At 44.1% G+C, this 288,358-nt stretch overlaps 1 protein-coding gene across 7 annotated transcripts; it reads right to left on the bottom strand.

Moving 5' to 3' along the window:
• Positions 1–102,218: 102,218 nt before the first annotated feature.
• Positions 102,219–278,184, bottom strand: LOC125393510 (uncharacterized). Of its 7 annotated transcripts, XR_015001681.2 has the most exons (5): positions 269,201–269,442; positions 267,364–267,446; positions 104,206–104,296; positions 103,935–104,065; positions 102,219–103,834 (listed from the first exon to the last, which is right to left on the bottom strand). XR_015001681.2 is itself a non-coding variant. In XM_085689010.2 (4 exons), exons 1-3 carry the CDS (start codon positions 277,707–277,709, stop codon positions 104,043–104,045), a joined length of 330 nt encoding a protein of 109 aa, XP_085545136.1. In that variant the 5' UTR covers positions 277,710–278,184; the 3' UTR covers positions 102,219–103,834; positions 103,935–104,042. The 7 variants fall into 7 exon arrangements, 1 of the variants encoding a protein (XP_085545136.1); XR_007229822.3 differs by lacking the exons at positions 267,364–267,446; positions 269,201–269,442 and adding an exon at positions 114,627–114,979; XR_007229824.3 differs by lacking the exons at positions 267,364–267,446; positions 269,201–269,442 and adding an exon at positions 114,405–114,560.
• Positions 278,185–288,358: the final 10,174 nt, after the last annotated feature.

Genomic DNA, 288,358 nt, shown 5'->3' with positions numbered 1-288,358 from the left:
GGTGGAGATGTCTTGGTTTTCTGCTTCAGTGAAGGGGGAACCAAGGAGTTGGTGACTTCAAGTTGAAGCAGAGTCCAGGCTTTGGAAACAAGACACGCCATGGGAAGCATTTCAAAAGCAGCAAGCTCTACATCTGAAGAATCGTGACCTTACCTGATGCTCATTTTCCTAATTGTGAAATAAGGTTAAATTAGATGGTCTGGTGTCAATTAACCCAACCCCTCGGTGTATACAATTTAATGATCCTACACTTTCAAAGTGTATAGATGATTACTGCTGAGAGTAGGTACATAGAAATTCCAAAGAAAAATTAGACTTCATTAAATAATATCATTTTAAAATTACCGGAGAAATTTCTTTTTTGACTTTAATTAGCTAGAAAGTGCTCGTGTTTCAAATGGTCTGAATCCTGAGCACTTTGGCAGATCTGGACTCGTGCACAGCTGCAGGGATAGGGGCATCTGTCCACTCTGTTACCAGCCCTGTTCCTAAGACCACACAAGAAAGTTCTCAAGAAGTTTCTGGAGTTCAGCATTTCAGAGATCAACCCCAGTCTAATCTTTGAAGCATCATATTTTAAATGATATTTAAATATGATATTTTAAATCATATTTAAAAATAATAACATCTTTTTAAACCAAAAATGTGGGTTTTGAAAATTACAAGAATTATATCTTTATTATTAGAAATACATCTTTACTATTTTTAATAAAAATTTGTAAGAGAGTTGGGATATGAACGCTATTTTAAATAGTACATGTATCTGTGCATCTGGTATGTGGGGGGAGCGTTGTTTCCGAGCACATGCCTGCTCAAGTGCACATGAGCACAGGCTGCATGTGGATGTCAGAAGACAGTTTGCAGGCATTGATTCCCTTCTCACAGTTGGTTCTAGGGATCAGGCGTGGCACCAAGTGCTACCAACCTGACAGATCATCGCGCCAGCCCCTTTAAACCAAAACCAAGATACCTGGTCTGCAAAATACAAGCAGAGTTACTGGGGATCCTTGGGCTGGGTTGGGCAGGGATGGGAACTGGTCGGTTGGAGCGGTACAGTTCAGTATGAGACACACACATTGTCGCTCTTCAGTGCGATAACATGTCTGCTCCCATGCTTCAAACTTTACACAGAGACAGAGATGTGTGGACTGGGGATCAAGTATAATTAGTGAAATTCACTTAAGTATCTGTTACTTATTTTGTGGGTGTGTATATGTGCATACATGCTTATGTGTGTGCCAGTGGAGACCAGAGGCCCCATGGCAGGTGTCTCCTTTATGAAGTCCCACTTTATTTTATATGTTCGTGGGCCAATGAGCTCCAGAGATCCACTGTCTCTTCCTTCCCAGCACTTTGATTACAAACATGCACTGTCATGCCTAGCTTTTATATGGGTACTGGGATCAAATTTGTGTCTTCATACTCACATGGACTTTATAAACTGAACCATCTTAGCTTGTGTGTGCAGCCTCTAGTACGGCTAATTTTAAAGTGGTCATTGCGGTAGGCTGTAATTCACACATTCATGCCGCTCCTAATACTAAGGACAAATGTAAAATGAAAATATTAAAGAACGAAACAACTGGTAAGTATTAATTATAAATGTTAAGAACCTGACTGTGTTTAGGACTTTGCTGAAGTTCCAATGTATGTGACTGTATTGAAGGACTCGATCAAATGTCACAAATCACAAAATCTTGTTGACCTCCCATGAGATATTTGGAAAAACAATCAATCAAACAAAAACTAGCCATAATGTTTGGTTTGGTCTTCAGCTTGGACCAAATTCATCTTACTGGACCAACCAGCCAGATGATTGCACCTTCCTCTCTGCGGTGCTGGTGTTTTTACAGCAGCCGGTGGCCAGCTGATGGGGGCCTCAAGGTTTTCTTTCTGAGAATGGAGCCCAGAGACTCACATTTCTAAGGAGCTCATCAATTTACTTAAACTAAGTTTTAGAAAGAACAAACTTCAAAATAACCCCATCCCAACCATCTACTGGCACATCTACCAACCTAAGGACAAGGACTCAAACTCACCCTTAATGATGGTTCTCTCTTAGGAGCCAACAACTCTAGAAAAATGCTTCCAGGAGTTGTGTGAAGTTGCTTGGAAAAGAAAGTACCTGCTTTCAATCTATTGGTAAATATTGGACTTCGAACCACAGCCACGCACAATAGAGTGAGTGATCATGTATTCAAGGAGTCCTTCCTGCTCCCTCAATACCAAGAGTGGCGGCTGCCCCTTGTAGCTGTCTCATACCTGTCTACAGCCACCCTGTAAAAAAACTCTTTGACCACTCAGTCTTGTAATTTCCCTCAGAAGTAGCCCTATCTCTGAGACTATGAACTGAGAAAGTTCTCCTGGGAGACAGACACAAATCTGGGGGCAGGTCTCACTTGGGCTGTGAGTAGGTAGGCAGACCCTTGTCTAGAATACAGCACTTCCCTAGTAAACCTGTACATTTCACCCAATTCACCTTCTAGGAGCACGAATGGGAAAGAGCTTCCTGGATGACAGTGGTGACAGAGGCATCTTTCTTTAGCTCAAGGACCCCAAAGCAATATTACACGAGAGTTCCAGCCACTTTCAAGATCAGTTCTGCAATATGGCTTCAGAGAAAGCATTGGTTGCTAAGGTAACTAGGGAAGCATATGATGAGGGAGGATTATAGGAAGGAGATGGTAGGAGGGAATGGTGGGCAGTGGATGATGGGATGGAATATGGACAGTAGATGATGGTAAGAATGATGGGAAGCTTATGATGGGGACAGATAACAGGAACAGATGATAGGTAGTTGGCCCATGCTGCACCCAAGAACTAAATAATCTACAAAAGCCAGCAGAAGCCACATGTCAAAGAACGAGTAGGACCAAAGTATTGACCCTGTTCGCCTTTCTTCCTCCTGCCCCAGGCCTTGTGGGTCTTGTAAGGAATCCAGGTCACTTATATTTCAGACAATGGTGTAATGAAGGCAGCCAGCCTCACGAAAGCATTCCAGGATTCTAGTGACCTGGTTCTGCTATAACACAGCGTCTTTCAAACAAAGGACTGTGTTATAAAACCTGGGAAATGGACCAAATCCAGTGGCAGTTTAGAGGTGGAAGAGGATTCCAGAGGCTGTTGAGAAATGGCCAGTCAACCAGTCAACCATGGCACTCCAACCTGAAGCTGTCCCATGCCTGGACAGCTTCCTTCAAGTCTAATTGTTTAACACCACAAGGCAAATAACTTGGGAACATGTACATTTTTGAGTAAATGCTTTTTTTTGTTCTGGTATGGCTCCATTGAGTCTTGAGCATATCAAAGAAAGACAAAGGGAAAACCAATCATTTGGGTGTGAAGCTGCCCCCAATTAGACATTGCATATACCATCATAGCTCAGACATTAACCAACAGGAACCAGGAACCAACAAGCATTGTTCAGACAGACTGAAGTCTAGATGGAGGCACAAGCTTGGAATTTTCATTTCAATGGGAAAACATGGGATCATGTTTATATATTCCCAAAGAAGTAAAATAAATCATGTAAAAAACAAGCCCCCAGTGGAGACTGAGCTAGACAGAAGGGCCATATTTCCTGCTCTGTTGTTGGACAGGACATTTCCTGGGGAGCTACAATACACACATCTGCTCACTCCAGTGAGTCCATGACAGACCAAAGTGAAGATACCACCAAGGTCCACCAGGCCGAGTTTTATGAAGGTTACTTACAGGAACATGAATAAGGTGTTACTTATAGGTGCAGAAATACTCCAAGACAGTTGTATCACGAAAGCCCACCCCAGCATGGGTGACAGCTCACAAAAGCTGGGACCCTGGAGCACCCTTCACAGGCTGCAGGCATTTCAGCAGGTTGGAAAGTGTCCCTTCCAAGTGACTCAGTTTGTTTAAACCTCTTTGAGGCAGCCAGGCTAGTTTCTGCCTCCTCCAGGCAGTGGGTCTGGCCCACAGTCTTTCTTGCAGCTTGGCTTGTCTGAGAATGACTCTCAGCTGCCTTTATTGTTTATATTCTCTTTGGGGGAGGCTGGGACCTAGTGAATCTACTCAGTTTCAGAGACTTCCTGAAGCTATTTGGAGTTGTTTGCCTTTAGTTTTAGGAGCTTCCCTGCAGCACGGTATGCTTCAGTCTCGGAGGAAAGTGCTATCCAACATCAAGGTCTCAAAGCTCAAAGAAACAGCAGCCTGCCTTCCAGCACATGGAGCATTCCAGTTGATAAGGCCATGGCTATGTCCACAGACACCCAGCACTCCAGTTGACATGACCATGTAAATTAGAATGTGCACACCCATACAGAGTCATTAAAAAAGAGGTGAAATGAAGTCCAAGAATCATTTGCTAATATCATTACTGAAAAAGCTGTTTAATTCTCTCCTCACACTTGAGCTATCCAGGAACGAAACTCCAAGATGGGCTGCTAACCTGTTCATCCCCCTGACACAGCTCTGTCCCTTTTAAGCACGATCCTGAATTAATTACCTTCCTTTTAATAGGGGATGACAGAGTTCAGTCATGGACACCAGGAAGTCTGGACCCAATTCCCTTGGTGGAAACCAACTTGGGTTCAAACCAACTCTGAATGCCACAGAGATTTCCAACAGTGAGAAAGAAACGCCACATAAAACCAACTGAAATCTTTTCCATTTTACAGACCCTCCCTTAAGTTCATACCCAGTAGCTCATGTATTCTCCAAGTCTCCTCAAACACCCCTTTTGGTGTTGTGTTTTCTCAGTTAAATCGACTCATTTTATTTTGCCTTTCCTCATGGTCCAGGTTTTCTGATGCCTAGTCATTCCCTGCCTTTGAGTCACCTCAGAAGCCTCTGCCCTCTTCCTCCTGCAGTTATGAAGCCTAAAGCTGGAGGAATCCTTTTTCCTTTACAAGAGACAGAAATTAACAACATCTAGGCCTTCCTGGGCACCAGAACCTACAAATAAAACTAAGTAAGCAGCAAAAACTGAGTTAGTGACCATGTTGAAAAGGCTTTGGTTTTGGTTTTATTGCTTTTCCAGTTTGAGAGTAAACAACAAATAAATGAGGCCTATTTAGGGAGACCTACCTACGCTCAGCTGACAGGAACCGGATGTGGTAGAACACTGACTTTATGTTCCTCCTAAATTACAGTGTGCTACATGGTTGCTGAAGTCCAGCCTGCCAGCATCTCATTCACCTGCTCTTTAGTCCTGGCTTGCTTTAACTTACAAGCATTTTGTTGCAGAAGTAAGTTGCTCCAGGTGAATCCGAAGCAGCAGGGGCCACATTCTCCTCCAATAAGCTTTTCCTCCTCCTATACTCTGCCCCAAGAACCACACAGCAGCTCCCTGGCAGCCTTTTCCCTTTACTCAGGACTGCTACCTTACCATGTCCATTTCCCAAGTCTGTCTCGTGTGGTCCACACCTCTCACTAGTCTATAAGGATCAGGCAGCACTTTATCTTTCTCACCACTTTTATTATTTTATTTGGTAACTATATGTGAGGTAGATGAATGAGTGAATGAGGAGCCCCCATGACTCTATATTAGAAAGATGAAGGAGTTTCCATTCTGATACTCAGAGAACCCAGTGAAGAAAAATAAACACAAATTCTATCACCAAGAGTGTAGAGTTTCTTTAATGAAAGTATTTTTGGGGGATCACTGTCAGAGAGATTAAATCTGTTAAAAAGTATAGACTCAGGCAAAACATAGTAGCTCTTTTATTTGTTCACTTTTTTAAAATTGTATTTTCTGTGTTTTAGTTTGGGTTTCTATTGCCGTGAAGAGACACCATGACCATGGCAACTCGTAAGAAGACAAACTTGGGGCTGGCTTACAGTTTCAGAGGTGGAGTTAGGTAGACATGGAGCTGAAGAAGGAAGCAAGATTTCTACATCCGGATTAACAAGCAGCAGGAAAGAAGACTGCTACTGGGCCTAGTTTGAGCATCTGAAACCTCAAAGTCAGCCATAGTGATCACTTCCTCCAACAAGGTCACACCCGCTCCAACAAAGCCACACTTCCTAATAGTGCCACTCCCTATGAGCCTAGGGAGGCCATTTTCATCCAAACCACCAGTGTGTCTGGGTACTTTTCCTGCACATATTCATGCACAACATATGTGTGCCTCATGCCTGTCAAGGTCAGAAGAGAGTGCAGGATATTCTGGAACTGGAGTTGCAGATGGTGGTGAGCCCAACGTGTGGGTGCTGGGAACTGAACCCAATCCTCTGCAAGAACAGCTAGTGCTCCCAAACACTGAGCCATCTCTCTACCCCCCATTTTTATCTATTGGAAATGGGTAAGTATCTAGACCCCAGGCGCTGAAGACCAGAGCAGATGCAGCACACACATAGTGTACAGTATGAGAGAATCATGTGTCTAGATGAAGAGAATAACACCCTGGGGCTGGCAAGGAGGCTCATCGGGCAATGTGACTTGTGCAAAGCCTTGATGACTGGAGGCCTGAGTTCTGTCCCCAGGAAAACAAGACATCAGGCGACAAATGATGCCTAAGAGCTGTCCTCTGCTCTCATACAAGCCTTCACACACACTCACACACACAAAGAAATAACTAAAATGAGACATTTTGTAGGACTTTGTTGCTATGTAACTGTCTTTATCCAGTGAGGTGGTGATGTGAGAGTCAGGACAAGTTTCCACTGGGCAGAAGCACCATGCTGTCCTGAGGGTGTCACCCAGGCTAGACCACCTTGTCCATGTGCTACAGTGAGACCACAGGGAGCCACGGAAAGCCACCAGTGTGGTCCAGCTCACAATCATAAACTTCCTAAAGCATTGTGTGGTGCCATTCTTTGTAACTCTTTCAAAGGTTCTTCTTGTTGTTGTTGTAACTCAAAAAGGCGGTTTTGAGGAGGAACTCCGTAGATGGCAACACCGCATTACACTGTCAGAGGGTTGAACAAACCTAACAGAATAAGATTCTGTGAGACAGCAATGGTCCCGAACAGGCAGAACTTATGTTAGGTTCAATTCCATGACTTTGGGATTTGACAGTTCTAACTGAAGGGCCCCAGTAAGAGCATGAGAATGCTCTTCACAAGAGATGGTGTTTACAACACCAGAACGCAGGAGCTGTCCTCAAGGACAGCCGCACACTCTCTGCTTCTCAACGGTCAACTCTGCTCTCAAGATTATCCTGGCTGACAAAAAGAGTGCACTGGAAATGTGGTAATTCACTTCTTACATTAAGCTATTAATGACAGCTTGGACAGCCCTCTCACACTTAAATCACATAATCTAGGAAAAGCTGTATCCCGATTCACACTAAGGGATTCCCATGTGTGAAGGAAGTTAAGTTTCCCACACATAGTTACGGGCATGAACTTGAAGGTTGGTCCTCTTCCCAGTCAGTCCTGCCTGGCCAATGTACTCATAAACTTACCTGAAGAAAAGCATGAAGTACCATAAATAAAAAGAAGAAAAAATACTTGCATTATCCATATGGGCAGCACTAATTGAACTCAATAGGGTGTGTGTGTGTGTGTGTGTGTATACTAAATGTGATATATACACATAAATATATATATACTTATATACATATATAATTTTTAAGGAGAAATGAAGTTGGGACAGAGATGTGTTGGGAGGGTACAGACAATTTGGAGGGAGTAGTGGTTGAAGTGGATATGATTAAAAAGACATTGTATACATGTATGAAAGTTTCAAAGAAGAAATAAAGAACAATATGGGGTAAAGTTGAAAGTTGTGGTTGGCTAATGTGGGAGGAGTTTCTAATGTACTCTGAGAAGCATCCAGAGTGCCCTATTAGCACAAACATTCTCTTAGGGAGGCTCAAGTCACAGTCTGAAGCAAGTCACCAGGATCTTGAGAATTACACCTAAGACATTATTCTTTGAGAATCCAGAACATGGGAGCCTCACAATTGTTTTTTGGTTTTCATTTCTTTAAAAAAAGAAAGAAAGAAAGAAAAAGAAAGCAATGGTGGCTGGAAAGATGGCTTAGCAGTCAAGAGTGCTTGCTGCTTTTCCAGATGGCTAGAGTTTGGCTCCCACGCCCACACTGGCCAGCTCACAACCACTTGTAATTCCAGTTCCAGGGGATGTGATGCCCCCTTCTGGCCTCTGAGGGCACCCACTTATGTACACACCTTTGCACACAGATGTGCGCATGCACACTCATACACACACACACACTAAATAAATAAATAACTCTTTAGAAATTAAAATATCTTTTTAAAAATTAAAATAATTTTAAAGCTAGATGCTGGTGGCGCACACCTTTAATCCCAGCACTTGGGAGGCAGAGGCAGGCAGATCTCTGTGAGTTTGAGGCCAGTCTTGTCTACAAGAGCTAGTTCCAGAATACAGACTCCAAAGCAACAGAGAAATCCTGTCTCGAAAAGACAAATAATAATAATAATTTTAAATTTAAATTAAGATGTAAAGATAAATACTCTGGCTAGACACTTCACTAAAGGAGATAGAACTGGAATTCCCTGAAGACAGAAGCACAAGATGACCTCCAAATACCTCTTGGTACAAGACTCAGATAGCAAACTGGATGCTCAATAAATAAATGATAAGCTTTCTCTGGCTGTGAGGTATTCTCTGTAACTCAACTTGGTCAGGCTATGTTTTGGAAACATGAACTCATTCGTTTTAACTGGTGACTTCACTTTGCCACCCCAAGTTTCAGAGACATAGTAGTCTACTTTACCAACTGCATTACAGGAAGCAAACTGAGTTCTCATCAGTCTCATAGAGACACAGGGACACAGGAGAAAAGCTTGGGTTGACGCTGCACTTCCCAAACTGTTAGAGACAACCATGGAACAGGCTACTCACAAATCTGCATTTCTCAAAAGCTTCCACCAATGACCAACAAAATTGCGCTATAATTGTCACACCATGAATATTTGATATCATAGTGAAGCAGGCAGTCTCCTTCCCAAGTCCTCGAATGGGTTCCAGTACGCTGGTTTAAGAATCAGTGGGTGTGGCCACACTCTACTGACTTCTCTGAAAAATCAGTCTTCAGTCAGCTCTGGTCCACTGGCAAAGGTGGCTGTAGTACCAGATACTGAGGTACCAGGAAAGAGGGACAGTCAACTAGAGGGCGCTAATCCAATGTTTCTACTTGTTTGTGAGGTTAAAGGTACTGAGCTTTTCTGCTTCAAGCAGCTGTCTGTCAGTCAATTCTGTTGCGCTATCTTTTCCCAGAGAGATGTAAAGAAATGTTTACTCGTCCCAAATAAGGAAACAGACCAAAGGGTTTTCCCCCAAAGTCCAACACTGGGAGCCAATGAGTTTATCTCGGTTGTTTACAGAACATGGGTAAAAGATTACGTACAGGAGTGCAGGTAAAACCCCAAAAGTCACACCACCAGCAAGTCTCATTCTAGCGACAACTTCCTGCCTAAGTAGAGCTCCCCCTTCAGTTAACCTTTATACTCCAGATGTTCAGAGCCCATGAGACCTTGTATTGCTAGACAGACTCACATGGAAGTCAGCTGGAAGGTTCAGACAGAAGCAGCCAGAATCCCACGTGAAGACTGAACGACCCTCTCCTCCTTCTCCTCTGAGGGGACATCGACAGTTAGCACACCCAATCTTAAAAGTTCCTGTGTGATGTCACAACTGCTCTGTCAAGGATGATGGCTGCTTTGTTTGGGGGACAGCCCTCTACAGCAAATACGTTCCGATCAATCTCCCAATGTTATCTGCCCCAAAGAAGAACCTTTTCATTTCCCTCTTTCACTTTGCCCCTTCCTTTCTCCAGTTATTGCCTCTCTACTGACACTGGTCTAGTATTCATTAAGATACACACGCTGCTGTAGCAAGACATCCGTTAGCTACCGTCTCTTAGTCGAACTAAACACTTTGATCCTAAGCCCTTGGGAGACTGACTTGGAGCTTGTAGGGTCAATGACGACTTGAAGTTCTACATTCATCCCAACGCACAGAGCAAGACTGAAGTTGAAAATTCAAAAGGGGGTAGGTTTGAGATCTTGTTGATGATGACTTCTTTGTGGAAGAGCAACCACTGATTGTCACCTACCCCCCAAGTCCTCATACCCCCACCGAAGCTTCCCACACTCCTCTTCCAGGATGGTTCATATTCTGCAACTAAAATGTGAAAAAAAATTATAGCAGAAAGTTAGGACTTGATAAGGTCCTTACTCACAGATGATGTTAAACCAACCCACTGTGCCTAGAAATTAAAACTTAAAATTGTTTTAATTAGCTGAGCTAAGAGACTGAAGACTTCCTAGAAAGGCATCTTTGAAAAGTTGTAAAACACACATGACAGTCAAGCACAGCCAGGGTTCTTAAATGAACAGACAAAAAAAGTTTCAAATTTCTTCATGAGTGGCAAAGGATTACCAAAGACTATTAAGACAGATTAGCCCTGGTCCTGTGTGGGAGTCTCTGACAGGGTGTGCAGACACATAGATTCTGGAGGTCACGTGGCCTGGTAAGATACATGGAAGCAAACCTAGGAATTGTGCTAATAGTTTTCTCTCTCTAATCCGAGACCTGGCAACAACTAAGTCATCTCTACTCATAAACTGGGAGGGTTGGACTAAAGTCAAATCTCATATTTTCACAAATTTTTTCTGTTAATGACCCACTCAGGACAAAGTTAAGTGAGAAGCATCTGCCCCCAGCTGACTAGAGCCTAGTTTGTCAAAATAGGGCTACCCTAACCCCAGGGTTCTAGTCCAATCCCATTTCCCTCAAAGCCAGATGAATCCTCTGGATGGTCATATCTCCCTGGACTTAGGTGACATAGAAATTCTGGGTTTTACAGTGCTTTTAAGAGCACAGACTCTTCAGAGCTTAAGGACAGTAAGTGACATTTGCTGATACCAGTGTGAACTGGAGGGGTGGTGTGTGTCTGTTATGTGTATGGATTTCTGAGTCTCTGCAGGTATGAAAACACATGTGTGCATGTGGAGGCCAGAGGTCATGGTTGGGCACCTACCAGCATCACTCTCCTCCTTACTATTTTGAGAAAATCTCAACTGTGGAATTATAGGAGGCTATGGGATGCCTGATGTGGGTTCTAGAATCAAATTTGGTTCTTCGAGGAGAACAGAGAGTACTTTTAATCCCTAAAACATCTCTTCACTGACCACACGCTTACTGTTTTGGCTAAGCTGACTGGCCAGTGAGTTCCAGGAATCCGCTTGTCTCCATTTCCCCAAGGATGGAATTCAGGACCATCACCGCCATGTCTAGACAATCACTGTTCAACTTTTGCTAGGAATCTATACTTAGGTCCTAAGATTGCACAACAAGTCTATTGCTCACTGAGTCATTACCCAGCACACAGAGATCCCTGCTTCTAGCCTGCAGACATTGACCCAGCACACAGAGATCCCTGTTTCTAGCCTGCAGACATTGACCCAGCACTTAAGGGCATAAAACACTCAAGACCCCACCCACCACACCATGAGCATATTCCAGGGGACACTATTTATCTATAGGTAAGCCATCTCTTCTTATGTGGAGAAGAGTGGAAAGACACATTCTCTGCAAAAACATACCCAGACTCCACCTTGGCTGTAGCAGCTCCAAGATACAGCAAATACAGTAGGCCTTCGGATTGACTAGTAGGATGTGGGGGAGGCAGGGGAGCTTGACTTTCTGCCCTACAGTGGGTGAGGACTGGTAAACGGCACGCACTGAAGGCCGCTGACGTAATTACTTCCCAGGACAATGTGTTTCAAAGTGGAAGGCTTTGAAGTCTTCCCTGTGTAACCAAACAGAGTCTCAGACAAGCGCTTTTATGATTTTTCTCAAAAATGTTCACGTGACTGACTCTTCTTGCGGCCCATAAAAGGCATTGAGACCAGTTGTGATGCGTTGTTTCGTTTTGTTCATAAAAGGCCAGCGCAAAACAAAACCCACTTTGGTTTTTCTCCTCCTGGCTGACTAGGGATCTTAAAGTTCTTAAAATAAAGAACTTCTTAACACTATGAACTGAAACACCGCAGGGAAACAAACAACTGCACATTATTAAAACACATTCACAGACATTAAAGGTGGATTGCAGCTTCCAAACACAGACTTCTGTTCAAAAACATTTTGTCATTTGCCTGATCTGACTTTTTTTTTTAATGAAAAAAAGATGAGGTGAATTGAGGTTAATTTAAAAGGAATAGGCAACTATGAGATGACTCAGAGGGTAAAGGCACTTTGCCACCACCCGATGACAGGAATTCAGTCCTGGGAACCCGCACGGCAGAAGGGGAGAACCGACTCCAGCAAGATGTTTTCTGACTTTTGCAAACGTGCCATGGCACAACTAACACACCCAGCAACCCGCACCCATGCACCCACACACACGACTAAATAAATGTGATTTTCAAATTAATTTCAAGACTTCGGGTGCGCGTAGAAGCATTCACAAATGTCAGATCATAGAAGAGACAAGATAACGGACTGAGGTAGTCTGTGGTGAAGAGGAGGGATTTCCCGGAAGCCATGGAGAGGCTGCCCTCTCCAGACACAGCGGCTTCTATTCTATTTTAAATCGCTGTAGATTTTTCTGTCGCAGAGAAAGTGGAGTCTGCAGTCAAATATTTCCAGGTCAGAGCTTTACCTGAGTAGGCACCAAACAAGTACACGAGGAAAATGCTGTTAAGCGCCTGCACTTTTCCCAGAGCAGGCATCTTGCAAGCATCCGGCAAAGCACTCCAAGCATCCAGGAGAGCTGTAGCATCCTGAGTGGTAATTAATTAATGGAGCTGTCTAGGCTGAAATGTTTACCTCGGCCGTCACACGCCTAAGTACATTCAGAAGAGCCACCTGAATTCGCAATGATTGGCTCTCATGCCATTAGAATTTTTATTAGCCACGGTGAACTCGACTCTCATCCCACACAAGACTCCTGTTGTCGGTTTTATTCCTGTCACTGTGAATGACCCAAAGTGACAATTAAGAGCATCCTGTCATAACAGAAGCTGCTGTGCGTAGCTGGGGGCCCTAGGAAGGCAGCAATTCTGCTGTCGGTAGGATCTCCTTAAAATTCTCTTCGGATGGAGACAGGTCATGGGGGAAACTGAGCAGAAAGCTTCATTTGTAACTCAACTTGTTTTTCTTCAAGGATGCCAACTTTTCAATGACCAGATGCCAAGGAGGGAGACTGATAACAGTAAGGTGGATTGCAAGAGCCACACACGCAGCCCACACCATCTAGTGCCAATTCTTCACAGGCATTCCAACCCATCTAGAGCCAAACAAGAGGAAACCCATTCAACAAGAGACCCCTACCTAGCGTATTGTCTTCTGAAGGAAAGACTGGAGATACTCATTTCTCAGACAGTCTGCTTTCATTCTGCAATCACACAGGGGAGCATGTAACACTCTTAGCTGAGCAGAGGCCACGGGGGAGGAAAATGATAAACATGGCTTTTGAGAAATCAAATTGGAGTCTATAGAAAAGTGGTGTGTGCAGCAATGATAACTGGTCATTTACATAGTATTTGACATGCATAACACATGCATGCATCCTGCAGACAGGCACAAACACAGCAGTGATATGTGTGCTGTCTTGGGTGACTGGGCACAGAAGAAATGTGTGCCAGTGTCTCTCCTCTGGCCCCTGATATTCAGTTTCATGTATAATTGATCATAATTTTTGTGATGGTTAAAGTAAGAATAAATAAATTATGAGGATTTAAAATATCACCCATTTGCCAGGAACAGTCAGTTTTTCTTTGAATGGGTACTGAACAATTGTCTCTTCTTGAAAGCAGTCCCTGCAGACAGGAAGTTTCTTTGGGCTTTTTGTACTTTCAAATTACCCAGGTCCCAAACTAAAATTAGTAAAGAGGCAGACTTCAAACATGACCTGCCCTTTATATTTATGCGGATCTTAAATTTATGGCATTGGGGAAGAAAAGCCAGTACACCAAAGATGGCTCCATCTGCGCTGAGGTAGAACTTGTTGTGAAATTCCTAATGGAGTCAAGAGAAGGCCCGTTGTACTCTCTAATAAGACCTTGAGGCTGGAGGCAGGAGAGATGACTCAGTCATGGAGAGAACTGACTGCTCTTCCAGAGGACCAAAGTTTGGTTCCCAGAACCCACCTAGTGAATCTGTATAGCCTGTGACTCCGATCCAGGGGATCTGATGCCCTCTTGTGGCCTCTTTGGGCATAGATATGACATACATTCACACATTCACAGACAGGCATGCATACATACATATATATATACATGCATATATATGCACATATATATACATAAAAATAAACATGATTTTTAAAAGACCTTATAATTGAGAGCAGTAAAACACATACTCCACAACTTCTGGGATTTCACATACATATGTAAATAAAATTATACGTAAGTAGGGGCTGTAGAGATGGCTCTGAGGTAAGGAGCATTTGCTGACCTTGCAGAGGACCCAGGTTTATTTCCCAGCATGCACCCTGTGACTCACAACTATTTTTAACTCTAGTTCCAGAGAATTTGATGTCCTTTTCTGGCCCCTATGGGCACCGCACACACATGGTGCACACAAAGAGATGCAGGCAAAGCACCTATACACATAAAATAAAAATGAATATATTTCTTAAGTGATGTATGAGAATTTTATAGTTAAAATTATATCTTAAACATATATACAGATATAAGTGCTGAGTATAGATATATAGAAATTTGTATAAGTCACATATATAATCTAGGTACTGTATCATATTATAGGCATGTTTATAGGTACTATTTATATTTATTTATAATCTTATATATTATAAATATGTGAACATAGTACACACACATATATATTAATTCACACATTGTATATACTGCATAATATGTATTAAATATAATTTATTGCATACAATATGTACATATTATACCTTTAAATGTACCATATTATTGCTCCATAAGTACAGCTAGGAAGTGATATAGCTGTTAAACTTAACGTGACGGGGAAGAGGTTTCCAAGCACATCTCGCTGCACTTTCCCGTTGAGCTGCCTGAAGTCTTCATTAAATATAATACACCCTTTAACAAGGAAGTAGAAGCAACACCGTCCACAGAGAAGTCACTCTCTATCTGTCCCCTCAGGTCCCTCCCCAAGTCCTCCTGCTGGTGTTGTGGAATAATCTTTTCATATACTGTGTAGAAGTATCACTATGATTGGTTTAATAAAAAGCTGAATGGTCAATAGTTAGGCAGGATTTCCAGGCACTGAGGACTCTGGGAAGAAGGGAGGCATCTTAAGGAGATACCAAGGACATAGAGCAAAGAGAATAGGCATTACAATAAAGGTAACTGAGACATGTAAAAGAACACAGATGAAATGGTTAATTTAAGTTATAAAAGGGTTAATTTAAGTTATAAGAGTTAGTTAGAAACAAGCCTAAGCTATCAGTCAAGCTTTCATAATTAATAAAAAGTCTCTGTGTCATTATTTGGGAGCTGGCTGGCGGGGCTTCGTCCTGGAAACATAAACATCTCTCTGATCTCAAGTTCAGTAACTCCATGTTATTTTAATCTAAAACTAGTTACTCTTTCTCACGGATGCAGGCTTTCACATGGATGCAGGCTTTCTCACGGATGCAGGCTCTCTCACGGATGCAGGCTCTCTCACGGATGCAGGCTCTCTCACGGATGCAGGCTCTCTCACGGATGAGGCTCTCTCACGGATGCAGGCTGTCTCACGGATGAGGCTTTCTCACGGATAAGGCTTTCTCACGGATGCAGGCTCTCTCACGGATGCAGGCTCTCTCACGGATGAGGCTCTCTCACGAATTCAGACTCTCTCACGGATGCAGGGTCTCTCACGGATGAGGCTCTCTCGCGGATGAGGCTCTCTCGCGGATGAGGCTCTCTCACGGATGCAGGCTCTCTCACGGATGCAGGCTCTCTCACGGATGCAGGCTCTCTCACGGATGAGGCTTTCTCACGGATGAGGCTTTCTCACTGATGCAGACTTTCGCACTGATGGAGGATTTTTCATTGATGCAGGCTACTGTAGTCTTAGTCTACTAACCGTTTGGAAGTGTGACTTGTGAGATAATCACTGATATCTCTTTAATAAGCTGTGATGAAAGAAGCACCACGTTTGGGCTATATGAAAAGTGAACCCCTGGGTGAGTAAGGGGTTGATGCTGGTGAGGACAGGGGAACCTTCTAACCCTAGCCTTTGTCATCCCTCTAGGGCCAGTTAGAAAATCCCAGGTGGTAATCAAGCTATTCAAAGAGTTCTTTTTAAAGGCTTGAATTAAGGTGTTGTTTAGTAGTTTCTTTTAAGACCAATCCTTCTGGCTTGGTGAGAACCTTGTAACAGAGGTTAAACAGCAGGATGTTCTATGGGGAAGTGGGTTATTTCATGCCATCTATTGGAATTTTGTTAAGATCATAAGGTAAACAATTCAACCACATCAGGAAGTCCTTGAAACTGACCAGAGTCAGCCCTCCCTATCCCAGCACATATACGTTGTAAGATCTTTTGAGAGTTTCTTGGAAGGAGCAGAAACCAACTGAGCTGGCTGAAGAGGACACTGTCCAGACTGTAGAGTTGTGTTGGTTGTGTGATGAGCTCAGGGTTCCCAGCTTTGGGAGCTGACACCCACGCTAGGTGGGCTTGGGGATGCAGTTGTCTGTAAGTCATTTCTGCCCCACAAGTAACCCCTCACCCACGTTCCCATAAGCCATCCCAGGACAACTCAACGTCAGTGATGTGCATGGTTTGATCCGCCTCTGATTCTCTATCTGGAGTGGAAAATCCTCACTACAGGAATAGTGTCACACAGCATGGGGTGATACCTCAGTGCCTAAAGTGCTTGCCACATAGCATGAGAACCTGAGTTCCACTCCTGGGCACATACAAAGATCCAGGAGTGGCAGTACACGCTTGTAATCCTGATGATGGTCAGATGGGAGATGGAAATAGGCAGACTTTAGTTTTGTTGGGCAGTCAGCCTTTCATAGTGGTGAAGACAGACCTACACAAAAGAGATCCTGTTTCAAAATACACGGTAGATGGCTGCTCTGGGAAACAACGCCTGAGGGTGACCTGTCTCCCACGTGCACACCTGTGCATGTACACAATAAATAAATAATAAGCAGCTCATGCAACAGCGCCCTCCCCACATGCACATTTAACAAGGTTGCGTTCACACCAGTTTCTCCTCCTAGAATTAACATTATCAGCTAATGTGTTGCAGATACAGGCCATGGGGAAATATATACAGACAAGTCATTTTTTGATTAACTGGCAAAATCAAGAGGAGAAAAAAATAATAGGTCCAGAACTCATGTACTGTGTTAGCCATTTGTCCCACATGGACGAAATATTCATAAAAACAAATAGTGTGTGGAACCAATATGGCAAATTCCAGGGATAGGTTTAATCTTCCTAATCCTTTATAAAGCTGTTAGGGAGAAAGATGTCCAACAAGTCCTTCTCCTGGGCCCTGCTGCATGCTTCCTGTCTTTATTGGAGAGTAGGATGGGCTGCCTTCTCTCAAGAGAAACGTTTTGCAGCTTTACTGAGAGCAATGGCTCTGGATCTGGTGGGACATTTACTCTGGGGGCACACACAACTCTCTACATCATCCAAGACAGAACTGGTCCAGTCTGAATGCAAAGAGAAATCCAATAGCTGTGCATGCAAATGAGCCAACAGGATAACTCCTGAAAGACCTAGAATCCATCTTTCCCTTTGCTGCTTCTGATCTCCCATCAGTCTGCCAGGACTAAGGCTCACGTGGAATGTTGGATTTGGAACTCTGCAGCTACAAACATATGGAAAGGGTGTCTGCTGATTTGCTTGCTAATTTCCCTTTCTCATATTTTCTTCCTTTAGCATGCTCCCCTGCTCCCTGTGTCTGTACGTATACTCACATGGAGGCCAGAGATCAATACTGGTGTTTGTGGTGATATCTCGTTTGTACAAGTAAAGCTTTCCTGAAGCTCAGAGGGCAGAGATAGCCACTAGCTAACCATAGAGGTCTGGAGATCTGGAAAGACAGACAGGAAGTGATAAGACTGGGTGGAGAGAGCACTTATCACTTCATAACGCAGGAGGAGACAGGGATTCTGTTGAGTAGGTAAGGTGGCTGTGGTTTTGCTCCTTCATCTCTCTGATCTCTCAGCATTTCCCCCAATATCTAACTCCGGGATTTTATTATTAAGACCTATTGGAATTCATACTTCAGGTGCATTCCTCGGTCAGTCTCCACCTTATATGTGCAGACAGGGCCTCTCGTGGCTGATTCTGCTAGAACGGCTTGCCAGTGAGCCCCATGGATTATCCTGTCCCTTCCCTAATAGTTGGGATAATAAGAATGTGCCACTGTGCCTGACTCTGAGTGTGAATTCTGAGGAAGGGGTGCAGGTCTTTGTGCTTGTTGTGTGGTGCAGCCATCTTCCCAGATCCCTCTCTTCACGTTTCATAGGAATAGAAGATTCCTTTGTGTAACTCATCCGTCCCCACTACGCAAAGCAGGTGCCTTGTCCTTCAAGTGACCTAATCCTGCCTGGCAATTTCATTACCACAATTTTAGTTCATCCCGATAAGATACCTTGGCATGGAGAAACCATTTATCAGTTACCACAACTCTTCTGGATCTCAGGAGTTTTCCTGGTGGTTCCCCTTTCTAACTCCCGGAGGTTTGACTTACGTCAGATCCATTCTACAGATTCCATTTTACCCAGGTTGTTCAGGGTCACTTTCCATTAAAAAGTGGGATAGATCGCTCACATTTTCTGCGTATGTTTCATTTTTCACAGTACACTCTTTTCACCAGTGACACACACACACACACACACATATACAATCATATATAGAGCATCATATCCCACAGTCTTTCTGTTCTGCTGTATTCAATCATATCCTATCATATCATAGAGTTTTGTTATCATAAAGAGGCTCAAAAATAAATATATTTTGTATTTTTTCCATTACATTGACAATGAGGAATTAATTGAAGCTCTCAAATAACTAAATCAGTGGCGATCACCTCAAGGCAGTGCTGAACTACAGACCCTCATCCTTAGGTCCTGAGGATTTTTAGGGACCTTACACTTGCTTTTCCAATAAGCTCCCAGCTGACAATTTGCTCATCTTAGGTCACACCTGGGTACCATCAAATTAAACGTGGTGGTTAATAACGATGGCAACTACATGAGGTTTAGAATCACCATGGTAACAAACCTCTGGGCACGTCCTTGGAGGAGTATTTAGAATAGGTTAATTGACGTGAACAGACCCACCCTAAATGTGAATGGTACCGTTCCATGAGCTGACTTTCCAGACTGAGTAAAAAGGAGAAAGGGGGGCTGACCACCAGCAGCCACCTCGCTCTGCTTCCTGACTGTCCATGTAGTATGATTGGCTCTCTGGGGTTACTGCTGCCATGATTTCCTTCCAGAATGGACTCTACCCCACAGCTGTGATCCAATAAACTCTTCTTTCTAGGGTTGTATTTTCCAGGTATCTCACAGCCTTGAGAAAATTAACTACTAAAGTCAATGTGTCTCCATGTCTGTGATTCTGAGAGAAGAGACCTTGGAGAATAGAGGCTGATGAGCTAGTTTGGGGTGGGACCTGAAGTTCTGCATTTCACACAGGCTCCAGGAGATGCTGATAGAGGGCAGCAAGGAATCAGACAGCTGTGTTGACAGAGGTTTCTGTCCCACCCAGTCCTGCAGCCGTTCAGTCCCAAAGAAACACACAGAGGTCTAGACCAATCATAAACTAGTTGACCTATTAACTCAGGCTGCTTATTAACTCTTACAGCCTGCATTAACCCACAGCCATGTGGCTTGGTTCCTTTTATCAGCAAGGCATTCTCATCTTGCTTCCTCTGTGTCTGGCTGAGGAGTGCAGAATGACTCTTCCTCTTCCAGAATTCTCCTCTTCTTATTGCCCTGCCTCTACTTTCTGCCTGTTAACTGGCCAATCAGCATTTTATTAAACCAGTACAACTGACAAGCCTTTACAGAGTACAAGACCATTGTCCCACAACACAGCTGCAGTGCACAGTATTTCTACATACTTCACACAGTAAGTGAGTGCAAATCTCCCTGACTTCAGATTTGCCTCCTCATCCACTCTACCTCCCTACACAAGCTTGGACTATTTTTTTGAGAAAATAGAAGTCCAGAGGGTTCGCAATACCTCACCAGATACCACGGCTAGCTGGGTATGTTTTCAATAGAGTGCAATCCTGCTCTCCTTCTGCTCACCCACAGCAGTGCTTAAGAGTTCACCAAGCCTTGGGTCTGAGCCAGGGACTCAGATCAATTTCTCAGTGAACTCAATTTAAGAAGAAAAAATAAAGTCAGGAAATGGGCAAGATATCACGCCATCACATTCAGTGACATGAGCCCCTAAGCAAAGTACAGAAGAGAGATACATGTGCTTCCAGTCACTCAAGTATCTGACCTTGAACAACTGGAAGCCCTGGACAGTGCCCTGGCCACCTACAAAAGCCACCCTCCAGGACAATCAGGGCACTTCCTTACTGTAAAGGGAAAATATAAAATGGCTAATAAGGAAGCCATGAAAACCCAAAGTTCAAGAGACAAATCTCCAAAATTGGTGGTCCTCTATGGCTCCCTGGCCATAGGGGTCTTTTCTGGGGCCTTCACAGAGGGTGTGCATTGGTTCCAGTGACTTTTATTTGCATTCTAGGACATTTTACATTATAGTTCAAGATAAAAAAATTGTAGAGTTCAGATGCATGCTTTACCTATGTCAGTTTTGGTTGTAAAGGGAGGAATGTGAAGATGGTGGCTGGTAATGTAGCCACGAGTTCTTATAACTTAAGTGATGGTTGCATTAGACTACTCCAGTGAATAAATCCAATAGAATACATACACAGGCATTTATTGGGGCATGTGTGTGATGGATTCTATAAGTAAAAGGAAGTGGGTTGACTGGCTTGGCTTCCACGGTTGTGGGCTAAACAGTCCAACAATAGCTCCCTGGATGCTGGAGATTCTAAGAATCTGGAAGCCACCAATAATGCTACCCAAGTCCAAGGTTAGGGCCTGGGAGCTCCCTGCAAGGCTCTGGTAAGGACCAAAGATCTGAAGCTGCAGTCTGGTGTCTATAGAGGCTAGCAAAGGCAATCGACGTGCTCAGAATGAACTCACACATGCTGCCTGCCTTCCTCCTTCCACCGTTGTTTGTCCCATGTGGTCTCTGGTCTATTGAATAACGCCACCTCCATTCAGGTCAGTCTGCCCTCATCAATTGCTCAATTGCTGTACCTTTTGTCTCTGGGAATGACACGGTCAGAAATGTGCTTAATGAATCTCTAAGGTGTTCCTTATCCAGTTGTGTGAACGAGCAAGATCAATCACCTTAGGTCAGAGATATGATTCAGTGGATAAGGGCACACACACACTGCTCTTGTAAAGAACCCAAGTTTGGGTACTAGAACTCACATCTGAAAGCTCACAACTGCCCATAATTCCAGGTCCAGGGTATCTGACACCCTCTTCTAGCCTCCTCGGACACCTTCACTCAAATGCACATACCCACACATAGCTATACACACATACACACAGAAACACACACAATTAAAAATAAAAATAAAGCTTACAGAAAAGATTAATCATTATAATGGTCATTCAAATAGCCATGGAACCTGTCATGAGGATGTAGGGAATGAAATATAAAAGAACTCCTCCTTTATAAGAGCAAATAAAATTATTTCCCTATAGCTCCCAGGCAGCCCCAAACTGGCAAATTCTATAGTCGTTTGAATTTAGGAAGCTGGGAAGAAGAGGCCTGTGAGACCCGAGGGCTTGTCAGAAAGGAGATGCAGGACTGAGTCCAGGCATTAGAGAAGGCCATTTGCTAGTCAAAGACTAAAGGGGAAAAAACACAGGATGCCTGCCTGTGGAGGCACAAGGTGCTACCACACCTCTGACTTAACCCCTGAGAGTCCAGTCATCATGAAGGGTTAGCATCTTTGAGAAGTGATCATTTGTTGGCTCGGGAAAATCTAACCTTTATGAAATAGTTTGTGTTCTCGTCGCTCTAGGGTTGGTGGCCCTGCAGCTCTTAGCCAGGTGTGTCACTGAACCAGGACCCAGCTGGCAAAGTCCTGCTTTAGCATAATTTTAAATTGCCACATCAGCGGAACAGCTCTCTTCTGTCTAAACTGCTGAGCAGTTAGCAGCGCCCTGTGGGTACACTTCCAGGCGGAGTTCAGACCTTGCGTGTAGTTCACGTGGCTGCCATCCTTATTGTTAACTGCTCACAATAAGGCGTACACGGAAGTGGATTGAAGGTGGTGGGGGCAGGGCGGTAAATTTAACAAAATTTACACTCGGATGCTTTTTTCTTAAGACAAAGGTTTTCCCACATTTTCATCACAATGTTAAGACCACACACACACACACACACACACACACACACACACACACACACAGATTCAGCTTTACCCTCTAGTGTTACAGGCTCCTTGCAGCCCGAAGGTAGAAATAATGAACCTACAGAAGGGAGTGACAGATTTTATCTCCAAGACACTGACCTGAATGACTCCGTTAGCATTGTTCCAAATGGAAAGTCACCCCCCTTCCTGGGGAAACAAAGAGCTGTTGGGGGCACAGGATGCGCGGAGATGTTCTGTTTCCAGGAGAAACTGGATCTTTCCCCAGATCCAAGGACAAGCTGTGCCCTCATCCTTGCATCCCATGGCAGCCACGCTCTGTCTATTTTGGGGATACTTGCCTGCAACAGATTAGCAGCATTCTGAACAAGAGTCACCTAGTCCCTCTCTTGCTTTCTCTGATGTCCACATTAGCTACAGACGTGGGGAGATCTGGTGCCCAGCTCCAGTGGCCACCGTTCACCCATTTCCCTTCTGGGACTCTTTACTCTGTAAGATCAAAGCCCATTGGAGTATACAGAGATGTGATTTTCTAAAAATAGAAGCCTTCTGAGTCCCCAGCCATGCAGATGAAATTGAAGAGGAGGGGGAGATCTTGGGGAATGGGTGGAGTTGGTAGAGGGGAAGAGAAATTAAACACAGGCAGCGCCCCCGGAAATTCCTGGTTAAAATGTCTCATTTAACAAAAGGAAGAGGAACTGGGGGCTGGGAAGATAGCTCAGTTATCACCAGTATCCATATAAACAAATTTCTGCCTGGGTGCACACTTGTAATCTCAGTATTGGGAATGCAGATGGAAAACCCCTGGGATTAGCTGGCCAGCCAGCCTTGCCTGTCCAGGGCGTCCTGTACGTCCCAATGAGAGACCCTGGCTCAGAAGGGAATGTACATAGAACCCAAGTTTGACACTAAAGGTGAACCTGTCTATGCCCTGACACATGCATACACTTGTGCAAGCGTGGACACACTTGTATGAGCTTTGAAGACACACTAAATTCAATTTCCATCTTTTATTTGGGTATCATTTTTATTTTGATTGCAGATAAACTGTTGAGTCGGGGATTGGTATAGCAATGATTCCAAATGTCCTACCCACGTATTATGGGGCTTTGTAGGCATTCAGAAGTTCTTACTAAATACCACTAGGGGGCCAGTCTCTGTATTGGCAAAATGAAGATACCAACATTTCTCTCTACTTCTAATACTTCTCCCTCTCGTTACAATTAAATGCTTAATGTCTTGCATATTTACCTCACGTCTGACACCTACAATAAAGTTAATAATTATAGCCTAATTATAACACTAACCATAGTGCAAACATTTCAGGAAACCATGTATTTGCCAAGATAAAGACTCCATATACAAATTTGTCCATATGCAAGTAAAGCTTGCAGTTGTTGTTCAGCCCTTGCTTGGACTGAAGCTGCAAAATCCAAGTTTGTTAGAGTCTGTTTGTTCTCCAGATACTGTGTGAGATGTACCATGTTTCCAGACCAGCCTACTTGTGGGGCACAGTCAGCTAGGAAGAACATTTTAGATGTCTCCCCAAAAGAAAGTAGTAACAACTATTGAATGACTTTTCATTCAGCACAGGGCCAATATGCAGAAGCCACCCTGTGAGTAGAATGGCCTTATGGGAAAATTATTTTTACTGGATGCTAAACACATTTAAAATGGGCTTTTAGAGGGGTCAGAGAAATGTCTCTGCAGTTAGGAGACTCAGTGCTCTTTAGAGCCTGAGTTCTGTTCCCAGCACCCAATCACCTGTAACTCCAGCCCCAAGGGAACTGACACCCCATCCTGGACTCCATAGGCACATATAGGGCATACACACGGGCAAAAATACATACCTGTAGATAAAAATGGCAAAAATAAAATGTGATTTTATAGCTTCAACAATTATGGATATAAAACGGACTTTTTGATTAATTAATTTTTTAAATTAATTCCAGAGGTGGGAATTGAAGCAGAGGCCGGGGGAAGCCATGCTCACTGGTTTGCTTTCCAAGGCGAGCTTTCTTAGACCTGCCCAGGTGTGGCACCACCCACAGTGGGCAGGCCCTACTGCATCAATTAGCAATCAAGAAAATGATGCACCGGCTTCCCCACCGGCCGATCTGATGGTGGCAATTTTTCAGTTGACTTTCCTCTTCCCAGGTATCAAGGTAGCCACCATAGTCCTTGACATTGCTATCTCATTTGGCAAAGAACCAAACACAGCAAATCTACAAAGGCAGAAACAAACCAGAGGTGACCTAAGACAGAGTCAGAGAAACTAACCCCAGAATGGCATGGAGGCACCTTCCTAGGCAATAAATATTACTGCACTCTCCTAATGGCAGTCATATGAACACGCACATTACTGAGTCGTTCATCTGAAAGTTATCGTTACTGTATGAAAATGTATTAAAATAAACTCTTTTAAAAATCCTCTTGATTTTAATGAAGAGGTCAGAGAAGGCAGTTGACTATGAATCCAATTATAGGTGGAAAATTATCCAATCTTGTTAGAAAGTGGAGGAACAAGGCTAAGAAGAGAGCTCTGTGGGTCAAGGACATGCTGTGCCAGCATGAAGAGTGGGGTTTGGATCCCTAGAACCCAGGTAAAAAGTTGAGGCGTAATAGTTCATGCCTACGATTCCAGCATGGGACAGGCAGGGTCCGGAGCCTTAGCACAAGGTCATCTCTGTCCAGGAGATGTCCTGTCCCAATATTTTTTAATTTGGTGCACTGTAGAGGATCGCGATAAAGTAGTCCCACACTAGCTCAGAATTGAGTATAATAAAGGGTTCTTTATTTAGGGGTGGACTCACAGGTCACAGTCCTCTGCACAAGCGGGGAACAGGAACTGAATCCAGCCGCCAAGAGAGAGAGCAAGCGAGAGAGTGCAGATTTCTACATCTGATTTTATAGTTCCCAAGGCCACACCCAAAGTGGTCCAGTATCTCAAAGGCCATTGGCCGAAGGAGTTCCTCCAGCAGAGAACACATAAGGAAAACATCATAACATCAACCTAAGTCATTGCACTCAAGCATACATATATGAACACACGCACACAAGATGAGACCACGCGAGCAGAGCCTCAGAGGGCAGGACCATCTAAGGTGAGGCCCTCACAGGCAGGGCCAAATGAGGCCAGGTTAGGGAACTAAGCAAGTGTTTGAGCAAAGGTCCCTCCCAGAAATGATTGCAGAAGAGCCAAGTGTCTGCACCCAAATCCCTGCACAGCCTCAGCCTCTTGTCCCCCAATTTGCATTTTCTGAATTTTACCCCCAGGCCGGGTTTCAGAAGCCTCTGATGGTGCTTAGAATTCTAGGGATTTTCAGAGGTCCCGTTAAAGCAATCTGTCTTGCTCCTGGGCCTTCCCTGCTTGTGACAGCAAGGAGCTATTTTACTGCCTGAGTGTGGCTTTACCTGGGGGTTCCATACTTAAAAAGACAGACTTATTTTTATCTCTTTCAAAAGCCCCCACAGCTTTCGATACAAAGGAAAGATGAGCGAGTAGATTCCGAGCCTTCTTTTGGCTAGGGAGAAAGAAAGAGAGGAAACCAGCCTGAGTTATGTTGTCTTGTCGCTTTTCATTTCCCGTTGTTAATTTGGAAATGTGCTTTGAGCCGGTCTCTGTGAACCTTTTGCATGGAAGTACCCGAGACCGCACAACGATGAGTTCTGGAAATACTGGCATGCTCTGGAAGCCGGCTGTCACTGTTGGCCGCACATAGCAATTTAAAATTATTGGCACTCTTAAATTAAGTGCGTAAATCTGAAGGTGATCGCTACTGTGAGAGCGGGGATTGCGTGGCTCTTTCTGCTATAACACTCTTCAATTTCCTTTAAGCAGGTCATTTTGGGGAGCGATAAGGGACACTGATTGCCCAGCATGCATTGATTTAAAACTCTTGGAATTTTCCATTCATTTCTACAAGTCCTTCTGTTTGTGTGAAGCCCTGCTCTGACGGCTTAAATCAGTTCAAATCAGTTTCTACCACAAGTGCCCCCGAACCCTAATATAATTTAGGAATCTGCTTTTTGGTGTGTAAACTTAGCAGTAATTTTTGGCTAAGCCAAAAAAGAGCACACTGGCAGATGCATTTGCCTTTCAAAAATCACAAGGTTATTAAAGTGAGATTTTTCAGTGTCCAGTGTCAAGCAGATAGAAAGGAAACATATATATTAGTTTTTCAAGATATTTGCTCCAGCATGCTGCATTCAATTTCTCAAAAATAATATGAATTTTATCAGAATGCAACGCCTGTTGTAGAGTTTTCTGTCCTTACTGCAAACCACCATGTTCTGCAACCTGTCTCTAGAAGAAAAATGCTTTTCCTAAATTAAATACACTCGAATGAAGTCACATGGAGAGATGAACCGGAAATAAAATGGTGTAAAAAAGAAAGTCGTAAGTGGATGAATTGTCTTATACATAAGATCCCAAAACGTCTTCTTATTAAGTACTTTAAAAGGAGAGGCAGGGAGAATATTGTTCTAAAAGTAAATAAAAGTATTTGAAAATAAGTGGGAGGGATTCTTGCTGGGCTACAACAGAAATAGTGATTATAATACTAACAGTAATGCACAGCCTTCCCTGCCTGACTCAGACTGTGTGCTCACTGCACATTCTCCTCCCGACACTCCCGGGACATCCATATGGCAGCATCCTTTACCCTCCTCACAACACTCCCAGGACATCCCTATGGCAGCATCCCTTACCCTCCTCACGACACTCCCGGGACATCCCTATGGAAGCATCCCTTACCCTCCTCACGACACTCCCGGGACATCCCTATGGCAGCATCCCTTACCCTCCTCATGACACTCCCAGGACATCCCTATGGCAGCATCCCTTACCCTCCTCATGACACTCCCAGGACATCCCTATGGCAGCATCCCTTACCCTGTTTACCGACTCTCTCTTCATCAGTCTATCCATGCTGGGGAGATGGCAGAGTTGGGAAGGCACTGGCAGCTCAAACCTAAGGACCAGAGTTCAAACCTACAGGACCCAGATAGTAGCCAAGCCAGGGGAACATGGTGGCCCATCTGTAATCACAGCACACCACAGAAGGAAGCCAGGCATCCCTGACTGGCGAGTAGGACTGGCTCATATCTGCCAGCTCTGGGTTCTGTTGAGAGACCCTGCCTCATCAAATAAGGTGGAAAGAGAGACAGCCGATATCCACATTGGGCCTTGACAGATGCGTGTGGACTGCCCCACGATTGTCCTTGCATGCTCACACATAAACATGTATAATGCATACATGCACATACACTACATAACATACATATGGAAAAAAGATAAGATTCTTACATTCAACACACACAATCTTGAGACTCAAACTCACTGTATAGCTCCAGCTAGGTCTTTGCTCATCCCACTTCACTTTCCTAATTGCTGAGATTACGGATGTGTTCCACGATGCTTGGCCACATGAGCACACACGCGTGCGCGCGCGCGCGCGCACACACACACACACACAGAAAGAGAGAGAGAGAGAGAGAGAGAGAGAGAGAGAGAGAGAGGCCAGAATAATTAAGTTCCCTGTGTCTCTTTCTTCTTCTCCCTTCCCATTCTTTCCTCTGTTCCGTCTCCCTGAACCTCTTCCCATCACAGCTAACTGGGGTGTAACCAACACATAGGCTGTAAAAATTCACCATTTGCACATACAAACTTCAAAGGAAATCCTGAATTTGTAGCATTTCATAGCCATCTGTGCAATTCCATCTTGCAACATTCTATTACTCCCAAAGCTCACTCAGGCCTATTTGCAATCAACATTGCACCCCAAACACCCAGGCAGCGCCTCCCCTGGCAACTGCCTGGAAGTCAGGAGAGCTGTGCAGGTGTTTACCTTCATCTTGACTCAGTTTATTTTTAAGGTTCGAGTTGCTGGGTGTTGTGGAATATTTAACTGTTTAGAGATGTGTTACATTGGTCTATGCTGCAGAACATGACTTTAAGTGTGTAAAGGTGTGTTCCCTTTGTTTGTGCTGCATTTGTTGAATCATGAAAAGTTGTATTGCATCTGTTTTGCTGTGCCTGCCTAAGGCACCTGATTGGTTTAATAAGGAGCCGAAGAGCCAATAGCTAGGCAGAGAAGGGATAAGCTGACCTTGAAGGCTGGAGAGTAAATAGAAAGAGAAATCTAGGCTCAGGAGGAATGGGAGAAGAAGAAGAGAATGAGGAAAAAGAGGAGGACATGCCCAGGGCAAGAAGCCAGGACACTGCCAGACAGACAGATATAAGAACCAGTAAAAGTAAGATATGCAGAAGGAATGAAAAGGAACAAACCCAGGGGCAAAATGTAGATAAAGAGAAACAGGGTAATTTAAATTAAAAGAAATAGCCAGAAAGGATCCTAAGCTAGGCCAAGCATTCAAAATTAATAATAAGTCTCTGTGTTGTAATTTGGGAGCTGGTTGGTGACCAAAAGAAAAAGTCTGCTGCAGTATATATCAGCAATGCTTGCCTGTCGTCATTGCTGAGTTATATTCTACTACATGGTTATTTGGTAATAGTGAAGACTGAAATGTCTCTATTTTTGTGCTATTGTAAATACAGCCATTATGAGCATTAGTGTATATGTTGGATTAGGAGATAGATTGACATTTGTCTTGGGCAGAAACTTCAGATACGGTGGTTCATAAGATGAGCTCATGATGTTCAATTTGCAAAACTCCTCTCACCTGTTTCTAAGGCAACCACATCAATTTATGTAAACACCCTTTTACAGGCATCCTATAGAATTCAAAGTCACTTAAGGGAAAGGAATGACACTTGAGGTCACTCAGTACCTTGCTTAAGGTTACTAAAGTTATGACCTCAGGGGGGAAAAAACTAAACAAAAAGCCACATGGACTTTTGGCTGTGATTGGGGCAGACACCAATTCCTTGACTGTAAAAGCACACTTGTCAGCCTTCTTGGTAAGCCACGGAGAGACATATTCCTGTTAAGCCCAATGGAAGGCTTCCTGGAAGTAGCCCTTTCCTGTCTACTTTTAGTAGAGTGGACTGAGATACTAAAACAAAGAAGCAGCCCAGACAGTGGCATAGCAGTGACAGCAGAGGGGACGGCACCCTGAGCTGCAGCAGGGGCAGAGGGGACAAGTGCTTGACAGCCAGAGAAGGGGCAAGTGAGCCATAGGCGGACCAAGCTGCAAAAGCATCAAGACAGCCAGCGGCTTTTGCTGGTGACCCAGGACAGGCTCTAAGGCCGTGCCTCTCAACCCTCCCACTGCTGCGGCCCTTTACTTCAACTCCCCAACCACACAATTGTTTCATTGCTACTTCAGAACTCTAATTGTGCTGACCCCCAACCATACAATTGTTTCATTGCTACTTCAGAACTCTAATTTTGCTACTGTCAGGAGTCATAATGTAAGTTTCTGATATGCAGGATATCTGATGTGCAGGCCCCAAAGGGGTCATGACCCAACAGGTTGAGAACCATCGCTGTAAGGGATCAAAGAAGAGAAAACTCGGGCCCTAGTGAGGAGAACCCCCAGAATCTGTCAAGCTTTTACACACAAATATCTCAGACATCCCAGACCAGGGGTTGGGATACAGACCATTGTCAAGGGCTGGGGAATCCAGATGTTTGGGTTTGTGTGGAAGCTACAGTACCAGCTGCTGCCAAGAGCCCAGGAACCCCAACTCCAAAAACTTGCACAGGAGGTGTCCTATTGGAGATCTTGTTATCTCAGTGCTAGGCCCCCAGAGAACCACGGTGCTGGGGAGCAGTTTGGACTGCGTGTCTACATGAGATCCAGAACACTGGAAGGCACCACCCTGTTGCTGTTCATACCAGCTTGTGGCCGCTGTCCACTGCAGTCAACACCAAGAGCTCTAGAAACTGGCAGAGGTCAGCCCTTGAAGACTTTCTTCTTGTTCACCCTGGAAAATGAACATGCATGTGTCTGTGGCAGCCAGAAGAGGGCGCTGTATCCCCTAGAGTTGGAGTCACAGGCTATTGTGAGCTCTACCCCTGGGTGCTGGGAGCCAAACTCCAGTCCTTGCCCCCTGAGCCAACTCTTCCACTGCTGCAGCCTTCTCCTAAGATGTGACTTCATCGAGTGTAAAAGGAGCTTGTCCTTGGCCACTGTCACAGCGAAACATGTGTCCTTTGATGGCCTTGTATGTTAAGCGGGTTTTAAAATAAACAAAATTTATAATAGTTTAAAGAGCAATTAGACATTAAGGCATAGTGGTGGCTTATGAGCCAGTAAACACATCCCAGAGATGTTTTTATTCCTATGTGAATAGAGGGTAGGTAGTAACTTTAAATAAAGAGAAAATTTCTACTTTCTGCCGGGTGTGTCTATTTCTAAGGTTAATGAAGGTCAAAGAATAGGCATAAAACTGCTTTTAGGATAAAGCCAAGCAGCGACTCAACAAGGTCACAGAACACAAAAACTTAAGTTTTCCAAGTACAGAGAATTTAATCAATTGACTATGCTACATACCAAAACTTTTGCAATTAATTTAAAATTAATAGTTTTTCAAAGCTTTTAGGTTTATAATGCAAAGTCAGGTTTCTATATAATTTCTATTTTTTTCTCCAGAATTTTGCATGTGCACACGCACACATATGTGTGTACATACATGGTAGTTAGAAGTCAACTTTGAGAGCCATTCTCCTTGAGTTTTTGAGACAGGGTTTCTCACTAACCTTGTGATCACTGATTAGGCAAGGCTGTCTGGTCAGAAAGTCCCATGGATCCACCTGTCTCTGTCTCCCCATGTGCTGGGATTACAAGTGTGTGCCACAATAACCACCCAGCTTTTTACTCGGTCGTTGGGATAGGACTCAGACCCTAATACGTGCATTGCCAGCACTTTACTGATTGAACCATCTTCCAGCCCTCTTGGAGAAGTATTTTATATTGTTGTTTTAGTTTTTTAATATATACATATTATATACATATATAATATATCTGTAGATAGATAGATAGATAGATAGATAGATAGATAGATAGATAGTAGATGGATCTGTGGAAGAGTATTCTACCATCCTTAGGAGATGAGCTAAACTCAGAATTATTTCTGATTTGTTTGTGAGTTACTTAGAAGGGGAAGATATTGTACAAACATGGGCACAGTCTGGTCACATGACATTGAGACAATGTCAACTGTTCAAAACTGTCTCTTAAGGATTAAATTCAGAAGGATTGCAGGAGGCTGGGGAGATGACTCATCAGTGAGGAACACTTATATTTCTTGCAGAGGACCTAGGCTCAGTTCCCAGCACCTGCATTGTGACTCATAACCATCTAAAGCTCCAACTCTAGGGGCTCTAATGCCCTCTTCTGGTCAACACATGTACTGCACACACATGGTGCACATATAATATACACACGCAAAAACATTCATACACATAACCTTCTTTTAAAATGAAGGAAAATGTTTGGTTACTTGTGGGAGCCCACAGTTTTGAATCTATTCCATATTGACTAAAGGTCAGAGAGTTCAAACCTATTCTTGCTCCTCAAAGGCCAGACAACAGGATGTTTGACTTAGGGCCTGTTTCCTAGGTGTTTTGAGTTGTAAAGAGGTAATTAGCTTGTTTGTTTCTTGTATCATGGTAAGAAGTCTTTTGCCCTTCTGGTGTGGGAAGTGCTTCTGTATATATGTTGCTTTTATTGGTTAATAAAGAGGCTGTTTTCAGCCAATGGCTTAACAAAATATAGCCAGGCTGAAAAAGCTTTATATAGAGTAGACAGAGTCAGAGATGCCATGTAGCCACCCAAGGGGAAAGACACGTGTTGTCAGCTGGAACCTTGCCGGTAGGCCACGAACCTTGTGGTAAAATATAAAAAAATGAAAATGTGTTAATTCTAGATGTAAGAGCTAGCTAACAATACGTTTAAGCTTTGGCCAAACAGTATTGCAAACAATATAATTTCTCAGTGATTATTTCAGGGCTGAGCAGATGGGAATGAACTAACAGTCTCCCCCAACTATTGCAGATTAGTGCCCAACAAATAATATAGTTTCTGAATGATTATTTTGAGTCTGGGAAGCTGGGAACAAATAAGCAGCCTCCCCTGCCAGCACCCTCCTGCTTTGTTTGGGGGTACATAAGGACTATAGGGAATAAACTTGGGGTGACACTATTCACTGGAAGCCCTCCTGACTCAAGATCTTCTGTCTCTTGTCTATTTCTTTCCTCAACCCTCATTCCCCCTTTCAGGCACATTCAAACACGTCAGCTGCTTTTTGGCAGTTATTCCTGAATGTAAGGTGCTCCCAGAACCACGATGAGCCCCAAACACAGCAAGCTCCTCTTTGCTCATATTGCTGCCCTGTGTACCATGAGTTCCCTCCCATGAGAGTAGCTCATGTTGGAGTAAGACATGTTTCCCTTGGTTCCTTGGTCACTCCCAACCTCTCAACAGATTCTTGGCTCCAGGAAATGACAGGGAGATGTTCTATGCTGAGAGTGGAGAGTGCACAGCCTCTGGTGTTTTCATCAGGCATAGGAAACATTTTCTCAGTTCTCTTAGACAATGGTTCTCAACCTTCCTAATGCTGAGATCCTTTACTACAGTTCCTCATGCTGTGGAGACACCAGCCATAAAATTATTTTCACTGCTACTTCATAGCTGTAGTTTTACTACTGTTATGAATCCTAATGTAAATATATGCTATGTAAGATATCTGATGTATGACCCTCAAAGAGGTCATGACCAACAGGTTGAGAAACACTATCTTAGAGAAATGGAAGAAAAGTAGAAAAATATTTTAATGATATGTAGTTTAACTTTGGTAGCTATTTCCTCAACGCCCTCTCCAATTCTGCAGTTTTCCACACTGTTCCTCAAACATACCACCCTGCCATGTAGGTCCACATTACATCATGTTAAAAATGAAGCCATTTGACGCTGGAAATGTTAGAATATCTGGAAACAGTGAGCTCATGACCCCATGGGGAGGTTGAAACTGAGCAGCAGGTGGCCACTTTAGCCTGGACTGGCATGTTCTCATTTGTCATGGTAACAGCCAGATCCCACTGGCAGATATTTAACAACTAGCTTTTGGGGAAATGGAGCCCCAGTTGGACCATTTACCTACTTCAGTGGTATAAATACTTGCACTTTGATGATGTCAACCAACTTAAACTTTCCTGAGGATTTAATAGTTGGCTCTAGTCCTAGGTACTCAATGTGGGAAGGAAAGGGTTTATTTCAGTTCATTTTTCCAAGTAATAATCCATCACTATGAGAGTCAGAGGCAGAAACCATGGAGCAACGCTGCTTACTGCTTTTGCGCCAAGCTATATATTCAGCTACCTTTCTTATAAAGATGAGGCCCAAGCCTTGGGTTAGTACTGGCCACTGGACTGGACCCTCCTGAACCAATCAGGAAAACATTCCACAAACATGCAGATTTGGTGATGGTAGTTCTTCGGTGGAGGCTGCATCTATCCAGGACTGCCACATTGATAACCAAGATCAGCCACCATACTGTCATGAATTAGATGGACCACAACTGCAGAGATTCATGTTCCACATTCTCACAGTGTCAGACAAGACGTTAAAACATTTGGCTCACATAACTACATCCCTGGCTAATCTCAAGACATCCAAACTTCTGTATTAAGAGCCACCCCTTTTGTAGATGTTCCTAGTTTCTTCCTATTACAGTACTAGATAATTCCATGACACATAGTACCTTCTCAGAGAACACTTTCTACACTTACACATGACTTCCTGACATTTCTGGCTACTTTTATATCTAGAGGAGGCTGCCTGGAGGTTGGAATGCTTATCTGGATCGTTCAGATTCCACCACCATCACCATCCTAGCCATGTCCTATTACGACAGCCTCCTAGCTTGTCGCCTTCATTACAGAGTCTCCTTGCCATCAACCTTTTCTGTAGCCAGGCAGCCACTGGGACTGCCTTCCAACAGCTGGGAGAACAAAGGCCTCTATCACCAACCCCCTTTCTTGGCAAACCTTGGAAGTTTCCTGTGGCTTGGCATATCTGTTCCAAACCTCTCAGGCTGGCTTTCAAGCTAGTCTGCCCTAGGAAGAGCAACAGTGCCAGGCTTTTGTGGACTCTTATAAAATCAGTACCATGAAAAGACACTGGTGAGAGATAAGAAGAGACTTAGACACTGTGCAAGTCCCAGCCTAAGAAATACCAGTGTGTCTGAAGGTTTGCACTGAGGGTGACCCGGAAAGCGTTGAAATGAACTGTTTTCTCCCTTTCCCTGTTAGCTGTCTTGACGAGAGGGCTGTGATTCATCAGGAGCACGTGCGACTAGAGTGTGGAGTATGTCCGATTTATTATGCAGGCTGTGTGCTTACTGGCACTCAGAATTCCAGTGAGTCTGATGAAAGGGGAATTAGAGTTATCATTGTCTTCTCTGAATGAGGAAATTGAGATGCAGTGTGGAGCACTGCTGGGATTTCGGCTACCTGAACGGGTTTTCTGAGAGTCCACGGTAGCCTGGCACTGGTGTTCTTACAGAGCAGTAGCTGGAGAACAGTCGGTTTGGAGACCTTCATGGGTCTTAGTCATCTTGTTCCAGGGTTCTGGACCGATTCTTTAATATCACATGTGATGGAGGACAAAGGTTTTATTTGCTGGAAAAGGAAGCACACAGACACAGGATGTAGAAGACACTGTGCAGAACACAGCTGCAGCAGAAGGTGGCCAGCATTTGGAACACAGCATGCCTTAAGCACCTGCCTTTATTTTCAGCTCTACTTGAAGGCTTTGTTGGAATGCAACCTAAGCTTGCAGGGTAGGAAGCAGATACAACCAGGAAGTACAGGCAAACTGACCTTCTCAGAGGTGGCTGGGTAGTGGGCAAGTGTCCAGATCCCCGTTCTTTGGAGGGATGTTGTAGCAGGCCCTCTACACTTTCCTCAGACGGTCTTCAGAGGAACATGACCTCTTCATCAACACCACAGACCTGTCCACCCTTGCTGTGTTAGCTTTCCTTTTTTCTGAAGTCTGCTTCTATTTCCTTACCTTTATTTTTCTTACTTTTAAAAACTCATATTTATTATTCTTCCCAATAAGCTACCTGAACCTGCATGCTTTGCTCTGGTTTTAGATAAATCAAAGCTAAGGCATAGATGTATGAGAGACCAGAAGATTTGCGACCCAACCTTCTACTCTCCTTATGGGGAGGCATCTGGGTTCTGGATATTCTATATGGAAGATTTTGCCACGGTAGAGGACCTTACTGTGAACTCCACCAGGTGTGCAGGACAGCAATCCTGTAGGCACAGAGCAAGCGGGAGAGCATAGATAAGACAAAAGACTCATTGACAACCTAACTGGGGATCTGAACCACACGGGACACGATTTGGAAGAATCCATTCCGCCTACATCACATCTGGAAGATCATAACCCAGCAAGGCTAGCCAAAGATTCCAGGCTCAGAATCTCCCATTACCCAAGTGCACACCTGTTTGCATGTGATCCCTTCAAGCTGCCATGACTGATAGGTTCCCCCCTTGTCAGTATCTTCTGGCCAGAGTAGGGAGCCTGCCCCCTCACACGAACCCAGTCTTGGTCTCACAGGAGAACCTGGTGTGCTCTGGAACAGCTCTACAAAGTCCTAACGGTTTCTTCTGCAGGGAAACAGGAGAAGCGGAGAAACGTTCCTGCTAGCTGACTGACACATTTCACCACCTGCTGGCAGTCAGCCCATCCCAGGAAACAAAAGCAGCTTTTGTCCACCTGCCATGATCCAGCGCGTTCCTAGTTCTGTGCTCCTCTTCCCAGGGAGCTTATCTGATTCCTTCAGCCGGGTGTGAAGGAGCAGAGAGAGCTGACATCATCAGTGAAGGTGACTGGCTGGCTGGCTCTACTCACTGGGCTCAGGATGCCGCTCTCAGCAGTGGCTGCAGCAGCCTGGAACTCATACATTTCTCTCCTTCCAAAATAGCACCAGAAGAGGAAGGAGGTGGGGGCCGAAACCTGCTGCCAGGAGAGTGGGGAAAACGTGTGCACCTGCCTCCTTGCCTCTCACTGTAATAGCGTCCTCCCAAGAAACCAACTTTTTAAGGCTGTGGAGAAGTATTAGCTAGACTCCAGAACATCAGCAAGAATCTTCAGTTATGACTTCCCATTTTCCAACACTCACGTTGGCACATAGGTTATTCTAGCTCCCCTTTGCTGCTATGGCAAATGCCATAACCGAAATCAGCTTCCAGGAGAAAATGATTTATTTGACATTCAATTTCGGATCACAGTCCATCATCAGCGGAAATCAGGATGGGAACTGAAGAAGGAACTAAAGCAGAAAACACGGAGGAATGCTATATGCTGGCTCCCTCTCTGGCTAATACTTAGCTTTTTTAAATATGAACCAAAACCACTTGTCTAGGGATGGGACTGCCCCTAGTGGGCTGGGTCTTCCTACATCAGTTAAGACAATCGAGACAACAACCCCCCCACATAGATAAGCCCATACAACAATCTGACTCAGCAATTCCTTAATTGAGGAGTCTCTTCTCAGATGCCTCTGTGCTATGTCAATTTGACAATTAGGTCTCACCAGAACGCAGTATACTATATTCTCGGAGCAACGGTTCTCCCAGTGTAGTCTCTGCGCAGCTGTTGTGTACGGTGGCTGCTGTTTCATTTTTTTCCCTTCAGATTGAAACACTCCTTTCTTTGAGGAAGAGAAAAGATCCCAATGTTCAGGAATGTCATGAAACTTACAACTCTCTCTCTCTCTCTCAGAATTGGTGGGGAAGAGATACTCTTCAGTGGAGGTGCCTACAGTTTGTAGAGGGAGCTCCAGTCACGCCATGCTGGAATAGAATCCTCAGCAGTAGGGCTCCTTGATCACCCATGCTCCTCTAAGCTTCCCTGACACAACCATTTGTTCCCCAAGGCAAACTTGAATGGAATCATTTCTTCGGTCCTCCCTTACCCTATTCTGGATAAAAAGAAATGGATTCCCCCAAGACAAGATACGCAAAAGTGGGGCAGCACCTGGGAATCTTTTAGAAATAGAATTCTCCGCTCTGGTCCGAACTCTCTTGAATCAGTTTTAGAGACTGGCCAAGGGTTTTCTTTCTGTGAGTCCTCCAAGAAAGCCAAATGCACTCATGAGTTTGTTATTCCTTGACAGAGAGGAATGGAGTCCACTTCCGCTTCCAACCTTCATCACTGACTTCAGCTCCAGGAGAATGGACGCCTGGTATTCTAGCTTTCTTCTCTTGGGGTAAAATCTTCTGACCAAAGCCATTTAGAGTAGGAAAAGGTTTACTTAGTTAATATTTCCAGGTCACACTTCATCCTTGAGGGGAGTCAGGGCAAGCACCTGCTTTTCCAGCAACATTACTTCCAACCAGGGAATTCACTCACAGCCAGGAAGTACTGTGGAAACAATGGACGATTTGCTGATTGACGGTGAGCGCAGAGGCTCATGCCCAGTTGACCTCCTCCTTCACTTTAGGAGCACCGTTGAGTGAATGGTGCCGCCCACAGTGGACTGGGCTCTTCCATATCAATAACCAATCAAGACAATCCCGATAGACATGCTTACTGGCCAGCCTCACCTAGGTTATTCCTCAATCAAGGTTCCCCTCTCAGGTGACTCTAGACTGTGTCAAATTAACAGCCAAAGACAGCCAGGGCCGCTGGGAAATATGAACTGTCCTACTTCCTCACATACCACGCTGCTGCTATCCGGGCAGCACCATCCCTTCCCCTAAAATGTTATCTACAGACTTCAAGCTCTTCAAAATTTGCAATTGAAACTTCTCTGAGTGTGAACATTACATTAGCATGAACATCTCATGGAATGCAAATGTCGCCTGCAGAGGTATTTCAAAGCTGAAGCCCCTCACGCCTGTCATCCCGTTAGTGAATTGATTTGACCTTAATACAAGTGCTTTTATGTGAACCCGATCAGCGTTTAAAGAAACAAAACGGAAGTGGTTTTGAGTTTGCAAACGACAGAGAGGTGGTGGCCAGGGAAGGAAAGGAGGTTTTTTTCAGTGCGTATGTGTGATGGTCACAGAAGGGCATCTCACAAAAGACTATTCAGGGGGCGGCATTTGGAACATCACCGTCGCTCATCTCTAACCTGATGATCATTACATGTTACCTGGTTGTCAAGACTCACTAGGATTACTTCTATTTCTCAACACTATTTTGAAGGGAACCCAGTTAGCTCTGTTCTCTCCAATTAGCCCACAGTTTTCTGAACACCCTTGATAAGCATTCACACCACCTCCTCTTTAGGACTGTTCGAATTCCCATCCCAGAGGAAACACCACCTAATCTACATCCTTCCTCATCACAAAGAAGAATAAAGTTCAAGTCTTCAGCCCTGGCAGTCCTGTGATTATAGGAGCAGTTCCACCCACTTCTCAGGGGAGGTAACTTACAGCAACTCCAGGAAAGGTGGGAGCAGTAGACCCAAGGACACACTGTTTCTATTTTAAAGAGTTAGCCATTTTATTAGTTACTCTTCTCAAAGTTGTGGCAAAATATTTGCCTAAGGCAACTTAAGAGAGAGGTGAACTTATTCTGGCTCATGGTTTGAGGGCATCCATCCATTATAGCAGGAAGGCTTAGTGGTAGGCAGATGCTGAGGAGGGGAGAAAGTGGTCCAACTTCTTACCTTTATGTATCAAGAGTCAGAGAAGGGAGAAGGCCTGAAACTGTCTTTCTCTTTTTCTCTTCCATTCAGGCAATGAAAATGGGGATTCCATTTCATTCAGGAGGCTCTTCCCCGTTCAGTAAATCCTCTCTGGAAATGTCCTCAAAGGCACACTCAGAGATGTGTCTCCTAGGTGATTCTAAATCCATTCAAGCTGATAGCAGTAATCATCGCAGAGTACAGAGTACACATCTTCTAAGAGACCTTTGGGATGCCCAGATCATATCAGTCTTAGTCTCCTTTCTATAGGCTGTGCTCAAACATACTGACAAATGAAACTTCAACAGAGAATTCCAGGTTACAGTCCATTGTCTTAGTGGCATCAAAGTGACAAGGAACTTGAAGCACCTAGTCTCAACCACCGTCAAGACCAGAGAGGAATAAACACATGCAGGCTTATTACTCAGTCCACATTCTCCATGTTCACATAGTCCAGGACCCAAGCCAGGAAATGACACCATCCTTAGTGGGCTGCATCATCCCACATCAATGAACACAACCAGCACAGCCCTCCACAGATTCTCCACAGGCCAACCTGATCTAGACAATCCTTGATGGAGTCTCTCTCTCTCCCCCAAGGGATGCTAAGAAAGAAACTCAAATTCTCCAAGCTTTAGCTTAAACATCCATGTAAAATAACGATATTAACACCACTGCTCCATATGAAGTTTGTATGTAAATGTCTCTTTTTTTCTCACTGCAATACAAACAAGGAAAACATCTTATATGTAAATGTATGTAAATGTCCCATGTAAATGTCTTGCTCCTGTTTTATATTGTCAGCTCATACTTGTTAGCTGTTAGTTACCTGTATTAACTAGTAGTCTGTTGACCTTATCTACTGGCTATAGCTGATGGAATTAAGAAGGGTCGCTATAACAAAGGCTGGATCACTCAGATTTTCTCCCAAGGATGTATAGCTGTAACTAACTGAGACCAGCTCATGACGCCATCTATCGCCGGAAAAATGATACACACATATATGTCTCCTCATGAATTCGAGACTGAAGTGTTACGGCATGGTATCAGGTGCAAGCTATCATGTAAGCCCCATGAGTGAAACGGTCTTTGGGGACTACTCCCTACCACCCACGAGGTTTCTTCCTGTCCTTGAGTTTTAGGGAGCAGCCGAGTCTTTGGAATTAATTTCCTTCTACTGCATAAGTCACTGTGATGGCCAGTGCCTTTCAACTCCCCAGATTTGCTGCACTCCTCAGTTCTTTTGGAGCTCCCAATGGGACTGCTATCACTCAGGGACCCATTCCCTTACAATGTTACCATCAAAGAGTCTTTTCTGTTTAACAGGATTGCAATTCAATCACAGAAAGCATAGGTGTGGGGTTTTCCTTATTCCCTGAGATAGAATTGTCTCCACATTGAGAACTGTGTCCCTTCCTCTTGTTTGCTTGTGCTTCCTCTTTCGTCGTGGGCTATCATGAAGCCCTGTTCAGAATGTGTATTTGATCTGCTGGAAAGAGCAAATGACCCCAGAGCCTGTCCTTGGCCTCTTTCACAGCCTTCTTTAAAATACTAACAAAGCCTGACCATTCTGGGTGAGGGTCATTGTTCTTGATTGTGCTTTAGTTTCAGTAAAACTGGGAAGCTTTAGTGTAAAAGCTGAAAACGATGAAGGCAGGACCTGGAAGGGCGACAGCCTGTTGTCAAGTGACCTGGGCTCACCAACACTTCCTGGTTTTGATAGAGGTCTATCTTAATTCAGAGTTCACATCCCCCCTGAAATGGTCTATCAATCCCCTCGGGAGCTGGTCCTCCCATTCCTCAATCCATTATGTCAGTGACATTGCTTGTGCAGGGGCGGGTTGTCCTCAGTTATTCAGCTCAGTTTAGTGATTTTTCTATGACAAATCTTGAGAGAGAAAAATGAAAGGCCACCATTTCACTTTTTTCCAATTTGGGCATAACAAATAAAAATTTCAGGGAATTCATAGACTTTCTGTGAAGCCTGATTTGCTCTTCCTTCCTTCCTTCCTTCTTTCTTTCTTCCTACCTATCAAAATATTGAATAAAAAATAAGCAGGTGGTATTAACACAGCATCCAGGTGTTCAGAGTGAGCTCGCATGGAGGAACTGAGGATAAAGGTCATGGGAAAAAGAAGCCTCCTCATTTGTTGCTTTTGCAGAGCTTCATAACCAAAGGTAACTTAAGAGAGAGTTTACTTGGACTCACAATTCAGAGTCCACGACTGTGGAGCAGAAGCGCGGCCACAGGTGACAGGCATGGTGGCTGGAGCAGGAAGTAAGAAGACCACATCTTCAGTGGCGAACGCGAAGCAGAGAGACAGAACAAACTGGAAATGGGTGAGGCCATTTACTCTTGATACTACCCCCCAGTAACACACTTCCTCCACCAAGGCTACACCTCCTAACCCTCACCCAAACAGCAAGAGACTAAGTATTCAACTGGCCAAGACTCTGGAAAACATTTTGCATTCAAAGCACCAAAGTGAACATGACATGTAAAGACAAAAATAATGATATTTTTTTTATCTTTCAATATGCTGAAAGTAAAATTATATGAAAAATCCCCACCATGAACAATAAGAAAAAGCAAGCAAAAGACTGGAAAATACATTTGTTGTGAATGCAACTGACAATATTTTAGTTCCCAGAATGTGTGAGGCATTCCAACACATTCTCTTTGGAGGGCAATTTGGCACTGTCTACTGAAGTTGAAGATATTCACATCAAAAGTTAGCAATTCCATTTTAGTCCATTCCTCTAGCAAACCCTGACACAGGGAGATGGGTAAGAATAATCCATGCAGCACTGTTTGTCATGGGTGGAGAACTGGAACCCTCCTCAGAGAATGGATAAGTAAGTAATGAAAAATTATACAGAAGAAAACTCTACAATAGGTATAAAATTGAAAGCCTGCACACCAAAATATGCAGCATTTATGGATGTAAAAACATTTATTAAACTAGAGAAGCATGCAAGGGAATAAAAAGCGTACAACCCATGAATAAAAGAAAGGGAGAAATCACTAACTCTGGAAAAAAAATCTTGATTTTGGGGCCTAGAAGGGACACCCAAGGGGCTCATGCTCTTTGCATTACAATCAGCTGTATGTCTAGGCTGATGCAGAAGGTGCATTCCTGTAGCCTTAGCGCTTGAGAGGCAGAGGGAAGAGGGTCACAAGTCCAAGGACAGCCTGGACTACCCAGCAAGACCCTGTTCTCAAAAGACAAGTAAGAAAAAAGTATGACCTGAATATAATGTCTGTAAACATGAAATTAAACACACACACACACACACACACACACACACACACACACACACACACACACACACAAATGGACACTACCCCAGCCATCCCCAAAGCAAAATGAATTCAAATACCAAAACATTCTTTAGGTGTTTGAACCGAGTTCTCAATTCTGGGAAAAAATTCTATGCTTGTAAGCCATGGTCCTGCCTGGATTCAGAAGTTTCATCAGCACAAATTGCAGTATCTCTTGTTTCCCTTCTTCTTTGGGGGAAAAGAATGCAAGTCAGCAGCTGGCTGCACCTCGGGCCACTCATCTAGGTGCAATGCAGATGCAAAAGTGCAGGCAATGCCTTAGCTGCTCTGCGTATTTCTGGGTGCATTGCCTCTCATCACAGGCAGTCAGGACAGGAGCTTAAGGCAGGAACTTGGCAGTAGGAACCGAAGCAGAGACCATGGATCACGGCTTCCTGGATTGTCCTCAGGCTCACATTCATCTGCCTTTCTTATATATCCCAGGACCACCTGGCCATGGATGGTACCCACAGGGGTCTCACACCTTCTGCATCAGCAAGCAATCACAAAGGTGCCCCACAGTCAGTCTCCGAGAGAGGTTGTTTCCTCCACTGAGGTTTTCTCTTTCCAAGTATTTCAAGGGGACAGCCAAGATTACCGCAAGTCCATGCTTTGTCAACTTGACACGCAAACATATCACTATTGAACTCTAACCTTCCCTTGTCCCCCAGATCCCATGTTAATATCACAATATAGAACACAGACGGGAACATAAAGAGATATCCCCGAAAGCAAATGAATTTGCTATGTTGCTATCAACAGGTAACAGCCAAGGCCAGGGAAGTAAGAGCATACAACCCAGTGAGTCAGTCCCAGCTTTTCTGCCTAAACTAACAGGCTCTTCAGTGTTGGAAGAAGGATGAATCTTTCAGTCTCCAAGCACCAAGAGCATTCCTCTGTTGCGTTGTCTGATAAAAATGCCCTATGATAGCGAGGAGCGGGGAAATGGAACGAGAATTGGAATTCCAAGGAGGGGAAGTGGGTCATGCTTCTGCCTCATCTTGTTCATCTTTGGAAAAAATAAATTCACTTAAGTCAACCAGGGATTTAACCTCCTTGTAAAGAGTCTAAAATTTTACCCTAATATAAAATCTGAAATAGATAGGATTGAATTTTAACCAGTGTTGGTTTTGTTTTTCTGAGAAGTTCTGTCAGGCACCAGTGCCCAAAACAAATTTGCAATGTAAAAAAAAATGTTTTTAAGTTTATATGTCAAGGCCCTTGACTTCACTCCTTATTTAACTATATATCAACTTTGAAGTTACCTCTGTTTTGCAAGTCCTTAGGACCTAAGGCAATGGGGTCTAAACCTTGGGGGTGCCCCATTGCCCCTTGAGCCTTTCTTGTTCAGTTCCTAAGGGTAAGTGGAATCTACACTGCTAAGGAATCCCCCTACTGTCCTATTCTGAAGCTAAAGGACAGAAGACTTATCGCAGATGCAACCATATCACTCTGTCTCCCGCAGACAGGACAGGCTGCAATCTCAGTTGAGATCGACAGATGTATATTAATTTTCAGCCTGGACAGGACAGTCTAAGTGTTTGACAGAATCGGGGTAGGCATCTCCAGGAAGAAACTTGGGGGAGGTGGCTGTATTGAGACAATGTCTCCTGAAGCCCCATGCATTTGAACACTGGTTGGTGGCACCATTTGTGAGGCTTCTTGGAGGAAGTACGCCACTAGGGGCAGGTGGTGAAAGTTGCTAGCCTTGTCTGCTGTCTATGCTCAGTATGATTCCCACCCCTGCTTCCCTACTTGCCTTCCCCACCATGACTGCCTCATCCCTCCGGAATCACAAACCAGAACAAACTCTTTCTTCCTTACATTGCTTTAGTCGTGGCATTTGACTGCAGCAATGGAAAAATAATTAATACAGGAACCATTGTCATTTACTTATAAGGGCACATGTCAGAGTTGGCATCTAGGGGCTTCACCTTGTTGTCTCAGATTGGCATAAGAGCCTACATATCAGGATGATGGATATAATGAAGAGGCCTTCATCAGTGGAATTGATGACTTATTAGTAAACATAATGGGTTGTTGGATGAAAGCAATGATTGAGAGAAAAGATGACATTCGGGTTACTCGGCCAGGTATACCAGATGTCTTTCTACTCTCATGAACCAAGAAAACAAAACTCCAGCATAGCCAGCTGCCTAACTAGTTATTTCTCCCTAAATTCAATTCTCAAATAGTTCTGAAACGCTAGTTGAGAAGACTCTTGACCATTTAAAAACAAAAATGAAATTGATTAGAAAATAGACACCATCAGACAAGGGCACATTTGTGACCAGTTAAACTTTTTTTTAAAATTAGTTACAAATTTTTTAATTTATTAAATTTAAAAAAAAATACCAATCTAAGTTCCCACTCCCTCCCCTCCTCCCATTCTCTCCACACACCCTCCCACCCCACCCCCATCCCCCCATCCAGGTCTCAGAGAGGGTAAGGCACATTGCTTTGTGGAAGGTTCAAGGCCCTCTCGACTATATCTAAGCTGAGCAAGGTATGCATCCAAAGCTAAGACCCTAAGCTATACAGGAGAAGGGACCCAATCTTGACTTGCCCTGTAGTCAGAATGATGAATATCTTAAATATCACCATAGAACCTTCATCCAGCAACAGATGGAAACAGAGGCAGAGACCCGCACCCAAGCACTGGACTGAGCTCCTAAAGTCCAGTTGAAGAGTGAGAGGAATGAGAATATGAGCAAGGAGGTCAAGACCATGATGGGGACACCCATTGAAACAGTCTGCCTGAGCTAAAGGAGTTCCCTAACTCCAGACGGACAGGGAAGGAAACAGCATAGGACCCAGACTAGTCCCTCTGAATGTGAGTGACAGTTGCATGACTGGGGCAGGCTGAGGGGCCACTGGCAGTGGCACCAGGATTTATCCCTACTTCCAGTTAAACTTGTAGACCTGGTGATATTCGGAGCAGAGGGGTGGAGCCAGGGTTTCCCACCAGACCTCCCACTTGCTTGTGTCAGGATCCAAATGGACAGAAACCTCCTAGCTGAGACATCCTTTCCTGGAGGGACTATCCAATTGTAACTCGTCTTCATCCTAAAAACAACTAACAACATGCTCAGTCAGGTTAGGTTAAGTCAGTTTTTAGCCTGAGAAGAAGGGAGATTCAAATAATGACCTGAAAAGAAGCAAAAAGGGGGAAGTATCAGAGGATGAAATTAGGCTATAAGTTGTTCATAAAAAGGAAAGTTTTTAGACAGATGGGGAGCAGAGTTTGATTGGATGACAGATAATACTGACAAATTAGGACATTATAACATGGGAATGTTATATGTAAATATAGACTCCAACACAAGACAAACAAAGACGGCTCACTTCCAGAAAGGGAACAGGCAATGCCGTCTCCACTAATGGCCTTTGGTGTCATGGTAATAGGTCTAACAGGTGTCCCTTTAGTTGCTTCATCTTCTAGGAGGACATATTTTGATTTCATAAACTAGTTGCCATTGATATTTATAAATCCTGAAGTAACATGCTTACAAGATTTTCTTGTCTAAGAAATTCAGATGTCTAAAACAGTAGAAACTAACCTCAAAGGTCAGTCTCTCTATCCTCAGGAACTGAATACATTTTGTCTCTAAATTTAGCAGTCTTATTTCCATAGACCTTCCTCCTAAATCTATATATACTCAAGGATCTTCAAATTTTCTTTGAAGCCACTTTAACTCCCCGCTGCTCCCTCATTAATGAGTTAAATACATCTTTGACATGGCAGTCACGCTTTAAATTTTTTAAAATTAGGCTTTGATATAAAGCTGGAAGAGTTGCCAAATCACTTATAACTAATTTAGAGATGGCTGTCTTGTTCTGATTTCTTTCCAGGTACATACAGGGAAAGAACTCTTGTTTTTTTTTTTTCCTTTGGAGGCAAAAATTTTCTTTCCTATTTAACTAACAAAACACTGAGTTTGAGATTAATTGAATTCGTCCTGGGGCTGGGGAGATGGCTCAGTGGTTAAGAGCACAGGCTTCTCTTTAGAAAATCCAGGGTTGATCCCCAGCACCCTCTTGGTGTCTCCCAAACCACTTGTAAATCCTGTCCCAGGGAATCCCAAGTCCTCTTCTGGCCCTCAAGGGCAGAGCAGGAATATGACATATATACATACACAGAGGCAAAACACTCATCCTTATATAATAAAAACAAAGAAATCTTTAACCACAATACCTGTCCTTATTCAAAGTACTAGAAATTATCTATGAGTGGATCCTATCTCTAAGTCTTTCCCCCAAACCATACAATCATTAGTTTCTCGGCATAGAATTTTAAAAAGAAATCATAGTTACGATATAAATACATTTCTATCTTCAGCCAACTAATGCCCCACATTGCTGCAGGCACTTTGCTAACACCCCCTCCTGCCTTTGACCAAGACCTCCATTGCCTCAGGCTGATCTCCACGCAGCTCACAGCCATTGGCATCTTCCCCAAAGAGCAAGGATGTTGAGCGTGGTCCTTCCTGTAACTCCTTCCTAGCAGCAGAATGGCACACTCTTGGTTTTTATTCTAACTAGGACATTTAGGAACAAGGCCATTATTATTCCGATTTTTGAGGTGACAGAGAGAATGAAAGACAATGAACCTAAGAAGACCAAAATGTTCTAAAATCAGCATTAGTCCCAGTTTAAGACAAAAACTAAACTGTGTAGCTTCCAACTCCATTTTTTTAACGTGGTATCTTTCTTTAAGTGTGAAACTGTATCTGCTTATACAAAAAGAGGACTGAGAACTAACAACTTCAGTGACATCTCCCCTGAAAGAAATAAACTGAATATTGGAATAGGAGACAAGATGAATTGTTACAACTGAACATGTGGCTTACATCTGTAATCACAGAACTTGGGAAGCTGAGGCAGGAGGATTGCCAGGATCATGTAGTCTGGGTTACACAGGGAAAATGTATCTCAAAAGAAAAAGAGAGAGAAAAACAAAGAAGAGATTAAAGCAGGTATAAAATTATAATGACAAATGTGTATCAACATACCATGACAAAAACAATTACTTTGTATGTTAACCTAAAAAAAATGAGAGAGAAAAAACTAAAACTAAAAAAAGTGTTATACACTTATCCATTTCTTGGACCTCCTGGGTACCCTGCACCATCAGAAATATCCTCTGGAGGGACTGTGGCCTATTTTAAACAGGCCGAGTGATGGAAGGCATATGGTTTAATAATCTAGTATTAAATGAGTGACACAGATCTTAAATACCTATTATTGAGATACAGAAAAACAGGTAGAAAAGAACCAGGCAAGTGCCATGGTCTAGCGGCAGCTAGAAAAGTCCATCCGTGCAGCACAGTGGTTGTAAAGTCAGAGGCTCAGCTGTGTTGGTCTGCAGAGTCCATTTTGAAGAGAACATAGTAATATCCCATTCACAGTACTGGTAGGACTCAGTCAGCATACAGGAACCTGTACCAAACACCACAGAAACTGGCGCTGCGATCGGGAGGCAAAGTGAATCAGGAATTCTAGGTCATCCTGAGCTACACAGCAAGTTTGAGGTCAGCCTTGGCTGAATGAGAGCTTCTCTCAAAAATCCAACAAGCTGGGTGGCTCGCCAATCTGGGAGAAGTTAGGGGGAAGAATGGTGGGGTGCGCACGATCAGACTATATTCCATGCACATATGATATTCTTAAAGAGTGAATCAAAGCATCAAATTAAAACAGTATTAAGCACTGTGCTCAGTTAGTGCTTTCCATACACACAGGAATGCAGGGCATTCACTGGGGTCTGAACAACATACCAGGGCCGTACCCCTAAAGAAAACTCACTACTCCTCCCCCAGCGACCATCAACTGTGGATGTCTCCCTAATTAGGGGTGGGGTCTCCTGAGCCCCTCCCCACTTTGTGCTGGACTTTGGACCAGCTAACCCTTGCACAGGTCTCACACAGGCCACCGCTGCTGCTGTGTGTCCAGGAGAGCAACGATCCCTTCGTGTCTAGACGATGTTTTGCTTGGTTCCTTCTCAACCTCACAAGCTTTCTTTCCCCATTTTGACATGTTCCCTGATCCCAGAAGGAAAGGGGTTGATATAGATGTCCCATTTACAGCTGAGCATGGGACCCCAGGGACTAGCTAGCCCACCTACCATCTACCAAGTAAAGGCCCACGTGGAAGGCACCATTCAAGCTAAACAGAGTCTTTACCAGACAGCCAGTTTTTCATGTCTTCATCTTGGATTTTACAACCTCTAGCACTGAAAAAAAATACATTATTACGCCTGATACGCCACCCAGGCTCTGGTATTTTGTTATAGTCACTTGGCCAGACTAAGACAAGGCCCCTTAGGAATAGATTACAGAGAGCTCACTCACCCCGTTCACTATGTAAAAACACAGAGAGAAGCTCTAAACTGAGTCATAAATGTGCCCTATCCCTGTCTCCTAGTTGCTACTTGATCTTGGACTTTCTGCCCCCCAGAACAATGTGTTGAAAAGTTACCCTGTGACATTTTGTTCTATTGGCCCAAATGACCAAGACAGTGAAGCACACACAGTTCCTTGTGAGCTGTTCCACACACAGCTCTTGTAATTTCCCCTCCAGACACATATAATAACACTTCCTGTGATTCCCATGACATCTCAAACAGGAAACCTCTGCCTGGCTGTGTCTGTGCCTGGGTTCTTCCCCAACCCCCTTACAGATAATCCTCCCTTTGGCCCCTCAAAGCTCATTTACTACATCCACTTGCTCAGAAAGTCTTTCTCGCCCCCCATCTGGAAGCTGGATGGTTTTTGGCACTTGCTTAGACATGATATAGCTCCGGCCCCTCCCTCTTATGCCATGCTGTTAAGAGTCCATTCTGTCATCATGTGCCACGGGCATGATCTTATTCCTTGCTGTGTGTGTGCTGCTCATTCTGTTACTGCATCTCCATTAGATGGGTAATTCTGACTAGAACACTTGCTGGGATCTCGGGGGCACGAGGCTTGTCTTTGAATGAAAATTATGAAAGGCTGAAAAGGGCTTACAAGGGAGGCAGAAAAGCAAAGCATGTACCAGATGGAGTGGGTTGAATGATGGTTTGCCCTCCACAAAAAGACATCCAGCCAGAAGTTATGAATGGAATCCTATTAGGAAAGAAAAAATATCTTGGCAGATTTAATTAAATTAATGATCTTGATGTGAAATCACCCCGACTTATCCAAGCATGCCCCAGATCTAATGAGTGTCCCTAGAAGAGAAGCTCAAATAGAAGAAGATAAGCCAAGGATAAGGTGATGTGGAGATAGAGGCATCTAATTGAGGATGCAGCCGTGGGCCAATTAACACCAGGATGAGGTGGCTATCAAAAGCCAGCAGCGAGAGCAAGGACTGGGTCCCTCTCAGAACTCCCAAGAAATCCACTTGAGACACTTTGATTCTGAGTTCACGGCCACCAGCGTTGAGAGGGGGTGTATTTCAGTCGAATCTAATCAGACAGTGGGATTTGATAGCATGACCACCCCAGCCCTCAAAAGTGAATATGGAAGATAATAGTGACAAAGTAGGATCCGTTCAAAATTCTTTTGCCCATGTCAAGTAACATCAAATAACTTAACACAGGACCCTGGCTTCTTTCCTCACACACCCCCGTCCTAGCCGTCAGCCCCTCACATGATGGCATGCACACACAGTTGTAGGCAGTGCACAGTAAATAAAGATCGGCAGAAAGCTGTACTTTGAATAATGACAAGTCCGATGTGAATACAGGCAGAACAAAGTGAATCCTATTACAGAAATGTGTGCTTTTGTAGATTCTGAAATGGGGGAAATACCTGTCAGAAATAGAAAGAATTTTAAAGGCACACACTACCTACCATAAACCATGGTTCCAGCTGTTCTGTGATGGTGTAAAAGAAAAGATATTTTTCTGCTAGAGTGTTTCCCTCCCCCTCTAAATTTTATATCCTCCTCTAACGTTCCAACCATGTTTGCAGCAGGCATCACTGTTCTGTTTGCTTTATGCTGCTGTGATAAACACCGTAACCAACAACCTGGGAAGGAAAGGGTTTATTTGGTTTATACTTCCAGGTCACAGTTCATCACACAGGGAAATCAGGGCAGGAACTCAAGTAGGAATTGAAGCAGAGACCATGGGTGAGTGCTGCTTACTTCTTGATCTCCATGACTTGCTAGTTTGCTTTTTCTTATACAACCAGTGCCCACTTGCTCAGAGGTGGTGCCCACACAGTGGACTGGGCCCTCCCTTATCAATCATTTGTCAAAAACAATGTTTCACAGACATATCCACAGGCCTATCTGATGGAGGCCCTTTCTCAACTGAGGTTCCTTCCTTCCAGGTGACTCACTTTGCATCAAGTTGGCAAAAACTAACTAAAATTCAAGACAGAAGTTAGTAACAGATATATTTAGTCACTTAGGATAGAGCTCTGGAAAAGAAAAAATAACTTTGCAAATACTCAGACAGAAGTAGGAAAATGTGTGGTAGGTATTATAGACTAGAACTTACATGGTAAACAACATGATCAGAACTTACAAGATAGATATCACAGACTAAAAGTTACATGCCATAGACTAAAACTTAGACAGTAGACATCACAAACCAGAACTTACCTGGTAGACATCATAGACTAGAACTTACATGGTAGACATCAGAGAATAGAACTGACAAAGACTGGTCTAAGAAAGTGAGTAGAGCTTTCCTACCTGTCTGATTTGAACTTTGAGAGCCAGAATAATTGTTGGTATCAAATAATAAATACACTTCCTACTGAGGAATAAAAACCCCAAACTCATAGAACTAGTAATTTAGTGTAGGACTTGTAGAACTAAAAAGCACCACACAGATCTGTCATGGAGAGAGTCCTGGGGGCCAGTGAGAGGATTCAGTGGCAAAAGTGCCTGCCACCAAGCTTGGTGACCCACATCTGACCCCAGGACTCACATGGTGGAAGGAGAGAACTAACTTTCAGGTTGTCCTCTGACCTCCATATGAGAACTATGGCTCACGGGCATTCTCTCTCTCACACACATAGGCACAAAACTAAAGAAGTGGGTTAGGAGCTCTCTGCTTCTACATAATGTCAGTAGCTGATAATGCCAAGCGCTGTTATATGCCGGGCACCACTATAATCTCTTTTCTTTTTTAATTTTTTTTATTGATTTTATAAAGCTACATATTTTTCTCTGCTCCCATTCCTTCCTTTCTCCTCCCCTTCTACCATCTCCCAGTTTACTCAGGAGATTTTGTCTTTTTCTACTTCCCGTGTAGATTAGATCCATGTGCATCTCTCTTAGGGTCCTCTTATTTTGTCTAGGTTCTCTGGGGTTGTGAATTGTAGGCTGGTTTTCTTTGCACTATGTCTACAAGCCACTTATGAGTGGGTACATACAATATTTGTCTTTCTGGGTCTGGGTTATCTCACTCAGTATGATGTATTTTTTAGATCCATCCATTTGTCAACAAATTTCAAGATCCCATTTTTTTCTGCTGTGTAGTACTCCATTGTGTAAATGTACCACCTTTTTCTTATCAATTATTTGGTCAAGGGACATTTAGGTTGTTTCCAGGTTCTGGCTATCACAAACAATGCTGCTCTGAACATAGTTCAGCACATGTTCTTGTGGTTCAATTGAACACCCTTTGGGTATCTACCCAAAAGTGGTATTACTGGGTCTTGAGGTAGGTTGTTTCCTAATTTTCTGAGAAATCGCCATACTGATATCCAAAGTGGCTGCACCAGTTCACACTCCTACCAGCAATGGAAGAGTGTTTCCTTTACCTCATAACTTCTCCAGCTTAAGTTGTCATCAGTGTTTTTTAATTGTCCATTTCCTTTAGGTTTTCCAATTTTGTGGAGTACAGGTTTTTGAAATATAACCTAATGATTCTCTGGATTTTGTCCATGTCTGTTGTTATGGTCTCCCTTTTCATTTCTGAGTTTCATAATTTGGATATCTTTTCTCTCTATTTTGGTTAGTTTATATAAAGTTTTGCCTATTTTGTTGATTTTCTCAAAGAACCAACTCTTTGTTTCATTGATTCTTTTTATTGTTTTTTTTCCTTTGTTTCTATTTTGTTGATTTCTGCTCTCAGTTTAATTATTTCCTGCCGTCTAGTCCTCCTGGGTGAGTTTGCTTCTTTTTGTTCTAGAGCTGTCAGGTGTTCTGTTAACTCATTAGTGTGGATTTTTTTCAGCTTCTTTCTGTAGGCATTTAGTGCTATGAGCTTTCCTCCTAACACTGCTTTCATTGTGTCCCAGAAATTTGGGTACATTGTGTGGTCATTTTCATTGAATTTTAGGAAGTCTTTAAATTCCTTTATTTCTTCCTTAACCCATTGATAATTCAGGTGAGCATTGTTTAATTTCCATATGTTTGTGGGCTTTATGGAATTAATGTTTATGTTGAATTCTGATTGTATGCCATGATGATCCAATAAGATACATGGGGTTATTTCAATTTTTTTGTATCAGTTGAGGTTTGTTTTGTTACCTAGTATGTGATCAATTAAGGAGAAGGTTCCATGGGGTGCTGAGAAGAAGGTATATTCTTTTAAGTTTGGATGGAATATTCTATAGCTGTCTGTTAAGTCCATTTGATTAGTAACATCTGTTAGTTCTCTTATTTCTCTGTTAATTTTCTGTCTGACAGACCTGCCCAGTGGTGAGAATGGGGTGTTGAAGTCTCCCACTATCAGAGTGTAGGGTTCAATGTATGATTTAAGTTTTAGTAGTGTTTCTTTTAAAATTAGTGTATACTTGTATTTGGGGCATAGATGTTCAGTATTGAGATTTCCTCTTGATGTATTTTTCCTATGACTAATATAAAATGTCCTTCTTTGTCTCTTTTAATTGATTTTAGTTTGAAGTATTTTTTCTTAGATATTAGGTTAGCTATACCAGCTTGTTTCTTAGGTCCATTTGATTGGAAAACGTTTTCCCCAACCCTTTACTCTAAGGTGATGTCTGCCTTTGAGGTTGAAGTGTGTTTCTTGTATGCAGCAGAAGGATGGATTCTGTTTTCATATCCAATCTGTTAGCCTGTGTTTTTTTATAGGTGAGTTGAGTCTATTTATATTAAGGGATATTAATGACTAGTGATTGCAAGCTTCTCTTATTTTAGTTTTCATTGTTGGTGATATTAATTGTGTGTGTGTTTTCTCTTCTTTGGGATTTGCTCCTATGAGAGTATCTATTGTCTGTGTTTTTGTGAATGTAGCCAACTCTCTTGGGTTGGAGTTTTCCTTCTAGTACTTTGTGTAGGGCTGAGTTTGTAGTTAGGTATTGGTTAAAACTGTCATGGGATATTCTGTCTTGTCTGTCTATGGTGATTGAAAGTTTTGCTGGCTGTAATAGCCTAGGCTGGAATCTGCGGTCTCTTAACATCTGCATAATGCTTGACCAGAACCTTCTGGCTTTCATTGTTTCCATTGAGAAGTCAGGTGTAATTCTGATAGATATGCCTTCATATGTTACTTGGCCTTTTTTCTTTGCAGCTCTTAATATTCTTTCTTTATTCTGTATGTTTAGAGTTTTTATTATTATGTGGCAAGGGAACTGTTTTTTTTTAATCCAGTCTATTTGATGCTCTGTAAGCTTCTTGTATTCTCATAGGCATATCTTTCCTTAGGTTGGGAAAGTTTTCTTCTATGATTTTGTTGAATATATTTTCTATGCTATTGAGTTGGACTTCTCCTTTATCTACCTCTATCATTCTTAGGTTTGGTCTTTTTATGGTGTCTCATATTTTCTGGATATTTTGTGTTAAGCTTTTGCTAGATTTAATGTTTTCTTTGACTGACGAGTCTATTTCCTCTATTGAAAGTTCAGTGTTTGAGATTCTCTCTTCTTTTTCTTGTATTCTTCTGTTTATTCTTGCATTTTTGGTTCCTGAATGTTTTCTCATAATTTCTGCTTCTATAATTCTCTTGGTTTGTGTTTTCTTTATTGTCTCTATTTAAGTTTTCAAGTCTTCAATCATTTTTTTAACTTGTTTGCTTTTTCTTGGTGTTCTTTAAGGAATTTGTTGATTTCTTGTAATTTTTTGTCTTTTCCTCCCTTTCTTTGAGTGAATTTTTCATTTCCTCTTTAAGGGCCTCAAGCATCCTCCTAAAATTATTTTTTATGTCATTTTCTTCTACTTCATCTATATTTGGTTGTTCAAGTCTTGTTGTTGCCGAGCCACTAGTTTTTACTGGTGTTGTGTTGCTCTTCGTGTGTTGCTTGTCTTCTTACCTTGTCTACCCATCTTTTCCTCTGATTGGTGTAGTAGGGACTGTGTCTCTGGTGATCAATCTTCCCGGTGCCAGTGGATCCAAGGCTCAGATGGTTGCTTTTTGTAGTGCAGTCAGAGCCACAGTTCCAGTCACCCTGGAGGTCACTAGGTGTTTCTGGAGGACCCTCAGCACCCAAGTAGCTGCTCTGAGATACTGGGGGTTGTTCGAGCCTGCTTCCATGGATGTTGCTAGCTTGGGGCTACTCCAGTTGGAGGTCACTGCCTCAGGTCTGCTCCAGCAGAGTTCGCTGGCTCAGGTCTTTACCTGATTCCTGCCCAGTCCTGCAAAGGTTTCTGGCTTGGGGCTGCTCCCTCAGTGGTGGCTTCCTTTTACCTGCTCCTGTGGAGGTCATTGTCTCAGGCCTGCTCTGACTGAGGTAGCTAGTTCAGGACTGCTCCAGCAGAGGTCACTGGCTCAGGCCTGTTCCCACAGATGTCACAGGCTTGGGTCTGTTCCCTCAGAGGTCCCTGACTTATACCTGGTCCTGCAGAGGTCTCTGGCTCTGGCTCTTTTCAAAGATTCACTTAACACAGTTTGTTTATTAATGTATTGGTTTACAGAGGGAAAAACTGAGATGTAGGGAGATGAAGTAAATTATCCAAGATTGAATAAGCAGGTAGAGCTGGAGATAAACAAGTCCACTATCCTACATCCAGGGATCTTGTTTGTAACCATTGTATCTCATTATGTTGACATGAATAATTCATCAAAACAAAAAATATTTTGTGGAATTAATTAGTGAAAAGCACAAATTCATCATTACTTTAGTATTGCAGCATTTTAAGTAGGAGAAATAATTCTTATTCTTCAAGAGTCACATGAACACTCAATAGAGAAAAATATACACAGCATAGAAACAAAAATAGAGTAATTTTTTAAAAAAATACTAAATTTAAAAAATTCTGTGGGCTAATTGTTATCTCTTAAGTGTTAACTTAAATTTTATTGTAAAACACATAAAGATCCTACTGAAAGAATATAAAAAGTCCTTAAGTGACTTGTTATAACACACACACATATATAAATATGATTTTCACTAAATGAAACTGCTTCCTTTTCTTCCAGGGCACATACAAATATATATATATATATATATATATATATATATATATATATATATATATATATATATATATATATATATATATATATTTCATGACCCAACTTTTATCCAGGAAATGACATGGTATCTCTGACCAATGGAATCTAGAGGAATGTGGAAAATTCCATTTCTTGCTCAGTCCCCCTAATCCCTCTACTTTGGCTCTAATGTACCAATATTCTGTTAGGATTGACTGTCAACTTGACACAGCCTAGAGTGACCTAGAAAGGAGGACCTCAAATGAGGAACTGCCCAGATCCGATGGTCCATGGGCATGTCTATGAGCAGTTGTATTAACTGCTAACTTATGCAGAAATGTCCATTCTACTGAGGGAGGCATCATTCCCAGAACAGGAGGACCTGGGTTGTAGAAGGAAGTTAGCTGAGCATGAACCTGCGAGCCAGGACGCAGCATCGCTCTATGGTGTGCGCTCCAGGTTCCTGCCTTGACTTCCTGCCTTGACTTCCCTCTATGGTGGAGTGTGGCCCAGCACTGCAAGATAAAACTTCTCCTTCCTCAAGTATTTTTGGGCCTGAGTGTTCGATCACTGCAAGGGGATGCAAAGTAGGACAATTGGCTTCTCTCAGACTAAACCTCTTATGGAACAACTAGAAATATCAGTTGAAATATTAAGACAAAATATACAAAATTCCCAACCATTCAAAGACAGCAGAGACGTTTAAAGCCCCTAAACAGCGTGTAAGGCAGATGGAGTTCAATGGCCATAAATTCTGCTGAGAAAAAGCATTTCAGGGTGAATTGCACCCTAGGGCAGTTTTATCGATGTGTGTCAAAACCAAATTTGGAGAAGCAGAGAAGAAAGTAGACGCTCGAACACTGAAACATGAATCAGACCAATTTCCCTGGCATGGGGGTGTGGTCAGAATTAGGATCCAATTAGAGGCAGGATCTTTGTCAGCTTGTTACACCATATTTAGAATGATATAGAAAAGGGTCAGATCTCATCAAAATTGAAACAAATCTTCAAATCAACTCTCATTCCCTAGCCAGAAGCCACATGCCCTCCTCTAGAGAAATACAGCATCACTTACTGTATCTAACGTTTATTAAACACAATGTCTGGCATTCAGTTTAGAACTAGCGGCTATCTCAAGAGAAAGAACGCAAAGGGCAATTAAGAGAAACAGACCTGAAGTGATCCAGAGCAGTGAGGTGGAGACCTAAAATAACTCTGCTAATAAGCTCAAGAGAACAGAGACAAGGGAATTTCACCAGGAAACTGGACTCTGAAGATGTCAGTATGAAGTTCAGAATTAAAAGTAACTTCTGAAATTGAGACTATGAAAGCTAATACCATAACAAATAAGGCACAGTTGAAGAAAGGACCACTAGTCATAAAATTCAGTCAGAGAACACTTATCCAGGCTGGAACATGAAGAGGACACAGAGGAGACACAGAAAGGTGTGGGAAGGATTGAAGAGGAATAATTATAAATATAAAACACATGTGTGACCGGAGTACTAGCAGTGATTCTCAGAAAATGTGACCACTACTTCAGAAGACATAATTAATTCTTTGAGACTCATGAAGACACCACCCACCAAAAAAGACACCATATTAGCTCAACCTGAATGACACAATGAAAGCCAAAACTCAACCAAAGTAACCAGAACCAGGAATGATGAGACCACAGCTTCGGTGCAATACAAGAAACCTGGATATGAAATTCTACACAATTGAGAATATCCCAAAATGAAATATATTTCACAATGGAAGACTGAAGAATTCCTCATTAGTAAACTCTGAATAAGTATTAAAAGGCAGAAGGACAGAAACAGTTGAATAATGTTGAAGATTGAAGCAAGCATAAAGGTCTTCGATTTCCACTTGTAAGACTGATCATCAGGGCTACAGTGCCCCATTTGGTGAGATGATGTGGCCTGGGTACTAGGATAGCCTCAGGACATCAATCAGAGACTAACAAGTGAGGACCTTGGTTCCATTGATATGATTGTCAACAAAGTTCCCACAGGAATCCAGAGGAAGTTCATGTCATTCATACAAAACCTGTACAAGAAAGTCGGCAGCTGTCTCAGTTCCAGGTGGAGAAAATGTTCCTCAATAAAGTAGAAAATGAATTACGATACAGATGTTTAGTGGAACACTATAAAGAAATTAGAAGGCAAGTGTAAAATGGACAAATCTCATACACATTGTGTTGAAACAAAGAAGTTAGACATAAAGGACTCTGACTCCAGTTATATAAAATCTAGAAAAGACGTCTATGATAAGCAATTATGGGAAAGCAGGAGAGAGATTAGAGGCAGTCATGGGGCTCTGGTGATGATGAGAAGGGGCCTTTTGTGCAGGTCCCAATCTCAGTAATGAGTTTATGGATGTACAAATGTTTAAAACTTATCAAACTGTGGACTTAAAAAGAGAAAGAGAGAGAGAGAGAGAGAGAGAGAGAGAGAGAGAGAGAGAGAATATAGAGAGAGTATAGACACATAATAACACATGCATGTATAATAAATATTTATGTATGTATGCATATATTCACTCAATACACATGTACATGCATATATTATACATAGATATGTATGTATATGTAATATGTTCAAATGCATTATGTTCAAGACACATATATATGTACACTGTACACATGTATTTATATAGATAACACGCATGTATGTGTGTAATGCACATATGGATGCATGTATATAATTCAAACATGTGTGTATAGTACATGCATATCATATATAAATACATATGTGTAAAATTACACATACATGTGTGTATCTGTAAAACAATGCATTTAATATATACAAGTTGTTAGAGGCTGCATGTTCATTTCCCAGCTGCCCAGACCCGAAATAAGCACACAGAAACTGTATTAATTAAGACACTGCTTGACCTATTAATTTATGCATATTTCTACCTAGCTTTCACATCTTAAATTAACCCATTTCTATTAATCTGTATATCGTCATACATGTGTTCATGACCTACCAGAATGGTTCCATCCAGCATCCTGTATCTGCTTCATGGAAAAGTCTGCTGGATACTTTGGATAAGTAGGCTGAAGATGGCAAGATGCCCCAATGGTACAAAAAATACTTTGGGTGACTGTCCAAGTAGCGAGATGTCTACCTAGCGAGTTTTGGAAGTTACTTACAATGCACTTTCTGTTTTCTTAAGTAATATCATATTCTTCTGGAGTCTTTGATAGAGTTGAAGAATGTATAGTTATAGTTTTCCTTAGTTATGATAAAAATAAAGTAGATATAAATATTGTAACTATAATTCTTGCTTAATACTTGTTTGTTATATGTAATTTTACTATGTTAAAGTTAAAACCTTCCTTTTTTAACAGAAAAGGGGAAATGGTGTGTGAGGTCCTTCTGTCTATATGTTGCTTTTATTGGTTAATGAATAAAGAAACTGTCTTGGCCTCTTGATAGGGCAAAACTTAGTTAGGCGGGAAAAACTAAATGGCATGCTGGGAGAAAGAAGGCAGAGTAAGAGAGATGCCATAGAGCCACCAGAGACAGACATGCTAAAACTTTGCTGGTAGGCCACAACCTTGTGGTGATGCACTGATTAATAAAAATGGGTTAAATTAATATGTAAGAGTTAGCCAATTAAAAGCTAGAGCTAATGGGCCAAGCAGGGACTTATATAATACAGTTTCTGTGTGATTATTTCATAGCTGTGTGGCTGGGACCAACAAGCACCTCACCTGCTACACTGGTCCCTCAAACCACATTAGTTTGAAATGAATCCACAGGTTCTCATCCTCTGGGGAAACAGCAGCCCTGGATGCTGGCTCTGCTTCTCTCAGGGTTTCATTATGGCAGAGGTAGTTCTCCTCTAGCTCTGGTACCACCAGGTAGGAGCTGCACTCACCATCTCAACCCTGGGAAGCACCTCACAGCATATAAACCCTTTTTATCTGAGTAAAAGTTGAATCTGTCATGTAGTGCACTGTGCGGCCTAGAAAAATCTCTGTGTTTGGCAGCAGGAATCCACCATGCTCTCCTGCCTGTGCACATTGAGCAGAACTGATCCCACTGCCTACCTAGGCTGGGCCACTGAGCTGCAGGCATGCTCTCAGCTACTTTCCTCCTAACCCCCAGAGCAGGCCTATAAGCACCTGGACCCAAAGTGTGTGGCTTACCACATGGGTTAGTCCCAATTGGTCAGGCACCATCCTATATATATGCATATTCACAAATGTGTGATGTATACATGAATGCATATATATGAATGATACACATGTACATGTATATGCATATGTAATACACACATATATTTATGTATATACTTACTACAACAACAAAAATGAAGAGAAGGAGGTAAAATAAAATGTATTAGAAGGCATAAGCTAATAAAAATCTCTGACAATAACAAAGCAATAAAACCCACTAACAGAATCAAAATAATATCTATTCAAAGGTGGATTATTTGAGTATAAGAAGAAGAGCAACTGGAGCACAAATACATATGTAAGTTCTTTTAGCAATTTAAAGAAATAAAATGAAACTATGATCAAATTTATAACAGAAAATAGACGTCAAAATTACGTGTTGTGAAAAACACAGCTTCCCCAAAGGAGAGGCTTCTGTTTCGCCTTTAGCAGAAATGAAATATCTAAATAGGTGAGTTTCTGTTGAAGTCAGTCAACCTGTAACTGAAAATGCTTGACAAAATATTAGTACGAGGCCCAATTGCTCAAAACACTTGAATAAAGATCACACCAACATGAACTTAACAATTGTATCTAATAGGTAACCAGGAGAGCTTTCAGTTTCTCTTAGAAGGCAGAGTAACCATGGCAGAACAGGAAGTAGCAAAACTCACCAGTCACTCTCTCATGACAAGAATGAAAAGGTCACAAGAAGAAGAAATTCTAACATCTCAGGGAACCTTGTGAGAGAAAGGTTGGAAAGACGGTAAGAGCCAGAGGCTCAGGGACCTTGCTGAGAGACAGTCTCTCCTAGGAATGTCAGGAGCTACACACATGAAGTCTCACTGACATGCCCTGAACAAGGATGATACCAACATACAAACTAAAGTGTAAGAGCAGTTCAGAAATGCTTAGAGCAGGAGAAATAGCCTTCCCCAGGAAAGACTCCCCCCTTTGGTTATCCAATAAACATACACACCAAGATACAGATGGAGAAGGCTATACTTATGTATTTAGATATAACAACAATGGAAGAGGCTATGAAATTGAGAAATAACAATGAGATGGGTATATACAGAGGGTTTAAAGGAATGAAAGAGAAGCAAGAGATGATGTAATTCTATTTAAAAAAATCTCAAAAAATAATTTAAAAAATTCACTGTCCAACCCAGCAGTGCCAAAATGAAAGCATATCTGGTCACACTGCAATGACCCTAGGAATGAGCATTGACTCAATATTTGATAAATAGTAATATTTGATATAATTTAATCCCTTAGCAGTACATAAGGAAACATCTACACGAGTCTTTCTACAGCCATGGAAGAAGCCCCGGTCTGTCTTCCACATGTGGGTATCAATGATGACAAGGTCACAGAACATGAGTAATGGGGCAAGCAGGTGAAAAAAGACATTTAGCCAAACATTCCCCTGCACTGCTCCACTGTGCATGCAACCCAACCCTATAATGGAGTCCCACCAACACTGGTTCCTCAAGTCTCTCAAGGACAGAACAAGACGATGAGTCTCTGCAACCAGTACTGAAGAAGACAGACTCAAGAAGCCAGGCTCTCCCTGGGGCAGTGAAGAGCATCCCTCTAATGAGGTCAGAAGTCTTCTTTCATATCTCCAGAAGCCAAACCTAAGAAAGGGAGAGGGACTTCGTATGTGGATATACTTGTGAATTCACACCTGTAAGGGGCCAGAAATCAACCTCATGGGCTATTCTTTGTCTTTGAAACAGACTCTCATTTTAACCCAGCTCTCCAATTATCCTGTCCAGTCAGCATGATGAGGATCACACTCTGTATACCATTGGTTAATAAAAAAGATGCTTTTGGCCAATGGATTACAAAATATAACCAGGCTGGAAAAGATAGAGAGAGAGAGTAGGCAGAGTCATTGAGAAGACTGCCTGAGGAGACAGATGCTGAAACTTTGCCCAGTAAGCTACAACCTTGGAGTAATACACAGATTAATAGAAATGGGTTAATTTAAGATATATGAGCTAGCTAGCAATACACTTAAGGGTTAGGTCAATCAGTGTTTTAATTGATCCAGTTTTGTGTAATTATTTCAGGTCTGAGCAGCCAGGAACAAATGAGCAGCCTCCATCAACAACTCCCCAGTCTTAAGCAAGGATTTCAATGCCAGATTAATGTAGAAATACAGAATACTAAAAAAGTGGGGCTGTGTTTATCATGAAGTTTGATCCTGAGTAAAGACACTGGGGAAAGTAGATAACTAGAAATTATGCTGCCCTCAAAACCTCAGGATCTGGGGTCCTTATGTACAAGTGTGTGCCACTCACCGTTAACCAAATGGGCTGATTTGAGAGCACTGCCAGTCTCGTAGGCACAGCAGTATGTGGAAGTCTGTGGGGGGCTCTCTGACATCCTAGACACGAAGGATCTGAGCCAGCCCATGGATCCTGCCGCAGCACATCCTTTTCCTCCATCCTGAGAAGGGCATCCCTTTTCCTATGGCCAGCCTTTCCTCCACAGAGAAAACCATCACAGCAAACTGTGGAGAGGAGGGACTCTCGCCTCCATCCATTTCTCTCAAGCACTCCTCATTGATTTACCCATTAGGTTGTTGTTATAAATTAATAAAGCAAGGCCCACGTTCACTTACTTTAAAGGTTTCTCAGCCACTGATTTCCTATTATCCTTCTCGCTCCTCAACTTGCTGACTCCTCCAGATAAATGGCCGGCAATGCAAATACAGGCCAGGTTCTCAGATTTTTATTAAGTATAGAAAAGGAGTGTGATTTCTCTCAACAACGCTGTATTCAAACCTCCACCAATTAAGGTTCAAGTGCAGAATCAAATAGGAAAGACATTCCCAATTTCTAGTTAATAGTCTCATTGCTTAGTGAGTGTCTCACTCTTTCTGATTCTACTGTCATTTATCAATTTCCCGTAATTTCTAAAAATGTATAAAAACACATCTAATTCTCTAGATATGTGAAAATATGTTACCTTACTATCCCTCATTATGATTTTTAAAAATATATTTTATTTATATTTTAGTGTTTGGGTAGATGCTATATGTGTTCAGGTGCCCAAGGGCACTAGAAGATGGTATCAAACCCTGGAGCTGGATCGTGAGTTACTTGACATGGGTGCTGGGAACTAAACTCCAGTCTTCCAGAAGAGCAGCAAGTGTTAACTGCTGAGCCATCTCTTCAAGTCACATATATCTCACCTGACACCGGGGCATTCACATAGTGGGGACTCAGCAAGTGCTTCTTGAGTGGCCGGCTTAGCCAGCATTGACGTGGCTGTCTCCAGTGACCAGACAGAAGAGGCTCTGCTCTCACATTTTCTGCTGCTACTGTCCCTGTATGTTTTGGGTGAGCCTGCTAAAATGAAAATTACAGGCTTGTGGTTGTACTATTTCTTAGGCCTAATTGGTAGTTCTTTATTTTTATAGCCCTTTGATGCATCAATAAATTTCAATAAGCGTAGAGGCCTTTAATTCTTGCATTTATCCATTCAAAATATTTATTAAATTTTCTAACTGTGGGATAAGACATATGAACAATTTTGTGATGCTTAGAAAAGGCTAAAATCACATCATTCCTCTGCAATATCTCCACATATAGTAAGTAGTTCAGTGTGCATGAGTGTGCATGTGTGTGTGTCTGAGTGTGTGTGTTTGTCCACATGCGCACACATGAACATGTGAAGATTAGAAGACAACCTTGGTGTCATTCCTCAAATGCCATCCACCATGACTTTTGAGACAAAGTCTCTCACTAGCCTGGAACTCAACAAGAATCTGAGTGCCTAGGCAGTGAACCCCAAGGGTCTACCTGCCTCTCCTCCACAATAATGAGATTAGCAGCACCGATTACCATGCCCTGCCTTGTTTTGTTTTGTTTTTCCAAACACGGGTTCTGGAGATTGCGAGGCAAGCACTCTAATGACTACCTCTCAGGAACCAACAATAAGCTTCTAAGTGCAACTTAACCAGCCTAGAAGACAGAAAGCCATCTCCCAAGGGAGCTGGGCAAAGTTTATCTCTCATGAGATATTTGAGGAGGGTCATCCGACTGAAGTAAGTCATGAATGATGAGGAGTAGGGAAGGTTCTGGGGTGGGGAAGCCACACGTGCAATTTTGGAGAAAGCACAAATGTTTCCTATCTATTTTTAAAGTTCTATTTCACCGTCCATATAAGAGGGTTTTGAATAAAAGAATCAATAGGGGGAACCTTTCTCTCTTTTTCTCTCCTCCCCCACACATATGCTAAGTTTTCTTATTTAAATGGCATATTTGATAATCTAGAAATAGCAAAGCACGTTCTAATATTGAGCCAACAAGATATTACTATTGGTGGCTGACAGAGCTAGAGAAAGGAGAGAAGGGACATTGAAGATTGTAATCAATGATCTTAAACGATGACGGAGATGACAGATCCAAAATTTGTCACAGTGGCTGGCCACCTAGAAATACAGTTGCAAGTTTGTGCTGCATTCCTAAATCTCAACTTCAGCCCAATGTTCAGAAATGTGGGCAGAGTTGCAAAGGAACAGCCTGGAGGCAGCCGTTCTGGCATGTCTCCTTTCCTCCAGCAGCCTCTACCTTGTTGGATTAGGTCTAGACACAGAATGTAAGTAATGAACTTTACTTAACATCTACTGACTTAAATGCCAATTATACCTAAAGAGTGTCTTCACAGGGGCAGAGATATCCGACTTATTGACTGGGCATCTAATCCTGGCCAGGTTGACACTCAGAATTGGCCATTAGAGTCACCCTATCTCGGAGGAAGAGACTCCCAAAGTGTCAGCCGTCTGGGTTACTCCTCAACATCACAGGCCTGGACACATTTTAGAACTGCAAGTTCCTTTGCTTGTTTACTTGTTTGGTTAGTTTTATTGTAGTTGATTTTGTTTGATTTTCATATATAGCCTCTTGTGGTCCAGACTGGCCTCATTCTTGATTTCTGTGTAGCTAAGAATGACTCCCAGCTGCTGATCCTCCAGTCTCTACCTCCCAAGTGCTGAGATTACTGGCAAGCATGCATCAGCATCTCCATGCCAGGCTCGCTCTCTCTCTCTCTCTCTCTCTCTCTCTCTCTCTCTCTCTCTCTCTCTCTCTGTGTGTGTGGGGGGGTGGGTGCATGCTTGCTCATGAGCATGCAGAGGCTAGGGGTTGACATCAGTTGTCTTTCTTAGATGCTAACCATCTTATTTTTGAGACAGCATCACTCACTGAACCTGTAGTTTACCAATTTGGCTAGACTGGCTGAGCAGCCAGCTCAAGGACCCTCCTATTTTCACAGCACCAAACTTCTTATGTGGGTGCTGGGGCTAAGAACTCAAATGCTGTATGGGAGACAGGAGGCACTCTACAGGTTGAGTCATCTCCCAGGTTCCATGTTTTGTTTGTTTGTTTTTCTTTTGATACAGGGTCTCACTATGTAGTTCAATGTTACTTGAACTCACAATTCTTCTGCATCAGCCTTAAGAATATTTTGGAATTACAGGCATGCACCACTCTGCCAGGCTCAGAAATGCATCTGTCGGAAATGCACCTTGGCCTGGGTCAGACATTCTGTGTGCAGGGTCTGTCCCTGTTCCTGTCTCTGGCTCTTCAGCTTTCTCTTCACCTTTCAGTGACTTTCTTTCTTGTTTGATATTGCTGAGAAGGGTTTCACTCTGTAGCCCAGGCTGCCCTTGAATTTATAGCATTCTGCTTTTCTCAGCCTCAAGAGTGCTGGGATAACAAGCCTAAACCACCATGCCCAGCTCCTTGAAGTATTTCTGGTGCACAGCTCACAGAGTGTGAGGATTAGGGTATGCACTTTCGAAGTTGTAAAGAGCAAGTCTTAAAAGAAGCTGGTCATTAATTGGCTGCTCTGCCATGGGCTTCAGTCACTTGATAGATTTTCATGCTTAAATGGCATATTGGATAGTCCCAGCAACATCGCGTGGCACTCTAATTTTGGAGAAACAACAAATGAGAGGACTATTGATTGTTTATAAATCTTTACCCAGAGACACAAGATAACTCCTCCATTGAACTTTCCTCCAGCACTTAAGCGGGGAACTCAGCTAAGCTAGCTTCAATTTCCCCAACCAAGGTCAAGAGCACCTACATCAGAATTCACCTCAAGACTCTTCAATAATCCTTCAGATGGTATTGATCTCACGGTGGGGCACTTTCTACATGGTTGTGTAACCGTCTAAGAGATAGTATGTGAAAGTAGATACTGGGGACAGTCACTGTTTGAACTCTAGTCAGGCCTAAACCTTTTCTTCCCATAAGGAACTCAGTTTAGCTCCCCCAAGACCCAGGTGAAAGCCAGATGCTATAGTGGGAAACTGCAAGCCCAGTACCAGGGCTGGAGGTGAGATACATAGATCCCTGCAAACTCATTGCCCGGTCAGTGAAGCAGAGTGGGTGAACTCCTGGTTCAACTACAGAGCCTGTCTCAAAAGAGAACATGGAGAGTGATTGAGGAAGATACCCAGCACAGACCTCTGTTTGCCACATGTATGTGTATGCACATGTACTTCTCCCTGCACATGTTCTTCTCCCCACACATGTGCACACACCTACCCAAACACATACATATGACACACACACACACACACACACACACATTCACACATAGATACTTTCCATCATGTTTCAAGCTATCAAAACCTGTCTTCCCTCTTCACCTTCTTAAGGAGTTGCAGCAGCTGAACCTCTGTGTCCTACCTTACTGGCTTATCTGCCAGTGTGAAATGGGAAATGAGACTATGGAATATTAAAAAGAAGAGAAAGGAAAAGAGAGAAAATAAGAAACACAGATTCAGCAAGCATGCATCATTAGCAGGAAGCAAACTGGTCCCAGGAGCAGTGATTAGGCACTTAAGGATATAATAAGGACAGGAAGCCTGAAAGACCCAGCAGAAAGAAGCACTGCCTTGCCAGGTTTGCAAAGACGATGACGTGCAATGTATGTGCAATGTTGTGATTCATAACACAAAAGAAGCTTTTAGAAAATTAGCAGACCAAAGTCTGCTGTGACTCCCCAGTCAGCCCTCCAAGGTGCAAAGGAGGACAATCTTTCCCATTCAGGATTCTGCTGTAGATGTGCATGGGCCTTGGGGCTCTCTTCTGATTTTACATCCTCCTCTTGAATGTGTCTGTCACTAACATTCACTAGGCTTCCTCTTTCAGACTCTTTCTGACTCTTGTAGTCAATGTTCCCTTTGGATTCTAAACCCACACAGGATCTTCAGCTTGGAGAATTCCACTTAATTTTCATGTATTTCCCCTAGCAGATGATGCCTTGGTTTTTGACTTTTGACTGGATTTGAATTCACTACGTAATCAAGGGTGACCTTCACTTCCTGGTCCTCCTGTCTCCACCTCCAAGTGCTAGAATGACAGGCATACTCCATCCGGTTTCTGTGATGCTGGAATGAAAACCAGGACAGGGACTCTGGCAGCTGAACTACGTTTCCAATCCTTTCTCTTCACCCTTGGCCCCAGGAGACTGATAACTTAAACAGCCTGGCCTCCGGAGTTCCAGAAGGTCTTATTTACCACCACTGGCAGGAACACAGAGGAGGGGAGAAAAGAACCAAGTCCTCTATTCCTCAGACTCCTCTTAGCCAGGCTGTGTAGAAACAGGCCCAGTGCACTCTGCTGGAGGCCATGTTTTAGATGGAGTGATGTCTCCTTGTGTGATCTAGAGTTCTGGGAAAGATCACCACTCTTTGATGTGAGACTTGTGGATGGTGGATAATATCTACTGTTGAATTCCTCTTACCCTGTCTACATCTTTGTTCAAGGGCTCTTTATTTGATTCTCCTAAACTTGCATCCTGTTGGGTATCATCATTCAGGGTCACGATCGCCCCAACTGGGTCCCCTGTCCCTCATCACCCCATCTGTCTTCAAAGTCATTTTCTCCCCAACTGGGTTCCCTATCCTTCATCACCCTGACAAGTCTTCAAAGTCATGATCACCCCACCTGGGTTCCTTGTCCCTCATCACCCTGTCTTGTCTTACAGTCGTGACCTCCCAGCATCCTTTTTCTGAGCCCTTCCCGCACTTTCTTCCTCGGTGATTGCTTCACCACTCTCCTCCCCAGGTTCGCAGTAGTGTTGCTGGACATCACGGATGCCTCTTCCTCACCTCACACACCCTGAGACTCTTGTGTTCCTCATTTCCCTTCAGCTCCAGTCCAAGCCAGTGCAATTTCTTGCAAGTTTCCAGTGATGGCCGCCTAAATGCTCTGTGCTTTTGATCTTTATTCACTTCAGATGATATTTTTTTTGATTCAACTATTTAAATTATGTGTATTTATGAGTGCATGTGGTATGTGCACACAAGCACAGATGATTGTGGAGATCATAAGAAGAGGTCAGAGCCCCTGGAGCTGAAGCTGAGATTGAGAACCACCCAAAGTGAGTGCTGGGAATCAAACTTGGGACTTCCGGAAGAGCAATAGTTGCTCTTCACCGCTGAGCCACCTCTCTTGCCTCAAATATCTTTTTAGGAAGCAGTTGTGGGGTTTATTAAAGATAATTTAGACTAGATTTTAAAAGTAGGGGGTTAAGAGGCAGCCCCTCCCAAAGAAAGATACAGCCTAGAGCAGAGGTTCTCAACCCTCCTAATGCTGTGACCCTTTAATACTGTTCTTCATGTGGTGACCCCCAAACATAAAATTATTTCATTGCTACTTCATAACTGTAGTTTCTGAAACTGTTATGAATCATAATATACATATCTTATATGCAGGATATCTCATATGTGACTCCAAAGGGGTGGCTTGCAACCCACATTTTGAGAGCCGCTCCCCTACAGTATAGATATAGACATCCCTAACAGAGTGTCACCTCTCTCTGATCTTCTAAGGCAATGAAACATCACCTGTCATAAACCCACTTATGATTCCATTGCTCCTCTGATTAATCCCTCTGCTGATCACCATTGTTTCAAGGTCATGCCTATATCCACACAGGGCCACTCTTGTCTGCCTTCCAGTAGCTTCTACGGCAGCTTTTCCCATGGTCTGTTTTACCCTTCTTCCTTTGTTAAATAGCTGATACTTTATTCCATCCATCATGGATTCAGCACATGTTGATTCTCTGACCAGAACAGTCTTCCTGATCCTATCCATCCCTTCCTCCTTAGATCATTGTCACATATAAGTGGATAACATTGCTCCATTAGAACAGGAAGCACGTGTATTGCACACACTGATATATCCTTAGGGCCTAGTACTGTGCCTAGAACTTCCCCTTGTGAAAGGTACCACCCATAGGTGGCTTCTGAACAATAAAAATATGAAAACTCTAGACCGAGAAATGCTGAAAATACAAAATACATGCTTGCCTTAGAATACTGAGTGTTAACAAAATATGAAATACCTATTTTTATATTTATTATGTTTGAAATAATATTTTCATATTTATCAAAGTAAATAAAATGATGTGATTTAAAACTGCCTATATGGGTCACAAAATACTTGAGTTGGAAAGTTCTTTCTGATAAATATTTGTTAATAAGTAAATATAAAAAATCTTTGCTTTATAAATTTGTCTCCTCTTCCCATGGGAACTTTTTTCAAACCTGTGTGCTTTTTATATCTTTCCAAAGTATCCAGTAATTCCTCCATTACAGCAATTGTCAGATTAGACCAAAATACCATTTGCATGTCTGGGAAGATAAATGCTAGAATTAGCTAAGTCAAGACAAGTAGTGTCCAGCATGGCTCCTAGGATGTGCACAACTGATGTCTAATGGATGAGCCAATCAAGAGACCAATGACCACATGGGGAAGGAGGGACAATGACAACAATAAGAAGTTGGTGATGATGTTCACTACCATTAACACCTACTCAGCATTAGGTATTTCACATTTGTGGAAAAGGCCCTGAGAAGAATGTGAGAACTTAGAGACTTGGCACAATAGGCAGATGAATGGTGAATTATCCTTATTCCATTTTGTCATTTCTAATTAAGGAACTCATTTGGAACATTGCCCAGAAGCCTGGAAAAAGTAAGGGTCATGTTCGTGCCTACCGTCATTGTTTTGGTCCCTTCTTCTGTGTCCATGGAGAACACCATATTTTGCTTGAATGTAAAATGTCCCCCATAGGTGCACATATTTGAACACTTGACCGCCAGTAGGTGGTGCTGTTTGGAGGTTGTGGGAGCTTTTGGAGGTGGAGCCTTCCTGGAAGAAGTGAGTCACTGAGGTAGGTAGGGCTTTGAGGATTTCATAGTCAGACCCCACTTCCCATTCACATCCTGCTTCCTGAGAATGGGTGTGACTGATGTGAACAGCCAATTACTTCAGTCTTGATTTCCCTACCATGACAGACTGTACTCTCAAACTACTTTAAATTGCTATTATTGGGATATCTCGTCATAGCAAGAGGTAAAGAAACAAAGTCAAGGACACACTTCTTGCCTGGGTCCCTCTGGGAGCGAGACTGAACCCCTAAAACCTTCATCACACAGACCTGGAATGGAATACGAACACATCTTACCATCAACAGCATCACTAAAAACAGCATCAGTCATCCTGAGAACTTCCTGAACTCTGAGCTTTGGGTACCACTTAGTGCTTTGCACACACTGTGCTCGTGAGACACTTCCCAGCAGGCTGCAGTCATTGCCATCTAATGCTATAATTATTTCTGTTGTACTAGTGAGGAAACTGAGGCTCAGTTTGAGTCAGTTCTACTAAGAAAGAAAAAAACTAGCCCAAAAGCTGTGGTTCAAAGCAGGACTGCCTCATTCAAAGCCCAATGCAGCCCATCTCTATGCAGGAGCCTTGAAGGTGCTGATTGGGGTTGCCATGATTGTGCTCTTAGGGAGCCTCAGAAGCCTGGCCAAGCTGACACAGACACATAAAATAGAACAGCTAAAATGCAGCGCCATGGGACAGCGATGGGGGAAAGAAAATCAGAAGTAGAAGGTTAAAAATCAAATGGAAACCGCCCTTACTGAGTGAAGCCCTGACTGTACCTCTCCTGTCCATGGTAGAATGGCTGGATGCACGACCTGGGTAAAAATCCAGCAGGGAGAGAAGAGGCTGGTGTGTCTCACTCATAAAAGAAAGCTGCAGGGAAGGGCGAGGATAAAGGAGATGAGAACCGTGTCAGCAGAGCAGGAAGGACGCAGTGGGGTGAAATGAGCGAGAGCAGAAATATCCTAATTGTTAACAGGCAGGAAAACAGGCAGGGTGAGCAGGTCTCGCTGTCCCCTGGGGGACAGGAAGGGAAGCTCCAACCCAGCGCCATTTGTGGCTCTCCCTTGGATTTTATTAAATGCACCACTACAAGGGGGAATGAATGTGAACTTTTTGCTAACTTAATGTTTTCTGGAAATACCTTTCCTCCTGGAAGCAAAAGAGGTTAAAATTTGTTTGAGGCTATGGAGGGAAAATTTGGGAATTAAAAGTTCTCGGAGGCAGAGTTCTTTCATAAGAGGAGGAGAAATAAGGGCTCTCTGGCTTTTTCATTATCCTCCTGGAGAAAAGAAATAGGGAGCTTGCAGGGAGAGGAGCCAAGAGGATATTAACAGCAGATTCTCTGGGTTATCCAAGGAGCTGAGCAGAGACTGCAAATGAGGGCTCCACCTCCACTGATATTATTGCTCAGAATTGCAAAACCTGGGCTTTCTTTGCATGTCAAGGACAAATCACTGTTTTTTTTGAAAATATGTCTAAATTCTTTGAAGAACCATGGACAGGCACCCATCGCACCATTGGGAGTTGGCACTTACCACCGAAATAATTTTATTTCTGAGATACACAGAGATGCCATGCAAGAAGATATGATACAAATGGCATTAATAATTCATCAGAGTGCAGAGTACAAATGACCATGAATACTCAACTGTAGACAGGTCATTGACATCAATGTCCCATCATTCAAGGCTCAGGGAACTGTAGTCAGAGGCTGCCTGTTAGTTTCCTTGCCACCCAGACTCAAAATAATCACACAGAAACTATATTAATTACAACACTGCTTGGCCAATAGTTTAGGCTTCTAATGAACTAACTCTTACATCTTCAATGAACTCATTGCTATTCATCTATGTATTGCCACTAGGCTGTGGCTCACCTGTACCAGACTGTTACTCCTTCGGCAGCTACATGGTGTCTCTCTGACTCTGCCTACTCTTTCTCTATATCTCTTCCAGCCTTGCTACATTCTGCCCTGCCATAGGCCAAAGCAGCTTCCTTATTAATAATGATAAAATATATTCACAGCATACAGAAGGGAATCCCCCACATCAGGGAACTTCAGAGAAGAGGGAGCAGGAAGATTGTAAAACCCAACAAATGGGAGGAGAGCTGTAAAATCCGGACATGGCATAGTCCAGATTGCATATATCAATCCACAGAAGCTGTAGTTGCCTGGACAAGACATTCACGTTACAAGCCAGTCAAAATTCTAACATGAGTTTGGAAGATTAATGGCACTTAATTGCCGCTGAAGCAGGAAGAGTCACTCTTCCTTGGGGGTGTGGCCACCATTGGTAGGTAGGTAGTGTCCCAGTGGATGGCCATATACACCTGTGCATCTAGTTGTCACTAACTGGACACAGGGGGTTATTAATAACAAAATGTAAAAGAGGTCATGAAGCTGGGAGGGAGACAGAGTTAGGGTTACTTGGGGGAGTTGGAAGGACGCAGTAGTGGATAGATTTGGTCAATATACATTGTATAAATATACAGAACTTCAAAGAATAAAAATACTATTTAAGCCAGGTGGTGGTGATGCACGCCTTTAATCCTAGCACTCAGGTGGCAGATGTCAGCTGATCTCTATGAGTTCGAGGCCAGTCTGGTCAACAAGAGCTAGTTCCAGGACAAGCTCCAAAGCTACAGAGAAACCCTGTCTTGAAAAAGGAAAAAATATGCTGTTTAAAAAATAAATCCAGGCTGTCAATGGTTATCAGTGAGAGAATGAAACAAGGAAGCTACTCACATGAGGCAATACTGTACACCCTTCAGTTCACACTCAGGAGATTTGGGGGAACACTTCCTTCACACCACAACAGCTTGCTTCTCAAATTCATCCATTTACTCTTTTTATGCTTCCAGGGGAACTTCTGGAGAGCTAGAATTTTATGATTTAGGTATTCCAAAGTGAACTCATTCAAAAGGCCCAATACACGTAAAATGAATGACCTCATTGCATTTAATGGGTTACACATCACAGTAAACTTTCATATGCCTACACATTTTTTGAAAGATTCATTAAAAATATTTTTTTAGTGAGAGTATTCAGTTATATCATATTTTAAGTGGAGGAGGTTTAAGTTTTATTTTATATCCTTCTGTGCCATTTGTGATTTTAATCATGACTATGGATGATATATACAATGTATATACATACATATATAGAGAAAGGGGGAGAATAGATTAAAATTTCTGAAGGGTCAAAATACAAATCCCTGAGCAGAAACAGTAGTAAAACAGAATCAATATTTTAATAAATATTTGCCCATTATGATCAGTTAGAGTTTATCGCTAGGAAGGAACAGAAGTTTAATGCTTGAGAAGGCATTAACAAAATACATTACATCATTAGCATAAGTAAAAATATTACATAATCATTTTATTGAATGTTGAAGGGCATTTAGTAAAAACAGAAAAAACTAATTAAGGAGAAAAAGACATAGATAATATTTTTAAAGAATAAATAATAAGTATCAAAAATCAGAGTTGAAGCCACAGAGGGTTTTCAAATTTTAAAAATACATTTTTAACTTTTTATGATGTCTATGTCTGTTTTGCATAGGAAAAAAGCAATTATGTTTCAAAGTCTAAGAAAATGCTGTAGCAGAGTGGCTAGAGAAAACAGATTCTGAGGAGCATACTCTAGTGGTTTGACTGTGAATATCCTCCATATGCCCAGGTGTTTAAACACTTGGCTACCAGCTAGAGACACTCTCTAGAAATGTTTTTGAAAGCTTTAGGAGGTAGAATCTTGCTAGAAGTAGGTCACAGAGGGCAGGCTCTACTTACTGTTCGCTCCCTGGACCAGTGTGATCAGCCACTTCACACTCCTGCCACCATGCTTTTCCCACTAAGAGTGACTGTGTCTCATCAAACTGTAAGACAACATAAAGGCTTCCTCTTTTCAGTTACTTCTTGTCGGGTGTGTGTTCACAACAACTACAAAAGTAGCTCAGCTACATGTTCAGTGCCAAATGATGGCCCAAACTCAACCCCAGCTGGGTAGCTTAGAAGTGAGATAATACCACAGACAGGTTTGAGAATACTTAAATCCCTCTCAAGCGCAATTCTAAACCCCTTTCTGTCAGCATTATACGTCAAGCCATTATGGGGCATTTGCTCCTTGATCAAAGACTGGAGGAGGCTCAGAACTTTCAAAGCAGAGAAGGATAAGAAGGCATGAGGACACAGAAGCTATCAGAAGGACATCAGGGTTTGAGGTGCGCTACCACTTGAACAATACTGACTTCAGGAGCCTGTTTATGGTACAGGACTTTGAGTGGACGTGGAGAATGGCTGCTAGACCTTAGGATGAGTTTCATAGCTATTTTCAATATTAATCTAAAGACAGAGAGACATAGAGGTGGTATTGCTGGGTCAGGAGAATAGCTACAGGAGGTGGATGCAGGGTAGAAGCTGTCTTGGGAGAAACAAAGGTTCTGTTAGGGACAGGGCACCATAGCTCAGGGTGGTTGTAAAGACGCTGGGCCATTTGTTCCCAGTAGGACAGAGAAGACAAAGACTAAACTTTCAAATTCAATCATGGTGAGGCTTTTCAAAGACTAAATAGAAATTATCAAAACAAGAAGTTTATAACTGGAAGGAGATATTCAACCAGTCTAATCTTGACATGTGCAGACCACAGCTGCTGAAGAGCACCTAATCTTGAATTAAATACTAAGCAGCAAATAGAAATCTTGAGCTGAGGTCTAGTGATCCCCCAGTTTGGCCCATACTACAGCTTCCAGCACTATTGTAGGACTCTGACAAGGGATTTCTAGGTAGCACTTTCTATGCGTGTGCCACCATGTAGGAGATAATAGGAATGATTAAGAATTACTGCTGCTTCCAGAAATACCCCACACATGCTTATAATCTCAGCCTTTAGGAGGCTGAGGACAGAAATGTGAGTTTGAGGCCTGCTCTAAGTTAGTCTGAACTACCACCAGCAAGATTCTGTTTTCAAAAGGGAAATGTACTCAAAGTCTTTGCCAATGAAGCTCAGATCATTAGAATCACCTGGGAGATTTGTTAAATCGTAGCTTGCTGGGCTCCACTCCAAAGGGTCTGTGATGGATTCTAGGAATCTGTGTTACAAACCATTTTCTAGTTGATGCTCAAGCTGCTGGATAAAAGATTCCAGAGAGGTCTACCAGCCTATGGGAGATAGTCAAATACAAATACTGGGAAAACTTGAGGGGATCCACAAATATGCCCAAAATCTTCTTTATGAAGATTAAAATCGGAATGTGAATAACATTTTGAAAGTTTTCAAGCTTCTGATGGCCTTCTAAGTTCATTCAATCCTCTCTCCCAAACTATATGAGCTTACTATACTTTTTGGAATGATCACATTCAAATGTATGTTCCCCTTCCAAGACGAAATACTGTGTGGTACAGGATTCTGTACAGATAGGCCAATCTGGACCACAGAAAATATCTTTTGCCTTCAGCTTTCTTGAGCAAAGTAGCTTCATGATAGTAATAATTTTACTGCACACCACAATTTACAAATACTTTTTCCAGGGGCTTCTCTAGAGGACCACTGAGAAGGACATATCTAAGATGCTGAACATCTTATGATGCATAAAACTGATTCACAGACACTCAGTAAGGAATTACATCACTCATAATGTCAATGGTGCTAGGGTTGAAAGAGCAAGATAGTAACTCCAACCGACTGCAGCAGACTTTCCAGAGATTTGAGGTTGGGAAATGGCAAAATCAAAACAAAACAAAACAAGTCTCTTTTTGATGAACACATATCAAATTAAATGCATGGTTCATGTCAATTCCACCATTCCAAAGTCATCACTACCCTAATAATTAGTTAAAATATTCAAAGTTACTGAAGATTATGAAATGATTAAAATATCCACAATTCATTTTTAAAAATCTCTGAGATGGTAAGTACTATTTAGAACAAGTGTAATTTGTTAACTTTTATGGTCACTGCTCCGTGTGTATGAACTTTGACCTTTTACGTAGCAGTAGATCCTCCTTATTTGTCATTAGTTGGCAGAAATGGAAGTTTTCTAATTTCCGACTTGACTCAGCTGAGGCACGGCAATGGGAAACTTTGCCAGAGGAGCGCCTTCTGTTTGGAACAGAAGTCAGCAGCATCTCCCTGCGCCTACTACAAAGATTGCTGAAGTCCTAGTCAACACAGAAACGTGGCTTTGCAGTCACGTTCAATCTTACTTTGCACGAGTACTATATTTAGAAAATTAGAAAGATTAACACCAAATAGCTTCCATGCCTGCTTACTTGATGCAAGCAATAATCTGGGGTTAAACCTTTGAAATAAGAGCATTGCTATCCTCCACAGAGTGCAAGTTTCTGCTCCCATTCCTGTAATAAAATACTTGACAAGAAGCAAGTCATGGCAGAAACCATTTATTTTGGCCCATCTTTCAGAAGTTGGAGTCCAGTATGGATAGGAATGTGTGGCAGCAGGAGAAGCTTGCAAGGATGGAGGCCCAGAAATCTTTCAAAAGCTTGGGTGGAGCAATAAACAGGGAAGGATGAAGACTGGTGCACAATTGTCCGCCTTATTTTTTTTTTAATTTTTTCCCAAAATTCTAGCCAATGGGATGATGCCACCCACTTCCAGGATGGGTTGTCCCCACTCAGTAAAAACTCTCTGGAAACACCCACACAGACACGCCCAGAAGTGTGTCTCTTAAGTGACTCAAATCCAGTCAGGCTGACAGTGTAAATGAACCATGACCAGTATAATCAAAATTAAAACTATCTTCATCACTAAAATAAAAACCCTGGACCCATTTTCCTAGACTAGGACAGCAGATGGAGGTCTAGATCGCCTCCAGAGCATGGTGATATTTAATATTCTAAGTAATCTGTCTTCTCACAGGCACATACATCCCAGGTGCAATCACCACTCCACACCCTGTGTCTTTTGTTTACTGTAAATAGGTTCTGAGACATCTCTAACCTGGGGACCCCACTGACACGAACTTTATTCCCAGGTACTCAGTACCCTCCGTGTATAAAGTGGAGACAGGCTGACTGGTGAGCATGTTTTCACAAAGCATCCCAAAGAGTGTATTTACTTGCTGAGCCCTGGAGAATATCTGCGTGTATTTGGGTGGCCCCTTCTCTCCAACAATCTCTGTAATTTCATCTTGTTTGACAATGGGGTTAATTAACACCAGCCATTCTGACTAGATGGTGAACATCTCTGCTTAATGGTCCTGCAGTATTTTCTGTGTGCGTGGCTCTTAGGCTCACAGGGGACCTGAGAATGGTCTCTACTAACCCCTGACCATCTGTCCGAATTGCATTCTGAGAGTCTCTTAATGGCAGCCTTCCTGTGGTCATGAGATCTCAAGGGAGAGCTAGGATATTTATTCAAACTTCTCCACTTTGGTAAGTCAGGAATGCTCCATCCTGTCTCCCCCCTTACCCTGCCAACTGCACAATTGATCTGCATTACTACCAGCTTGTCCATTCTCTTTTGCCTCTGGAGACCTGATTTGTGAATTATCGTGCTTGCGGTAGGCCATTCCACAAACTCCTCTAATGCTTTTTAAATAGCATGAAATGTTATATTTAGACAATGTTCTTTATTATGACAATAAAAAAATCCTCGTCTCACACTAGGTCTTGAACTAGAACACTTAGAATTCAGCAGATAATTTTGGCTGTAAGAACAGACGACTGTACAAGGACGGAAAGCACCTAAGTTGCAGCAGGCGGCAGAGCCACGCAGGTCATAACAGCTAACGGTCCTCCTGCTTTCGGTCTTCTCTGCTTAAAACCCTGGGACGACTGGAAGTGCAGTGACTCACACGCTTTTCTAATAGTCTCTCCAGTTACAGGTTTGATGCCCTGAAATATGAAAACAAGGACACAGAATTTGCTTGTGCATCCCCTCAAGACCTTGAACAGTGCACGGCTGGCGGAAAGCCTTTGATTGATTGAATGACTGCATGAATAAACACTAGTTTTCAACCTGATTTATGTGGCCCACATACCCTGCCTTGCTCTGCCTCTCATATTGATTTTACATTAAGGAACTACCATGAGAAATGTCCAATTAGAACATTATGACAATTCTACTAATTGTGTTCTTAGGAGGATGCAGGCATGTGTCCTTATAGGACCGCACAGAAAAACAGCAGGGAATTGGGACTGTAATGAGGTAGAAACCCTCATCTACCACAGTAACAAAATATTTATGCAAGAATACCAAAGAACATTCCAGAGTTTCCAGAACCCTCTCATTTAAGAAGATCAAATGAAGACGGTCCAACAAGTATCTCAAAACTTCTCAAAAACTTTTGGGTTTTTCGATAAAGGAGAAGGAAGGTAACAGAGATGCTCTAAAGCCAACACTGCTTTAAAACAAGATTATGAACGCTAAGCAACTCATAAAAGAATAAAAATAAAGCACTTGGCAAATGCCACAAGTTCTAAACTTACTGAGTTATAGTTATGCCTTCCAACAGAGCCATGGAACGTCACAGGATTATTAAAAATTCACAAGTGAGGGTTTGTTCTGCCTAACAGGATAAACAAGCCTTGGAGTCTCATACGACACAGTGGGGCTTCAGAAGACAGAAAACCACACACACACACACACACACACACACACACACACTGATCTTGTTGCATTCCTCTCTCTCTCTCTCTCTCTCTCTCTTTCTCTCTCTGTCTCTCTCTCTCTCCATTTTTGGTCTCTTCCTTTCTTCCTTCCTCCCTCTATGTAGTATGAGGGCTGGCTTGTTGGGGTTTCTGTCCCTCCCAGTACCCCAACAGCTGGCAAGCAACAAAGAAAATCACACATAAGACTCCATAAGGTTATAAATAAATGATGGAGGAGGGTTATCTGTCTATTGTGTTATTTTCATTGGTTAATAAAGAGACTGCCTTGGCCTTCTGATAGGACAGAAAATTAGGTAGGCGGAGTAAACAGAACAAAATGCTGAAAAGAGGGCTATGAGCCAGACGCCATGGAGCCAGCCACCAGGTCAGACATGCTAAATCTTTCCCGGTAAGCCACACCTCATGATGTGATACAGATTATTAAAAATGGGTTAATCAAGATGTGAGAGTTAGCCAATAACTAACTCTGTAGAGATAATGGGCCAGACAGTATTTAAATAAATACAACTTATATGTTATTATTTCTGGGGCTAAGCTAGCCATACAGGAGCTGGGCAGGATGAAAAACAGGCCTGCCCACAGCCCCTTCACTACACCTCTATGTCTTATAACCTCATTCTCATTAACATATGAGGGAAAATTATCAACAGCAAAGAAAACAGCATCAAGCTGACAAATGCCGAGCATCCTTCAAAGTGTTCTTTCTACTTTTCCTTTTATTTATCATCATCACTGCTGAGTATGTGCTGTGTGCTCACGTGTGTATGCATGCCTCAGCACATGTGTGGAGGCTAGTGTATAAAAGGAGACTTCTTGTTCGCTTCCTGGTCATCCAAACCCAAATACTCACACAAAACTATATTAATTGCAACACTGTTTGTTCAATCACTCAGGCATATTCCTAGCTAGCTCTTATATCTTAAATTAACCCATTTCTCTTATCTGGGTATCACTATAAGACTGTGGCCTGCCAGTAAGTTTCCAGCATCATCTTCCTTCGGTAACTATATTGTGTCTCCCCTGACTCCGTCTACTATATATATATATATATATATATATATATATATATATATATATATGTTCAGATTTCCTGCCTGGCTTTACTCTGCTAAGCCACTGGCCAAAGCAGCTTCTTTATTAACCAATGGTAATAAAGCATATTCACAGCATAGAGAAGGGAAACCCACTTCATTAGCAGGTGACATTGTGAACTTGGTTCTCCTCACCCACCTTTACGTGGATTCTAGAGAGCAAACTCAGGACTTTGGGCTTGCTCAGCAAGAATGTTAACCCACTGAGAGGGCTCGGCAATCCTCTTTCTCATCTTAAGTAGTAGAACATTTTTTTAAAGATTTTTATTTCTTTTATGTGATTGTGTGTTAGGGGACAGTTATGAGCACCATGCACTGAGTCATCATACAGAGACCTAATTCTCTTCTTTGTAATAGTGTTTCCCATTTTTTTAATGTGGGGGAAAAACCCTCTTTCTTTTTTTTTAGCTAAGTCCTCCCTTTAAGAATTCACAATTCTCTCTCCAGATCTGCTTACAGTGACGCTGAAGGTGTGAGGCCAGCTGTTGCTATGTAGAACAGTAGAAGCCTGGGTGGGTTTCAAGGCAGCTTTGGCAGCCCGAGAAGAGGGTGCATGGAAAGCCACCATGAGAGAAGAAAGGAAAATATAGCTGAAGGGGAGGTGACTCCAGTCACGTGTAGCTCCGGCCTATATCAGTGGCTACAAAGTCACAGGCAAGCAGCTTTTTCATGAATTTGTGCCCTAAGGTTGGATTCCAGATGTAGTACAATATCTAATTGGTCTTAATAATAAAAACTCAGAGTCAGATATTAGTAACATCAGTGATATTGAGATATTAGTGATATCCAATGAAAGCTGAAAGATCAGAGAAGCAGAGCATCCAGCCACTAGTCCTCACCTCTATGAAATCCTCAGCCTGAATGGGGTGTCCTGTTTCTACAAGTCCTTAGACCTGTCTCCTCTCGCCTACATTCCTCTCTCCACCCAGCCATATCCCTTCCTGTCTCCACCTTCTTAGTGCTGGGATTAAAGGTGTGTGACTCTCAAGAAGAGGGATCAAAGGTGTGAGCCAGCACTGCCTGGTTCTATTTCTCTTTGAGACTGTCAATCTAGTGTAGTCCAAGGTGACCTTGAACTCACAGAGAGCCACCTGCCTCTGCTGCTGCCTCTGGGGTGCTAGGATTAAAGGTGTGCACCACCACTGCCTGGCCTCTGTGACTAACTCGTGGCTTAGTCCCTTGCTCTGATCTTCAGGTAAACATTATTTGTTAGGTCACAAACAAGATATGACCACAGATGCAGCTGTCCATAGATGCCAAAGGTGTCACGTCTTCTAGAGCTGGCTGTTATGAACCATCATGTGGGTGCTAGAAATTGAACTCATGTCTTCTACAAGAGCAATAAGTGTTTTTGATGCTGAACCATCTCTCTAGCCTCACAGAATGCCCTTTAAAGCAAAGTTACATAAAGTGAAACCAAATTGCTTCCAAGTATGCTGGTCTAAGACCCTGTAAGAGATTGATTATCAGTGCCAAAAGAAATAGTCATATGGTATCATCTCCCTTTGTAATGTGACTTGCTAGACCCTGCCATGGAGAAGGGGAGTCTATTTCCTTATTCCATGGATATTACAGCCACCACAGCCCTGGGCATCTACTCTGCACCCATCGTTTCCCATGGGCCATCACTTGTGACTAAGTGCCATCTATATATCAAAATGGTTATTCATTTTTACCTTTATCACATTAACTAGTTATAAGTCATGCACTGTGTCCCTCCACCCCCACTCTTAAAGAGACGGTGCAATCATAAGCTAATTGTGATGTGTTACATGGTATTGTGCATCATCACCTCATCCAAACTCTCGAGTGGAATCTCCTTGATCACAGAAATTAGTTAAGAGAAGGCAGTAACTCCATATAAATAGAAGAAAAGAAGCAAAATTATTTGTTTACAGATTTTGTGACTCAAACAAAACAAAACACTTCCCCCAGCTGAAGAATTGAAAACATCTTTCCCCTTCAGGCCTGGGAAAGAAGAGACAGAAAACTTGCAGGAAAAGGGGCCTTCTAAACAGAGCAGGACCAGTCAATGCACATTTAATCACAGAGATTGTGGAGCATGCAAAGGGGCTTGCACCAGACTAAGCAAGATGTGGTTCCAGTGTCAAGACAGGAACTAGACACAAGCCCCAATTCCTAACCCAGAAGCTATCTGTGATTGATAACTGATTGCAGATGAAAAGTTGGTTTTCTCTAACAGAGCCTCACTGGCTATAGAAACTCTTGTTAAGGTCAGCCCCATGCCCAGCCAATAGATGACCAACATAAAATGAACTCATTGGCATTTTTGGAGGATCTTTGGAGGTGCTTTGCCAGGCTTTCTTTTTAATCTTACAAGTCTGTTTTTGTATGTTTTATGGCTTCCAATTTTGCATTTTTATTGGGATTTTTGAGTGTGCAAACTTGTGTCTCTGGATCACATCTATATATGATTCTTGTGCATTTTCTTTGGGTCTTTTTCTTCTATTTGTTTGTTCTTATTTTGTTATTGTATTTTTTTAGATGCTTATTTGTATTCTAATGAGAAAGAGAAAGAACAGATGTGGATTTTGGTGGGTAAGAAAGAAGGGAGAAGTTGGGAGAAGATGGGGGAGGGGAAAGAGTAATTAGAATATATTGCATGGAAAAAATTCATTTTTAACTTTAAAAAGAATTTTTTAAATACTGATGAAAGATATTAAAGACATACATAAAACCTTGAAAGATTCGCCAATTGTTGAATTAGAATCAGTATTGTTAAGATCTCTCTATCATCTAAAGTGATCTGCAAACTCAAGGGATTCCTGTTACACTAGGGAGCAATATCCACTAGATCATGGGAGTAGAGAGACCTCAAGTAGCCGACTCGATCTTGATTAAAAAGAACAAGGTTGGGTCTTGAGAGATGGCACAAGGTAGAAGAAATGAAGGAAAGAATGAAGAAGGTTTGCTGCAGATGCAAACATGAGTTTGAATCAGGTAACCCAGAAAACAAACCCTAGCACAGCCATGTGCATGTCCATAACCCCAATGCTGTAGGGACCCAGAATAGGAAGATCGCTGGGACTTGCTGTCTGCTAGACTGATTTCAGTTTCAGTGAGAGACTCTGTTTCAGGGAGCACGAGCACAGACGGAGGGTGATAGAGCAGAGAACGTGATGTTTTCCTCTGGCCTGTAACCTCAAGCATACAGGTGCATATAGCTGCAAACATGCGGTATATAGAACTGCAAACAGACAGGACAAGGACAGAGTTCACAACCTGCTACAACAAAAATGTTCAGCAATATAGGACAGAGAGATAATGTTAAAAAGCTGTGAAAGAGAAATAAGGATTCATTCAAAAAGGCAAATAAATTAGAATAAGAGCAAATTTCTCACCAGAAACTCTAAAAGGCAGGAGGTGTGAAATTCTGTATTTATGACCATGAAAGAAAATAACTGATATCCTTTAAAGTTCTTCTTAGAGAGCTGTCCCTCCAAACACAAGGAAAAATAAAGACCTTGAAATTCATCATCAACACAAACATTCATGACTATCAAGCTAATGCTGTGGAACATACTTAAAGGAACCCACACAAGAAGAGCAAAACAAGCACAAACACCAGTAAAAAGACAGAAAATAAGTTCCACTAAAACAAAAGAGGAGCAAATAAAAATCAGAAAATAAATACTAGAGAAAAACCAAGTGACAGTAATTCTACACTAGTTATATATTATTACTGTAGCTGTAAATGGCCTTAACTTTCCAATTAGAAATCACAGACTTCTTGGATACAGTAAAAGACAAGATTCAACTATTTGCTGTTCACAAGAAACCCACCGCACTGACAGCAACCTTCCCAGGCAATAAAAAGATAAAATTTGCTATTCCAAGAAAATGTTATCGCTAAGCAAGCATCAGTGCCTATACTTTCACATCCAGAAAGACAGACATCAACCCCACTGTTGGAACACAGTACAGAAATAGAATCATGTGAGGACAATTCTAAGAGCTTGTGAGAGCACTCTAAGGAAACAGACAAGAGTCTTGTAAATTAAGCTTCTTGAAATACACAGAATTGTTGCCAGAATGTGCTCATGTCTCCCAGGTGTGGCAGATTAGAAGGAGTTAACTTCAGAATATTCATTACAACTACCTATTGGTATTTTTTACATGCCTTTATGGAAAACCTATTTTTGCCATGTATGGCTTGTCCTTGTGATTGTATGCAACTGAATTCATGAAAACTTTACTCAAGTGACCATTCTTTTATTATTAATTTTCTCCTCTCCTCCCAGTCACCCCCCACCCACACTGGTCCCACCATCCCTAATGTACCCCTCCTCTATTTCTGTTTAGGAAAGGGCAGGTCTCCCATAAGTATCAAAAAAACACATGGCATCACAAGTTGCAGTAAGCCTAAGCACCTCTCCATGTTTAAGGCTGAGCAAGGTGACCCAGTATGAGAAGGATCAAAAGGGCTGGCAAAATGGTTGGAGACAGCCCCTGTTCCCATTGTTAGGAGTCCCACAAGAGAACCAAGCTACACAACTGTAATATATATGCTGAGTACCTAGGTCAGTCCCATGCAGGCTCCCTTGTTGTTGGTTCAGTCTCTGTGAACCCTATGAGCCCAGGTTAGTTGATTCTGTGAGCTTTCTTGTGGTGCTCTTGACCCCTCAAGTTTCTACAATCCTTCCTCCCCCTCTTCTGCAGGATTCCCTGAGCTCCACCTAATGTTTGCCTGTGGGTCTGCGTCTGTATCCATCAGTTGCTGGATGAAGTCCCTCTGATGACAATTGATATCAATCTTATGTGCACAGCAGAATATCATTAGGCATCATTACACTAACTTTCTCCCCTCTCCAGTCAGGTGTGTTCTATACTAGGTCTCTGGGTCATTCAGCCTGTGTGTTCTGACATCCCTTCATGATAAAAGTCTTAGAGAGACCAGGGATACAAGGCATGTACCTAAACATAATAAAAGCAATATACAGCAAATCAGTTGTCAATATCAAATTAAATGGAGAGAAACTCAAAGTGACTCCATTAAAACCAGGACAAAGACAGGGTTTGTCTACTCTTGCCATATCTATTCCATATAGTACTTGAAATTCTAACTAGAGCAATAAGACAACAAAAGGAGATCAAAAGGATACAAACTGGAAAGGAAGAAGTCAAAGTATCATTATTCATAGATGATATCATAGTATACATAAGGAACCCCAAAAAGTTCCACCAGAGAGCTCCTACAGCAGATAAACACCTTTAGTCAAGTGACAGGATACAAAAATTAACTAAAAAAATCAGTAGCCTCCTATATACAAACAATAAAGAAATCAGGTTGATAAAGAAATCAGGGAATCAACACCCTTCACAATAGCCTCAAATAATATAAAATATCTTGGTGTAACTCTAACCAAACAAGTGAAAAATCTGTATGACAAGTTCAAGTCTTTGAAGTGAGAATTTGGAGAAGATATCAGAAGATGAAAAAAATCTCCCATGCTCATGGATCAGTAAAATTAGCATAGTAAAAATGGTAATCTTACCAAAAGCAATCTACAGCTTCAATACAATCTCCATTACAATCCCAACACAATTATTTACCGACCTTGAAAGAACAATAATAAACTTCATATAGAAAAACAAAAAAGCTAAGACAGCTAAACAACCCTTTACAATAAAAGAACTTCCAGAGGTATCTCTATCCCTGATTTCAAGCTATACTGTAGAGCTATAGTAATAGAAACAGCATAAAAACAGACATGTCGGTCAATGGAATCAAATCAACATAAATCTATACACCTATGAACACCTGATTTTTGACAAGCCAAAATCATACAATGGAAAAAAAAGGCACCTTCAACAAATGGTGCTAGTCTAACTGGATGTTGGCATGAAGATTGTAATCAGGAGACTTTCTTAACCCTTGGAGTATAAATTGTCTGAGGCACTGAATAAAGTTGGCTACTGCATGGCACTTTAGTTTACCTCATTTATTGGCTCCGTGTTCCCAGGTCCACTGCCTCTAGAGTAGTGACATCCAACTTTGATCAGAACAAACAGAAGGTCCCTGTATATTGACTCTAAGTGGAGAAAAATGCAGTCAAACATTACTAGAGAGGAAGGAGCAGCTAGACCCCAACACAATCTTCAATAATGTATAAATCATTTGGATAGAAATTTTCAACAATGGATCTTCAAAATTAAACCATACTGGAACTTTCTGTACTTCTAGTTAACTCTCAAAGTACCAAGAGCTGCAATGGAGGGAAGTAGGGGAGGAAAAGCATTAATGATCTTTTCCAGATGTGAACCCTATCAACTATAGTTAACACATATTGACACAAATAAAAGACTTGAGGCTGAAGTGTAAAATGCTTGCCACAGATGCATGAACCATAGTCAGATGCTCAGCATCCATGAAGAAAGCTGCATACAAGGTACACATCTGTAATCCCAACACTGTGGAGGCAGAGGCAGAGGATTCCAGGGCCTTGATGGCCAGTCAGTCTAGTGAAAATGAGATTACTAGGTTCAGTAAGAAATTCTGTCTCCAAAACAAATCAAGAGAAGAATACAAATCGTTTTGACTTCCGGCCTCTACTTTCACATGCACACACATTTATACACATACCATACCACACCACACCACACCACACCACACTACACTACAATACAATATAACATAATAAAATAACACTTCATCAGGCAATCATCTTTGCTCCTCATGGAGGAAGTATGACTGAAGCGAAGCTATACTGACACTGTTGGAGAAAGCAGAAGTGCTTAGAGAGGCGGGCACATACTTATGGCGACTTTCATAGCTACATTCTTTTTGTATCGGAAATACTTCCAGTATTCCCTGTTGGCTACTGATTAGAATTTCTATACAGAAAGATCAACAAAAATAGAATATCTGAACAAAACTGACAGCCAGGCTACTTCATTCAACAACAGAACAAATTCTTCTTTCAATTGTATTGGGAACAATGATCAAAAAAAGGACATATTCATATCATTTAGAAAGGCTTAAGAGTTGGTATCATATACAGAATATTTTCTGACCATGACATGGCAAAATTAGAGATCAGTAACACTGGAAAATCTCTGAAAACACAAAAATTAGACAGTCACTTCTAAAGAATCCATGACTCAGAGGAGGCCTGCAAATGTTTACCCAAAGGATGCCGGGGAAAGATTAAAACATGGCATTACATTTTACAGCAGAGTGGAAACAGTGCTGAGAGGCAGAGGTAGAGCAATCAGTGCTCATGGACAAGTGGGGACAGCTCTGGAATCTAACCTAATTTTACTCAGCTACATCTAATGTAAGCATCTACCTCAAAGAAAAATAGAAAAGGGGGCAGAGAGATGGTACAGCAGTTAAAATCATTTGCTGCTCTTCCAGAGAACCTGAGTTCAGCCCTCCAAGCCCACACTGGAGACGCAAAACTGCTTTGAACTCCAGCTCCGATGGATTGGGTGCCCTTGCCACTGAGGGCAGCCATGCAATGTGGCATCCACTCACACAAACAAATACAAATACATATAAGTGAAAATTAAAATCAATTTTTGAAGAAATTAGAAAAGGGAAACGCAACAAAAGACAAGAAAGGCAATAGAAAGAAAGGATGTCGGTATCATACAGTTCATTCTTCATGAAAAAAATGAAACATTAAATCAGAGGATATAATACTTCACATAAATAATCGCCAAACTCCATCAGATCTCTTCTAGAGAAGATCAATATTTTCAGCATAGGGGTGGGATACAAGTTCAACTCGAAAGTCAGTAGCTTGTCTGTAAACCATGCAAGCATGCTGAGAAAGAGATCATGGAAACAGTCCGATTAACAATAACCTCAGGGGGAAAAAGAAAATCTAGGGATAAACAAAGTGAGGGAAATAAAAGACCTATGCAAAGGAAACTTAAAATCTCTGAAGAGAGAAACTGAGAAAGACCCTACAAGGTGAACAGAGCTCCTATGCTCATGGATTGGTGGAATTTGCATTGTAAAATCAATGCCCTACCAAAAGCAATCTACAGATTCAAAGTAATCTCAGCAAAAATTTCTTAAAAACTTTTAAGACTGACAGAAATAAAAAAAATAGAGCCAAGTCACAATCACAGATATCAGGGACAAAACAGTTGATGTGACTTCACACCTGCAAGGCAGAGGGGAAATCACAAACAACCTCTGCTCATAAATTCAGCAATTAGAAGAAACGGCAAAATTGCTCAAAAATCACGGCCTATCAAAATTCAGCCAATATGAAATGCACAGTCTGAGGAGGTCTAAAGTCAGAGCAAAAACTGAGTTTGTAATTCAAACCTCTTTAACCGATGAAATCTCCAGACACAGAGGATATCACTAGAAGATTTGACCGAACAGTTGTAGAAGAGCTTACAGAAATTATTGTTCATTATCTCTTCCAGAAAGCAGGGAACATTTCTCAATAATATTATGAGGCTTGTACTATTGGATTCTAAAGCCAGGGCAAAAAAGGAAAGGGGGTGGGTGAGCTGGAGATGAGTGAGGGGCGACTTACTAATATCTCTCCTGAACACACATAAAATTCTCCAACAGAATTCTTTTTAAATTATTTACTTATTTTTTTATGTGTACAGATGTTTTTGCACACATGCATATTTGTGCCTGGTGACTATGGAGGCTGGATTCCCTGAGACTGGAGCTACAGCTGACTATGAGCTTCTATGTACTTGCTAGGAACTGGACACCGGTCCTCTTGAGGCGCTCTGAACTGGTGAGCCACCTCTCCAGCCCCTCCAACAGAACCTTATTAACCAGACTCAACCATGTATGCCCCTAGTCTACATTATGAATGGAACTGCCACCAAGCTGTAGGAACTGTCTCTTTGTTCTTAATATCCACCTTAGCTGCAAAGAGCTACCCGGTCCAGTGTTAACCTTCTGGAGGAACCATGTTTGGCAGACAAGAATGTTAGGCTGTATGTTCCCAGCTACTTCATCCCAGTGTCACGGTTTTCTGAGGATGTAACTGGGAGAACCAGGGGTGAGCTATCAGGCGAGCAGAAAGACCCTCCAAAGTCAACCTTGTTTTGGTTCTGACCCACGCTTTCCTTACAGTTTGCTGCTACAGGCCTCCACCCTCAACAGTCTCCTGCTTCCAGTAGAATCCTTTGACATGTGGCATCTCCTAGGGATCTATACAGAAATGTCTATTCATCCCAGCAGACCATGAGACGAATTCCATCCAAACCTAGATCGTTGAAGCAACATACCTTCTAGGGTTACTTACAGGAGCACCGTGACTCAGGGGCACCCTGTCCTGGCATGGGTGACAACTCGTGAAAGCTGCACTCTGGGAGGAAAGGAACCCCTCTCTTTATTTTAAGATTGCATTACCAAGGGCCTCAGTGTCTCCCTAAGTAGTCATCCCTGGCACTGCATGGAAAGAATTTTCCTAAGAACAAACTGGTCACAGAGACGGGCCGAGTATTCTTTTCTTTTCTTTTTCCTCCTCAGTCATCTTCTTCATTTTATCCTTTATTTTATTTTTTCCAACTTAATATCTTTATTGATTATTTTGGGGATTTCACATCTCGCACCCCTATCACAGTTTCTTCCTGGTCCTCCCACGTCCTTGACGCTGTTGGTTTACCTCGGGGAAACCACCAGTTTCTCTATTTAGTTAGGCTGCTAAATTTCCCTTTCTTTATTTTCCTTAAGTCAAATAAACTGAGATGTCTGTTTTTTGAAATTATACATTTATCAAGACGGAGCTGGAGCGACCTCGTCCTCTGTGAGCTCACTAATGCCTACTTGCACCCCTTACTCTCTATTCTACAGTAATTCACTTGCTCTTCCCAAGACGTCTGCAAGCTGGCAGGGATTTACAGCTTCCTTATTGCTTTTTATCTTGGCCCTTGCTTTATGTCTGCCGAAGCTGGATGGTCCCGGGAAGACCCATCTTTCTTTATACCACGCTGATGCAGCCATAGATTTCATCTCCTTGCCTTTGACATTGCCACAAACTACTCACGAGACGGGCAGCGGGAGTGTGCCGTGCATAAGGCTGCCCTAGGCAGCTTTGCAGGTAGTGAGAGCTTTGTATTATGAAAAATGAATAAGTTGAACTGACTGTTAGACAGACACAACTTTTGTTTTTAGGCCACTTAGAGGCCCCACTCGCAGCAGAATGTCTCCTTTTTTTTTAATGACCTCTCTGGTCCCCTACTATGCTGCCTGGCACTCTTCCTCTTCCTAGCAACCTCTACTCCTTTCTTAGATTTCTTATTTTCCTGGCGTCTCCACCCAGGGCTCCTCATCCACCAATCAAATCCTTATCTCTGTCCTAGTGAAGAAGGCAATACCACTATCTGTTCCTTTTCTCATCGCTGAGAAAATAAATAGCTGACAAGAGGAACTTATGGGAAGGGGTTTCTTTGGGTTCACGGGTGCAGGGGATTCTGCTTACAATGAGGTAAAGGGGTGTAAAATGGGAACAGGAGATGGTCGGTCACATAGCATCCAATTAGGAAACAGAGAACAATGCTCAGTTTTCTTCCTCCTCAGCGTTGAGTCCAAAACCCAAACTCAAGGAATAGTACTCCCTAATTTGAGGCTGGGACCACCCACCTCAATTAACCTAATTTAGATAATCCCTCACAGCCCTGCCTGGAGGCTAATCCCATGCTGGCTCCAAGTCTCACCAAACTGACAGTCAAGATTAACTACCAGACTCACTCTCTGCCTCTTTCTACAAACCCCAAAGTTCTCATTTAGTCAAAGCGATCCACGTTTGGTAAGATGGAAACTCTACTCTGGGGAAGGAAGATGGATGGCTAGGAGCGGAAAGCCTACAGAATCGGTAAGAACCCATTTCTCTCTATGACAACTGGTCTCAACTTCATCACTCCAGGTAGCTTGGACTAGATGAACCTCTGTTGTGGAATGGGGAGGGCTGCCCTATGCATTGTTGAGACAGCAGTAAGCTTGCACAAACACCCTTTCGCGGCCATAACAATAAAGGATCTATGGAAGCATTTCAAATGCCCTCCAGGGGTTGAAATGATCACCCTGCTCTCGGGGCCCCTCTATAGTCTATATAGAAGAAGCAGACACAATAGCATTACAACTATGAGCCTGAATCTGCTCTGCCTGAAAGTCAATGAACAACACATTAGCCTGCCTTGATTCTATAACTCTAAATGATCACCAAAAATCCAATTTCAATAGGCAGTTGGAAATCAAATGCATATTCAGTATCCTAATTTGTTTTTTAAAATAATGAACTTTGGCACACAGCTCTGGTGATAAAACTTCAAGGCCATATCAGATAATTAGAATTAGGATGTTTTAAAGATAAGACCATTCAAATTATTAGGGGAGATTTTATAGCTTGTATTGTTTAGAGAACACATTTTGCTCAGAGATACTCTGACTTTCCAAATATTAAGCTTCTACTCTTTTCTATCGAATTACTTGTTAATGACGCCATTTTATATCAGTCAGTTCCTGATATTGTGCTCATAAAATATGTGTTTGCCAAACATGACCTATTATGTTGCTCTGACATAAATATTTTTGAGCATTTCCAAAGCCGTATTGGGATCTCAACTGGATGGCATAAGGAAAAGTAAAGCAATAGATTAGGTGTGACCTGAGCCCGAATGACTGAAATGGTACTTGGCATTGGACCCAAACTACAGAGTCCAAGAATTTTCAATCCAGAGTTCACCCATCCTTCTGTACCTGATATGAGGCAGGCTGGAAACACTCTAGCTTTGGGAAGCTCAGGCGGTTGTCAAGATGTCTCTAGGGAGCTGGCTCGGCAGTGAAGAGCGCCTGCTGCTCTTAGAGAGGACCTGGATTCTGTTCCCAGCACCCATAACCGTTTGTAACTCTAGTTCCACAGACTCTGATAACCTTGTCTGGTGTCCGCAGTTACTGTATACAATTTGTGCGTGCACGCACACACACACACACACACACACACACACACACACACACACACACAGGCTCTCACCTCGCACATATACACATAAAATAAAACTAAAACATTTTTAATAGGTCTCTATGTATGAGCTGAGAAAATAACAGGATATATGCCAAACACTGTTTCAGCTGGGTCTCAAATCAACTGGTGAGCATCTCTTTTAACAACAGGGGTCACAAAAGAAAGATGAAGCCCAGACCCAAGCTGCTGGTGAAACTGAAACTTCTGATTCACCCCACATGGTTAAGTCTGGTTCAGAAACCAGGAAGAACCGAGACAACTGGCTATTAAGAAGGTGACCCAGGGTATTGTGGAGTTGAAAAGCCATTCAGGTGGATTAAAAAGTTCTTACAAGCATGGGCCAGAAGGTGTGTTTTTTTTTTTGATTGTTTAAAACATGGCTGTATAGAAAGTGATTTACCTAAGAATATCCAATACCTACCAAGAGCATGCAGAAGGGTCCCTCCCCAACATGTTTAAATGCCTACTGCTAGAAACAAATCCCTAACATTGACAGAAAGAGAAATAGAGAAATAAGATTATAAATAGGGGTCTGAAGTCCACGTAAGCAGAGACTGTAGGGGCTGGGGAAATAGATCTTTTGGGCATGCTTGATGTCTATCACAATGACCTGAGTTTGACCTTCTGAAGCCATGTTTTGAAGATTGGGCATGGTGGTACATGTAATCCTAGCACTGGGGAAGTGAGATCGTGAAGATCTCTAGAGCTCTCTTGATGCAGGCAGGAAGTACTTTGGGCAATGTTCTCTTTAGCATTGAGGTTGTCCAGCGTTGTGCGGATGTTTCCCAGGTCCTTGTTGCTTGCAGCTGTTTGTTATTTAGGTCAAGACTATCCTGTGAGTTTGGCAGACATCTTCTTACAAGGCGGAGGAAGTCATGAAGATCGTGGCAACTAACAGAAGGAATGGCCGTCGTCAAATCCATGATGCTCTACCAAATTGGGCAGGGGGCCTGAAAACATGGATTTCGTCCTCACAACTGTGGGGCATAGCAGAAAACCAGCTGAAACAAGGCTAGGGATAAAACTCAGTTGGCAGAGGGCTTTCCTAGCCTCCGCATGAAGTCACGTGTTTGATCCTTGCACTGCATAAACCCAGGTAGTGGCACACACCTGCAATCCCAGTACTTGGAAGACAGAAGCAGGAGGATGAGGGGATTAAGGTCATTATCGGCTGTATAATAAACTCGAGACCAACCTAGGATCCTTGAGACTGTCTCAAAGAGAGAAAAATAGAGAGAGAGAAAGAGAGAGAAGAAAGGTGGCTGAAAATTAGTTACCATGGGTCGAATAGAGCTGTAAATTCGCCATTGGACTGTCAGTGTTATCCCACAGCGACTTGAAAGAGTTTAGGTCTGTGGCCAAGTAAAAATTCAGATACCATTTGAAAACCCTAAACTGCAGTTTGTAAAAACAACACCAACACACTTGCCCAGTGTTCGTGGTCTCTCAGCGGCTATTGGCTGAAGGAGCGGAAGGAGCTCCCGCAGCACAGTGTTTCCTCAAAGGAACTACAGATGAAAGCCAGAGACCCTACACAGTCCCCTCCTACTCCCTACCACACTGCCACATGGCAGATGTCATTTATCAAAATATTTAAGCTTTTCATCCAAATAGCATGCTTGCCTGACATGTGCATTGTCTGGTGGCCTCTGTCTGCACCAGAGTTTCCTAGTTATAACTCATGAGTGAGCCCACACAGACAAGGATTTGCACCTGATAATGAGGGAGCAGATCCTGTCCTTGAGCATTCTCAAGTTCCTTTGCTCACCCTGGTGCTTTCCCGGGAAACTGGTTTCTTGGCAGCCACTCTACAGAGGGAATTCAAGCAATGGACACTCAGTCTTACGATTCCTGCCCTGAGAGCAGGCCCTGCAGCTCACCAAGGCAGCACAATAGAGTCAACCCTGTTAGCGCAGGCGTGGATGAGCCAGCCCGAAGTTGTAAACATGAGAGAGTGGTCTCCATTTCTCATCTGGCACACCAACCCCACAGCTGCGCAGGCCCAGACCCAGGCATAGGACTTGACTAGCCCCAACGTCCACCCCATGTACGATCTGCTGGAGCACGGGACCCAAAGCGGCAGGATCTCCACAATACAGGGCAACAACAGAATATCCGGGAAGAGTCCTAGGGAGAGGCTGGCATTGATAGTGTAGTAGAAACCAGACCAATGGTTTCAGACCTCTGGAACCAGACCAATGGCTCTGCAATGAACACTTGGAGGTAAAGACTATGAAAAGAAGGGTCTATGGAGTAACTTACTGTATCACACTAGCTTCCATGAGGAGATTTTTAATTTTTTGCTTTTTTGTTATTGTTTTCCTTTTTTCTTAAGTTTTATTTTATTTGGGATGGGGGGTGCAGGGGCAGAAGGTGGATAGGAAGGGATGGGGCATGAATGGGATCCAGATATGTGATGGAAAAGACTCATAGAATATAAAAGGAAAGATTCCTCCCCTGAAACTTTGGGGATTTAGATTGTAATCATTTGTGTGTGTGCGCGCAGGCATGTACACAAGCATGCACATGTGAGCACGGACATACATGTGTGTAAGTACCCAAGGAGACAAGAAGATGACATCAGATCCCCTAGACCTAGAGTGACAGGTCTCTGTGAGCCTCCTGACGTGGGTGCTGGCCACCAAACTCAGGTCCTCTGTAGGAGCAGTAAGCACTCCTGACCACTGAGGTATCCCTCCAACCCTACTCTTGTTTCTGTCTCTAGCACAGGTCCTGTAGAATGGTTGAAGAAAAATAAACATATATTATGCAAATGATTTTATTATTCACTTAGCAATTCATATATTAAGGCCATGATGGCTAAAACATTTTATTTTAATCTGAGAAAACTGAGTAGCATTCATTAACAAAGCAACCGTGTCCTCTACATATCCAATAAGAAGGACATAGCGGTCAGGAGAATGAGTACTGAGTACTGAAACTCACTCTTAGAATGTATGGGAATATAAAATCCAAAGGGTCAAAGAGCCCAGCTAAAGATCTGACCCGGAATAAAACTGTGCTGTGTGCTTGTGATGTAGCCATCATTGGTGAAGTGGACGCAGTAAGAAACAGAGTGGCTTTGGGAAGAATGCAACACCCTCATTTACCCATCCCTCAGAAAGGATGCTGGCCCAAGACATAGGACCAGGTCATTGGCTAGCCATGTCCCCAGAGCTCGGGATTTTGCTGTATTATGAAAGTCACTCCATTGTTTTTTGTTTTGTTTTGGTTTTGTTTGTATTATTGATCTTTCATTGAGCTCTACTGTGTTTTATTAGAAGAAACCAATGGAAATCTTGGATTTTGGATTCCTTGTCTTTCTTCAGAAGTCTTTCTTTCAAAAGTTCTCCCATTCCGTTGGTGAAGCAAAATGGTCTTTAAGTCCTTTGGGGTTTTTTGTCTTTTCATTTGTTTCTTTCTGTCTTTCTTTTCAATAGAATTTCTTAGATCAAGTGGCGAAAGTGTGCAGGGCCAATGAGGAGGGGACCAAGGAGATAGCTTGTGTTGTTTGTCACCAAAACTACTGAGAAGAGCTCTTCCCTGAAATCATGCTGCAGGTCACCTGACTCACCCTCCTTAGCGCGGACAGCCCTTGGAGCTACCATCTGAGGCTAATCAATGGCTTCTTGTTCCCTCTCTGGTGTCATGTGACTCCATCCCCTGAACATTACATTGCTTTGAATTCTGAGTGGTCATCTATCCTGCCGTTGTGGCACCTTCAAGGTTCTTCTGGAGACTTAGTCCCCTAATGCTAGGGTCTGACGAAGGGCAGCTTTCAGAAGTGATGAAAACCAAGAGGGTTCTACCTTCTCAGATGGAATTGGCTCTCTTACGAAACAACTTAAGACAGAAGGGACACAGCATTCCTTCCTCCCAGAGGATTCAGCAGTTTCCTCTTGGAAACTGAGTCCAAGACCTCACTAGGTACCAAACCCATTAATTCTTTAATCTTGGGTTTCTCAGTCACCAGAGCCATGAGAGATGCATTTGTTTTAATAAATCATCAAGCTTGAATATTACAGTACTACAAATAGACTGAACCAACACTCAGAATTGAATTTAACATCCGAATTCTCCTTATAGCTTATACATTCAAGTATGACCTAATTTCTTTAAAGTCACCTCATATGGAATTGACTTAAGGCTTCAGTCTGTCTATAACTCCACTGTCTTCCTAGTATATAAGGGTCATGCCTGTCACAGACTTGTTTGTTATCCATGGTTTAGAAAACATCCCTAAGACTTCTGGCTGGCTGCTCTTTTCTCATTTGTTTATGCCTCATTTTAAATAAAGAAACTTTCCCTAACTCAGTGCCTTTAACAAACACCTTTCTTTGACATCATTTTGTTTTCTGCTCAGCACAAACTCCAACTTCACTGACTTATTTCTTCCTTTGCTCCTCCTCTACGGTGTAAGTTCTTTGTAGATCTAGTGTGGCCTCCAAGAAAGGGCCTTAAATATATGATAAATAATAAATAACATCCTTTTTGTAGGGGTGTCCATCTCAGTCGCCCCATGTGTAGATGTATGACATGAAACCTGAGTTTAGCATCCAACAAATAACATCTTTACGATCAAAACCACCAGAGTTAAGACAGATGTGAATGTTGCATAGTTAAGTAAAACAGAAGGGAGAAAAGCAAACATTTGGAGAACTAAGCAATGCTATGGGATGGATGCGTTTACACTTCTGTAAAACCTGTTGGAGTTTAGTAGATAAAGAAAAAAAAATGACATAGGAAAGAATATGAAGTGTAAGAGCATATTTAATGGCATTATGGGGCTTGCAAGATTGCTCAGCAGTTAAGAGGGCTTGCTGCTCTCCCAGAGGATCCAAGTTCTATTCCTAGCACTTCCATCAGGAGGCTCACAACCACCTGTAACTCAAGCCCCTTTCAAGGGATCCTATTTTTCTCAGTGAAAGATAAAATAAAGATATTAATGTTGAAGAGAAGTATCAGTTTCTGGCTTGTGTGAATGACAGAAAAGGGGATGTTAGTGTGACGGAGTCTGACTTCTGAAAGTTCCACCACTGACACACACAAACCCATACTCAGTCTCTCTCTCTCTCTCTCTCTCTCTCTCTCTCTCTCTCTCTCTCTCTCACACACACACACACACACACACACACGCATATATACAAACACACAATTAAAAATAATAAGAGATTTTTTAAAACAGAATGATAATATATCAAAACAGCAAGCCAGTCCATATGCTGATAGTGGTAGACAGAGAGGAAATGAAGATACCAGGACTGTGAATTGGAAAATATGAATGACAGAATGAAGAATTTGAACATATCTCATTTTGTACTAGGAACCAGGAAAGATCCAGGGTCAGAGGAATACATGACTGACAATATGATCTCTGAGGGGCATTTTTTTTTGCTGTAATATTTAAGAAAAGTGCAGAGCAGGAAGGCTGGAAATGGGGAAAATCTGAATTTGAAGGACAGCACTGAGTCTAAGATGTACTTTTTTCTCGGTGGAAGATAAAATGAAGATATTAATGTTGAAGAGATATGTCCTTAGCCAAGTCACATGAATGATGAAAAGGGGGATGTTAGTAATATGGTTGCTGAGCCCAGAACTCAGGAAGAAGTGAACAGAAGCAGGGAATGCAGGTTGGGAAGAGGAAGTAGGCAGGTAACTGAACTGGCAGGAGGCATCCGGGTTGGAGATGCCCTACCACTTCACAGAAAGGAAGATTCGATGAGGGATCAGGGAGGTTGGATTACTGATCTATGCCTTCTAGAAATAATGACTTAGCTTGTACCTATGTGAAATGGGTTCCCTAAAAGAAAACTGTTTAGTTGAGGAACAAAGGATGATGACATTAGAAGAACATCTACCTTAGGAGTCAGAGAGAGGAGCAAAAATAACAAAAGAATTTTGTCAGTTGGCCCCCAAATAAACAAGACGCACCTGTTCCAAGTGCCAGAAGTTCAGGTCCCTAACAATAGCATAAATGAATGCAGCGATTTGTCTTGCAGCCCGTGTCTTCCTACAGGATCACAATGTCTTATTAATGTCAGTCACAGTGTGCAGTTATTACAGCTGCTTATTATTCCTGTTGAGAAGACAGCCTGGCTGGCTCTTGCTTACACTCTTAGGAGGGCAGATGTCCTCCTGTAAGAGACAGCAGGTAAAGGGGAGATAGAGGGGGTGTTCCAACCCTCAGAAGAAGTCAGGACTCTGATGTGTTAAGTCACTGCACTCTGTTGTTTGTGGGCACTATTTATCTCTCATCACAAAATGTTTTGAAAGAAATTTCAGAGGTATTTACTTACAGAAGAAAGAACTTTCTTAAATGAATGATGGAATTCTATAGTATTTTAACTGAAGTCTTCATACCTTCATGTGCAGAGGTCGGAGGACAACCTCAGATGTTCTCACCATTCATCTTGTTTGAGGCAGCATCTCTTGATGACTGCTGCATAGGCCAGGCTAGCTGGTCCTCTCAACCATCTGGAGAGTCTCCCATCTCTGTCCTGTCTTGGAAGAGCTCTGGGGTTACACACAACCAGTAGTGCATCTGGTTTCTTTACATGGTTCTAGGGGTACAAGCTTTACCTCCTGGGCTGCCTCTGCAGCTCTGGACAGAGCTACAGCACATCTATTCGGAAATATGAACACAGACTTAGGATCTCAACCCTATGCTTTCTAGAATTTCTGTTACTGTGGTCAAAAGGATGATGATAATCCTCACACCCACGGGGATAAAACCCATCTACAATCTTTGGGACTTTCAGAGTTTCTCAGCACTAAAATCTTAGCTAATAGTAGAGGAAACGAATGAGTTTCCTCAAACAAAACAGATCCCAAATCTCAATGACAGCCATGCCTTCCCCATACAAAGGTAAATAATGAACCACTGAACAATGTAATTCTCTGATTTTTTTTTCAAATAGGAAACTTGACCCCCTAAAATTTGAACAGACGGTCAAGGATGGAGCATGGATTTCTTTCTCACCCCAGGTCAGACCCAGGCTGGAAGCTACTTCCATTCATCTATTCTAAAATACAGTTGGAAATGAGTACAACTATTTCCTCTCTCCACGTTAATTGTTTTGAGTAAAGGTGAAGTGGGAGGCTAATGACAGGAGTGCTCCATCGTCTCGGGCTGTGAGGACACAGCCCTGACTGGCCTCTTGCCACACTGATGTGGATTGAGAGCATGAAAAGACCATGGATGTTTCTGTGCCTCCATTTACCTCACCAATCAATTACACAGCACTTCTTGACTGGGAACACCATAGACAAAAATGCATTTCTTTGGTCACATCTTTTTACTGTACTGAGTTGACATTTTCCTATGTTTATCTTTAAAAGCAGCACTGGTGGGTCAGCTTGACATGCTTTTTAGACCATCATAACTTGTCTTGGAGAATTGGTTTGAGTTGATAATGTTAAAGCAAAAAAAAAAAATGAAACCCTGTCTACAAAACTGCCATAGCAGAAAAAGCAAGCCTTTTATATAACAGCCTTGATCAATGTGTTAACTACTCCACAGAATATTCAATAGCGCCCCCCACGACATATACACACAGTGTCCCACACATCAAAGGCTGGCAGGCAGATAGTGTCTAGGAGCATCCAGTAATGGGATTTGACAAGAGCCAGGCACTTTGGGCAGGCTCAATCAATGCTAATTAACAAGGAAGGGACTCAAAGGCAAATAGGAATCCATGAACTCCATGTGGTGGGGGCGGGGGTCGCTGGCTGGAGACCTCCCTTTCCCATTCACTCTTATATTTAATTACTTGTTCCAGTCAGTGCACTGTAGTCTGCCTTGCTGTCAGGTGGCTTTGGACTGATTCCATGTGTTAGCTGAGGATTTCCTTGAAAAGGAAACGTCTCACCACTGCAGAGACACCTGTCTGTGGAGACAGGAAGTCCTACTCTGCCATCTGGGTCTCAGATGTACCTCCTCGTGTGTGTGGTGGTGGGGGTACTTGTACACAGATAGAAAATAGGAGGTGCAAGATGGAAGAGAGGTAATGTCACATGACAGAACAGATTAATATCAATGGGTTATTTAAGTTATAAGAGCTAGTTAGGAACCAAGCCTGAGCTATAGTCTCTGTGTCATCATTTGGGATCTGGCTAGCAGGACAGAGAAAGACTTGCTCCAGGGCCCTTCAGCTCTCCCTCATGGATTGGGCTCATGAAGCCTCACCTTTCTCTAAGGGACTGGTGATGGTTAAGGGTCACTGAAGCAAGGAGTGTCATTCTCAGTGGTGTAGTCACTGAAATGCCAACCATGTTCTTTTAAGTAACCACTCACCGACCTATGAGCAATCCACCCGAATTAAAGTCAGTGACACACATACACACATGGGGAGGGGGAGAGAGAGAGAGAGAGAGAGAGAGAGAGAGAGAGAGAGAGATACACATACACACAGAGAGACAGATATGCATATAGACAGAAAGACAAACACTCTCTCTCTCACAGACACACACACACACACACACACACTCTCTCTCTCTCTCTCTCTCTCACACACACACACACATAGAGAAGAGGGGCTTGTTGGGAAGCAGAAGGGTTCAACATAAGGGGTGGGTTGGGGTAATAATGGGTGGATGACTAAAATTCATCATATACATGTATGAAATTGTCAAAGATCAAATGAAGAAACAGCTATTGAGCATGCTGGGAAGAGCCCAAAGTTTGGTGTAGTGTATGCCTGTACTGTCCCTTCTACACCTCTCAAGTCAGAGGACTTGGCCCAGTTACCTGTCCACTTTGTGCCTCAGTTTCTCCCACATGAAACAGGGGTACCTACTTCATGTTGCCATTATAAAAATTAAATGATTTAGTTCTCTTAAAACATTCTGCCTAGTGGGTAACATAATATGTGCACAATTATTAGCTCGGTGGTTCTCAACCTTCATACACCGCAACTCTCTAACTCTCAAATACAGTTCCTCATGCTGTGGTGATCCCCCCACCATAAAGTTATTTCATGGCTACTGACTTCATAATGGAAATTTTGCTACTGTTATGAGTCATAATGCAAATATTTTTTTGGAGATAGAGGTTTGCAAAATGGGTCAGGGCCCACAGGTTGAGAACCACTGTATTAGTTTATCACCACAGTTACTAACACCATTATGACAATTTCAAGGTAGGAAGGGGAGCTGGAGAGATAGCTCAATTGCTAAAGCCTAGGGCTCACAGTCAACACTTCAAGAGTTCAATTCCCAGCACCTATGGCAAAGCCCTGCTCTCCGACTTCCCTTGACATTTCAATGTAGAAAGTAGAGAACATTTTCTCTGTCTTATCTGTCTTCACATTCTGGGACTGTATCTGTAACACTCTCAACAATCAGGAAAAGCATTTGCTACACCAGACTGGGTAATCTTACTTCCTGCCTTCACATTTTGGTTCTTTCAAAATCCCAGGCATGGTGATGTAGAGTGTTGAGCATGCTCAAACCTGCTTCGTACAAATGTGCCAAATGTCCTCCAAAGTGGCCATTTGTGGGCGTCATTCCAAGAAGAAAGAGACTTCCTGGTCAGTGTTTAGAAGGAGGTATTGACCTACCATAATCATGGCATGAACCTGAGGTTGCAAATGGAGAGAGTAGTTCCCACATTTACATGTACAATAGCCATTTTCTTTTATATAGTATGTACATGTGTGTGTACAAGCACCTACAAATATGATTGCATACATACCACAGTACACACATGGAGGGAGGTGTCAGTACACATCTTCCACCTTGTATGAGAAAGGGTCTCCTGTTCACTCCTGCATACGGCAGGCTAGCTGACCCATACTCTTCCAGGGACTCCCCTGGGACTAGGAGTGTTGGGGTTATACATACACACAATCATATCCACTTTCAAGTGGGTTTGGGGAACCCAAACAAACTCAGGCCCTTCTGCTTGTGTGGCAACTTGTTCCTTCATCACCCCTTGTAAGGCCTTTTCTTTTAAGAAGATCGTGCCATCTCTGTGAGAGACAAAAGACATTGGACCTATTTCACATGGAGAGAAACTAAGGTATCTGGCTCTGTGACCAAGGAAGGAGCAGCAGCATCTCATCTCCTAACTTATGTCCCATGAATCTTTACTTTGCATTTCAATACCATTAAGCAGACAGGCCTGCGCTGCCACTAGGAGGCCATCCGATTGTGCTGAGTTGCTCTGTTCTTCAATAACAATGAGATAACCACTATTTATTGGGTGTGACCATATCCCAAAGTGTTTGCCTGGAGCTCACTAAGTAGACTAGGCTGGCTGGGCCAGTGAACCCTAGGGATCTGCTGCTTGTCTGTCACCAGAATGCTGGGGTCATAAGCACAATCCACCATGTTCATTTTTGGGTTTTGGTTTGTTGTTGTTTTGATGTGAGTTCTGAGGATCAAATCCAGGTCCTCGTGTTTGGATGGCAAGCTTACCAACTGAGCCATCTACCGAGCCCCTTAATGCCACTTCTGAAAGAGTGGTCTGGCTTGATGCAGCTGAGATCTCCGGCAGACAAAACCTCTTGTAGGTCTCCTGGACATTCTGATAAATCACTAAAGACACGCTTGGGAAGGAATTCAACAGAGACTTTATTGCTGAGTCAAGCAAGGTGTTTTATTGTAAGGTAGACATAGTTACAGGGCAGACACAGACACATCCCACCTGCAAGCCCCACTACAGACGCAGCCATCTTCAGCTCTTCTCAAGTTGGCAGACCCACCGAGGCCTGAACAAAGCAGTTGGTAAGGTCGTTGGTCCCCTACTCCTACCTGACCTTAGAAAACAGCATTGCCAAACAACCAAAATTGTCTCAAAGACTCAAAGTATCTGAAAGCCACCTTTGATATTTAAAACACTGTCTACTGTTCTAACTACAGAATCAGAGAGAACCTAAATCTCAAACTGTGAGGTGTATGGTTCTTTGTAGTTCAACATTCATCTGAAATGACTCACGGGAGCCCCAGGTGTAATACATGCTTGACTGTGTTTCAGCTGTAGCTGGCACCACAGATAAAGCAGTCTTTGGTAGCTAAGCAATGGGGCTCCTCTATGCCATCACCTGAATCCAAACTTGAGAAAACAGAAAAGACATGAATTTTTAATGAAAAGATAAAACCTATACTAGTCCAATAACATGACCCCATTGACCACCTAGCCTGAGACCTCAGTTCAGGAGACCTCTAGGAACAGAATCTGTTTGTTACAGTGGCAGTAGAGACCAATTGAGGAAAAACTGTTTCCTTCAGATGAAGAGAGTGGGTTGGTGGGTACCCAGCATCCCAGCTGAATCACCAAGCCACAGGACCATTCCCCTGGAAGGTGGAACCACCTTAACTCTTACAGAGATGAGAGGAATAATTACCCTTTTAATGTACTTTTCTTCTCCAGGATCCCACACTCTAGTGCTGTCCCTCACAAAGGTGTGGCCAAGCAACTTTGAAAGAGTTGCTTTCTCAACCACTCAGAGCTCTTTCCTTCCCTCCATCTCCTTCCTGAGCTGTTTTCATGAACACTTCAGCCTTCCCGCTTTCCTTAAAGCCTCCCCCAATGCTTCCCTGCAGCTGCCTGTTTGCCATTTGGTTGACCTTCTTGTTGCCTTAACTTAAGCTGCATGACTGCATTCTCTCCTCCATCTTCCACCTCTGGGCAGATGCTGAGATTTACATTTTGCCTTCTCCTGTGTGTGTTTGTGTGTTTAATGCTAATAATAAATGTTCTTGAACTTCTTTTGAGTCAGTTCTTTGTTATTTTTTATTAACGGGACTTAAGGGTTCCATGAGCATTCCCTGGATTCCCCAGGTGGCATGTAGTGACTCTGGCAGGACAGTCCTAAGTTTCTAGTAACATCTTCATAAAACATTGCTAATTTGGGACCAAAATTATACCTGTTAAATCACTTCCTGTGTACAATTCCCTGTGCTAAGAAAAGAGAAATACAGGAGAGATGGAGAGAGAGAGAGAGAGAAAGAGAGAGAGAGAGAGAGAGAGAGAGAGAGAGAGAGAGAGAGAACAGCATGACCCAAAAGTGGGGTCCCAGGGCTTGAAGTACTTCAGGTTTAGTTCCGTTGTAAGAGTTTCTTGATTCCATCTTATGAGTGATGACATTCCTTCCTCACCATGTTTCAGCAACTTCCAGAAGACCTGAGAAGGTGGTCCATCTCTCTCTAGCCAAGTAATGGGCCTACAGGAGGACACACAGGGAAAAGGCCATTAAGAATGGGTGCAAACAATATAATCATTGAGGAGATAAGGGGCAGCAGGCAGAGCCAATGGGTCCTCACCTCCTCTCAGCTTGCTTCCCTTGCCTCCTCGTCAGAAGGGGGCTTGTGCGTTCCAACTGCCAGTGGTTTGGAGTTTGGCGAATTCTGCAATGATCACATTGGAGTCCATCACCTTGCAGGCCATGCAAACTCTGTTGATAAGAACATAGAATAAATCCTTGGGCATCAGTGACCGATGGAATTGTGTTCTGTGTGGAATCGTAAATAACAGACACACACACAGAAGAGGTATGGGAAGACAATAGAAGAAAACTCAGAGAGGATACACTACCTGCCGCCTGTCCCTGGGATTCCCCTAGGCAGCTGTGTCCTGGACTGGAGACTTGAAGTGATTTCTGGGACCTCCCAGACGTCTCAAAGCTCTGAAGGGACAGAAGGGATCATTCCACTGCCATGTGGGCACCTGAACTCAGAACTCAGCTCCTTGACAACCTTGGCCAGCCTGGCCCCAACTCTCCTGAGTGGATTCTGTCACTGAAATACTACACAATAGAGCAAAATGCAGTTGGAAATTAATAAGAGGTTCTTCGAGGGCTCCTTGTCCTGGGATAACCATCAGGGAAAGGCTGGGCAGATGGGCTTGGGGATATCAACCTCATGGGCTTCTCTTTGACAGACTCCATGAGGAAGTTACCTCACTATTCAGTGTGTCACCGAGCTTCCAAAGCCCTAAACATATTCCTCCTAGCCCGCAGTCCATTCCTTGATTGAATCTAATGCAGCCTGTTGGTTCTAGGGATCATATAGAACATGGAAGAAGTTTCTGTCCCAGCTGGGCTTCCCACCTGAGACAGAAGAGCATCAAATGAGTGTGAGAGACAAGAGACACATTGCTCTACTAATGACCCTCTTTCCCCTGCCTCAAATCATGGAAATCCCAGTACTACCATCTTGTCCTTTATAGAGCGCAGAACACAGGGTAGCTGGCACTCAACGAAGCACCCAGGCTGGAGTGCAAAACTGAAATGCTACCCAGGAGCACAGAGATCAAAGCATTCACAGAAACTTGTCCACACAAAAGCAGCTGCCAACAGCACACCAAACTGATAGACTACTCCAGAGCTCTCTGCAATGACAGAAATACCCTCTTGTCTGGTGGAGTGGTCACCAGTCACCTGTAGCCGTGGAGCCCCCTGCAGCAGCCTCGACTGAGGAATAGGTTTTGAAATTTTCTTTGAGTTAAAGTAATCTCACTGATCTAGTGGCTATTGTATTGCAGGCTTATTCTGTCACTCAGGTGACAGTTTTCCTCTCGGAAGAGACATGATTCTCCCTAGGCAAGAAGTTGTGGCTGAAGACTTAGGTAAAAGAGAGGGTGAAGTCCATGATAAGCACGTGGTTTGCCACCTGTACCTCAGCATGTCTCTGGATCTTCCTGCATACTCATCTCTTTTCTGTTAAAGAGGCACCTTAGGTCACTGTGGGTGTCATGTAACCCAGCATATGAGACTGAGCACTTCTCACAACCTGGTATAATGTAAAGTGACACTGTATCATGTGTAGATATAACATGCATGAACTCCTTGCTCTATGTTTCACGAGCAAACAGGAGAAAGAGAAGAAAGGATATAAATAATTGGGATCAGGAACTTTCACTCTGTGTCAGACTCTAAATGGGCGCCATGGAGTGAACACATGATCAGAGGTACTATGTTCCTTATTTTCAGTTCCAATGGCCATCACGGTTTTAGTGTACTTTTTAAAACATCCGTACACGTGTGCATGTATTCATGTGCATAGGTACACATGTGGGGGGCATGCACACATGTCCACATGCCCATGGAGGCGGGAGGGATGCCTTAAAGATGCTAGCAGGGACTCCAGTCTTTCCTGCTCAACTGCCGTCGGTCCTCAAGCGACTAAAGGCGGCCTTGAAAACGTGGGCCATTGCTTTGTTGTTTTGTTTTATTTTTGTTTTGTTTGGTTTTGTTTCAGACAGGGTTTCTCTGTAGCTTTGGAGCCTGTCCTGGAACTAGCTCTTGTAGACCAGGCTGGCCTGGAACTCACAGAGATCCGCCTGCCTCAACCTCCCAAGTGCTGGGATTAAAGGCGTGCACCACCACCACCCAGCTGTTTTATTTTTAACACTCTAGAGCCCCCCTTCAAGTTCATCATTTGAATTCCTTTTCTTACTGCCCTCTCCAGGTCCTTACTGGTGTTGCTTTTGTGGCTCACCGGCTCCCTGCATCTCAGCACCCATTTGAAAGGCTTTACAGTTCCAGCTCTATGCTCACTCCTCTCATTCACATGACCGGTGCAGCTGCTGCCTCCTGGCTGGACCAGCCTGACTCATCTCTCCCTCCTTCTTCCATAAACAGCTTTGTCACTGAGTGGATGGAAACACAAGCAAGCGTCACATGTTTGTTTTACATGTTCGCCCCCATTAAATCTCTTCCATCGTTAGCATGTCCTGACACCTCTGCTCTGCATCTCTACTCGGAACCTAAAATACAGGACTGAGGAAAATAATAGCACACATAAACTTGCTTTGTTTGTTTGTTGTTTTTTGAGATAGTGGTCCAGCTGACCCTGGGTCCTCCCTCCTCAGCCTCTTGAACACAGGGATTACAGATATACAACATCACATCCATCTTAGATCAAGTGCTTTGGTATAATAATGGGTAATTAATGTTTGAACTGCCTTCTCAAGGGAATTCCTGGGCATATCTGCCAGGGCCACTACCAGTCAGGTAGACACATGGTGTCCAGTGATAAAGAGCCTTTGACATCTTAAGTTTCCTCAGGTGTCAGCTCTCTGGAGATGATACATCTAACACAATGTGAGAGGAGACCATAACTCATACCCATTAGATATGCTAACCACTCCCACCCAACTCTGCCAACACCAACAGTCTCCTTTTCTACAGACAGTAGGAGACACAAGACAATACTTCTAATGCATAGGTTCTGCCTGCCTCTTCAATCTACTTGGATTGGAGGAAGGATGCGTCCCATTGACACATGCCTTCTCTGATCACATGGAGGTCTCATTTTTCTGCAGTGACTTTTTAGTGGCATTTTTTTAAATAAATAAAACTTGTCTGAAGTTCAGAGAATAAAACAGCCACACTGTCCAGCCTTACAGACCAGGCAGCAATAACATGTACCTTTGATCCCAGAAGCCACACTAATTTGCCATAGAAACTAGGTATTGCATGCCTTTAATCCCAGTGGTGCACGTCTTTAATTCCAGAGCTAGAGAAGATTATAAAACAAGAGGAGACAGTTCTCAGTCACAGTCTCATGCTGAGATTCCAGGAAGCAGGATCACCATTTCAGACTGAGGTAGAGGTAAGAGCCAGGGGTTGGCTGCTTGCTTTTCTGGCCTTCAGGTTGAACCACAATTTCTCTCTCTGAGTTTTTGTTAATCATGCATCATGACTCCTGCCACAGGTTCTTTGTCCCTGCACTGTGAAATACTATGTATATCTGTGTTATGAATCCATTTTGTTCAAGCTGAACTTTTCCTCAAGATGGAGAAAAAGTTCATAAAACTCTGAAAGTCAAAGAAACTTCCAAGGCTCAGGAAGCCCACAAAATTACAAGATTGACGAAACTTCTTTCTCAGTCTGTGAAAGTAGTAAAGGGTTCTGGGGATGTGGGGGCCTCTGTAGCTGAGCAATGAGCTCCAGAGAGGCGGTCTTCCCATGCTAGGGTAGACTTTTCAATAGTGTAAATGTCTTCATTTATTTATTAAAGTTTTCCACCTCCTCCCCTCCTTCCATTTCCCTCCCACCCCGCCCCGTCTCCAGTCCTAAGAGAAGTCAGGGTGCCCTGCCCTGTGGGAAGTCCAAGGCCCTACCCTCTCCATCTAGGTCTTAAAAGGTATGCATCCAAAGAGACTAGGCTCCCAAAAAGCCAGTCCATGCAATAGAATCAAAACCCAGTGCCATTATCTTTGGCTTCTCAGTCAGCCCTTATTGTTGCCACGTTCAGAGAGTCCAGTCTGATCACATGCTCGTTCTGCTCTAGTAAATGGCCTCACTATACTCACAGGTACAAGTTGACCTGGATAGAAGGACTTATTTGTTTTGTTCCTGGTGACCAGGCATTTAATATGTCCCCAGGAAAGTCACTCAACCCAAGTCATGTCTAGTGGTCAGCTCGGCATCCAAACTTAAGGAAGCCACCACCTCCTGGATCTTCACAGCCTACTCTGTCCCTGTCTTTAGTTGGCTTGGCTGAGAGCCTGATCTGCCTTCCACTGCTTCACAAGTTTCCCTCTGAAGAATCAAAGAGGGAAATCAACAGGTTCTGTCATCTTTTATGGATGTGGGTCTCTACAGACGGCTGCTTCCTCAATACTCAAACCTGTTCCTGTACTTTCCAAACCACCATTCTCATCAACAAAGATGCAGCAGAGGTGGTTGCCCCTTTACCCAGCTCCCTCTGATCCTGCCAAGGCATACCTCCAACTGCTAATGTCAACACCTCTTTGCAAGAGGGTTTTTTCCAGAAACTATCTTCTCTGGGCATGGCAGTCCAAGGATATCCAAGTCTTTGATAAGGGTCTGAGAAGAAGCCTAAAGCATAATTTTAAAACAAATAGTTTAAAGTGTTTCCCAGAATTATCACATAGACTTGAAGTTTGATGTGGGATTCCCCTCTGTATGCTGTAAATATCATTGGTTAATAAAGAAGCTACTTTGGGCTTATAGCAGAGCTAGAGGGGAACAAAGCTAGGTGGGGAAAACTAAACTGAATGCTGGGAGAAAGTAGGCATAGTCAGAGAGAAGAAATGTAGCCTGCTGAAGACAGATGCCCTGAACTTTACCCCATAAGCCACAGCCATGTGGCAATACACAGATTAATAGAAATGGGTTAAATTAAGATGTAAGAGTTGGCCAATAAGAAGCTACAGCTAATGGGCCAAAGCAGTGTTTTAAATGTAAATGTGTGATTATTTCAGAGCTAAGTGGCGGGAACAACCAAGTGGCCCTCCTTCTACAGAAGCTTAGCTACTCATAGTGTATGGTTGGCCGTCTAAGCCTATCTAACCTTCTCTCTCTCTCTCCCTCTCTCTCTCTCTCTCTCTCTCTCTCTCTCTCTCTCTCTCTCTCTCTCTCTCTTCTCTCTCTCTCCTTTCCTTACTCTCTCCCTCCCTCCCTCCTTTCCTCTGTGTGCGTACATGTTTTGCATGTGTGCATATAGCAGGTACAGGCATGGAGACCTGAAGCAAAAGTCACGTGTGTTTTGCAATCACTCTTCATCCTGTGTTTTGAGGCTAGGTCTCTCCCTGAATGACTGACTTGGCTAAACCATGTGGACCTTCCTAACTGTCTCCTCAGGGCTGGGATCACAGCTGCACATTGCCATACCTACAGGATTTTCTCCACTGTGTTCTGGGGGGTGAAGGGTCTTTGTGCTTGCACAGTGGATACCTTACTGACTGAGTCATCTCCTCAGTCTGACTACCGTCTTTTCCCTCTGCTTTTTCTGGCCATTCTAAGCTGCTGAAATGCAGAACTTGCTCTCAAATCCTTGTCTCAGAGGCATCTGGGGGGAAGAAAACCAAAGTCTGTGTTTGTTTAACTGCTATCTCTCCCATCATTTCAAAACGCTTGATATAGATGCATCTGTATCCATAAATTGGTATTTCTGAGTCATGTTAATTGGATTTATAAATATTATCTAAGTCCATCAAACTTTAGGGTTTTAATGTGTTGGGTTTTTTTTTTGCATTTTTCAATGTACTGGTTCTATCTCTCCCTGTAAGCTCATGAGTTGTCCCAAGGCCAGGAGTGTACCATCTCTTTCCACAATATCTAGTATGCCACTCAGAAGACTGAATATTTATTCAATCATAGTCTATAGACAAGAGGCCACAGAGGTCACCTCACAGGCTTGTCATGGGTGACACAGTTCTAAGAGGATGCTGTGCTACTGCTTTTCAGTGCTGTGGAGCATAAAATATTCTGGAAGCCCACAACCAAAGTTGACATTGAGGCAGTACCCAGCTAGCGTATGAGAAAGTGCAGCATACCCTAACCCAGCTAAGGTATGAGAAACTGCGGCATACCCTAAGGCCTGCAGGTCACATACAAGATTCTGTGTTAGCATGCCTTTTTCTTTAGTCTACTTCTGAAGGATGTCCCTCCAAAGGCTGAGACAACCCCTTTTATTTCTCCTTCCTTCTTTTCTCTCATAGGATTTCATAGCCTAACCTGGCCTCAGACTGTGAAGTGGAAGATAACCTTGAACTCCTAATCATCCTGTCTCCACATCCTGAGTGTTGGGATTAAGACATGGACCACTGAGCCCAGTTCATGTGATTAGAATGAATCAAAGCCAGGATTCACTCATGCTAGGCAAGCAAACACCTGAGGTATTTGAGCTAGGCTCTTTTCCAATAGAGCCCCACCCCTGGGAGACCTGGAGCTCTTTTCTGAGAACCCTAGGCCTAGGCGGTAAGGCAGGGCGTATTGGATTTATTGAGAACCTGAAGGCGCATTTGTCACAGGAATGGGTACTAACAAGTCCCGCCTCAAGCAGGTGAAACAAGAGCCCTATCTGGACTGAGCCTCTGCTCTTGAAGAGAAAAGCTTATGGAACAATTAGCCACAGCAAGCAAGGCTTAATGCCAAACAGCAGGATGGAAACACACTGGTCTTTGCCAATGGCTTATGGCCTTCCCATCTTTGCCGATGGCTTATGGCTTTTCCCTTTTCTGGCTCCTTTTCCTAAGTAGAAAATAAAGTGAGCTTACCACAGACATCCTAGAACATGAACTTTTATTGGCTAGTTTCCCTGGGATTGAAGATTCTAAACAAAGGTAAGAATGATCCTCAGAGTCAAGACCTTATGACAGCTGATAATCCACACAAGGCAGGGACTAAGCAGACTTCTCTGCACCCTGGGTTTGGCCACTAACCAAGCTCACTAGAGCAGTGTTCCAGCCATTTCTGGTTTAGTCTAGTGCCTCAAGCAAAAGGCCATCTGGGATGTCACACACTCAGCAACTTGGCCCAGAATTAGAGGCCAGGCTTGCCTAAAATGCAGAAGAATTTTGTGAGAATATTCCAAGGCTTTGTTTGGGGAAAGCACACCAACCTACAGCTTTCTATAAACTGCACTGAACTGAGAAGCATGGCACATATTATATAATTACACTTCACATTACACACTGTACATATTACACAATGCAAATTCACAAAGAAATGAAGGCAAGAGGATCATGAGTCATGAGTTCAAGTTCATTCTCTAATATATAGTGAGTTCGAGGCCAGTGTAGGCTATGTGAGACCCTCTTTCAAAACAAGAGATAAATAGGTAGGCAAATAGATAGATGGATAATAGATAGATAGATAGATAGATAGATAGATAGATAGATAGATAGACAGACAGACACAGGAGATAGGAAAGAGGAAGGAAGGAGGGAAGGAAGGAAGGAAGGAACAAAGGAAGGAACGAAGGAAGGAGAAGAAAGCATGGTGTGATTTTGTGATTCTGGACATAGTGGAAATTCCAGATGCCATAGAAGCATACTAAAATTAATTCTAAATTTGAATAGAGAGTCCAGCACTTGCAGAGCCCAGGCTAGAATTGTCCCCTGTCAGGTGGAAATTTGAAGAAGTTACAATGACGAGCAGACAGAGCAATGGTCAAGTCATCCACAGATGAACTGCAAACAGCTGCCACACTGACTGGGAACAAAGTTGGAATTAAGAAAAGCATGGGAAAAAACAGACTGCAGAAGAAACTCCTGAGCACTGCACACAAAGGTACCTGTCACAGTTGCTCAGGCTCAGCTACCAACTTTCATCTCTTGTGGGTAGGAACGGTTCCTCCACCAATCCCATAAGTCCATGGAGAAGACAAATTGACAGTGGATGTACAGTGGGCTAGAGAGACAGCTAAGCCCGGTGCCCTGAGTTCAGATCACTACCCCGTAGGTAAAAACTGAGCATGCACCTCTATCCACAGTGCTAAGCAGGACTAGAGACAGTTGTTGGGGTTTGCAGGCCAGCCAACCCAGCTGAAAATCAGCGAGAGACCTTGTCTAGAGGAAATGAAGCAGAGAGTAACAGTGCGGGACACCTAAAGTCCTCCCTTAACCACCACATCGGCACATAACAGTGAGCGTGGTTTTGGCAGCAAGAGAGAGCTTGTCTGATGGTCTCATGGTGAAATACTATTGGCTCTGTTCAATGCAGACAAGTTTTGTGCAATTCTCTATGGGAGAAACTTCTAGCTTTCCCAAGCAACAAGGGAGAAAGACCGCCGCCTACACCACCTATGGAACGTTTGCTTGTGCCGACCATCAACGTCTTGTCCACCCAAAGACAATCATGGAAAAAGAAGAGGCAATACATGCCAATACACTCACTCACTCTCAGTCAGTCATATTCAATGTACACCTCACAGGCCACATGTGTCCTGGGACAGCTACGAATATAGCCCAACACAGAATTTCAAACTGACTTAAAACATTGTGAGATGTTATTCTCTCTCTCTCTCTCTCTCTCTCTCTCTCTGTCTGTGTGTGTAACTCAACTCTGTGTACCTGAATGTAAACTTTGAAAATGATTGTCTTATCCTGGTGTTAAAAGGTTGGAAATGCCTGCAGAGTTCTGCATATGCATGAATACCATCAAAGCATGAAAACGCTATTTTATGTTGCTTTTATCTTTGCCTCATGGGACAAAAAAGACACACTTCCTGCCTATAGCTTTGTCAACATGGCACAGCCTAGCATCACCTGAGAAGGGAGTCCCAAACTGAGGGGTTGCCCAGTTCACGACAGCCTATGAATATATTTGTGGGAATTGTCTTGGCTGTTAATTGATGTAGGATACCTGGTCCACTGTGGGCAGAACCATTCCCTTGACGAGTCATCGTGAGCTGTATAGGAAAGCTAGCTAAGCACGAGTCTGCACTTGTTCCAATAAATAGCATCCTCCCCAGTGGTATCTGCTTCAAGTTCTTGCGTTGTTGCCCTGACTTCCCTCAATGACAGACATAGAAGGGAAAGATGAAATAAATAAGCTTTTTCTTCCCCTGAGTTTCTTCTGGTCGCTATTTTATCACAAAATGAAGAAACTAGGATACCTAGGTTAAGAACATACGAGGACTAATTGGAACTTCTTGATCCTGGATAGTTGAAAAACGTCAGATCTAGAGAGAAAATCTCTGGATCTCCTTCACTACCTCAGCACCCACTCACTGCCCGCCTCTGTTTTTAGAGTTAATACCTTTGAGGTTACCAAGCAAAATCTTTGAAATGTAACAGTGTAACAGCAGACCACTGGCTTCTACAGCTCCCAAAGACAAGAGTGTCGTCAGATAGCATCTGAGGGCTGCAGTGGAGCTTTCTCCATCTTACTGTAAGCTGCATATCTGGAACTTTCATCAAGGTATTTTCAACTCTTCCACTTAGGATATTCCATTGTTCTATTGCTGTAAGATGATGAAGCTGTTTCCACGTTGGAACATGTTATGCGAGGTGAACTGAATCCATGTTCCTGAACCATGGTCACTCTGGTTTGGCTCACTAATAAACCACCTCTTGCTCTTTTGGAGGTAAGAGCTAAGTTTTGCATTGATAATACAAAAGAAAGGCCGTCTGAGCTTCCTTTACAGACACATAACAAACCCTACACGCTCTCCCAAACTGTGCTCAAGTTTGCACTGAGTTTATCATTGGGTGTTTGACTTGCTCACACTATACAATTAAAAGATTGTCTCCTGGTATGCTTATTAATGTCTGAGTAGCTCAATATTAAAGAGAATTATTAGTTTCTGCTCTTACGGCAGCTTAGCATCTTCCTTCCATATTCTGCATTAGTTCTCTTTCTCCCCCACCAAATCTACTTGTCCTCAATAGTCTCTAGGTGCTGTCCCTCCTGAATGGATGGATAGGGCTGATGCGTTGGGTGTGTTTATAATGCTGATAGTGCCTTAAGGAATCCTAAAATTGGAACATGTTTGTATACCAGGTGTACCCAATGTTTGTGTATGTGAATGCATGTGTGTGAATGTGGTATATGAGCATGTGAATGTGCAAATATGTGCATCTATGCATGCACACAGATGTCCCAGATGGCATCAAGTGCCCTCTTGTCCCATTCTCTTCCTTATTCCCTTGAGAGGTCCCTCCCTGGCTGGAGTTCATGTGTTTTTCAGCTGAGCCAGCAGCTAGTATTCCTCAGAAATCATCACACTGCTACTCCTTCCAGTGCTTGCTTAGAGATGGGTGTGGAAATGCATATGACTCCCTGTGTGGGTCCTGGGATCCAAACTCGGCTCCTTGTTCTTGTGCAACAAGTACTCTGCACTGCTGAGCTGTCTTCCCAGCCAGCCTACAACCTTTTGACATTGTAGCACAATGTTTTCATCCACAAAGTTCACCCTCAAGAATTGCAGAACCAAATCTCTCTCTCTCTCTCTCTCTCTCTCTCTCTCTCTCTCTCTCTCTCTCACACACACACACACACACAAAGACTGAGGGACCAGAAATGTCTTCTCTCTCACCTTCCTCTTCCCTTGGTCTTTTCTGGGACAAGGTCTCTCTAAATCGTCCAGACTGATTTTCCCCCAGTTACCTCCTAAGTGACTGAGATTTCAGCCATGCAACACCACCCAATGCTGTTGACAGAGTCTACCCTATCTTTTTAAACAGTTCCAAGTTTCAATCCTCTCATCCATAAAAGGGGATGACTCAGTGTCCTGAGAACACACAGACGTGGCACTCACGCTGTTGCTGTCATCGCCCGGCTGTCAGTCGGACGTCCCCTGTGCTGAAACCCGGAGAAAGTCGTGCAGGTCGACTACCAGTCCGGCTCCAGGGAAGCCTTTATGACCGAGTTTGTACCAGTGAATTTCCAATCCGTCAGCCGTTCCAAAGCTCTGACCCAGAGAAACCAAGTTTCCAGGCAGAAAACGAATGTAAACACAGCTCACATCTGCCTGTGTGTGGCCTCCTCAGACACAAACAGATTACTCAACCAGGGCAAACACATGAGGTGCCAGTGTCAACCTCAAATGGTGACAGGGCCAATTATGACTTGGCTTGCCTTCGTGAATCTGAAATGTCACTTGTGCTGGGGAGCGGCTCTCCCTGTCAAAGCCCCGTGAGACAGAAGCGACATCTTGACGACTTTCGCTCCCACAGGCACCAAGAGCAAGAAGCAAAAGAGGCAGCCCACTCACCACGCTACGCCGGAAACCTCAAATGCGAAAGTAGAAAATTTTCAGTGAGCCCAGAGATCATCAGAACAGAAACATCTGGGAAGTAAACCAGAATACTATGGGAAACTCTGCTAAGTATGGCCAATTCTGATGACCCCTGGCAATAAAGGAGTGTCCTAGGAATATCTAATTTCTAGTTGTCAAAAGAAACTAAAATCCTAGATGCTTGCTAACTAGGGAGACAGTTCTGCCACAAAGTGATTGATGTGCAGGCCTGGAAACCTGAGCTTGATCCCCAGAAACCACATAAGAAGGAGCACACATTTGTAACCCCAGAACTGGGAAGGCAGAGACAGGCAGGTCCCCCCGGCGCTCACTAGCTGAGCAGCCTAGCCTACTCGGCCAGTTCCAGGACAATTAGAGAGCTTATTTCAAAATAAGGTGGACTCTGCCTACTCAGCAATATTAAGGGAGTTCTCTGGCCCCCACACAAGTGTGCCCTCAGGCATGTGCACATGTACACAAGAATACAGACACATATGTGCACACACATACATATATACACATTCACACACATCCATAAATACACATGAACATGCATATACACACATACGCACACACATACACACACGCAAGCATATACACACATGCGCACACACACACACGCACACACACACACACACCTGCAAAGTTTAAAGTTAATAGCAAGAAAAACCCAATGGCCGAGTTCTTCGATAGATCAAATTCTACAGGAGCGCTCAGGTTCCCTGGTTTCTAGGGAAGTCGAGTACAGCAGACTTCTCAGTCTCGGAACCCAGAAACCTGAGTGCCTGCCCTGGATGCATCGCATCATGTGACGGGGAGGATGAACACAAAAGCATCTATGGTCAGTTTCCTCCAGCATCAAATCAAGGCAGATCTTGAGCTGTCACCGGGACCGCAGGGAAGTGAGCGAAGCGACACGCGGGCCACTCAATCACCGTCTGCTGTGTCCCACCGCAGTTCAACTCTTCCTTCTGTTCCCTCTCTCGGCTGAAAAATTCTGCTAGTAATTTTACCTCAAAGGAACTGCTGCTTGAATCAGACAGAATCACACGAGGAAAGTGCTTAGCAAGTGCTTGTAAATAAGTCTTTGTTGTTGATAAGATTTCAGGTAACCAGGAAACAAAAAATTTAGAGTATAAATTCTCTAGACATTAACATGGAGATGCAGATAAACAGTCTATTTACAGCTCAGCGGTGAACACAGCAGAGACAAGCTCTCTCTTTCTCACGAGACTTCCCATGAAATTCCCGTGGTTATTAAAGTCTCAGCTCACTCAGTGTTCTCCCCCTGCATCGGTTTCTTCGATTTATCCCAAATTAATCAACAGGCTAGCGTCACTTTGCTGTTCATGACTGATGAGCTTGAGGGGGCCGTGTATTAGTTTATTGATGGAGAGAGAAGAGAAACACTAACCATTTTTCTCTATTACGTAAAATTAAATAATAGTTTATATTTAAGACAACCCAAGGGATTAATTTTACTTTTTGAAACCTAAGGTATGAAAGAATCTGTACAAATAAAATGTTTATTCATGTGTACGTGTTTGCGGCTGAGTGTGTATATTTACACGTGTGTGCAGGTGCCCATGGTTGTCAGAAGAGGAACTAGAACCTTGCAAACTGAAGTTACAGACAATTGGGAGCCTCCCTATGGATACTGGGAACCAAACCCAGGTTCTCTGCTACAGTAGGAAGTCCTTTCAAGTTTAACTGCTGAGTCATCTCTCCAGACCATGACTTGCATTTCTGATTCATTGTATAAAATTCCCTTCCCTGTGGTAATTCTGAGACTCCCATACCTCATAACCACAAGTAACGTGTTTGAAGTATATGAAAGACGGCAGCTCACTGAAGCAGATGAAATTACCCTGAAGCCACTGTGGGAATAGAGGGCTAAGGTCTACCAGCACTGTCAAGGCTGAACACTCAGAAATCCACCATCGTCAGGCAGGAAAGCAGCATATAATGTTCACAACCCACAATAAATGATGACATTCTCAAAATCAACATGGCGGGCGGTTTCTGAGACTTGCGGTTTTCCCTTCAGTTCTGTATAATGTTTCCTCTTAGCACATAATCCTTGCTTCAGTCCCTTCCCTGCTCTCCAGGGCCCTTCCAGGTCTGCTAGGGCCTGCACTGGGGTCAGCCTCTTCATAGGCGGTTAAACACACAGCCTAACCACTTCACCAGGCCTAGAAACAGCCAGGGTAAGAATCTTGCTTCCTTTCTCAGATTTATCATTCTCTTGTTGCTCAAGCTTTTAGTTTCTTTAAACACTTAATGCTTACTGGAAATAAGTCCCTGACCCAACTTATTCACATCCATTAGGATATTCAGCAAACATGAATAGCAATTTGAAGTGATCATTTTGACCCCCTGTCCCTATGTGGGAGATCCTTATTATAATTTAAAACAGCAAAAGAAAAAAAAGTAGAAGTAATTAAAGTTTTCCAGGCTTGCCTTAAATCATCGCCTCTGTTTAATTACCTTTGATTGATTTGTCAGATAGGGTCAATTTGTCTTTGATCACATGCACAGCCTTGCCAGGTTTATTTTACTGATACTGGAGATGTGTTCCTTCACCTCTTCAAGAGAGGAGACAGGTATTCCCAGCATCTGAAAACATCTAGCAGATGCCCCAGACTTAGTGTCCATCCCAAAGGTTACTTGAGAAATTATGTTATAGTTCAAATCAATGTCTGGTCATTATTTAAAAACCATACAGCAGCTCACAGTTCTTGGTGTTTTGGGGGAAGGAAGAAGAGGTGTATTCATTATCATGCCTGGAAAATCAAAAAAGACCCAGTTGGATTTTTCTTGCCCCTTTCAGCTTGTTCCACATGAAGCTGGGCAGAAATCAGCCCCATGTGTGCGGGCAGACCTACCCAGACCTACTAAAGGCATTAAAGAGGGAGCTGCTTAAAGTGGGCTTTATGCATTTCCATTACAGGCAATGGAGAAGAAAAGCTAACTTGTCAAGTCACAGGACCTGTCTGTCTGTCCACGGAGAGTATCCAATTAAAACGATTATTTATCTGAGCCACCCCAAAGTGCTTCAGAGTTTTGCTCTCCACGTCCCCTTGGAGGATGTCTGTGTTTGTTGGTGAATCACAGGGCTCCATGAATGGTCCCATAGTCCCTGGAAATTCAAGCTCTGCTCCCAGCCCTGCAGTATGGTACTGAGGACGCAGACTCCAGGGCACCAGCACCAAACTTGCAGGCTTGTAAGGGACTGCAAAGGTGAGTTACGAGGTTTAAGGTCATTTTATAGGCATGGCTTTGTGGGATGAGGATATTTACTTCCTACTAAATGTTATGCTTACAATGGGATATTCAAGAGCAAGCTGAGGAGCGGTGGCTTACCATGGCCTCATGAACTTCTTAAGCTGCATAGTAATCTTACTTAGTAAGATTGCTGTACACAAAATTGAATTGTTTATTAAAACATGGTACTTCAGGTCTTTATTTATTTTGTGCGTGTATGTGTACTTATGGGTGTGTGTGGTTTATGTGCACATATGTATGAAGGTGTGTTCACTAGAGTCTGTGTGGAAGCCAGCAAGGGCACCAGGTGTCAGGTGTCCTACCTAGCTCCTTAAGACATGGCCTTTCCCTCATTCACCCTCAAGCCAGGCTAGCAGCCAGCACACTTTAGCAATCCTCCTGTCCTTATCTCCTACAATGCTGGGTACCAGGAACACGTGGCCAGGCCAGGTTCTTGTGTAGATGCTCAAGATTTGAACTCGGTTCCTCATGTGTGTGCAGCAAGAGCTGTTGCGCACTGAGCCACACCTTCCCAGCACCCTCTGTTCTGTTAACTCAAACAACAGAGAGACTGACAACCACCCAAAATGCAAGTACTTCAAAAGAATTCGGTGTCCTACTCGAGCAACTTGTTGCATCATCCACCACTCCTCAGCCTACACTGCCACCAGCACAGGCAAGGTTCCCCTTGCTATCCAAAGTCTCCAGCACGCAGACACCTGTGCATGCTTCTGTTTTGAGTAGGGGTTTTTTCCCCCTAAAATCTATGCCCTATTGGGACTCTACACACTCCATATGACCATCCTTCCTGTTTTGAAGCCGTGTTCTCTAAACTGAAACATTTCCTCCGGGAAGGAAATAATGAATACTCAGGAAACTAACAAAACTCCCCAGGCTTTAGAAGCTCCCCAAACTTCACAAAGCCTTCCCCAGGCTTTTCTAAGTGCTACCTATTGCTGGGCGTTAACTCTCTGACCAGTGACGCAGCCTGTGAATTGTGCAGAGCTCCAGACAGGCTGTATTCACTAGCTGTGATCTGGGCTGGGCTAGGTTTTCCAGTAGTTTCCAGTAACTACTTCTGAGTTACTCCTGCTACCCCAAGTAACCCTAAAAACCACATTGGTTCACCAGGTTGGACTTTGGCAGAATTGTGTCTCTAATGTGTCATGAATTCCCTACCTGAGGTGAGCGGACATGTGTCCATGTCTCCCCAGGAAAAGCAATGCAGTTCTAGCATCAACGCGCTTCCCTTAACATTCCTCTTTACAGCAATGCTCATCTTCTACCCGCGGGACTGCTTGACACAGAATATTTGCTGCCCCCTTTTCAACTTTCCAATTTCTCATTTCCTCGTGGATTTTGCTGAAATTAGGGAGACAAACAGAGTAACAGCAGCCTGGAGACATGCCGTGGACCCTCTGATGATTTATGCCTAGGATGGACTGTATGCAGCGTTGCAGTGGCATGGGGAGTCACTCCGTACCGCTGTGCGGTTTAGTCGACAGCCCTGCACAGTTACCACTCATGCACAGCTTCCAGACACGACTTAAAAGGACCCAGACTGGGTCAGCACCAGCCTATTCCCATGTCTTCCCCTAGAAACATGTAAATGTTGCTGTATTCCCATCGCGCACACCATCTCTAAGTGACTACGACCGCACACTGGATTAGATATTTGACATTCGCTTTGTCCTAGTAACTTGTAACGGACAATTCTAACAGAGATAGGCACAAGAGTCTGCAAGCAGCTCTGACTCAGGGAGCTGAGAAAGGACAGAGAGAGGTGTCACCTGCACAGTCCGCCAAAGCCTTATGGAGGCAAGGAACACGGACAGTCAGAGCACTGAGGGCGAGAGTCCAGTGTCTAATGACACCATGTCCAGTGGGCTCAGCATGACAGGGAGGAAGCCAGAACGACTTTGATCCAAAACAGGTCCATGAAATCATGACTCAAAAAAAAAAAAACAAATTAACAGCCCATTGTGGTGGCACATACCTGTAATCTAAGCATTAGGGAGGCAGAGGCAAGGACCACCTGGGCTAGACAAAGTCCCATTTCAAAAAAAAAATCAAAAGAAAGTTAACTATTTTAAATGGAAAGTAGCTCAAATGAGATAGGAAAATTTTGAACAAGAAAATAACTATTACCATAAATGTCAGAGACCCTGCGAGAAATCAACTTTTTGAACCTGTCATACCAACCCAGTGCCTATGTGGACAGGGAGCTGACAGGCCAGAAGTGAAAAAAAATGTGTTCAGATGCATAAAGAATACCCTATGGAAAGTAGATTGGCTATTTTTCAAAACTGACATGAAGAATTTAAGAAGAAATTTTTCTTCTGGTTCACATTTTCAGAAAATTTCAGCCCACAGTGGCAGAGAGGGCACGGGGGCAGCTGAACTGCAGTGGTGGAAACGCAGAAGAGAGAGCTGTTAACAGGTATTGGCAACACTGGGTCTCTGACCTTCAAAAGTCCACCCTGCAGACCCACCTCCTCCAGCGAGGCTCCACCTCTTAAGGGTGTAGAGCCTCCTTAAATAGCCAGAGCCATCGGAGAAACCCGGATGCGAAGCAGGAGCCTGTTGCAGATTCCAACAGTAAGGATTTGTGGAGGCCTGGGGATGGCTGGTGCAGAGAAAGCAAGGAGTTCTGGGATATGTGCCCTTTCCTCCAATAGCCCTACCCAGCTATAACCTGGTCAGAGACCTGACCCCATGGGAAAATGTCTCTGGTGATGTCATAGAGGCACTTCTATAAGTCATTTTTAACATCTTAATGCAAGAAGAATAACATGAGGTAAGAGCTATAATACAGTTGGTGGTTGTACTCTAAGTGATGCTCAACTGGTTCCTGCCATTTTCTTTATCAAAGGTAAGTACCAGATAAAAGGGCCAAATGTAGCAAAATAATAATAATAATAATAATAATAATAATAATAATAATAATAATAATAGTATTTTCTCATTGATTAGTTTTAATGATTTGTTACATAACTCCTAGTTGTAGGAACCCCTGGAGCCCCTGGAAGAACTTCATTGAGTGAAGAAGACACTGTGGTCTCTGGTTGTGTGGAACCTGGATTCTAGCTGAATGAAAACCCAAGAGAAGCCGGCAGCTCCTTCTTGCAATCACACACAGACGCTCCAAGGTTAGCAAAGACATTTATCTATCACTCCTTCGCCAGCCTTGAAGTGCTGGAGATTCATTTTATTAATGAAACTGTCAGATGTCTCGACAGTGTCCAATGGATGATGAAGAAATAGCAGTAGAGTACTTCCTCGGCTGTGCTGCAGACCCCACGAGCAGGGAGATCAGGTTCCAAAACACCGCAGGCCTTTCTAGGGTAGCTGGAGGGAGCACGGGGAAGCTCACGATTTTGGAATGTTCATAAAGATTTTATAGATTCCAGAAGTAGTATGTGAAATATGTCTAGCGATGTCTAGCGATGCAAGGACAATGCTGTGGGGTTGTAATTACATCCCAGTTGAAGTCCTTGTGTACATGACTTAATCCAGATATGTAGTCTTCGATGTCCAAAAGCTTTTGACTCTTGTCCAAAGCCTCTGGGAAAGATCTACTTCTTCCCAGAAATCTCGGGAGCATATGGAACCACAGACCCACCCTCAAGTTTCTACTAAGTTTCTCGAGCTCCTGTGATATCCCAGGAAAGGGTTAGTGGCACAAAGATCGAGTAGCGTCTTTACAGGTGGAGGAAAGACAGCAGCGTCAATGATACAGCTGTGAAAAGGGCGTCCTGGTTTTCAAAAAAAAAAATAGAAAGAGCAACAGCAAAAGAGAATGCAGTTCAGAAACTGGTGTGGTTGATTCACGTCGACATTAAATTTTAATATAGGAATGAAATAATTTGAACTTTCTTCATAGGAACCTAACTAACATCGTTTTCCTCAGTCTTAGTTCTGGAAGGCACCACAGATAGGAAGTGGCAAGTTCAAGAAACGATTTTACTGTTCGGAGTTGAGGTTTAATGAAGACGGAAATGAACAGCTGTCCAGTACGCTGGCTGGACCCTCGCATTTGTGTTTCGATAGAGTGTTGATTAATGGCTCCTAGTCAACGTGGAAGAAGATCTGTACAAGTTGTGGAAAGATTTTATCCTTCTCAATAACATCTATCAATGTCAAGTGCAATTGGAGAATTCTGGCTCAATGGAAGCTTATGTAAGTACAGTTGGAGGACTATAGTTAGCCATGAGGTCAAACCATTGCAACTTGACGTGATTAACCAATGGCACAGGACTCTCAGCTGTGGTATTAAGAGGTTCAGTGTCCCAGCCGCAGTGTGAGCAGGGAGCACAGTGACAGAGTTAGTAATCAAGCTCATTTGATGCCTTTGTGTTGATAAGAAAACGGAGGTTGTCAGCCAGGTGCTGCAGCCCTACAATGCCAGCACTTAGGAGGCAGAGGCAGGAGGGCTGAGGAGAGAGCTCAAGGGTGTAGTGCAGGCCTATCATGTGTAAATACCCTGGATTTGATCTCTACAACAAAAAGCAAAATGAGGGTCTAGGGAGATGTTCTGGAAGTCAAGTGCTCACTGCACAAGAATGAGGACCCTGAGTCCAGACCCCAGAAGCACATAAAATCCAGACTCAGTAGCCTGCAGCCAGAATCCTAGCTTTCCTCTGTTGAGATAAAAGGAAAAGAAAGGGAATTCCCAGCACTCCTGGCAGTTTGAAAGAAAATAGGTCCCAAAGGCTCAAAGGGAGGGGCACTGTTAGGAGATATGGCCTTGTTAAAGTGGGTGTGGCCTTGTTGAAGGAAGTGGGTCACTGAGGGTGGGCTTTGAGTTTCAAATGCTCAAGCTAGGCCCAGGGTCTTGCTCTTCCTGCTGCCTGGTAATCCAGATGTAGAATTCTCAGCTACCTCTCCAGCACTGTGTCTGCCTACATGCTGCATACGTCCTGCCATGATGATAATGGACTAAACTTCTGAGCTGTAAGACAGTCCTAATTAAATGTTTTTCTTTATAAGAGTTGCTGTGGTCATGGTGTTTCTTCACAGCAATGGAAACTCTAGCTAAGATAGTCTCTGAGATCAGTAACAGCATGCTCAGCAGTAATGAGACCCCTTCTCAAACAAGGTAAGACGAGGATTGACAACTAAAGTTGTCCTCTGACCTTCACATGTATACTATGGTGTGTGAATACCTGTACTTACACATATGAACACACAGATATACACACACACACAACATAGACAGCCACACACATGTACCATAGACACACATGCATACACATGCATCATAGACATACACACACAAACAATAGACACATATACATACAAAACAGACACACATGACACACTTATGACACACACACACCTGGAGTCAGCCTTCCTGTACCTTCTCCTCCAGACACCCTTCTATCGTTCACAGCCTCGCAGCTGTGCAGGGTCTTCACAGTAAACCCTATGTTCTGCTCTGTTCTAGCTTAAACATCCGCCTCTGAAGTGAGAATTTCTTAAGAGAGATTGCCAAAGGAGATACTTTCAAAAATGAAAAAAAATAGCAATTAGTCTGGGAAATAAGTTACAGGTGTGTGTGTATCATAAGTGTATATGTGCATGGGTTGTGTGTCTATTTGTGCATGTGTTTCTGTGTAAGATAAATTTGTATGTCTATGGTGTGTGTTTGTGTGTGGGTATGTGGTGTGTCTATGGTGTACGTGAGTGTGCAAGTGTGTGTGCCTATTTTATACGTGTGTCTGTTGTTTATGTGTGTGAGAGAGACTATGAAGCATGTGTGTGGTCTGTATGTGCATGTTTGTGTCTATAGTACGTGTGTGTTAATGTCTATGTTGTATGTGTGTATCTATAGTGTATGTATAGTGTATGTGGGTGTGCATGTGTGTCTGCCTCAAAAAACGAAGTGGACTGGATGGCCCTTGAGAAATCACGCCAGAATGAGACCTCTTCTCCACATCTGTGCATACATGTAAACCCACAGAAATATGTGCAAACAAACCCACAGATATATAAAGAAGTACATGGAAAGGATTTCATTAAGTGAAGATAGAAAACATAGAACTCTTCCAAGATGTCATATAATTCCGGAGTATGCTGTTTGCACTCATTTAAGAAATTATAAAATACCATTATAAATCAGAAGAGTGTTCTGCTGTCAAGTTTTCCATAACTCTAGCAGCAGAGGCAGCTATCTATGTAACTATGATGCTAAAATCTAGACACTCGCTTAATGAATGCCACCAATTTCAGAATAATTCCATACAAGAGAAGACAGACACTTCATTTTTATCCTTGCCCGTAAGATCTGCAGCCTGAAGCATCAGCTAACTCAGCAAACATGCATGTTTATTCTCCTGGGTTTAAATGTTTTCTTCCAGTAGCACTGTTAAAAACATATTTATTCACAAGTTCCCAGTAAAGTCTATCTACTCTTGGGTATAAGCTTTTTACACTCATAGCTTTTTCTGCAGGAGAACTGTTTATGTGGCCCTAGTTATACAGGCATGATCGTAGGAGGACAAACAGTAACACAGATATGTAACGGGAATATAAAACAAAACATCTGCGAATAAGTCATGACGATGTTTATCTTAAATAAATTTCTCAGTTATCCATATGAGTTTTACTATTTATTAAAACAAATGCAAGTTGGCATACTAATGAGACGGATGCTTTATTTTTACACAGAGAATAAATCTTGACTGAATATTTGATAACGAGGGATACAGAGAACCCTCGTTTCTCAGATTTGATTGACGGCTTGATGTGATAACTGTCAATGTTGAAAGTACTGCTTTGCATAATACATAGTACAAAATGGCAGAAGTATGTTTAGGGCCATCTAAGAAAGTGTTGATAGCTCTGTCTTAATTTAGAACCAAAATTCGTTTCATGATTTTTAGTGAAATGCAAGTTGTGACTCAAACAGCAATACTTGAAACCAAACATTCCAACATAATGTGACCCAAAGACTCGGCAATTTCATACTTACGTGCAGGCCAGATGAATAATGCTAAGAAAATATTAAGTCTTTTTTTCTGTCAAATCACAAAAGTTTGTGTGTGCGGTAAAAACACTGCAGTTCCTAAGATAGTTTCAGAACTGAACTGATATGGCTCAGGCAGCCTTCCTGGGCACTGTGCAGTGTGACCTCATGCACGGTTCAGGGTCCATGTCGTTTGCCCAGAACCAAGCTGCAGAGAGCTCCTGGAGGCCGCGTGGGGGAGCGCTGTGAAACACCGCAAACCCATTACACTTTAGTTTCAACTAATTTGGTCATTTATTACACATTCTGAAAGGTTTTACTGTCACCAAATTTCTCATAACTCTACTTTTACTCAACAGACAGGGACAGAGATGGGTACAGGAATGGGGATGGGGACATGGCCTCCAGTTAGAGAAGCTGAGTCCAGGCTAGCAGTGGGGATGGGGGCATGGCTGCCAGTTAGAGAAGCTGAGTTCCAGGGTTACCAGGGAGCAGAACCAATCATGGCAGCCTCTGCACAGCTGTCATTCACATTTCTGAGTTATTTAAGCCAGAGTTGCTGGGCATGCTTCTTATTGATCCTATACAGAGTCGCTGCCCAGAAGGACCTGTCCTATTCCCGTTGTCCCAACATAATTTCCAATACCGTTCCCTTGACTCACAAGTGTAGCGTTAATTCTAATTGATCTTAATAATAAAAACCAAGAGTCAGATATTCGGGGTGCAAGCTGAAAGATCAGAGAAGTAGAGCAGCCAGTCACTAGTTCTTACCTCTTCAAAATCCTCAGACAGAATGGGCATCCTGTCTCTACAGTCCTCAGACTGAATGCCCTGAGCTCCTGTCTCCTCCTGCCTTTTATTTCTCTCTCTGCCTAGCCACTTCCTGTCTCCATCTCCCTAGTGCTGAGATTAAAGGTATATAGCTCCCAAATACTGGGATTAAAGGTGTGTGCCGCCACCACCCAGCCTCTATGGCTAACTGGTGGCTTTGCTCTGCACTCTGATCTTCAGGCAAGCTTTGTTAGACTACAAACAAAATATCACCACACGCAAGAGTACCCAGCTTGAATGAGAAATTATGTGATACCCCACCTTCTAAATGTTCGATGTTCTAGCTTGTGTAATACAAAGAAAGACGTTTAAAAAGTACCAAGTAATTTCAATCGAACAAGACACCTTATTGATGATCATTAACATTGCTTAAGTACCTTTAATACAAAGCGAATTAAACTCACCACCTGAACAAAACACCAGGTTCTGCGGAAATGAGGCGAAAAAACTCCCAAGACAAAAGAGATAGGAAACTTTTTATAAGATTTTTTTTTAATAATAGTGTGTGTGAACGAGGGTGGGCCACAGGTCACAGAGGTCAGAGGATAAATTTTGGGAACCCCTTCTCTCCTTCCACTATGAGCTCCAGGACTGAACTTGGGCATCAGCCTTGTGTAGCAAGCAGTTTTACCCACTGACCCATCTTGCCAGTCCGAGAAATTTTTAAGCTGACAACTGGCTGTGAGGTCAGCATTCTGACTAGAGTAGAGGGCACATTCACATCCGTGTTTATTCACCAGCTCATTGACTCACCTAACCACAAGAAGAGAAGTACAAACTGGCTGGAAAACACCGCATTATGCAGGTAATAAAGTAGGGAAGTGGGCTATCAGACCGGATATTCCTATGTCAACGCTCCGTCCTGTTGTTAAGAATAGAAATTGAAGTAGAAAGAAAATAAGAGCGAATCAGTTTTCCAGGGTGTTTTACATATTATTGTTAGCCCATATGATAGACGATAACCATCTTAAACAGAAATGGTTTGTCCCTCGCTGGCTTTGTTCATTCAGGTTATGCATTTTTTCTTACTGCTTCTCCTGCCTGGGGATTTATGGTTTAACAGACTGTAATAGGCCAGATAAAGCCATTCATCACGCAGGCTTAATATAGGATAGGAAATTTAACTTGGTGAGCATGATATATAAATATTGGTCTTTTTGGAAACATGAAGAGCATATTTAACTGAGGACAAAATGCATGCTATATACTATGTCCAGCAGATTTCTTAGGCGGAGGGAGAAGAGAAGAAGCTTCCAGAAGTTTAAGAGACTCCTGGCGTGTGTCCTAGCCTTCCCAGCCCTAGTTGTTTCAGGCATTTTCATTCCAGAACATTCTCCATTTATATCCATGTGTACACTTCCATGCCTGTCTATATCCATGTGTGCACTTCCATACCTGCCATCTGCATTGCAAGGCAATGGATACAAACATCTGCCCGTGTTGTACAGCATTATCCATGCAACAGACCAACTGCCATCTTTGTAAGACCAGCTGTGCCTGTTGGCAAAAGATCATCACAGCTGGGCTTTCTGATTGTTGGCAAAGAAGGTGAGAGCAAGGAGGGTCTTTGGACCCTCACCTGAGTCTCCAGCCACGCCTCCCAGTCGATTGTACACAATTCTGCCATACAAGCATATGACATCGAGGTCTCAGGGAGGAGCTAGAACACAAGAGCTGAAGAAGACAACGAGAAGGGACGTCATCTGCACAGCCACAGGGGAGCCTTTATCCATGCTGGGGCAAACTCCTCATGAGGCTGCTTTAATGTCACCCTCGCTTCTGCTGAAGACTCCTGACCCATGCTCTGCAAACAAGACTGATGAATTCATTGGTCACCCAGGATAAAGTTAAGTGGAATCCCACTGGGATCTTATGAGGAGGGGGGTCATATTTTCCAACACCCACCTAGAAATTCCAGAGTTGGGTCTGCCTTGGTAGATTTCTTCACACTGATGTTTAGAATGCCTTTGAACACAATGGTGCCAATGAAGACGGCATTATGGGACTTTTAAATGCCCTGTCTAGACAGCTTATTCACAGACCGACAACCGTAACCTATGTCAAGAGTATTTCGGAGAGTGAATGTGGCAATCACCACAGGAGCTGACTGGGCCTATATATCAGATGCTCAAGGAAGAGAGATTGTTTTCAGGATGATTGGTCAAAGGCAATGTCTTGAGCTCTTAGCCAGTGATTCCAGCACGCTGCGTGGAGCTGAGATGGAGAATGAGAAACCGGCAAGTGCCGCTGCAAGTCTTCATCTAGTTCCCAACCGTGCTGGGAGAGCCCAGCGCAGCTAGTCCATCCACATAATTTACAGTATCACAGGCATGGCTAGGAAGATGATGGCTCAGTTAGCGATGTGCTTGTCACACAATCATGAGCATCCGAGTCTCAATCCCCAGCACCCACATAAAAGCCAGTCCTGGGAGCACATGCCTGTAATCCTGATGATGGGAGTCAGAGACAAGAGCATCCCTGGGGATTTCTGACCATCCAGACTGCCGAATCGGTGAGCTCCAGGTTCGGTGAGAGACCCTACCTAAAGCAGAAAAATGTCTAATGTGAATATCTGGCCTCCACAAGCACGCATACATGTGTACACACATGTGCACATATACACACAGGGAAAATTAATATTCTGGCATAAAATATCTTAAAGAAATAAAAAAAATGTTTAAATAAAATGGAGGGAGTATATCTCCAAATGATATACTCCTCTGTAGGTTTGGGAGTTTTTTTAAGTCTTGTTGATATCTGACGGGTTTACCAGAGTTAATGCAGAACCCGTCTATACACCCTTCTCAGGAAAGACAGCTAAACCTAAAGACTGAAGCTGTGTTGTCATGGGACGCTGTGCTCTATCTCCATTTGCTATACATTTAAGAATGTCTCATTACTAGACTCCCTTCCATTCCACACCTTCCCCAGGGCTGGACTCCGACCCCTTACAGCTGCACGAGGTTGACACTGAAGACTGAGGAAGCCATAGCCCCATGTTCTCCACAAGTTCCTAGTCATCTGGCTAAGGGTAGCTGACCCACATACAGGTAGAGATGATAGGAATCCTCAGTTTTAAGCTTGTCTGACTGCTTTACCTATCTGCAGCCATATGTACTGGATGAGCAAGTGATGTGCAAAATTATGAAAATAGCTCTTCCCTTCCCGAGCTCAGAATCCAGACGATGAGGAGATGTAAGTGCAGAGGGGCAATGAGGCAAAACTCCAGGGAGACTGAAGCGGGATGCTCAGCTCACACACTGAGAAGGTGATCTCTAAGAAGGTCGCTGGAGGATTCAGAGAAACCCTGGGACTGAAGAGTGGAAGGGATGTCAGGGGTCAGAACGCAGCATCAGCCAGGGCTGGCAGGAAAACCATAGCTAAGAAGTTTGGGTGATTTTCAGAAGACTAAATGAAAACAGGTAGAGATGTGGGTCTAGGGACACAGCCTGTTCTGTCCGAGGTGCTGAGTTCAACCCTTAGTGTCCTGAGATAAAGAATAATAAAGTAATGAACTGAAGGCTGAGGTTTAGACATGGGTTTGCTGGAAAGAGGGAGAGGGAGAGTGAGAGAGAGAGAGTGAGAGAGAGACAGGGAGAGAGAGAGTGAGAGAGAGAGGTGTATGTATGTGCAGTGTCTCTGTGTGTGTGGTGTGTATGTATGTGTAGTGTCTGTGCGTGTGGTATGTATGTATGTGGTGTGTGTGATGTATGTGGTGTGTAAGTATGTGTACTGTGTGTGTGGTGTGTATGTATGTATGGTGTGTGTGCCTGGTGTATATGGTGTGTGTGCTGTGTGTATGTGTGCACATATATGTGGAGGTCAGCAGTTAATATTGTGTGTCTTCCTTAATCTCTTCTCACTGTAGCTCACCGATTCAGCTGGAATGGTTGACAAGCATCCTCCAGTGATCCCCTTTCTCTAAGTCCCTGTTGCAGAGATTGTAGATGGTCACGGCCATGTCTGGATTTTCACATGGGTGCTGGGGAATCAAACTCAGGTCCTCAGGTTTGTGCACCAGGCATTTGACTTACTGACCCATCTCCCAGCTGTGATTTAAGTTTCTCCAAAAATTTCCATGCCACTGAAGTCAGCAACTCCCAGTTATGAGAGCCAACCTCCATCTCCTCACAGAGAACCAGTGCTTCAGAGACATCTACCCTGTGAGATGCCCCAGTGCAGACGATATCCCTTTATGTACCAGGGTGGGACAATTACCTTGGGAGCTTGGCTGTAAGCTTTCTTTGCTAAATTGGAAAATGAAATTCTTGCTGAATCTGAACAGAAATTTTGGGTGTCCAATTAACACACTGTATGCTTTGGCTGGTCACCTCAAGTAGAACGGTCCTTTCTGCCAGCTTTAAGAGCATTAGAGCCTAAATGTGGACATACAACCCTTCTGTTATGAAAGAGGTCATTAGGCGTGTGACCTATGCTCTAAAATGCCAGAGATTATCTATGACTCGCTTGAAATGTCGGACAAATAGGGACGCACAGTGTTTTTTTAAATTATTAGTGATGGATAAAAAGAAGGAGAGTAAAAGACAAAATAATGAGATACATTGTAAAGTAGCAAGATAGTAACTTTAAGAAAAAATTTGACAAAAAACACACACTATACATTTTGAGGGAATTTTATTTATTAAAGTCCGAGTATCATATAGCTCAGGTTAACCTCAAATTCTCTATGTAGCTGAAGATGACCTTGAACTTTGAACCCTCCTGCTTCTACCTTCTGAAGGCTGGGATTACAGGCATATACCATCACATGCAGTGCTAGGGATGGAACCTACGGCTTTGTGCCTGCTGGGCATGCACTCTACCAACTGAGCTATAGCTTCAGTCTATGACACTAGGATCTTTAAATAAATACAACAAATTATTCTATAATATGCTTGAGTCATGAAATGTTTACCTGAACATGTTAGGAAACTCATGGTGCTTTTAAATATATTAATCTCATCACTGCTCTCACACAAATAATGACTGACAAAATAATGTGTTCAACTCACATTTAGAGAAGATGGTCCCCATTCCAGATTTCTTACCTGAGACTCTCCTAATTGTATTTAAAAACTGGAGAAAGTGTTCTTCCACCCCATTGGGTCCCTCTGTTAAAATGTCCTTCTATAAATAAGGCTAACAGTCTCATTTTCTTTACAATCATGGGATTAACTATTTATATGTACAGCAACAGGTCAAATCCAATCTCCATCACCATCAAATGCAACAGTCAGTAACTGCTTTTATGACCTTTTTTATAAATGTGAAGGATGTAGCATATTATCTCAGATAATTACGGACTTTTGTGAGATACTATCAGCACAAGCTGATCCTGAAATAACAGGGAGAAGATAATGAGATATACTTATTGAAAACGTGAGGAAAGGTAGCAAGAGACGAGGGTGAGGAAGGTTTCACAGTGTTTGCTCATTCTCCTGATACTGTGGAGCTTGAGAAGTAAAAGGGAGACAGGAAGATGGCTCTAGTGGCGAAGAACTTGCGGCACAAACACAATCACCATTACCCATGTGAAAGGCCTGGCATGACTGTATTCTTCTGTAATCCAGTGCCAGAGGTTCAGAGAAAGACAGATCCCTAGAGCTCAATGGCCAGCTAATCAAGTCAAATACTGAGCTCCCAGTGCAGGGGAGAACTTTTTCAAATACAGAAAAAATAATAGTGGTGAGTGATTGGCGAAGACACCTACTCTCGGTCACTGGTTTCCTGTGGTGCTGAAATAGGAATGACTTCCATCAGGCTCATACAGTTGAATAGTCAGCAGGGAACAGCATCATTTGAAAGGATTAGAAGGATGAGGAGGTGTGGCCTTGTTGAAGGAAGCTTCTCATGGGGTGGGGGAGGAGCGTCAAAATTTAAAAGCCCCGAGTCAGGCCCAGTGTCAATTTCTCTCTCTCTTGGCCTGTGGAACAGAAGGCAGCTCTCAGGACTGCTCCAGTGTCATACATGCCACCATGTTTCCCATGGGCATGGTGATAATGAAGGAAGCCTCTGAAACTGTAAGCCAGCCCCCAATTAAATGCTTTCTTTGTAAGAGCTGTCTTGGTTGTGGTGTCCCTTCACAGCAATAGAATAGTAAGTAAGACACTTTCACACACATGTGCACACCTACTGGCACACACCTAAACCTGTGAACAAAATAGAAAAGACTACTATAGCTGTCTACCAGTGTATCAAAACAGACAACCAAAACAGAAAACCAGTTTTCTATTAAAGAACACTGTCAAAGATAAAATAATACAAATTAGATTAGGTTATTGAGCCTGTTCTTCTGGCCTATGGTCTATTACTCTAACTTTGGAGCCAGTATTATAAACACGGAGAGAAAGATTTTCATTCTGTGCTTCATTTCAGAAAGTATTCTCTGTGTTGGGGAGGTGTTCTGTGTGTGTGTGTGTGTGTGTGTGTGTGTGTGTGTGTGTGTCTGTCTGTCTGTCTGTCTGTTTGTCTGTCTGTCTGTGTATGTGTTCTCTCTGTGTGTATTTTATAAATGTGTGTGTGCGCGTGCAGGAGGAAGGTCGCTTATTCTTCCTGGCTATCCACCTAGCTTACACCTGAGATAATCACACAGAAACTGCATTATTTAAATCACTGCTTGGCCCATTAGCTCTAGCTTATTCTTGGCTAACTCTGACATCTTAATTTAACCCATTTCTATTAATCTTTGTATCACCACATGGCAGTAGCTTACTGACAAAGTTTCTATATGTCTGACTCTGGCAGTGGCTCCATGATTTCTCCCTGACTCCATCCTTCTTTCTCCCAGCATTCAGTCTACCTTTCCATGCCCAGTTCTGTTCTTACCTGCCATGGGCTCAAAGCAGTTCTTTATTCATTAACCAATAAAAGCAACACATAGACAAAAGAACTTCACACACCATGTTTGAGTTTTCATATTTCCCCACTCAGGCAGTCATCAGCTCATCCTAAAACTGGCTCAGAAGAACTAATTCTCTCTTAGTTTTGCCTGCTCATCTCCACAGAGCTTCCTGCCTTCTCCACTGCCTTCCCTTTCCCCAAAAGTGCACTTTCCCCTATGAGGGCTCATAAGTCATAAAACTGTGGCATCTCTATCAATTAAATCATCTTTGCCCCACTAGAGATGAGAAAAGTAGGTTGTAAGCTTGTGTCTATCATTGGAACTAAACTGAGTTTCTTGCAGAAGACATTACTTATAAGCAACTCCACTTAGGAAGAAATTCCTTCCAGGACCTTGGGCTACCTTGGAAATCATTATGGAGATTTGACTGCTCAGTGGGTAGAATTCAGGAATTCAGGAATTCCTACTCTAAACAGTGACCATGGAAGTGAGCATGTAGAAACAAAACATTGGTTGCCAATATCAAACACACCACAAACAGACTAAGAAGCAGAGTCAATCTTTCTTAGTTGGCATAAAGCAGAAGTGTTACTTGGCTTTTCATAATAAATATCTCCTTAGGAGAAGAAAACTATCAAAATTCCTTGTGTGAGATGTGGAAACAATTCCAGAATTATTGATTTTCAGGCATTTTTTTTTAGCCAAAATTTATAAGACCACATCTTCCCAGCACCTCTAAATTCCCAAAAGGACAGAGTGAAAATCAGTCATCATGATTTGCCCAGCTCATTCATTAGAAAGGCCTCTGTCCAAAGGAGATGCTAGGTTGCCTTAGAGACTGAGGCCCCACCCCTTTGCCTCTTCCTCTTCTTGATTGCTACTGGACCAATGTTGCTGCCAAGGGCTAAGTTTCATTTCCTCTACTGCAAAATGATTTTAAGCCCAGAGTTCCTTTATTATTCTGTCTTTGTTGCTGTGGCTTCGTTTTCTGTTTGTTTTGTTTTGTGGTTTTCACCCAATACCCTTGTTCTCCATTTGAAAATGAGCCTCAGTCTACCAAATCCTCCAGTCTCTACCCTGTGCCTTCCAGAGGCAAAGATACTCATTTTGTACAACACTGAGTCCTTTCTGCTCTCATTCATTTTATGTATTACATCTTAAAAGTCATTATTTCTTAATTGTCCCTTTCTTCATGAGAAAAGACTAATTCCTCAGAGCAATGTGACTGTATCCCTGGGTAATTATTTCTACTCCAGGACAACAACAACAACAACAAACAATGAAAAGCTTTCCCTTTTGAAGAAGGTCAAAGTACTTAGCCAAGACTTGCCATCCTCTGGCCATAGCTTCTCAAGTGTTGGCATGACAATATGTGCTGCCATTCCCAGTCTCTTTACCACTTTTAACTGTGTATCTCACCAGCACAAGACAGACACACATGCCAATAAAAACCTTCAGTAATACAGCTGATACCATATATTATTGCCATTTCTCAGTAGCCCCGAGTTCTGTATAGTGTGACGTCTGTAGAATCCATGGGTCATTTCATTGTCTAATCGCCTAGCCCTGTCCTGAGTTACTTACCATTTTCACCTAAGAGGCTGTGCAAGGTTTCCTGTGTAAGATGCATGGAGAGCCACCTACTGATATGGTCGGGGATCCCACCTCAGCCCTAGTGAGCCCAGCACATGCCTTCATTATTCTATATTCCAGGTTTTATCTCTTTATAACAATATTCACAATCGTAGTCACTAGTCACGTGGCTTCAGTAACTGCTCAGTCTCCAGGATTAATATCAGCCTGGGTGTTCTTCCTCTTTAATTTTTGACCAGATGTGTTGACTACTGGCAAAATACTGAGAGTTCTGTGGCCTAAGTGCCTGGCAAGATTCAGAGTTGGCAACACCATGAACAGCCCTGTAGAGAGCGCACAAAAGTCTGCACTTAGCAAAGCATGCTGAGGCAGCACGCCGTTCATAATGCACATGAAAACACAGTGAAAATCTGTCTACTACAGCGGTTTGTGGAAGGGTCTCCTTGGGGCAGGTTTCAGTCAGACACACCCCTGTCTGTCTGACCTCTCCAGGAACGGCCTCGGCATCTCTCCCATCAGGGTGCCTGACTTTGACCTCCTCCTTCGGAAGTCTTCACTGCAGAGAGCACAGCAACACTCCTGTGTCATGCTTCCGTAAAACTCCCTGTGCTTACTTAGCAATATGTAGGCTGTGGATATGATGACTCATAGCTAATATTTCTGCTTCCAAAGTCTTGTTAATCTTACTGTCAACCATAAGAAAATACTTTAAAATTGCAATACTACTAACGGTGAAGGCAATAGATATAAAAACTAAACTTTCCAGTCCTCAGGCATCAGAGTCTTAATTCACTGTGATTAATTTTTTCCACAGCTTATCTTCATTAACACATACGTGAGTGTGGTGAGTCTGACCACTCTAAGGATGCATAGCATCTTTGGTCATCTAGGTGCTGGACCATGCATGGGAAAGAGGAACAGGTGTTAGGAAAACTGTGTTGAAAGCACACATGGGATGGCAGGATCATTAGCCGTGTGTGTGTGTGTGTGTGTGTGTGTGTGTACATATATAATATTACATCACTTCCCCCTTCCCTTTCCTCCTCCAGCTCCACCCATGGAAACCTCTTACCCCTTTGCTCCCTCTGGAAATCAGCGTAAATGAGGTACAAACAACTCACCCAAGACACACAGCTCCTGGGTTTCATAACCCAGGCCTTTCTGACTACAAAACTCAGTCTCACTCATGACCCAGCTCCTTCCCTTTTGTATGTTTGGTTCTTTTTTCTCAAAGTACAGGCCCTGGTGAACTGCCTTAGCACCAACTTGAGCTTGTAAGAAACAAGATCTCAAGCTTCCATCCTTGCCAGACCATCGAATCTACATCTTTGTGTGTGTGTGTGTGTGTGTCTTCATGTGTGGGATCAGGACAGCCACAGCCTTAGCACGAACTCTCTCTCTCTCTCTCTCTCTCTCTCTCTCTCTCTCTCTCTCTCTCTCTCTCTCTCTCCCTTTCCCTCCCTCCCTCTCCCTCTTCCCCCTCTCTCTTTCTCTATCCTGCATGTGTCAGACTAGCTAACCTACAGTATCCAGGCTATTTCCTGTCTGTTTCCTGTCTCATCGTAGCAGTGCTGGGATTACAAATGCATACAGCCATACCCAGCTTTACATGGGTCCTGGGAAATCAAACTCAGAGCCTTGTGCTCACATGGAAAGCACTTTTTACCCACAGAGTCATCTCCTGCTCCAGACTCTGTATGTCAATGATGCTCACAGACATGAGTGCGCTTTAAAGCTGCAGTTCTAAGTCAAGGAGTTGCTTATTTAAAAAATTTCATCAAAACATAACAAAATGGGCAGTCCTTCTACCAATAGGGCCTGCATCTTGAAATAAAAGAGATAGGTTGAGCCTTCAAGTTTGTAGCTTTACTTGGTGAACAGTTTATTATACTTTTATATGAAAATGAAAGACAAAAGAAACATAAAGCCAGCCTGAGTTGTTTAGACTTCACCTTAATGCCCTTTAATTAATTAATTAATTGGTGCTTTAATTTTAATATATCATTTTGCTAAGTCACTGGATTATTCCACATTGCTAACTTTGTTTAATTAAATCCTCTTAATTAAAATGACCCCATATTCCCTTTAAGCTACCATGCTGACCTGTATTTTCTTCAAGGCCCAAGTCAACTAGTGTCTTTCATGTCGCTCAACAAGCTTTTAAAAGCTGCTCATGACTGAAGAAAAGGCCCTCATGGGAAACCCAAACTTCATAAAGAGGCCAGCCATCTGCAGAATATGTCTCCATCCTGATCTGTGGCTCCCGATAACCTCACCATCAGGACCTGACCCACTGGATTGCTCTGCAGCTCCCGCTAGCCCTGATTCTCAGCTAGAATTATGACACATAGCTCTTCCTGTCTAAAACTAGCACTCTGAGGTCTTTTTTCCATAATGTCCCAGTGTCTTTCTGTACCAGGTTCTAACATTGATCTGTTTGGTTTGAATGTAAGGTTTGTGTCCCCAAAAAGACTCATCGTGTGTTTTAACACATAGTCACCATGGTGACACTGTTTTCAGAGGTTGTGGGCTCTCTGGGAGGTGAGTGTCTCTCTGGAATAAGTGAGTCACAGTGAGAAGGGTTTTTTTTTTTTACAGTCCATCCTTGTAGGCAAAATTTCTCTGTGTCCCAGCAGCTGCTCCCAAATCTCCTCTCAGAGACTTAATGTTGATTATAAATGTTTGACTGATAGCTCAGACTTATTACTAACTAGCTCTTATAACTTAAAGTAATCCGTATTTCTTATCTAGGCTCTATCACATGGCTCATGACTTGCTACTTCATTTTCTACACATCCTGCTTCCTCAGAATCTGACTTGCAACTTCTCAGCATTCTTCCCTTCTTCTTCCCAGCATTCTCTCTGCCCCATAAATCGCGCCTAACCATTGACTAATCAGCATTTCATTAATAACGAAAGCAACACATTTTCACAGTCTACAGAAGGGCTATTCCACATCACAACCCCTCTTCCTTTCCTATCTGCTTTGTGTTCTGGCTGTGCTGTGGACAAGCAACTGGCTTACACTTGTTGTGACACAGCCACCCACTGCCAGGCATCCCCACCACGAGGGCATCTCTCTACCACAAATGCCTTATCCCTTCAGACCACAACCGACCTAAGAAAACTTTGCTTCCTTAAGCAGTTCTCTGTCTGGTGTCCAGCTGTAGTGATCAAACTGTAAAGACTATAGCTTCAAAAACCAACTAAGCAGTTAATGAACTGATAAAATCCTTCTGGGTGCCTCCTGCCATTTCTTCCTAAGACATGGTTTCTCGGCATGTACTACTGATAAACTCTAAATTGCCAACTTTAATAAATGTTTTCTGGAGGGTCAGAGGTTTTAAAGTACTGTTCCCCCCTCCAAAAGAAAAAACAAAATTCTTCTCTTAGAGCCTTAAGAACTCTGGTTTAGAAGGCATGTGTCGCCCTTGGAGAAAACAGAATGCAAGGACCAAGAAATACTTAACTATTGAATTCCAAAGCCAGTCTCAAAAGTGTGCTCACTGGGCTGTGGAGAGGACTCAGTGAATAAAGTCCTTGCCATGTAGTACAGGACTGAAATCCAGATTCCCAGAACCCACATAAAAGCCAGTGAGGCATGGCAGCTGCCTGTGATTTCCCACTCAGGAGGCAGAGGCAGGGCATTTCCAGGACAAGCTGGAGTCTAGCCCATCAGGGAGCTCTAGGCTCAATTAAGCGGCCATGTCTCATTAAATACAGGGAAGAGCAACTGAGGAAGACACATGGATCAGGCCTCCACATGACCTGCTCCCCATCCCAGCCACAATCCTGCGCCCAGGAAAAAAAGTCATTTAACGAAAATTCTAAATAAATCCTTAAGCCACTTGTATTAATGATCAGGAGACTGAAAATGAGGCTGTGTGGGCAGGAAGACGAGACTGAGAAACCAGAGTCTTCCTCTGTAATCAGAGCATCCAGAGGAGCAAAGCTACAGCATCCCAGCATCTATGAGGGGCTGTGGGGCTTGAGGGAAAGGTGTTGAGTCAAATTCTCCTTCAGGTAGGAGATTTATTAACAGAGCAGCAGGCAGGCAGCCCAGCTCGGCAAGGGCCTGTGAGAAGAGCCGCAGTGCCATCAGACAGAGGTACCCACTCTTAGCAGGGCCTGTACCAGAGAAGCAGGCTTAGTTAATATGTTATTTATACTACATGACAAGGAAAGGTAGGGGAGTAGAGATTAAGGTACATGGCAGGTTTTCACAGAGAAGCTGGATAAAGGAAAGCGGTTTGGTTTAAGTGTGAGCTGCTGTGGACCCTGGTAGGCTCTGAGTGTGTCATTTACCCCATTCCACACACAAAGCCTTACCTGCTGTGGTAATGGCCCAAATATCTCATGTGTTTGAAGGCTTGGCCCATAGGGAGTGGCACTCTTAGGAGGTGTGGCCTTGTTAGAAGAAGTGTGTCTCTGTGGAGGTGGCCTTTGAGATCTCATATATGCTCAAGCCACTCTCAATGTGACAGTCCACTTCCTGCTCTCTGCAGATCAAGATGCAGAACTCTCAGTTCCTACTCCAGGACCACATCTGCCTGTATGTTGCCGTGTCCTGCTTTGGTGATAATGGCCTGAACCTCTGAACCTGTAAGCTAGCCCCAATTAACTGTTTTCTTTTATAAGAATTGTTGTGGTCATTGCTGTCTCCTCACAGCAATAGAACCCTATCTAAGACACCTGCTTAGGGCTCAGAGAGTCTCGATGCTCTGACACCGCCATTCAGACATCTGTATTGATGTACGGAGGACTCCCACTCATGACCATGTCATAAGGCTTTGCTGTGCAGTCTTCTGGCCTATGACCAGGAGCAGCATAGCTGGGTCACATGGCAGCTGTGAAGTCCTCTGGTCTATACTTAGTGTCAGCAGAGCTGGGTCACATGGCGACTGTGGAGTTCTCTGACCTAAACCTTAGAGTGGCATAGCTGGGTTCCATAGTAACTTTAAAAATTGTCCCACTGAAATGCAAACTTGTACAACCACTCTGGAAATCAGTATGGTGGTTTCTCAGAAAGTTGGGAATCAATCTACCTCAGGACCCAGCAATACCACTCTTAAGCATATACCTAAAGGAGACACAATCATACTACAAGGACATTTGTTCAACTATGTTCATAGCAACATTATTTGTAATAGCCAGAACCTGGAAACAACCTAGATGTCCTTCAACCAAAGAAAGGATAAAGAAAATGTGGTACATTTACACAATGGAGTACTACTCAGGTAAAAAAAAAAAAAAAAAAAAAAAAAAAAAAAAAAAAAAAAACAATGACATCTTGAAATTTGCATACAAATGGATTGAAGTAGAAAAAATCATCTTGAGTGAGGTAATCCAGACCCAGAAAGATGAACATGGTATGTACTCACTCATAAGAGTGTACTAGCTCTAACTTGAGGGAATGGGATAGTTGAGATGGAGGAAGGACAGAAATGAGAGCAAGGAAAGAGATATTCTGATTGAGGGAGCCATTCTGGCACTAGCAAGACACCTGACACTAGAGAAATTCCCAGGAATCCACAAGGATGACCCCACCTAAGACCCTAAGCAATAGTGGAGAGGGTGCCCGAACTGGCCTTGCCCTGTAGATAGATTGATGATTATCTTAAATGTCATCATAGAGCCTTCATCCAGCAACTGATGGAAACAGAGGCAGAGACTCACATCAGAGCACTGGACTGAGCTTCCAAAGTCCAGCTGAAGAGTGGGAGGAGTGAGAATATGAGCAAAGAGGTCAAGACCATGATGGGAACATCCACAGAAACAGTCTACCTGAGTTAATGGGAGTTTGCCAACTCCAGCCAGACAGGGAAAGAACCAGCATAGGTCCAAACAAGTCCCTCTGAATGTGGGTGACAGTTGTATGGCTGGGGAAGGCTGCGGGGCCACTTGCAGTGGGACCAGAATTTATCCCTATTGTATGGACTGGCTTTTGGGACACCATTCTCTTTGGATGGATACCTGGCTCAACCTAGATATAGTAGGGAGGGCCTTGGACCATCCCCAGAGCAATGTGCCTTACCCTCTCTGAGGAGTGGATGGGGGTAGAGTGGGGAAGAAGGTGAAGGGTATGGGAGGGAAGGAGGGAGTGAGAACTGGGACTGGTATGTAAAACGAGAAAGATTGTACAAACTAGCTGGATAGCAGAAACTAGAAGGGAGTTGTTTTATCTCCTTAGACTGGGTACTCCTTAAAAAGAATATGTGTGTATGCACACACACACACACACACACACACACACACACACACACACACACACACGGGGTGGGAATTCCACACATGTCAGGAAAAGTAATGTTTGTCTTCTGAATCTAAGTCACCTTACTTAATGTTATGATTTCCATACCCATCCATTTTTGCATATCTCAAGATTTCTTTTCAATTTGCCTCTTAATAACACTCCGTAGTGTCTATTTAACATGTTTCCAGGACCCACTCCTCTGTCAGCTGGTTCCTTTCCTTGCTGTGGGGAACAGAGCAGCAGCAGGCAGAGCGGTGCAAATGTCCCTAGAATGGGATGCTGAGCCCTCTGGTTGTGCGCAGCGTGGTTCAGCTGGGTCATACGGCTGTTCCCTTTAAACCTTCTGAGAAACCTCCATATTGGATTTCCCTAATGTTTAAGCTAGTTTACACTCCCACCAGCATGAAGAGAGTTCTTCTTCCCACATCCTCATCAGCATTTGCTGTGGTGGGTTTTCGGAACAGGTACTCTTGAATGTAATTTATTAGTCACTGATCCTCCTTGAAGCATCCCTCTGTGAGCCTTCATCCAAAGGGATATCGGGGCCAGGACTCAGGTTGTCAGCCTGGTGGACATCCTTCCCAGGAGTCACCTCACTGCCCCTGCCTCTCTCTCCTCTCACCACAAGGCACTGTTTCTCCAAATTACCCAGGTCTCACAGCCCCACCCCCACCCCCACCCCACCAACAACAACTCTCTTCTCTCTGTGTGCTCCTATAGAGGCACATGAATGGTTCGAGGGAGATAGTTAAACACTGGAGGTGACAGACCAAGAAGGCTAAGTAAGCAGATAGATAAACAAATGTGACCCCCTACGGCAAAAAATCTCCCACCCCCTCTCTTTAGAGGTGATGCTGTGAATATCACCCCATGGAAAACTCAAGCAGGTCGAGGTTTTAACGATTAGATAGATTAGAAAATTGGAGCTAACAATTAGGAGTTCAGAAAATAAATAAATAAATCCCAGAAATTGAAAGTGTGTGTTATTGGGATATGGCCTTTTCTCTTGCTCTTTCTGTCTTTTCTTCCTTCCTTCCTTTCTTCCTTCCTTCTTTCCTTCTTTTCTTTCCTTTCTTTCTTTCTTTCTTTCTTTCTTTCTTTCTTTCTTTTCCCTTCCATTTCCTTCCTTCCTTCCTTCAAAGCAAATACAAACATCTTTCCAGTCTACATCCTTTAGATTGATGAGAAAATTGCTCAATTCTCTATTTCACATTTTCTGGTAAAGTGAAAAAAAATGCCTCGATGACCGAAGAATTTTATAAAGTCTCTAAAATGCATACATTACATTGAGGCCATATTACAGATTATACCTACAAGCACATGGACTCCTGAGGGGATGAGTCACATTTGCATAATGACCCCTGCTCCCCAGCCCTGTACCTTCCCATCCTTCCCATCCCTTAGGAGTCACTAGCCTGGTTATTTGGGGAATCTTCTTGGTGCCTATAGAGTAAGAATTTTATTATGTTTCCCTTCAGAAAAAAGTTTCTAGATGTTCTTAAATCCAAGCTTTTGTTCCCCAACCACCTAGAGCAGAGATGACGATATTTCTCATGTGAAAGATCAGAAAGTAAAATATTTTTACTTTTTGCACATTTTCTGGATACATAATCCCTCTCACACCTACCCAACTCTGTTGACACAAGGGTGACATAGCCACTGATGATATATCAATGAATGGACATGAATGTGTTCTAATAAAACTTTATTTAGAAAAGAAATTACAAGGCTAGGGGCAGAGGATCACACCTGACCCACGAGTGATAGATTGCCGAATCCTGGTTTAGACTGTAGGGTGAAATCTCTGCCTTCCATTGAGTTGAAAAACAACCAATTAATCATTCATTGTGGCGATACAATGCTCATTTGTATGTGTGCCAGGGTTGGCACCTCCACCCCCTTAGGTGAGGAAGGATTGGAGAGAAGCTGCAGTTGCCAAAGGTTTGGGCTGTAGTTTCCTATTGTAGAGCACTGTACACAGGGACAATGATGGGACTAAAACCTCCTAATAGCCCTTCAGTAGCAGAGCAGGAAAGGCAGTAAAGTAAGAAACATTAGGTTTAGAAGGGGAATTGGAGGAGGGCAACGTAATGCACACAACAGTTGTTGGAGCTCGAGGACGGGAGACCATCCACAGTCCGACAGCAAGGTGCTCGCTGCGCTAACCCCACTATGTGAGTGTGGATCTCCAGAACTCACCAAAGGCTGGTGTGGCAGCCTACAGGTCCTGTGCTGAGGGGCAGAGACAGGGGAATCCTGGGGACCTGGTGGCTGGTATAACAGAAACAGTAAGCCCCAGGTTCTGTGAACAACCATGTCTCAAAAAGTAATGGAGAGAGCGATAGGGAGACACCCGAGGTCTCTCAAAGCCTCCACGTGCATAGGAAAGCACACCTATATAACACACAAATTTGTGTGCCCACAAGCATAACTGGATGGGGCAAGAGAAACAGAGAGAGAGAACAATCTTTTTAAACTCAAAAGTAAAAGGACTATAGCTGTCAGATGCTCCTAGTCTGCCTGCCATGGCCTGTCTCTCTCTTTTCTGCACTAGCTTTGCCATTTGTATCAGATCATTAAAACCGGCCACTTTATTTCAGTTCAGAACTGGAAGTATCTGAAAAGCACACACAGGGCATTAATGACACAAACTGTGAGCTTTACTGAAGATCTCTACCCAGAGTTTAAAAGTGCACTGGGCACAGGAGTGCACAGGAGCCCACAACAGGCAATGCCAATCAGACCCCTGGCAGAAGGAAAAACTGACCAGAATCACATCAGGAATAATGTTTTATTGTCCAAGCATTTTTTAGTATGTCCATTGGTGAAACAGTTTTAAAATTGCAAGACAATATGCCATTCATTTGGACTGCAAATACACGTTTGAGCACTTGTGTGTGCTGCATGGTAAGGTAGTTTATGTGGTATGGGGTTGTGGTGATGGTAGTGATGGTGATGGTGGGGTAATGGTGGGGGTAGTGAAGGTGAGGGTGATGATGTGTGTGCACACACGTGCATGCACACATGCACTCCCAATGTGTGGTGTCCACATATGTGAGAATGTATGCGGAAGTCAGAGGTTCATGTTGAATTTCTTTTGTTGATCCATCTCCTCCTGCACATTTTGAGACAGGGTTTCTCCCTAAGGCAGAAGCTTACTTTCTCTGTTAGACAGGCTGGCTAATGAGCTTCAGGAATCCGCCTGTCTCTCTCACGCCAAGTCCTAGCATTGAGGTTAGAGGAACATACCATCACATCTGGTTTTGTCAGAGGCCATGGGAGTATACAGCAGGTGACAACTAGCGTTCAGATGCCAATCCACCAGAGGACTGATTCTCTGATGGAGAAGAAACCCATTCAGGCAAGGATAGCAGGACCACTGACTCTGGAAACTATTGCTTCTGTCTGTAATTTCATATGTGCCAAAGCAGCTATGATGTCTCACCAATACTTGCACTGTAGTGTGTAATCTCAGGTGATGTGTATATGTGGTCTCATGATTGCATCTCAATCTTATGGGCACATATATCCATGGGTGGTCAGGAAGATGGCTTCTCATTAAGCTGTGTAATTTTGATATATAGAAAATGTCCGAGGATGTGTTTCATAACTAGATCTATTGTCCCACGAGGACTGTAAGACACTTAAAAGCCTGCTTTGTTCCTTTAACTCAAACTAACATAGAAAACAACAATTTCTCCCCAGTTTAAGACAAACGACACACAATTAGTTTATTTTTACCTCAAAGCAAGTTTAGACTAGACTGAATGCTTCTGTAAATGGATCATAAGTTAAAAAACTTTACAGTAATGCACAAGGTCAAAGTCATGTCTAACCAAGGTTATTAACACAAAGCAACCTAAGAGACTATGCCAGTTCTTCACTTGCTAAAGTCTGGCTGATAAAGACCTGACTCTCCATGCAGATCTCCCTACAGCTTATCTCTGATGTATGTATCAGAGGAAGAGGAGAAAGAATTAGAACCTAGAAACCTAGAAGTAAATAGAAACTATTAGGAATTATAGCTTAGATAGAATTGAAGCTGTGGAGGCAGAATTAGAGCTATAGCAGAAGAACAGGCAGATCAGCAAAGAGCATGACTCAAACAGCACATTATTATTATTATTATTATTATTATTATTATTATTATTATTATTATTATTCTGTACCCGCAGATAAAAAACTTTAAGTTCAGTTTTACTGCACTGTGGACTTAGTCTTTGAACCCTGGATGTAGCCTTGAGAGCTGGATGCTTGAGCTACCATGCAGTTTAACACTGATTTCAGGGCTCTGAATTTGGGTCCTCATGCATGCTTGTGCATTAGGATCCTGACCATCTGTAGCCCAATTATCTGTTTTCATTAAAACAAATATAATTAATAAGTATCTGAAGACATACATGTACCTAACCAGTGACATGTTTCCTTGCTCCAAACCACTTTATTCAAACTCCTCCAGAGCTCTTCATTAGTCGTTTACTAATGAAGCATTTCCTGTTTTGAAATTGTTCCACTCAAACAGCAGACTGGCTAAGAAACAAACAGCAGAGAATTTGCTAAACTCACCATGGCTTAGATGCGGACGGTGCCTTCAGCCTGCTATAATGATAGCTTTTCATTCCCTTTCCTTTAGATTCTGACATAGGCTCACCATGAAATCTTATCCAGTCCTTCCTGGGTGGACAGGAGACTTTACTTCCTTGTTGGGAATCAGTGGAGAACACGTGACCATTTCTACCCAATGAGCACTCCCAGGCTGAGGTAGTCAAGAGTCCCTATGGCCCACCCCCATCTCCTGCCCAGTTTTGAAGAATGCAGGCAAGGTTGTCATAGACACATCCTAATGGCACAATTTAAATATACTGGAGCCTTTTAAATTACTAAGTCGCCCAAAGGAGTAAGCACTCTGGAACATCCGGATATGTGGTCACAGGTCATGTGATCCAAGACTCCATGCTCAGAGTTCTCGGTATAGTTCTCTGCTGTCACTATTTTGAAAAGTATTGAAAAGCAATTTTATTTGACACCAGACTCTTAAATTTTCTACAAATTTCATCCACAGATAAGACTTTCAGGAGTTCTGCAAGACCGTGTCGAGCCAATGAAATTTTGGTTTGTATGCATGCACCTGTGTGTGTAGGTGTGTGCATGTTGAAATTAGAAGACAGTCTCAAGTGTCTCCCCCCAGGTGCCTTCCATCTTTTGTTTGTGACAGGGTCTCTTGTTGCCAAACAAGCTAGGCTAGCCAGCCAGTGACCTCCAGGGATGTACCCGTTCACCTCCCATCTTGACATCCCTGGCATTGCAAGTGTGCGCCATTATGTCTGGCTGTTTCTGTGGGTTCTGGAACTCTACCCAGTCCCCATGTTTACAGGGCACACGCTTTACAACTGAACCAGCTCCACAGCCCACACCACGAGGATCTGGAGGCTGGTTGTTTCTGTGACACCTACCCCTCCTACCCTGACCACAAAAGCCTTCGAGACTCGAGCATGGCCATACTCCACGATGATGCTCTGCATAGCTGCCCTTCCTCCTCAGACAGGTGCCAACACTCGGTGCCCCACAGTCTCATTAGCCACCCAAGGAGGCCACACTGGACATTTCCTGTGGTTACTGGATACACTTCCTTCCTGTGGCGGGTGGTGAGGTTACATCTCTACCATTTATATTCCAAACCTTCCCAACTGAACTTCTCTGTAGCACAGACTGGAAACCTAACACACGATTTCCCAGACTTCTTTGCAGTTAGGACAGAGCGTATGATATGTGTCTTGCTAAATAGAGAGCTACACCTGTGATAGGCTTGGGGCAGCAAAGAGGGAAATATTTGGCCTTGGCAGCAAACATAGAAGTAGATTCCTCTTACAAGTGTGTCTTCTTTGTGTGTCAGCTCTGGCAATGGACCCTGCCCAATGCTATAAATTGGCAGAGTCATCCTATAGTGGGCACTTCTCCCAGCTGCTCTGATTTCAGTGTATTTAATTCTGGATCTCTAGGCATTACCAAACCACCACAGCATCTCCGGGTGCTATGTTATAAAGCTAAACATGTTTGCGTCACTGGAATATCTGTAAAAATTCTAGTTTAACAAGCCCTTTGCTGCAAGTCTATTCCTAAGACAAAATAGTTTTTAAAAGCATACAAATATTTAAAAATTCCAGGAACCTTTTTTTCCCACAGCCTGTAAGTTATGTTTTCACCAGGCACAGATACATCCCATTGCACACAGCGGCATAAGCCGCAGTCCTAGTCAGGGCCAGGAAATCTGTCAATGTGCCTCTTCCTTAAGCCTACTGTCCACCCAGGGTTCTTAATCCCCACAGAACACATGGCAGCAATTTGGGTGGTAGCAGCACCAGAAACTGCTTGATACTTTATTTTTGCTTTTTAATCTGGTCAGTAGACTCCATAAATCCCAGGAATAATTGGTACCAATCAGATGACTGTATCTCGCCTCCAGAATGGACTCATCTGCTACCTCATATGCCAGCATCTTCTTCCACGCCGTCTACAGACACTGGAAAGTGGGTCAAGGCACAATGGGGCTTCCTCATCTCCCAAATACTATCTGGCATGCAGGGAAGTTGAGACTCAACAAGGTTGAAGTCTGGGAAGGGAAGGGGAATGACAGGTAGAGAATGAGAAGAAATGCAGTAGGCTTGTTTCTCAGCCCCTTCATAAATCTTCACCTTCTTTCTAACAAGATCTTGGAGAATCAGCTTCACTCTAGGACGGGGATGCTCATTACCCAAGTTCAAAGCCAGTGAAAAATGATGGTGGGAAAATCATTCCCAATTGATTTATGATCAAATTGAAAGAAGTGGAAGTGGAGGGCCCATCACCTGCCTTTTAAATGTCTTTCAATCCCAAACTCATGTGAGGAGCTTGCCTCCAACCTGCTCCTTTAATTAGAGCGCCAAGACAACAGGCATTAATACCGACAGCAGACCATTAATCAACCCAGATACCTCATAATGGAGGTGGCAGGCATAGACCAGAGGCAGCAGCCCTGGACCAAAGGCCACAGACATAGACCAGAGGATACAGACGTGGACCAGAAAACACAGCCGTGGACCAGAAAACACAGCCATGGGGCAGAGACAAGTTGAGCAGACAATGTAGTTCTTGTCTTCTCAGAAGTCTAGAAAAAGGCAGATCACTCCATGCATGTTTGCTGCTGTCCATGGCCCATGGATTGTTACTGGCACTGTCAGTAACAAAAACGTTTGAGTTCAGTACTCTTTAAAGTGCTGGTTCCATGGTATAATGGTTAGCACTTTGGACTCTGAATCCAGCGATCCGAGTTACAATCTCGGTGGAACCTGTTCCTTTAGCCTTGGGAGAGGCAGGGAGGGGAGCAGAGAAAAATGTAGAGCTCAATAAAAATCAATTTTGAAAAGTATGACAACACTCACTGTGTTCTGCAGTGGCAGGCATACGAAGCCCCAGTTAGGTGCCTGTACTTGGTCAGAACTTGCTTAATCCCTGGCAGGTAGTTAAGCCACAACTATTAATTTGTCACCTAGGGTTTCAATACTGTGACAAAAGAAATGCATATGTATTTAAATGAGTTCACTAGCTGTCCCTCCTGGACCCTCTCCAATCCTTCATAAGTCTACTTCTTTCAAAGCAGGAAAACCTCATTAATATAAACTACGGAGAGTAAATTCCCTAAGCAACCAGGGGGGTTGTGGTTTCAGATTAGCTTTCCTTAAGGAAAAGAGGCTGCCTTCCTTTTCTGTCAACTAGAAATGCATATGACATCAGAAGCAAACCCAGACCACAGCAGAGACAGCAAGTCCCTGGCACCCTGCTCCTGTTGCTGTCTGCTGCAAGACTCAAAGCACTGCAGTAGCTTCCTCAGAGAACAGCTTAGAGCATGAGAGCATGTACGATGTAGGTGTCTGGAGAGATGGCTCAGGATCAGGGACCCTTCCAGATGCTCACAGGGGACCCGGGTTCAGTTCCCAGCACCCACATTATGCCGCTTACAACCACCACCCAACAGTCCTCACTGAAGGACAAAGCAGTGGCACACGCACAAGACTTGCATAAGATCAAGACACCCCAAACCCCCGTGTGGTCAGGGAGGGGCCCACAGAGTCGACTTTACAGCACGCATGGTGCATGTCACACTAGTGTGCTTAGAAACAAGGCCACCCTGGATGTGACTCATACAGCCCAGGTGAGCACTGTCAAAAATATGCCAGCTTCATAATGCACTTGACTCGGAATGAATATTTGGGGTTTGAGAATTCAGAAAACTTGCTGAGGATGATTTTTTTTTTTTGCTACCTCTCGCATTTAGTCAAGTGCCCCCATACAGGTTGGCAACCCACAGTCTCAGAGGCTGGGTCCAGACAAGCACATGACATTGACGTTTTTGCTAACCTGGTATGGATCTAGCAAGCCTTTAAGTATTTTTAGACACCTCAAGGGCAGCACTGTCCTACAGAACTTTCTGCCTGCGGTGGGGAAACTGAGGCTGAGCCTGAACTCTCAAAGACACTAACAATCAAGCCCCTGTGGATGTCCCTAGGAGGTCTACTTTCTATGTAAATGGCCACTATATGAAACGCTACAGCCTTGGAGTCTTTTTCTAACCCAGTTCAAGATTTGTCATTCTGCTGTGAGACATTAAAACCCACTTTATCTTAAGAGATTCATCCAAAAAATGCTGATGACACTACCTATGCTTTTTGGGTGATTTTGGATCAGAATTGAAGACAGTGTATTAACAATTTGCAAAAGGTTCCCTGGCTATACTATGCCCTGTTCTTACCAGCCCCCTTCCTGTATCTCTTCTAAGCATAACTTCTTCCATAAATCCTTATCTGGTCTAAATATTTGAGCAGAGACCCTTCCTTAAAAATCCTTGTATATTCTTTATTAAATTCTCTGGAGTTTTCTCCATAGCTCCTGACTCTGTGGTTTACCATTAATTCCAAAGCACCAGTGTACAGATTACAACAGACTAAATAAACATGGCAGGGGGAGGGGTGTGTGTTGTGTCAACCTCATACAGCCTAGGCTGGCCTCAGACTTGCTCCACCACTCCCGAGTATGTGATGTGCATGGTACAAGGAACCAGATCCAGGGCCTTGTACTAACTGAGCTGTCGTTTCTGCTCCAAATGATTATATGAAGTCCTTTGAACCAGAATTGAACCAGCAACCGAAGGACTACCATGCCCCACTCACTGTAGTCCTATCTCTATCAACTGAGTCATTGAAGATCCTGCTCTGATAAACTCTTAAATGACTCTTTTTGAGTCGGTTTGTGTGCTCTTGGCACGGAAAGGAACTAAATCTGCTTATGTGAGACACTCAAGTGATGCCTGCTCACGAAGAACAGTGTGGTGAAAGCATCCCAGAGGGACCTGCCAGGCCAGCAGCGGAGGAAGGAGCACCGGTCTGGATCTACTCACCCCTCGGAGAGCAGCAGGCTCCCCGTTCTCCAAATTGCCCTCTGCCACCAAGATCCACAGGCACCAAACTTTCACATCCAGCTTACTTTGATACCTGTATGAACTATAGTGTTGCCATTGGAAACCCTCCGACTGCATGCTGGGCATCCCGTTATGCCCAATAAAATTAATACTGACTGCACCTCCATGGAGAACATGGCACTCCGTTGTTCTGGGCAGAACATGGCCGCCAGGCTGAACGCTATAGGGCTGTGTGTAGCTTGTAACCACAGGGACTGCATCTAACTTCTGAGAGTTCATGGTGTAGTTTTGTTGTTGTTATTAGTTTTATCTTTAAAAAAATAGAAAGAAAGAAATTCCTTTGAACTTGGAAGAGAGCAATTAATTTAACTAAGCCTCAAGGTATATTAATCACAAGTGGCCATGTGACTACCTTCAAACAGAAGCATGTACTTTATTTCTTGTAATAAGAGGGCACTACTGTTATTTATTCATTATGGAACTCAATCCTCACATCTGCAGAACAGCAGCAACAACAGGGGTATTTACGGTGAGCCTTGAAGACAGTGCGCTGACTTCCCAGAGGATCTAGGAAGCACCATCTCAAGAGAATAAGGCAAAGAGTATAAGTGTGTGTGCATAAGTGTTTCTGTGTGTGTGTGCGTGCGCATGTGTGTGTAATAGGGTGTGTATAAGTGTGTGTGTTCAAGTGTGTGTGTGTGTGTGTGTGTGTGTGTGTGTGTGCGTGTGTGAAGGAGTAGGGTGTGATGCAGGTACATATGCCTTGGTGTGCACAGAGGTCAAAAAAGAAGACTGGGTTCCACTGTAGCTCTCTCCCCTGTACTCTTGTGAGGCGGGATCTCTTACTGAACCTAGAGCTAGGTTGGCAGTCAGCAAGCTCCAGCGATCCCGACCATCACCAGAACTGGGGATACAGACACACACAGCTTTTATGTGGGTGATGAGGATTCAAGCTTGGGTCCTTATACTTGTTCAGCAAGCACCTTATGCTTACCCGTGCAGCCATTTCCGCCGCCCTGACTTTCACATTCACTTTGAACTTGTGTTTCTCCTGCCCTCGGTTTATCTTCTACAACATATGTAAGAATCAGTTCAAGAGGAGTCAGTAAATACAGTCTAATCATTTAGATCAGGTGTTGGCAGACCACACCACACATGCTAGATCTGGGGCTGTTTTGTGAATAAAGTGTTGTCAGAACCCAGGGATGATTTGCTCACACATGGCCTACACCTGCCTCCATGCTGTGAGAGCAGCCTGAATAGTGATGGCAGACATCAGATATGGAGCAGTTTTACCATCTGACCTTTAACACAAAATGTTTGTCAATTCCTGATCCGGGTCAAGTATGAGTCCTTCAACTCTTCTGTTGATACCACAGTTGTTTCTCAGCCCTTTAACCTCCTGAGAGCCACTTAAAGAGGCTTCTAGAAGCCATGAACAATAGCAGGGGTGGATATATGCAAAAATAACTAAGACTAATCTTCTAATAATAATTTCAGTTTAACCAAGACTTTAGTGAGGAGAAAACTCGGTGTACTTTGTATATTATCTCCTTTCATATGACAGTTTTTATTAGCGGGGACGCTGAAGAGAAATGGTACATTAAAGACATTATTTAAATCACTTAAGATACCATCGGTTCTCTGTGCATTGTCCCAGTGTCAATGTTCAGTGAATTAATTGCTCATTTGTGTATAGACTGCACAATGCATTGTGAAGAGACAGTATTTGCCTCCTGGGAACTTCTGTAATCTGAGACAGGTGAGGATGACAGGGAAAGAAGGCTCCCCGGCGGCTGTACTAAACAAATGGTTGCCCCTGCAATGCATTCAACAATAGGCAAGATCAAATTTAATGGGAAAACAAAAAGCCAAAAAAAAAAATCAAAACTTCCAAGCTCCCAGAAGAGTAGCTCAACTTGTTTCCCAGAGATAAAGTTATAGATGAACTGACTCAGGTCATTTGGAAAACAATTCTAGGCTTGTGGCTTAATTATTGGTAAAGGGCAAACTCAGATGGAAGCATTTGGACAGACATTTAACCAGGAAGACCACGTAGGGCAAAATCCAAATCATTTTGGCATTCACCGTTCAAAGAAAGATGAAATTCTATAATGGGGGGGGGGGAGAAGCATAGACATCCCAGGTTCCTCACCCATTTCTAAGACAGATGTCCTGCAATGGTTTAATAAGCCTGCATATTTAACATGAGTGGAGTAAGGAGGGCGGGAGCTAGAGGTCGAATAACTCCATACAGCTCCAAAAATTCTTGGAATCCTCAAAGTGATGAGTGTCTTTTGCAAGCTGAAGGGAAGGTTGGTGGCTGGAAGCCCCTCGAAGTTTCAAGTTGAGGAATGTTATTCTTGGAAAGACCAAAGCATGATGGGAAGGAAAGGACTTTCAGCACCATTACTTAGAAGGAACTGAAAGGTAAGTGAATTGCCAATGGCGAGTGATGTAGTCAATGGTGCCTTTGTAGCACAGCCACCATACACCCAAAGAGAACAAAGTAGAGAGTCTCTGAACAGCTGAGCATGTGGAAGAGCCCGCAGAATGGCAGACCCAGAGAGGGCTAGGATGCTCTGGCTTCTTCTCCACCCCTCTTCTTACACTTCTGGTCCACCATGTGGCTGTCTTATTCTTTGTAGTATTGTTGGTCATATACTGGTCAGATACTGATGAACCCATTCCCCTGGGGTCTGTGAGCAACTTTAGCAAGCCAACCAAACCCATGGGCAGAGTTGGGATAGCAGTGATTTCCAGTTGACTGACTGGAAGTAGAGGTAACAATTCGACTAGGTACTTGCACCTGCCGTCCCAGATGGAGGCAGCCCTGCAGGACCGAGCCCTTCATCCGCTCCATCTGATGATGTCAATATCCTCTAGTGGCCACATTCAAAACTGAATCGAAGGACACTCATCTGGTGTCTGCTGATAAATCTATTGCCAAATCACTTGACTGATGTGTAGGAAAAATCCAGCATTGATCTGGGATCACAGGGCTGTGCTTTGCGGAAGTCCAGCAGAACAAAGCCTTACAAAGGATTTGATAATCACCAACAGATTACAGCATCCTGTCTGTTAATCCAGACACAACCTGACCACCTGCTCCTCACATCACCCTGGGGAGATACAGCACCGATAAAGGATCAGCAGTGGGGCTTAAGATCAAGGAAGTGGCCTCTTCTTTACATCCCTGGGCAACAAGGAAGCAAATATGGGATTTCCATTGTCCTACAGATTGAGAAGTAGGAAACCGCATGACAAAAACCTCTGTCCCTTCAAAGGAACAATCACTGGGAGGAGAGGGCTATGGAGCAAAGGTTATTGTTAACCATGGTGAATGGTAAACTTTAAGGACAGCAAAGCAATGGTTGTTACCCTAGTCTCATTTCTGTGTCTGTGACAAAACACCATGACACTAGCAATGCAGGGGAGAAATGACATACTTGGTTCACAACCTCAGGCTTCCTCCCTACGGGAAAATCAAGGCAGGAAGTTGAAGTGGCTGGTCATGTCCACAATGGAGAGCAGAGAGAACCCATGCATTCTTAGGACTCTGCTCCCTTCCCCTACTCTTAGACAGTCTGGGATCCAAACCCAGGGATCAGTACCACTCACAGTGGGCTGAGTCTTCCAACCTTACTTAATGTAATTAGAGAAAAATCCTGCAGAGAGAGACATACCTACGGCCAACTCATCTAGACAAGCTCTCACTGAGACTACCTTCTCAGGTGTGTCTAGGTGATAGTGAAGCTGCCATCGTGGAGGTGAAAGAATAGAATAAAGACAATGCAAAATCACCAATCATGGAATAGGTAAGTAAGATGACCTCTAAGGCAGGAGAAGTCACCTCTTAATCTCAAGGCTATTTGATACATGTGGATGATGTCAAGCCTACACTACATATAAGAAAGAAAACATCCAAACGCCATAGTAGCTATTACGTACAGGAAAACAATCATCAGCAGGTTCTGTGCTGAGTATAAGACACACACAGCAGCTACCTAGTTAGTAAAAGGCAGAGTCAGAATCCAGATTCAGGGCTCTGACTCCAAAGTCTTTGAGCTTAAGGTTGTGTTAAAGAGCTATAGGCTGGGGTGAAGGAGCTGAGCTCACAAACCTCCCCTAAAACAACACAGTGAATCAAAGGGTGAAACAGCTGGAGACTTGAAATCTCGACGCTGAATCTCCATTGTGAAAACAGAACCAGGCTGGGATCACTACGAGAAGACGGTGCAAGTGCCTTGGTTCAATTAATTTTCAGAAAATAAGTAAAACATTCCATGAGAATTTATATTTGAATAATATATTTTAGTGATTTTAGTTGAGTGTGTGTGTGTGTGTGTGTGTGTGTGTGTGTGTGAGTGTGTGTGTGGACCACGTGCACACAGGTAGGCAGAGGCCAGAAGAGGAGTCGGCGTCCCTGCAGCTAGTGTCACATTTCTGAACTATCAAGTGTGGTTTTGGGATCAAGAGCAGCAGACCTTCCCAGCTCCTGAGCTACCCCTCCAGCCAGGCAAGTCATATTTTCAGGGATTTTTTTTCCTTCTATTTTTGGCTTTACTTATATGAGGATTAAGCATCCATAATCAATCAAGTGGATGCCAGAAGTATTGCTGCTTTCATATGCGTCTATACCGAACCCATTCCCAAACAATGATGAAGACACCCACCATTGACACCTTGGTGCATGTGTACCCGTGGGCACAGACACCATACACAGCCATACACAAGCATGCGTGCATACAAAGAGAAAACCACTGTAGCAAGAGAGGAAGAGTTACGTAAAAGATGCCTGATGTATCCAAGGAAAAACACTACCCATCTACTTCCACTCATTGGATTGTTTCCATAAATATGAAGCAGCATTTCTTCTTTCTTCCTTCACAAACAAGTCCATGGTTGTTTCTAGGGCAATCCTGACATTACCTCACTGCCAAAAAAAAAAAAAATGCAGAATTCCCTCTATAATCGTCAGCAGCAGTTGTTATGAAGGATCCCCCAACACAAATCTTCCCAGGGAAGCCATCAGCGCCTTGTGTGCCCAGTTCGAGGCTGCTCAGGGAATCTTGCCTGACATAACCTGCGAGCTCCTCTCTGCACAGGGGTCCCTTCCCACCACTTCACTGTCTCTTCCTCACCGTGGATAGAGGCATCGCCTCCTTAGGAGGACCTTTCTACTTCCTTCGTTTTCAGATGGTATCATAAGTTCAGCCTGCTTCCCTCATCACTTCCCGGTCTTAAGATACTACCGCTTCTTCCTCCCGCCCAAGTGCTGAAGTTCATCTGATCAGCCACCAGGCTGTGACCAACAGCTGCACAGAACTGCTGGCCCTGGACAGCGCTGTGAGTGCTCAGTGTGCAACCATCAAGCAATCCCTTCCCTTGGACTTTGTAGTCACCGTGAATAATAAGACAAAAGACATCTCAAATCACTTGAAATCTCTCTCTCTCTCTCTCTCTCTCTCTGTGTGTGTGTGTGTGTGTGTGTGTGTGTGTGTGTGTCTGTGTGTGTGTGTGTGTGTACATATGTGCATGAATGTGGAAGCCAGAGTACAACTAGATGTCATTCCTTGGGTGCTGTCCACCAAGTCCACCTAGCTCATTTGAGACAGATCTCCCTGGGGCCTGGAGCTCACCAATGAGACTACGCTAACCAATCAGTGGATCCCGGGGATCCTTTTACGTTCCTAGCACTGACTGCTCTAGCTCTGACTGCTAGTGTTCCTTGTGGTGGCTGAATTTCTTTGCATGAGTTCTAGGGCTCAAGCCCAGCTCCTCCAGCCTGTCAGGCCAGCACTTTTACCAAATGAGCCATCTTCACGGCACTCAGAATCTCAGCTGACCTTAGCTAAGAGGAGGATGAATGTCCTGCACGGGTTTGCAATGAACCCTCCTCATAGAGACAGCCAATGACTTGTCGAGTTTCTACCTGCAGAGCCCTGTGTCTCTCAGCTCTTGTTCCCTGAGCCTCTCATGCGGTCTTCACCCTTGGTGGAGGGCAATGTCGAGTATACTCTGGTACGTAGCCATGCTATTGTCTCTTAAGTAGCTTTATCTGGTTATACTTGTCATTCAGTAAGACAGCTCTGTATTTTCATTCACAGAGAAAAGTATTTTTTAACTTTTAGAATGTGTGTGTGTACACAGAGGGCATGGCACATGTATGGACATCAGAGGACAGCTTGAAGGAGTTGGTTCTTTCCTTCCACTATGTGGGTTCTAGGAATTGAACTCAGCTTGTTGGGGCTGGCTACAAGCACCTTTATCTGCTGAGCCATTTCAGCAGCTGAAAACTTCCTTTAAATAGGGTGGCTTCTGTGTATAAGACTTCATTTCTTCTGAATCAGTAGGTGAAACTGCCAGTCTTTGGGGTTTGATTTTGAAAATGGCACCAGGAAATACTGAGGCACCTCTGCACTGGCTGCTTCTGGTTTGAAGCCCACAGAAACCCAGGCTTCTATTACGTTGGATACCAGATGTCTGGTTCTATAATGACACCTATCAGGTAAGCTTGTGGTCTAGGTCTCTCCATGAATGTTGGGCCCCATGAGGAACAGGGTGAAGCTAACAGGACCAGTGAGGATCGGTCCAGGGTCAGCCTAAGGAATCATAATGCTGGAGCTGGCAAGAGGGGAGGTGCTAAGGGTACTTAACAGTCAGCGAGCCACACAGTCCTTTGTGTAGTCCTTTGCCTGCAGTGTGTGCACTGTGGCATGCACGCGCATGTGCACACATACACACTAATAAATGGAAAAACAAAACACAAGCCAGTCATAATGGTTCAGAACTGCCAGGCTCCTACTGGGTGAGAGACGATGAAATCTAGAAGTCAGGAATCAAGGGGAAAGGTCCATGAGGAAATCACTGTAACACACCAAGTCTCACATTACACTGTCATCTTTAAGATTAATGGCAAATTCTAGTTTGGCCATTGGTTTATTCCTGAAGTTTAGCATGCAGCTGTGAAAGACAAAAATGCACATTTTGCCAAAGGAGAAAGGCAGAAATCCCGGAAAAGAATCAGCATGCTGCCATAGTGTTTATAAATGTTATTAAATTTGCTACTGAGAACTACAGGAAGGTGGATGACAGTGACGCCTTCAGACACAGCACACTCAGCCCACGCACACAGGTCTCAGCCTCCACAAACCCCTCTCCGGCCCAGCACCCCTGCACCCGTGAAGGAAGGAAACAGGCTTACGATTGGGATCCATTGATCACCCACTCTCCAGGGTTCTCTCAGGATCTGGAATGAAGGTTGGACCAAATCTGGGAACCAGATCACACCAGTCTGGACCTCATGTATTTTAAGTTAACTTAGATTTTAATGTTAATACCAGGGATGCCTGGATGTGAGGGCACCGCTGAGTTCAAATAAAAATCAATGTGTTCTCAGAACTGTTCCTCGCACATCAAGAATCTGGGCAATAATCGCTCAGGGGAAGGACAGTAGAGAAGTGTGCCGGTTTATCCTTAAGCATTATGAGAAGGGGAGGGGGACCCAAAACGCAGAATTCTTTTCATATTTAAAATTTAGGGCTTGCTGAGGTAATTTGTTTATCTTTTCTAAAACAGAGCTATAGAACAATGATAGAAATCTCTGTGTCAGTGTTAGAGAGAAAACAAGGCCAAAGAAGCCAGGAGACACTTGATATTTGCCCCCTCAAAAAGAACAGATTTTTAAGATTTGCAATGTTTTATAATAAAGTTTAAATCAAAACATGTTTCTTTTAAAAATTGTGTGTGTGTGTGTGTGTGTGTGTGTGTGCACTTGTGTGCACACACATGCATGCATGCACACATGTGTACAGGTATTGCGGTTATTTGTATGGATGTCAGAGGGCAATAGTGAGTGTCTTCTTCAATCGCTGTCTACCTTATTTACTGAAACGGAGTCTCTCACAGAACCTGGAGTTCACAGACGTATCTAGACTAGCTAGCAAGCCCCATAGATTCTCTTGTCTCCATCTCCCCTAGCTGGGATGACAGACAGGCACCTCTGAGTCCGGTGTTCTGTTTGTGTGTGTGTTTGTTTTTAGTGTGCTTAGTAATACGGATCCAAACTCAGGTAGTTATGCTTACATAGCATGCACTTTGCTGACTGAGACATCTCCATGGCAAGGACATTTGCTTTTAAACAAGAAAACAGCTAAGGCTGATAAAGACCTCTCTACCCAGAGCTGTGAGCTTTCTCCCTCCTTCTACTAGCAACAAACAAGACTATCGTAGTAGGAGCATACAAGCCACCCATACCTGGCCAGTTGGGAAGTGTCCTAGAACCTCAGATCTACTTCAAGCTCTCTTGCAAAGACGGGTCTCGGTGGATAAGCAGGTGCGTGGCATATTTAGACTTCGAAATGTTGAAAATAATGACAAAACAAGACCAACTGGGAAATGTTTGCTGCCCTGAATCACCTGGAGGTCTCTACGCTGTCCTTCTGTGTCTTGGGATTTTCTAGATTCCTTCATGACTTGCTGTCTAGCTCCTGTCACGTCAGTTGACCTCCCAAACTTTGGGATGTGGGTGGTACCCACATCTGCCACTTACTAAGTCCATCAAGACCTCCATGTTCCGCCCTTTCCTTACAGCTGACAAATAGATGGGTCACACGCGTCACCCAGGCCACACCACTGAGACCATTTGCCAGACAATCAAGCAGAGGTATAGGTTTTGAAATGCCATTTCAGGTAGTACTAGGATTTTTTTGGGGGGGGCTCAATGTTATCGGTCCTGAGAGTAGAGTTTGGCCTCAAGAAGCCTTGGATTCAGAACTCAGGTCATGCCCTTGTTTTAGGAGCTTGATGCAGCCATTGAATTCAGCGCTGTCATCCTCAGTAGCACTGAAGTACAGTGAGGTCTCCGCAGAGTTTGGGGAGGACCAAAGGTGGTGCAAAGTGCCAAGCAAAGTTCTGACAACTCATGGGAGTTTGATAAAAACCTCTCACTTAAATCATATGAGCAATGACAGTTGGACAGAATCATGATTATGCTTTACGATGTAATCCTTTCATTTCCACAAATTTCTGTCAATTTGACTCTTGCCGTGTTCAACATTAACCCACAATTTGCTCTCAGAGCCCACCTGAGTACTTGCTTGTGTATTGAAACCCAGTGGTCAACCGATGCATCCATACCTCTTCCTCCGCAGATGGACATCCAAGCTCATACTATGAATCATGTATAATTAAACCCTCAAGTAACATCTGAGGTTGATACAGTCATATTTTGTTTTCATGCAACTGTGACAGAATACCTGAGACTGGGTGGGTTATAATTTAAATGTATCTCTCATACTTTTGAAGTCCGGAAGATGTTAAGATCAAGAGATCAGAATCTAAAATCCAGGCCTGGCAGCATGTGCCTGTAACCCCAGCACTGCAGAGGCAGAAGGAGACAGGGTGTCCCTGACGCTTGTGTTAGCCTCCCTAACCAAGCTGATGATTTCAGGGTTGGTGAGAGACCCTGTCTCAGAGACCAAAACCGGAAGAGGAACCGAGAAAGACACACAACTTTAACCTCTGGTCTCCACACATCCATCCACCATGGCTGAGAAGCAGGGTCTCTCACTCAACGTGGAGCTCACTGATCAGGCTAGACTAGCAAGCCAGCAAGTCTACTGGGTCCTCTTGTATCTTCTCTTCAACACTGAGAGTTTGGGGATACGCCACCGGGTTCAGTTCTCATGTGTCGGGAGATGGAGATCAAACTCAGGTCTTCATGCTCGAAGGCAAGCACCATACTGAGTTATCTCCTTAGTCCCTGCAGGCTTCTTTAAGTGGATCCATCAAGGGCCAGTTCAGCTTCCCAGCTCAGAATGATAGGTGTCAAAAGCCATGTGTGCCTTTAATCCTTGCACTCAGGAGAAAGGTGGATCTCTGAGTTCAAGACCAGCCTGGTTTACAGAGAGTGTTCCAGGACAGCCAGGGCTACACAGAAAAACCAAGTCTGGAAGAAAAAAAAAAAGGAAGGAAGGAAGTAAAGAAGGAAGGAAGGAAGGGGAGGGAGGGAGGGAGGCAAAGGAGGGAAGGAAGGTAGAAGGAAGGAAGACTGAAGGAAGGAAGGAAGGGAGGGGGGAGGGAGGTGTCAGTTGGGGCTGAGAGACTCTAACTCTTCTCCAGGCTTCGGGGAATTGGCACAGGATCTGGATATTATTCTCATCAGGCGAATCCCCTTCCTCCCTGTACTTCTGACGCCATCTGGGGAAGGAGTTCTAAGCAGAAAGCAGCTCACCCCGTGTTAACACGCTATTCTGACTCGAGGGGTCCAGAAGAAAGCGAGACTGAAAGCAGCAAGCCCCTCCTGTGCAGATAGACTACAGGGCTCTGTGGGACTTCAACCCGAAGCCTTTATTTCAGCCTTACACAGCAGCGCGAGTTCCATTGCTCGAGAATATTAAAAGAGTAAATAATAGCACCTTTCCAGGTTCAGCAGGTTCCTCCACCAAGGGCTTTACAAAGAACGCTGTAGAGGCAGCCCACTCCCGAGCGAGGGAATAAAATTACCCCACTCACCCACAGAATATATGGGGGCAGTTCTCCAAAGCTGGAGGAGGCATACTTTGCTTGTTAAGAAGTTAATGTATAAAATTTAAATTTAACAAGTAAAAAAAAAAAAGGGAAAAGATGTTTTTCAGAACCTTTATTCTGTAGAGGGAGAGAGGGTTCTGGAATAGCTGTGCTGATGAATATGGGTGACGGGACCCATTGCTACGAACGGAGATGTATGAACCACACGAAGCTTGACTCCCTCTGACCCAGGGATACACGCCTTAACACTCTAACCGTGGCAGTTAATATGGCCCAGCCAACTGTGTCTTCAAGCTCTGGACCCCACACCTTCTCTGCCATGGTGAACTGTACCCTCAAAGGAGGAGCTAAGATAAATCCTTCCTTTTCCTTCCTTGGTTGTTGCCAAGTATTTCACAACTGCAAGAAAAGTAACTAGTGCACGAACAATGAACTAGCACACAACTAATGCCCAGCTAGAGCGTAGCATGCTGAAACCTGGGGCTCTGCCTCGGGGCTGCAAGGAGTTCTTCTTACGGGAAAACAGAACAGGAGCAAAAGGCTAGTCCAGGTCCTCGTGCTGGCACGGCAAGCCCTTTACCAAGGGAATCATCTCCCCATCACTCACCCACGATGGTCGGGGGAGGGCGGGGAGAGATTTCTCTACTACATGTTCCTTAATGTTTTCTCTCTACTATGAAAGAACAGAATCCTTTGGGTGTCTTGACTGTCCCTCCACCTCCCTCTCTGGCACAGAATCCAATCTCCTTAGGCTAGGACCTTGCCATTAGATTCCCTTGTGCATTTTCTGGTCCAGAACAACAACTAACACACAGCAACCACTCCACACATGGGTGTTAGATGAATGATCGCTCATAGTTAGCATGCTTAGGAATTGTCTGAGCTTTCTTAAGTTATGGGACCTGTGTCAACTTCCACCCGTGATCACAAAGCCATCAGTAAATCCCAGCCCTGCCCCGATCCTCTGCTTTCTGATGCTTTCAATTTCCTATGATCCTAAAATAAACCAAAACTTGTTAATTGGCTGATGGTGCAGCTCAGAAACAAAGCTGCCTAGCTTGAGCAAGGCTCTGGGTTTGGTCCCTAGCACCCGAACTATAAAACCAAACCTGTTAGCACTGAATGAAGCCCAAACACTCTTTCAGAGCTATTGTTTTATGAACTTTGCTTGAGCTGCCCAGGAGAGTAGTTTTGCTTCCATCCTAATTACAGGCATATCCCTCCAGAACATGCTTACGCAGAAAATGACCTACTCAAAAAAGATATCATGGTAATAGTAATAATAATAATTTTAATACAAATCATAATATGGTTACTTTGAGCTCCCATTCACAGAACTCTGACTCACTGCCAGGTATTTCCATCATTATTTTCTGTGTGTTTAATTCACTTCGTCATCACAATGAACCTGTGGGATGCGTGCTAAGCACTGCACTAACACAGACAAGGAGACTGAGACATGGAGAATCCAAACTAGTAAACTGAGACTTATTTAATGCAGTGTGTTCATTACCTTTGCTCCCGCACTGCCTCCCATGGTGCATTAAGGGGGTATAATTCTACACTTTAAAGATGAATGGCATATATATGCACATATGTTTTAAAATAATGTATCCCCAGGACTAGGGAGATGACTTGGTGGATCAAGTACGTGACAAAGTTTATATTGCCAGAACCCATCTACGATCTGAATAGATATGGTGGCCTATCTGTAACTGCAACATTCAAAATGCAAAGACAGAGGGCAAACTGGGTGACTAGATTAGCCAAATAGGCAAGCTTCACGTTCTTCAACAGACCCTATCTCAGAAGATAAAGCTGAGAGGTCAAAGGAAGACACTTGACATCCACCTCTGACCTATCTTCATGTGCACAAACACACTCTTTTTCATGGGGGGCAGAGAATCATCCTCAGGCTTCTGTCTGTTTGCTCTCCGGAGCAGGACATTCTCGAATTACCTGGTTGAGTATGAATACACTGTCACTCTCAGGAGAGAAGATGACAGGCCTCTTCCTAGTCCCCTGAGGGAGCCTCTGAGAGCCCACTCTGGACAGGCCATAGCAGCAGCAGCAGTGGAAGAGTTCCCTAGAGAGATGACATGTTTGGTAGTTGATGCCCAAGGGATTCCAGGACTACGGCTGACAGGTTGTGTGTGCCGCGGGCTGGTGAGCAGGCTGATGAGCGGACAGACCCACCATGGCATGGGAGGGAGAGGAGGGGAAGACACTGAGACTCTGCCTTTAGCTGCTAGGGAGCAGCAAGGGGTTGCTAGTCGATTTCTTTATTACCCACCCAGATAAAGACATAGAGAGTGGGCTCATCAACCATTCAGATGCCACACGCCTGCGAATGGTAACTGCGCACTGAATGAGCCAATCAAAACGGTAAAGATTTTGACAGGCGGGGATGATGGATGCCAACTGGGAAAGTAAAATTGTACAAGGGAAAAATATTGCTTGGGTGGATTCCCGGGAGGGAAGATGAATCACCATTAGGAAGGAAGGAACATCTGCAGGCAGAGGAAAACCATGGAAAGAGAATGTCGTATGTCTTATTCTTTTACCGGAGAAACTGCATGGGAAACCTAGTGCCTAGCACTGCTACCCAGAGGCCCAGAAGCTCTGTCCTTCTTCCTATGAAATGCCGGCCTAGTGGGTTATCCATTCCATCATTAATAGTTGTTTATGTGTTTGGGAACTATGCAATACAGTGAGCTCTATGCCTTTATTTAGATTTGAACTGTTAATGTTTTCTGCAGGGTTTTTATGATTTCGCTTCATTTTTAATTGTGTGTGTGTGTGTGTGTGTGTGTGTGTGTGTGTGTGTGTGTGTGAGTTCAGTTGCCTACAGAGGCCAGAAGAGGGCACTGGATGCCCTGGAACTGAAGTTACCCATGGTTGTGTACTACCTGACATGGATGCTGGGAAGAGAACTTGGCTCCTCAACAAGAGTAGTAAGTGTTCTAAACTGCTGAGCCACCTCTCCAGCTCCTAGGTATAAGTGAGGTTTTCCTGTGTCGGTCCCAGACACTGGAAGGAACTCATAAAGCTTCCATGTATACCACTTAACTACAATATTTCTATATTAACAAGCTATATTACCAACTATTTCTCTGATAATATTCTATATCTAGTTCATATTCATATTTCCCTCCACCGTTCATAATATCTTGTCTGGGCTTCTTTGTGTTCAATCCTGAATCCAAGTAAGGCTCCCTTACTCCATTTGGTTGTGATTTCTCTCGCAGAATAGAGAACTCTCCTGTGGCTCTGGTTTTATGCTTGTTGGTTCCCAGCATTTAACTGATTCATGCCTTGTTGGTATTCATTTGTGCATCTTGATTAAATTCATCTTAAAAGTTTCTGACAAGAATCCTTTGTGGCGGTGGCTTTTCAGAGCCTTGTATCCCATGAAGAGGCATGTCACATCTTCCGTCTCTTTCTCTGAGGGCGGCTTTTCTGTGTGAATAAAGGAGCTTCTAGATTTTTCCCTTAACAAGTTACATTTTCCCTTTACAATTAGCAATCAATCTGAGGTGCGATGCTTTCACAGAGTGGGAATATAACATTACCCAACAACAACGCAAATGTTCCAAACCCATTGTACAAATTGTCTGATTCTTTCTCTGTCCCATTGGCTAATATTCCCTCATCAGCTGAATATTCTTCCTAGAAATTTATAGCTGCCACTTCTCCCACACTGAGAATCCCAACAATATATTTTATTAAAGAGGTTCACCTGGCTTTCTTCAAAGAACCCCTTAGCATCTCTCTTGGACTTTGCAGATGAAACAGTGTCCCCTGTCATGGCAAGAAAGCAGCCACACGAGACACATAGCACAGCAGACGTGTGCCTGTCTGACATCATCTGCAAAAACAAGTGACCGCTTGATCTGCTGTTCCCACGGTGTCTCCACTTCTGCCTGGAGGTCTAATAACTCTTGTTCCCCTAGTAAATGGTCCTCGGGGCACTCGCACACCCAATAGGCGGGCATAAGCTCTCTTGCTGCCAAGTGGAGAAGAGGCCCTGGACACATCAGCAATGCAGGCTTAACCCCAGACTGCCTTACTTGCCTTCCCATTGTCTTCCTTGATGGATGCAGACCCCAAACTTACATCACGGATAACATATGTGGTGGCTTCAAAGACTTCCGAGGAAAATGAAAATCTAGGACAGGGGTGGCTTGGTAGGTAAAGTAATTCTGTGCAAGCATGGAGACCTGAATTGACTTAAAGCCAGGCATTGTAGCTCACATCTACAGCCCTCACATCCCTGGAGCAAGATGGCAGGTGGAAACAGTAGAATCCCAAGGAGATCATAGACCAGCTAGTGTACACAGACAGCAAAGAAGAAACAGGGTCTCAAACAGATAGAAGGCATATGCATGCCCGTCATATGCATGCCCATGCTCACACAAACAGAGAGAGAGAGAGAGAGAGATTAAAATTTTTAGAATTTGGAAGCATAGCTACTCTAATCATCAAATTATGCTTCCCCTATAGTGCGAGCCACTTGTTTGCCAGAATGAGAAACATGATACTATGACATAAATATTCTCTAAAGATGACAGTTATGGTTATATTTTCACTTCCATGAAAATAAAACAATTTAAAATATTTGGAAATGTATAACTCAAATGGAAATTAATGCCCGGCTTTAGGTTTCTAATGGAATATAAAAACAGCAGAGAAGCAAACCCTCCCACACCCCCACTTCCTCTGCAGCTCAATCTATCAACATGACAGAACCCACGGTTCTACTTCCCAACTTATTAACAGGTGCTAAGACACATGAAAGAGAGCTGGGCACTGCAAAACGCTGCTCCACAGCCAGCTGACGGTATTGCTGTGGCCGCTATCGCTGTTCGAGATGGAAGGGATCCTTAAATGGCGACAGGGTAAAAAAAAACCCTGTCAACTAAGTAATCTTGCATCCATTCTGGGGGAAGAAAAATACATTTAAATTCAGATCAGGAGGCTCCAAACCCAGCCGATTTGTGGAGGCTCCTGAAGCTGCTGTTTTTATGAAGTCAGAGCATAATGCTGGGTGTGGTGGTGCAAACTTTTAATCCTGATACTTGGGAGGCAGAAGCATGTGTATCTCTGTGAGTTCCAGGCCAGCCAGGGCAACACAGTGAGACCCTATCTCAAAACAAAACTAAAAACAGTATAGTGAGGGGACCACACTCCATCACCCCATTGCTGCTGCCTGAGGCAAGAACCGGCAAGATAAGGCTGGGCAAGTTGTGTCCATCACTCTTATGCAGCTGTCTGTAGCAGCATGCCAGCGCCTGGAGACACAGCTACCCTCTCTCTGTGACACACACTTCTTTGGAGAAAAGGGAAGCTAACTTTTACAAGGGAACCACTAGAATTTGCTATGTCATGTGTGGGTGTGTTGGGTGCACACATGTGTGCCAGTGCACGTGTATTCAGGCATGGACGCACATGTGTACATTGACATGCATAGGTCAGAGGTCAATGTCAGGTGCCTTCCTCAGCCACCTGCCACCGTATTTCTGACTCTGAAGCTCACTGATTGTCATGACTGGCTGGCCAGCAGGCTCTGGGGACCCTGTCAATCCTACCTCCCCAGAATCAGGGTCCTAGGAGTGCACCACGGTGGCAGTTTCCCACTGGGCTTTGTTTTGAGGGTTGTTTTGGTTCGGGCATAGCTTGCGGCTCCCACTCAGGTCTTTGTGATCGCACAGAGGCTTTACCAACAGTGCCAAGTCCCCGGCCTCATCATCCACTGAGCTCCAAGCCTAGTATTTGCTGGGCTCTGGGACAGCAATACAAATAGAAACTTCTAAATCACACATTCAATATCCTAAAGCTCCACGTGAAGCCAGTAAGTGGTCAAGCACAGTATATTCTATTTTACCTTGAAAACACCTTACAACTATCACTGTTTTTAATGTATGTGAAGTCCTGGCTCTTGCACAACCGTAAGTCAGCAAAATACCAGACTTGACCGCACTTAGTTGCTACGGCACACATCTGGGCGCTCTGTTGGCGGACCAGTGACTTGAGAACGGGTCGCTGTTAATATTTCAAAATGATCTTCAGTCTCCCCGCGCGACGGCTGCAAGAGCAACACTAATTCATGAGCAGCTGCAGAACCATGACAGGAAGGAAACGGATGCACAGTTCTTTTGAAAAAAAAAAGTGCATTTTTACAGAATCAACTCCCACTCTCCTACGGAGAGGAAGGCTTCACAATTTAATTAGTCTTTTGTCTTACCTAAGTGCTTTGGCTGCTCAAAGCCTCAACATGCTCCTGAGCAGGGCAAACCACAAATCTTTGCGGCATTCAGATACAGTCATCTTTTGTTTGAGAGCATTGAGCAAGATGGGGAAGGCATTTCCCTGGGGCCCTGATGGCATTAGCGTGAGAGTAGATGCTTAGCTACCAAACGGAAGGCTGGATCATGAGAGGCAAGCTGCATCCTCTTAACAAATAGAGAGAAAGAGAGATGAAAGAGAGATGAGAGAGAGAGAGAGAGAGATGCCTTCCATGGCATGAGGCCCTCAGTAGAAGCGTCCCTAGCCAGCTCTGGGAGGTCCTGCTCAGCATCCTTCAGTGGGCATGTGAATCACTAGGCGCAGATCATGCACTCCTCTGTCTTCTGTAGAGAAGGCTTTAAGGATTACCCTCTCTGCCATATCCAGCCAAGCAAAAGCTCAAAAATAGCCTCTTAGTATGGAAAATTACCACTATTCAAGGACATTTCAATGACAAATCCAACTTCCCCACTGCATAGTTTGTGTTATTGTTTAGAATATATTAATTACACATAATAATGGGTTTCATTATGACATCTTCATTATGACTACACACACACACATATATACATAAGTATATATATATATACATATATATATATATGTATATATAGTGATTTTGATTGCATGCCACTATTGCCCTCCTGTACTCCTTCGTATTCCTGCTGATCTTCTTCCTAATTAGCCCCATCTTCTACTTTTATATCTCTGAATCTGTCTCTGTCTCTCTGTATATTTGGTTGAGTGTGTGTAAGAGACAGAGACAGAAAGAGAATTTAACTAGGGTTGCTTACTTGAGATGACTGAAGAGTTGTTAACAGGAACACAGGCCACTTACACATCACTAAAGAAAATGTGTCTCCTCCCATAGCAACCACGAGCTACCTACCTATCCTCAGACATTGGAGAGGTCTCAGAAGCTCTTCCCCATCAGTGAGCAAATGTTGGCTCGCCCAGTCTTGGGCAGAGGGCAGGTCTTACACTAGACAGTCTTATGCAGACAGGTCAAAGAACAATGAAGAAGTCTAGCGGAACTGGGGACAAGAGCAAACTAAGCACATTTCTCTAGGGTTACTTTGTGTTTTACCAGTGTTGGCTTTCTGCAAATGACACAATAGGAAGGACTGTCCATATTTTGAGGTTTCATGTGATATTTCCATGGTGTGCCCATTGCCTAATGCTCAAATCAGGGCTGGCGTGTTTATCTGTCAACTTATTCTCTACTGCTGCCTTCATCTGCTTGATGGTTTGTGATCATCTTCCAACATTGACCCAGAAAGTGTGAGTGAGGATTGTCATGAGTTTGGAGGATAAAGGCATTAGGCCTTCCCATCAGAGACCCAACTACCCTCCATCTGTGGCTTCTCCATAACCATTCACGGAGATGCAGGAAGAAAATCACTGCTTTTTTGCAAGCCCCTCCCTTTTGTTTCTTCCATGTTCTGTACTTTACAAGACACACTAACTACACAGTAAATTACTACCAGTCACAGATGATGTTTAAAACTCTCCAGTAAGTCAAGCAGATATGTTTAGCATTTCACACACTGAATTCAAAGGTCCAGCCGCCCTTCTGAAGGAATAACAGGCAACAAGTAAGATCAGCATGGTCTATGACCTGCCACACTCATCTCTATAGTTTAAAAAGAAGAAGAAGAAAAAGGAAAAAGGTGGAGCAGAAGGAAGGGAAGAATTCGACGTGCTGAAGAATTTCTCAGCGTTAGCTCTTCTCCCTTGTTCAACACTATGAGGGGAGAGGGGCTGTGGAGAAAAGAGAGGTGCTGCTATTCCACGACTGGTGTTATCACTAGTCTGCGGTCCCTCTCCCTTCAGACGAGAGTGAACCACACTAGGTGGAGTACGTCTAATGAGGAATGACTCACAATGTGCCCTATTTCTCAGATGCATGTAAACTTGAGATATCGCATCACAGCCTTGCTGATACGGCCACAGAGTGAGGAGAGGGGATGAAAGTCGGAAGTCTAAGTCTCCTGCTGAGAATCAGCAGGCAGATGCTGTGAGCCCCTGATGTGAGTCCTGTTGGAGTCTATGTCTGCAGTTACAGCCAATGCAGGAGGGTCATACAACCCCATCATGGGTAGACATGCAAGACACCATTCTCACATATTCCCTTCCTCAACATCAAAACGCTCATCCCCAGAAAGAGGAGAGAAAGATGTGTGAGCAAGCTCACCAGGCTGAAGACCGCTTTCTTCCTAGCCAGCAGAGTAGCAGTCTGATCTTGGCTGGGGAGGAGGAAAGGAATAGAACTGAGGAGGAAGGTGGATGTGTAAGATGAAGTTATATGTGCGAACTTGACTGAACTCTCCAAACTGGTAATGCAGACTTAAAACCCCAGCTGGGGAGACGGCTCAGTTGGTAAAGTGCTGTCCACATGAGCATAAAGATCTGAGATTGGGTTCCCATACTCACACAAAAAGCCAGCCATCATGACATTTTCCTGCAATCCTCAAACTAGGGAGGCAGACACAGAAAGACACTGGGATCTCCCAGGACAGTTTCCTGGGTGGAGATATACGGATTCTGGTAGACTCCACCTCAACAAAATACTCTATCTCAACAAAATAATGTGGATAGTGACAGAGGAAGACAGATGTTGACCTCTGGCCTCCACATGCACACACACACACACACACACGTGCACACACATGTGCACGCACTGGCACACATATGAACACATATGCTTGCACATACAAACTTTTAGGAAGAAACAGTAGAATGTGCTCCAGCAAATTTGTGGCAGATACCGAACAAAATAAAATCATTTCATGCTGACACCACCATGGTATAAAAACGTGGTCTCTTCACATGCCTTGGTACAATGCTAGGTGTCCCAAGTTTGTTCCCCATTTTGTCCTGACATAATTCTACATAACTGTCCACTCTGCATCAAAACCAAAGCACAGAGCCAGCGGAGACGGCTCAAAAGTAAACATATTTCTGCTGTGGGAACTCCTTCAGCCAATAGCCTTTAAGATACTAATCCACTTTGGGCATGGTCTCATGTACTGTAAATGCAGATGAAAAGTATGTGTGGCTGGCTCTCTTGGCTGCTGGATTCAGTTCCAGTTCCCAGCGCATGCAGAGGACTGCAGATCACTGCTCTTTCTGTGAGTTTATCCCCAGAGAAATAAGCCTGTGTTATACTCTATTTCAGGCAATTGTGGAATTCTTTTGCATGCCAACACACTTCTGCAAGTAAGAGGACCAGAGTTCAAATCCCCAGCAACCATTTGTATGTTAGGTAGACATGAGGGCTCACCTGTAATTCTGGTGACAGAAGGCTGTTGTAAGAAGGCCGCTTGTTGGTTCCCGGCTGCTTGGCAACTCAGACCCAAAATAATCACACAGAAACTGTATTAATTAAATCACTGCTTGGCTCCTTAGCGCTAGCTTTTTATTGGTTAACTCTTACATATTAATTTAACCCATCTTCATTAATCTGTGTATTGCCACATGCAGAGGCTGACTGGGTGAATTTTCTGCATCTGTCTCAGGCAGGGCTACATGGCTTCCCCTTAAACCCTGCCCTTCTTTCTCCAAGCATTCAGTTTAGTTTTCCCCGCCTACCTCTACTCCCTGCACAGGTCCAAGACAGTTTCTTTATTAACCAATGGTGTTCACAGTGAGTGTAGCCATAGCTCTGAGCTCTAGGTTTGACTGAGAGACAATGATTCAGAGAATAAGATAGAAATCTGATCAAAGATGATTCTCAGCCTTAACCTCAGGCCTCCACATACACATAGGTGCACTCGTGTGTCCACTCACGTGGAAAACCATGCATGCATATATGCATGCCCATATGCATGTGAACATATACACACATGTGCATTCACGGCACACGAAGAGAAGACCCTACTAACGTACAGGTCTCCCAGTCGTCCTCCCAAGGATCCAGACTCTTACAAAGCTCTGGCTGAACAGAGCACCTGACTCTCTCCAAATCTGTCTTTTGCTGCAGAAACTTCTGCCTTGAGCCCTGTGGCTGGTAAGAAAATGAAATTCCTTGTTTGTCCTTGTAGCGCCAAAACATTCAGAAAGAGGGAAAACAGAAACCCTCTGTATCTTCACAGGGATGCAGACAGCTCTGAGAGGCTCTGAAGCGCTGTCAGTGCATCACAGAGTGCACACTTGTGCCCAGGGTTCTGTGGTGGAAGGCAAGAGTTCCTAACCTTGCCACGCCCCAGCTGATCGGATGTATATAGAAGGGGTATTTTTGCTCTGATAAAAAAGGTCACTGAAGTTTGACAGAAACTCCAGGTTCTGTGTCTACAGATTGCCATGTTTACAACATGGATCTCTTCCCTTAGACAACAGAGACTAGGAAGCCACACCCCACATTTCTGTCTCTTGTTCGTTCTCTGTGTCTCCTCTTCTCAGTCTCCTATTAACAGTGATGAACGCTGGAACGAAGAAAGTCTGTTCTTCCAAAGGATGTGGGAAAGACAGGCTTTCTTCTCCCTCTCCTCTTTTCCCTTCTCCTCTCCCCTCCACCCATTTTGAAATACATCTGTCCCTCTTCTGATCTCTCGGAGCAGCTAAAGTCTTTCAACTTTCTTGGGATGAAAGACAGACTTAGAATATTGATTCTTTTCCCCTTTCCCCTGTAAATTCATGACAAATGGTGAACAAAAGCTTATCTGGAAGTTTGGACATCCAATTAAATATTATTCTCAAAAAAATCACTCACATACACACATACACACACACACATACACACACACACACACATATACAACATACACATGACTCCACTTTCTTTCTCGTTGATTAAACTTGTTCTTTGACAGTCTCAAACATGTGTGTCATACATTGTTTATATCCACCCCCACCCTCCCCACCCTCTATTATTCCCACCCTGGTATATGTCACCCTTTTTCCCACCTACAAGACCTATGTTCATGCTTTTTTGTCTTGTTTTGTGTCCCACTAAGTTTAACCAGGACTTTCTGAGTGATCATGAGTTTGGAACTACACAGTGGAGCCTGGAGGGCTCAGCATTTAAGGCCCAACAGAAGACAATAAATGCCAGAACCAACCCCTCCCCCCAGTCCCACTGAGTCATCTTGCTGGCTCAAGGGTATTCTTTAACCCCAAGTTGAGAAAATCCCTCGCTGGCTGGGCAGCTCTGCTTTAATCAGTACAGCTATTTCTGCACCCCAGTGATTCTGACAAGAGAGCGGTGAAGACTCTTGTTTTACTTTGTTTGGCAGAATTGCCCTGAGTCATGCTTCTTTGAAAAGTCTTCAAAGTCCTCGAGAATAGGGTGTGGTGGTACACACCTTTAATCCCAATGCCTGAGAGGCAGAGGCATATTGATTGACCTCTGTGACTTCAAGGGACAGAGGTAGAGATTGACCTCTGTGACTTCAAGGTGTGGTAGCACACACCTTTAATCCCAATGCCTGGGAGACAGAGACAGACAGATCTCTGAGTTCAAGGTGTGGTAGCAAACACCTGTAATCCCAGCACTGGGGAGGCAGAGACAGGAGGATCTCTGTGAGTTCAAGGACAGCCTGGTCTACAGAGTTATTCCAGGACAAAGATATATACAGAGAACCTGTCTCAAAAAGCCAAAAGTTAAAAGTAAAAATAAAAGAAATAGAGGTTGAAATAAAGCTGCATAAAGATGGAAAATAAACAGAGAATCTTGATACTGTATGCTATTATTCTCTCTTTGAATTGTTTGAATGCTGAGGAAGGAACAACAGCTGCTAAAAGACTTTTGTTTATAAATGTTGCTAAACTAACCCAAGATAGGTATTTTGAAAATACCTTGGCTTCAAAACTGAAGTCAACAGGTATGTTACTTTGGAGAAGAGATTTTGCTTTTGTTTCCACAGAAAATGAGAGGTTGTGGATTCATTCTGAGTTAAGAAAAATCCAGTATGATCAAGGAAGGCCACCTGAGAAATCTCCGACAGGAACAGATGGCCCAGATGTCTGAATTCTACATCCAGAACAGATTCAAGACTGCCACCTGAGATGATCAAGACTCACAGGATACTCCAGTCAGGACTTGATTATAACTCTAAATTTTCTTTAGGTCCCCATAAGATCATCAGCGCCCCCAACCAGCAGGAAGTAGCCTGAAATACTATACCCACATTCCCAACAAATGGACTATGGGTATTTTCCTTTGCTTAAAAGAAAAAAAAAGAGGGAAATGGTGTGGGAGAATTGTCTGTATTTTGTCAATCACATTTTAATAAAACGCTGATTGGCCAGGCAGGCAGTATAGGTGGGAAAGACAAACAGGAAGTAGGGGTGGAGCAAAGAGACTGGGAGTATTCTGGGAAAACAGGAAGCTCCCTTTGCCACTCCTGCGCAGACCACCAAAGAGGCAACATGGAAGCTGTCATACTGAAAAAGGTACTGAGCCCGTGTGGCTAACATAGATCAGAATAATGGGTTAAGATAAATCATAAGAACTAATAAGTAGCCTAACCTAATAGGCTAATCAGTTTATAACCTTATGGAGTCCTGTGTGTGATTTTCTCTCTGGGAGTTGCCGGTTGTGGGGTACCGGACAGGAAAGAAACCCCAACAAGCCGGCCCTCATGTTACACTCGAGGTAAAAAACAGTCATTCTAAAGCTGAGCATGGGGGTACACGCCTTCAATCCCTGTGCTCAGGAAGCAGAGGCAGGAGGATCTCTGTGAGTTTGAAGGCAGCCTGGTCTACAGAGTGAGTTCCAGGAAGTTAATGTTGTAACACAGAGAAACCCTGTCTCAATCAATCAATCAATCAATCAACCAATCATCGTTCTAGAAGCAACTCTCTGTACAGAGCATGAGTGACAGGTGCTGTGATCTGTCACCTATCTCGGACCCCAACTGCATGTAGGGAGGCATCGTGGAGAACAAGATGCTGATAGTTCTTTGCCTATGTGATGACTTGCTCCCCTAACTCATCAAAATTACAAAGGCAAACTATTACTCAATATTTATACAAGAAGGTCAAGGCTATGACCTATGACCGGGGTGGATGAGTCGACACCAGTCCGGGCTTAGAATGGGCTTGTCCCTGCTGTGATCCCACCTGCCATGAGCTAAGAGGGGCCTGGTTTCCCTTTCACATAGGTTCTATCAACAGTGCTGTTAGGGTCAAAGCCCAGCATTCCAGCCACCCTAGGCTGAGTTATCAAAGTTATAGTGAAAAGCAGAGAAAGGAGATGTCGCCGAGTGCCACATTGGAAAGAGAAACAAGAGGCACAGTGAACCCAAAGTCTGTCTTCTGCGTCCTAGCATGAGGTTTCTGGGTAAATAGAAGGCAGGAAGCATGCATGACTCAAGTAGTCTTCATCAAAGTGTGGTCTTGGCCACCAGTGGCACAACAGTGTCTCTGCTGTGGTCTCCTGCAAGGTGACCTAACCAGCTGTCACAACAGGTGACATCTTCCAAGACACAAGCTCTGCCTCTCTGACTTTTCTCAAAATGCTCCCAGCATAAAGTTCCCAAGAAAATCCCAATAACCTAGGGCCTGTTATTTCAATAGTCTGCCAGTCAAAGGAAGGGACACAGCATCTTTATTCCTGCCAGGATGGCTACCACTCCAAAAAAAGGGACAAACAACCATGCAACTCCAGGAAGGGTCCAATCACCTCTGTAAACAGCCCATGTCAAAGGACACCCCGTAAAAGAAGGAAGTGCACAAAACTGTCTGGAAAAAAATCCTCTTATTTGGAGTCAAAATCATGTTTCTTAAAGTGTTGATCTAATTGTCTGCATTTCAAACACAAGCAGTTGGGCTGTCGGGACATGGTATTGTTAACTAGAGAATCAAACTTTCTGAGATGAGGGAGGAGACTCTCTGACTGATCAGGCCAAACAAGATGGTGCATGTCTGGAGGTAGAGGAGTGCTGGCTGTAACACCGAGCTGTAAGACAAGACATCACCATGGTCCTTGGTGGGTAAAGCAGTAAGCATGGATGTAGATAAAGGTTAAGCATAGATGTTCAATTTTTTGTTTTGTTTTTCTTTTGGTTTTTTTTTCCAAAGTTTATTAAATTATAAAAGTTTGTAACATTCCCGGCTGTACTGGAACTTACTTTGTAGACCAAATTGGCCTCAAACTCACTGAGATCTGCCTGCCTCTGCCTCCCAAGTGCAGAAATTAAGGTATATGCTACCACTGCCCAATAATAAACATTCTTTTTCTGTCTCTCCTATGCTTTTCTTAGGACTCTAGCAGAATAGAGCCTCATCTGTCTAGAACCTACAAATCTATGCTTAGTGCCTGCCTTCTTTCTCTCCTGTTCCTGAGGGTCTTCCTAAAAAGTCTCAGGACCATCCTTTGTTAGCTTTCTTGGTCCTACCCTTGGTTCCCAACACAAGAGTTTCCTAGACTCTTGGAGTTTGCAGGTGATTTGTCTGTTTGCTTTGCTAATGAAATAATAGGTAGATGGGTCCCTTCCTAGCCTCAGGACAGGAAGGAGCAGGACATCGGGAGAGCTAGGAATTCAAATTCACCTTCCCATCCCCAGCCTTGAATTGTGAGCAAAGGGCTGGAGATTGAATTAGTCACTGATGACCAATGATCTAGTTAATCAGTTTATATAATAAGACCTTGTGCTGGGCACTTCTATGTCAACTTGACACTAGCTGGAGTCATTTTGGAAAAACAGAGCCTCAATTGAGAAAATGTCAGATTGGCCTGTGACAAGCATATGGGGCATCTTATCAGTTGGTTATTGATACCGGAAGGTACAGGTCACTGACTGTACCTTCAGAAACACTGACTAAGACAGGGACCAAGAAGGGGGAAGAAGACTGTTTAGAATGTGGATTCTCAGTGAAAACCACAGGGTCTGTGACATCAACACCAACTGGTAACTTCTTAGAGAAGTAGTTTGTAAGACACCACCAGACTCACGAATCGAACCTTTTGGATAATGGGGAGCCAAAAAGTCCATCATGAACAATCCTCCAAGTGATCCTGATGTTGCAACAGACCTTAAGGAAACACCAAGTGCTGGAGGAGACACAGCCCTGATGACAAACAACACTGACTCATGATAGCACCTCAGAAGAGATGGGCTGCCTGTCCTAACTATCCCTATTATAACTGCTCCCAGCCATTGCAGCGGAGGTGATTACAGCCCTTCCCAGAGCCACCAGAGTAGTAATAATGTTCATATAGTTTCAATACAACCATACTCCAATAACTCAGTTTACTTGATGTGCTTACTCTGTAGCCCTAAGGACTTCAGCACACAAAGGTTCTCCATAAGCCGGGAAACATAAAGACATTCAACTAGACTTTCTTCAGGACCTTCTGGGTGGACAGGGTAATTAGAGGCCCATAAGATCTTAGAGATGACTTTGAAAGGCCCCAGGGAAGAACTTTCTATTATTTCTCTGCAGAAAGAACATGGTATCAAGCAGCCCTCTGAATCCATATTTCTATACCTGTGCCATCCATGACCGTGAGTGCTGAAGTTCACAAGTGACCAAAGTGTAGAGTGTCAGTAGTCTTGACATCTATATCACACACATACACACACACACACATATGCACACACACACACACACATCCTAAGGCTTGGAACCATGGAAAAACAAGAGGCAGGACAATCGTAAGAGCCAGAGGTCAGAGATTACCAGAGCCAAACAATGTCCTCTGGACATGACAGAATGCTATGCTCAGAACCCATAGAAGCTGTGGTTGCCTGCATAAGACCTGCATGAGATCAGCCAGCCAACACCCCAGCACAAAGTAGGAAATGGTTCATGAGCTGCCCCCTCTAACTGAAGTGCTGTGCACAGTCAGTTTTATTTGAGGGTGCAGTTCCTTGTAACTCAACCATGTTCCAGGGAATGGCCCCACACTCAGAAGTATGTAGGTAGCATAACTTGGAGTCAATGCATTATTTAAAAAAAAAAGAAAAGAAAAGTTGAGGGCATGGTGCTGGAGGATAGGGGTGGCAATGCAACTGGGAGGAGCTGAGGGAGGAGTTGGGACTGAATATCATCAAGATGCATGGTGTGGGAGGAGTTGGGGGAGGAGGTGGGACTGGATATCATCAAAATGCATGGTGTAAGACTCTCAAAGAACTAATGAAAAATTAAAAAAATCATAACAAAAAGTAGGCTTTATAAATGACCAGGCAGGCCTAGAGAATGAAAACACGGTGGTGGGGGCATCTGGAAGACAGCCATGCTACACAGCTGGCACCCTTCCCCAGGCCAGGGTTCTGGAGGAACGTGTTTCATGAGCTGGTCAGAAAAGTTCTCTCTCTGACACTGGAACAAAGCAAGTCCCTGAAGCTGGCAGTTCCCGTGGTGATCTGCCCTACCAGATCCTATTCATTTCTATACAATATGTCTGAGTGATTTCATTGCAGGCCTGAGAAGTGCTGGGTGTGCCGGATTCCAGGTGAATCAAGAGGCAGCCTCTTTGTGCTGACCCTTCTAGCTGGCATCCCTCTGTGTCCGCAGCTCCTGTGCACTCCCAATCTAGGCGGAGTTCAGTTGCCCAGAAGATAGTGTTTAGAAAGATTAGAGATATTCAAAGGGCAAAGGAGTACCGATGAATTAGGAGGGCTTTTCCTTGACATGGATTCTGCAGACAGATGCAATGGAAATCTCTTTCTTCAGACGGAAGGGAGTTGGGGGAAGTGCCAGGCTGGGGGATGACTCAGTGGGTAAAGTACCTGTTACATACGTAAACCAACCTGAGTTCAAACTAAAGTCCACATGCAAAGAGGGCAGACATGGTGACACACGCCTGTCTTTCTAGTGCTGGGAAGGTGAAGACTCTAGTGCTGGCCAGTGAGCCCACCCAAATCAGTGAGCTTCAGGTTCAGTGAGACTCCGTCTCAAGAAAGAAAAACGACAAACGACAAATGAATGACGTTCAACATCAACCTTGGACCTCACATTTACCTACAAGCCCTCTCTCCACACACACATATGAACATAAACATGTGCGTGCGGAAAGAACACAGCAGCTCCTATAACATCTTCATACAAACAACGCCCACACCCTAACAAGGGACTCAGTCGTGTTTTCTTCTCTTACATCTTTCTTTATTTAATTTTCTCAAAGAAAAGAGGAGTACAGAGCCGTTGAGCACAGCAGGGAATTTAATGGGGGGGGTCAGGATTTGATTTCCCAAAGTTTGTTTGTTCTGGCAGCCTTTCATTTGTTCCTTGCAGATCAATATCTGTCTCCTGTTACTCCCCCTCAACTTGGCAGCCGGAAAGAAATGAGTTTCTTCAAGAGGGAGACGTCCTGCTCGGGTGTGGGTTGGGACATCTATCACAGATCTGAGTTTGGGGGCTCCTTCTTCCTGAAGAGAACTCACGAAGCCAGAGCATCTGCTCAGCCTAAGACCGAATGTTTGCTCAGGGGGAAATATAACCAGTTTTTAATTAAGGAAGCTTTGATAAGAATAAAATCGCAGAAAAAAATATGCTTGCTTTCTTTTCAGTCCTAAAAGAGGCTATCCCTGTAAATACCTTCTCTTCAGTACTGGCCTTCCTTACTCTTAGATCTGTAGAGCCACAATCCTCAGGAGACAGGCTATGGCCAAGAATATATTTGTAGTGTGTGTGTGTGTGTGTGTGTATGTGTGTGCATGTGATGCATGTATATGTAGTATTGTGTAGTGTGTGTATATAGTGTGTATGTATGTGTGTGTGTAGTGTATGTTGTATGTATTTGTAAATGTGTGTGTGTGTGTGTGTGTGTGATGCGTGTGAAACCTTAAGTCCATTTCACCTAACTTTCTTAGTGTCTCTCCATCTTTATTTTGTAGGTGGGGTCTCTCTCATCTAAGTAGGCTGGCTGGCCAGCAAGCCAAGGGATCAAGTTACTTCTTCAGCATCGGATTACAGACGTGTGCCACCCCATCACATCTGGTATTTTATGTTTGCTCTGGGTATCGAACTCTGGATTCCCTTGCCTAGCATGTACTTTGCCAATGGAACCAAATTCCCAGCCCAGCATTTATGTTGACAGTGCTTGCTTTACCTAAAGAGGCAGAATGACATCTTTGGCAAAGCTGAGGTGCCCACAATCCTCTGTGGCAACAGCAAAGGTTTGGGTTCTAAAATCTGCCAGGACAGTCTTTAGAGGAAAGACAAAAGACATTGGGGCTCAACTTAAACTAGAGGCAAAGGAGATGTTGGGAAGGGAAGAGGTTCATGTTGGAAGCTTTATCAAGCCAAGGAATGTTAAACTAGCCCTTGTATCATGGCTGCATCTGAGAGAAGGAAGAAAGTTGAGAGGTGTCTGAGAGGGGCTGCTTGACAGACGTGGGTACCAGGAAGCAGAAATCGATAACTCTGAGTCATAAAACCAGGAAGGCACTGAACACGTGGACAGCACAGCAGACAAGGAAGCAATGACCTTGTGGTGAGCCAATATCCGACGAGAAAACATCGGGCTGCTTGCTGCAGAGTGTGGAGGGAGCCTCTGGCTCGCCGATAAATGTGGAACTCCTGTTGAGGCTGTCCTTGTCCATGGCGCTGTACGCAGTGTTTTAGTAAGCCTCAACTTTTAAAGCTTTCAAGGACTCATTGGAGATCTTAAGCCCATCTGCTGGGAGGTGTGTGCGTGTGCGTGTGTGCGTTGCGTGTGTGCGTGTGTATGTGTGTGTGTGTGTGCACGTGCGTGCGTGCGTGTGTATGTGTGTGTGTGTGCACGTGCGTGCGTGCATGTGTATGTGTGTGTGTGTGTGCACGTGCGTGCGTGCGTGTGTGTGCGTGTGCGTGTGTGCGTGTGTGTGTGTGCGTGTGCGTGTGTGCGTGCGCGCGCGCATTTTCTTTCTAAGGATCAAACCTCAGGGAGTATTCAGGGTGTATGTATTCTAGGCAGGTACTTTGCCAGAGACCAACCGTACCAGCCCACTCTTTACTTCTTATTTTAAGATAGGAAATCATCAAGTTTCTCAAGCTGGTCTTGAATTCACTCAGGAGCCCAGGCAAGCCTTAAACATTTGATCCTCCTGCCTCAGTCTCCCGACTGATTACAGGTCTATATTAGCAGGCCTGACTGCCTACCGTTGTCTTTAAGATGATATTCTTGGCTGAGAACTCTCCTTTGCAGGTCTTAACACCTAATTCCTGTAGCTGCGGGAGAAACTCCGAGGATGCATCTTCAGCTTACAGCTCTCCCTGCATGTGCTGCTGTCCACAAACTGAAGAACCTTGGAAATGAGCATGACATTCTGCAACTAGAACGGTAATCCCTGGCCCCATCATTTTCTGACCTTGAAACTCTTCAGTACCTCCAGAGGAAGGGACTTCACCTAGTGCCTTTTTGCAGGGGTACTGGTGTGTGAGTGAATGCATGCCACATGCATGCTGCAGGATGTGCATGAGGTCATAGGATGAGTTTGAGAAGCAGGTTTAACTGTGGGTTCTGGGGATCATACTTGGGTCAGCAGGCTTACACAATAAGCTCTTGCTGAGCCTTCGTGCAAGCCTCTTTTTCTTATGTATTAACATAGGAATGCATTCCTCTTGACGCCACTTCTGGCAGACTTAATGAAGCTCTGTAAGTGAAACAAGCTTATGAACTTGCAGTTGCAATTACACGTATCAGGCATCATGTGTGTAGAAAGTATGATTCTACTATGGAAAGAACACAAAACATACAGAAAAACTGGTGAGTATTCAGATACAAGGTAATTCACATTTGACCATTCTCACCATGGAAATAAAATCAATTGTAACGTGAAGCCAAACAATGTATGAATGATGTGGGTTGTCCTTCTGTATATGTGTTGCTTTTATTGGCTAATGAATAAAGCTGTTTCAGTCAATGGCTCAGCAGAGCAAAGCCAGGTGGGAAATCTGAACATACATATATATATATATATATATATATATATATAGAGAGAGAGAGAGAGAGAGAGAGAGAGAGAGAGAGAGAGTAGGTTGAGTCAATGAGATACCATGTCGCTGTCAAAAGAGTAACATGCCAGCACCAGTAAGCCACAGCCTTGTGGCAATACACAGATTACTAAAAATGGGTGAATTTAAGATGTAAGAGCTAGCTAAAACTATGCCTAAGCTATTGGTCAAACAGCATTTAATTAATTAATTAATTAATTAACAGTAATTAATTACAGTATTGTAATTAATATAGTTTCTGTGTTATTATTCAGGTCTGGGTGCCCAGGAAATGAACCAACAGCCACCGCCTATGTATGAATTTCATATTTATATAGAAAAGGTCATGGTTATATAGAAAAACTCCCTATTCTCTAAGTGGCATCATAAACAGCTGTGTCTGGGGTTATTTTTAAAAATAAAATAACCAGCCAGCGAGAGGGCTCAGCAGGTAAAGGTGCCTGTCACCATCGTCCTACTCCTCAGCCAACACAGTAAAGCCCATGAGGAGAGTACTAGCCGCAGCCACCCTGGAGGCTGTCACTGTAGGGAACATTGAAGGTGGTCAGGGAAAGGAAGCGGTTTTAACTGTCACCAAGCTTAATGCTTTCAATCCTTCCTTTCCCAAGGGTAAACCCTTGTGATTACAAAGGGATCCCTGGTTCACTGACGGTCCAGTCACCAGTGTGCAGTTACTTTCCTCATAGTTATAACTGAAACAGCTAACAGGAGTGATATAAAGACTAAGGATTCCCTTGAGCTCCCCTTTCAGGATGGTTTAAGAAAAGTTATAACCCGCCATGGCAGCAGGAATGTGAGGAAGCAGGGCACCTTGCGTCACCAATCAGGAAGCAGAGAGAGAGAGAGACAAATGCCAGGGCTCAGCTCATGTTCTCTTTATTCAGTTGGAGACTACAGCACGTGGAGGAGCCTCCTATAGTCAGAGTGGGTTTTCCCACCTCACACAATCTAGAAACTACCTCACAGACACGCCCAGAAGTTTGTCTCCTGGGCTATTCTAGATGTTGTCAAGTTCACAATCAAGATTAACCATCACAACCAGGGACCCACTTCTCATGGAAGAGGCAGACTTGTGCTATGGAACTCTGCTACTTGACCCTAGCCTTATAGAACCTTTCCCCATCATTACCAATTCACTGTGGGACCTGAGTCAGGGTAAGTGGGCAGCATGGTGTGCCCCCAAATGGTCACGGCATTTCAGCTGTGCAGCCAGACCATCCTCCATCTCTCACCAACAGAGAACAAACAAATGACTCATAGCATTGGCCTGGGGCCTGCATCAGCATGAGGTAGGTTCTATGGCTGGCTGATAGGGTGGCACCAGAACATTGGGAGAATAAGGAGCAAGACAACCACAGCCAAGCTTAGGTGCCATGTGACCACAACTGAGCTTCCTGCCCCATGAACAAGAGTTACTTTATACCTTTTGGCTTCCACTAGGAGGCTTTCAGCCTCCAAAACACAGGACTCCTTTGGGCCTGGCAATGTTTGGGACTCTGGGACAAAGAATGGATACGATCCATTTCATGTCCTGAGGAATAGAGCAATTCAGGAGCATAAAGCAGCACACGAGGAAAGTATTGAGAGACCAGAAGAAACAATAATGGGAATAGAGCGGAAGAAACAGAGATTCACATTTTGGTAATTAGGATCAAGGTTTCTAGTTCATACCAAAATAAGGAAATATCAATGCATGCATGAAAATATTATTGCAAATTGGTATTTTTGTATAATTTTCATGAATTGATTTCTTTTAAATGCTAAAATGTAAAAACCTGGTTCTTTAAAACTACACCTTAGTTCTTTTGTTCAGGAGCCCAGTGATGTCTTAATTACTAGTAGTGCCATCTGTTGGCCACAAGAGGAACTGACCTAATCGGGGTTTCCACTGAGCTAGTGTCTTGAGCTTTCTGTATAAGAACTTTGGGGTGGGGGGCGCAAAGCTGAGCACATCTGTACGTGGTGGTCTCCTTAACCTAGAGTGTACAGAGAGGACTATGGCTGGTGAAATACAGGCTCGAAGATCGGATTGCCTTGGGGATAAACCAATAGCAGACAATCTCCATTGTTTACTTGTCTGAGACTCAGATCTTATTTGGTTCTATAGGGAAACAGCGTTTGCTCAATGTCCCAGGGCCCTGAACACATGAACTCGCAGTGGCGATAACTATATCCACAAGATCTGAACTAGATCGGGCCAGTGAAATCCCAGCATGGGTGAAGAAAAGGTCTGTGACGTCCTGCCCACAGCTGGGGAACCATTGGTGGATGGCTGCTAGGGGGTGGGAAGGCAGTTTTCTCCAGGGAGGCTACCCATGCCCCAGTAGATAGCCCTATGCCCATACACATAAGTGGACCCCGTGGATTTAAAATAAGAGCAAATGAAGTCAGAAAGAGAAGTAGTGAAGGTGAAGGGGGGGTGAGATTAGAGGGATGGGAGAATAAGGAGGTTATATGAATGTACAAAATTCTCAAACAATAAAAAGTAAACTTGAAAAAGGATAGAATCATACAATGCCACAGAACTACTGAAGCAGAAGGTTAGTCTGATGTATGAAAGGAACATTCAGATGCTGGTAGGGAGACTATGCATTCTTTAGTGGCCACTGAGAAACCCTTGCCCATAGCTGCTACTACTGGATATACTCCCTCCCACACACCACTTCACCTTTAAGATTCTAGACTAACATCAATCTGCATATGTGGGTACTGGATAATACATTTAAGAGCTTCAAAATAACCCTGTGTGTAATCATTTTTGAAAAGCTGAAAATAACCCAGGTTTTCAGCAACAGAAAAGAGGCTACAAGTACTGTAGTGTACTCATATGTGGATCACTGCAAATAGACACAGTAGACACTGACAACGTCACATAGAGACATGGACCAAAAGGGCTACAAGCACTGTAGTCTACCCATACATGGATACTGCGAGTAACACACACTGGCAACGTCACTTAGAGAAATGGATGATTCAGACACAAAACAACACAGACCGTGTGGCTCCAGGCAAATAACACACAGACACAGGCTAAATTAATAAATGCTGTTAAAAGACAGTGTGGTGACTATAATCTTACTGTCATCTATTGCTGTGAAGAGACACCATGATCAAGGCAACTCTAATGGAAGAAAATATTTAATAGGGGCTGCTTTACAGTTCCATTATCATCACTGTGGAGAGCATGGTGGCATGCAGGCAGATGATGGAACGGTAGCTGAGAGCTATAACTTCATCCATAGGCAAAGAGAGAAAGAGTCTAGACCTTGCATGGACTATTGAAACCTCAAACTAACCTCCAGGCCACACCTACTCCAACAAGGTCACAACCCCTAGTCCTTCTACTCCTATCAAAAAGTGCCGCTTCCTGGGGACTCATCATACAAATATAGGAGTCTATAATATAAGGCTGTTCTTATTCACATCACCACATTTATCATCAAAGAGAAGAGTAGTTACTGGAGGGAGCACTATGAGAACCCCTAAAATCTTGATGTTATTCTTCTCATATCTAAATCCATTTACTTTGTAAACTTTTATTAGCGTTTTCATAGTGTTAAGAATGTTGAAAGCATCATCTTGTGTTGAAAACGCTCATTAGAGAGCATGGTTGGTAACAAGTGTCTGGTATATGTTGATATTAAATGTGAATACTACACCATCATGAGGACAGTGTCAAGAAGTAGGGTGCTTACGGAGGAGAGCGTGGGGGTACTGTAGTCACATAGTGTTGTACTTACCCATTGTCTCAGTGGACAGCCACTGACACCAAGCCAACAAAGAGCAGACTAACAGCCTGCCTCTGAGCGCAGAGCCTGGGGTGTAGCCTATACAGAGCCGGTCAGGGAGCAGCTGGCGTGTTCCACTGCAGCGCTTCCCAAACCAGCCCGCGGCCGGATCCAGCCAGTCAGCTGCAGTTTGCTAGGACCGCTTCTTTCCTGTAGCTGAGCATGACCTTGAATAAAACCACTTAAACCTGCTTCACATCTACAGAGATCACAGGAAACAAGGGATCCTTCAACATCTGGAGGCAAAGCAAATGTCCATGACAGCAAAATGCTAAAAACAGACTTTGGGGTGGCCTGCAAGATTGCTTGCTAGGCTGGCTGTTTTTTTTCTTTTGATGATGAGTGAAGAGATAGAACATGAGACTTGAGTGCAGTGAGGCTTGGGGGGAAAGTGGTGAGCATGCTTTTCCCTGTGAGATACCACACTGCACTCTGAGTGAGGTGGCCTCGCCTTTCTGTGTAAGCTGAAGGGCTGAACACTCATAATGGCATGCTAATGAGCCCCAAAAGACCTGGAGGGGAGCATGGACATGAGATTTCATTTCCCTAACCTATAAAACTTAAACCTTAATTCTGAGATGACATCACAGCTATGTTGCAAGGAGGAGCTGCTTACTCGTCCTGGCTGCCCAGAACTGAAATAACCACACAGAAACTATATTAAATAATTCACTGCTTGGCCCAGTAGCTCTAGCTTCTTATTGGCTAACCCTTACGTCTTAATTTAATCCATTTTTATTAATCTGTATATCACCACGAGGTCATGGCCTACCAGCAAAGTTTCAGCACACCCATCTCTGGGGGCAGATCCACGGCGTCCTCCTGGCTCCGCCCTTCTTCCTCCCAGCATTCAGTCCAGTCTTCTCCGCCTACCTAAGTTCTGCCCTATCAACAAGCCAAGGCAGTTTCTTTATTCATTTATGGCAATCCCAGCACACAGACGGGAGGGACTCCCACATCATGGCTACCTGTTGACTATATCCCCAAGTACCTATTCAGCTCCCTCTGACATCTTCCACTGACTTGTGACAGTCAGATTGATTCTGGAAATATGAACTCCATCACAGGTCCATGGGTGACCCACATCCATCAGTAGAGCGGAATGAATCTCATGATCTTTCAAGGATACAGTCCCCTTGTCTGAGCAGGGTCACACGTGGACAGGAGAAGGCTCGGAACTGCAGCAGCCCTTTGTTACTATGGAGACAGCCAGAGTCAAAATGATACCAGATATGGAGCAGTGGGGGCAGGGACAAGAGAGGCAATGTAGAAGGAGCAGGGCCCGCTTCCCGCCGCCCGCCTCCCAGCTAGCTTTACCCCTGAAATAATTATACGGAAACTGTATTCATTTAAGCACTGCCTGGCCCATTATCTGTAGCCTCTTTTTGGCTAACTCTTACATATTGATCTAAAACCCATTTTTAATAATGTATGTAGCACCACGAGGTGGTGGCTTACCAGGAGGATTCTAACCTGTGGCTGTCTCGGAGAGGAGAGTCGTGGAGACTGCCTGCCTCTGCTTTCTTTCTCCCACAATTCTGTTCTGTCTACTCCACCAATCTAAGGGCTGGCCTATCAAAAAGGCCAAGGCAGTCTCTTTATTAACCAATGAAAGTAACATGACCTTTCTCCATCAAGCCAAGAGCAATACAGTCACAGTCCTAATGACTCCGGGCCAAACGTCACCTGAAGCCTGACTCACCTCTGGCCTCCTGAGGTCACACACATGAATCTATATATTCCCTTTATCATTGGAAGCCAGTTTCATTTGATCTTATTTCAAAAACTAATATCCTGGGGCTGGAGAGATGACTCAGTGGTTAAGAGCACTGGCTGCTCTTGCTGAAGATCTGTGTGTGTTCCCAGCACCTTCCTATGGCTCCAGCCCCAGGAGTTCTAGTACCCTCTTCTGGCCTCTGCGGGTGCACATACAGGCAAGTAGGCACACACACAACTACAAAATTTTAACTTTTATTTATTTATTTTAAAAAGTATATCCTGATATTAATTCTCTTCCTGATTTGTTTGTATGGTACACCTTTATCAAGAAGATTAAATAAATGTTTACAATCATATACTTCTGAAGTATTTTTCCACAACTTAGCTTGCTTTGAGAGTCACCAGATTCCAACCTGACCACAAGTCATTTCTCTCATTTTGCTTCTCCCCCTCCCCTTTCTCTTTCTGTGTATATGTATGTTCACGTGTGAATAGGCATACATGTACATATATGTGTATGTGCACATGTGGGGTGGCATGAGTCTGAAGTTGGGGTCTTTCTCAATTGCTCTTGATTTTGACTATTGATTATTTTTCTCTTAACTGAACCCAGAGCAGACCAATGAAACATGTCTGCATAACTTGCTTACTCCAGCGATCCCCCATCTCTACCCCCCAGGAACTGGAATTACAAGGGGATCAGCACCTTCAGCTGGCACTTATGTGTATCCAGGGATCTGAGTTCTGGTCCTTCCACCTGCTGCTCACATGGCCAGGACTTCAGCTGCTGCCATATCCCACCCCTTCCTGTGAATCCTAGAAGCAAAACACAAGGAAGCCTAAGTCCTCAGCTCCTTTAATCTGACCAAATGTAAGTGGCTGCAGCACCCATTCCTGTCCTTGCAAAAGAATTGTCCCTTTTGGGCATTAGCTCTAAGGCCCACAGAAAAGGACATTCTATTACTAGTCCCCAAAGAATCTCGTCCACGAGCAAACATTAAGATATTGGAAGGTTTTCTGTGTCGGGGCACCAGGAAAGAGGTTTCTGTTTGTTTTGGTAGGGGTGGGAGGGCTGGAGAGTACTGTTGGGTTTCTGTCACTCACTCCATTCTAGCGTGCATCCTCAACAAAGCAGATACAGTCACATAAAAAAAAAAAAAAGGAACGCTGTTGGCCATCTTAACAGCTCTTTCCTGCTAGCAAGCATCAAAACAGAGGTAATATATTAGCCATCTCTCAGAACCATTTATCTTCTCAAGATGGGCTGGCTTCTTAGCCTGCACAGATACAAGGTGGCAAACATCTCCCTTTTAAATATCATTAGCGAAGGCTAGGACTTCAAACACAAAGCCGCCTCCTTCCCTTCACTGAGTCAGACTTTTCTAAATGGCATTCCCTCCTCCTGCAAATTCAAATACAGACAGAATGGACCACCACAGAAATATGTATTTCCCTACGTGCCCCGAATAGAAGAGGGATCAAGTAGGCCAAATGCAAAACCAGCATTAAAGAAACAAGGCATGGGGCCTTGAAAGCACAGTGTGAATCTCACTTCTTACTTGGGTTGTATTTCTGGAGAGCTGATATAGGATTCCCCTCCATATGCTCTGAATACCATTGGTTAATGAAGAAAGTGTCTTAAGCCCACACAGAGCAGAATAGAGGAAGGTAGGAAAAACTAAACTGAATGCTGGGAGAAAGAAGCCGGAGTCAGTGAGATGCCATGTAGCCGCAGCCGGGAACAGACATCCTGGAACCTTGCCGGTAAGCCATAGCCATATGGCCATACACAGATTAATAGAAATGGGTTAAATTAAGATGTAATAGTTAGTCAATAAGAAGCTAAAGCTAAGGGGCCAAGTAGTGATTTAATTAATATAGTTTCTATGTGGTTATTTCGGGAGTCTGGGTGGCCAGGAAACAAACAAGAAGCCTCCTACCACAGAGAGTTGCCTTTTAGAGTTACATGGAAATGGAAGGGAACTTCTGTGGGAAAGGGAAGGCTGGCAGGCAGTCTTGAAGTATGGGAGTATCCTGGGGATAGTTCCTGGTGGCGCCAGACTCTGAACATAGCTTCTTCTCTGTCCCAACTCTTCCAGGACTAACCTCAGCTATAAATGACACCATTCTCTGGTGCCTGCTGACTTGCTAGCCCTAGCGGGGATTTCATTATTCTCCTGTTGCTTTGGGAACACAGGACAGTGGTTTTATAACCACTATCCAAAGCAGCAATATCCAAGGCTTGCTATGAAAGACATTCAAGTGCCATGCTGGCAACTCTTCTGCGTAGGGATTCCACTTGCTTTATCTATATTTCTTCCTACATATATTAGGTAACTTTCATCTTCATACCCACAAACCATGAAAGGACCTCAATGATTGAAGTCACTGCTCAGTTAGACAGAGTTAAAACTGTTCTCAGTGAGCCATACCTCACAGGCTGCAGAGAAGGCTCAGTTGCTAAAGTGTAAATACATGAGGATCCGAGGTCAGATCCGCTAGATAAATCACCAGGCACAGCAGGGCACACCTGTACTGCCAATTCTGGGGAGTGAACACAGGGGGGGCTCTCTGGGGCTTTCTGGTCAGCCAATCTAGCCAAACTGGTGAGTTCCAGGTTCAGTGGGAGACCCTCTTTCAAAATACAAAGTGGGTGCCAGAGAGATGGGTCAATGGATAAGTGAATACTCTTCTTGCAGTGGGTCAGAGTTATTCCCAGGATCCAAGTCAGACAGCTCCAAACTGCTTGTAACTTCAGCTCCAGGGGATGTAACACACTATTCTGGTCTCCATGAACACTGCAGTCACATGCATACACATGCATACACACTCACACACACACACATAATTTAAAATTAAATTTAAAAAGTTAAATTTGGAAAGAAAATATAGTGGAGAAGGGATTAAGGAAGACTCCAAATTGACTTCTGCACCCCTTCCTATGAATGCACAGACAAAAACATTTACCCCCAAACATACACAAATACACACACACACACACACACACACACACACACACACACACCTTCAAGGAAACCTACTTTGCTGAGGAGAAGACTGGCCAACTAGCTCCCTAGGGACAGTCCACATGACTGCTGTCTATCTGTGTCCCCATCACTGAAGGAGAACACCACTTCCAGTTCTCTGGATCCTTGGGGGAGAAGGCTAGAAGAAGTTAGATGTCTCTACCACTCTGTGAGCATTGGCCATGACACTGAGTACAAGACCCTATGACACCATTCATTATCCTGAAATTTCCATTCTCTCTGCAATTAGCAGAAACAAAGACTGGTCTGATTCCCAAAGGAGCGAGCACCGAAATTAGCTTGTGCTCCCTCACCCTCACACCCCTCTGATTAACTGTATCTCTCGGTCTGTCCCCACTGATGACCATGAATGTTCCCAAACTCTTTACTAGTCAAACACAGAGAGCAAATCCCCCCCCAAAAAAAACCAAAAACAGCCAAATTAACAATTAGTGCTTCCCCCATTGCATAACAAAAGAACCCACGTGGCTAACAACTGGCTACTGCAGGATCTCCTTGCAAACAACAGGCATCAAGAATGATAGACATGGGTTAATGATTCTAGATTTTCTTAGCATAGTCCACTGAAGCATCATTCCACCTTGAAACCTCACACGCATTAACATTATGACTCAATTAAGCAACTCTAAGCAAACTGTGCTGGTGACTGATGACCAATTAAAACCAGATAGCTGTCTACAGCCTTCTGTTGTCACGGTGATGGCTAATTTCCCTCTAATCTGCAAAGGCTCTTGGGTATCCCAATCATAAATGTAGGGGTGGGAGGGACAAAGTTTGACTTATAAGAAAGCTGTGTTGCAGAGCCAAGTGAGTTATTAAATGAGGATATTGATGTGATTATTGGGGGAGGAGCAGGTTTGAGCAGCTTCACTGTACGGCCGAGAACGCTGGATCCAGCAAACAAAATACGAACATTCTAGATGGCAAATCGCCTTCACTGACAACCTGGGACATGAAGGGCGGTCAGTTCATGGGTACTGCTTCTCAGCTTAAACTTCAGATGTGGAGAATGCGGCAAATCTGAATTTTCCCAGCAGCCCCACCATTCTTTCCCCTACCCCCATCTGACCCAGGGAAAGGACCTTGCAGCACCTCTGCTTCAGCTGAAGCCTTTGGTCAGTTCTAGTTCTGCAGCTCAACAGTTGGGCCAAGGACCAGGACTCTCTCTCTCTCTCTCTCTCTCTCTCTCTCTCTCTCTCTCTCTCTCTCTCTCTCTCACACACACACACACACACACACATACACATTGCAATCAATAGTCATTATTCCTCACTTCTTTCTTTTCTTGATCCTTGCTATCAATGTGTACAGGCTTGCCCAATATTTCCTATTTTCTATGTAAATATTCCTATATAGGTGCTGCCCTAAACAGCTTTTAATCCTTAAGGTCACACAGACATTGTACCACACACATCCTGTATCATGCCTTCTCCTTGTGGGGAGTGGAGAAACACCAAATAGAAATCCCTAGAAGCTCTGAACGGAAGAACCCTACTTTTGCTATTTTTATACTTATTCCATGGACAAACCATGGAGCAAAGATCCTGATTCTCACGAAAGACAAAATGTGGCCAATGTAGTTTCCTGCCGTGTTTAACTCCCTGCCAAAGAAGGTCAATACCTGGTCCTTTAAGAGGTCCTAATGGAACCCTATTGAGGTGTTTAAAGACAGAGGAGTTTTTCCTGACATGTCTTCCTCAACAATCAGAATTACCTAGCATTGTACCAGAAAGTTAAATTCCTTGAGCCAAGTGATATTACTGTAAGGTTCCAAGACAGCATGTGCAAATTCCCCCACCATACTTCCCAGTGTACTTATGTTGTGGTCTAAGTATGGAATGTCCCTAACAGGCTCATATGTTTGAATGCTTGGTGGCCAGATGGGGGCACTATTTGTGAAGGTCACAGAAACTATAGGATGTGGATCCTCACTGGAGAAGGTGCATCACTCGGGGCTAGAATTGAGTTTTTACAGCCTGACTCCAAGTCCTATTTACTCCCTGCTTCCTGGCTATGGGTACAATGTGACCAGCGGGCCTCCTGCGGTTACAACCAGCATCCTACTCCTGTTGCTCTCCTCTTCTCCACGATGGAGTGATCCCTTTGAACTGTGGGCCACACTAAACCTTTCCTTCCTTAAGTTATTTCTGTCGAGCCGAGAGAGATAATTGATAAACTCTGTGACTCCCTAAGACTGTCAGCTAATAATTGATGCTCAGTAATCATTAGATAATCACAAAGATCCCAGAGTAGAAAAGTAATCTATGCACACTCAAGGGTCCTTAGTATGCGTTAAGTTCCAGGCTGTTTAGTATAAGCCATGTCTGCAAAACATTGCATAGTGCTTCAAACCTGCTTTGGTCACATAGAGAGGTAACATATATCTGTGCTAAGTGATGGTGCATTCTGATTCTTGTCGCTCATTTGTCTTATTAGATATCTTCATCCAATTGAATGCAAATACATTAACTGAGTTATTACATGACCATGTCTCCGCCACAACAGAGCATAGTGGAAGGCCCTCCTCCATGCTTATGTGACAGCACAGCATTACTCGCTTGCCAGTGGAGCCTGAAATTAGTGGTCTGCTGTATAATGGTGTTGTTTCTTGTTTTTATTTTCCTAAGTAGCATATGAAATTACGCTGCCTAGATACACCGGACACATTGCTGAGACACTATTAAGTTGTCATGGTCTGATGGTTCCCAGCAGCTTCTTATCCGCGTGGTGTCTTGTTACCAAACGCTGCGGTGCACGGTGTGTGATAGGAAAGAATCAAACACACACCAAAAGAAAAGCTCGTGAAAATGAAAATGTAGCCTTTTCATCTTGGTACATGGGTTGGAATTAGGCACGGAGACGTTCCAGAAGTGGAGAGCCACGCCTCTAGGAGAATCTCAGAGAAAAAGATTCAGAGAGGGGTTGACTGCGGTCATCGCAGCTGAAAGGCCCTGCCCTGCAAGCATGGGGACCTGGGTTCAGAGTCCCATCATCCTTTTGAATAGGTAGGTGAGGCAGCATGTGCTGTAACCTTGATTCTGGGTAGGAGAGGGAGGAGAAGCCTTGGTGCTTGCTGCCTGGTTTGTCTAGCCTGACGGCCGAGACCTGGGTTCAGTGGCAGAACTTCGTGCAAAAACCAAAATGGAGAGAAATGGAAGATGTCCATGTCAACCTCTGGCCTCTTAATTCACATACTTGCACATGCATGAGCACACACACACACACACACACACACACACACACACACACACTTTCATCCCTATGACTGAAAATGGAAGTGAAGAACAACTCAGGAGGACCGTTGTTATTGATGACAGAGAGGATGTCTGTGTGCTCAGACTCAAGGGAGAAAGAGCGAGCAAACCCATGCAATTATTTCCATTCTCAGTCTCGTGTTCCAGATATTACAAAGAATAAAAGAGGTGTTGGGAAAATTGCCTGGGGATATCACCCCAAATGTTTCACATTACTATTCTGAACATTCATTAACCATCCAAACTATGCTATGCTAAATACGGTCTTTGGTAGATGCCAATCAAGAGCACATTTTCTCACAAATAAATGGGGGGGGCGACTCTGGCATCTTTGTCCCTTTTGATTCTTTTCTCTGAGGAAAAAAAACTGCTTTAAATCACAGTTTGCTCTCATAATGGACTTGTGCCTTTGAGGTCTTTACTATTTAAAACTCTAATGTGCAGTCACTATACATGCAAACTTTGCACTGATTATATGTGGCATGGAGGATTTCCAAACACCTCCCTGGAATGTTCCTTTCTCCTCGGAACTCTGCTGTGAGTCTCCTGGAGGCTGGTTTTCAACGGAGCACAGTGACAAAGTTTCGTCTTGGAAACGAGCTTCCCACAGGAAAGGTAGGCATCAAAGGAGCGCTCATGAGCACCTCTGACTTCACTGAACCACCACACACAGGAACAAAACATCCTGTTCAGAGGCACCAGAAACAGCAGCCGCGGCAGCAAGGAGGCTCTCTGCTCACCCTCCCTGCTTCCTGGGGTAGCTCTTGTTAGTTGCCTCGGTGGGGCTTGTCTGAGCTTATTCCAGCAGACCCTGGTACATTCACCTTCAGTTTCTGTTGGATTTGATGGACTCATGTGACATGTGACTGTCTTATGTCCTCCTTAGAGCTTGACAGGTCTAACTCTTAAAGGTGCCTTCACTTTAATATTACATATTCTGTATGTACCTCTTAAGGTCTTGGGGACCCCGTTTCCTGGGCCATCCTAAGTACCTACCCACAGGAGGCCTCTCTCATGGCTCACCCTTCCCATCCTCTACACTCGTCCCCTCGTGAAAAGTGCAAACCCTTGGTGGATTGGCCTAGGAAGAAGAAGAACATCAGGCTGGAGAGTGTCGTGGAGCAAACCTGCTCCCCTCGTGGCTTCCAGGAAGCAGAGAGAATGAAGAGACTAGAGACAGGATAGACCCTTCAAAGACCCACCCCCAAAACAAAAGTTCTCCAATCAGACCGTACCTCCCACACTTCACCATCTTTCAATAATTCATTTAAGTATGAATTCATCTGTGAATTAATCTACCATGCAGGGCAGAGCCCTCAGGATCTGGCTGCCTCTCAGTGATGAGATCTAATGGTTAAGGACCAAGCCTTCTTCACAAGAGCCTTTGGAAGGATATGCTATACACAACTATAATAAAGGAAATCATTCTTTCATTTTTAGCCTCACCTTAAACTAAGCATGGTTTTGAATTTCAGCTCATGGTCTGGCTTATAGATTTCTCATTTTTATAAATGCACACACATGTGGATGCTAGTTGTTAACTTTTCTTCCTACAGATCAGCTCATCTTGTGTGTCTTCAGGTATGGAACACAGACAATCCAACTAACACTCATGAAAAGTCAAAGCTAGGATAATAGCAAAGCTGAAGAAACAGGGGCAACTATTATAGATTGGGAATTAGTCTGTTTCTCTCTTCCAGAATGCCAAATGTTCAGCGACAAAGAGTATTTTGTTTGTTTTTTTCCCTTTTTATTTTTTGTGTCACTGAGTTTAGAAGTATATATTCAATGTAACAACAAAGAATAAAGTCTCTCTCTCTCTCTCTCTCTCTCTCTCTCTCTCTCTCTCTCTCTCTCTCTCTGTGTGTGTGTGTGTGTGTGTGTGTGTGTGTGTGTTGTACATATGGGCATTTGCATGCCGTGGTGCCTATGGGAGGTCATAGACAACTTGTGGGTATCAGTTCTGGCCCTCTACCTTGTTTAAGACAGGGTCTCTTATGTTTCAGGTATTCCAAGCTAAGCTAACTGACCCAGGCCCGTCAGCCATCCTCCTGTCTTCATCCTCCATCCCCCTGTAGGCATACTGGGATTACAGAAGTGGACTTCTGTGTCCAGCTTTTGTGTGTGTTCTGGGGATCTGAATTCAGATCATCAAGGTTGTGCAGCAGGTAATTTACCCACTGGTCCATCTTCTCAACCCAACAATGAATTATTGATTGAAAGATGTCATCACTAAAACAGTTTGAATAACAGAATGCAAAACCCAAAAGCTCCACAGTATTGACAGACACGAACTCCCACAGAAGCAATGAACAATGTCCATTACAGCTTTCTGTACGACAGCCATAGCTGCTTTCTTACGGGCTATGTGTGGTCACAACGGACACACTAAGGCATTAGAAAAGATGGGAGAGTGTAATTGACTACGTGTTCCAGTACATGATGCGTTTGGAAACCGAAGCCTTCAGCATGGGATGGGAGACAGCTTGTGGTCAGTATCTGAGTTTCCTAGTTCTTCAGCACAGACTGCTGTCTGGAGAACCCTTAGAGAGAACCTTGTTTCTGGAGGCGAGCTGGAGTTAGGAGTGGAACTGAGATATAGCAGGCTACGTGTGGGATGAAGGGGATTAACTGCTCACTGTCCCAACAAGAGACAAGCTGCACTGTGTGCTCTGTGGGGGGCCCTCTGGGCACCCGTATGACCCATTCAGTTTCTGAACTCACCTTTCACTTACCAACATCTTTGCCTCAGTTTTGATATGTTTTATTAAGACAGAACATTTCTATATAGCCTAGGCAGGCCAGGAGCTTGATATGTATCACAGGTTGGCTCCAGTTTTGAGATTACAGGCATACATTACCAAACCCAGCTACCTAGAAAATGTGGTTTTGTGGTTTTTTATTCTTAGCACAAGGCCTCATATATTGTAGGCCAGCCTCAAAGTTCCTGTGTAGTTGCTGGTAACTTTGAACTTCTAATCCCCCAGGCACCAAGCCTCCCTATTTCTGGAAGTACTTGCATGTGCCACAACTAGTTTATGTGATGGTGGTTATAAAATTAGCATCCTCATCCATGCTAGGAAAGTACTCTACCAACTAAGCTACATGCACCCGTCATTCATGAAAACAATGTAAAGGCTACTTTACTAGTTAGCTTTGTCAACTTGACATAGCCTGAAACGTTTTGCTTACCCACAAGACCTCCTTTGAGGATCAGTCCAAAAACCCTTTCAGAGCGGTTGCCTAAGACCATTTGCATATCAGATATTTACACCATGATTCATAACAGTAGCAAAATTACAGTTATGAAGTAGCAGCAGAACTAAACTAATTTTAGGGTTGAAGGCTACCACAACATTAGGAACTCAGTTAAGGGATCATAGTGTTAGGAAGGTTGAAAATCACTGCCCTAGAGGTATCTGAGAGGAAAACCTCAGCTGAGGAATTGACTAGATCTGATTGGCCTGGGGTAAGTCTATAGGGAGTTGTCTTAATTGTTAACGGATAGAGGAGGGCCTAGCCCACTGTGGGCAGAACTATTCCCTAGGCAGGTGGTCTTGGTCTCTCTAAGAAAGCTAGCTAAGCAAGCCATAACTGGACCACAAGCAGCATCCTCCATGGTTTCTTCTTCTAGTTCTTTCCCTGCTTGAGTTGCTGACCTCACCTCCCTCGATGATGAACTAGGACTTGGAAGTGTTGAAATAAACCCCTCTTCTCCTGCATTGCTTGTGGTCAGAATGTTTTATCACAGTGACAGGGAGGAAACTAATGTAGACACCTACCAGGTACATCTCTTCTATCTGTTGCTTTCATTGGTTAATTAATAAAGAAAACTGCTTGTCCTGATAGGTCAGAACATAGGTAAGCAGGGAAGACAGAACAGAATTGTGGGAGGAAGAAAGCTAGTCAGGCAGACGCCATGATTCCCCTTCCCGAGACGTAAGCCACGACCTCATGGTGGCATACGGATTATTAGAAATGGGTTAGTAAAGATGTGAGAGTTAGCCAATAAGAGTCTAGAACTAATGTTCTAGCCAGGCAGTGTTTAAATGAATATAGTTTTTGTGTAATTATTTCGGGTGTAAATTAACCAGGGAGCCGGGATTCTGACGGAAACGCAACCCGCCACTCCTTTTGCAACAACATGTAATAGAGAGTCCAGTGCCTGTCTTTAGATGGAGCTGTGGTTAGTCAGTGGAGATCACTCATGTAGCTCAGGGTCCCTATGGCATGGTACTGGACATGCCTGTGCTTACACACACACACACACACACACACACACACACACACACACACGGGTTCCTTTTACATTTGTTTCTGTTGGCGATTTTAAATATATCTATCATATCTATCACAGGACTTCTGGATACAATTATTTTATTAGAAGAAAACATGTACTGTTTCTTTGGAGATAGCTTAGTAGGCAGCAGCCCTTGCCTGCCCAAGCATGAGCAGTGGAATTTGAGAACCACCCATGTAAAAAGATGCATGTGGCTGTATATGTACCTGTAACTGTGGTGCTGTAGGTTGGGGAAAGGGCTCCGGGTTCAGAGAGAGTCTCTGCCTCAAGAGAGTAACTCAACTGCAACTGGAGGTTTCTCTCCCGCCCACTAGTTCTCAAATAACCACTCTGAGGCTTAATATTAACTACAAACTGTTTGTCCTATTAGCTCAGGCTTATTATTGGGTAGCTCTTACAACTTAAATTAACCCATTTCTATTATTCTATATCTTTACCACAAGGCTGGTGGCTTGTTGCCTTACATCATGCTTCACCAGTGACTGCTGGTGTCTCCTTCAACTCCATCTTCTTTCTCTCTGCATTTTGTTTGGCCTTCTCACCTAGACATAGTCTGCCCTTCCATAGGCCAAAGCAGTTTTACTTATCCACCAATAAAAGCAACACACATTTGCAGCATACAGAAGGATATCCCACATCACCTCCCCACTGGCCTCTGAGGCATAAGCACACACACACACACACACACACACACACACACACACTGCCCCACATGTGCATATAATACACACCTACACACACACAAACATGAGAATAAAAGCATATATTAATCAGCTCAGGAGTCACTGACCTTTTGTGACCTCAAGCAATCTAAAAAACTAGTTCTATTATACTATGTGCACTCTCAGATTTGTATTCCTTATGACCCCAGGCAAATTGCCAGTGGCTGCCTGTACTTTTACAGGAAGGGGGTGGTCAATCTTCACTATCAATTCCACAGCATTTACATTACCTAGGAGAGTAGAGGAATGGCTCTGGCTGTCTCCATCCGGGTTTCCACCGAGTGTGAAGTAGAGGGGAACGATATCCATGGATCAAAGCAGGCTCATCCCATAGGCGAGGATTCATAGAAAAGGAAAGCAGAGGAGCTGGCCGCGCACCAGCATTTCTCCGTTCTCTGCTGCGTGGCTCACCCTGATGTGAACTGCACTGCCCCGTACACCTTCTCTGCTGTGACGAGCAGAACCCTCTAAAACATGAGCCAAATAAAGACTTCTCTCTGTGAAGTGGTTTATACCATACCCTTGAGAAAAGCAACTCATACAGCCCCGTCTCCCTCAAAGTGCAGCTACCCACCAGGCCAGTCAGGTTAGATTTAAAGGAAACAATTACTAGAATGTTCTAAACCACTGTAACAAAAGGAGGAAGAATGCTCACCAAAGAATTTTTGAATGGAAACCCAGGTGAGAGACTGAGAAGTTGCTCAGTGGATAACGAGCCTGTGTAATCGTGTGGACCCAAGTCAATCCCTAGAAAACCACATCAAAGCAGGGCATGGTGGTGCTCGCTCATAACTGCCCCACTGGGAAAATGGAAACACGCAGATCCCTGGGGTTTACTGGCCAGCCACCGGAGCATAGGGAGTGAGTTCTGGGCCAATGGCAGGTCCTTCCTAAACAAAAAGATGGGAGCCTCCTAAGGAACAAATGACCCCTGAGGTTGCCCTCTGGTATACATGTGTGTGTGTGTGTGTGCAAGCATGAATGCACACACACAAACACACACACAAGTACGCATAAATGCATAACCACACACGCACGCACACACACCACAAACAATACAGACTAGCTCCATCTTGTGGACGTAGCAAAAGATTCCACAGTGAGAGATGGGCTTCTCCCAGGGGTCGCAAAGCAGGGACAACGTGCAGAGAAGAGATGACCTTTAGTGCAGACACCAAGACCAGATGGACTGAGCCAGAGCACAGGAGGAGCTTCACGGCACACTCCTATCATCTTGTTTTGAGGAGATGAAGAGGAAAGAAATATATAAATTCCATTTCCTACAACTTCCATAAACAGGCAGGGAAGCCGCAGCCTTGTTTCTGAAGTAGCAATTACTCACCCCCAGGCCTGTCAAAACAGAAGCTCTCTAATCTGTAAATTTAACTCACACACAGAAAGGAGAAAATGGCCATTTCCTAAAATAAATACTTGGGTGAGGGGAAGCCGATTTCAGAAGTGCTTGTCTATTAAAACTTTTGACTAAAAATATGGAAGAAATAAATAGAGGATTGAATGTTGTCTCCATCACCATACAATAACCACAAAATAGTAGTTCAGGGGCCCAGTTTTGCTCTTTACCCAGAGCAGAACAAGATGATGGCTTCCAAAACGTGATCCCTCATAGCATCTCTTGTGATTGAGACGGAGGGAAGGGATACAGCTGATCCCCCCTCCCCTCCCCTCCCCGACACACACACACACACACACACACACACACCATGGTGTCTATTCTGCTCGGGATGGAGGACAGAGACCAACTTGATCCTTCATGGCATCTGCCATGCTTGAAGTGGAGGGTGGGGTGAGGACCAAGTGAGAGGGATTTGGTGCTATTCTTCGAATTCAAGTCCATGTCTTAAAATACCAACTTGTCATCAAATACAAAAAGAAAAGGGAAACACACACACACACACACACGTGAAAACATTCACTCACACTTTCAAGCTGAAATACAACCATTCCAAACTGTATCATTCTCAAATACAAATGGCGTTTTCATTCACTGCAACCCAAGCAAGCAAGAAGCCTGCACGGCTCTGCTCTCTGCAGCCTCACCTTCCCACAAAGGCTCCAGGCCCTGTCGCAATCCTGGTTTTCAAAGACCTGGACTTCTTTTGAAACACCGAGTTGCTCACATTAAATTCTCTCCCCTTACTTCTTTTCTATGTTTAATAGTCACTTGACCCTACAGAAAGTGAAATTCAACAAACCATGGTGTTCCTGAAAATACTTCAAAAGGAGGTAGGACCAAAATAGCACAGCAGACACGCATAGGGACCACTTTGTCTGCAACACCAACCTAACGGTGGTTTAGACAGGGAAAATAAACGGGATTTTAAAACATTCCTATTGCCTGCATGATGATTCACCATCAGGGGAGGAGTTGAGCAGGAAAATATCACTGAAGAGGAGCCCCGAACACATTTGAACCAGGCCAGAAGATTGTATGCTAAAGAAATGAGCTAAACCAGGCCTCCCTGTCTGAGGTCAGGGGAAAGCCCCAGGTGCAAAGGATTCTCATAGATCAGGAATGGGGCTCCCAAAAGACATTCTCACCTGGAGAGAATCTGGTATGGAAAGAGGACCTACTAGGTTTTGCCCTTTGCCATGATTTTCATTATGTAATTTGTTGTCCATGTGTATGTGGTATGTGTGTAGGACACGGATGTGGGCATGCCACCGTGTGGGTGTAGTCAGAGACCACGTTTGCACAGGGTTTCTCTTCTTATGCCTATGTAGGCTCCAAGGATGGACTTGAGGTCTACAGGTTTGAGCAGGAAGCTTTTTAGCCTTTGAGCCTTCTCCTGTGATCTTCACAAAGGAATAAAAGAGGGGTTACTATGTCATCTACTGAGGGAGAGGGCTAGCACTCACCAGTAATCCCAGCACTTGAGAGGCTAAGGTAGGAGAACCATGAGTTCCATGTCAGGCTGGGCTATGTAGTGAGAACATGCATAATAAGGAAGAAAGAGGGGCTACAAGCTAGTCCCATGGTCAACGGTCTGCGGCACAAGACCAAGGACCAGAGTTCAGATCCCCACCACCCACATCAACGCTGGGCACTGTGCAAGTGTCTGGAATACAGGTGCTGGGAAGGCACAGACAGGCAGATCTTAGGGCTTGCTCGCCAGTCAGGTTAGCCAAATTGCCACGATACTGGCTAAATAAGAACCCTTGTCTCAGAACATACGGTGAAGAATTAGAGTGGAGGAAAAAACAGCAACTTCCGGCCTCCACTTAGGTGTGCACATGCACGTGCACACACACACACACACACACACACACTCATATAAATACCGAATAAATAAACAAGCCGAAGACAGGATGGAGAGAGGACAAAGGAGAAAGAAGGGAGGATAGAAATAAGGCAGTGGGTGCTGAGGGAAGCTGCAGACATTCCCGAGGCTTACACCAAGGTCCTGAAATCAGCAGGGGGCCTGGTTCATGAAAAATAATAACTGAGACCTCAGCTGCGGGTCCAAGAAGGAGATTAATCTTCTAAGTATCTACTGAGCACACAGCACTTTTCTTAGTGCTGAAAATATTGCCTAATATAAGCTTTCAAAATAAAACCCATTAAACAGCTATAAAAATAACCACTCCAGAGGAAAACACCGAAGGTCAGGGAGATCAAAACTGCGTGTTGTCCACAATGGCGTCATTAGGACTGGAATCCAAGGCTGCACAAATGACCAGACTCAACTTCCCCATTAACCCAAACCAGAATAGTAAGGATAAATCAGCATTTGTGTTCTTGGAGTGGGCTGTTATCTGCAAGAGTTAGGGATAAAAATCAGACTTTTAAGGCACAATTAAGAACAGAGAAAGTGGCCTTGGGGGTCATCACTTAATTTACCTCTACATTTTCAGCTCCAGATCCCTAAAGACACATAAGGTCCAGGACGGACTGTGATATTTTCCTGAACTTTTAAACATTTGTAATAGGTATTAGCAGGAACCTCGGACCCGTGGGGCCAAAGGACATAGCTTTCCCTTCCTGCTTCAAAAAGGCAAATCGGCTTCACCCAATTGGGAAGCAGAGTGAATGAAAGAGAAAACAGCCAGAGGGTCTCATTTCTTCACAGGAGCGCATTTGCCTTTTAACCTATGGAGCAGAGGCATTGTGCACATTTTGTCTACTTCTGTGTGTGTGGGGGGGGGCATGCACTTGTGCACACACACATACAAACACACACACACACACACAGGAGCCCTGAGACAACCTTGATTGCCATTTCTGAGGCACCATTCACCGTCTTTTTGTTTTGAGACCAGGTCTCTCACTGGCCTGCAGCTCAGGAACAGGCTAGGCTGCCTGTTCAGGGAGTTCCAGGGATCCTTCTGTCTCCTCCCTGCTCTGGACTTGCAAGTGCACAAGTGGGCACCACCATGCCTGGCTTTTCCAGTGTGGGTTCTGGGGGTCAAGATCAGGCACTCGTGCTGTGTAGCAAGCACTTTACCATCAGGCCAGCTCCCCTGATCTGTATACCTTCATTTTAGACTAAATTTTGAGACTCTAACTATTGTGAATTGATGTCAATATTAACTTAAACCTATTATCTTAGAAGTTAATATAGTTATCACCTCTGTGACTGAGAATCCTCAAACAATATTTTAAGGCAGAAAAGGAAGGGAGAAAATGAAACTTCAGGTGTGGCGTTATATATATTTAATCCTGGAACTTGGGAGGCAGAGGCAAGTAGATCTCTATAAGCTTAAGGCCAGCCTGGTCTACGTAGTGAGTCACAGGCCAGCTAAGGCTATGCAGCGAGACCCAGTCTCAAAACAAAAACTTTAAATTTTGGAAGCCACGAAATTATCAGAAAAGAAGTGTGCCCACAGTGGAGGGACTCATGCCACAGACTCCTGAAGATCCAGGATGTGGGGCAACTCAAGCCTGGGAAAGGAGGAAAGTAGAGCCTCGGAGTAACATCCTGCTGGGAAGCGAGCAGAAGCAGGTAGGTGTGCACACTCCTGTAATCTCAGCTCTCCAGAGGCCGAGGCAAGAGGATCACAAATGCAAGGCTAGCTTGGGCTACAGAAACAAAACCAAAGCAATTAGACATGTAACCTCCTCTGCCTCTCCGTGCAGACTTCGGCCATGACGTGATCCCACCAGGTCTCACCGAGCACTCACCCCAGTCATCACAGGCCTGAGGAACAGCGGCTCTAGGCTAGCCTCCCCTAAGAGATCTGTATCCCTTCATAGGAAATGGCCAGGAATTCTTTGCTACCACATCCTGGGCATAGCTTTTCATCTAATTGGATCTTTCACCCCAGCTATCTGTCTAACACAGGAAACTCCCCCAATTCCTCTGTACCAGGAGCCGCTCCTCACCTCTCATCTCGCTCTTGCTATCTTTAGTTACACGATAAAAATGTGGCTGAAACTCAATTTTTAAATGTTTTAATGTGTGTATGTGATGTATGTATACGGCATGTGGAAATGTGTGCGTAAAGCTCCACATGCCTCTAAACACACAGAGGCCTCAGGAGGAGGATGGGAACCCCATTTTACCACTCTCTGACATATTCCTTGAGTTGGGGTCTCTTCCTGAACTTCCTGCCGTTATTCCCGTGGTTTTGGGGTACAGGTGCACATGCTGCAGCCTCTGGCTCCTTATATGGATTCTGGGAATCCCAACTTCATGTTTATAAAACAAGTGCTCTTATCCCCAATCCATCTTTTTAGTCCTTGAACCTGAATTTAATATCTCATGATGCTTATGAAACAAATATTACGAAGCTCCATACTGATCCGTACAGAAACTATGACGCTCCCCAGCCACAGGCAGTGGAAGGCAAGATCTGATTAAGTTGAGGTGATGAGCAAGCTTAGTTTTTTGAGGAATATCAATACATAATATCTAAAATGAAAAAAAATCAATAAATGACAGAATGGGTGTGTTTTCCTTGGAAATCAAAAAGAAAACTCGGAACAAATAGCTCTGAAATGGTCGGCTCTAGGGGTGGGAAACTGAACTGCTTGTAACCGGTTACCGTGTGGATCCCCCAGAGTTGGGGGCTTTTGTAAAGTATTTGCAGGTAACCTTGGATATCACAGCCCAACCAGGTATACTTTCTATAATCTATACTTAAGTGATCTGTAGCCAGATGTTTCTCTTCTGCCCACCAGTTCCCGAATTACCACTCAGAGGCTTAATATTAATTACAAACTGTTTGGCCGATCTTATTAGCTAGCTCTCACAACTTAAATTAACCCATTGCTAATCATCTGCATGTCACCATGTGCCCAGTGGTTTGCCAGCAATGCTCTGGCACCTTACTCCTCTGGAGGATGCTGGTGTCTTCCTGGGTCTGCCTTCTTTCTCCCTGTCTCTCTGCTTGAATTTTCTGCCTACCTATATTCTGCCCTGCCACAGGCCAAAGCAGTTTCTTTATTAACCACTGGTAATAAAACATATCCACAGGATACAGAGGGTGTCCCACAATACTCCTCTTTGTCTTTTGAGTCAGGCCTAGACTGACCTCTCTAACCTACAATCCTGCTGCCTCCGCTCTCCCAACACCAGGATGACAGGCACGAATTACCATGTCCAACCACATACTGTCTTGTTTTTACAATTATTTTTTGAGGGTTCTTCATTGGTCGTGTGGCAAAGTCAAAGCAGGATGTCTGACTGATGAACTGCAACACACACTTTAAAGGGGCCTGGGAAAATACATGTTTAAATGCTGTGCACGAGACAGTGACGCACCAGTCCTTGAAAGTCTTCCCCAAATGGATTCCTTCACACAGAGAGATTCTCTAATATCTCTAAAATTATCCCATTGATTTTTAAATGCGATTTATGTAGAGCTTTACAGCGAAATATTCATCAAGCACAGAAATATAAGGCTGTATTCAATCCGCAATCTCCATACCATTAGAGTGCGGATGATGCAATTACGGGAGATTACTACCTTAGGAGAACCTGGTTGTATCTGAATCAAGATACCCTCTTCTCAAAATTTTTAAATGAAGCCATCAATGCATTACTGCCTTACTCTAAGCATGTGTGTTAGGATGCATACGCTGAGTGGTTTTTCTTCCTTTTACGGTTGCTCCGAAACACAAATTCACAAGCATTATTAGACGTGTGATCAACCCCACTGAGAATTGCTGGGAATAAATGGCTTTAGTAAAGCTAACTGTTAAAGCTTATATTTGGTGCCAACATCTCGCTCTCTGTTTCCCTCCTATCTGCAAAGCCCCTCTCAGACAGCGCTTTGCTGATAACTCCCATGGGCCTGTGTCTCTTAGAGTTGTTGAAAAACACTCAGATTTGTTTCTTGTTGAATCTCAATGACTTTGGCCCCCTCTGTTTAGCATATCACAGGTTTTCAAATTAGACTGTTTCTGACTACAAAGGAACACATCTAGAAGTTTCTTATAGATACTCCAATGTTTCATGTCTGCTTTTGTAAATTTAAGGAGTTGTAAAGATTTTTTTAAAAGGTTTGAGATGGTCTCCAGAGTAAAGACACTTGCCACCAATGCCAAAGTATGTGATTGGGATCCCACGTGGTGCCAAAGGAGAGAACAGATCCCAGCATGCTCTTCTCTGTCCCCCACATGTGTGCCATGTCATGTATGCCCCCATCCCTCTGCACAAAATAAAGAAATTTAAAATGAATTATTTTTCTTTAAAAAAAAGGATTTGAGCATACTTGGACTGTAGAAATGTTATGGCTTGGATGTGAAATTGTTCATGGGCTTAAACTCCTGGTCTCTAACTGATGGGGTTGTTTGCAAGAAACTGGGCACCTCTGGGACATGGATAGTTGGTAGACATAGGGCTACCCTATGTGGCAGTGTGGGGTGTGTTATAAATTACAGCCTTGCTTTGGTCCCAGCCCAGATCTCTGGTCTCTGACTGACGTGCAAGCAGCAGCAAGCTCCTGTTGCCATGGAGCAACTCCCTCCCCATGGCTTCGCTGGCATGATGGACTCCAGTCTCCCCAATCCACAAGGCAAAATGAACCACTTCCATCCTGTAAATTGCTTGGTGTCAGGTGTTGTCTCACAGCAGTGAGAACTTGAGCAACTACAGATAATTAGTCCTGGGAGTGGGGCTCTTACTGGGAGAAACCCGACCACATGGCTCACAGGCCTTGGGAGCTGGTTTATGGAAGGCATGAGGAAGGGTTTGGCTCAGCAAGCAGAGCAGCACTTCCATGCTGTAAGCAGAGCTCACTGGGCCATCCTGGAGGGAATGCTGAAGAGCAGCTCATGACCAGAACTGGGCTGGGTCAGGAGTAAGTGTGTGGGGTTTCAGAGGACAGTTGGGAATTGGACTGGAAGCCATGCTGCGCTATGGCAAAGAATCCAGCTCTATGTCATTCCTGTCCTGGGGAATTGAAAGGAGAAGAATTAAAAAGGAACATACCCTACTGGGATGGTGGAGGGAATTTTGAAACAGGGTAACATTCAGGCTTCAGCCACTGCCCACTGCTGTTCACCAGATTTTCAGTGAGGGGGGAGCATGAAAAGCCAGCCCCAAGAGGACAAAGAGCATGATCTTAGCTGACAGCAGAGCGACAGATCATCTCCTGAGCTGCCCCTCCCTCAGTGGAGACTCACAAAGCAAGAAGCGTTAGGTCAAGGAAGGCAAGGATGGCTCAGCATCAGGAAGCGCATGGTTGCATTCCATCCTGACAGGCTCGTTAACAAGGACCATTTGGTAGCGCAAATGATCAGAGGCATTTTATGAAACCCAATATCTGCTCCTAATTAAAATCTTTAAAATGAGAATGGTAGATACCTCTGCCAAATAATATGTTCACCCATTAAAAATAGTAGAAAAATCCGTTGCTGAAAGAAACATCAAGACTTGAAGATGGATGTTAGAAGTCTGAGTGAACTCAGAAGAAAAGCATCTTAAAAGTAGCAAACATCTTTTGCAGGTTATTTGACAAAATATCAAATGTCCTCAAAAACATGCAGAACCTTTACTGATCAACTCCTTGCCCAGATCCTTATTCTGCAGGATGTGCAATCACTGTGTGAGCATCTGTCATAAAGACAGGATCTTTACTGAGCACTGAACAAAAGCAACTTGGGAAAGAAACTAATTCATATATATTACACATGCATCATTTAGAACATTACCCAGAATACATAAAAATATGGAAGGGTAAGTTACTGTTATATTTTAATGAAAATAAACAGCATTTTATCTCCTCTTCTATTGAAAAATGCCCATTTATGCATAGACGTATTATGTGCCTTAACATTTCACAATAACACATAAAATTATAAATACACTCCTTTTAAAGACTTATTTATTATATTATCTGTATATGAGTGTCTTGCCTACATGTATGTATGTGCACTGTGTGTGCCTGGTGCCCACAGATATGGAAAGACAGCACCAGATCCCCAGGAGCTAGAGTTACAGATGGTTGTGAGCCACCACGTGGGCACTGGGAACCTAGCCCAGGTCCTCTACTAGGGAGCCAAGTGCTCCTAACAACTGAGCCATGTCTCCCACCCCATATTCTTTCTTCTTTTATTTTTTTCTAAATTTTGCACGTTTACCTACAATAAACATATAGACCATGTGAAGGTTGAAGAGACAATAAACACCCAAGGTCTGGGTTGAGCCAGGATCCCTGTACAGCAGGACAGCTTCCAGACATCACTGGTTCCTACAAGAAGAGCTGATAGATGGAAGCAATGACAGCATTGATGGCTGCTTGCTGGGGAATTCTGGTATGCAGGACAGGACAACTGGGCATGCTCGGATGCAAGAAGACAGCAGCCATCACTACTAAAAACAACTTCTTGGCTGTGACCAAACACCTGGCAAAACAGCTGGAGGAAGTGAGGGCTCATTGTGGCTTAGAGTTGTCCATTGATGAGATACCAGGGCCAGAGGAATCTGAAGTAGCTGCCACCTCACAGCCACTCTCAGAAACTGCTACTCAGCTCCCTTTCTCTTCTTCATTCAGTTTGAGACTTCAATCCAAGGGATGGGACCACTCATATTTAGAGTGGCTCTTCCCACCTCACTCTAAAGAGTCACTCACAGACACACAGAGGGCTGCCTCTCATGTGATTCTAGTTCCTATCATGTTGATAGTCGTTATGAACCATAAAACACATGTTACTCCCAAAGGACTTACTAGTGCCATGAAGTCAAAACATGGCAGTGGTTCCAGTTTAAGCTCACCAACTCCTAAAATGTGTTTGGAACGGTAACCTGGCAGACTCTAGCACAGTATAGATCACTGCTGGTTCTGACCTCACAGCTTCCCCACAAAGCTCAGTGAGCACAGAGCTTACTGAAGATGCATGAAGGTCGGCTGGTGGCATTGCCTCCACTCCCTTCCTGCCCTGAATGCAAACCACTGGGGAAACAAAGGCAGAAAGTATGCACGGAGCTGCACCGAGTGAGTCTGAGGTCTTTGGCATCACAGCTTAATGTGACAAGAACTCAGACGTCTATTGTCCAGAAAAACAGACTGAGTTATTTATCGAGAGTCTTTAGAATTTTATGAAGGTCTTGAAGATTATGGAGATTTTATTAACTAAAGAAAAGTATAAGCATTTCAAAATTCCCTAGCCCTAGCTGGTTTGTTCTTATTGTACCATTTGTACACAGCTCACACAGATGTAAGCCCAGACTTCAAATTCCCTAGAGCAGGGTTCTCAACCTTCCTTCTGCCGCAAACCTTTAACACAGTGCCTCATGCTGTGGTGACTACCTGACCATAAAGTTATTTTCATGGCTACTTCATAACTGTAATTTTGCTACTATTATAAGTTGTAATGCAAATATTTGCTATATGCAGGATATCTGGTATTTGACCCCTGTGACAGGATTGTTTGACCTCCAAAGGGGTCATGACCGACAGGTTGAAAACCATTGCTTTAGAGAAAAATGATCTGGGTCAAAGTAAAAAGTTAAAAATGCTTTCAAACAGTTTTTCCCCTTGAGCAGTGAAGATGCTTTAACCATTTTGCATTTATCTCAAAAAGCAAGTTATCTACAAGTTTCATCTGTAAGGGGGTTGTTTCTTCTTCTGGTTGTTGTTTTTTAATGTTCTCTTATCTACTGAATATTAAAGCCCTGATGTGTGCATCTAAAGCAGAGATTTTCTCCCACAAAATGGTGTCGTGAGGTCTTTAAATCCTGGCACTACTGATGCTGGAGCTGGATAGCTGTTGGGACCTGAGCTCTGTGCAATGCCGTGTGAGTGACAACCTTGCTTCCCCACCTCACGCTCCAGACACACACAGCACAGCCACTATTCCCCGTGAGCCACCTCTCCTTCCACAGTTATGCCAACTAGAAACATCACCTGAGAGGTAGTAAAATCCATGCCTACTCACTTGAGAACAGAGTATCTAATGGCCCTTTGACCAGCTCTGGATATGAAAGTTACTGGAAATTTCACATGCCTCAGACAGAGAGTTGCTTAGAACTGAATTTAAAGAGGATAACAATAGGCATTTTAGTCATCTGTTGGGATTTAACCTAATTTAGATAAAATTTAAAAATTACCAGAGGGTGTGTTGAAGAAGAAATCTTTTTAGCATGGAAATAAAAAAATCCCATAAATTTTACACAAAGTTTCACTTGTTCCTTTGTGTTCCATGATAGAGAAGGAAATGCAGGCATATGCTCCAAGGCAAATATATATATATATATATATATATATATATATATATATATATATATATATATATTCCTATTACAACTAAAGCACTCTCTAATTAGATTATGCCATACTGAACTCTCGTTCTCTTCCTCCCTCCCCCCCCCATGTCTCTCTCTGTGTGTGTCTCTCTCTCTCATACACACAAACACACACACACAAACATACACACACACACACACACACACACACTGATAATAGTTTAACACTCTATGTCTGTGAAGAATGTTCTTGCTGGGCACAGCCATGTATGAGTGCAGGAGAGGCAAAGCAGGAAGACAGTCCGAAATTCAAGGCCTTTTATGTATCAAGTTCCAAGACTGCCAAGGCTACATAGTGAGACATTGTCTCAAAACCCAAACAGAAGTATCAAAGAAGACAAAGGAGAACAAACGACCCTTCTTCCTGTGGAAAACACCTACTGAGCGAGATTCAGGAAATGTGTGCAGCTGCCCATGCTTTCCTCCGCCCCCCCTTTTCCTCTCTCTAACACACTGCATCTCACAATCCATACCATGGAATGGAATTCCAAGTTTAGACACTAAGCCTTTAGGTGATTTCTTTACATAGTGATGGCCCTGGTGCAACAGAAGAATCAGGGCTTAAGGGCAGGCTGGTGTGACAGTCTGGGGCTAGAATAGACAAAGCCACTTTGTGCACACATTTTATTACTTTATGAATCAAATTCTCCTCTATTTTCTACTCAAAACACGTAGTACACAACTACACAGAAACTTTTTTCTTTTTTGTTTTTTTTTGTGTTTTATTTTGTTTTGTTTTGAGTTATTTTTTAGGCGGGGTGAGACAGGGTTTCTCTGTAGCTTTGGGACCTGTCCTGGAACTAGCTCTTGTAGACCAGGCTGACCTCGAACTCACAGAGATCCGCCTGCCTCTGCCTCCTGAGTGGTATGATTAAAGATGTGCACCACCACTGTCCGGCTTTCACGGAAACTTTTAATTTATTAGTTACACCACTGTTTATTTAGAGGAAAGTTTGGTTGTCTTTATTTTAATTCCTTTTTTTTTTCTCCCCAGCCTCCTTCTTAGCTTGATCTTTGCATTAGTTTTAAATTTTTATTCTACTTATCTACTTAAATATTTACCATATATGTGTGCATGCCACAGTACTCAGAGGACAACTTGCAATTGTCAGTTATCTCCTTCCAGAGATAACTCAGAGTCCCCAGATGTGGTGGTGGCCATCTTGCAGCCCCTGTACTTTTCCTGCTCCACATTTTCCATCTCAGAAAAATGTAGGCACACCCCCAAGCCAAGATATGAAAGAAGCAACAATACAATGGTCCCTGAAGTCCTTGCTATGCTCCAGGCTCTGGATCAGGGGCTAGGATGTAGGTAATGGGTAAACAATGAGATTCTGCCCGTGGTGACCTGCGGAGGAGTGGCAGCTGCGGAGAGCAATGACAAGCAATGATCCCTGGGGGACCACGTGCCCTCTGATCTCTCTAGGTAGAGAGGACATGGCTCCTTCCTCCATACAACAGCCCTAACTCTCCCAGCAGCACTATGTGGTCAGGTGTGCTGCTTGCTGTTCAGACACCCGGGGCTCAGATCAGTGAACCACCGCTTGCTACGGATGGTGGGTGAATTATGCAGCCATTAGGAGGGTTCTCTGTCTCTCGGTCTGCACAGTACCAAGAGGTTATCATGCAGCTGCTCTGAGCTACATCAGCCTCAGTGGTGACAGCAAACTGACATGGTTCACACCAAGTGGAAATGAGGAGCCGAGTCATTATAGCCCTCACCAAATCTGCCAACCTGAATTCAGTCCTGGGGCTGCATGTGGTAAAAGGCGAGAACTGACTCCTGGAGACTGACCTCTGACCTCTGCGTGCAAGCAGCCACACACAACAAATAAGGTAACAAGAAATCAAAGTGCTTTGAGCACCCCAAATGTGCACTGAACACATAATACATTATGATGATTTATTTTACACAATCCCTTTCCCCTCGCAGAATGAGGTCTCGGTTGCAGATATTCCGTCGCTGTCACATCAGAGTCTACCTCATTCTAACAACGACACTGGGGATGGCACAGGATTCTGAGCGAGTATGAAGAAGTATGTGCTAATGAATGGGTACCTAACAGATCTGGAACTTTGAGTCATGGCATGGTAACCAGAAGGTCACAGAAGGATTTGTAAAAGGCGACCATCATCAGCTCAGCAAGATCCAAACGCTTAGAAAAGAACAAAGGTCACTTTGAAACTGTGTGTGAAAAGTTTCCAGAAGTAAAAGGGGGAGTGAGGGAGAGTGGTGACCTCGGGTTAGACAGGTCCTCAGCATCCCAGAATCGCTTTGCATCTGAGAAAACGCCATCTCTGGGCCAATGCAGACCTTTGAGACTGCCTATTTATGGCCGAGATATAAATTGGAATTCAGTCTTTAAATACCAAAGACCAGGAGTCTTGGGCAGTACACATCCTATATCACCATCCAGAACATTCCTGATGTGATTCTGGCTCCCGAAAAGAGAGCAGGGGCCCTTGTTCCTGGAAGAGGCACAGCAACCTGCTTTCTTGATTAAGTACTTGGTCCCACGTGTGTGCAGGTAGATACAACGGTCAACCTCTGGTACTTTTTCCTTGGATGCCATCTACCACGCTTTCTGAGGCAGGGTCTCTGAGAGACCTGAAACTCACCAGTTAGGCTAGGCTGCCTGGCTGGCCTCAGGAACCTCCCTGTCTCTGCCCACACAGCTCGAGGATTATAACCACACAGCAGGTGTTTACATGATTTCTGAGTTCTCGAGTTTGCATGGCAAGCATTTTACAAACTGAACTCCCTCTTAAGCCCTCAAACTATAAACATTGGCCTTCTAACTCCTCAGTTTGTAGGTAGCAGAGAGTGGACTTAACCTCCACAAGTGAGAGACTCAACGCTCAATTCTTCCTTTTCCCTCCCCTCTCTAACCTCCATTGGCTGTCTCTCTGGATCCCTGGCTGGCCCACTCATGACGCTGCTACACTGTCACTTCTTCCTAGACAATTCCTCAAGTTCAATGTCAGAATTAATTAATTTCACCCTACATCATATACACCAAGTGTGAAGAGCCATTGCTGTATGTGATGCATAGGACATGGTCTGGAAGTGTCCTGCCTCTCTTCCGGGAACGTCGGTGTGATAGTTAGTGTATGCATCGGAGATGCTAATCTAGGTAGTGCTGTGGAGTGTTTTGTAGAGATGCCTATGTCTGCAATCAGCAGAGGTGACAATACTCTGCCATGTGGCTGCATCCACCCTCTTGGAGGCCTCTGTACAGAATCACAAGGAAGGAGAAGTTCCACCCCAGTACTCCACACTGAGTTCCAGTGCTGTCCTGTCCTTCAATCTTCCTTCAATCTTCAGACCTGCCAGACTCACAATCACATGAACCAATTTCTTTTAAAAACATGTCAATGCATATCAATGCTTTGGGAACATTTTACATTTATAAATATATTTCTAACTTGTAAGTAAATTTTATATAAACATGGGTATATGCACAAGAATCCCACCTTATCCATGGTTTCATTTTCCATTTTTTCAAAGGTAAGCTAAAAATCTGGACAGTAAGTGGAAAATTCAAAAGACAGGCATTGTTATAATTTTTTAATTATGTGCCATCCTGAGTAGCATGGTAAATCTCATGGCATTCTGCTCCACTCAACTCCCTATCCCTTATGACAAGAGTCCGATCCTTAGTTCAACATATTGGAGAGCACCCAGAGCAGTCTGGATCATGCAGCAGGAGGTAGGTCTAAGGAGCTTCTTCACCACCCAACAGCAGCCCCAACGTGCGTGAGAAGCAGTAACGGGAAGCTGAATGTGTCAGTGACAGTCATAAAGTGTTCTCTGAAGTGTCACCTTGCACTGTGACAAGCAGAAAGGTGACTGCCATGCAGAAAGGTAGCAGCGGGATCTGAGAGCCCTTCGATACCTCAGCGGACCTCGCAGTGTCATAGCTGCTAGTTCCTTGCTGCCACCTCTTACGGGGCCTGATTTGAAGCCTGAAGCTTATCAAAGTTGTAAGAGTGTAAGGCAACCTATAGACGTGGGCTTAGTCCTACTCAAAGGCACCCCTTAGGGCTCTCAGACTGTACCCCGCAGAGGTGAGCAGAATGTGTCGATGATGGGGTGTCTTCACTGGTATCTGGACCTGCCTCCTCCAGGAGCTAAGTATGGGTTGCTCTTAACCTGTCTCGTTGTTTCTCACTATAAAATATTTCAAGCCTTAAAAACTCATGAAGTTTGAAGGTTGCAGGGACGGCTTAGCCAGTAAAGCATTTGCTATGTGAGCATGAGAACCTGAGTCTGGATCCCCAGAACCCGCATAAAGCCAGATATGAAGCACACTTCTGTAATTCCAGGGCTTCTACCGAGAGATCGGAGGCAGAGACAGGAATCAGGGGAAGCTAGTGGGCCATCTATCCTGACATGCAGCAGTAATTGCATCTATGTCTCATAGAATGTGGAAGGCAAGGAAGGACCAATACCAATGGCTGTCCTCCGACCTACACACATGCACGTGCGTGTGCACACACACACACACACACACACACCATGGCACTAGTATGCCCACACTCACACATGCATACACACACCTAAAAATAAAAATATACGTACATCATGCACAAAGCTTTAAAAATTAAATTATTAGGTTTAATATGGAAAACTAGCCTTCTGAATTTGCTCTGAAGATCCTGGAACATCTGGAGAAGTCTTGCAGGATGGGCTTGGATGCTGCGACACTTAGAAAAGGCTGGTACTCATCAGCCCACCCTCTCCCCCAGAGCTCCCTCTTCATGCCGCCAGCCTCCTCCCATCATTAAAGCAACTCACTTGAACCCTACCCCTCAGTTCTGGGGGGAAATCAAAGCATGCCTTTGAATTCCTCACTGACTCAGGAGTCAGGCAAGGTTAGCTATTAGCCTGTAGGTGGAATGAACAGGGCAAGAAGGCCAGGCCAGTCCCCTTACATCACTGTGCTTTCTGAATCCCAGCGAGCACTCATGGATGACTCGGCTGATGCACAAGCCTGCTCCACATCCCCTTCATTAGCCCTCAGCAGAACCAAGCAGCTATGCCCTGGGAAGAGACAAACAGTTCATTTTTCTAATCATTAGCAGCTCCTCAGAGCGGAGTCAACGTGGGAACACGAACTGGGAGATCTGGGCTGGAGAGGGATGGGGATGAGGTGGGACTTGTTCTTTTAAGGCTAACCTACATGCAAATGGTCTTTTAAAATCTATCACTAGTTGGAGCAATGTTTTTTTGTGGAACAAGGTGTGTGTGAGTGTGTGTGTGTGTGCATGTGCGTGTGCGTGTGCGTGTGTGTGTGTGTGTGTGTGTGTGTGTGTCAGAAAAGAAACCTGAGAGTTGATTCTGAGGTGTTTCTACTTGGGTCTCTCATTGCCCCGGAACTTCACCAGGCAGGCGAGACTAGCCACTAAGCCCCAGGACCCATCTGTCTCCTCTCATCTTGCCATTGTTGGAGTCATAAGTGCACACCACTCACCATCTCTAGCTTTTCATAAAAGTTCTTGGGATCTAAACTGGGGTTCTCATGACTTCATGGCAAGTGCTTTAGCAACTAAGCCATTGCCCCAGCTCTAGGTGAAGAAGTTTTTCATGTCATATTGAGTCACAGATGAAGAGTCATACATGCAATTATGAGAAAACCTGAAAATATCGGCAAACCAGACTGGAACTACACAGAACTGGGACAGATGTGGCAACTGGTGTTAAATGAGGACAGCTACATTTTGGATAACAAAATTCAGGGTGCTCGCCCCTCTCCTTTGTCCTTTTCTGTTTTGGTAAACTCAGTGCATAGCAATGAGATCCCGAATGAGATCCGTGGAGTCCATGGGCAAATTCAATAGAGATGTTCACCTTGGTACAAGATCCCTGTCCACAAGGGAGAAAAAAACCCATGGGCATACGGGTCTGGGCAGTGAACAGTACTCTGGTTTCTTGGGAGAAAAGATATCACTTTCTTCCTCTAGTTCTGTAAAATCTTTCTCATGGCTCATTGTTGAGTCAAAGAAGCATGAGTTGAAATTTCAGGGCCCCCTGCTTCCTCTCTGGAAACTTCTTTGCAATGTAGCAGCCACACAATTGGGGTAGGAAGCTGTCTTAGTTCCTTTTCTATGGCTGTGATAAGATGCCATGAGCAAGGCCCTTATAGAAGAAAATGTATTGGTGCTCACAGTTTCAGAGCGCAAGTCCACAACTGTTACAGTGGGTGACGTGGTAGCGAGGATGTAGGCAAGGTGCTGGAACAGTAACCGAGAGCTTACATCTTGATCCACGAGCACGAGACTGAAACAACTAACTGGAAGTGATATAGGCTTTAGAAACATGACACACCTCCTCCAACAAGGCCATACCTCCAAACAACCAACTGAGAATCAACCATTCAAATGCATGAGCCTGTGGAAATAATTCTCACTTAAACTACCATACCCCACACCCTGACCCCCATAGGTTGCTGCCCTTATCATAATGCAAAATGTATTGAGTCCAAAGCTCAAAGTCTCTCCTGAGACTCAAGGCAATTACTTATTTGCAACCCTGTAAAATCAAAAGGCAAATTACATACTTACAACATATGATGACACAGGTTATACATTACCATTCCAAAAGGGAGGGGTGGGGCATAGTGAGGAAATATTAGAAGAGAGCAGGGTCAAAAGCCCAGCAGGGCAAACTCCAAATCCTGTAGATCTATGTCCAATATTAAGTGCTGAGATGGCTCCACCCTTTCTGATGTGGGAGACCCCTCTGTATGCTGTGAATACCATTGGTAAAACAGACTTCTCTCTCTTGGGCTGGTTCCACTCACTATATGCAGCTCTCCCTGGTAGACATGCCATGGTTTGGGCATCCCCAACATCCCATGATCCCCAGGAACAATCCATTTTCTTGGCTTCACACAGTGGCCTCTCAGGACCATCATTCGGAGACTCCCCTGCTATATGCCTGGCTCCAGTGACTCCCCTTATCCACAGGGAAGATTCTGCAAACCCTTACTCCTGTATCCTTCATGACTCTAAAGCCAGAACCATGGCACAGATGCTGTCAAGTTTTGCTTGCTTGGGACAGAGCCTGGCTCCCTCCTTGAATTACATTTGCATGAGCTGTGTTTTGTCTAGCATTTTAGGAACAGAAAATGAAGTACTTTCTTTTTACAAGTTGGAAGCTTAGCTGGGTGTGATCTTGCCCTAAGGGCACCACCCCCTTTATTCCATTACCCATCAGGCCTCTGTTTACCTCTTTCAACACAAATGTTAAATCCTGCTGCTCTTTTCCTGCATGGATAGTACGGATTGTATTTATTTTTTGCTCTGCTTGTTCTTTTTTATTGTAGACCTGAATAAGAGTGACCACTAATAACCATACAACGCTATCAATGTAACAATGTCCTGGAATATTTTTTCCCAACTAAATTATTCTAACCTCAGAAAATTCTCAGGGCAAGAGCAAAAAAAAATCTGTAGGCTGCCATTTTGTCTTGCTGACTATGTTCTTTGCTTTACAGAAGCTTCTCAGTTTCAGGAGGTCCCATTTAACTGTTGCTCTCAATATCTGTGATACTGGGGTTATATTTAGGAAGTGGTCTCCTGTGTCAATGTGTTCAAGTGTGCTTCCCACCTTCTCTCCTGTGAGGTTAAGTGTGGCTGGGTTTTACGTTGAGATCTTTGATTCATCTGGACTTGAGTTTTGTGCATAGTGACAAATATGGATATATTTTCATTTTTCTACATGTTGATATCCAGTTATGCCAGCGCCATTTGCTAAATATGCTTTTTTTCCATGTTATATTTTTAGCTTCTTTGTCAAAACTCAGATGTTCATAGGTGTGTGGATTGATATCTGTGTCTTCAGTCCAGTTTCATTGGTCGTCCTGTCTGCTTTTATGCCAATATCAGACTATTTTCATTACTGTAGCTCTACAGTAGAGTTTGAAGTCTGGAATGGCAATGTCTCCAGAAGTTCCTTTATTGTACAAGATTTCTTTGAGTGTTGTTCTTTCAAGGTCTTTGAAGAATTTTTACTGGGATTTTGATGGACCTTGCATTGAATCTGTAGACTGCTTATGGTAAGATTGCCATTTTTACTGTGTTCATTCTACCTACCCAAGATCATGGGAGATCTTTCCATTTTCTGGTGTCTTCTTAATTTTCTTTCTTCAAAGATTTAAAGGTCTTGTCATATAGATCTTTCACTTGCTTTGTTAGAGTTATCCCATGATATTTTATATTATTTGTGCTATTGTGAAGGGTGCTGTTTCTCATTTCTTTCTCAGTCAATTTAATATCTGTATAAAGGAAGGCTACTAATTCTTTTTAGTTAATCTTGTATCCTGCTACATTACTGAAAGTGCTTATGAGCTGTAAGAGTTCCCTGGTAGAATTTTTGGGGTCACTTATGTATACTATCATATCAGTAAAAACCCACATCAGACAGAGGACTGATCTCCAAAATATGCACAGAACTCAAGGAACCTGACATCAAAAGAACAAATAATCCAATAAAAAATGGGGTACAGACCTAAACAGAGAACTCTCAACAGATGAATATCAAATGGCAGAAAGACACTTAAGGAAATGCTCAACATTCTTAGCCATCAGAGAAATGCAGATCAAAACAACACTGAGATTACATCTTACACCTGTAAGAATGGCCAAGATCAAAAACAATGATGACAGCTTATGCTGGAGAGGATGTGGGATAAGGGGAACATTCCTCCATTGCTGGTGGGAAAGCAACTTATACAGCCACTTTGGAAATCAGTTTGGCAATTTCTTGGAAAATTAGGAAACAATCTACCTCAAGACCTACCAATATCACTTTTGGGCATATACTCAAAGGAATCTCAATCATACCACAAGGATATGTGTTCAACTATGTTCATAGTAGCATTGTTTGTCATATCCAGAACCTGGAAACAACCTAAATGCCCCTTGATTGAAGAATAGATAAGAAAAGTGTGGTACATTTATGTAATGGAGTAGTACACAGTAGAAAAAGATAAAGACATCTTGAATTTTGCAGGCAAATGAATGGAGCTAGAAAACATCATTTTGAGCGGTAATCCAGATCCAAAAAGACAATTATCATATGTACTCACTCATAAGTGGTTTTTAAACATAAAGCAAAGAAAACCAGCATACAAATCACAATCCCAGAGAATATAGACAACAATGAGGATCCTAAGAGAGACATACATGGATCTAATCTACATTGGAAGTAGAAAAAGACAAGATTTCCTGAGTAAATTGGGAGCATGGGACCACAGGAGAGGGTAGGAGGGGAGGGGAGAGAAAGAAAGGGGAGCAGAGAAAATGCATATCTCAATAAAATCAATAAAAAAAATTAAAAACCAGGTAAGCACTGAAGTCCAGGATTAGACAACAAAAATGTTCCCCAGTATCAGCATAGCTGACTCTGTTAGTTAACAGACAGAATCATTTCTGCTCTCAGAACACAGCCAACCAGAAGTAGTTTCAGATTAATTCATAAAGGCAAGGGGGAAATATTTTAAAAAACATTTAAGAGTTTGATCCTGTATTTTCTGTTACTTTGTCATCCCCCAAAAAAAGAAGCAGGGCCTGAGAAAATGGCTGGGTGGTTAAAGTGCTTGCTCCACAAGCCTGAAGACCTGAATCTGATGCTCAGGGCCAACCTAGAAATGGCCATGTTTGTCATCCCAGAGATGGCAAGGTGAAAGGCAGAGGCAAACAGGCTCCCTGGATGCTTGCTGAGCATTTGGCTCAGCCTACTTGGTGAAGTTCCAGGCCAATGAGAGAACCCTGTGCCAGACAAGCAGTAGGAAACACTCAAGGACTAACACAAAAGGTCACATGTATGTGCACATACACATGTACTCACATGAACATGTATATACTAATCAGAAACTGCCTTCCACTGATGTCAAACCATTCTCTAGGTTCCTGGTGACAATGATGCCATATTAAAGTCGACCATCCCCTCCGAAGTCTAACCTTGTCATAGATTAAGGGATGCTAAGAACAGATTGCTGTTTTCTAGTTGCTATTTACCGGATGCTCCTGTTGGTCCACTGTATCAAGTCCTTTAAACTTGACACCTTCTCTTTTTCCTGATAAGAAAAGGCAGGCATAGAGAGCTAGGGAGCCTGGAAATAACCCAGAGAAAGGTTGGGAATTAAGCAAAAACAGCCTGAGAACCCGTTAGGCTAACGAGCAACATCCCCCATTGCAAGTGCAGCTCGGTTCTATATTGCATCTAACAGTTTATTTTTCACTATCTGAAATCATGTCAATCTCTGATGTGTTAACCTCTTCATTATTGTTTTATCCATTGGGCTCTAAGGAATTAACAGACAGCTATACCTGGACTGATCTCCAAGCCTGGGAGCAGAGCCTGGAAGAACAGAAGGAGGCATTCCTCCCAGGACCAACGAGGGATGTTGGAACTCCTGGCCTGGGGTGATGGAAGGAGCCAGTGTTAGGACCTGGAGAAGGATGGGGGTTGGATTGTGAGGACTGCACCACAGTAGCTCTGACCTTCAAGATACAACTCAGCCAACCTCCCTAGAGAGAGAAAACTAGAGGACAAACATGTCCCTCCTCCATGACGTTCACTCTCCAGCAGTGGACGGCTCCTTCAGCTAAGAGTGGATCCAAGGACCTGGATGTGAGCAGCGGGATTAGCATAAGTTCCTGCTAGGAGGCAGATAATAAATGTCCCACTCCCCGCCCCCCCCCCCCCCCGAGTCATGGGATGGTGCGGGAGAATTAACTGTATTCTGTCAATTATATTTTAAATAAATGCTGATTGGCCAGGCAGGAAGTGTAGGTGGGAAAACCAGACAGGAAGTAGAGGCGGGGCAATGAGAATAGGAGAAGGTTAGGGAGGGGAAAGCTCCCTCTGCCACTCCTGCAAAAACCACCGAAGAGGCAGGATGTTACCTGTCCAGCTGAAAAAGGTAGCAAGCCATATGGTTAACATAGATCAGAATAATGGGTTTATATAAGCTATAAGAGTTAGCAAAAAGCCTGAGCTAATGGGCCAATCAGTTTATAACCTAATGTAGACTATGTGTGATTTTCTTTGGGACTTGCTGGCGTGGGGTACCGGGCTGGACAGAAACCCCAACAAGCCGGTTCTCATGTTACAATGGGACCTTTCCCCAACTTAGTTGTTCTGTTGTGCAGACACAGAGCACAGGAATCAAAAGGGTATAACCACAAACAAGAATTCACATATAGAAATAATTTGTGTTTCAGATAATCCTCAATCTCTTGAAATACCCTTTCTATGATTTTTGTTCCCTAAGAAGGTAAAAAATTATCAAAATCATGCTTAGTTCATAACCATGTATTGTCTGATTTTCCTCTGGAGATGTGAACAAATGTCTCTTCACTTCCACCAGGACACTGTTGTCAGAATAAAGAAAACAGGGTTGCCTATTTCTAACACGGTGAGTCTGTGAGCCTCCAGGTTACTGCTAGGCACAGCTTGCAGGCAGTTCTGTCAGAGTCTCCTTGCCTTAGCACGTCACCACTGTTACAGCCATGCAGATGGCTTTGTGAATCTCTAAGAACCTCAAGCTGAGGAATACTGGCAGACACTGCCTACTTGATTACTGATCCACCTGCTGATCAAAATGATACCTGGCCCCCTCCAGCTGCTGCTAGGCAGAGGATGACAGGCATGGGTTGGGAGTTCTGGACAAGTTTAAGCATCTCTACTTTTGACACTAGAGCAGCCTCGGCCCTGAGTGTGTGTGTTTTCCTGGCACTGAGTGAAGGATACAAACATTTAATATCAGCTCAAACCACTCACGGGAAACCCTAAATTTATAGTGCTATTGGCAGGTGTTATTATAGCACATGGCCGAGTTAAACAATAAGAATATATTGCCTGAATGAAAAAGAAAAAGACATGCCTTAACTTCCCATATTAAACACTAAGTGGGATCTGGGGAGATGGCCCAGCAGGTAAAGTGCTGCAGTGTAAATATGAGGGTCTGAGATCAGCTCTCCGGCAACCATGTAAAAAGCCAGATATGAGGACATAGGCCTATGGCCTCAGAACCGGTTGGTGATGGGGACATCTGAATCCTGACATCTTGCTGGGAACTAAGTGTTAAGCTTCATTAACAGTGAGAGACCCTGCCTCAAAGAAATGAGGTAGAGAAGCATTAAAGAAAGAGACCCGGCATCATCTCCGCAATACACACAGGCACACAGGTGTATGTACATGTGTGTGCATGCACGCACACACACACAATATGAGGAGGGCCTGCCATAGTGGCCCTTGCACTTGTGAAACTGAAGCAAGAGGATTTGTTTGAGCCTAGCCTAGGCTACATGGTGATATCCAGTTTCATAAAGAAAAAATAAGATAAGTAAGAGCTATCCTTATTCCCATTTGTTAAGTTAAGAAATCGGGGCACAAGAGGTTAACAAGAGAAGGGAGAGGCAAGTCAGCATCTGCCCAGGGAGTCCAGATCAAAGCAACTTTGTTAATCCAAACAATCAATAAAATTCCTGTTCAAGTGATATGTGCAGGTAAACAAGATGGCATTAGTCATGGCCTGACACATCAGTCACCACTTTCACAGGCCTACCTCATGATTGACAGTTATGGTATACCTCATGACTGACTGTTATGACCTACATCATGATTGACAGCTATGGCCTACCTCATGACTGACTGCTATGACCTACAGTATGGCTGACTGTTATGGCCTACCTCATGGCTGAATGTTATGGCCTACCTCACGATTGACAGCTAGGCCTACCTCATGGCTGACTGTTATGGACTACTTCGCAGCTGACGGCTAGGCCTACCTCATGGCTGACAGCTATTACCAGCACTCATTCTCACTCTGCACCTAATTTGCATCTCAAAAAGACTCAAGGTATTATCTGAGAACAGAAGCAGAACATGACAAGGACCCAATTATAAGAACAACACGAGAAACAACCACAAAATGTAACCTCTCAAAGAATCAACAGATGTAAGTGCCTTCCCAAGGATGGGTCTTTCATGAAGAATTAACCCTCCAGAACAGGGGTGTGGAGGAGGGACCCCATGCATGCAAGCATTTACCGATGCCAGTGCAAAACAAAATATAAAATTCTTCAAATGGTTGAACAAAATGTTCCCAGAGAATAGAATAATCAAAGTGCATGCAATTAAAATCCCACACCACTACATATAAAATGCTCCTGAAGCATACCTCGCAATGTAGTTCAGTGACCTTTGGTGATAAACAGTTGGCAAACTGAAACAAAATGAAACCAAGATACACGTGCACACACATACACATACACATACACATACACATACACATACACATACACATACACATACACATACACACGCACACGCATACGCATACACATACACATACACATACACAGGCAAAATGAATGAACACTGCCTTTCTTATACAGCAGTACAAGCTAACTCAGCTCAGGGGTCTTGAACTCTATCCTCAGTCTCTATCAGAGTCCCAGAAGTGTTACTGAAGAAGCTAACCCCAGGAAAGGATGTTAAATGAAGGTAGGGAAGGCAAGGGGGAAAGGCCCCTGTCTAAAGAATTTCAGGTGGTTTGATACATTCTGTCTTAGCTACTGTTCTATTGCTGTGAAGAGATGTCATGACGACAGCAACTCCTATAAAGGAAAGAATTTAACTGGGGGCTTGCCTACAGTTTCAGAGGCTTAGTCCATTATCATCATGGTAGGGAACATGGGGGCATGTAGGCAGGCATGGTGCTGGAGAAGTAGCAGAGACCTTTACATCCTGGTCCACAGGCAAATAAAGAGAGAGAAATGCTGGGTCTGGTATGGGCTTTTTGAAACCTGAAAGTCCATCCCCTCAGTGATGCACTTCCTCCAACAAGGCCACACCTCCTAATCCTTACAATCCCTTTCAAATGGTGCCACTCCCTGTTGACTAGATAGGCTTGTGGGGGCCATTCTTATTCAAACCAACACACATATACAGGACAGTTTGTAGCTATAGGAAGTTGCATTGCTGGAAGGCAGAAAGCAAATAGGATTTAGGCTTAGGTTCATCTACTGCTTAGAATCCAAAGACTATTTTGTGTTCATACATGGTGGATACTGGCTGGTTCATAGACCCATGCAGAACCATTAGAAACAGTTTGCCTTCAAATCCATCCCTATGCAAATTGGGGACCTGGTAAGAAGTCCCAGTCTGCTGTATATGAGATAGGAATTAGAAAGTGGTAGTGTGATTCTGGTCAAGTCTAAGACCTCAGACCCCTGAGGGCTGTGGTGAGACCTAGTGTCTGTGTAACATCCCGAATCAGAAACCAGGGTTGGAAGGAGAAGACGACAGGCATCTCCCGTCTCAGCTCAGAGAGGGCATGTTCCTGCTCTGTGTGATTCTGGCTCTGTCTAGGTGCTCAGTGAATTGGATGAAAGAATAGAAGGATTGGATAAAAGAAAGGATGAACCAATAGGAAATGGCCACCTGTTTATGCTGTCTGAAAGCTGATCTACTCTAAATACATCCTCTTGGAGACACCCTTATAGACCCAAACATGTCTGTACACACAAATACACATGTACCTCTACAGTGCACATGTATACACACACACACACACACACACATACACAAAACAAAGTCCCAAATCAAACTGTCACACATCAACTGTAGGACTTAAAAACAGTTTCTGTTCCCAGAGATTCATGAGGTAGACGCCGAGTGCCCAGGGTGGTGATAGACATGGAGAGGAAACACAGAGCCTTAAACAGGCAAGGCCAAGTGGGAGCTGACTAGGGCATTTGGGATGCTCCCTCAAAAGGGGCTGGGGGGGACTGTCCATGGTCCTGCATCTTATTGACACAAGGTCTTGAGCACAAACACACTCCTGCCATGGACCCTACACCTATGCGGACATTAGGACTTTAAAGAACTAAGTGAATCTTACATCATATATGGGAGCAAAGATACCAGAAAGGAAAGGCATTGACCTATCTCATACACACACACACACACACACACACACACACACACACACACACGCAATGGATTTGCCACAAAATGCAGAGGAATAAGTTCTGGCAAGTGCAGGCTCATTCTAATAATATCCTGGAGTTGCAGCTGGGGACTCTTGCTACTCTCCTCTCATTTTGGGTTCCTGCTGCTTCCAGCAAGCCCCTCATCTGGTCATGGTTCCTTAGCTGGTCAAGAGACTGAACCGTCCTTATTCCTCTCCACATTTAACTGCTTGATATCAGTAAGCCTTGGCTACAAATAATTTTCATGCTCTGTAGTAATGACTTTGTGCCTTCTCTACAGATAAGTTAATATCACACATTGTAAACATTGGCAGTCTTCTGAAAAAGGATGCTTATTTTAATAGTATAGTGGATTTTCATTAATTTAGTTTAACAAATAAATGTATCACAAGTAGTCATTTTTGTACTTAAAATATGTACTTATTTTTAGTGTGGCAAGGCTCTGCTTACTTATAGGAAAATAAATAGCAGATATACAATATTAACAGGACTTTGTTATTTATACCATCCCAGTGAAATTCATTTACCCAGTTATTTCTTGTTTTGGAAAGCACTTGCTACTGCCAAGCTCCATCCTATATGTGAGCAACTGCAGTTGGAGGCTGCTCGTTTGTTTCACGGCTGCCCAGACCCAAATAATCACACACAAACTGTATTATTACAACATTGCTTGACCTATTAGCTCACAGTTTCTAATTGGCTAGCTCTTATATCTTAAATTAACCCATTTCTATTAATCTGTGTATTGCCACATTCTTGTGGACTACTTTTGCCACATGGTTGTGTACTACCGCTAAAGTTTCATCTAGCATCTGGCATCTGTCTTCTGCGGTGGCTACATGGCATCTCCCCGACTCCACCTACTCTCTCCTCCTCTATTTGCTTGGAAGTCCAGCCTTGTCCTATTCTGCACTGCAATAGGCCCAATGCAGCTTCTTTATTAACTAATGGTATTCACATTATACATAGGGGAATCCCACATCAAACAACCTTCCTTCTGCAGGGCACCAGTTCTGTGGCTTGCTTTTGTGAAATAGCAGCTCCTCAGTCTTGTGCCTCCAAGGGTTTCTTCCCATCAACCATGCAATGATTATAAAAAACCAACTTCTTGTGTGACTTTATGACTATATGAAACAACTTAAACACACAGTTCTATGCCCTATGAGTACAAGATATCTCACCATGTAAAAGAACATGCTCCTACTCACCACCAACCACCACCACAACCACCACCAAGACAACTACCATCACCACCACCCCCATGTGATCTCTTCCTCCTCATCAGGTTCTGCTCTTGGTCTTAGCCTTGGTGTGTGTGTGTGTGTGTGTGTGTGTGTGTGTGTGTGTGTGTGTGTAGGGTATACATTTGTGTGTATGTGTATAGGGTCCAGAGAACAACTTCAGGAGCCACTCCTCAGGCATACCATCCATCCTCTTTTTAAGACAGGGTCTCTCACTGGCCCAGAGCTTGCCAAGTTGACCGAGTTGGCTTGCCAGTGAGCCCCAAGGATCCACCTTGCCAACTTCTTCAGTGCTGGGATACAAAAGTGCAGTATCACATACATAAACATGGGTTCTAGTGGTCGACATGAAGTCATTACACTTGCAATAAAAGGACTGCACCAACTCAGCTGTCCCCTCAGCCCCTGGCTAGGTTCCTATCCTCTAGCTGACGGTAGAAACAAGCATGCAAAGATGGCCGAGTATGTCCTGAGCTACCAACTATGTCAACCTATCCTCACAATCAAACCTACTGAGGAGTAGAGGCCTTCAAAGAGTAACCTTCAACCCAAACAATAATGTACTTGAAGAATTAGAGTGTTTTTTAAAAATTAGTATGTTTTTTCTTTGCTACAGTGAAATGTTTACAGCAGATAAACAATAGAGTTAATCATAACACAGACGCCCTGTGCAGGTTCCAGCCCATCTCCCATGTTCTCAGAACAGGATGCGTGACTCACAGAATTAATGATGAAGCTTGGCGTTGGTGGCACACACCTTTAATCCCAGCACCAAGGAAGCAGAGGCAGACAGATTTCTGTGAGTTCAAGCCAGCCTGGTCTACAGAGTGAGCTCTAGGACAGCCACAACTACACAGAGAAAAAAACACCCTCCCCAACTTAAAAAGTTAATGATGAGACCATAATCACTGCAAGGCTGCTTGACCCAGGGCACAGAGAGTGGGGCTTGATAAAGTAACAGTTACCAGTCCCAGACATTGCCAGCAGGACACTCAGAGCCATCAATCCAAAACAGAGTAGTTATGAACTTGCTCCCTCTGGCTATCTTCATGTGAACTGCCTGCTTGAGCTTTGCTTCTGTTTCTTTGACAAATGCCTCATCAGAAAGTCAGTTTGAAAGAGAAAACAGTTCGTCTGGCTTACAATTCCAAGTCACTGCAGAGAAAGTCCAGACAGGCCCTTACACATTCACACTCAACAGCAAAGAAAGATAAACACATGCTTGCTGCTTGCTTGTTCTCAGCTAAATTTCTCCTATTCGGGGTCACCAGCCTAGGGAATTGCGCTGCTCACAGTGGGCTGTGTCTTCCTACATCAACCTAGAATCAAGACAATCTCTGAAAGATATGCCCACGGGCCAACCCATCCAGACAATTTCTCATTAAGACACTCTTCCTAGGTGACTCTAGGCCACTCTAATCCAACAGTAAGAGACAACCAGTACGATGGCCTACTTCTATCTCAGGTCACAGGAAACAACTCCTGCGTATTGGGTATATTATCACAGAGTCACCAAACTTGACAACTGACTTGAAATATTTAATTTCCTGAAGGTTCTGAGATTCAACACAGGGAATTTCCCTTTTTTAGTGTGTAAAATGAATTTTGACCAACAGGAGAGACTGACTGTTTAACAGGCCTAAGTCTTGGTTACCAATTAAAGAGTCTCTAAAATAATCTAGATAGGACACTGAGCATATCTGCAGAGGGCCTCATTCAGCCACAAGTTCTCAAGAGAACTCCAGCCCCTTCAGGAAAATTTCATCTCCTCCAAGGTGACAGAGACATAGCAGTGAATGCAACTGATTTTTACAGAAGAGCATCGGTTTTTAGATGAAAAGTAATTTAAGAAGATCGAGTTAGCATGGTGATAGACTGTAGCCAGGGCAGTACAATGCAATCTTAGAAATAAATATGTAAGTTTTATACTCTCTTACTGACAAAAAAAATGCTATAGTCCTAACTTGAGCCAGAATAGAACATTAAATTTTTTAAAATGCAATTCATTCCAACCAAAAATGACATCAATGGAGCTTCTAAAACGGCTATAACTCAAAGGTGTATGCTCCAGGTCGGGTCCTCATGCAGTGATGCGGCTCTAGAAAACTAGAATTTGTTTTCAACACCTGTCTGTTATTTTGACAGGAAACATCAGGCTGGGCTTGGACATTGTCTGGCTCCTGGTACATGACAAAGATTCGTTCCCAGCTCATGTGACTGCAGTCCACACTTCCGTGATGTCTAAGCTCTTGTTTCTCATCCTTTCTATAAACTTAGTACTGCCCTGCTGAAAACTGAGACCGAGCATGGCTCTCATCTCACTCCAGCTGGCCAGATCTATAAAGAAACTCATTATTTCTATTTGTTTATTTTTATGTCACTTTTCTCTCTTCTCCATCTTTTGAAGAACAGTGTCACCATTTTGCTCATGCTGGTCTAGAACACATACTAGTAATGCCCCTGTCTCTGCCTCCTGAGTGCTGGTATTATGACATGGTGTTAGACACTACCAAGTCTGGCAGTTCATTTACTCTACATTTGAACCCAGATCCAGGCTTTATAGCCTGAGGTTGTGGCTAGAAGAAGATCAAGCAGCCTTTGAAATTTCTCCCTGAAGAAGCCTGGAAGCCCCAAAACCACACAGGGAATTCCCCCTGCTGTTGGTTGTCTCCCAGAAGTAGATGCTCAGGCCTGTTGCTGAAGACACCATATGCTCTGGGCCCAGAACACAGAGATACTGTGATGGACTGGACAGGAAGCTTCTTCCCTGCTGACGGGTCCTCAGAGACCCAGAAGGTGCTCTGCAGGCTGCCGCAGAGAATTGCCACCTAATGGTCTCACTCGGTCGTGGACCGTGTATGCAGCAGATCAACTGAAGCTCATGGCCGGGGAGGTCAGAGTCCCTAGTGAGGAAGCTTGCTGAAGCTGTTTTGCTACTGGATGTGATGTGCCTATCAAATTGCCTCTAAATGATTATGTTTATGCCAACAGACAAGTGCTATTATCAACTTTGGTCAGAGGAGCTTCCGTTTGCCGTGGTCAGCAGTGAGTGTACAATCTCATAACTAGCCAAAGCGCTGGGCACAAGAGGCTGCTGAGAGCCTAGATGTAAATGGGACATCTGTATCACCCCTGTCAAGGCTCAGAGAACACTGTGCAAAAAAGAACAGGAGATCCAGGCTAAGAGGGTGAGCATTACAGAACGCTGAGCCAGGCATGACCTGACTATTGAACTCTTGAACTCCCAGCAACTGTAATTATCTATATAAGGTCTATACAGGACTGGGCCGTAGGCATCCTGCCATGGAAGACAGGGAGGGACTCTTGGGATACCAATGCACCCTGAGGACTTCAATTTGATGTTTACATTGGCCTCAGACAACCATCCAGAGTTTGGCACATGACAAAAATCTGATCCAGGAACGCAACTGTCACAAGTCACAAGCTCACCGCTACACCTGGCATCTAACTAGCCACAGTCAGGAAAAAAGATGCCATGTGCGAATGGAGTGCACACACACAGAGGGGAGCTCCTCTCTCTGTGCGTGTACTCCATTCTGCTCAGAGCTAGAAGTCCCAGCACTTCAGAGTACAGAGGCCAATGCAGGTCACTGAGCTGGCTGTGTAGAACATTCTAGCACCTGCAACTGGAGGTGTGCCACCAGACTGCTTTGTGGCCAGGGGATTGAAAGCATTCCAGTGGTCCATACATCTTTTTACATTGATTTTTAATTTTTATATGTCTTTTTTTTTGGTTCCATGTATGTCTCTACAACATCTGCAGGCAGCATCCACAGAGGCCAGAAGAGGGCATCAGATCCCCTAGGAATGGAGTTTCAGACAATCATGTGCTACCCAATGTGGCTGCTGGGAATTGAACCCTGGTCCTCTGGAAGATCTGTCAGTGTTCTTATGCACTGAGGCATCCTTCCAGTCCCCATGTATTTTTTTAAAGAAAGATGACTCAATTCTCTTAGCTTAAACATGCCAGAATTCTGGAGCTGGGTCGATTGTTTATACAGCAGAATATTAGGACAGAGGTTACCTGGAGAACACTTACAAGATAAACAGGCTATCCACTGCAGAACCACAGCCCAGACCTACAAATGACTGGCAGACTTGGAGACATATGTAGTTTAGGATTTCATCTGTTTTCTTACAGTCTAGACATGATGTTGCAAGCCAACCCACGTCTTCCAAAGTTCTGTGTTCTCTGTGTGTGTGAGCACACGCATGACCATGCTCATACATGTGTGCGCATGTGCAGGTCACAAGTCAATGGCAGGTGTTTCCCAAGTTGTTTTCCATCTCTCCCTGGGACCTGGGGCCAGCCAGTGTGGCTATGGGCTGTGATGACTAGCCAGCAAGTCCCAGGGACGCCTCTCTCCACACTTCCCAGCACTGCAATCACAGGCATACAGTGCCATGCCTGATTTTTGTTCTGTTTGTCTGTTTTGTTTTGTTTGTTTATATTTTTGCTTTTACACCCCCTCCCTCCTCTCTTCCCAGTCCCTTCCCCTACATCACCTCTTCCCCCATCCACTCCTCGGCTGTTTCTCTTCAGAAAAGAATGGGACTCCCATGTGTATCAGTCAAACATGGTATATCAAGTCGAAGTGAGAATAGGCACCTCCTCTCCTATTAAGATTGGACGAGGCAACCCAGTGGGAGGGTTGGGTCCCAAAAGCAGATAACGGAATCAGAGACAGCCCCTGCTCCCACTGTTAGAAGTCCCACAAGAAGACCAAGTTATATAACTGCTACATATAAACAGAGGGCCTAGGTCAGTGCCATGTTGGCTCCCTGGTTGTCGGTTCAGTCTCTGTGAGCCCCTATGAGCCTGGATTAGTTGGTTCTGTGAGTTTTCTTTCTCGACAGCACTGACTCCTGCGATTCTTCCTCCTCCTCCTCCTCTTCTGCAGGATTCTGCGAGTTACACCTAGAGTTTGTCTGCCCACACCTGGTTTCTAACGCAGGTGCTCAGGAGCTGAAAGAGGCTCTTCGTGAATTCACAGCAAGGGCTTACCCCTACTCTGGGAACCCTGGATGCCCATAGCTGGGACTAGAGGAGTTCACACTGGCAGCTGCCAGCAGAACAGGAGCCAGACACTCAGTTCCAATGGAGTGGTGAGTTTCGCCACTTCTAGAACCTGCTGGGTCCTAATCATGGTGAAGAAGGATGAGCGATTGTGCCCTCTGGATGCTGCATCGGTCAATCACCAACACAAGTTTATTGACTTCCTATTATGTATCTAGCACTACAAAATACGCTCTGAATTATAATGTGTATTGACACTATATTAAAATGTCAAAGTTATCTTTGCAACATTTCCAAGAGAAGTGTGAAACATACCACACCGGCTTCTCCGCCAGATCCATCAGCCTGGCGATGGGGTTTGACTCCGTCTATGGGCGGTAACCTCCACAGGGAGCAGTGAGATTGCATTACTGAGGAAAAATAAATCCTTCTCAACGACACACTTTCATGAGTGTGTCACAGCTTCATAGTCGTGCCATTGTGTGTGAAAGGTCTCCAGACACAGACCGGAAGATGCCAAGATATTAATCACCAAGGAAAGGTTAGCACTCAAGAACAAATCTATGAGCTTTGTTTGTTTTGTTCCGTTTTAAGTTTGCAGATGTGGACTTCGGATGCAATAATTTGTTCTCTGACTAGCATTTTTGGCACACAAGACAGAACAGAGAAATTATATGGAAAAATAGCACCATTACACTGAGAAATGTCAACGAGCTGTTGAGATGGTGTCCAGCCATGAGAAGACAACATTGTGGCATGCAAAAGTACCAGAGACAAAACTGGCTACGCCGCAGAAGAACTTCCAGACCCGACGAATGGTGACGTAAAGCGTCGGGACTGCTGAAGGCAGGAGGGAAACTGGCATCGGTGGAAGCAGATGCTAGCAACAGTGGCTCCAAAGTGAATCCTGCATGGCAGAGACCATGGACCATGTATTGGCTGGCAAGCCTGGCCATTTGGTATCCAGATGTAGTCTTCAAACTGGGATTACAGCATCAGGTGCATTCCGACCCAACAGAGAGGCACCTTGCAGTCTGAGATTCAATCATTGGACACTACAGTGAGCTTCAAGTTTTAGCTTCATTTTGTTTCTGAAACAGGGTCTCGTTGCAAAGAGCAGGCTGGATTTCCAACTCATAATCCTCCTGCTTCAGCTTCCTGAGCCCTTGGATTAGTCCTGTGTCACCGTAACATCACCTGTCACTCTAGTCTTAAGTCAATGGCTCAAAGTCATGAATGATGTAACATTCCTAATAAAAGGATCTAGGTAGATTTAAAGCCCAGAGCCTTGCTCCTTATCTACTGATGAACATCATCTTTAGTGTACTGGCCATTTCAGAATCTGCTCAGTATCTATTCTTTATGTCCTTCTCATTCCTTAACTTGGGCAGGATTGAGATCTGTTACCTGCACCGAAGAGTCACACATAGTAGAGCAGCAGGCTGCACATCCATATTAGAGTGACCTTTGTTCTTACTCTATAGCACATGCTGCTCCTCTAGAAGTCTCTGGTAGGGCTGAGGGTGTGGATTAGCGCTTTCCCAGCTTTCCAGTGTGTGAGGGGCCCTAGACTTCATCTCCGAGACTGAAAACACACGCATGCAGTAGCGGGTACCTGGCGGTCACTTCAGGAAGCCATATGGTACATGTCAGTAACAAACACAAATTTCGACTATGGACACATACAATTTATATGGCCGTCTCCCAGTAACAAACACCAATTCAGACTATGGACACATACAATTTATATGGCCATTCTCCAGAACATAGTAGCTCATGCCAACAGCATTCCCTGGAGAAAAAAGAGCACACAGCCAAAACCCACGCACATCACTTTCCTCTGTGAATTTGAATTTTGTGGTTACAAACTTAGCCCATTCCCTTCGAAGTAAAGAAGAGAGCAGAGAAAAGAAGGCAAGGGACAGAATGGGGGCAATAAGAAAGAGGACAAAAGGCCACAGCTCCATTCCGACATGGAGCATTTCTTCAGGGAAAGTGCACACACGGCCTTCACTGTCTCGGCCACTTTTATACACTTCTCTGATACGAGAAAGCTCTACTTTTGTCTAATCTGCTTCCATTACATTCCATTACACTTGTGCTTCCTTTATATTCTGGTAACTTCCTACCTCATCCCTCATTCAGGGATGATACTGCTGTGATTCTTAAAGCACACGTTACACACCAGGATTATGACCATGCCTGACAGAGGATGGTCCTCAACAATGAGCCATAATTCTTAATAATTGCATTTCTATGTGGATAGAAAAGCATAAAGAACTCAAGAAAACACGTCAATCTTTCCTGTTCAGAACTGTGGCTGGGGAGACTCCTTGTTCAATAAAGGGCCACCATCCAAACACAAGAACCTGGGATGAGTGCCCAGAACCCAAGTTTGAGGCCAGGAATGGTTGTGCATGCTTATAATTCTGGTACTGGAAGGCAGAGACAGGTGGATCCCCAGGACTCACTGGCCAATCGGCCTGGCCAAACTGGCCAGTCCCAGGTGCAAGTGAGAGACCCTGTCTCAAAACCAGACAAGGGATGGCCTAGGAGGACTAGCACCTGAGGCGGACCTTGGGTCTCTTCCTACACATGTGCATCTGCACACATACACATGCACGCACACACACATGAGTGATACCTAAATCTACTCTCTAATGTGCACGAAGCTGTGTGCTACCAGTGAGCTCTTACCAGCCCCTATAAAATTCTCGGGAGGAGCTATTTTCCCATTACCTGGTAAGAACATTTTAAGGTCCCAGGAGAGCTAAGGCTTTGGGCCTGTTTCTTACCTGAGTGGTGGGTATTCACAGTGATCCTTGCCACATTGCCCAGCTACCACTCTCCGGTTGTAGCAAGCTGCCCAGACTGTGCCAGAGCAATCAGCCGGTAATTAGAGCCCTGCAAAGCCTTTCAACTGACGTCATCACTTCGCAGAGAGCTTCCGAAGGATCCTGAGCATGTTTCAAAGTGCTAGGACCAGTCACAGACTGAGGACACTTGGTCTCACTGATTCTGTTCCCAAAGAGAAGGAAATGGATCAATTCAGGAAAGCTCCATGGTACATGTAATTTATTCACCACACTGGCAGTCACTGGAGAGGTCCAAATGCCCAGCCCCATCTATAGCCAATCCCTCTGGAATGAATTCCAGAGCATCTTCTCGCAGCCTGAGAGCGGTTTGAAGTCTGGATGTGATGATGTGACATGCCCGCCCCACAAGGCTCATGGGCTTAAGTACTGTTCCACAGCTTGTGACCCTGTTGGGGGGATTGTGGGACCTTTGGACCTATGACCTAACCAGTAGGCTCAGGTTTCTGGCGACAGGTCTTAAAGGCGATGGCCACTTCTGGCTCTACTCTGTTTCCAGATCTGTCAAGAAGCTGCCACCTCAAGCTCCTGCCTCTATGAGTGGAGTTGTCACCTCATGCCTCTGCCTCTGCAGATGGAGCTATCCAGACCACCCTGAAGGGCTGTGTCCTCCTAGACCATAAGCCAAGTAAAAGTCTCCTCCTATAAAGTGTTCTGTCTGGTCGTCCATAGAGACTAGAAAAAGAATTAAGGTCGCGATCATCCCAACACATTCTCACCACTTATGGTCTGCACCACTCACCCAGAGAGATCCTGAGAAGTTGGAAACTTCCTTGTTTGGGGTCCTTGCCCATCTTGCAGCTTCAGTGATATTATTTACATGCTGAAATGGTCAATTGAGGGGTCACAGTAGACTGAATACAATGTATCTGTGAAATATTTTCTTCTGTTTCTCTTATTTTGTTATCATGGCTTATCTATTTAAAATACATTTTATTTCCACTGGACAGAACAGCACTACTTCTGAGGTTCAAATGTGGGCTCTGTCGATCACCAGCAAGGCTGTCACACTGTATAACTATGCAGCATATCTACCTGGCAATAGGAACAAGCCAGGGACCACATCCATCCTTTATGAGCCCGGCCATTACCAAGTGGACATCTTTTTCCAATTGTCACCCAGTAGGACCACATGGGCACTGCCATGTCGGTTGCCAGATGGAGGTTCTGGAGTCCTCGGGAACTAGATGGAGGAGTAAGGTTAGGGGGTGAAAAGACTTGACACTAATGGAAACTAACACACCAACCGGAAAAGAAGCAACAGAAATGGGTTGTTGTTTGTTTTTCTCTCCGTGTGTGTGTGTGTGTGTGTGTGTGTGTGTGTGTGTGTGTGTGTCCACACATAGTTACAGGTGCCCATGTAGGTCAGAAGAGGGCATCAGAGTCCCTGGAGCTGGGATTAAAAGTAACTGTGAACAACAGCCCGGTGTGGGTTCTGGGAACTGAGCTCAGATCCTGGGGCCAGTGCAGCAAGTTCTTTAATCACTTGAGCTGTCTCACCAGCCCGTCTCGTTCTGAATGAGCGAGAAGAGAATCTGTGGAAAGGGAACGAAATACGTGATTTCTCATCAGCTGCCTCTGACTCTATCTCTTCCTCCCCCAGATGAATGCCAGGTGTGTAAGAGGGATAAAACTTTCAATTAAGTCACTACATAAAGATTAAATGACCTTTAAAACAGCTAGTGTATGTGGAGGGGCTATTAATCATCATTAGAGGTGGGTGTCAGCCATGATCCAAAAGTATAAGGCTTCAGACCAGGCGTACCGTACAAGGCAAAAACATCTCGCTCCCAGTGCAAGCTGGGCATGGTGGGTTAGATGAAGCCAGCGAGGGCCCCCATCGGGAAGGCTGCTCCTCGGCCTGTTTTCCCACCATGTGGAAATGAGTTACTGGACACACAGTTCATTAAGCTGTGAGCCCAATTACTAGCACATGGCGTCAACCGTATTGCAATTACAGTCCTTTGGAGAGGAGCGGGCAGCCGCTGTTTTCAGCCGAGACACGCCAGCTCGGACAAGGTTTATAAATGATTTTCATTAACTATCATTTACCATTAGCACAAATAAAAGCACTAAGTGCCCACTTTGCTGGAGAGAATGACCTTTGGCCTGGATTCTCTCTCTAACTGATGAAGGCTAAATGCATTGTGACGGCTCCTAATCACATTTAGTGCGGCCTGTGGTTGGATGGCGCTGGGTGTCCCATCAACTACAGACAGTCTGGCAAGGCCATTATATTCCACTTCCTTTCAGAGATATGCATATTAGGATCCCAGGGAATTGAGAAATATTAGCCTTCCCCAATCACTCCGAGTTGGTTTCAATAGCTTAAAAAACGCAAAGCACTGCTGGATCATGACTTGCAGAGAATTGCTAGCAATGAGAACATATTTCTTTTCTTCATAATTCAGGTTTATGTGCCTCAAATGTATTAATCCCATCAGCCTAGCTCGAGGATGACAGATAGGAAGGCACTCATCTTAACGCCCCAGTTGGAAACAAACCCCAAACATAACCCACACACGATTTGGTGGCTCAGCATCCGCGTGTAGAAAGCTAATACAGCTGTGTGATATTTAATGTTGAGGCACGCGGGCCTGACTTTGTACTCTCATGGGATAACAGATTTCACAGACAGGGAACACTGTGATATGGGCCTCGGAATGGGAAGAGGATTCATTTGGGGACCCACTTCTTAGTTCAGATAAAAACCAAGTAAATGGCTGTCCAACCTTCAAAACAAAACAGTTTTGGGGAGCTTAGTCAGGTGCTACCTAGAGAGAAGATTTCTCCTTCCTTAAAAAGATGGGTAGCCCCAGGAAATATGGCTCTCAAGAAATAACTTCTTAGAGACAATAGTTTCTAAGCATGCGGTCTGTAGGCAGGAGTGGAAAAGAGGTAAAATATTTAGAGTTATGCAAAACGTGTTTTCCAATATAAGCCTGAAGTTGAGAGGCAGCTGAGTCAAACACCACACGCAATCATATGGTCACAACTGAAGAGGAGCTTGCATTTATCCCAGTGTCCTTGCAGAGTAGAGGCCCACGTGTGCTCCACTCCTGTGAGCCCAGCCTCTCACCTACTGGGAAGTGACCAGTAAAAGCCAAATGCTCACCCTCCACTCTGTAGAAACATCTGTGCAAATGCTCACCCTCCACTCTGTAGAAACATCTGTGCAAATGCTCGCTCACTCTGTGGAACATGGACACATCTGTGCACATGCTCACCCTCCACTCTGTGGAACATGGAGATATATCTGTGCAAATGTTCACCCTCTACTCTGTGGAACACGGACACATCTGTGCAAATGCTCACCCTCCACTCTGTACAACATGGAGACACAGCTGTGCAGATGCTCACATGAAGACACATCTGTGCAAAGCTAGAGAGAAGGTGCCAAGTGCTTTTGATTTCAATGCAAACTCTTAAGAAAAGAAAGCCAAGCTTGTCACCAGAGGCTGTGTTAATCTTTGGTAAGTTAAAAATAGATGGCTTAAGTGGATGTGTCTTATTTCTACAGATTGGGGCAGAACATTGTATGTTTCACCAGCACCAAAGGACCCTGCTCAGTCTTAACTCTACTATGTGGACATTCTTTACAAACAAATGTATTATCATCGATTTCTTTATTTGGAAGTCAGGTAAAGCTTTAGTTAATTTTCTTTATTTATTTGTGTGTTTTTTGTTTGTTTGTTTGTGAGCCAAACTTTTAAATCAGGGATAGGCCTGGGAAAACAGTTGAGTTGGTACTATACTCACCGTACAAATATGAAGATGTGAGTTCAGATCCTCAGAACCACTATGGAAGGGTCAGAGCAACATACACTTGTAACCTCGGTGCTAAGGAGGCTAAAAGAGATCTCTGGAGCTTTCCAGGCAGCTAATCTATATTATCAGTGAGTTCCAGAAAAGTGCACTTTCTCAAAGTAACATGGAGAAAGATTGAACTAGACATCCCATGCCTATGTTCGGACTCCACATGAATGCACAGCTGCATATATATGTGTACATATACATGTGTACATATAATGTGTACATATGATGTGTGCATATATGTGTACATATATGTGCATATATATGTGTGTACATATAATGACTAACATAAAATCAGAGATAGCCAAAATCAATTAAGAGTCCATGGCTTCTAGTGAGAAAAGGAACCACTTGGTAACTGAGGCATAGGTGGGAGGGCCTGGCTCCTCATAGGTCTAGCACTTCCACAGACCAGACACTCATCTGTGTGTGTGTGTGTGTGTGTGTGTGTGTGTGTGTGTGTGTGTGTACTAGGAAACCCAAGGCACAGGAATGCAAGGAAGTATCACATGGAGGTCACAAGTTGCAGGACAGTTTCCAGTACCCATCCAGACAGTACAGGGATCTGTTCTAGTTAAATGATGGAGCTGACAATCTTACCCTCCTGCCACTGAATATTTAAGCCTGTAACCATCTCAGTGGGTTAAAGCCTCACTAGGCCACCAGATGGCTAATTATCACCTGTGCCCATGGGGTCACGGGTGGGGGCAGCATTTCTCTGGGAACTGGGATTCCCTGCACTTACTAGTGAGCTTTCTGGTTGTGCACTGCATTAAGGTCAGGTATTCACTGTAAGATGCAGCACCTAGCAGAGTACTAAGAAATGAATAATCTTGATTTAATGGGGTGAGGCCCAAGATGCAGCAAATGTCAATTAGTGAATGTCATCTTGTAATGGCATGCCCGCCAGGTTTGGGGTGGGACATTCCAGAAATGACCACTGGTCAATATGGACTCTTTTCTGTTACTCAAATGTACATTTATACAATGGCCTCTGATGTCTATGGGTCCTCCAAAATACATTTAAAAGGAAGATAGGAAGTAAAAGCCTGAGGTGACATGGTTAACCTGTAAAAGACTCATTATGCTGCCGTTCAGACAGACTCCCCTGAATATGTCATATTTGTACCTCTTCCTACTATCCTGTCCTTTGGATATGGATGAGAGTGCCTATTATGTATCCCTTTCTCGCCTTTTAACTTCAAAGTTACTCAAATTTAGCGTCTCCTGCTTCTTTACCACTATGCATTTGTGAACAAGCCATGGCTGAAAAGTCTGCTCTGTTTCTCCAGGTAGATGCTCCCGGATTTAGCTACACGAGGCAGTGTCACTCCATCTCCTTGCCTTTGAAAGTGCTTCAGAATGCTGGAAAAAAAAAATGGGTCACCAGCAACTGTGTCAACTTCCTAATTTATTCATTACCTTGACCTCGGCATGACCAGGCACAACATGCAACAGTTCATAGACTCACCACGCAGCATTTAAATCCGGGAGGAAAGCACCCTGGCTAATACCTGGAAAGCGGAGGAGCGAGATGTACCCTGGAGGGAACCTCAGCAGAAAGCAGAGGTGGAATTGGGAGTTTTGAAGCAAGCAGAGAGATTAAAAAGCTCAGCTTTGTTGCTGGGTGAGGACTGGTGACACCGGGCAAGCTATTTGACTTCTGAATTTCAGTTTTTTTTTCCCCCTAGATCAGCATAATCTGTTTTCCTTTGACACAGGACCTCTTATGGCCCAGGCCAGCTCAAACTCACCATGCAGCCAAGAAAGACCTCTAAGATCTGGTCCCCCTCCCTCCACCTTCTGAGTGTTAGGAACACTGGCGTGCACTACCAAGCTCAGAAGCTCAGTATATGTGGGACTAAAGATCAACACAGAGTTTTATGCATATTAGCAAGCATTCTATCAGCTGAGCTACAAGCATCAAAAGATCATCAACTGAAATAATCACCCAGTGATGTGGGATTCCCCTCTATATGCTGTGATTACCATTAATGAATAAAGAAACTGTTTTGGACATATAGCAGGGCAGAACTTAGCTAGTTGGGGAAAACTAAACTGAATGCTGGGAGAAAGAAGGGTGGAGTCAGAGAGAAGTCATGGAGCCACCGTCGGAGACGAATGCGCTAAAACTTTGCTGGTAGGCCACGACCTCGTGGTAATGCACAGCTTAATGGAGATGGGTTAAATTAAGATGTAAAGCCAATAAGAAGTTAGAGCTAATAGGCCAAGCAGTGATTTAAATAATATAGTTTCTATGTGATTATTTCAAGTCTGAGCTGCTGAGCAACCAGGAAACAAATTAACAGCCCTTCTTATAACAAATCGGCATGCCATTGTGGTGGACTAAACCCATGTAAAACCTGAGACAGCTTAAAAAGGAATCCTAGACACAAAAGAACAGAGTTAAGCATGATGTGTAGCAGCATTTTCTTGGGTGGGCTCTGTTTGCTAGAAGCAAGCAGATGCATGGCTCCTTTAAGAGAGATTTTTCTGATTCAGTGGTAGCAGAAAAAAAAGCCCAACTATTTTGAAATGCCAGCTTCCTGGGCCAGGCTACCAGTGCAAACTATGAAGCATTTAAATAGGTTTTGTGAGCAGAGTGCTACAACCTACTTAATGGTACAATATAGACTCACTGTATACCTGGACCTGGGGCAATGTGCACAGCTTGCAGAGGCAGTGAACAGACTTCCACCATGTTGGACTGGGCGGGTCAAGCAGGCAGCGCTGTATTTATCCTCACAATACCTCAGCCTAAGTTTTTAAGAAGTGTTTAGCATTTTAAGAATTGCTCCTGGACAGAAAAGAATTACAGATACACAATAGAACAGATTCAGCCATAAAAGACCTCTAAATGAGTCACAGTGTTGGATAAATGTATGTAGGCTTGGAAAAGAGAAGAAAATGAGTATAGAGAGTTATAAAAGTAAGTAAATGGTTTATAAAAATAAAAAGCAAAGTCTTTGAAGAGACAGAATACAGACAGTCATAGATTAAAGGAGTAAAGACAATAAAATAAATATTAAACTTGTAGGAAAAGTAATAGAGTGATAAAAATAAGTTACATAAAGATGGACTATACACAGAGATTCTGGATTATGTATATTGTGTTTTCTTTGAATCTTTTGGCTGTAAAGGCACTGAGTAACCAACATATACACTCTAAAGGTATCTTGACTTCAGAATTTGAATCTAAGCATACGTTGCTTTGGAAAGAGGTTCTTCTTTTGTTTCCACAAAGGATGAGAATGTGCGGAATTCTTCCAGACTAATGTGGTTTGATGGACCAAGACCCACCTAAAGGTTGCTATGAACACCCCAAAAAATTACTTCACCCAACAAAAAGCAGGAAGCAGTTTGGAGAGAACTATGCCCTTATTCCAAAATATTGTTTATAAATGTTTGTTTTTGTATTTAAAAGGTGATATGATATAGATATTTGCATTGATACAAATTTAAAGTCAATTTTGTTATATGTGTATTTCTGCTCTTAATTAAAGTATTGTGTTTGTGCAGCTCATTTAAAATTATAATGTATAATTAAGAAATATAGGTTAATAGAGAGTCATCTATAATAGTCAAACTTGTAGTCATGTTAGTTATGTTTTCTAGATATATAGAGATATATTTCAGTTAGATAGGTATTCTTCAAATCTTTTAGAGACCTTAGAAATATGGCATTTAAAATATTTTAAGAAGTTAGGACTTTTCATGGCATGAGACACATCTGCTCCTGGCAGTACCAATCTACTTTAAGAGGATGATGGGCATTGAAGAGGCTCCTTATGGAGTTATTTAGTCATTTGGATCTTGCATGGAATGCTTGATGAACTGAATGTGCAGGACTCACAGAGAAATGACTGCTGAACTTGCCTGAAGGTGAGAATGGGCCTTCAGGGGTCCTATTTCATGAAATAGTCTGCCAGACACATTCTTCAGGACACAGAAGAAAGTGACTGGCACACTACCAATGTAGGCAGAACTGTCTTTCAAATATACTGCTTCATGAGGATACTGTGGACCAGTAGGCTGAAGATGGATGCCTCAATGGTACAGAATAACTTTAGGTGACTGTCCAGGCAGCAAGATGTCTCTGCCAATTCTAAAGTTTTAGAAATAGCTTACAACACACTTCCTGTTTCCTTAGGTAATATTATATCCTTCTGGAGTCTTTGTTGGAGTTGAAGAATAGGCAATAATAATATAGTTTTCCTTAGTTATGATAAAAGATAAAATAGATATAAATATTGTAACTATAATTCTGGCTTGATACCTGTTTTGTTAAATGTAATTTTTCTATGTTAAAGTTAAAACCTTCCTTTTTATTTAAACAGAAAAGGGGAGGTGATGTGGGATTCCCCTCTGTATGTTGTTACTACCATTAATGAATACTGCTTTTGGACCTATAGCAGAGCAGAACTTAGCTAGGCAGAGAATACTAAACTTAATGCTGGGAAAGAGAAGGGTGGAGTCAAAGAGAAACCATAGAGCCACTGCCAGAGACAAACATGCTGAAACTTTGCTGGTAGGCCACGACCTTGTGGTGATGCACAGATTAATGGAGATGGATTAAATTAAGATGTAAAGGCCAGCCAATAAGAAGTTAGAGCTAATAGGCCAAGCAGTGATTTAATTAATACAGTTTCTGTGTGGTTATTTTGGGAGTTTGGGCAACCAGGAAACAAACAAGCGGCCTTCATTACAATAACCCAGGGCTGGAGAGATGGCTCAGTGGTTAAGATTGTTGGCCGCCCTTAAGAGAGAACCCAAGTTTTGTTTCCAGCACCCACACTGGGCCACTCACAAACACTGCAACTGCAGCTCTAAGGGATCTGATGCTCTCGTCTCATATCCATAGCAAAATCCCCACACATAGAGACATGTGTATATATACATATTCACACACACAAAACATCTTGTCTTCAAGGTTTTTTTTCAATTTTTGATTTATTTTCTGCCTGCATGTATGTTTGTGCACCACGCATATGTAGTGCCCACAGAGAGCATCAAATCCCCTGGAACTAGACTTACAGGTGATTGTGAACTGCCCTGTGATAACAGGAACTAAATCCTAAGCCCTTTGGAAGGGCAGCCAGTGCTCCTAACCAAAAAACATCTCTCCATCCTCCATGTCTTAAACATAAATAAAAATCATAAAATAAACACTTGTTATTCTGTTTTGGGGGAATGGGTACAGTGTGTGTATGTATGAGGGAGTCAGAACAAGCTTGGTCTCACTCCTCAGGGTACAGTGTGTGCACATGTATGAGGGAGTCAGAACAAGCTTGGTCTCACCGCTCAGGCACCATGCTTGCCTCGTTGCCTTTGAATGATGGTGCCCTGCTGACTGCAGATCACTGAGGAGGTTAGACTGACTGGCAGCTAGCCCAGGAACCCTCTTGTCTCTGCCTCCCCAGCACTGAGATTCCAACATGCACCATCATGCCAAGCTCCTCATGGACTCTGGGGATCTAACTCAGGTCCTCCTGTTTGCAAGGCAAGCATTTTACAGGCTGAACAATGTCCCCAGCTCTAGAGTAGAATATTTATTAAAGCTAACATCAATCGAGAAATTACTATATTCCAGACAGTACTTTAATTAGCGATTTAATCCTTGTCTTTATTATTTTATTGCCTTTTACAGATGATATGGGAGGACTTGGAACACAGTAACAGACTTTCCCCGAATGCCAGGCTCATCATCCTAAGAGATGAATCCACATAAGCCAAATTAGACTCACCTCCTCAATCATATTACTTTTCGCCTCCCAGAGTTGAAAGTATATTGAATGAGGTCATCTTTGTAAAAGAAACCACCAGCAGTGTGATCTGATTGTGAAATTGTCCCCCATAAGCTAGTGTCTTTAAATGTGGTCCCCAGCTGGTGGTACTGTTCTGCAACAAAGTCCTAGGACCTCTGGGAGGTGGAGCCTCGTGGCCAACACAGTCTTCTGGGGCAGACCCATTATTGACCTCACAGATCCACCAGACCCTCCCAGCCACAGCAGACTGGGACTGAGACAAATAAGTCTGTCATTCTTTATGTTGCTTCTGCTACACGTCTGCCACAGCAGTAAGTAGCCAGTATGCCAGGGTTTGGTACATCCTGGAGACTATCTATAGTTTTCATTATTATTATCAGTTCACCTAATGCCACGATGAAGAGGAAATGGAGGCCCTTAATATAAATAAATTTTTTAAAGTTGTTCTTTGACATGTAAGATTCCTTTTGGTATAGTGAAAACAGAAAATGTATGTGGCTTCAATGGCAGCAATAACAGCACACTAGTGGGAGTGTTTTAGGTGACAGCCACAACCTCAGGAGCCCTGGGTTACAATGGCGTGTGGCTACTTCCCGAGTGAGCCCTTGGGCATGCTCAGATTGGAGCCACACAAGGCTCCTCAGCATGACACACTGAGCTAGAATAAATGAAACATACATTAATTCCCTTAAGAGTAGTACCCATGTTTGTAGCCATAGTGTGTTCCTGTGGTGAGAAGGGAGGCAGAGAGAAAATTCCCAGAAATCCGTGGGCTGGGTAGCCTATTATATCGACCTGGGAACAAGAGAACCTGCTTCAAACAAGGTAGCTCCTGAAGACCTTCAGTTAGGGCCTCTGGCTGCTGTATGCATGGAAAAGCACACACAGACACACAGTTAGTGCAGCCCCCAGCCTGGAGCTGGTACCCTAGATAACAGCTGTTGTTTTGGACATGGCCTGCTCTTCTCAACAAGTGCCCTAGTCATTTGGGGTGAGGGCCATAGGCTAACAGATTCAGAGAATTTCGAAGAATGGCTATGATTCACACATCCTGGAGGAGCCACATACACAGTTCCCATTTCCCGCTCTTCTTTCCAGATCTGTTGACTATGTGTTGGTTTTCCTCCCACTGGCTCTTCCCAGATGGAAGTTTATCTGGTCTGAACAGTTTCAAACTCCGAAACTTTTTGAGTGTCATGACAGAATGAAAAAAGTCAACTTTAGAACATGTCTGATTTCTGGGTTCAAGGGGATGAGAGGCATCAGGTTGAGACATCTGTTGGTCCACTCAGCACCAGGGTGGAGTGTCTGTCCTCCTGACCACTCCCGTACCTCCCCGTGAAGCTGCGCTCCCAGTCTAAGATGGCCTTCTGAGAAGACCAAGGGTATGTGAGTGTCTCATCCCTGCTAGACTCTCCAACAAGCTCTTCGATGTCTGAATTAGGGGTGTCGTCACAGTGGGTCTATGTAGACAGTCAGGTCGGAAAGATTCTGGAACCCAAAATGCTCAAATAGTTCAAATAAGAACTAGTCAACCTGTACGTACCAATTTCCTCTTCTTCCTCTACTATTTTTGTTCATAATCCTTCCCCCACCAAAGTATCTTCATGGGGGTCACTGTGACATTCATCAGAAAGAAGCCTTACCCATTGCTAGCAGGCAATCTCTGGGTTCTTCCTCAGCTTCTCCTTTGAAATAGGGTCTATTTCTTCTCCCCCGGCAATGATAGTCTAATCATGGCCACTCCATGTCCTCGGGGTTCCCTGGTTCCTTTGTTTCTGTTATCTGAGGCTGTCATAAGCCTTGCAAGGACTCAGGGGAACCATGCCAAGTCAGCAGGCTGAAGACTGAGAGGTTCCGCTGGACCGTGGGTGTCATTTTCTGCTACACTGTTGCAACTGACTCTCTCTACAGCCTTTAAACTGCCTTTATTTGTCCCCGGCTATTTGGGGTTATTAAAAAGTCTTTACTATCCCATTTTCTTCCTGCCCTGTGGTCTTTGGGATCTCATTAGAGATGTTTATTCTTAAGGAGAGAAGCTTTGACCACACGGCCAAGAGATACTGCACTTTTCTCTCCTAATCACCAATTAGCACTTTTGTTTTTCTTCTCTGTTTGCTGGCTTCCATGTTCTTCCCTTCCTCAGAGGCTAAGCCCTCACGTGCAGATTTCATGACTGGATCATATCTGATTTCTCCCAAACTCTTGGTTCCTTAATATTTAAGATGTAAACATCGGTCTATTCAAAAGGCATCTTGCCCCCATACAATCTGCCTTCCTAGGAAGCCAAGACATACATTACGTCCATTCTAACTCAGACTGCCTGAACAACAAAAATTCATATGCAACTGTGTTTATCAAAGGTGTCTTGGGAGGGAGAAAATCATCTCTAATATTCTAAATCCTTTTCTTTGTTGTGTTTGGAGAAATTTTTGTGTGGGTTTGTTGTGGTGGTTGATATTTTAGTTTGGTTTGGGGTAAGTTGTTTTTGGATTTGTTATGATGGTTGTGTTTTGCTTTTCTTAAGATTTTTTAAAGCTTTGTGTGCATACATGCGGGCGCAGGTGCCTGAAGAGCCCAGAAGAAGGCATTGGGCTCCCAGACCTGGAGTTACAGACTATTGTGAAACTGAAATTCAGTCCTCTGAAAGAGCAATAAATGGTCTTAACCCCTAAGTCATCTCTTCATGTCCAGGTTTGGGGGTTGTTTTGTTTGTTTGTTTGTTTGTTGTTTGGTTTTTGAGTCAGGATCTTACTCCATAACCTAGGCTGGCCTGAAACTTACTGTGTTACACAGGTAAGCCTCGAACTCATGGCAATCTCGTACCTTAGCCACCACGGTCTCTGCTTCGTTTCCTGCCCTGACTTCCCTCTAGGATAGAAGGTGACCTGGAAGTGTAAGCCAAATAAACCTTTCTTCTCCAAGTCCTTTGAGCAGAGCCTTGTATCATAGCAACAGAAAGGGACCTAGAACAAGGGATGTCTGGTTCCTCTAGCCCTGCACAGCTCCTAATGAGACAGTTGTTGGGTGGGGGTGGAGTATCTTCCGCTACCCTGTGTTTGCTGGGCTTTGAAAAGACACATTCTGTCAGACTCTGGTGAAATCATTTCCTCTGAAGACAGACCTGGTCAAAATGACAGAATATCTGAGTGCATGATCCTGTCTTCTCCCTCACGCTATCAAAAGTCCAGGCACATTTTCTCCAGTAGTCACTGTGAGAACTGGGGGTCCCAGTTTAAGATCCAGAGCTATGGACTGTGGAAGCTGTGTGCCCCCATGACCAGAGCATCCTGGATGTTTTAGCTCCGGTCTGTCCACAGTGTGCCTTCAGCCATTCACGCCTGCATAGTGAGGTCCCCTGTTCCTCAGTCACTTCTGCTCTGCTGAGTCATCACTCTCTGTGTTTGCCTGCCTCTCCGGATGCTGGGTAGAGGTGATGTTCTCAGAGGTTCTTTCTTACATGTCAGCCCCCGGAAAGAGGGGTGTTGTATTTGCAAATACCAGACACTGGGATCTCATTATGACTTCAAAGTATTTGCTTATTTCTTTTTAAAATTTAAATATAAAAAACTGAGAAAAAAAGTCTCAAAGTCATGTAAGAAATTAGTAACAGTGCCCAAGGAAGGTTCATCTCAGATTCTCTATCAGGGTCAAACATTGCCTTCAATAAAGCTAGCCTAGGTGGGGTGAACCTGCCATTCCTGCATTATGGAGAGGGAACTGAAGGATCAGAAGCTCAAGGCCAGCCTGGGCTACATAAAACCTTGTCTCTAAAGCAAAACAAAAAACGAAAAGAAAAAAAAAACAAGCAAACAAAAAGAATATATAGAAGCCATGGTAAATAAATAAACTTTTAACTCTCTCCTTGGTAGTGCGTAGATAGATGGAATCCTACAGCCCTCTGTCTTTGCTGGGTACATTGCTGGTTGCTGTCATGCATTCCCTTCCTCCTCAGACAATGTGACCATCTACCGTCATCTTAGAGCAAAGATAATCTTGGCCCTTACTCATGATAACAAAGTAAGCATGCACACACACACACATGCATGCATGAACACACGTGTGCGTGCACACACACGCATACTCTCCAGCACACACACTGAACACTGTGATAGCTAGGTCTATGGTAAGGCAATGAGGCTATTCATTCTCCCCAGAAGAGGCAAAAGGAAAACAGAAGGCTCGCTTGAGATTCTGCCAACCTCTAGGCCCCGTCTCCCAGCCAGAGGTGAAAGGTAAGCTGAAGAGGGACTCGGATAGTGTAGCTTTCATCATCTAGGCAAGGGAGGGGCTTTTCAGTGAGGCAGCTGTTTGGGGTCACTCATACATTGGCTATAACTGTCATCCATGCTCCTATGAGCAAATTTATTCAACTTTCCCACTCACCAAGTTGGCCCTCAGTTACTTTGGTCTGTGGTCAGCTCTCTATCTGGGGTGCAAAGGCATTTGTTTACCTCTCCCCCTGAAAAGCAGCATGACACGGGGGACATTAACCTATAAAGCCTCTAGAAAGGTAAGGAAGCTGTTAATGTCAGGCAACTTCCCTACTTACATCACTTCATTATTCAAAATAGAGCACTCAACACACCCCGCCGGAGGGAGGGAGGGACGAGCCACATGGCTGACAAACATAAAAGCATGTGCTCAGATGCAATGCTACCAAGAGCAGGCAATGCAATCTCACTAGGATGGCCAGCTTCCAAAGGAGGAGCAACGATAAGAATAACCTTCATGGGTGTTAGCACAAGCTTGCCAGCATGGCTGAGATAAAGCACACAGGCACAACCACTCTGGAAAGTTGTTTGGTAGTATTTAGCCTACAGATGCTAGGACAAGGCGGCACACTTCCGAACACTTAGTCCAGAGGCCATTTTTAAAGACTCAGTGGACGGCGTGTTTCTACGGACACCTGCAAGACTAGGCAGCGGCTGCCCACGCAGACCAGCCACGCAGGTAATTCAGGTGAATCAAGAATGTTGTTGGGGCAAAATAAGGAACCAATGAGACACTGTAATATAGCACACAGAATCCAGTACAGTACACGACAGAGACGGCACATCCGACAGGGCTGCACTATCACTAATGACAGACTTAGTGCGTGCTGATGCAGAAGGTGCAGGTCAAAGGCAGAACGTGAAAGAAGAGGGTTTAGCAGGGGAAGAGCAACACTGCCACACAAACCTTCCCTGGGAGGAGGGTTTCATTTTGCACACTGTTTGTCTTCCCCAGAGATGGAGCCAAGTTCACATTTCATTTGGTGTCTCCTAACCACTGTCTGTCCATTATCCCCTCGTGCCTCACATAGACCTGAGTTCTTGGCCAAGTGACCAGTTTGTTCCCCAAGTTTGTTGACTACAAGTAGTCCTTTCTTTCCCTTAGTGTGCTGGTAACCATCAACACCCACTTCTTCATCTCACAAGTTCAAAGGGTTTTGTGTTCTCCAAATACTGCCATAAAACACTCAGAAAAAGCTGGCACAGTGGCACACACCTATACCCAGTACTCAGGAGGCTGACGCTAGAGGTTTATTAGGCTGAGGCCAACCTGGACTAAGTAGTGGGATCGTCTCACAGCACAATCCTCAGAGCATTCAGTTAGGTCACTTAATAATCTTATGATTGTTGTTATGGGATGCTCGCTCAACATATGCGACTTGGAAATGTATGTTCCAGTTAGTTGTTTTATAGGCAAAAGGCGATAAGCCTAAGACCCTTTTTCTGCAGACTGAGGATGTAGTTTCAGTGGATCGAGTGCCTGCCTAGCATGCACAAAACACTGGGTTCAACCCCAGCAAAGGTGCATGTTGTATTATACACCTATGATCCTAGCATTCAGTAGCTATAGGGGAACAGAAGTGCAAAAGCATTTCTGGGTCATATGATACCATCTTCAAAGAAAAAGTAGATAAAACATATCTATAAGTTAAATGCAGGTAAAAATATGTTGAATTACCTGACTCTCAGATTAGCACCTCTATGAAGGCTAAGCCCTTCAGATGAAGAGGCACCCAAGTGTTCTGGGCAGTGAGGGGCAGGCCACAGGTCCTCAGAGAAACAGGTTCACTCCTCCTTTCCAGACTATGTATGAGTCTTCCCATCCCAACTCATCAGCTTCCCTGGAGAAAGCAATATTGGGGTTTTGGGGTGTTTTTTGTTTTATTTTTGTGGTCATTTTGTTTTTTTTCCTTAAGTTTAATTTTTTAAAAGTGATTTTGTTGTTCATTGTGTGTGTGTGTGTGTGTGTGTGTGTGTGTGTGTGTGTGTGTGTGTGCCTACCAAGGCCACAAGAAGGCATCAGATCACCTGGAACTAGAGTTACAGGTGATTTGAAGTTGTCTGATGTGGGTGCTGAGAACCAAACCCAGGTCCTCTGGAAGAGCAGCCAGTGCTCATAGTCACTGAGCCTCTCCAACCCCTTTTGTTTATGGCTTTGCTTTATTTTGTTCTGTTGGGGGGGGTTGTTTGTTGCTTGTTCGTTTGTGAGGGACCAAAAGACCCCCAAGCCAGAGGAGCTGGCCAACTTTTCACACCTCCTTCATATTTTCACACCTTTGTTACATAACCAGTCTGCTGCAGAAAAGTGCAGACAGCTGTGGCATAGTTTTCACAGCAATGTGACCGCAAGATGTGCCATATAGATTATAGAAGCCAGACAGTTACTTCCTCTTTGACCTGGGCACCTGGGGCTTGGTAGTCTTCCATTCCCCTCTGCCCTCACCCCCTCCCTGCAAGAACTGCCTTATAAAAATGAAACTGTGCCTGCAATAAACGGAGCCTTGACGCATCTCAGACTGACTTTGTCTTTCTTTACGCGCTTGGTTCCCTTTCCCTTTCGCCCCCCATTATTCTTAGGTGATGCCTCCTCGAGACCCATAAATAACCTGGCCTGCTGGACGGGTCATTTGTTTGTTTTAATAGTGTTGTAGTTTGAACACAGAGCCTCTGGTTTGGTAGGCAAGTAATCCACTACTGAGCCTCATCCATACTTTTCAGGACTGTTTTTCAAGGGAGGAAGCATAGTTTTAGGTTGGATAATGTTATTTTCAGGTGTGAGACCTTTGTGCACCCTGCATCTGTTTAACTCTGTGAAGCTGTGATTCTTTGCCTGTCTAAAACACCTGATGGTCCTAATAAAGATCTGAATGGCCAATAGCGAGGCAGGCACAAGGATAGGCGGGGCTGGCAGGCAGAGAGGATAAACAGAAGGAGAATTCTAGGAAAGGAGGGGGAGGAGCAATGAGAGAACAAGGGGAGGAGGACATCAGGAGCCAGCCACCCAGCCACCAGCCAGCCACCCAGTCACCAGCCAGCCACCCCGTGAGAAGGAAAGTAAGATATACAGAAGGAAGGAAAGGAAAAAGCTCAGAGGCAAAAGGTAGACAAGATAATTTAAAGTTAAGAAGAGCCGGCTAGCAACAAGCCAAGGCTGTGCATCCATAACTAAGAATGACCCTTCTTGTGATTTGTTTGGGAGCTAGATGGTGGCCCCTAAGACAGCCAATAGAGTAGGAGCTAAAATATCACACAACACTTCCATGCTTGCTGTTAGTTCTAGGTGACAATTATTATAGACTCATAGCAGGGACCACAGTGAAGGGCAGCTGACACTTCCATACCACAGACTCACAGCAGGGACCACAGTGGAGGGCAGCTGCCACTTCCATGCCACGGACTCACAGTAGGGACCACGGTGGAGGGCAGCTGACACGTCCATGCCATGGACTCACAGCAAGGACCACAGTGGAGGACAACTGCCACTTCCATGCCATGGAGACACAGCAGGGACCACGGTGGAGGGTAGCTGACACGTCCATGCCCTGACACTTTTCACACAAAACCCAAAGTCAGAGCTGTTCATTGTTAAGGATTTTCCTACCCTGAACAAGGGCATCCATGCTCAACTCGAAAATGAAAACCCCTACTTCCTTCCTTATTAACCACATTTTGCCATTGTTAGAGTGCTAAAGAATTAAATTTGTTCTTGCTGGCAAAGCATTTGAATGAAAAAAAGAAGGGACCCACAAAGGCCTCTTGGAAAATGTAAAGTAGTCCCATAAGAATGAATCAAAATCCTCATTTTCGCTTTCCCAAGGTCTGAATGTCCTCAGGCACCTTCTGTGATCTTTTATTTAGAGGGAAAAAAATACCCTGCTGCCCGCCAGTGCTTTCTCTCCAGGCATTTAGCCCAAATGAGAGAAGAAAGGGGAAGCATTTCCAAAGAAAGCCCAAATTTTAAGAAATGAGGAAACAGATTAGAGCAGAACTGACTTTGGTGGGCAGTTAAAAATGGTGTCACTTAGAGGAACCCTGGATACACAAATGACCTGTGACTAGCCCAGAGCTTTCATCAGGAGCTAGAATCTGGATTGATAGGAAAAGCTCCCAGCTATAAGACAACAAAAGTAACCACAATCAACAACTCTAAGCTCTTTCCTTGCACAGGCACTATTCACAGACAGAGGAACTGAAGCTGGAAAAGTAAATTCAGATTTCAATCTGCTTTATACAGAGGTTCCTACACACACACACACACACACACACACACACACACACACACACACCACACAGGATGCTTTAAATGGTAATCTCCTAGACAAAGCCTTGGGTAATGGCCCTTTCTCAGACCTAAGAGTGATTTCACTGCCCTCAGAATGACCCCAAGAAGTCACCCAAAGAAAGACGCATGTACCCATCTGATGTGGAATTCCCCTCCGTATGCTGTGAATCATAAAGAAGCTGTGTTGGGCCTATAGCAGGGCAGAACAGAGGTAGACAAGGAAAACTAAACTGAATGCTGGGAGAAAGAAGGCAGAGTCAGTGAGATGCCATATAGCCACCAGGGAACAATGAGTCAGAACCTTGCCGGTAAGCCACAGCTATGTGGTGGTACACAGATTAATAGAAATGGGTTAAATTAAGATGTAAAAGTTAGCCAATAAGAAGCTAGAGCTAATAAGCCAAGCAGTGGTTTAATTAATATAGCTTCTGTGTGATTATTTCAAGTCTGGACAGCCAGGAATGAACAAGTGGGCTCCTACTACAACAATCCCCAAGCTGAGGCGATTCTACAAAGGCTTTAGGGGTTGCAGGGCAGCCATCAAAGTCACAGTCAGGAACACAGTGCAGAGCTGGACAGCTGACACTCAAGGACATGACTTCCTGCCAACGGTCCACACTAAATACATACCCTACTGCTTCTACTACCCTACTGTGTGTGGTTAAGGGATACACATGCATGTGCATGTGTGTGTGGGTATGTATGCATGCATGTTCTTGGTGTGCTGTAGAGTCACAGGGCATCTCAATTGTCATTCCTCACCTTCTACCTTGTTGGATTGGAATCTCTCTTGTCCAGCATGCATTTGCCTGGCTAGCCAGAGTCCTGCTTCTCTACACTCTCCTACCCACACTTCACATCTCCTGGCAGAGCCACACTAGGGCTAGGGTTGCAGACCACTGAGTGCCTGGGCTTTTATAATCCTGGGTATCCGAATGCAGGTCTTCAGGCTTGCACAAGCACTTCACCCACTGCCCCATCCTCCACTCTCTTATTCTCTTATCCACAGTGGGGATAAGCTCTTCCTCTGTGGGAAACACATGCCCAGAAGATGTTTCAGGACACTCTGTGTTTTCATCCCTGCTGGTCATCTCCTCACAGCCCTCCAAGACCATCCACAGGGTTAAGACAAGCTGAGTGGAGCATTTCGGGTATGAACAGTGGGAACCTGGAAATTCTGAGTTATGGGGAGGTGAGTGAAACCTTCACCTGGCTATCAGGAAGCACATGGCTCCTTCCCATGTGTTTGTTATCCTTTTGTATTTTTTTAAATTAACCTAGCAATGGGTTTCTGGGCTGTGGATGTGGTTCACTTGGTAGACGGAGTGCATGTGGCATGCAGGAAGACCTGGATTCTGTTTCCAGGATCATATAAACGATGTAGGTGGTGTGTACATGCCTGTTAACCCACCCTTGGGAAGTGGAGGCAGGGGGTTCCAGAGTTCAGAGTCACCCTTGGAAATACAGGGAGTTCCAGACCAGCCTGGGCAATATGAGACTGCATCTCAAAACATAATAATGTTTCTCACATAGATGTATCACTGTACTTTGCTCATATTTACACACACATGCACACACACACACACACACACACACACACACACACACACACACACACCCCTCTTTTTTCCCTTACCCCACTGGTCTACTTTCTCCCCTCCAATGGTCCCCCTTCTGCAGTCACATCTTACATATTTCTTAAACTAGATTCCACCGGAGGTAAAATGTGATATTTGACCTTTCTAGTCTCCCATTGTCTTCTCCTGATCACTTCTTTGATCAAAGTAGAAACTAAAACTCCTTCACTAAAACCTAGTTTGCCAGGGACTAGAAGCCCATTCTTGTGGCCATCATGTAACAAAGCCCTGGACTACAAACAAGAAGAGGATAGGGCTATGTGACCAGCTGTTCTAGATGAAGGGGACTCTTTTCCCACTCACTAGCCCACTCCCACTCCTGGTACTACTTTTTTCTTTCTTAACATGCGCCTTCTCACCCATGCCTTACCTGAGATGTGGAACCTTTACTTCTTCCTGGTGGCTGCCAGGATTTCCAGGTTGCTACATTGTTGTTGCTTTGTTTCATTGTTGGTTTTGTTTTTCTTCTCTCTTTTATTTAAAAATATCAACTCTACTTCTTTGCATTTTTTAAACTCTAATGGCATTGCCCTGGAGCTTCCTTTCGAGTCCATTTCTAAATCATTTTGTGAAAGAGATTCACACAATTCATACGAACCTCAGAAAGAACCCTCGGTTTCCACAGTAAACCACACAGCCATAACCCTTCTCTACTGCCATGTTTTACATGTTTGCCTATTAGATAAAACATTTGCTATTTGTCTGAGTTTGTTTTATTTTGTTTAGTATCACAATCTCAAGTTCAACCCCTTTTTCTATAGATAACTATTCTGGTTTGAAAGAAAATAGCCTCGTAGGGAGTGGCACTACTAGGAGGCGTGGCTTTGATGAAGTAGGTGTGGCCTTGTGGGAGGAAGTGTGTCACTGGAGGGTGGCTTTGAGGTCTCCTTTTGCTCAAACTATGATTAGTGTGACACACAGTTATTTCTGCTGTCTTTGAATCAAGGTGTAGAACTCTCAGCCTCTTCTCCAGCACCATGTCTACCGACATGCCACCATGTCCCACCATGATGATAACGGACCAAACCTCTAAACTGTAAGACACCCCAATTAAATGTTTTCCTTTATAAGAGTTGCATGGTCATGGTGTCTCTTCACAGCAATAGAAACCCTAATAGAGACAATGACTTAATTTCTTTCTTTATGGTTGCACTAAATACATTGCAATATCTCTACCTCCTGGTGGGACTAAGGCTGATTCCATAGCTTGGCTATCACGGATGTTGCTGTGATAAACATGAGTGCAAAAGTATGTTTCTTAAGCTACTTAGATCCCATTGGGTAGTTACACTCAGGAGTGCTACAACTGGCTCGTGATGTAGTTCTAGCTTTAGTGACTACACGCGATGACATCCCCACCAGCAGGAAGCATACAATGAAGGATTCGTCTTTGATCCTCATGATCTTATAGTCATTATTTATTGGTTTGTTTGTTTGCTTGTTTGTTTTTGTGTTTGACGATAGACATTCTGACTAGGGGGTGAAATGGAATTTCAATGTCTTTTTTATTTCTGTTTCTCTGGTAACTAAATGTTTTTCATGCATTGATTGGCCATTTGTACTTCTTTCTTTAAAATTCGTTCACTCTTTCTCCAGGTCATTTGCTCATTTATTGACTGGACTATTTTTTCAGTAAGTGTTGACTTTTTGTTCTTTATATGTTCTGGGTATTAATCTGTCAGACAAATAGCTACCGGCTATTCCTTCACTCTGTCAACTGCTTCCATTGCAATGCCTTTCAATCCTCACATTAATCCAAAGGATGTTCCCTATCATTAAGACTTATGAACTAGAGTTTTGGAGATGACTGTTGCTACAGGGCTTGTTGTATAAGCATGAGGACCTCAGTTTGAGCTCACAGAACTCTTTGAGGCCCCATTCTCTTGTAACTACCCACATTGGTCCATCAGGTAGGTTTGCTGTCTAGAGTGAATAGGTGTTGGTTCGTGTCTCCTCAGGAAACGTCTTACAAATAGCAGGTGTGCATGTGAAAGCAAGGGGACCACTCAGAAATCACTCTTTATTCTCTTTCTTTCTTCATTTTTGAAATGAGTTCTTTCACTGGCTTAACCTCCAAAGTAGGGCAGGCAAGCTATTAGTTGGCCCCAAGGACCCATCTGTCTCTGCTTCCCCAATGCCACCCTACCTGTATCTTTTTGAAAGACAGGTTTTGAGGAACCAAACTCTGGACATATTGCAAGCACTATTCTGACTAAGCCATCTCCCCAGGCCCTAATTCCTCTTTTATACTCCCCTCCCCTTCTCATAATATCCCATAGGCAAGCAGGACAGTGAACTAGGTCCTTGCCCATCTCTTATGATAAGCCTGGGAAAGCCAAATATTCACTTGCTTTTTTAAGTATAGAAGTACCCTAGAAATGTGATACAAACTGTCCAATACTGGGGGCAGTGGGAGGTTCTGGATAATTTTGTTTTCCTGACACTAGAGAAAAGCATATTGGATAACTTGCTCTCTTTACCTATGGTTCTGTCTGGAGCTGCAGAGGACAAAACCAAGAGAAACTTGAAGCCTTTGACCCTCAGATCACGGCACATGAATCCACACCAGCAGCCCACAGTCCTCAGGCTTATACGGTAAGAAAGAACAAGCTTGGTTAATCTAACTACCTATGCGTTCCTAATTCTGCTTTTGAGTAAGTTAATAGAGCAATTGTTATTGGGAACCCACTCGTCTCGTTACACTATATACTGTATTTTTCTTTTGAACTTTGGGCACCTTTCCTAGAATTTAGAGAACTGAAGACTGAGAACTGGTGTCTTCGTTAGGGTTTCTATTGCTGTGAAGAGACACCATGAACATGACAACTCTTATAAGGAAAACATTTAACTGGGGTGGCCTTGCTAACGGTCTCAGAGGTTCAGTCCACTGTTGTCATGGTGGAGAGCATGGTGGCATGCACGAAGACATGATTCCATCCAAAATTTTCTGACTCGAGATTGTGTTCTCTTTACTTGTATGTGGTGAGGGGGGCAAGAGTTGACATTAGTTGACATGAGTTTCTTCCTCTCCACCTTATTTTGAGGTGCAGGGTCTCTTACTGACCCTGCAGTTCACCAATTCAGCTAGACTGGCTGTCCTGTCTCTGTTTCCCCAACTCTGCCGTGTATATACTGGCCATGCCTAGTTTTGTTTTGCTTTACTCTGCTTTAACATAGGTGCTATGGCTCTAACCCAGGTCCCTCATATGTGCATGATGGACATCCTCCCAACTGATCCATCTCTCTAGCCCTTTCCTTATTAATCTCGAGGAAGGAATCAATGAGGTTAGACTTGAGAAAGGGTTGTCAAAGACAACTTGAGTTTGCAAGCACAGCAAATGAGAAGCCGCTGGTTATGTCATAGGGGAGTTCGTCATATAGGTCGGAATGCAAAGCCCAGAGGAAGCTGGTAATAGATGAATTCTTCCTGAGTGGCTTTCATGTGGACCATCAATCCCATCATCCCTCAGTCCAGGAGACTGGACTAGCTTCTGTAAAATCAAAGTGGTTACTGTTCCTCATTCCATTTCTCCCGGATGCTTGCAAATTTATTCATGAAGGAGACCTGTGCCAAAGGAAAGCACATTTAGAGCACTCATGATCACACAGAGACACACATGAAACAAGGCAGCAATATTTGGAAAAAGGAACGATCTTAAAAGGAGGAAGAAGACATCTCTATGGAACAATTTAAAGATCAAGAAACATGACTGAATTTCCCTGGAGTCATGAGATCAAAAAGTCAGAGATGTTCACTGCATTGCCCTTCATGTGGTCTCCACCAAAAGGTGGAAGGAAGGGTGAGGGCTGTGTACTAGGAAGAACAGAGCTAACGCAACCTCGCCGTTCACTCTGCTTCAGCCTCTGAAAGCCATCAGTGTAATGACTAAAGGGGACAATGCTCTCACCTGGTAAGGACTTGCAAGGATTAAATGAGCTAATAGATAAATATGTCAAACATTTAGGTCTATGACTGGTCATGGTATGGCTGATAAAAAAATAATAATTGGGCCATTACCAGGGGAGCAAAGGGCTCTTGAGATATGATTCAAATGCCCTTGGGAACTGGAACACGGATGTACATCCAAGGCACCACGAAAGCACATCTGTTGCTTAATATAGGGATGTGTCCTAAAGTCCCAGAATCTGCACTGAAAGGTTGACAGCCTTTTTGCTTATCAATCAAACTGGAAACATGCCTACCCAAGAGTGTGTACTTGACCACAAACTCAGTCTTAGCACAAACACATAATAAAAATTATTTTAAAGTTTACTTCTAAATGAAGCAACATGAACTTTCAAGTATGTGTGATATAATTCTCACAAAATGTGACTATTGGGCCAGTGAGACAGCACGGCAGGTGAAGAGCTTGCTACCACGCCTAATGACCTGAGTTCAATCCCCAAGGCCTCCATGGGGAAAGGAGAAAATTGGTTCCCACAAGGTCTCTGACCACCACTCTTGTGTTGTGGCATGTGTGCCCTCACACATATACACTACAAACACACAAATGTAATTTTAAAAGTTTGGAAAGTGTGACTGTTTCATAACAGGCCAACTAAGAAGGGGAAGCTCTCAGGTAGATCTGCTTCTCTTTTTACTAAAATGTACCCTCCTCTCACTTTGAGAGAATACACTTGTCTCTTGGGAACTGTTATCTTGTTAGTGACAGCTCCCAGCTGCAACCAGCAGCGGCTACATGGAGCTAATGCTACAGCATCCCTGTCCATCCCGTAGAGCCAATGATAATTTGAGTGTTAAAAACAGCAGGAGCATTAGGGTCTCCACCAGGTTCTAGTGGACAACCAAAAGCAATGGCAATAACCTGTATCTTTTGAGGGTCTGGGTACATCATGAGATATACAACCCTGTCCTGGATAACTCATACTAATTGGTGGTCATTTTGTTCAACAAAAATGTAGTAAGTCAGAGACATTAAGTTTTTCAAGATTTAGGGTGAAGTCAAAAGAGTTGAATCAAATATTTTGTGATCCATGCTTAGCAAGCTGGAGTGAAATCTGGACACTTTCAGCCTCTTTAACCCCAGGATTTGCCCTTCCTGAAATCTGAGTGCCCTGGCTAATTACCAATACTTCACAAGTCTGAGTGTTCTTAACCTCATTCTATACTTTTGTTTTGACATGTATCCATCTTATTTATGTGTGACATTTATTCCATTTTACTTATGTGGGTGTATGTATGTATGTATGTGAAGTGTGTGCAGATTCCCACAAGGCATACGATCCCAAATCTGGAGTTGCAGGCAGTTGTGAGCATTCACCCTGGATGGTGAAAATGAAAATCAGGTCTTTCTCAAGAGCAGCATGAGCCCGTAACTGCTGAGCTTTCTCTCTGGCTCTCAGGTTTCTCTCTTTAAAAAATAAATAAGGGAACCACTTGGGATGCAACGTTTTCCCTGATTTAAAAATTCATAAACATGGATTCATCCATACTGTACAAGATAAGAACAACTGCTTGTAGCAAAATGTAATGAAAGTAACAGTTACAGGATTTGAATTCATTGGTTTGAAACACAAAGCCTATGTACCACAGTGCAGAGATTAAGCGCATAAGTCAGGGACTGCACTGTTTAGAGGCAATCCCCATTCTTCCTCATTGGAGAACCAGAGTTCCAGAGACTCTCAGTCTAATCGGAGAAATGACACTTGGAACTCGGACTAGGAGTCAGCAACCAGGCAAGGAAGAGCCTCGGTCATGGTGACATTGAACCTTCATGTCAACTTGACAGGAACTAGAACGGCCTAGGAGCCATACCTTTAGGTGTATGGTAGGCCATGTTCGAGGCCACAGTGAACATGGTAGCTGAACACGCAGCACTGTCTCATGACCTGGGCTCTGCCCTGGATAAAAGAGAAGAACAGCAGCGGCGTCTTACCTGCTTCCTGACTGGCGATGAGATGTGACCGGCTGTGCCCCGCACTCCTGCCACCACGGCTTCCCTGCCTCCGAGGACTGTCTCCCCAGACTGTGACCCAAAGCCCTCCCTTCCAAAGTTGCTTTGTCAGGTGTCTCGTTGCTGCCATGAGAAAAGTAGTGACCTTCCACAACGACATGGCTGTGTGACCAGTCAGTTGTTAATCACTGCCGTGCTGGGAAGGAAGGAACTGCTCTCCGCAGAGCATCTCTGACATCAATGCATTGGATTTGGTAGAGGACCCAGGTTCCTCCCAAAAGTCTACATATCAGCAGCACTGGAGGCCCAAAGGGACTCTCTAACTCCATTGTCATGCCCCAGCCTCCTCCAGCAGCACCGCTGGCCAGCCTCATGGCTAATCAGAATAATAGAATAGAACTGTAGCCCACCTCTGCTGAGGAATCCATGCCAGCATTCCTTACATAAGAAGAAGAATTAACGAGAAGAACCAATACAGTTCTGCCTGTCAAAAATTAACAACCATGTGCAATTTGAGGTACCTTGTGATGGTTCAGGCTATGTGGAAAGAGCCAAGCAACACACACATCTATACATATCTATACATGCATCTATATGTATATACTGTGTCTATAGATCTATCTGCACATATATATGTATATGTACTATATATATTCACATATATTATATATCTGTCATCTCACCAACTAATCTAATGTCAGCTCGGAAGAAAGCAATATATATATGTACCTATACACATATGTATATCCCCTCACCAACTCATTCAACTTGACTCTAGTCAAGCAATACATACATACATACATACATACATACATACATACATACAGATACAAGTATCTATAGTCTCTGTCTGCACATCCATATATCTTTCACCTCCCCCAGAATAAATAGAATTTCTTCTGATGACACCATTAGTCACACGCAGCTGCTTTTGTGTGATCCTTTTAAACCTCACTTTGACCACCAAGCTCCGCTTTCTGGTTAGTCAGCAGCAGCTAGCCAGGCCAGTTTTGAGAGGTGGCTAAGCTCCGTGGCTGGAGAATATCTCTGACAGGCTCTCCTCACTCTCTCTGGCACCACGAGGGCAGCGAGGCTACCCTGATGGAATCTGAGCCTTCACAGTTAACCCTGCACAAAGTTAACCCACAAGACAGCTTTGTGCTGTCTTTTCAAGAAGCACAAGATGAAAGCCAAATGAGGAACCAAAGGATATTCTGTTGTTCTGCTTCTGTCTCTGTAGCTAACACCAGCTCTAGGCCACAACTAAACAGATACATCAGTGGCTTCCCAGTGACACCGAACACGGCAGCAACTGAGCCCTTAGGTCCTTGATAGCGCCTTCCCTGAAGAATTTCCTCCTCCTGTCTACCTCTTGTTCTTTCACAAGTGAGACACACGGTCTTCAAAGTAACTTCTGACATGTCACTGTTACCGTGGACACCAAATCTCCATAGAACTCAGGGGCTGTGCCCAGAATGAGGAGTCTTTAAATTTCAGAATCATCTACAGTCTGAATTAAAAAGAAAAATGGGGACATGTCTATCCACAATTTGATTTGTGACTCTGACTGGTAAGGACTATGAGCAAAGTACCTTTGTTCCAGCCACACCCAGTAAGGACACAGGGAGGCCTAAGTGGAGGCAGACTTTCCAGGAGGTGAAAACCCAGTAATCATTCTGCCTCCCTCTCTCATGAACCTCAAACAAACATCTAAGCCTCACGCTGGTTAAAGCCGTTGACGTCACAGAGGCAGGCAGCCATATTCTACCCAGCAATCCTTGGAGCAGGAGTGGAAAGAGAGGTCCCTGGTGCTGAAACCTGCAGAACTACAGGGTCACACACTACTTCAGATATGGAAGCCAGAAGGTGACTTAATAAGAAATTAGAGTCCATTGGCCACAGCTTTTGGTAAGCACGTGTGAGTGCTAATGTGTTTTCAGGTTAAGTTACTGTGCTTAAGAGATACATGAAGCAAAAAAAAAAAAAAGAAAGAAAGGCCTCTAACCTGTAAGTCCCACTCACCCAAGGATGGATAAACCTTCTAAGACCCACTTGCTTAAGGACAGACAACTTCCGGGAAAGCTGGGGGCTGCTGTTTATGTAAGGTAATAGCCCCGTGTTTCCATTGCTATTATCAAGGTTGGTTGCCCCAGCTGCACAGGATATGCTTGATCATGCGTAGGTGGGAGGTACGTAGGCAGGAAGTGCATCGACCTGTATGCTTGCCCCCAAATGGGCCAAGACCAAGTATAGAGTCTTATGGGTTTTGTCTTTATAAGAACCTGAATCACGTAATTCGTGGCCATTGCCTGAGAATCTCAGTGGATCTGGCCAGTGTCCCTCGTCCTGGACAACATTTAACAAAACTTGCTTCAAATTTGGCTCAAAGATTGTGTAGTGGTCTTATTCTCACCTTGTGGGATTAACACATGCCAGGTTTTCAGTACCTCTGTATTTCTAATATTTTTTGTGAGTGTGTGTGTGTGTGTGTGTGTGTGTGTGTGTGTGTGATATAAAAGATACTAGAAGAGGAATGGCAAGAGAGGTCAGGTGCTCACGTGCTGGCCTTACAAGTACAAAGACTTAAGAAGCCACTTTAAAGAGCCGGGGATGGTGGCTCGTGCTTGTAATATCAGCTCTGGGGAGAGGCCAAGGCAGGCAGACCCCAGGGCTCATGTGCCAGCCAAGTTGGTCTAATCAGTGAATTCCAGGTAAGAGAGAGAGAGAGAGACCCTATCTTTCAAACTCTGGACAATGCCTGTGGAATGACACCAGAATATGCCCTGAGACCCCACACCCATGTAAGCACTGCCACCCCACTTACCACCACCCCATCCTCCCCACCACCACCACCACACACACAAACATCTTTTTAGTCAGCAGTAACCTCCTTCCTCCTTGCTCTTTCTCTCTGGCAGCTCCTTTGCTCCCGGTCTGTGGTCCCCACCACTGGTGTGATGGAAGAGTATGCCCGCATCCCTCATTGCCTTCCAGGCCTTGCAGCTGCCTGTGGGGCTGGGGCCTCCCAGCTAACGGGATGTGTAAATGAAGGAGCTTTAGACCTCTTCCAAGTGTCATTCACATTTCCATCCTGCTAACAGGGAGGGAATTCACCAGCTCTACCATGGGGTCTTTCTCTCATCTCTCTTCTTGATGACAGCCATGTGATGTGGTAGACAACACAGCAAGTCCCACACAACGATCCAGAGAACAAATCCCCAAGTTCTTCCTCCTATCAGAATGAGAGTACTCGCCTCCATAGACGGAAGGGAAGGAAGAGGAAGACATGAATAGAAACAAGACTGGGGATAAAGGTATTTCATTATCAGATTCTTTTCATATCCTCTCTTGTTTTTAACCCACAGCTCAGTCCCCGGTGGTGAGAACACACTGAGAATTCTATCATGGGAGATGTAAGCTAAAGAAGTGTGTGACTCCGGTACTCTTTGTCTAATGTGGAGTTCTCTCGCGACTCCCCGCATTGCTGTGGAGGCTCCGATGATGCTAACTGTCCCTGCCCGTGCACTCTGGACTGCAAGTGCCATCAGAGCCGTCCCCCAGTGTGAAGACAGTCATTAGTAAATGGTTAAGAGGGGATGTCAATGGCGCTTCAGGCTGCGGTTCAACCACCCACTAATAAAGGCTTTGAACTGGATGTGAGGACAGCTGTCTGGAACACCTTCACTGGAGAGCATTTTCCAGTGGTCAAGGACAAATCTCGCAATTCGGTGAAAAACACTGAGCAAGAAAAATAGCAACACTGCCAGCTATAGTTTCTGAATGAGATCTTGCTCCATCCAGGCTCCCCTGCACAACGGTATCGGTGGCTCAAAACCCATTTGTAAGCAATCCACCCAGAAGCTGCAGCAAGCAAACCCAGGGAAACTGTAGAAGTCTCCGTTCTCTCTGGAGGAATGGCTGCAGAACATGCGACCAGGGTCTGCCAGGTGAAGCTCCTCGTGGGTACTCAACAGATCTCTCGATGAGGGCAATGTCCTCATCTGCAACATTCAACACAGTAGCCAGTAGATGTCTGACTTCCAAGCATTGAGACTGCGGCTGGGCGAAAGGGGAGCTGAGTTTGCACTGTTACACTAACATAGCTGGGCATGTCTGGTGACCATCACAGTGAAGGAGGACAGAACAGAGGGGGCTGTTAAAGCATCGAGTGTCTGGTAGCACGTCATGGCTACAAAAGCTGTAAGCTGGGCACAGGACACTAACTTGCATGCCACCTCCAATGATGTCAGTGAATGTCTGCCCCAAGGTTGAGCTGAACTCACGGGGAAAGAATGATACACTTGGTTATGGTTCATATGTGCAGGAAATGGAGTTGGTGACACAACATGTGTGCCAATGCCATTGCTGGGGAAAGATTAAACACTCTGGAGAAAATAGAAAGACGTCAAAGAAGAGGTTAAGTCCTAAGGCCATGGAGGAAAGGCCACTCCGGGTTGTCGCTTTACTATTCTGCATTGGTGACTTTGCATAAATAGTTGGGTAGGGATTCGAACCCTGGAGTTAGCTGTCAGTGACTTGCTTATTGGCTTTATTTATTATTTTATGCTTGCTTATTATGTCTCTCCACTGGAATGTGGGATGAGTGCGGATGTGAACCAGTCTGGACCAGAAAATAGAATTACATACAAGAGTATCAGTGAACATGGGTATTTGTACCCAGTCTTTGAGTTAGAACTATCTTAGAAAGGTGCTGGAGATATAGCCAGTTGCTAAAGTACTTACCTGTCAAGTCAAAAGGAAATTCCAGTCCCCTAAATTCTGAAAGGCAGAAGGGACAAATGACTATCTGTGGTAGCTGTTAACATACCAAAGCACACACTGGCCTCCAGGCACCCCAGTATACACACACACCTTCATATCTACAATAAAATCCCTTTTAACCATACCATGGAGCTATCATATCATCAATTTTTATACATGAACTATTTATACCTAGCATATACAAAACCCAAGCCTCGATCTCCCAGCACTTCATTAACCAGCTATGGCAGTACATGCCTGCATGCCTGTAATCTTAGCAACTGGGATGAGAGGGAGAGCTAGGAGGATCAGGAGTGTAAGGCTGGCTCCAGCTATGCAACAATATTGAGGCCAACATGGACTACATGCAGAGGCCCCATCTGAAAAAGAATTTTACACAGAGACAGAGAGAGAGAGAGAGAGAGAGAGAGAGAGAGAGAGAGAGAATGCTTACTCCATGTGATGGATTATGTCATGGTTAGAGAAAGATCTGAGAAAACGACAGACTGGTATCACACCTGAGAAAGTATGAAACCATGTCATCAGAGACTTGACTGCTGTTAGGACAAACAGGTTAAAATTAGAGAAACATTCCCTGAGACGTTAAAGGGAATTCTCAAGGCACTCTCAAGTGAAGAACACTGCAGGCAAAGGGAACAGCTTAGGTGGAACACAGTGCATTCTAAAACACTAACAAGAGAAGGATCCCTGGTAGGATGTCTGTCACTCAGAGAGCAAGGAAGATGGGAAGGCAGGGGGCATACTCTAGGATACAGGGGAAAGTACCCCTGGGGGACTGCCGGATACTAGTCCAGCCAGCATCATCCCAGGGTACCCATCCCAGGAATGACCAGTCTCCAAAACACAACAGTGATTCTGGTTTTTGTTTGTTTGGTTTTGCTCAATGACTTCAGTTGGTATCATTAAACAATTTGTAAGAGTACGTCCACTTAACCAGCAAAACCAGAGAGACACAGAATGTAGAGGGAACGGCGAGCTGCATTCCCGTCTGCCACGCAGCTAGCTTTACCCGAAAGAATTACACGGAAACTGTATTCATTTAAATACTGCCTGGCCCATTATCTCTAGAGAGTTAGTTACTGACTAACTCTCACATCTTGATTAACCCATTTCTAATAATCTGTGTAGCACCACGAGGTGGTGACTTACGGGAAAAGATTCAGCATGTCTGACCTGGTGGCTGGCTCCATGGCGTCTGCCTCATTGCCCTCTTCCCAGCATTCTGTTCTGTTTACTCCGCCTACCTAATTTTCTGTCCTATCAGAAGGCCAAGGCAGTCTCTTTATTAACCAATGAAGATAACACATAGACAGAAGGCCCACCTACATCAACAGAATATAATATACACCTATACCCACAACACAGACGGCCAAAAAGGTTGAGGAAAGGCATTGCTAACACAGGTAATGACTAAATTTAAGCTTCCACACTAGGTAGTTCTTAGAAGCGTGAAAATTTGTTTTGCCTTTTACTGTTTAGGGTCCCAAGGACTCACCTAAGGGCTCACAATTAAAAGAAACAGAACCAGGATTCTAGTCACACCATCCTAGTTCCACGCTTTCCTCCCAAAGGATTTCTCCCCAGTGAGGTAGCCATGATACTCAATGACTCCAGCCCTACCAACAACGTACTATCCAGGTGATTTGTGTCTTGGCAGTGAAGACATTCTCAAACAAGCCTCCCCACAGGTAACCAGGAGTCCTTCTCAGCTGGTGTTCCAATGCACTCTGGCTTGGGATGTGCACCTTGCGTTGTCAGAAGGTAGTGATGTTCAATTCCTGCAAATTCAGAGCCCTCTTGCTAATGATTTTAATCTAATTGTTCATAGGGACATTGGATCTAAGATATGATAGGTCATTTTCAGGCTCATGGATTCAATGCCTCTTTCAACCTGATAACTCTGATACTCTTGAGAATCTAGAAGGGTCTATATGCTTGGTATGTGTCTTGTAAGTGGAGGGATTAACTGTTTTGATTAAATGTCGGAGTTAAGGATTCTAAGACTTGAAAAATGTGGTTCATCCAGGAGTTCACTGGTCAATTCGAATGACTTGGTTGCTCTCTCGGGAATTTAATACATAGGCCATCAACATCACTTTATTATTTATTTTGTGTATGTGTAGTGTATGTGGGTTTTGTGTATGTGTATGTGGGTACATGCATGCACCAGGTGTCCTCTGTCACTCCCCACCTTATTTGGGGGGACACTGAACTAGCCTGGTTGGCCAGCCAGCTTTGGATATTCTTCTGTCTCTGCTTCCCTAGCACTAGGGTTAAAGGTGTGCGTGGCCACACCTGGCTTTTGTGTAAGTACTAGAGGTCTGAACTCGGGTCCTCGTGCTCTGACAGCATGCACTTTCCTGGCCGAACTGAGCCATCTCCACAGCCCAGTTCACCAGCATCTTTACTGGGGAGATGGTTCATCAGGGGAAAATGCTTGCTGCCCTCGCAGAGGACCTGAGTTCCAGTTCTAGCATCCACACAGGGCAGCACCAGGCTCTCTCATGCCCTCTTCTGGCCTCCACGGGCAATTACCCCCATGTGTAGGTGGATCAGCCTTTCAGGTTCTCATTTCTGTTTCTTTGATGAAAGTCCACTCAACTCTTTGACCAGTTTTAGCCGGGACTTCAGCTGTTCTCATTCTTATTGATACATCTGTTATTTTCACATTTTAGATTTCAGAAACCCTGATAGATGTTTGAGGCTTACACCCATAAATTAATTAAAAGTCCTAGAAGGGGATGGGAGAAGGTGTCCAAATGCAAGTGTTGCCATGGTTTGCCAAAGGTCTCCACAGCCTGTCGGAACCAAACTGGGGTCTATGCAGGGGTTGGCTGCTCCGATTGCAGCCCCCTGCCTAACCACAGCAATGCAGTTTAGCTGACAGAGATGGATGTCCTGGATAGTAACATGCAAAGGAACACCTCAGATCTTCCAGCTCTCTGGAGAATTCTCTGCATGCTAACTTCTGAGGTGGATAAAATAAAGGCCTTGGAGTCCCACCACAGGAGGTAGAGAAGGCCGAAGGACTTAAACTCCAATCCTTCCTTTGCCTTACAGCAGCTGTGTAATCCCTGGGTTGGTAATAGTTACTTCTCAGGATTACTGGGGAGCATAAGATGAGATCACCTGATGTGAGTCTCTCTTGTGACTGACACACGATAAATGCTCAATAAATGTGAGCTCACCAAACGCCTTGGAAAAGGAAGCTTGAAATGTCTGTTGCTTGGTAAACTCCTCGGGCTTCCATCAGGGTTTCTGAAATCCAACCCTAAGTGAAAATAACAGATCACATCAGTGAGAACACAAAATCCCTCCTCCCCCTAAAATAGGCCGAAGATTTAAATAGACTTTCACCAAAGAAATGTGCAGGTTACAGAGCAAGCACACAGAAAGATGAAGATCTCTCACTGTCCGCTTCTCAAATATCAGATTTGATACCCACAAAAGGCGCCTGAGGTTTTCAGTCTTTTCTCTAACCTGTAGTCACCTTGTCTTGCAGGACACAGTACCCTCCCGAATGAGTGCTATTATCTACCCAGGAAAATGAGGTTCCACCCCGAAGCATGAGCAGTCACCCCCTGAACTAGCACATCCCCTCAAGCAATAGGGACTTCTTTGCACCAGCTCCCCAAACCAGGACTGAGACAATGATTAACTACACAGCTCTTTTTATGCCAAGCTTTGAGACCAGCTGGGGACAATGTGCCTGGGGACACAGAGGACACAGAGGGAGGGACACAGACATCCTTGTCCTGCAGCTGGTAAGTGCACAGGCCACACATCATAAAATCTTATTGAACTATCCACAGAAAAAGAGTTTTACTGCTTGTAACACTTAGGGACGAGAAAATGGTAAAGGAGACAGGTGTGACTGGGGAGGTGGAGTATGGGTGGAGACACATGGGCCATGGGGCAGAGCTGTTTTAAACATTTGGGGGCAAGAAAAGTGGGGTCACTCACTGACCAGCATCACCAGGGGCCCAGTCTCATTTCATTGAACTAAACTTAAAAAGGTTTTATTTTGATTTTTCTTTTTTAATGAGTGTAGCTTCGGGGGCCAGAAGAGGGCATCATCTCTCAAAGACCAGAGGCAGGGATGGTTGTGAGCTGCCATGTGGTACTAGGGAGCAGACCCAGGCCTCGAGAAGAGCAGCTGAGCCACTTCTCCAAGCACACCGGGCTTCTCATGCTGTCTGAAACCTGGTCTTGGGAGGAGTGTCACACAGCCTCCAGGGGAGCACGCTAGCACAGAGGAGGCCCCTGCTGTCTGTTCTCCTAATGGCGATCCTGGGCAGGCTTTGCCAGTGAGGAAGAAAAGACAAAGCCAAAAGCTGCAGCCCCACACCCCCAGCTTGATACAGGGCTGCAAAAGGTCAAGACAGTTCACAGAGGGGGCCATGGCATTTCATAGGACAGTAAGAACCATGAAGCCAAGTCATGTGGGGCATATGGGAGGGGTGGGGCAAGAAAGCTGTTATCTGTTCTTTCCAGAAAAGGAACTGTATCCCGAGAGAAATGCTGTGTTTGTTCTACTTGATGCTCAAAGTGCTCTTTATATATTGAGCTACATAAAGTCCTTTCTTGTCACACAATGAAGAGGATTTAATTCTGCTCTATCACACAACACACATGAGTTAATTACTTTGCTGGCTATTCGTGTGAACTTCCCAAGCATGGCAACTGCATTGGGCATTACAATTTGTCTTTCTACCTAGAAGCTCTACATTCAACTTGCTCCCTGCCAGAGGTGGCCTCAACAGTCATCTCAGCATCCCGAGGCTCTCCTGGGAAGTGTCTCCCGCACTCCTTCCTACTGATGCTGTGGGCTCCTGTCTCAGCAGCCCAGCCTCAGGATCACCACCGGCACTCATTGCCTCCCCTTGATCCTATGAAGCACTTCTGAGTCTTTCTTGTTCACCCTTGACTTTGACACACTGTACACCTGCAAGTTCTTCCGCTGCATCCCTCCCTGCTCTTGAGGCCTAATCATGCAACCTCCATGCACTCCGTGGCAGGACTTACCCTCTTGTCTTGAAGGTCCTCACCGCCTTGTCATTGTCCTCCACTGAACTTCAAAGCTCATACTGTGGCTCTGCAGTCCTAGTGTCTAATAGACGTCCCCATACACAGTGACAGAACAGAGATCCATACAGTCACTAGTTTCTGATCACTGACTGTGAGTCAGCCACGGTGACTGAAGAATGTGTGTCCTGCAGAGATGGCTCCGCGAGTAAACACGCTTGTGGCACAAGTGTGAACACCAGAGTTCAAGTCCCTAGAACCCACTTAAGAGCTGGATGTGTGGCACCAAAATCTGTAATTGCAGTGATCCTATGGGATGACAGGAGACAGACAGGGGACTCCTCAAAAGCTGTTGGTAGACAGCCTGGCATATGCAGCAGACAATGACAACACCCTACCTAAAACAATATGGAGGGTGAGGCCTGACACCAGAGCTGTTCTCTGACTCCAAATACATGCTGTTATGTGCGTGTGTCTACCACACTCACACACACACACACACACATACACACACATATATATATATATACAGTCACATATACACATAGTCACATATACACATTCTCATATACACAAGTCACATATGCACATTCTCATATACACATATTCACATATACACACATTTGTATATACACACAGTCGCATATACACAGTCACACACATATACACACATTCACTCACAGTCATACACAAGCTCATACAACTCGCATACATGCACACACACGCACACACACGCTTGCTCGCTCACATACTCTGACACACACATACTGGGCAGCTTCCCCTCACACCTGAGAACTAAGGTTGCCTGTGGTAGAGCTCCTCAGGTCGGTGTGAGGACAGAACCGTCTTGACACATGAAGCTGCCCATCAGAGAAAACACTTCAGGAGCTGACACAGAAATCAATTTGCTTTAATTTTCCGGCAGACAAAGACAAGTTAAATTTTATCACCACGGACACAACTGTCATTAAAGGTCTGTATGTGAAAAGATTAGGTCATAACTGCGTCCATTCTTAGAGGGTCTGCTCGGCGGATGTATGTGCCAGCCTTGGTTTACAGGTAAATGAGAAAAAGACCCTTAATAACTCTAAATATGTCCTATAACCACTCAGGACTCAGAAGACTAAAATTCCCTAAGAAGAGCAGGGTTGTAACCCAGGCCGTCTGGAAGTCTGTCCTTGGTTAAGGGGTGTGCAAGCATCAGCTCACTGCTGGTTAGGCACTAGTCATGGGAGGTCGATTTTCTCACGTGGGACGGGATGAAAGAGAAGATCCAGCAAGCCACGCCTTCCAACCCAGATTCCTAATTCTGTTAAACAATAATCCAAGGTCAGAAAGGAAAAACTGGCTCATGGCTCACTTGACAGAGCACTCATTGCATAAGTATAAGGACCTGAGTTCAGATCCCTGGTACTCAAAGACAGGCATATCTGTACATGCCTTTAGCTCCAGCATGCGCAGGCAGAGACAGGCAGATCCCCAGAGCTCACTGGTCAGCCTGCATAGACAGAATTGCTTCAGGTTCATTGTGAAATACGGTCTTAAGAGAAGACAGAGGGGAGTGAGGGATGGAACAGGGTGTCCAACACATCCTCCGGCTCTGGACACACACACACACACACATATGCATGCATGCACACTTACATGTGCATACGCATACACACACACTAAAAGAATCAAGTACTCTTTCTCCTTGTACATAAGTGAGCAAGAGGCTGCGTTTTCATATCTTTTTAAACGATAGGGAGTACGGTGTTATCAGAAGTTTGCTACTGCTGACTGAATCTCTCTCTCCTTTTCTCCCTCCTTCTTTCTCTAGGAGAAAAGTAATGATGGTGTTTGGGGCACTAATATCCATTTCATTGGTCTCATAAACACATCTCAAGATTTTCTAGGAACCGGGTAACCACTCAAAGGAAAGAAACAGTGTGTGTCTGTGAGGCCATTTCCAGAGACAAATGATACATGGGATCTCCATCCTAGTCAGTGGACTCGCATCTTGACGGCCTCATAACGGGATGGCATTTTGGTGGTGAAGGAGGAAGTGGGACTTGGAAGGAAGTGAGTCACTGGGGTCTGTCCTGACTTCCCCCTTTTCTCTTCTTCCTGGCCACCATGGCTGACCTGTTCTGCTAAGCCTTTGTCTGCCGTGGTGGATGGACACCTCTGAAACTGAGAGGCAAAGTAAGTCTCTGCCCCTTGGGCTTCTCTTGGGCATTCTGTCACATGACTCGGGCATACACACAGAGGCTGGGGCTATTTTCACGTCCGTGCTCTTGAAACGGTGCCCATCGTCATCTACTACTCAGAGTTAACGAAGCCCAGAGTGGTGCTGTTTCTTCACTTTTTATGACTACCTTCCAGCAGAACACATTTTTGCTCCAACTGAATATTTTTCTTGCCTGCGATCAAACTATAATATGTTTAAAAATTATTAAACTATTAATTTGTTTTTAAAAATAGTTTATTTATTATGTATATAGTATTCTGTCTGCGTGTATGCCTGAAGGCCAGCAGAAGAGGGCACCAGACCCCATTACAGATGGTTGTGAGCCACCATGTGGTTGCTGGGAACTGAACTCAGGACCTTTGGAAGAGCAGGCAATGCTTTTAACCACTGAGCCATCTCTACAGCCCCTAAATTATTAATTTGTAAGTCTAAGGATTTGCTACCTATTCCTCCCAAGACATAAACTCACGGGGAAATCCACCAGCTTTATTGGTGTGTTCCATACATCCCCGAGGCTAAAGGGGGACCCATGTAAAGAATTCCATCCTGGTTGTCCCTGGTAACAGGATGGGGCAAGTGAGGATAACTCCTTTCTAACTTATCTGCCATACAGATGCCTGGATACCCACAGTAGTCTCAGTTACATACCTCTGATAAATACTCTGACATGAGCAGGCCAGAGAGGAGAGAGTTTATTTGGTTCACAACTTCATGGCCATCATTTTGGATCATCAGGGCAGGAACTCAAAACATCCACAGTCAAGAGTGCTTCCTTGCTTGCTCTCGGCTGGCTTCACCCTCACTAATCCTGCTGAGGATCTACTACCTAGGGAATGGTGCTGCCCATGATGATCAATTCCTAGATCGATTTCCTAGATCAATTAGCAATCCAATCTGCCCCTGTGCCAAGACACACCCATAAAACCTCCCTGATCCAGATGATTCCTCAGGATACTCTTCTGCCAAGTAAGTCTAGGTTATGTCAATTTGACATTAACTGACTAACTAACACAAAACCACACGGCCGAAAGAACGAAATCAGGTCAGAGGACCAACTTGGGTTGACTGTAGAATTGTGTGTCGGTCTGTGTCATAGCCTGCCTGAGTCCTCTGGGAAGGGGATTTAAATTCCCAGCCCGTCTTCTTTTGTCAAAGTATGGACCCCAGAAATTATAATAATGGAACTATTATCCACAACCCTGACCATTGTTACTTGAAAATTTGTGAATCGAAAGTTTTTGTAACTAACATCATTCAAGCCATACAATAACCATTGGGGCTGACACTATAATTGAACCTTTTTATATAGATGCGAAGACAAAGCTGGACAAGGCCAAAGCCTACTGTACGTCCAAAGTAAATGAAAGAATAAGGGAAAGCCAGAACCAAGATCCAGGTCAGGTCTCTCTGACTTCAGGAACACTAATAAAAGAAAATAGCCACTTCTGAGCCAAAAATCAGAGTCCACCTGGCTAACAGCACAAACATTTAAAGGCCTCTCTTGTGTCTCATGCCAGGAACATCACTCGGTGGGTGAAGGTGCCATGATTTACCAGCAATCCCCTTGACTGTGACAGAGAGCTATCACTGTGCCCTGCAGACTAGCAAATGCCATCTTAACCATTAACTAAAGCAGAACTGTTTTTCAGATGAAAGTCAAAAGCAAAGACGGCTCTAGCTTTGCCCAAGCCTCAGCATCCATGGGGTTCACCACATCTGAGGTGGTACCTCGGGGAGCTCAGACTTTGCACTTACCACACTGTTAAACCCACCAGAGAGAGCAGGGAGTGAAAAGGGAGTGTGAGGTTAATGTTGACCATGAAAAATCCTCTCCGGGCTTTCAGATGTAAAGAGAACCTTCAGTTCTACGAGGGAGGCACAGAAAACACTGATGCACTACACACGCACTCAACCAGAGGTAGGAAACTAGTTCAGGTAATCATTCAAAAGGTATTTTCTCCACCGTGGTGTACATAGCCCATATTTTATGTGATACTAATAAGCACATTTTAAAATATTAAAAATAGAGGAATCTGAGAAAAATGTTTATATAACACTCTTTTAAAACTGTACCACAAATCGAAAATGATTTCAAATTGAAGGCTTTGCAAAAAGAAGTCCAGATGACAAACAGGATGCTAGGTTCTCACAGCGGCCTCCGGAACAGTGTAGTTCAGACCATGCCGCTAATGGAGTATTGCTGAAGGGGGAAGTGAAGTCCACCAGCAGCTGAATACTATTGGTAGCTGTGGATTTGAGCTCCTCTAGGCCAAGGTCACAAGAGGGGACAACTTGTCATACTCACTGAGAGCAGAGCAAACCAGGAAGCTTCCTTGTGGTGCTTCCTACCTGGGCTGCACCTACAGTGTGTGTGGAGGGGAGGGGAGGGAGGAAAGGGAAAAACAGGGGAGGCAGGGGAGGGGGAGACTAAGGGAGAGGATAGATGAATGAGAAGGAGGGGAAATGGAGGAACTATCCTCATCACCCATCTGGGACCAGGGATAGGGTTTACACATGTGTAGAAGTAACCTGTTAACACGGCGGGCAAAAACACTGGAGTGGTATGTTATAAGTTATTAAAAAAAAATCAAAGTTTTTTAAAGTTTCATAAATACTAATTAAATAGTTATTTGGTACAAACAGAACATTTCCACAAAGTTTTAAAATCATAAAAAAGATACCTGGTGCCCTTGGGAAATTTGGTAAGGAAGTTTTGAGATCAGGTGCTTTAAACGAAGAACAGCTTCCAAAGAATTGCAGGTCTCTTCCTTACACACACTGTTTAATCTTCATTCTTAAGACTAGAAGAAAAGAAATCTACCCAGTCTAGAATCTCCTCAGAGATGACGAAGAAGGAAGCATCACACACGGTCACGGAAGGTTGTCACCACACTGCCGACTGGCACAGAGACGGGACAGCCGTTAGTAAAGACTCAATGGTGAGGAAGCAAGATTGGTGGTGCATGGAGGGTCTGTTCTGGCTCCCGGACTCGGATCACGGGCAGTCTGGAGCTGCTGCGTTGTTTCTTTCAAGAGTAGCTGCTGGAGAACAACCGTGTAGCCCTCTACAGCACAGAACACACCAGATACATGATGGAACTCTGATATTAAAGAGAAAAGCGGGGTCTCTTTTAGGCCAACAAGATGGCTGCATGAGTAAAGCTCCGCCAAGTCACAGAACCCGAGAGGAATCCCCAGAACCCTCCACGTAATAGAAAAACCAACTCCTGAAAGTTGTCCTAACTCCACACACTCTCTCTCTATATCTCTCTTTCTCTCTCACTCGCCTTCTCTCACACACAAACACACCCATCACACACATGTCACACATGTCATACACAAACACCAAGTCTAGTATTCTAACCTCACCTCTTTATGATGACATGCGATATATGATTATACATCCAACAATATAGAAATGGTCAACTATGAGTTGACCTCCATGTTACTTTTCAGTAAGACAATGAAGGTAAATTATCCAAGAATAAATCTTGGCCCCAAGGTAGAATCAAAACACAATCACTGAGCCAAGTGCGGTGGTACAACCATGCAATTTCAGCATTTCATAGATGGAGGCGGGAGATCAGGAGTTCAAGGTCATCCTCGACTATATAGTGAGTTTAAGGCCAGCCCGGTTACACTAAACCTGTCTCAAAAGAAATCCAAAACAAGCAAACAGAAACAACTTTGATTACTCTTCCAACACTGTATTTTCAAGGATGTACCCACTTACATCTTTATTGATGGTGCCCTAGTATGCAGGAAGAAAAAAGAATTTTTCAAAATTGTAACTATTCTCATGAATGCAAAGGAAACATTATCGCCCGATGCACTAAACAGCACTCAACAGCTTTTTAAAGTCCAGTGTGGTGTTCTGCCCACCTTACCCCACGACCGCAGAAGCCTGCAGTCCACGTCATCCAAGGTTTCTTCCAGTTACATTTACCTAAAATAATTTAGACAGGCATCAAGGTCTTTCAACTCACAACCAAGATTTGCAAAAAAAAAAAAATAATAATAATTGTAATTTGCCTTACATTCATCAAAAGCAAAAGCAGTCATTAAGGTTTGAACGTAACAGCCTTCCTCTGACTCTCAGAGAGTCTAGCAAAGAGGGCAGCAGAGACAAGCGAAGGTTACCACAGCTGATTTCTAGGTTCAGGGAAGGAAGCCACATAATTTCAGACAAACACCTGGAGGTGTGAGGGTGGGGGTAGTTATTTTGTTTCCACCTCAAAAAAAATTGCAGGCAGACATGCAGCAAATCAGATCGCTGGGATACTCAATTATCTGAACACACTGATTAACTAAATGTAATCAACCGGCTTTCACTCTTCTTGCCTGGTGTATATTTCTAGAGCATCCCTTTTCTCATTCCTCATAGCGGGCAGAGCATTAAACAGTCTACATGGTGCAGCAGAGGGAAACAAACACACACACAGATTCTTTTTGCTGATGGCAGGAGTTTCTTCTCACGCGCAGGGCGAAGGAAGCCACACTATGGAAACAGCAGCCCCGGCTGGCTCTAGATTTTAATTACTCTCCACACCAATTTTGCAGCAAAGGCATAAAGTTCAATTAGGTAATATGATGCTCGGTTAGGGCTGTTTTCATAAAACTGGGCACAGGCTTTCAAGTAGTAAATATGTAGCCGTGACAGGATTAAATATTCATGAAATCAAGAGTGACTGGAAGGCTGGGGATATCAGACTATTAAAATTCATATGGTTTTCACAATGTAAATCTTGCATCCACTTGTACGGCGCCCCGTTCTGGTCTGTTTCAGAGTGTGTTCAGATCCCAACTCCTGTACAGCTTACCGCTTAAATAATAATATTGATTTTTGTGGATCAACAACAACCCCGGTCCTTACCTCAGGTTTCAAAACGCAGAAACAGTTTTAAGCATTTGCCCATCTTAAGTTGGTAAAGATTTGTCTGCACACAGAACAGCAGCACTCCGTGTGATCCCAACATGCTCTAGTGTCTGTGTGATCTACTGGTGTCTTAGCAAAGGTCCAAGGAAAATCAAGGTATTCGCAAGGAGGAGCACTTGAGGAGCCGTGGCTTGTTTCTGCCTAACAGAAGCGCCTATCTGCCTGGACACTTCCTTACTTGAGACAACGCAGAAATAAAGTAGATTGACTCTGCCTGGGTTCCAATATTCTGATTTGCTGAACCAACTTTCCCCCAATATTAGTAGCGGCTTTCAAAATGCTTTAACAAACACACGTGCGAACTTGTTACCGATGGAACTAAACGACTAGCTGCCACCAAACTAAACTCCGAGCGTGGGAAGAGGCAGCAACTGCCCAGAGATGGCTGTAATAAGCAGGCTCTCTGAATATTACCAAGGCGTCATCTTCTGTGCCATTTCCCCTACTGTACAATTTTCTCAGCAGAGGAAAACACCAGCAGCAGAGAATGGCATCCGAGCCATCTCTTACTGGAATTCAATTACCTAAAGAACTCCACACAGGCGCAGGTCTCCCCTGGTCTACCATGACACAGCAGGGCTGCAAAGGACTTGCAGGGTTCATCTGCCGCCAGGCACTTGGGTCCCTGCCCTCCTGAAGAGGAGGATGCCTGCTGAGGAGGACCACCTCCAGCCTAGAGCTCTGTGAAGCAAGGCTGTCCAATCTGAAACGAGCCAAACTTTGCTCCCATCGGTAGATGCTTGCCACCTCCCCTCCACGAGTCTAGGAAAGCCACTCGCCAGGCTCTTCGGGCACACTTCCTCTAGACCCACAGCACCTAAAGCCGAAGTCTCCCGCGGGTTCAGTCCTGCCCTCAGCCTAGCACCGCTTGGACCACGACTTTTTCCCCTGCACACATCACTGAACACCGAAACCAGAGCAGACTTCTTTCTGCACACGCCTTCCAGTTGAGAAACTCACTACCGGCGTGGATTCCTCCAAATCCCACGCCTTCTCCGCTCTGCCACCCCACCCCCAATACAAACGAGGTAAGGGCGTTGGGAGTGGAGGGGTTAAAGAGACAGCCACTACTAGTGCCCCTCCATCTGGTTCAAAAGATGTCACGGCGGCCACACCGTGGACCTTACCTTGCTCTCCCCCCTCTCGCCGTTGGGTCTCGCCTCTGGATCGTCGCTGTCCTCAGCGCCCGCACTCTCGCAGGGCACTTCATCCTGAGCCAGCTGCTGCTGGGGTTGCGGCTGGGGCTGGGGCGGCTGTGGCGGCGCCTGGCAGGCTCCGCCAGCCCCCTGGGAGCGGGGGATGGGCTCCGGGCGCGGAGAAACTCCCTCCACATCCATCTCCATCTTCCCATTCACTGGAGGGCAAGACAAAAGCGGAGCGGAGACTTGGCAGCGGCGCCCGGCGGCTCCTCAGCGGCCCGTGGCACGCATGGCTCGCCGAGGAGGGGCCGCCTCGCGCGCGCCCTCCCTCCTGCCACCCTTCGCCCGCACTCCCCGCGGCTCGGCTCCGGCGCTGCGGGGCGTCTGGGCCCGGGAGCCGGCGAGGAGCGGGTGGCCGCGTGTCCTTGGAGCGCTGGCCTTCAGGCGCCCCCCGGCAGTCCCGCTACACCGAGCGCATCCTGACGGTGGCAGGGCGCCTCCCAGCCGCGCGCCCCAGCCAGCCCTGGGGACAGCCCCAGGGACTTGTTCTCCTTATCCTCGATCCGGGATCCACGATCCTCGATCATCTGGCGTCTCCGAGGGCCCCCTGGGTGTTTCACCGCCCTTCCAACCTTCTGAACAAAGTTACTGGAAGAACAAACCAGATGGGCAGCCTTTGCCTGGCGACACTGGCAGGGATAGAGAATGTCAGGTGTCAGTGGGATCTTGCACCCCCAGCCGCTGACCAGGCACCGACCCTATCTGTCGCCCCCTTCCCAGCACAGAGGAACGGAAAAAGGGAGGGTGTTCTGACCTACGCATGAGGTTGTCAGGGAAACTATGAGAGGTTTCAGGGGAGGACTCATGGTTGGAGAGACCATCCCAACCCCGGGTGACTACCCCCTCCTGACCCTGGTTCTTCCTCCTCAAGCCACCAAGAGTGTCTGGAGTACCAGTCCTTCTCTGGTTGCTTATGTGTGGCTCCCAGAGCCTGGCACCCAGTCTGCCCTGATACTGGTGACCCTGCACAGGGGAACAGGAGCACAGAACCAACCAGTATCCATTCCTAGCTGGAACAGACTTAACCTAGTCTTGGGCATTGGTGGGGGGGGGGCGGTTAAATTGGGAAGGGGTGGGGCTCCATGGGATGGAGAGGATGCCTGGATCTGGACCAGCTTCACAGTGCCGAGTTTGGCACCAAGGTGTGCAGCTGGGAGGATCAATGGAGGAGGAAGGGACGTGGGGTGTAGCTGCCAGGTTTTACTGCAAGGAATTCTGTGGTGGGCGCCAACTGGGCACCAGCTCTCCCAAGTGGGTAGTTCTCTCAAGCAAACTGGGCAAATTTTAGGAGGTGAGGCTAGGGGCAGGCAGTGAAGTGCTCTGTAAACACAGAGTTGGCAAGGAAAGACCTGGAGAAGCTTACACTGGGACTCCTTGTCAGTCACGTTGACCAAGTCTGCTCTACTCACATAGAAATCAAGAGGCGTTGCTGGGCTAGTATCAGTGATTCTGAGCCCTGCAGTGCCAAACAGGCTGAACCAAGAGATTGCCTCTATTTCCAAGTCCTAAGAACTGGAGATGGTGTCCCAAGACTCTATATGCCAAAGCTGCATGACTGTGTAGATGCTCACGCGGGAGGCCTACTGCTCTGGACTTCCGTTCTCAGTGGTCTGACCCTGGGGCAGCTCGAAACATCCTTGGTATCTGGAGCTGGAACTCACAATCCTTGCGTGTGGGGAGGGCCTGTAAGCATGTGTAACTATCACAGATCCAGAGCAGATTTCAGATGCTTACCTTTGGGGACATGGAGCCCTCTGGAACGCCTCCACCAAGCAGCCACATCCCTGTCTTCAGATCCATAGGTCTCTCCACTTCGCCATCCACACCCTCCCCTGTGCCCCTTCCTGACCCATCACTTTACAAACTCATCCACTGCCTCTTCACTGCTGAAGGGCCTGCCACTGGCTATTGCTGTCTCCTCTGGAAGTTACCAGCTCAGCTCACCCCAATCACCATAAAGATCACAGGTGAGTACCAAAGAGCCCTTGGCAGAAACCTTTAATGGGGTCTAATGTTGCAACTCCAGGGTGCGGTAGTAGAGGGTGGCTCCAAGCTCATCATAAAACCAGGAAGGGCATGTGGCAGGGGTCTGGCATATAAATGTGCACTGTAATTTGCAAGAGCCATAGGCTTCAGACCACACTAATCACATTCTGTGGAGATGCCCGAGCCCTCTCTCTGCTCTGAGTCAGAGCAGCTGCCGGTGAGCAGGGTCATCTGGAGTTCACCTGGCTTGTCTTGAACACTGTCTTCCCTACCTCCTGTACATTGTTAGGAGTGGCTTGGGCTGGAAGAAGGCCTCCTAAAGGGGCCCTGGTTCTTTTGTAGTATCCATGGTTACAGTCAACACACAACCAGCTGCTGACGTGTTCCTACAGAAATCAGACAGTATGAAAAGTAGCTGGTGAAAGCCGGGCGGCGGTGGCGCACGCCTTTAATCCCCGTGCTTGGGAGGCAGAGTCAGGCGAATCTCTGAGTTTGAGGTCAGCCTGGTCTACAAGAGCTAGTTCCAGGATAGGTCCCAAAGCTACAGAGAAACCCTGTCTCGAGAAACGAAACAAAACAAAAAGTAGTTAGTGTGAACAGTCTGTCCAACCAGCTGCCAAACAAAGGGCCGCCAGATGGACAGTTCGGGGCTTAAGGCCACTAGGCCTAAGGGAAGAGTACGTCATCTGCCACTCCAGGGATCCAGTGGCCTTCTCTGGGCATAAAAGTTTACTTACAATAATGATTTAGCAATACCAAACAAACAGTCCCAGTGGCATTTAACAGGGCACAGGGACTAAGGTATATCTGAGCCATCTCCAGGTGAGCAAGGTGACCTCTGCAGTTTCCACTTGGTCCTGGAAGTAGCTTAGGGTGTCCTGGGCATTGCAACAGTAACTTTGCACACTCAGGATGTTGGGACAGTGAGGAGGCCCGGCGAGTCATGAAGAACCTGTTTAACATTAAATAGTCATTTAGTCTGGGTTTTGAGTTCCAAAATGTCCCCGAATGGATCCAGAGATAAGTGAACTGCTCGTGTATTTTCTAACAGAGAGTGGCCTTGTCCTTTAACACCCAGTGTGGGCCACATATGTGACTGGTGCAACTGGGAAGGTGCATGGCCCACTGGGCTGCTCAGCAGTGCCCACAGAGCTTTGGCATGCCAATGCACATAGTCCCAGTGGATAAGGTCACACCAGGTACATGGGCAGAATCTATCCTTTTCTGCAGCCTCTTACTCTCCGGGTTTTTGTGTGAGTATGAAAGCATTTTGAGGCTGCTTTAATCAGTATAGACAGGTCTAAGAACATAGAGAGTTTGGATGATGGCTTACCAGGCCTCCATTGTTGGGTTTTATTTTCATTATTTCTAAAAAGCTTCATTTCAAGTTTATTTCCTAAACTGAGAGCTCCTCAAACAACACAATGAGTTTACCTGTCCTGGATAGCCTAGACTCTTCAATGGCATTATGACCCTGAGTGTTGTAAGGTGTGAGCCAAGATAGGATGGCTGGGGCCTACAAAATGGCTCTGTGCAAAAAGGCTTCTGCTGCCAAGCCTGATTCTACAAATCCAGTCATGAAAACGTGGAGAAACAGACCCCCAAAGAGTGGTTCTCTGACCTCCTAACATTTGCTGTGGCATGTCTGCCCCCACTTCCAAAATATTTATTACAAAATAATAAAAACATTAAGAAAGCAGAACTATATGCCTCTGAGGATGATACTTCTCTCCACTCCCTCTCCAGCAGCCACTAATAAATCAAGAGTCCTTACAGGGTTTTTATTAAGGTAAATTAGATTATCTGTGTAATGTGCTTAGAAAATCACGCAACACACCGCATTGTCTGTTAGGCCTGGGCAGGACGATGGTAGAAATTGACCTTGAACGTGTATCTGAAGGCTTTGGTTCAGGAGCCAGTAAACAGGAGCTACTTGATTTTTCTGGAAGATGGTTGGCATCCTTGGAGAAGAGGGAGGGACTCACCAGTGTTGTGTGCAAGGAACTTCGGAATCTGACAGATTTTTCTTCTGTAGTGCAGAAATAAAATTCACATGTCAATTCAGACAGGAGCTGGGAGAGCTGTTGAGTTAATATTCTTCCATGCTTGTTACTTCCAAAATGTGTTTGTGAACTTTTTTCAAAGCTCAGATGAAGATTAAATAAAAAAAGAAAGATAAAATACTGTAACTGAATTCGTTCTAAATTTAGACATGTACTTTTAAAGGTTCCTATTGTTCAATGCAAATATTATTTTCTTCTGCCCCTGTAATTACTTGGGGGACATGAATTTTTTTAGCATCTGTCATAAGTAAATATGGACTCAGAAAATATATTGCATTTCAAAACTGTTGATTGCACCTAATTATGCATGTAAATTGCTACTTCAAGCCTGCAAACGGCTTACAACATTTGAAATTTTTGCCCTCCAAGTAGTCTGAGGTGTTTGCGTAGTATTTCGTGGCTGCCTGAAATGACACTTCACATCCTCGTTAGATGTCCATCAATGAGGAGTCTGCGAAGGGTTGTGCCCTTTTCCTGTCTCTCAGGAAGATTCAGGATGAGTAGACCACCAATTTTAACAAAATTCACCTTCTTCCTATTTACACCTGAGCACGCAATGTTGTTTTGAGTCACTGTGGCTATACAGTGTCCTTGGAGCACAGCTGGCTTAGCCTTTGTCACTCAGATGCTCCTGGGTGAACCTGGAGCCTTCCAAGCCTCCAGGAGCATGGAAGACACGCAGTCCTCGGCCTGCCAGAGATCAGTCACTCAGAATTGGAAACTGAGACCTCCAAGTGATTCCACTGAGTATGGGTTTAAGGAGGGCTGTCTAACACACGTGTCCTGTTGCTTTTCCTCTACTGACCTTTGCCATACACAGGTGCCCTCCAAGACTACCCAGAAAATACTTACATAGAAAACACAGCGTGGGGCTGTGAGGCAGCTCCCTCCATAAAAGTGCTTGCCTTAAAAGCAGGCTGTCCTGAGTTGACCCCAGGAACCCAGCCTTGGAAGTGTGGCAACAGCCAAAAGTTGTCTTCTGACACCTTAAGGCATACTGTTGTACACAGGCATCTGTACACACACACACGTGCATACATGTGAGCACAGCACACATGTGCATGCCCATACATGCATACACACAAGATACACTGCGACACCTTTACACATACTATTGTGCACAGGCACCCATACACATACGCATGCAGGTAAACATGTGTGTGCACACATAATAAATCATGACACTTTATGCATACTATTGGCACAGGCACCTGTGCACACATGTGTGCATGTGTGTGAGTACACACGTGCATGCACACACATACACACACATTCACATGATAAATTAACAATAAGCCATTCTACGCCTCACACTCTACGTTCCTCCATGGGCCTACCCTGCACACTGAAAAGCTTCATGAATTCATAGGAGCATGGGAGCTATGTCCACCACCCTGGTGGCTAAATACAAAGTTTGAGTGTGAGTTCTCCTAAAGTCCAAAGACATTAACCTCGAAGCACTTTATCTTGACTGGTGAAAGCTTTGTGGAAATGTGAGAAGTATGGTCATCTTTGCCCTTCTCTTAGAGAAGGGCAACTCCAGTGTCTTCCTACTGGGGTTACCAGTGTCTTGAGACACACAAGCAAACAAGGACAAGTTTGTGTCTATGCAAAGAAGCATCTAGTAAAACCTCAACAATTTGAAATAAGTTTGCACTAAAATTACATACCCCAGTATTTTTAGGAAGTTTAGATATCACTAAGGAACTTCTTTAAGCAATGTGTACATGATTCAACAAACTGATCTCTTCAGTTTAAGAAAGTCTCTCTATGGCTCATCTGAACTTTGTTACACAGGTTTGTTGGCTTCAAGTCTGCAGTCCTCCTGCCTCAGCTTCTCAAGTGCTAAGATTACAGGTGTCACCAGGCCAGCTTAAAATGAACTGATTTTTAAAGTATTTTTCCTTATGTGTTGTATGTGTTATGTGTGTGTGCAGGTACACACACCCACACATACATGTGTTTAGGTGAGAAGTTGATGAAGGTGTCTTTCTCTATAGCTATGTTTTCTAAAGCACCTATTGGTGAACTTGGACCTAGTCATCTTGGCCACACTGATCAGCAAGTCCCCATGTTGGCCTGTCTGTCTTCCAACTCACCCCTCACTGGAATTCACCTGGTTTTGTGTGGGTTCTGAGGGCCCAAACTTGGGTTCTCATGCTTGAGTAGCAAAGCATTTTCTCTGGTCTCTGAATTGTTGTTGAACGGACTTTCTGGTGCAGAAGGCCTCATCTCTAATGTATACAAAAGTCATCTGAAGAATGCGACAGTTCTCCAGGGCTGGGACTGGGCCAGCACCTCCAGGCCCTTTGACATCCACTGGTCCCCATGCTTGTCATCTTCCGACCTTAACGACTGGCTCCTGGCAGTAGCTTCCAAACCCAAATCACATGGGCAAATCACAAGGCTCAGTTCCTAAAGACTGAATGCCCCCCGCCCCCACAAATCAGGATGTCTGGAGGTGGGGTGGAAGCAATGATAAGTTAGGGGTGCAGTTGTTTTGTTTTCAAACAACCTGTTTTCTGTTGCTCAGGCTAGCCTCAAACTTCCAAGTGCCTGGATTATAGGTATGCAATGCCACACAGGGCACATGGTGATTCTTAAGCCTTACAGGTGGTAACCTGGTGTGGTGACAACTGAGAATCGTGCCTTCCGGGAGTCTCCACTGCGGGCAACAGTAGCAGCTGGGACCTGCTAGGCAATGCTACGCGCCCCATTCGGTCAGAAACTCAGGGGATGGAGTCCTGCAATCTGCCTTGTTGCAGGGCATGATTGTGATGCTCCTTCAGATTTCAGGGCCATTATTGTGATCCCAGGTTCTCTATGGCTGTGTCTTAGAGTCATTGGGAAGGTGTCAAGAAACATCAATCTCCCCACACCCATCAATCGGTGAAATAAAATTCTGAGGGCAAAATGGAAGCTGGTGATGTTAAAGTTCCCCCAGCTGATTCCAGCTGTGCAGACGGGGCTGAGCAACATTTCTATAGACTGAATTTTTATGTATGCAAATTGTGTTTCCATGGAGCAGCCGTTTCTTCTGAGGTTTTTTTTTTCCTTTTTCTTTTTTCTTTCTTTCTTTCTTTCTTTTTAATCCTTCCTTAATCTGCAGAAATGGAATGCCTGGAAAGGTAAGAGAGTACCAGCCCAATTAACACAGGTGCAAATTAGCCTGCTTGCAATATTTTCTGACAAACCATTCCCTTTTTCCCACCCACTTCCCCTCCTTGGTGACATGACAGCAGCTTCTCCTCACTGCAATGAGGCTTTGGTGTGACAAGACTCCATGGATGTGGCACCGGCCTGTGGGGACTTGGGATTCTTCCCCTGGGTTTCTCCGCCACCACGGGAGGCAGTCTCTGTGAACTGGGGTTGAAGAGCACCTTGCTGTCCAGACTGTGGTTCACAGACGTCACCGAGGAATCAGTTCTGAGTGCTGATTTCTGGGCCCCAGCCCAGTCCTTTGTAATCAGCACCTGCGCGTCAAGGAGCCCTGGTTGCCAGGAGGAACACTCAATCCTCCAGACGCTGGGCTACAGTGAGCACCTGTAAGACACAGGCTACCTTCATGCAACAACCTGACCCTACCTCCTCTGCCATCCTATTCTCCACTGACCCACCCCATCCTCGGCACTCTGCAACCCCCACCCCATCCTTACTTTCTGACAGATGTGTATTAGGCACTGAGCATGTGACCTTGTCCCATGGTTCCTTTTCTCACCCCTCCTCCCACGGATCTGTTTGTTCCCTGAGTCAAGTTCACATGTGCTGTTTAATCGTGATTATGTATGACTGGATGCAACCCAGGAACCAGAAATGATGGAAACCATTCAAAATCTGTCTTTCTGAGGCTGGTTTAATTCATTTAATCTGATTGTCTCGGCTCCATTCATCTCCACAAAGAATATCACTCTGAGCTTGTTTACGGCTGGAAACTTCCACTACGTATACACACATTCCCTTTGCGTGCGTGATGCATAGAACAGGAGGTCCTTCCATCACTCAGTTACAGTGAACAGTGCCGCTGCAAACCCTGCTGTCCAGGGGGCTCTGTAATGTGACAACTTGGAGTCCTTCAGAACCCTCTAGAACTTTTACAAATACAGCTCCAGTTGACAAGAAGAACCTACTAATACTCGTTCTACGCGAGGTTAGCATCTCCATCCAGGGGAGCTTTCTTTAACAATACCAGTGCTTGTCTTTGTGTGTTTCGGTAGAAGCCTCCCTCCCATATATGGCTGTGAGCACATGAATAGTGGCTAGTGTGGCTGAGAAACTGAATTTTAATTTTATTTCTTTCTAATTGATTTAAATTTAAATAGCTTCATATGGTTAGTGGCTCCAGCGTGTTGGACAACACATTTCCAAAGTAATCATCCTTCCTCTTGCCGAGTCTTATTCAAGCTCCCAGGTTGAACACTTGCCCATCCTACTCCGCTTTTGTGTGTATTAATCCCTGCTGAATTCACCAAGATGAAAAACATCTGCCTGGGCACCTCATTTGCATAATAAGTAACATTATGCTTATTATTTTGAATGAGAAGAGTTTAACTTGAATTAAATGCCACCAAAAAGTTGTCAAAACCTCTTTCATAGCATTCACAATCACGTACTTTAATTTTGCAGCCTTTTCAGACGCCAGCAGACACGGGGCACATCAACGGCTGCCAGGACAAGAGAATGCAGATGGAGTCAGGGTAGAAGAGACACAAAGACGTTCCCAGCTGCAGCGTCTTGGTGCACAACAGAAGAGCTGTGTGTGTTGACTCGAGGGGGTGAGCATCAGCCTGAGCGTGGAAGAAGAATCACAAAACAAAGGGGAGGTCAACAAGCCAGAAAACACGAACTAAAAGCTCAAACAGAAATGTGCTCAACAACTAGCCTGGCAATAAGTGTCTGATCTGTGGAACTGATAGAATAGGACACCATAAGATGGGATGAGAGGGAACGGAAGGTGGGCAAGGAAGCACAAACAACTTCCAGACAGACATCAGCCCCTTCCAGGCTTCGGCAGTGGGAGAACAGCCCTGGGAACACTGTGTCCCATGCGAACCCCTGGAAGATGCCGGTGCCACCGATGTACCTTAAACTGATACACTTCAGACAAGCAGAAGAACAAGAATATCCCAGGTGGGGGCAATTCAGTGGATAAGTAGTCTTTACACAAATAAGAAGCCCTGTGTTTAGATATCCAGTACTCACTCAAATGAAGGCAGGCACAGGGCACCCCAGCAGTACCCCCAGGACTACAGAAGAGATAGAGACTAGCAACTCTCTGGGAGCTCATTGGCCAGCCAGTCTAGACAGCCAGTGAGCTCCAGATTCAGTGTGTGGCCCTGTCTCAAAACATATCAGGCAGTGATGGAGGAAGACATCCAATATCAACCTACAGCCTCCACACGCACATTGTTGCAACATGAAAATGTGCATGGACACACACACACACACACACCAAAAAAGACAAAACTGACCACTATTTAAGAAACGAGAAACATGTTAAAGACACCCCCACCCCACCCCCACAGACCCTTGTTAGAACACACACTGCTTCGGAGCTGAAGCGGTCACATCCGCCTTGTGAAAGGAAGATGTCTCACTCTGGCCTATGCATTGCCAGCAGAGATTTGGTACTGTGAAATTCACAGTGATTCCCACAAAGAAACGTGTAGCTAAGGGCAACAGCCTCACTTCTGCAGGACAGTCACTTCATAGCAACAGAGCCCAATAAATAGGCCACGGTTGTTGTCCTTAGGAAAGAAAATTTCAGGGGCTCCAGACAGTATGACCTCAGGACAGGCTGAAAAGCATCATGACTTGCATGCAGGCATCTTCAGATCTACCCACCTCTCTATTCTCCGATACTGTAGGTTTCTTCACAGTCAACATCAATCCACCTTTTAAAAAAAAGAATCAGAATGAAGATAAAAGAAGACATGAGGGCCCTCACGGTGGCTCAGAAGGCACTGGCAGCTGCCACCAAACCTGACAAACTGAATTCCATCTTTGGGTTCTACCTGATGAAAGGAGAGAACACACTCCCGCAGCTGTCCCCAGATCTGCACAGATGTACCCACAGAAATCGCTAATGGGCAGAGAAAGACAAAGTTCTGGGGAGATGGCTCGGCTGCTAACATGACGCACTGTATCACACTTTGTGTGAGAACCAGATCCACCAGATCAGTTCTCCCCTGACCTCCATAGGCATACTGTGCCATGTGTGTCCTTCAATCCATGCTACATATGCACACACATGATAATCAATTAATGTTTAAAATGAGACTCTCCCACCCCTGCCCCACCTCCAAGGACTCCATACTTTAATCTCTAGGTCCCCACCCCATGTCCAGGAAATGAAGGGCAGAGAGCAGTCAGTCTGCCCAGGCAACAGTGGAGCAAGGCTGCCTCAGTGGGACCCTTTGACTTCCTGAACCTTCCACAGGACATAGGTCTGCAGAGCTGGATCTGAACGTGGAGGAGCTTCATGACACTGGCATGGAGGAGTGTCCCCTGCACTCTCTTCTGGTCATGTCTACCCCCGGAGCTCTGGTGTGGGCCTCCCAGCTACCTCTCTATGTTCGTTTTATTTTTTAGATTCTTTGCTGCACACCAGAGACACGGAAATGCGGGAGAGTTCAATTGAAAACAACAGCAATGGAGCTGGGCGAGCTACAGCTGGGTCTATGAAGCATGAGGCTGATGACTAGAACCCTGGTGTGGTGGCATCTACACTCGTAATCCCAGTGCCAG

Source organism: Myodes glareolus, chromosome 4 (genome assembly GCF_982192425.1).
Source record: "Myodes glareolus chromosome 4, mMyoGla1.1, whole genome shotgun sequence".
NCBI classification, from domain to species: domain Eukaryota; kingdom Metazoa; phylum Chordata; class Mammalia; order Rodentia; family Cricetidae; genus Myodes; species Myodes glareolus.
This window is presented reverse-complemented; position numbering and strand designations above follow the sequence as displayed.

Coding starts and splice junctions, on each gene's coding strand:
- LOC125393510 (XM_085689010.2), bottom strand. CDS start 277,709: ATGGAGATGGATGTGGAGGGAGTTTCTCCGCGCCCGGAGCCCATCCCC. Junction 104,297..277,493: donor GCGAGAGGGGGGAGAGCAAG/GTAAGGTCCACG, acceptor CTGTCCCTTCAG/AGCTTTGAGACGTCTGGGAG. Junction 104,066..104,205: donor ATCCCAGGGACAGGCGGCAG/GTAGTGTATCCT, acceptor TCTTATCAACAG/AGTTTGCATGGCCTGCAAGG.